This window comes from Arvicanthis niloticus, chromosome 7 (genome assembly GCF_011762505.2).
Source record: "Arvicanthis niloticus isolate mArvNil1 chromosome 7, mArvNil1.pat.X, whole genome shotgun sequence".
Lineage (NCBI taxonomy): Eukaryota > Metazoa > Chordata > Mammalia > Rodentia > Muridae > Arvicanthis > Arvicanthis niloticus.
Genome location: NC_047664.1, coordinates 7,427,802 through 7,716,159, shown reverse-complemented (window position 1 = coordinate 7,716,159; position 288,358 = coordinate 7,427,802). Strand labels below are relative to the sequence as shown.

Genomic DNA, 288,358 nt, shown 5'->3' with positions numbered 1-288,358 from the left:
TTACAAAATTATTTAAACTTCTAGTCAAGTTATGTTTTTTAATTTTTGCTAGTACAGTGAACTATATTTTCCTCAAGGTAAGTTTGTGTCATGCTAGTAGAATAAGCACAGTTAACCAGGACGTGTTTGTTATAATTTGCTGAATTCCACTCAGCAATATTTTATCATTCTTGTATCCATGGTTATGAATGAGCCGACCTAAATGCATTCTGCCGGGCTTGCTACCATGACTGTCTCTCTTGTATAAGAATTAACATGGAATTCTCCAGTTTATAATTGCTGGTAGAAATTGCATGTGACTGAGGGAATCTTGAAATTTTTTTTTTACTTATACTATCAATGAAGCCTGGAGTTGTTTGTTGCTGTTGTAGTTGTTTGTTTTATTTTTCCCGAAGGGATCATATCAATTTTCTTTGTATTTATGTATAATTTCACTAACTATATTTCCCTGGAGTTTTCTTTGTATTGTATGAATTGTTGATATAAAGCTGTTTAGCCACTTATTTTTTTCTGAAGAATGAATTTGAAAGTTTGATTGTGTGTGTATGTGTGGTATATATGGTGTGTGTGGTGTGTGAGTGTGTGTGTTTATGAGATGAGCATCCTTGTTGGATCTCATGGTCCAGACAGATCTGTGTAGTCATTATCACCGAGTCTGCAGTGTCTCCAAGTATATGAGCTTTCTATGGAATTTTCAGGTTCATCTCCCATCTGCCCAGGTCGAAGTCCTGCATTCTACACTTGATGACTATCTTCTACGTTTGAGGTCTGGTTAAAGGCATTTCCCACCACATAATTTGTACATCTGTTCACTTAACTTCTCCTTTGAGCTTACTTTGGGGATTTTCCTCCTTTGTGGGAAGTCCGGTAATGCACCTGTCTGCATAGTGCAGTCTATACACCATAAGCACTAATGAGCTTACTGAGAGAAGTCTTCTCGGAAGCCCAGTTTAATACATTCTAAAGCCAAATTCTGATAGCTGTTTTTACATCAGCCTTGGGAAAGATGCTTGACCTTTGTTTGCTTTTCTAATCTTTAAAATGGGCATCCCAAAACTGGAGATATGCCTCATTAAAGAGCACTGGCTGCTCTTGCAGAGGATCCAGGTTTGGGTCCCCACACCGACATGACAGCTCAAAACTGTAGCACTATTTCTAAGGGATCAAATTCCCTCTTCTGGCCTCCAGAAGGACTGCATGTATACACATGCAGTACCCATGTATACACATACACACACTACACACATATACAACGTACACCACACACATATACACACACATGCAGATACACACATGCAGATACACACTACACACACACATACTCCCCACACACATACCACACATACACACATACCATACACACATGTACCATACACATACACACTCACACACACATATGCAGACACACACCACACACAAATACTCACACACTCAGATACCACAAACATACACACACACATACACACACACACACACACACACACACACACAAACGTACAATTAAAATAAATAAATGTTAGAATGGATATCCCGACACTTTTAGTACATAAAATACTTTTAATACATACGACTTTTAATACATAGGATTAAATTGATGCCACATGGTAAGTGGGCAGAGAGTGGAGGTTATTCCTTTATTATAAAAGAACTATCCTTCTGTCCCAATGATTGCACATAGTCTTGCCCATGTAACATATTTCTAGTTCTTATGCATTAGTTTTATATTTTCTTAGACTTGGACATTTAACCAGGGTTCATTTCTCTGGCAACATTCAGAGAAAAGGCAGGGCTCCTACTCAAACCTGAAAGACTACATGCATGGTTGACTTGATTTCTCAGACACAATATTCAGCACTGAAAAGAACATTAAAAAAAAAAAAAAAAAGCCTTTAGGCAGAAGGGCCTTCTTGTATCCATGCCGATGATCTATTACGTGCTACTTGGCAGGGCCATGACTGCTCTTACCATGTGACCTGCCTGTGAGATTCACAGGAAACATTGCTAACATCTACTTTCTGGATGAAGAAGTTGAGGTGGAGAAAAGTTAGGCATCAGAACTAAGCAGCAGCACATGTTCTGGCTCGCACACAATGACTGAGGCAGCATCTCCAGCTTACTGTGGATTGCTCCTCCCTTTGCTCCTTTCAGGGTCCAGAACTCAGGCTACTCTGTAACCATGATAAATTTGGGGAAATTGGATGGCTGAGGAGGAGAGAGATTTGGAAAGTAGATAAGGTAAACGTAAATGTCTGCAGAGAGGATGGTGGATAAAGTTGTTCCGATACATTAATTGGCTGTAAATGAATTTTTCTGATTTAATTTAGGTTGGGGGGAGCTAACCTTTGATAGTCTAAGTAACGAGATGTTGGTGGTCACAGTGTATAAGTATGTGTCATAGCATAAGTATATGTCATAGCATATGTATGTGTCATAAATGAATCAGGTGGTATTTACAAGGTCATCATTGGCCTTGTAAATCCAAGCAAAATGACTCTGCACACTTTTGCGAATTGTCGATAACAGGCAAGTATCTGTCCTGCTCTCTGCAGAGATAAGGTTTCTTCTGAGCTGCTCAAGTGGAGCTTGCGGCTGCATCATTTGTTTTCTCTGGATTGAATGTGATCTCCTGAGAAGTTTAGTATTTTTCTTACTTCGTTTTCTACTTTCCCCCTTTCTTTTCTTATTTGTTGAGACAAAGGTGAACTCTTGATGTCCCTGTCTCTCGCTCCTGCAAGCCACGGTTGGAGGTATGTGCCACCAGACCCAACTGTGTTAAGGTTTATGAGGTAAGCATTCAGCTTGACTCGTAAACTTGAGACTAAGTGCCTCTACCTCTTTTCCCTGACTGTGCTGTCTGCTGTGCTGTGGTCAAAGGAAACTTCTATTATTTGTTTTGACTTTCTTTCTCTCTGTTTCTAATTTTATATGCTATGATAATATCATAGATGTATTAACTTTTCTCTAGAAAAACAAAGCTATTAAAATCTCAGGGAACTGGCTACCCAAACAGGACTAAAGCTTAGAAACTCGGCTCTGGTAAGGTTCACTGAAACCCCAGCCTCACTTGCCTGTCAGGCCAGAATATTTTTCTTCTTTCTAGCTTAGTATTTAAATACTATATTTTTCCTTTACCAGTGAGCATCTGCTTTCCTGCAAACAGCAGTATGCATGTGTATGTGTGTGTGTCTGTCTGTCTCTGTCTCTGTCTCTGTCTCTGTCTGTCTGTCTGTCTGTCTGTCTGTCTGTCTGTCTGTCTGTCTCTCTCTCTCTCTCTCTCTCTCTCTGTGTGTGTGTGTGTGTGTGTGTGTGTGTGTGTGTGTGTGTGTGTGTAACCTGGGGATTTGAGCTCAGGTCCCCATGCTTACATAGCAAGCACTTTACTGACTTAACTGACTCTTCAATCCAAGTTCTCTCACAACCACTGAGTCTTGTATTTCTTACCCTGCAGTACTGGGATGATAACTGGCCATGACAAGGCCCCAGGTGATATTGGTACAAGCATCTAGGGACTACAACATGAGAGCCTAAGGCTTTCATTTACATTTCTCTCTCCTACTAGGCTCCTTTATGAGTTGACGTCTTAGAAGTCTGTGACCATCTGTGCATTTGTTTCTGGTTTAAGTGAGTGTTAGGTGAATTGGATGAATCCAGACATGAGTTCTGGAGTTCAGTTACTGTTAGGTTAACCTCAACATTCAGTTTGTAGACTCAAAGCCCATTATAAGATCAGATCTGTAGTGACTTATCTTACCTTTTACCGTGACTAATTCATATCCTCAAAGGTCTCAGCCTGAAACCCTAAAATGTTATTTGCTCCCATCAAATGCCTGACTTTCTATTCTGTAGACATCGTCGAAGTAGCTGAAGTAGCTTGTGGCACATTTCTAATTATTTCAGACAGCTTGCTCATATTTAGATTTTTAAAAAATATTAGTTATAAAATAAGTTTGTTTGAGATATTTTTCACCCATGAATAGAAAAAAAAAAAATACATTGATTTAGAGAATAACATTCAGCAGCCTGGCAGCCTCTGTAGTTATTTCAGATTTCTTCTTTTCTAGGGGTAACAAACACATTTTTTAGAAGTAAGCCAGAATCTTCCTTCATTTAAACTTATTACTAACTATGTGGCATCTACATTCAACAAGGCCTCAGGTCAAGGTATACACAGATGAGCAATGCACCCCTCCCCCTCCCGAACCCCAAACCACTGAGAAATGAGGGGAGCTCCACAGGGTGGAGCTGTTGGCAGAACCAGCATGAAGAGGTGCCCAGTGGTGTAGTTCAAGAGAGCTGGGAAGGCTTATTCTAACCCACAGGAGAGAGACAGGCTTACTCTACACTGGGTGAACCTGGAGAACTCATGCTACAAGACAAAGGGATGCTTTAGGACCAAATGATGAGCTGGTCTCATTCAGAAAATGGGCTTTTTATAAGTCTACCCCTGATGTTTGTATTCCTCTTCTACCCTCTCTTCCCCCCACACATGTGCAAACATATACTCATCACTCCTTGTGTAATTTTTTTTCGAGTGCATCCTTTGTTGCCCTGCTGAGTATCCCAGCATTAGCCACTCTGGCTCTCCTGCAGACACAAAGAGTAAAGAAGCCATTACACTCTTGAAAAAGCCCATTGTGGACTCTTTACAGATACATTCAAACCTTTGACCCTGGTAAGCTTTGCCTTTGGCTGCTCTAGATAGGGGAGTCATTTTAAAGCCAGTGTGTGTGTGTGTGTGTGTGTGTGTGTGTGTGTGTGTGTGTGTGTACACGCATACAGGCATGCATGTGTATACACACACACACACACACACGCATATATATATAAAACTGTGTATGTACAACTAGAGCTTCAGGAAGCATTTATATAAGTAGAATTCTGTCTTATTTTTGCCTTCTGTTACAACAGGAAAGATTATGACCCTTGATCTTTAAGTATGCAATGTTGCTTTTGGAAAAAGAAAAGATTTATCAACACCTCCAATTGGATCTCCCTTGTAGCTTGCAAAGATTATATTCTCTTGTAAAACAAGTGGTTTTTTTGAACCTCATTGATTTTTAGATGGGCTTGTGGTTAGGGTGTATGCCTTGATTTCTGTTCAGGAATACCTCTGGACGTCTCTGGAAGGGTCAGAGTATATTGCTTTTGATAGAGTATGGCCAGGACTCTAAACAGTATTTTTTAACTTTACTATGAAACATGTTTTACTATTGAATCTTTTTATGAATCATTTTTACTTTTAAGTGAAGTAAAAAGTATACATTTATACTCTTCATTTCCAGGACATATATTTTATTTTTTACATGTTTTTTCTTCTATCAGACACAATATTGAAAAAAATTTCTTGTCATCTTTATTTCTGAAAATTGTATTGTTTATTTTTGTGAATATCTCCTATTCTTCTATATGATTTCCTTGTAGATGCCTGATTTGGGTTTGGCATTTAAAAGCCCAAATGAATACTGCATTTAAAAGTAAGTGTTTTTAACAAAAATAAAAATCTCTGCATGGAAATACAAAGTCACAATGTGCATTGCTTAAACATGAATTCAACTCAAGGACAGCAAGAGGGATGAGAGATAAGAACAGTTTTGTTTGGAGCAGTTGGATCTGTCCGAGAGCTCTTGTGAGGGCTAAATTAATTAATATGCAGAGAGTGAATAAAGATTGCCACACTCTATAGTTACAAACCAGTATGGTTATTATCCAAAGAATCAAACACTGAAGAGAAAATACCATAGGTCTGCAATGCTTTGAAGTGCAGGAAGCTGGTTAAGGATTTATGTTTATTTCCAGCGTCCCACTCTTCTGGCTCTAAGCCTTCCATAGTTCGAGGAAGAAGTGAGTCTATTGCTCCTGCACAGCTGCCATCCAGAAGCAGAGCAGTTTCTATCTCTCCCAACTGCCCACCCTGTTAATGGAGAAGGTGGCCTCTGTGGCACAAGCAAAACAAATAATGATAATAAAAGAAATCCTTTCTCGAGGCCATCATCATTTTCTAAACCAGGGTTTGTTGTTGGCTGGCCAGTAGCTCTCAGTCAGCGGGTTCCGGGTTTGGGGCTACAGAAGCAGGCCACATGCAACAGTCGGACTCTGCTAATTGGAACGAGGAGTTAATCTCTCTCAGCCTGAGTCCAGCTGAGTCTCTCTGAGCAATGATGTATTTAAAAGATCTCTGGCCATCCAGGGCATGTGGCACTAACCGGATTTAGCTCATTAGCAAATCCACAAGGTCCTGCTGACACTACACCCAGAATAAAATACAGGAGGCTGCCCCATACCCTGTGGGCACCTACAGCCTGGATACATAATGAAAAGGCATTTATTAATAATCTCATTGGTCACACAATACAAAGGAAGGCTACAAGAAGTCAAATGCTGCCATTTGTCGTGACTAGAAAGGCGTAATTAAAATAAGCGCCATGTGATTAACCTTTGAGAAATTAATCTGATATTTCAAAAAAAGAGGCACAAAATAAGGAAGACAAGTTCTTACAGTGAATTTAATAGAACTGAGAGGCTGCTTTATAGACGTGATTTAAATTCTACTTACCTGTGAAATGTAGAAACATGGACTATATTAAAATTTCACTCTGTTGGAATGATAAAATACTCTAACAAAAAGCAACCAAGAAAAGAAAGGGTTTATTTGGCTTATAATTCTAAATCACTGCCCATAATTTTGGTGAAGCTGAGGCAAGAATGTAATGAATTATATCCACAATTAAGAGCAGAGAGAGAATAAATGCACAGATCCTTGCTAGCTCTGATCATTTTCTTCATTTTTAGCAATTCAGGGTCCAGCCTAGGGAATGATGCCTCCCACAGTAGACTGGGTTATCGCACATTAATTAACAACAAAGACAACTCCCAAAGACATGCCCTCAGGCTAATCTGATTTAGACAATCCCTCAACTGAATGCTCTCCCCAGGTGATTCTAGGTGTGTGGAGTTGGCAGTGGAAACTAACCAGCACAGATAGTGTTACACATTTTCTACTTTCTCTCACCCCACAAAGCATTACTGATGTTTTTGTTTCTCTGAGTTCTAATACAACTCAAGAGAATGCCATCGTCTTCCAACCCTGTTTAGCAACACATGCTGACTTCCTGTGATCTATCTAGCCTTGCTATCCAGCCTCCCATTGGTTCAATTCAAGGTAACAATCAGTTCAGTCAACTGTTGTTTGTAGCGTGTAATTATTAAAAAATCCATCCATGTTATGTCTGGCTACGCACTGGCAACAGTGGTCTCCCCACCCCCATGGTTATCCCCATGTGGCAGTCTTCCTAGATTCCCACAGTAGCTCCGAACCACTCATTCTTCCCAAGCCATCCACTTCCTTGGCTCTAATCCCCTAGCCCGGTAAAATGAAAACTCCAGAGGCTTGTAATTTATCAGCCAGATTTATAACAGTAAATCCTCAACCCCCAAAATGCCCACACAAAGAACTCAAAACTCAGTTGGTATAAATACAAGCTGCACACCTAGATGGGGCACATGTGCCCTACATTACGCTATTGCTCTTCTATATCCATAGCTACCTGTGGCTCTTTCAGGCCACGTGGTGGTTCATGGTTCATCTTCTTCCTCCATTTTCTCTCCAACCCACATCTCCGCCTCTCTCTCTCCCCTCTCTAAACTTTCAGCTCTGTCCCCTCCTTCCACTGCCCAATCACAGCCTCTAGTCTTATCTGACTAATCAAGATTTTACCTGACCTCACCTGAGTACAGGTGCCCCTTTTGAGGGGGCAGAAAAAACCAGACATCGATTCACAACGGTTGTTTGTCCTTAAGGACGCACTTAACTGCAGACCTGAATACAATTTTACTATTATCAGCTCAGAAGGAATTCAGCAAAAGTCAGCATTTATCAACATATTTGTAAATAAAAACATATGCTACTTTCAGATCTGCAGTCCTCTGAATATGGTCAGCAAAACAGCTTTGGTAGGATGACCTGTTATTGTCAAAAGATGAAAGGTAGTTTATTATATAAAAAGACACTTGGACAGGGGTTCTTACTTGAAGAGCTGCTTGAAGTCAACTATCTTAGGTACTTTTCCTGATGGTATGATTAAAAGTAACTTAAGGAAGAAAAGGCTATTTGGCTCAGGGCTGAGTAGTCTACCCTGATGGGGAAGTTTAAGAAGCAGGAGCTGGAGGCCTCTGGTCACATTGTATCCACAGTCAGCAACCAGAGAGCAAAGGTTTCCTTCTGCTCAGCTTCCTCCCTCTACTTAAACAACCCAGGATCCCAGGAATAAGCTATCCATACAAGTGGATCTTCTCACATAATTAACATCATCACCATAACCTTCCACGGGTATGCCCCATAGCCCACCTCCCAGGACATTCTGGATCCTGTCAAGCTGATAGTGACCACTGAACAGTACAGCAACATTTTGGGTATGTCTGCGCCTCACTCTTCATCAGACTGTCATAGAGACAGAGTCCACCCAGAAGTCCAGGGATGACTGCAAGTCAACATGAAAAGGAAAACGCGAGTTTGGAGCTGGTGTCATTGGACCTAGTCCTGCCTATGATGATTATTCCCTTAGCTGTCAGCTGGACCGTCGGTTGGCTTATCACACAAATGGAGCTGGTGAAACACCATGTTATCTCTTCTGCCAACATCCTCAAAATAAACACACAGTCATTATTTGGTTGGTTGATGGGTTTGGTTTTTGGAGACAAGGTTTTTCTATATATCTATCCCAAGCTGGCCTGGAATTTATGGTCCTCCCCACATTAGCATTCAAAGCTTTGGGATTACATGTGCACACCACCAAACCTACTGTGGCTGAATTTAAGTATGTCTCTTATTAACTCTACTGTAACTGAAGCTCATTTTTTCCTTCAAAGATAGCAAAAATAAAACAAAAATCCCCACCCCATCTCTCAGTGTAATTACGATAGACATTGAATTTATTAGAGCTTAAATTAGAAACATTTGATGGTACTTGAAATATCTTTCTTATCCATCTCATAGAAGACTGACTCCTAGCTAGTCAGGAGCTAGAATTCAGTACATCTGGGTGCTGTGGGATATGTAGCCAGGTCGCCTAATGCTTAGACAATAAAACACACCCAATATTTTTGTATAACTCAGACTCTCCCAAGGTGAACATCATAACTCAGTGGCTCTGGGTTCAAATCCCATTCCCATCACAAATCTGCAGTGTGACTCGGGGCAAGTTCAATTAACTTCTCTGAGCCCCAGTTTCACCTGCTGTAAATTACTTCCCAGAGGGCTTCCTACTGGCGCCCTGTCCTGTGCATTGAAGAAAAATGTGAACGTTGCATAGTTTTGCTATCCTCTGCAATACATCTTTCTTTTATGTTCCATGTCCCCCCGACCCCCAGCTGTTCTTCTAGGAGGCAGCTAGACTTTTTCATTTACTCAGGAAAGCACCCTTTAACGTCAACAAAGATGCAAAACCTCTATTCTAGAGTTATTTAGTTAGAATTGAGTCTTTATGGTGGATTCATCTTATTGGAAACTTTGCCTTGTTTCATTAACAGGGAGAAATGTCACCCCTTGAGCTAATCAAATACACCCGTGACAGAGCTACATTTTAAAATGTAAGTTATCAGAAATAGCCATATGCTGTATGATATTCAGAAGCTATGTGTCTACTCTCCTGTGCTGGATCCCTCTGCTTCCTGTGTGAAACTTCTGTGTGAAAATTCCTGTTTAGTGGAGTAAGGAATACTTTATTGAAGGAAAAAGCCACTTTCAGATTCTATTAGAAGAAATTCATATATATATATATATCCCCACATATATATAATTTATCACAAACACACACACAACATATATATATACACACACATATATATGTATACACACATATATATACACACACATATATATGTATACACACATATATATACACATACATATATATATACACATACATATATATATACATATATATATATATATATATATATATATATATATATATATATATTTCATGTGTATCTGTGAACTATGTTCCTGCCGTGCCTGTGAGGCCATAAAAAGCATTAGATCTTCTGGGACTGAAGTTAAGAATGGTTGTCAACTACTGCGTGAGTGCTATAAACTGAACCCAAGCCCCCTGCAAGAGTAGCCAGTACTCTTAAGTACTAAGCCACCTCTCCAGTCCCACCTGTGACCCACACAGGATTTCTTAAGAACACATGAATTCTGGCAGAAGCCAAGCTGTTGGGACATGGCCTGGCTCTGGATGAGGGGAACTGACTATGAGAACAAAGAAGACAATAGGCAAATGGAGGTTCATACATGTTGCTGATAATACTGCAAAAATTAAACAATTACATGAGATGGTGATATGAATGGCAACTGGACAGATGGGGACACACAGGCTGGAAATGAGTAGTGGTTGTTTCGAAATCTGGAATTCAAAGGTCAGCAGCTTTTGCCAGGATCAAATGAATGAAGAATGAATGGACACAGATGAGGCAGAGCCCAGCCCGGAGGAAAATTATAAAATCAGGGCTATAGGAGTCGGGCTGAACATAGCAATTAACTGATTAATGTATGCGTTGGTACAAGTAAGGGGTGCAAGTGTGTGTGTATCCACACATGTGCATGCACATCCTATGGTGTATGTCAGCATGTAAGAGGGTGACTTGTGGAAGTCAGTTCTCTCCTTTACCATATGGTTTCTAAAATCCATCTTGGGAACCTCTGTCCACTGAGCCATCTAACTAGCCTCCAACTTCATTTTTTGAGACAATGTTTTTCAGTCACCCAGAGCTCTCCAAATTAGCTAGACTGTCTGATCAATAAATTCCAGGGATCTGCTGGTCTGAATCTCCCTAGCATGGGGATTATAGATATGTACCAGCTTTTTATGTGGGTGTTAGGGTTTGGAACTTGGGGCCCCATGCTTTCCTGGAAATCATTTTACCCACTGAGCCATCTCCCAAGTTGCTGGCCAAGTTTCTGTTATATTTGGGACACTCTGTTTCACATGTCACCCCTGGCCATGCTTATTCACTTTGCATCAGTACCTAAAGGAATAAGATATATCAATACCATGCTACCCTTATATTCTAATTTCAAATTTATTTTAAATAATCTTTATGTGTGTATGTCTGTGTGGTTGTTTGTGCACATGAGTGCAAGTTCCCATGGAGACCAGAAAAGTATAGTCTTCTCGATCAGGAGTTCTAGGCAGTTGTGAGCTGCCTGACATGAATGTTAGGAACAGAACTTTGGCCTCTAGAAGATCAGTGTTTGCTCTTAACAACTGTAATGCCTCTCCAGAGTCCTACTCCTTATTAAACTCCCAGCATGCACCAGTTACTGTGCTCAATTATAACGTGCCTCTTTTTACTTCTTGCAGCAACCCAGTGAGTAAAGAGACCCTTATCTGTCCTAGTTATAGATGAAAAACAGAGAGCCAGGGCATGTCGCTAGCTCCAAGCCACAGTATTGAAAGGGAGACACCAGTCCTAGGAGAAGCTTATCTAAGTCAATGCCTGTGCAGTAACACAGCATTACCCATGGCTTCTGTGGTTTAGACAGAGTCATGCTGCTAGAGATTGTATCTCTGCAAACCTGCCTGTGCTTATACCTTAAACTCTGCCTCTGTGAAAGTGGTAATGGCTGAGCCAATAGAGCTAGACTGAGCTCCCTAACTGGTGGTCTGTCACATCAAAGATCTGAATGACTTCCATAACCCAATCTGCCCAGTGATGGGAGTAGGGGGCAGATTAACTCCTGCATGGCATGAAATTCGAAATGTACAGTTTCCGTTTGTACATAAAGGTACAAGTTTGAATATTTGTCCATAATTGTTACCTTGTATTATTTATTATGTCTTTTGTATATTCTTATTGTTTACTATTTTATATTAAACCATATATTGTTATATATATGCATTATGGTTATATATTATATATGCATTATATATTACCTTAGAACAGGAGCCCAGGCTGTATAACACACTTTCTGGTTAAACTCTTAGTCTACACATTTTTAGTTGCCACTCCTCCTGTCTGGCCTTAATTCTATAATCTGCACCGTGGGGATGGGAGGGCTATCTACTTACTTGGACAGTTGTGACCAAAGAAAGAGCCTGGCACATTGTGAATCCTAAAGGGCAAGTAGCTATGGCCCATCATTCATCATCCACTCAGCGAGTATTTATTGGTTTAGACCTTTATTAAAGCCCAGTCCTGCCCATTCCTACTCTCAAGAAAGTGAATGAAGATGAGCAACCAATTGCTTACTGCAGGCAGTAGAAGAGAACCTATAAAGTGCCATGGAAAACAAAGGAGTGGACAGAGTAGTTGGGGCAAGACAAAGCTTGCAGGAGCTAATGGTGCATTCTTGAATAATTTCTACTTATTGTATTTTTGTGCTACATTAAAAACTGCTAGATAGCTGGACAGTGGTGGTGCACACCTTTAATCCCAGCACTTGGGAGGCAGAGGCAGGCAGATTTCTGAGTTCAAGGCCAGTCTGGTCTACAGTGTGAGTTCCAGGACAGAGAAACTCTGTCTCGAAAACCAAAAACAAACAAACAAACAAAACAAAACAAAACAAAAAACCTGCTAGATATTTTATACAAAAAGCTTTTGAAAAAAATCAGAAAATAATTACAAACTATATGTATGAGGCCAAGAGATGGTTCAGTGGATAAAGATACGTGCAGCCAGTCCTATAAACTGAGTTTGATTCCCAGAACCCATAAGGTAGAAAGAACAGACTCCAGGAAGGTACCCTCAGACCTCCAACATTCATCCGATGGCTAGCATGTGTGTGTGTGTGTGTGTGTGTGTGTGTGTGTGTGTGTACTATTTCTTACACACACTCACAAGGTAAATGTACTTGAAACAATTTTAATATATACATATATACATATGCATCTATATATTGTTTTTCTGATATATCTTTGCTATGTAGCCCAAGTTGGCTACCATACCCACTAAAATGTATATATTTTTAAAAATATCTTTGACTTTTCACAATTAAATTGTGAAAACAACAGTCCTTTTTTGTTTGTTTGTTTATTTGTTTGTTTGTTTCTGGAAGAGGAAGGAGGCTAGGCAGAGTTCTTTGAAAAATAGGAGGGAGGCTGAGATCCTACCATCATACGTGGGTCCTGGAGAGCAGTGTGGTTTGAACTGCATCTGGCATTCCCAGCCAGTTTCCCCAGTCAATATTCACATTGAATAGAAGCCATTGATCAACCAAGTGAAGCTGCTAAAAATGGATTCCAGCCTGAGAAAAATTTACTAGAGAAATAGTCGATGTGCCTGGCTTATCTGAGCAAGGCTAGGTTCTTTGTGCTCCAACTGGGTGAGAGCTGGGGCCAGATAAGCTGGTTCTCTAGATGTGTAGTGCATGAGCTGAGTGCAAGATGGGTAAAGGGTAAGTCCCACCAGCATGGGGTAGGTCAGGACTGGATCTACATTGCTTATGGCTACACAAGTACACACACACACACACACACACACACACACACACACACACAGCCTGGATAATTCCACTCTTTCCAGAAGCCTGACTCTATAATAAAGAGCTGGTGGAGCCTGGTAAATCTCTGCTCGCCTTTCTTGTTTGGTGGCTAATCACAATTTGATTGGGATGAACAATATGAGGAGAGCATGGAGCCCAAGGTCTCACACTAAGAATGACATTCTACCTTGGCTGTTTCCACATTACCATGACTATAGAAGAAGCCACAGGACAATCTGAAGAGCCCCCACCCCCACCCCCACTCACCTGCCTTACCCCACCACACTTTATTTTTGTCTTCTGAAAAGTTAAAACTATTCCCTGTACCATCATGGTACCCAGATGAGTCAGCAGTGGGAAAGGGGGCTCAATAACCCACCACCATGCAACATGCCCACAAAGCTTGGTCCTGTATAACCTATCCCTTGGCTACCTGAGGGTGAGTTAAAGACAATGTGTTCCATGGTCAGAATGGTGAGCCATGTACTGACACCTTCTCACAACTGCAGCAAACCCAAACCAACTCTTGTTCTCCCAAAGTGTATCTCACTGAGGCTGTAGTTAGGATTTGTTAATATTTTCTACTTAATAGGAAATGCTGGGAGACTTGTGAGCTATGCACAGGGGATGCTGGGACACTTGTGAATGATTAAGTGATTGTGTTTGGGGGCTGAAGAGATGCAGTTATGGGCATTTGCTACTCTTGCAGAGGACCCTGATTTGGTTCCCAGTACCTACAGGCTGGCTTACTGTGGCCTTTACCACCAGTTTCAGGGAACCCAGTGAGGTCTTCCTACCTCCACCGGCAAAAGGCAGTTATGCATGCACATGGTATGCATACATATTGTAGACAAACCATTCATTCATTAAATAAAAATAAAGGTTTTTTTTTTTTTTTTAATTTTAAGAAGAAGAAGAGGATAACATGTAAACACCTGTCATGTGATGGTCCTCCCTGCAAAATGTCGACATCTGTTTGCTCAAAGCAGAAATGTAGTGGCACTGAACTGATTCAAATTCTACCTTGTTGGGCTTTTTGTCTCCAGATAGGATTTGATTTGTCTCAATAGGATTTGACTGTGAACTAGGCCATACCTATGGCTCCTCTGCTGTTTGAAAGCTTATACACTTAAGAGACATTTCTCAATCTCTGTTGCATGAGAATGTAACTAAAAAATAGACACATGAGGAGACAATGGCTTGGGATCTTTCAAAGCTTCTGTGTCTCTGTTTTGTTCCAAGATTGACTGCCACTCAACATTATTTTACTGTAAAAATAAAAGAAAATATATTTCCATTTTGGGAATTTTACTCAGGTCGAAGGTAAACACGGACAGAAATTTTCTCGGAGGCTGATCCAGTTTGAAGTCTACTAGGCAAGCATTTGCTGCTCAACTTGCAAGCTGTTTGTAAAGGCAGAGTCAGGTTTGACTATGAAGCATTGTATCACCATGATTGGAATCAATAGTTCCTGCACTGCCATTTGTCATGTATTTACAAGCTTGAAAAATAGTTCATTTTGTCCTCATCTCATAACTCAAAGATTGAATCAGAGCCCTGGAGGGATCTGCTGACAGGACATGTTCTTTACTGATCACCCGTCTTGGTGAGGCTGTGGTCACAGTCACCCCCAAAAGCAGAATGGAAATCAAAAATGAAAGCACTACTCATTTGGCACATCCTTCATATTTTACTTTTGCTTTTTAAATATTTAGGAGTCTTTCAGGAGACTTGGATTACCTTGGTGAAGCCAATTTCCCCCATCACACTTTCAAAAACATTCATTGCATCATCTTTTTCTTAAATGAAGAAAGATCAAAATCTAGAGTTAATGGTCCAAAAACTTCATAAAGTATCCTACATCCAGTCACCTCAAATAGAGTACATAAAGGACCTTGTATTCCCAGGGAAGATTTGTAGAACACATTTAAAGATAATGCCTTCAATTTTAAGATAAAAGATTTATGAATGATGGAAATTGTGTCTGTGAAATCGCTAATCCCAGCTCTCCAATATTTCAGATAGAAAGCTCCATAAAATGAAAGGACTGCCTATAAAGTTGTTTTCTACCTGCTGCCAGAGACGATCTAGTAACAGGGGTTCAGAGTGAATTCTGAAAAGAATCTGAGACATGTGCTTCAGGCTAGAGTAACATGGTTAAGTCCAGTCTACTTTGCTGTTATATTGATAAGGCACTTAGTGGTTAAAGTGGCAGGAGCCAATTCTATGTCTTTAAAGAGGCCCTAGAACAGTAACAGATAAACACATTGATCATCAGATTCAGCTGCTAACATCCCCCCAAATCTTAGGGTGGTAGCCAGTATTTTTCAGGCATTTTCTTTACTGAATCCAACCTGTGGGAGATGAATCCATTTCTTGAGCTCAGCCTCAGCCTATCTGAGTGATCCAAATTGTCTCCAGAAGTTCAGATGAACAGTTCTTCGAAGATGTGGCCTAAAATTTATTGGCTGGAGCAAGGCTGTCGCTGAGATTGTGTGCCAGTCTTCACAATCTCTTGACAGTGTCAGCTCAGCACTTGGTGTGTTTCTTCTTTGCTCTCCTCACAGATAGCTGAAATCCAGTTAGATATTAATGCTGAGGCTGAGGTGCTGATCCAACTTGTTCTTTGAAAGAGGAGAAGGGGAAAGACTTTCTCATGAAGAGGGAGACAGGAACTTGAAAGTGTGGGCATGAAACAGAGTTCTTGGTGTCTGTCCTACTATGAAAAGTGGGTGGTAAATAGAAAGTCAGTAACCACCTCACAGCCTAGACTATTAGGTGAGCAGTACCTCTTGACTTCAAAATATACATCATATCCCTGCAAGTTACTGAGGACTGAGTATCCTTTCTTACAAAGATGAAGCAAATAAACCAAACTCAGAAATTTGAAATGAAAGAGCAAAGGAGAATCTGAAGCAGATGCCTGTTAGTGGTGACCAAACACCAGAATAGAAGTAACTTAAGGGGGGAAGGGTTAAAGAGGATACAGTTCAACAAGGCAGGGAAAGCATGACAGCAGGAAGTTGAGGCAGCTGATCATATCCTATCCAGATTTGGGATGCAAAGAGTGATGCATTCAGCTTGCTTCTGTTCTTTTTATTCAGTCCAGGACCCCAGCCCATAGGGCATTGCTGTAGACATTGATGGTGAATCTTCTTTCCTCAGTTAATCTTTCCTGAAAAAAAAAATCTCCACAGACACTGCAAAATGTGCATTTCCATTCCATGGTGATTGTACATGTAGTCAAGTGGACAATAAGATTGAACACTACGGTGTTAGAGGTGACAGCTTTTACAGGAATATGATGAAAATAATCTTTCTTGGTCATGTGCAAAATAACTGAGGCCATCATCAGACAAAGAATGAGGCAACCAGCTAGGACACACACACACACACACACACACACACACACACACACACACACAGTGGGGTGTACTGGGAGGAGTCCAGCTCTAGACTATCTGGAAGCAGAGCTGTTCAGCATTTGGGGTATTGGGGAAGAGGGAATGTGAACTCTAGTTGGGGCTACATAGTGAGATTCTATACTTAGGATTAGTCATTACTCTATATTCATTAATCATATTTTAAGTTTACCGTGGTATTTTTAAAATATCAGTCTATGTATGTGTTAATCCCTCACAACTGTTTTGAGCTGTTGAATTTCTTGTTGCACCCTTCATTTGTGAAGATGGGGTGACAATTGCTGCATATATGTTCATTGGTTCTTTGTATGCAAACTTTATTGTCATGTTTAAAAATCTCATTTCCCTTAACATTGGTTTCAGGGCACAGGAAAGCACTTTTGTCAAAAGCTGATACAGTGTATGAGCACACATTCATTTATTTTCCCTTCTCTCTGTGTAACTTGCCACATTCTCTCTATATAATCTATTTTTTTTCTGGGACAAAAAGTCATGAAGCACTAACAAGAGCAGAATTCTAAGAAGCACAAACTAAAAGAAGGAAATAAAAGAGGTCACCCAGTGAGAACACGTTTGTCATTGATAGGTATGTTTTGATTTGTGGCTATTACAGGGAGAAACTTGAAAGTGACCCCTAAAGAAAGACTGGAATGTGATTGAAGCAGGTGAGATAATATCTAGTGCACAGCCTTGGCAATGGACAGAAACATGTGTGTGGTAAAGCAAGGGATATAGATAATCCTTCTGTAGCCAAGAGATGAGAGACCAGGAAGGAAAGTCTTGCAGCTTGCTCCCAGCGTGGTAGGCTGGACAGGAAGAAGTACACCAGCTAGGGTTCGTTTCTTAAAACTGTTTAGCAGATGCTATCAAACCCTACTCTACCATATACCATGATGAACCCAGGGCAAGAATGGAAGGAGATATGGTTGATTTCTGCTATAATTCATTTGTCTCATTGTATAAACAACATCTTTTTCTTCTGGGCCGATAAGATCCAGAATAGTATTTGGTTTGCATTGACTTTCTTTCTTCTCTGTCTTCTCTGCAGTGAGAAGCAAATGCTGTGAAGACTGGGGATGCTTACCCAGTGCTATGTCCCAAGGGTCTGGAGCAGTGTTTAGTATGTGGTAGCTTTTCAGTAAATGTACTGAATAATGAATCATAAGGAAACAAACTTGTGCAATTAGAGACGTTATAAAGAAGAGAAAGACAACACTTCCAGTCCCAACCCCACCCCCAAGGACACACAGGACTGTGCTTACTGAGGCTCTTGCTCTGCCAACTACAGAAAATATGAAATGTGCTATCTTGTGTTTCATGTTTTGAAGACATAATTTGAATATTTTTTTTAACATAAACACACATTGCATGTCTATTCTATAGGGTAGTTTTATTTTAGGGCTTTATGGTATTGTCCCACATGACTGGCTTAAACCCACACCTTGTCTAAATAGTCCTTTATTGATAAACATTTGTTTCTATTACTATAAAATAATATTATTATAATAGGTGGTAAATATATAATAATTATAATGTATACTAACTTATTCTATTATATCATTTTTGTTATTATACATTATTATTATGCCCTGTTAGTGCTGGTGAGTCTCTATATACAAATTCATTTTTAAAACCTTTTTGAATATGTATGTGTGTGTCTGCTTACAATGTGCATATGTGTGTGGGTGTGGGCATGCAAGTGCCATGATGCACACATGAAAAACAGCAGACAACTTCATGTCAGTTCTCACTTCCAACCTTGTTTGAGATAAGAGACTCGTCTTGTTTTCTGCTGTTTATTCCCAGAGAGCTGTCCTGCAAACATCTGGGCAAGTCTCTTGTCTCTGCCTCTGTGCCGGGTGGATTTTGCCAACATGTCACAAACTTAGACATATCTAGTAAGAGGGGATCTCAACTGAGGAATGGCCTCCATTGGATTGGCTTACAGGCAACTCTATGGTACTGGGTTTGGCATGGCCTTGGTGGGTAGAATGACACAGTTCCTGCCCCTGGAACAGGGCCAACAGAGCATGGACCTCCATGAGTGCCAATGGCTGATGTGGGTATAAGACTCGTTTGTATAATAATGTACATATTTTTAGGTTCCTCAGTCAAAGAATATCCTCCCTGTTAACGCTAATGATTCCATTATAATCAGAGACAGTCCAGGAAGTGAAGGTGTGGCTAATGTCTCAGCAAAATTTTAAGTATTGGGACCTTCAGGACAGCCCTTAAGGCTGTGGGAAAGAATTCTAAAAACATGAGCTCGAAAATACATAATTTCTCAGCTATGCAAAATGTAAGGATGTAATACGAATTATATGAGGGGCTTCATGAATCTAAAGGAACCAAAGCAACTGTGCTGTGAGCCAGCTTGTCAGAAAGATACTAAGGAAGGGGATAAAGAGCTTTGGGGAATGCTGATGGAAAGAGATCCCACCCAGCTAAGATTTTGTTAATGCTTACAAAGGCAGACTGATTCCTGAGTTCAAGGTTATCTTGGGACAGAAAGAATTTAGGTCCAGGCCCAGGTGTGGTAGAAGGTAATTTCAGGGAGAGATCCCACCCAACTAGTTTATCCTCTGTGCTTAACAAAGGCAGACATCTCTGAATTCTTTGGCAAGTTTAAAAAAAAATGTGTGCTTGCTGTCTCAAAAATTAAGGGACTAGGTCATGGGTCCTATGCTGATTCATAGGCAAACTAAAGGGAACCTGGAGTAAATGATTGGATTAATATGTAAAATAAAAGACTGGGCTTAGGATCTACCAGAGATGAGCTATTCTGAGAAATTTTTTTTTTCTCAGCAGAAAGAAGTGCTTGCAGAACTGTCTCAAGCAGAAAAGAGAGCGAGCTGTCTGGAGATCTTTAGAGAAAGCAGAACAGAGAGAAATCATTCTGAAAGCTGTCTCAAGCAGAACAGAGAGGAATCAAACTGGAAAGCTGTCTTGAGCAGAACATAGGTTGAACCCAGGGTTTGACTTTGAGTTCTTTGTTTAGCCACTCTCAAACACCCCTTTTTCTCAGAACCCTTCTCCAAGCTGTTCCCTGGCACTATGGAACACTTTCTTGATAAGTGATTGATGTGGAAAGGTCCAGTTCATTATGGATGGTGTCACCCCTGGGCAGGTGAAACTGAATTATATAAGAAAGTAGGCCAATTAAGCCAATAAGCAGAGTTTCTCCATGGCTCCAGCTTGAGTTTCGGCCCTGCTTTTGTTCCAGCTCTGACTTCCCTCAATGATGGACTATGATTGAAAAGTATAAGTCAAATACTCCATCACTAGCCCTGTAAGTTGTTTTTTTTTTGTCATCGTGTTAATCACAGCAACAGAAAAACCAAGATAACTTCTATCTCACTGTAGGATAACTAGGGATTTGAACTCAAAGGTTTACTTAAAGTTCATAAAGCACTTTACTCACTAAGCCATTTCCTGGTGCATTTTACAAGCATCTTAACATGCGTGCCTTGGTGTTAATCCCTAAACAATAGTGTGATGTTAAGAATGTGTGTTTTTATATACTGATATATACTGATTATTATATACTGATATATACGATATGTGTGTGTGTGTGTGTGTTTTGCCTGCATGTATGTATATATAGTGCCGTGTGCAGTGCCCATGGAAATCAGAAGAGTGTCGTTTCACTTGGAGAAGGATATCTACCTGAGAATTGAACCCAGGTCCTCCATAAGAACAACAAATGCTCCTAATCACTGAACCATCTCTTCAAACCAGTCTTTCAAATTGTTATTAAAAATCTTTTGAGTCCAATTAATGCTTCCCATATGCACGTAGGTGTGTGGTCTTGCACTGGGGCATGAGCAACTTGCAGTGTGCATGTCCCTAAAGGAGAATGACTATCTTTGCCTCATCAGCCATCAACTACCAATAACTCCTCAGTAGGGACAGGACCTCAGCCCTATCCCCAACCCCATCCATGCTAGAATGCATTGTAGAATTCAGAAAACAAAGACTGTGTTGTTGAACATTTTCTTTTGTATATATTAAAAATTCAGTTTGTATAGTGGTAACCCTGCCCCCTCCCCCCAAAAAATTCAGACATATTTAGGGTAAGCATATATATAACCATTTTTTCAAAATAATTATAGATTTACTTAAAATATTGAAAAGCCTTTCTTAGGAGTGGTATGGAGCCAGAACTGCCATTTTGTCTGCTGTGAACCACTAGCTTGGTATCTTCAGATGAGTAATCAAAGACCTTAAACCTGCTCAATAGGGGTGAGAATACGTATGTATACCCCTACAGAGCTGCAGAGCTCATGACATCATACTAAATAGCAACTCTGTGCCCTGTGTATTAAATGACTATATGAAACACTTCATCCTAACTTCCTTATTGTGTGTCTGTCCAATGGTATGAAAAATTACATTTAAAATATTTAGGGGGCTGTATCAATGGCTCACCAGATAAGAAGTTAAGAAAGCTTTCTGCTCTTGCAGAGGACCCATGCTGAGTTTGAACAGCCCACAACCACTTGTAACTCCAGCTCTGGAGTATCCATTACCATCTCTGGCCTCTGCAGGCAACTGTGCTCTCTCTCTCTCTCTCTCTCTCTCCCTCTCTCTCTCTCTCTCTCTCTCTCTCTCTCTCTCACACACACACACACACACACACACACACTTAAAAATAAATCTTAAATATAAGTAAAGCATCTATCTCATAGTGACAGGCCCTTGTTTCTTTCCTCTCTTCTACTTCAAACTTCTTGTCTCCCTCTTTAACAGAATCTGTCTCAGGCAGGGAACCTAGGACCCCAACCTCTGCCCTCTGTGCTCTTTGGTGAGACACTGAGGAGGAACATGTGAAGGGGTCATTGTGAGAAGCTGAAGATTCACATTCAGAACCCAGGAGGCACCCAGGAGCCCACAGAATCAGCAGGACTCCTTCCTTTAGGTGTGGCAGAAACCTTGATTTTCCCTCCTCTGGACCCATTCTCTTTTACATTTGTATGTACTCCAGCTCTCACAGTGGAAGAAAGAAAGTGAAGACAAGTAGAAAAGGAGGTGACTTTCCCAAGGACCCATAACAGAGTCCCGCTCAGCAGCTCTTTTCGGTCTGCTGCACAGAGGAGCCTGCTTTGCTCCTCCTAGGAACCAGGGCCTCCAGGGAGCAAAAGAGAGCTCAAGGAGACAGTCTCAGATCTAGTTCCTCCTGTGATGGCTGATCTCCATTGTCGACTTGATTTGGAGTCGCTGAGGAGACATACCTCTGCCTGTTTATATGTTTACATTCATTAATTAAACGACTAACAAACATATTTATTAAAAGACTTTCTAGGACTAAATTCTCTAAAAACAAAATGCTCCCATTCAGGTTTCTGTTTACCAACATGCCTTCATATTGATTCGTTCTTCTATGTATTATTATTTTTACTGATATGAATATATTTAAAGTTGCTTTTGTAGTGTAGAAAAATGTTTAAAATTTAGCAGGAGTTGCAATCTGAATGAAGGATCTGGCTTTTGAGAGATGATAAAAGGGGATTGTAAGAGCTGTTCCTGTCCTAGTTGCTGGCTGGATCCCGGCCTGGGGTGGGGTGATGGGAGGGGGGACATCTTACAGCCCCAGGCTGTCCCGCCCTTCCATCAGGATGCTGCCACACTGGTCCTCTGACCTTGCCATAATGAATAACCACTATAAAATCAAATTTATAATCTGGAATAAGAATGCACATCCTGAGTCAATTGATCCTTCTGGCAGCCACAGGCTAACTCTGGCTTTTTTGAGAGTGTCTCATAAATACCACAGTTTCATTAGATGACTGTGCCCTGCTCCCTCTTTTCCCCGTATTTAGGCTTTTTCTATTTGTTTCTGCTGACAAGGCTGGGATCATAGAGGAGGACAAGTTGGGGCCAAGGCTCTTTGCCTAGCCATCCTACAAAGTTTCCGCCAGTAGTTTCGGGAGGAGAAAATGCTGCCCAGGCTTCCAAAATGCTCTGGCCATATTCATATTCCAACTGCCTCCTTGAAAGCGTTTCTCTAACCAGTGGATTGGCTATGAAGGAGTCACCGAGGGTGGCAGAAATTGTCCTCCTGTTGGGAGAACAGTAGTAGAGCAGGTGCTGGGATGTGGGAATGTCAGAGCTTGTAGTGAAGGCAATTATTCTCCCTCATGTATCTCAGTGGGGAAGAGAAATTAGCAAGGAAAAGGCAGGCAGCTGCTCTTCCCTGGTCACTGCAAGCAGCTGTGATGAGAGGCCACAGCACACACCTGGACACACACAGCTGCTGCAGCTCTGATGAGAGGCCACAGCACACACCTGGACACACACAGCTGCTGCAGCTCTGATGAGAGGCCACAGCACACACCTGGACACACACAGCTGCTGCAGCTGTGATGGGAGGCCACAGCACACACCTGGACACACACAGCTGCTGCAGCTGTGATGGGAGGCCACAGCACACACCTGGACACACACAGCTGCTGCAGCTGTGATGGGAGGCCACAGCACACACCTGGACACACACAGCTGCTGCTGGCCTGGGCAGGTGCCCCTGGCCCAGAGTGAGTCAGTTTGGGATTTTGTGCAGGGTGTCGAGGTTAAACAAGGAAAACACTTTGGCATTTTGCCTCCAGAATTCTTTTTTTCAAACCAAAGTGAATACAAAGAAATACCATTCTTTCCCCTCTACTAGACTCATCTCTCTGGACTCCATTTTTATTCAAATCAATAAAAGACAAATCAAAGCTTATTGCACTTTTGATGAGATGAGTCAAAACAGGAGGCCTCACAACAGTTCTGACATACCTCAATAGGGTGCCTTCTGCCCAGGTTTTCTCCATAAGGGGCAAGCAATCAATTTAGGCTTCCCAGGAACACATGATCCCCAGATCAAGTGAGTGCCACTGATTCAGAAGGTTCTAGATGTTTCTGGAGTTTTTCTGTATGAGGTCTTCTGTTCTCCTGTCTTTGCATCTGTTGGCAAAGGTGAAGAGGAAAACATGTTCCTGGTCTAGAGGCCTCAGGATTTGCTAACGGAGGTACCCACTGTCTTTACATGTGAGATGTTTAGTTTTCAGAGCTCTTTTCCTCCAAAGTTAAAGGTGAGAAGGCAGAAAGCCCTGCAAGGTCTTCTTCCTCCCTGGCTGGAGTGTGACTTCCCTCTACACAGTCACTCGTGGCTTCTGATTCCTTCTACCTGGTGGCTTCTGCCTCCTTGAAGACCTCAGAATCTTTGGGATAGGAGGAAATCAGCATAATGAAGATGCATCTTATTATCCAGCTGGACCAAGAGAGGACACAGATCACTTTTGGATATGTTCCATTTGTGAAAATTAGTTTCCCAGTCACATGTAGATGCCAGGCAACCATGGTACACAGTTCCTGTTGTGGTCAGTGTGATGGTTTTGTCTTAACAGAATTTTATAATCATCCTGAGGAGACATACCTCAGTGTATCTATAAAAGCATTTTGGGAAAGGATTAACTGAGGGTGAGGACCTGCCCTCAGAGTGGGTCGTACCTTCTAAGTGAGCAGCCTTCTGTAAAGATGGCTCACCTATCATTGCTTGTCTCAGAGAGGGGACATTTATCACTGCTGCTGCTGCCATCAGCTTCTTCAGTCTTCCAACAGAGGCTTAATACCCTTCACTCTCCCATGTCTCCAACAAGGATTGGAGGCTGCCAAGGCATGAGTTTAGTAGCTACTAAGTTCTCTGCCTCTTCAGAGCTCAGACATCTACTGTCTCACGAGAGTGGGAAAGTTGTCCCTGCCCCTCACCAGTCTCAGCACTCAGGAGAGCAGGCCCTGCACCTCACCTGGACAGCTTAGAAGGCCTGGCCCTGGTAGAAGGGGCTTGGCAGAGATGGTCCAGAGGGCATGTGCATAGGAAAGTTGGCTTCACCACTTGCCTGCTGTGATGTGGCATGGGCATGGGGGAGATACCCACCCCCAGAAACCTGAGGCAGTCAGGAGAGCTGGCCCTAAGGTCATGAGAGTGAGAGACCTGGTTCCATCCCTTGCCAGCTGCAGCACTAGGGAGAGTGGGCCCTGTACCTTACTTGTACAGTATAGGAGAGCTGGACCTGATGGCGATTGCATGGGTGAGCCAGCCCTGAGGGTATAAGAACAAGAGAGCTGAACTTGGTTCTTGCTGGTCATTGGGTGAGCTAGCTGGGGCGGTGCCTAAGAGCTTGCACTGGTGGTATGGGTACAGAAGTTGGCAGGCTGACTAACTCGGCTATCACCCACATCTAGATCCAAGACTTTGAGTTGGCCCACCACAACATATACCTCGTCTCTGAACTACTGGAGTAGTTCACAAAAGCTACACAAAAGGGCTAGTCCTGACACATCCAAAGCTGTGGGATCTCCATGACTCAGGGCAACAAAAGAATATTTAAGAAGAGTCTCAATGAGGAACTAATAGTAATAATATAGCAGAAGCCAGCCTCGAACCAACCCAATGACTCATTGCAATGAGGATTTGTAAGTAAAGATATCTGGACAAAGGGTGTACTGTGTGTGGGACACATGGTGACACACCACAGCTTCCACGACAAGATATTTTGTATGCTTTGTTTTGGTTTGGTTTGATTTGGTTTTGGTTTATAATTTTCTTTTGGGGGGGGGTTGCAGGGGCAAAGGGCAGATATGAGGGGATGGGGAGATTGGGGTGCATGATGTGAAACTCACAAAAATCAATACAAAGTTTAAAAAATGTGGGGAAATTGAGCTGAACATGAGTTCTCTTTTTTGACTAAAGAAACCTCTGTACTGATCTCATTCTGGATTTGCATGTGGCTATGAATACTCTACAAATCTCTGGCCAGCCATGAGTCCCCAGTTCTATCTGGCCTATTTTACCACAGGTCTAAGAAGTTTACCTTTAAGTTTTTGCTTTCCAAATTCTTAACTAGGAACTTCACATTCCAGGGTATTAAAACAACAAGAACAACAACAACAACAAGCTGTTTCAAAGTCCTTGCAGACCCTTCCTTTCCTCATTATTAATTTATGCATGATCAAAAGTATATGAAACATTCATAACACAACATATCCAAGGTTTCATGGCTGACTTAACAACTGAAAGTACCAGATGCTCTCATGTCTCAATCCTGACTCGTGGGTTCCCAAATATTTACTTTAATTGAGCTATCTTTACCATATCTCTTATAGTTTATGTTACTCAAGAAGTTTTTTTCTCAAAAGACTTTCTGAACACCAAGTGATATAGCATTTTTTCAAAGATCTTATTTTTAATTGTACGTATATGTGTGTCTCTGTGACATGAGTGTAAGTTCCATGGAGTCTGGACAAGGATGTCAGATCCTTCGGAACTGGAGTTACAGGCGATGGTGAGCCATTTGATATGGATGCTGGGAACTACGCTCGGGTTCTCTGCAGGAACAGTACACACTCTATTTAGCAATCTATCCAGCCCTGTAATATACATACACTATTTTGATACAGTAATTTATATCTTGGTCCCTGATTCCTGAAACAGCTTTGAAATCCTCTGACATTTTTTTTTTTTTTTTTTTTTTTTTTTTTTTACCTTTTTTCTTGGTAATCTGTAACAAGCCCCTTTGGGTCTGGCCTCACATTATGCTAACAAGATGATACTCTAGAGAACTTAAGAAAGAGGATTGCCAGAGAGAACTAGTGTGGGATCCTAAGGTTACTACAGTCAGCCCCATTGCCTGTGTACTCCTTTGGACATGAGGTGAGACCAATTTATGAGTTTAATCACTCTTGTGCAATGATTAAATTAATTAACCAAACCTCATTTTTAACAAAACAAAAACAAAATCTGAATGATGGAGTCCAGAGAGCTTTCAGGTTGGTGAACACACAGGGGTGCCAAGAGGTGGGTCAGAGAGCCATGCCAGCTCTATACATCTTTCTCATAACATGCTCTGTGTATCTCTTCCATTTGACTACCTGGACTAGAGTTTTGACAATTATCTGGTAGGTAGGACACCTTAAAGAGTCCTGTGAACTAATTTTGTTTAGTTACTGTACCCAAGGAGGGAGCTGAGAGAACCCCTCAAATTTTGAAACAGTCAGTCAGAAATATTGGTAACTCAGACAGACAGTGGTTGGCATCTGAAGTGGGATAGTATTAGACTTCTCTTGGTCTTGGGTGACTGAGTCCTTAACTTACGAGGTTGGTACTAACCCCAAGTAGTGTCATAGCTGAATAAAATGGTAGGATACTACTAATGGTAGTTAGTGTCTGGTAGAGAGTGACTGTATGTGGAGGAGAACTCAGTAAAAGGCAGACCATGCATTAGTGTCTTATCATATCCCTTTCTTCAAACTCTCCAACAGCAATGTGTCAGAGAACCAGTATCATTAAAATCTCTGACAGCTTAACTGGACAGATCATCAGTGAAGAATGAAAAGGAAACTTTACAAATCATACTCACAGACCTATCTCCAGGTCTTTACAGGTCAAGACTACTCAGCACCTTGCTGTGGATGATGGATGGGGTGTAGCAGGTACTGCAGACAACCAAGTCCATCAGTGGGAAGGATTATGATCATAGACACCCCAAGGTGGACGTTCACCTCCCTGCTTTCCTTAGCAGGAGAAGGAGAGTTTCCACTCCTGCTGTGTGGCTCATGTGAAGTTCCCCCATTCTAGCTTGAGACACAAAGGGATGTGGGACATAAAATTGAGTGTGTAAGACAGATTGGAGCCATCAATCTTGGAAACTGTTCTCAGCCTCAAGCAGTTGAGTGAGACTGTTGATGACTACGTACCCCCCCACCCCCGACCCCAGAATTTTACATAGCACCTTTCAGTACTGTGAAAGCTCACCAGCAGAGAGGGGAGGCCCTGGTCAATACCACTTTGACTTCTCTATGTTTTGTGATCAATATGTGTGGTCTCTTCAGCAATAGAGGTAGAGAGCAGTCCAGAATGGTCAAAGCAACACTGTGTCTTCTAGACATGGCAGGACCTCACAGTCCCCAGGAACTCACAGCAGTCAGGTTGTGTGCACAAGACCTTGACCATATCAAACCAGTCAGCATTCTAGCATGTAGGGGGAAGGGATTTATGATCTCCTACCCACAACTGAGGAACTATGGACTGCTGATGGCTTCTAGAGGAGGGAGGATAAGTTTTCTTTTTTTTAAATTTTTTTTTTATTTATTCACTTTATATGCTGATCGCTGTCCCCCATCCCAGTCCTCCTCCTTCCTACAGTCCTTCTTCTCATTTTCCTCCCCTTCTCCTCTGAGAGAGTGGAAGTCCCTCCTCCCTGGTATTCCCCTACCTTGGCACATCAAGTCTCTGCAGGGCTAGACACTATGATCTAGTATGTGAACAAGACTCCAGTGGATGGGTTTATATTCAGAAGCAAATGGGCAACAGTTGGACTTAGTAGGGTACTAACAAAGAAAGAAGACATGATTTTGGAGGGAGATGGGAGTAGATCTTTAAGGAGTTAGGAAGAGGAGTGGGAATAAATATGACCAAACTACATTGTATGAAATTATTTAGGAATTAATAAAAATGTTTTTTAAAACTTGGCAAGTGGAAATTAAGTAGCAGCCTTCTGGTGCTCTGAAGGTAGCTGTGACAATTCACATGGATTGGGTAGCTGCTGTTGATCTGTTGACTTGGCTAGATCCTGCATGCCATGGTGTTCCTCTTTCACCTGTGTGTGATTTGCCCATGCCCATGTCCTTGAGGAAAGAATGACAGACACCCATGGACCCCAGACCCCCCGACTCCAGATCTCTCTTATTTTAGTGCCATTTGAAAACAAAATTGAGCTGAAAGCAAGAGAGAACAAGGGCAGTCTCTGGTTCTACTTTTAGATCAACGTCTCCCATATTGCTTTTCATTTGTATTGACCATTATTATGTTCTGAGTAATGCCATGGTAGAAACCATGCTTCCTCCAAGCCTGGTTGCTAGAAGATCATTTAGACAAGACCCAGTGGAGCAAATCTATCTTGACTTTGTCCCACTGTCACCTTTCTTTGAGTCATATGGCTTAGAAGTGAGACTGTGACCTTACAGGCTCTTTTATTTTCTTTAATGAGAGAAAAGTCTTCATTTGATCCAATTAGGGGAGCTTCGTTCTTGCCTGTGTCATGTTGGAGTCATGCTTAGTTTCTTTTTCTATAATAATGGGACTCTTATTTCACAGATAGAAACAAGGGTCTCCAAATTAACCACTGGTCTCCCAGTAAGGTTTATTGAAATCTCAGAACTCCAGACTTCCATCCAGGAACTTAGTGTTCATGTTCACTGTGCCAGGCACTGTGTTGCCTGTATGGACTCAAGTCATGCCCTTATAGTGGTAGGACGTGCCTAGCACAACTTAATAGCTTGTGTCCCAGGGCCTAACCCTAGAACACTGCTGTGTCCTCCTTAGATTCTTGGGCATGCTTCAAGCCCTTATTATTAGTCCTCGTCCTTAGTTTCCACACCAGGCTATACATGAAAAAAGAGAGACATACCCAAGTTATTTATTTCCCTATTTAGCTAAGGCAGGGTTTTTTTTCTTCCTTTAAAGGAGAGGCATCTTGTTCTCTTTAAATCCACTTAGACAAAAATGAGATGTTATTGACAGAAGGGCCTGTGATATGCACCTCAGGTTTTATATGGGGATTTTCATTTTGTCACATCTAGTTTAAGCCACCAGCCTAATTTAATTACAATTAATGAATCACCATTTACCCTGAGGCAAAGCCAGGGTGTCTTGCTGAAGAGGTGTTCAGTGCATAGCATTCAAATTCATGACCCAGACCTCAAATTAACGGGCTGTCCATTAAGAATGGATGAGTGGCTTTGAAGACTGCATTTATTGGTTGTTGACAGTGGTCTCGAGCAGTCCCTAGTGGTTCTCCTGGAAGAGACAATCAGAAGAGGGAGGTACTGCAGAATGTTTAGGTCTACCTTGGGTCAAATGGGCTTTTCTTAAAGCGCAGCCTAGTCCTTGTGGGCGAGGATAGTAGGAGGTAGAATTTCATTTTTCTCCGAAGTATGAGAGGCAGCTCGATCTCAGCAGCAGCATTTCCTGTGTAGAGGGGAAAAATCAAACTACTGAGAAAATGGATCCTTTTCACAGCAGGGAAAACTTCCATCTTGCTTCTGACCCCTAGGTTTTTACAGAAAGAGAGAAGTTGAGGAGTTTAAGAGAAGTACATTGGATGACAACTTCACATTTTGCTATCACTGGAACTTTGAGAGACTGAACCACTGGGAAGATTGAGTAACTTTTCAGTCAACATAAAAGGAAATATTCTTTAGTCTTAATTCGTTCAGGAAGGATTTGTTAGCACCTACTAGGAGCCTAACCCCCAACTTATTGACAGCGTTATGTACAAATATGGGGACTGGGGAGATGAAGCACTTGATAAAGTACTTGCCTTGTAAGCACAAGGACTGAGTTCAATTCGCAAAGTCTGCCTCAACCTCCATACCCAAGTGTGATGACACACCATTTAATCTAAGCTGAGGGGAGGTAGAGTTAGGTGGATCCTAGGGGGTCACTGGCTAGTCAGTCTAGCCTACTTGGTGAGTTCCAAGCCCGTGAAAAGACTTGTCCCAAAAGAAAGCTCCTGAGGTAATATACCCAAGATTGACCTGTGAGCACCACATACAAGTGTAGCTGCACACATGCACAGCAGCAGCAGCAGCAGCAGCAGCAGCAGCAGCAGCAGCAGCAGCAGCAGCAGCAGCAGGAACATACCCTCAAGTCAAGAGCACAACAGTGTAAGAGTTCTTGGATGTGAAGTTAAAAAAAAGGGCCAATCGGCATCTTCAGCCTTCAGTGTGATAGGAGCTAAATGAACACAGAATCTAGGACTGGGTCGCCAAGGTATACTTTCTGAGAGAGATTTAAATGTGTCACAGGGAAATAATGAAAAAAAAAAAAAAAAACAGCAAGGTCCATGGCATGACCTCACCATACTCTAATTATTGAGTGTGTGTCAAGTTGCTAGTTTGGGGTGTCAACACCTTGCCCTATCTTCCTTATGGGACTCACTTCCCTGAATCAGCCTCACAGTGAAGAATAATGTCCCCATGGAGTATGTGCAGAGAGGCCTGGAGGTCTCTGTATGTGGTTTGTCCACACAAGAGAGAACTTACGATCTGACTGAAGTCACTTTGAATAAAATGGGATCTTTGGGCACCAAAATAACACTGTCTTTTACAGAAAATGCATTTCTTTTTCTTTAAATGACTGTTGTATGGTCAGAAATTCTCAGTGAAATCAAATGCATCTTTGCTAACAAGTTTTGCAATAACTATTTTCTGGTAATCATTTTCTCCAGAGTAGAGTTGCTGTGAACTCTCACTTTTGCATACACTTTGTCAGAATCAGTTCACAGTCATTTAAATACCTTTTCTTAGGCAAGAAAGATAGCTCAGTCAGTAAAGGGTTTGCTGTCTATACATGAGGATATAAGTTTAATCCCCAGAACTCACATTTTGAAAAGCTAGGTATGGCGCCATGTAATTCAAGCAAGGCAGAAACAGGTATTATCTCTGTGGCTTGTCGGACAGCCAACTTAGACTAGTTGTGGATCTCTAGGTCCCAGAAAGAGATCCTATTTCCAAAAAAAAAAAAAAACCAAGGTGTATGAATTCCAAGGAACACCCTCTGAATTTGTTCTTAGGCCTGCATATGCAAATGAATAAATGTATACCCATACCTGCTAAACACACACACACACACACACACACACACACACACACCCATGCATATTATACACAAACAAACAACAAACCAAACCACAATTTTCCTAAAAAATAGCTTCACTCCTATATTGGCTTTGAACCTAAGAAACTTTGGATCCGCCCCTATCTGCTCCTATCTGCCCCTATCTGCTCCTATCTGCCCCTATCTGCTCCTGTCCTTCATATACTAAGTGTTTTCTTAGAGAAACTTCACAACAGGTTGGTGAAGTAAATTCTGTGTAATTTAGACTTTACCAAGAGTCCCAGAGAGGTTAGCTGATTTGCTCAAGGTCACCTAGCAACTTAATAAAGATACAACTTCTACAAATGAGTTTCAGAGCACAGATGAGCAGTTCTTATAAATTATACAAGACTCAACACAAGTCTTTTCCTTTACTAGACAGTGAAAACGAGGACATAGTTCTTGGTAACATCCTGACATTTAAGAAGTGACAATTTCATACGTGTATACAAGACATTCTGGTCACACTCATCCTCTGCCATTTCTTATCTTCCTCTTACTTCCCTCCCTCAAGTCCTCTCCTTCCCACAAAAAGCCCTATCACACTTTTGCTTCTGTTTTACTTTTGGTTCTATTTTGTCTCCTGCTGGGTTTGATCAGGACCACTGGTTGCTTAACAGAACTGGTTAAGAGTCTATTGCTGAAGACACCAGACACCTTGGCTGCAGAATACATAGAAGTCGTGGAATTGAGCTGGAAGATTCCTTCTTGCTCTAGTCTTGCCAGTGAAAGTTCTTACTCAGACTGCCAGGTGTGTGAGAAAAGTCAACACTAGTCTTCCAGAGCTATAGACCTTGCATGTTTCAAAACCACGACGGGATGTGTCTTTGTTAGGGTTTTACTGCTGTGAACAGACACCATGACCAGGGCAACTTTTAAGGACAACATTTAATTGGGGGCTGACTTACAGGTTAGAGCTTCAGTCCACTATCAACAAGCGGCAACATGGCAGCATCCAGCCAGGCATGGTGCAGGAGGAGCTGAGAGTTCTCCATCTTCATCTGAAGGCTGCTAACAGAATTCTGGCTTTCAGGCAGCTAAAAGAAAGGTATTAAAACCCATACCCACAGTGACACACCTACTCCAACAAGGCTATACTTCCTAATAGTGCCACTTCCTGGGCCAAGCATATGCAAACCATCACAGGATGTTTATTGATGTGATAGTGGCACAACTGTTACAGGAGTGACCACTGATTTATGACTGGATATGAAGTGCTCCATAGGAGAGAGTTCCTGCCCAGTACTGTGGATCTGCTCCACAGCATATAGTTGGGGAGGCCATAGGCAATAGGAAAGGGTATGAACATACTATTGTTGCTGTACTAAACAGGCACATTGTCAAATGACCTCGTAAAAATGTATATTTAGGCCCACATATTAGTGCTAACTCTAGTTGTCATCAAGAAGCTGAGAATGAATGACAGCTGAGTGCTCATGATACCCCCCCCTCCAAGGATCAGCGAACATGAGACAGATGTGCAGGAAGACTGCAAGAGCTGGATGACAGGGAGAGAGGCAGTAGAATGTTGTTCTGTGGGCTTGACACAGCATAGCACATGCATGCATTATAATACTGGAGTTTGAACTTTTTCTTCTATTTAACATGCCACAAATTCAAGCTCTGAATGAAGATAGATGTATTTCAAAAGCTACTTGTGTGATAGGTGGTTCTCTTAATTCAGAACCTCACTTGTCCCATTAGCTATGGACCAAGCTAGGGAAAACTCGTCTTCTATGAAAAGGACCACAATCTAGCCACCATTAAGACAAAAAGAGTCCTGAAGGATGTACCCTCTTTCAGCTAGCCCTAGTGAGGCATGGCAGAACCCGGCAGGACCAGAACCCAGCTTTGTATTTTCTGAGGCCAAAAAAGTTAATCAATTCTCTGTACTTAAATTTCATTGTCTTTAGAAGGAAACACAGGATGAGATCTGTGACCTGTATACAATGCCTTGCTGTTATAATTACTGATTTCAGAGCTCTGAGGTATCTAAAAGCATGCTGGTCAGTTAGGTTTATGGAAGCACACTTAGCCAGTGAACATGTCTATATTCATATCCTCCCCACATTTTCCTCCCGTTCAGTGGGGTCAACTCCGCTTTGATTCATGATTTCTAGAGAACAGCAGCACTTGGCTGTGGTATCTAGGTGTCTATTTTTGAGCTATCAATATCATCTAGAAATAGCGACCCATTTACCAGGGCAGTAGGTATATAACAAAGACCTCCCTATGAAAGTCAAAGTATTCTAGCCTCCCAAGAACTTAGGTTTAAAAACCTTCCTTGGATCTGTGTAATACTGATATAATCCACTGGAAACTTTAATCGACACACAGGTGCCTTAGGACAAAAAGGACAGCTTCTCTGCCTTGACAACTATGATGTATATGACTGCTTTTATACACAAGTGTGTTTTCAAAATCTAAGGCTTGTGTTTCTTCTTCTTAAGTGGTCTGGTAGCCTTAGGGTAGCAGGTGTAGCGTACATCCCTCATCCCAGGTTAAATAAATAGTTTCTTCTTATCTATATCCCCACCAGGTACTTTTACAGGAAGATGAGGATTGGGTTGGGCATTAGTAAACTTTCTCTCATTAACTTGGCTTCCTAATTGCTTCATCAATGTGCCTCCTTATTGGAAAGAGACTAAAAAATTGCTGTCTCTTATTAACCCACTATTAATCCACTAGAAAAGTATTAAAATACACATACGACTAATTAGTTTGGCTATAAAAAGCCAACCATAGACTGTGTGTGTGTGCGCTCGTGTTGTATGTGTGTGTGTGTGTGTGTGTGTGTGTGTGTGTGTGTGTGTGTGCGCATGTGTGTGTGTGTTTTCATGGTATAGAGACCAGAGGTCAGCCTTACATATATCTCAGGAGCCATTCACATCGTGTATTTTAAGGCAGGCTCTCATCCCTACCTGAGAATTGCTGATTTTGCTAGACTTGCTAGTCATTGAGCCCCAAGAATCCACTTCTCCCTTCCCTGGCTCTAGGATTACAAGCATGTATTCTTATGCCTGGGATTTTATGTGGGTACTGAGAATTGAACTCAAGTCCTTATGTCTGTGTGGCAAGCAGTTGGCTAATTGACTAAGCCATCTCCTTAGCCGTCAGCAAATACTTTTGAAGCTGTGTTTACAAAAACCAGAGCTTTCTTTAACATGAACCTTTCATCATACTTGCATTAAGCTAACTCCAGTTACCACTTCTCAGAGCCAATCAGATTGGATGGCTTCACAATGAAGCTTGAAGTTTGTCTCCAAGGCTAGGTTGAAAGAGCTCTTTTCCAGTTGACTTGGTTTTAGCAGCCACAATAAGAGTCAATCAATGAGCTATCTATGGACACATGCATGGTTGATCCAATTCAGTTGTTAAGGTACTTGAAATAACATCTGTCTCATTGATTGCTTTGCCATTTATGGAAATCAGCTCTTATGATGACCAAAAACCCTTATTTGATTGGGAAATTATCAATAAAGCCATGTTGTTCTTTATAGATAAGGTCTGAGTGGGTCTCTAGGGACCTTGTCATTTCTTAATTCCAAGGGATAAGTCTTTCTGGTTAGAATAATAATCAGGACACTGCACAGGTGTACAGTGAGGAAAGAAGAAAAGAGGGTGCCATGAATTTAAGACAATGTTTTTCTCTCTGAGATTGAATAAAGGTCTTCTTTGGACCACAAACAAAAGAATTGTCTTATTTTACAATCTTAATTTTGCAGTTCCTATGAAGTAACTGTCATCACTGCATTCTACATAGGAACCCCCTTGTTTCTGCTAATCTTGGTAAATTGACAATAAAATCTGGAATAGTCTATAAATTTGAAAACTACATGGATAGTAACACAATGTAACTGCTTACAGAATGTTTTTGCCCTTACAGAATGACTTTGCTTCAAATGGTAAATCTGGATCTGCTCATTCATTCATTCACACACATGTATATTCAAAAAATGTATGAGTGTTTATGCTTTAGTGATTCTTTATAATCTTATCTGGTTGTGTCTTATCTAAATATATATATATGAACACTACCAATTTAGAGGGAGAGAGTGTTCAACCTCAAAAGTTTCAAGATACACTACAATTTTTGTTTTTTGTCCTGTTGATTTTTGAGACTGGATTTCTCTGTGTGGCTTTGGCTGACCTAGAACTCACTCTATAGAGCAGGATGAACTCAGAGATCCTCCTACCTTACTGCCCAGATCAAAATAGTTAAAAGAAAGAAAGGAAAGAAAGAAAGAAAAAGAAAAAAAGAAAGGAAGGAAGGAAGGATAGAAGGGAGAGAGAGAGAGAGAGAGAGAGAGAGAGAGAGAGAGAGAGAGAGAAAGAAAAGGAAGAAAGAAAAGAAAACAGAAACAAAATTAATATTGCTATGAACAAAAAGTTACAAAGTCTGTTCTAACTCACTTTACTTTTTCTTGAGGGTTGGGGAAATAACTTCTCAAATTCTTGCCTGCTACATTTTCTAGGGCTAGACTAGAGAGAGCATCACTTAGACTCACTGTCAGAGAACGGTAACTGCCTTGGCTACATAGGACCCCTTACACCTCTGTAATTAAAATCACCTGCCAAATTGCCTTTCATTTTCTAATGAGCCCAGTGAATTAAACTTGACCCCAGAAGTCAAATTCAGATACTTAATGTAATTCTAAACATCTTACGTCATTGTAGAGTGATAATAGCTCAGTGATATCCTCAAATAGCATTTCTCTGGCAAAAGGATAACTGTTTTATCTACCACTCACCAAAGTTTCTTTCGCATAGTCAAATTATATTTAAATAGCAACTGACAGATAGTCTTTGGAGTATAGAATGCTTGTATGTTAAGAAAAGTTCTGGAAAAGGGGGCATGGGATAGGGGTTTTCTAGAGAGGGGAAGTGGGGAAAGGGGATGGCATCTGAAATGTAAATAAAATATAAAAAATAAAAAAAAGAAAAAAAGAAAAGTTCTGCATGCTCTTTAAGTATCAGAAGGCTCTGGGATATGTCACTATGTCTTAAAAGAGGTAGTCTGGGCTGCAAGGTGACTTGTCTTCTTGTAGAACAAGTAGCTGCTTCGACAGGCGGGGTTGGCCACAGGGTGGGCACAGCAACAGTACTTTCACTCACCCTTCAGTTCAGTCCTAGTTTTTAAACATAGCTCTCTCTATGATGCCAGAGGAACAATTTACTTCCTCTGTGACTCATTTTCACCATCTGGACAATTAGGAGTTGAGGCTTGCAAGTCTGTCTGATAGCAGGACTTTAATAGATGTCTTAGTTTCTTTTTCTATCACTTTGATAAAACACCCAGATACGAGCGTTTATTTTGGCTCGACATTATTCCAAGTCACAGCCCATTACAGCAGTAAAGCCGAGGGGGAAAATTTTGATGCATCTGCTCACATTGCATCTAAAATTGGAGAGCAAAGAGCTTAAATGTTTGTGCTCAACTCCCAGTGTACACTTAATGAGTCCAGCAGTCCAAGCCTAGGGCTGCCAATGTTTGGGAACTTCCTACCCCAATCAGTACAATACGGCAATCCCTTAGAAGAATGCCTAGAGTCCCATTTCCCAAAGGATTCTACATTCTTCCAAATTGACAGTACTACCTATCACAGTGAATGACATTGCTACCAGCTCTTCCCTGTGCTCACATTTAACAAAGCTCAGAAGACAAAAGCAATTCATCAGCTGCTCTAGGGTGGTGAATTGATGATGGGCATACATGGTTGGTTGGTTGTGAAGAAGATAAGGTACAGTTAGAAATTTTACTTTTTTCCCATTCAAGAAAACTGGGAGGAAGGGAGGGAGGGGGGGCTGTGATCAGGATGTAAAGTGAATAAATAAATTAATTAATGAAAAACAGCAAAAAAAAAAATCTGTCACTGTGTAAATAATTAAGACAAGGTTCTTCCCTGATTTGTTGGGTGGATTTTAGCCTGAGGAGTACAAAAGCAAGGACTCTAGGGTTCTGGTAAATCTCTGTCCTGTCTGACTGGAAGCTTTGGTTGTGTTCCCATCATGGAAATTTGTTACCTAGTACACTTATGATTCCAACACTTTCCTGTATGAGTGTGTTTATTATAGCTAAAATGTATATGTAGTTACAAGGCTTGCAGGCCTAGAGTTGTTCCCGGAAGGCTGTGCAGAACAACATTGTCTGCTGACTGCTTATCATCATGTGCCCGGCTCAGAGTGAAAGGCACGTAGCTACGACATATCATTTAATGTTTATCATGACATCACTAGGAAGCTATTATAATGTATACTAGAAACTCATAGAGGCAGGTCACAAAATCCAGACTTTTGAATGACAGCACACACTCATATCTTCAGGGAGCTGTCTGCTTTCGTAGACCTTGTTGCCTTGGGGATAAGCCTATAGATCTAACTCTCTGCCTTCATCGTTTTAGCTCTCATTTTCTAGATCAACCTGGATTTGTTTACAGATTTATGTTTCTGCTCATTGCTTTCACTCCTACCCCCTTCCTCAAAAACTCTCCAGAATAGCCCAGTAAGACATTAGCATAGAAATAGTACCTTGGTCTAGAGACCCCCCACCCCCACTTCTTTTGTAGATAGATAATACTGAGTCTACCCCAAGTAGAGCAGAGAGCTCCTGCAGCCAGTCTGACTCTGTTCTGAGAGAAGGTAGCTGCTACTCTTACATGATGCAAGCCAGTCAGCTTCTCAGCCACCCTTGCTGCAGGCCACCGAGACTCAGGAGCTGGCTTTCACAGGAGAGGCCCCACTTCTCTGCATTCCTGTTCCCCAACATGAGATTTTCTGGGATACTTCCTTTTGAGGAACGCTTCCCTGGATTTGCCACAGCTCCTGCAGAACAACCTGCCATTAGTGATGCTTCCTTCAGGTTAAACATTTTAGACTAATCAATAATTAAATGGCAGATAAATGGCAGGAAGATCATGTCCTGTATAAAGGAGAGCAGCTGGAGAGGCTGGGAAGGGCACTTTGGGTATCATCTGGCACGTTGAGACATACTGCCTTCAGTCCTGTTCATTTGGGTTGAAGTCACCAGAGGGAAATCGAACCTTTGGGTGTCTAGAACATCAGGGTGTCAATTTACCAACACCTTCACACTCAGGCTTCATTCTGAGGTATCAAAAGCACTATTTTTCTGGTCTCCTATCCAGGAGCAAATTTTTGATTCCCAGGAGACATTCTTCTTCCTCTAACACAGATCTGACCAGCCACCTCTGAGTACAGCCTTACTGGCTCTGAGGAATTTGGTATCTGCTGCCTCAAACATGTTTCGTAAGGAATTCTTTCCTCCTTATTCCTTCTACCTCAGCTGCCCTACTCAGATGTATAATATCTCATTTTGGAGGAAAAAAATAGGTTGCATCCAAAAAAGCTGACTGCTGTGTGTTTCCTGGCTCTCTGAGGTACAACTGACAAATGAGACACCCAGGCCTTCCATGTCCCAAGTGGGGGTCTGCTGGCCAAGGAATCTTTGGCCATCCTACCTGCCTGGCGTCTAGGACCATGATGAATTGTCTCCAAGTCCAGTCTCAGATTGTTTTTTAACATTTAATTTAGTTTCTTCCTGTGCTTGGATGAACATGGCCATGTTATGGATTTCTGTTCTAATGTACACCAGCAGGCTGGAAGAACAGGCCTCAGCAAGCTGTGGAAATTAGAGAGACTGAATCAATAGGCAAGGTCACGACCCCTGGCTCGGATTCAGTACAGTGTCCTGAAATTCTTTCCCCTGAACACCCTCCTGCTGCTTCTAATGTGAGCCTGTGTGTAATCCCAGAGAGGAATTCATGTCAACAAGCTTGTGCCCACCCCTCAAATCTCTGAGAGGACACTCCTCATCACAGACACAAACACACACAAAAAAAATTGTGTAAAAAACAAAGTTGGAATATATAAATATCTAGGTTTTGCTTTATGTGCAGTTTGTTAACTCCATCTGCTGAAAGACCCTTTGGGGGTAGGATAGACAGATGAGGACAAAGAAACAGATGACCTGCCAATCCCGAGGCACACCTCTAAGAAATGATTCCGGTCATCCACAGGCTTCAAACAAAGAGATGGAGTCTCTTGAGCCTGTGCCCTGAAATTTTCATGAGGTACAGAATGGTCAAAACCAACCAGATTTAAACTGTGAGAAATATCTCTGGCTCAGTGGACAGGCTAGGAAGGAAATGTTTAAAATGTGTTCTTGAAAAGTTTGCAGGTTCCTTTAACTCTTTTCAGCATAGACAGCCTGTATTCCCAAACATAAAATGAGATTCCCAACCGACCCATTTTCCACAGAGATTTAGAAGTTGATTCCGATCAGAGATATAATTTTCCCAAGTAAGACTAACTAATGCATCATAACCTCAGGCCTACAAAAGCAAGCCCACTGCTGGTGATTTATTATATTTACTAATCACAGGTTCCAAAGTGAGCTGACATCAAAATGATCAATTTAGAGAGAAAAAAACTCAGAAAGATCTATCTTTTAGGGAGAAGGTCTACAGTGTGTAAAAGAAATTAATAGTAAGAACAGAGGGATAAAGGAGGGCGTTGGGACAGGAGGGGAAAATGAAACCCTGGAATGTGGGCGCTGCTTTCTGTTCATCAGCTGAGGCCACACAGCCTGGAGAAGTCAAATTCATTTTATTTGGAGAGTAATTTAGTGCATGATAAAGCATATATCTATCTAAACCCCTTATTCCAAAACAGGAGTATGAGGACTCTCTCCACCCCAGTGGGGATGCTCAGATCTTCTGTTTCATCTTTGACAAGCCATTTAGCCAGTCTCTTACCTTTTAATTATTTCACAAATTTCCAATGCAATGTCATACATTAAGTTTCCAGGCATTACATTTCCCTGATGATAAGCCTGTTGAAAACATTGCTTTGTGTTCACAAATGTAGGTGTTGTCTGGCAAAGGATGAGAGCTGCAAGAATTCCAGACAATTTGGATGTTTGCTCAATTTGGGAGACATCTGCAAAGAAGAGTAAATCTTGTGTTTTTGTACAACTTTATTTTGGCATGAAAATGCACAAACAGTTCTCCCATGTTCTTTGTGGGTATTGTAAGGACTGCATGTGATTTTATCCTATGGTACTTGTCTTTGTGAAAGGTCCCTAGACAAACAGTGAACTGGTGAGAAATTATTTCCAAAGAATCAAAAAAAAAAAAAAAAAAAAAAAACCCAATACCTTCTTCTCCTTTTATCAGGGTGGGTGCAGGACATGTAGCATAGACGTAAATTCTGTGTCTGGTCCCAGTGACATGTTGCAATGGGTTATTTGGTTGCGTAGAACAAATTAGCAACATAAAATCTAGAACAAGATTCTAACTTCAGGAGTGTTTCCTTTGAGCTGAGTAATATCACAATCTCAGACTTATGGGTGAATCGCCCAAGATCCAGGGGTCTACAGTTAATTAACGCACTGGATTTCTGCTCTTGACACAAGGCCACATCATGTGGTAAGGCTCCACCACATACAGGATTCCATCCATTAATGCAGTCCTGTCTCTCACAAAAACTTCTGCCCCAATTCAAGGCTTGATTTACTCCTAATGGAGGATTCCATCCACTAAATGTCTATAAGAATGTTTGTTTGCTCTGGTGATTTAATGTTACTTATAAATTACCCTTTGAAATTAGTGGCTCAAAACAATAGCATTATACAGATGTACATGGATCCTGGGTATGGGCAAAGTGTGAGTAAACAATTTCACTCTGCTATATAGGGCTTTAACTGGGTCATCTTGAGCTATCTTAACTCCTTCCTGTGGTGGCCTCTCTGTGTGTTCTTCACCTGGTCCTTTGGGCTTCCTTCTAGCATGGTGGCACATGCTCTAGGTGAGCACGCCTTCCAAAGAGATGATCCATGACTGTCACATAGCATGGCCGTACCTTACTCTGTTTGCATGAAACAACCACAGCCAGAATCCAGAGGCAAGAGCACACCTCTCTTTTACTTGGGAGAACTTTGGGTTCAAATTGTAAAAGAACCAAATAGAATATAACATGCTATATAACCTGCCTTGTGGCCTTAGCTCATATCTTTCCTATAGGGCTCTACATCATCTCATCTAAGCATCAGCTCAAAGCATAAGCCATTGTGTCCATCCGGTCCTGATGGGAAAGATGCTTCTTTCATGTGGCCCCAGAGCTCCAGCTCCTAGAGTCTAGCCTTATTCTTACAAAGTCCTTTGTGCTAAATGGACAAGGGTGTATACGAATACCTCAGTTCAGCTTCCTTGGCATCAATAAGGTGGCTCCAAGGTCAAAACCTTGTCTTGAAGACTCAATTTTACTCTAAATGAACCTTTCCACATGGCCTCTCTTACCCATGTTGTAAGCATCTTAAACTGTAATCCAGATGGAAGCCATAGTAATTCTGTAGGTTGACTCGGGACTCATAGTGTTTTCAATGCTAGGCTCCACTGTTTGGGACAGTGTATTGTCTAGAATGAGGTGAAGGAGCCCTAGCTTCTGCCTACAATGTCCATTGTAAGAAGAGCAAGACAGATGAGAAGTATCACTGTGATCCATCAGGAAAAATGTTTTCTGCTGAACTGGGCTTCCTTTGAAAACTGGTGAACCTTTGCTGAGGCCATTCACAATGAGGCTGACAGACCAATCAGTAGCATCATGGAGGGAATTTCTTAGATTTTCATGAGGTAATCGAAAGATCCATTTGACCTGGGAATTTGGAAGACATCAGGGAGCTGGATTGTACTATGCTGTGACATAAGAAAGGGAAGAGATGCCAAAACTGAAGCCCTAGGATGATCTCTATCCGAGCATGGTGATTTTGCCTACTGACATGAGCAAAAGCCCATGACCCTGACCAGAAGGCAGAGGGACATATTGTCCAGATGAGGAAGGAATACAGGCAAATATAAATGTTTGCACCAGTGCCAAACCAAAGAATGGAAAGAAAAGGCCCCAAATGTAGACTGAGGAGTCTTTGCCCCCAGAGAAAGTAAATGTGATGATCTGTGGGTAGAAGCTTAGGAGACTGTGAGTTTGGTAGAGCAATTGCCAATGTTGTTGATTGTGTTAAATTTCCGTCTCTTAAGTTTGCTAAACAAAGCAGATTTGCCTCTTGTCCTATCGAGCACACATTGCTTACATTTGGTGAGATCACCTCTCTATGAAGTCTTTGTGTTCCTTTCCTGTGATAGCCTTTCGTAGCATTCCTTCTCAGCACATTCTTTTGTTTACAGTATTGGGTCCCGACCAGAGGCTGGAGTTATTAGTGGACACTGCCTCAAGGCATGCTGGTCTGGACTTCCTGGCTGTCCTCTTCTCATGGGTTTTCAATATCAGGCATTTTTTTCTGCTGCCCTTTGCTGGGCCAGCTTCCAATACTACCTTGCTCTGGGGCAGCATTGCTGGCGAATGCATAATTCAGGGGTTTGTACTTTCCATCTATTAAGCATGGCACCAGACGCAGGAATGACACAATGCCCAGGCTTTTGCTTAGATCGTGTTTTTCCTGAGTGAAGATGAACATTCAAACCAATTTATAGTTCCTTTGCATAGGAGATAAGTATCATAATAGTCTTTTAATAGACGACTCCACGGAAGCACATTCATTACAAGGTCAATGTCACTGCGAATTATTACAAGAGCTATACTTCAAGGGTCCTCACTCTCCCCAGCCAACATTGACTGCCAGATTATGCATGGTACATAGTAGGTATTGAAAAAGATCCACTGAGCTTTATTATATTATCAAGAGGCAATTAAATAAAATGCAACTTCAAAGCTATTTTTTTGTAAAAAAAAAAAAAATCCAAGGTTGACTTAAGACAGAATCATTTGATTGGTTTGAGAGTTTGTAAATTTCAGCAGGTAGGTGAGGGGTTAACTGAGCCTTTATTTGCTCCTACACTTGTTCTAAAAAACAGAACTAGAAGCACAATGGGTGCATTTTAACTCTTTTTGCATATATCACAGTTGAATGTTGTATAGAGTTATTCATATTATCCATTTATCCATTAAGCTCAGGGGAATCTGCTGGTATACACATCATTATACTCATCTGAACAAACATCAGAATTAACCCAATAGAGGCACGCCATTGGGAATCAGAGCCTCGGTCCATCCTCTGGCTTTGTCTTCCTTCTATCGCACTGTAATGTTAGCTAATAAAATAGCAATAATGGTTACTGTTGCTGCAATTTACTGAACAGACACTGTATCTTCAGCCGTGTGCTAAGTGCTCTGCTCCGTTGTCTCGCGTAATCTTCATACTACCCTTGAAGAAGGCCTATGGTCAGTGTCATTTTTACAGGTGAATAAATTCAGACTCGGAGACTTGAGTTGTCTGCAGCAAAGTTCCAAAGCAAGCCAGTAAAGGAGATGGATTTTGGAAATCCTGAAAAAGTATTTAGCCATGGAGCTGGTACTCCTGGTCCTGAAGAAAACAAATAGAATGGGAAAGATGATAAGGGAGAGAAATGAATAAACCCCACTTTAGCTTTGTCTAAAACAGCATTTACAAATTTTAACATTGTGATTCAGCTATTCAAAAATATTAGGGGCCTGTAAGATGGCTTAGCCAGTCAGGGCATTTGATGCCAAACCTGATAACCCCGAGTTTAACCCTTCAGTCTTACATGTGAAAAGGAGGGAATTGACTATCCATCAAGTGTTCCTCAGACCTCCACAGATGCACTGTAGCATGCAAGCCCCAACTCTGAAAGCAGACACACAAAGTGTAAATTATAATAATAGCAATTATAATTGCAATACTAATAGTAATAACAACAACAATAGTTTGAATTTGGAGGGATGGCTTAGTGGTTAAAAGTGCATACTGCTCTTAGAGAAGACTTGAGTTCAGTTCCCAGTGACCCACATCACATGACTCCCAGTCACCTTTGACTCCAGCCTCAGGGGATTTGCTGTCTTCTTCTTCCCTTCAAGTGAACTTACACACACACACAAACACACACACACACAGGCACACATGCACATGTACACGTACACACTTACACACATATACATAATTAAAAATAAAATAAATCTTTTTGTTTAAGAGCTTATTAACAATTAATGGCTTCTAGAGTCAGTTTTGTCAAGAGTATGGCCCCTGATAGGTTGCCTATGCTGTAGTGGATAGCCCCATACCCAGAAGTATATGGCTGCATAAATTGAACTCCGCAGGTAATTAAAAAAAAAGAATACATGAAACTGAGGTAGCAGGGTTGAAAGTGAGTCTGGGAGAAGTTGAGGAAGAAGTGGGGATTAAATAAAATTAACCCCACATGCATGAATATGCATAAAGTCTCAAAGAATTGATAAAAATAAACAGTTAAAAATTAAAACATTAAAAAGAAGATATTAAGTGGTCTCTCACACTTCAACAATGGTGATGGTATCTCAGAACAGTTTGACACATGAATTAAAAAATTTTTTTTTTCATCACTTTTAACATGATAAATGGACAATCTGCCTGGAATTCCCGAGATGAAATAAGATGGCCTTTGGGGTTTCAGACAGCATAACACATTCTTTATTGAAGAAAAATTATTAACTACCTTGTAATATATAAGTGTAATCTATAATTTCATTATCCATATAATAAATTGTGTTTATTAATAAAAATAGTTTAACTCTAGCTTTTACATTTTTAAAATTCCCATTACGTGATAGAACTCTTGCCCCTCTGAGCTAACTCTCTCCTCTTCCTTTCTTTCATATTGCTTCAGCCTATGATGCCAGAAAGTGAGGGCTGTGTGCAGACATGGATTTGTGTCTTATAGGATGGAACAGACCCTTTTCATGCCCCATTCACTTAATCCTGATCTCTATCTGTATCCTAGTAGCACATATGTGTCTGTCCATTCAAAGATATCCTTGAACTTGGATGGCCCACCTGTGTAAGTCACACTTCCAGAGTCCTGGTTATCATCACTGATGTATCAGACTTCTTTGTGAGAGGCACTGTGCATCTTCTTATCCACTTCCTTATTCATCATCCTGTTTGTGCAGTAATTAGTCATCTCTTTAATGGGTGCTTTCTCTTTTCCCTGCTGCTAGATCCCCAGGGCCATGGAGAAGGCTTTGTATCCTGTGATTACTCCAGTGCCAGAGAGGCAATGCTGTGGAATTTAGAATTCAGGAAGATTTCCTTGGCTGGTTTTCATCTGTGTAGAAGGCTGTGGCCTCAGCAAATGTCAAATGAGTTCAGAAACTTAACTCAGTCTCAGGCCCTGTGATGTCATTACATGTAAGCTATCTTGATCTAAGGGTCAAGTTGAGCTCAACAACACTAGGCTCTTCAGTTCTGTATTATGTGGTATCCTTGTCTTTCTGTTGCAGTTCCCAGAGTCTGACTGATGACCGATTTCCTAAGCAGAAGTTTAAGTGTCATGCTGCTGTTTGGCATAACAAACCCATGAGCAAAATACACAAAGCACCAACCTAGCCCAGACCCTTACATTTCTCTTCTTATACTAAGACATTTGAGCAAGTCTTTCTAACTACTAGGGCAATTGACTAGACATTCTCCTTAACTGTATTTTACTTAAACTAAAAAGTTCTGTGGCCCTTAACCTCTATAATTCTGTGTCATGTGTAATTATACCTGTGTTAGCATTCTGTTACCGTACGTATCGTATCTGATACAATAAGGTTAAGTTTTGCATCAACGTGTTGGAAGTTTCAGCCAGTTATCTGTAAGCTATCTTGATCTAAGAGTTAAATGGTGGTTTGAATGAGAAATACCACCCCTCACCCGGACCCTCTCCCAGTCTTAGGCCTCTGAATTCTTAGTCCCCAGAGAGTGGCTTTGTTTGGGGAGGTTTAGGTGGTACAGTATGGCTGGAAGAAGTACATCATCAAGGGCAGGTTTTGAGATTAAAAGCCTCCTGCTACTTTTAGTTCGTTATTTCTGCTTCATGCTTGTTGTTGAGATGTGAGCTCTCAGCTTCCAGTTCCTGCCTTTCGTGCCTGCTACTTGCTGCCCAGCTTCCCTGCCATTATGGATACTTAACCCTTGGAACCAAAAGTCCAGATGTACTCTTCCTTTTATAGGTTGCTTTTGGTCATGTTTTAAAACACAGCAATAGCAAAATTATGAATGCATCCCATGATCAGGTGGCCATGTTGTTTGGGGCCTGTGGTAAGGCAATACAAGACAGGGAGAGTGTGGTAAAGCTAACAACTTATCTCACAGCTAGGATGGAGACAAGGAAGAGACTAATATTATACCTTCCCTTTTGGGTGCACACAAGAGGTCCCATCTCCTAAGAGTCCCTTTTGGAAATCTTTTAACACAGAGGGCTTTGGGGGGACTTTACATGTTCAGCTCACAAAAATGTCACACAAATAACTTTAAGAGCATGGAACATGATAAACTAGAATATACTATCTGATATCATCACTGTCTTCAAAGAAGTCTACAGTCTATATTTGTCTGTGATCACACCATTGCCAAGGAATCTGCTTAAATGTCTCCATCTGTGAACCAGACTTATCAGTGTAGTAGTTTTCTCCCTGGTTACTGGCTCTCTCTAAGGTCCACAGACTGCAGTTCTTCACTATGACTGCCGATCATCTGAACTTTGAAAACACTTTCTCCAGCAATTGGCACCTGCATGCTTCCCTTTCTAGGTCTCTTCCAGCCTCTGACTGTATCTCCCCACAGAGCATCTTCAATTCTCATGCACAAGCCTTTATCTTACAAAATCTGTCTGTGAGAGCATTTCCCTTGTCTTAGGTTTCAATACAATCCTTATGCTGCCAACTCTGTGTCCACAGCTCTAGCTTGTGTTCCTTCTTCTGTCACTATTTATATTTAGTTTGAAGATCAGTATATACCAAATGTAACTCCTGAGTACTCTCTCAAATACTTTTGTCCCAGATTTTTTAGAAGGAAATTTTATGTGTATGTGGTTTAATATAAAAAGAACCTACTAGAACTTTATAAAGAATAAATTAAGTAGTAAATGGTTGGTGAGATGGAAGAAATAATTTAAGGAACACTTGTTAGAAAGCGTCTCCTCAGTCAGCAGGCTCCAGGTCACATCCAATTCTTTTCTTTGTTTACGTCTTGCCCTTTTGTAGAATCATTTTAGTATCTACCCATCTCACCATGGCTATGTTCTCAACAAGCATTTGTCAAATGAATGAGTAAATACAAGGAGTAGAACCCATTTCAAACTTTTCTAAGGTGATGGATATGACCTCCTGGGGTTGCCAGAACTTTGAATTATTTGCTTTGTTCAAGGCTTTCCTACAACTTTGGAGGATATTTGTTTCTGATTTGTGATTTGAGAATCTAAAATCCATGTGCCCACTTCACCTGACCTGCCATAGAAGTTCCTTCGAAACTGAGAGGCCTGTAACTCTCCTACCATATGCATCTCTACCTCTTAACTTAACAGGGCTCCTTGTGTTCTCCAAGATAGAAGAATAATGCTCTCTTCCTCGTAATCATGCCTACTGTTTTGTTCCTGTAACCCGTGTCTGTGTTGAGTCACTTAGCAAAAGGCAATTTGCAGGTATGAGCAGTGCAGGTCCATCTTCATTGTCAACTTGGCAGGATTTAGAATCATCTTGGAGACATCACACTTGGAGACATGCCTGTGATATTTTTTTTTTCTCAGAAAGGTTTAACTTGGGAGAGAAAACACATCCTGAAGGTGAGTAGTACTATTTCATAGGCTGGGGTCCTAGACTGACCAAAAGGGAAAATGACATTGAGTACCAAATTCACCCTCTGCTTCCTAGTTGTGGACTCAGTGTGCCCAGCTGTCCCATGTTCCATGCCTTCCCTGCTATGGTGGGCTGTACCCCAGACTATGACCCCAAATGAATCTTCCCTTCCTTAGTTGCTCTTGTTAGATGTTTGATCTTAGTAACAGGAAAAATAATGGCACAGGACTAATAATGGCACAAGATATTGAGACAAGATTAAGCAGTGGGCCCAATATAAGCACAGGCATACTTATAAAGGAGAAAGGAGACAAGAAAGGGGAAGGAGAGGAGAGAGGAGAGGAGAGGAGAGGAGAGGAGAGGAGAGGAGAGGAGAGGAGAGGAGAGGAGAGGAGAGGAGAGGAGAGGAGAGGAGAGGAGATGATGGAATCAGAATTTGGAGTGATGCCATTGTTAGAACAGGTCCACTGCCAAAAAAACAAGGGCATCATCTAGAATCTGGAAAAGGTAATGAACTTGAATCTCCCTTGGAACTTCGAGAAAAAATACAACCCTGCCAACACATTGATTTTAGCTGTGTGAGTTCCATTTTTGGACTTGTGACATCTATCACTATAAGGCAATAAATTTAGATTGTTTTGATCCTCCAAGTATTAAAGCATCTATTAAAACCTAATAGTACTCTAAGCCAAACATCTCTTCCATAGCATCATTCCTGATCCTGGCCTGAGACTCATTGCTCTGCTCATCCATCAATCTCAGCTCATCCACAGACTGCCCAGAGCTTAGTAAGGGATTCTGACTTGTTACAATACCCTGCTGTGTTGTCAGACTCTGCACCTAGTGCAACCCCTAACCATACCCAATGTGTCCCATAACTGCTGACTATGTAATACTTTTTTCCAGGGGCACTGATACCCTTGAATGTAACATTGATAGATAGATAGATAGATAGATAGATAGATAGATAGATAGATAGATAGAAGATAGATGCCTTTGTTGTTTTCTATCTGTGTGGCTCCATATTTCTTAACTGACAGTTACACATCACCAATCTCTGAGACATTTCAAGTTTTCTTTCTAACTATGTCTGAAGCCCATTCATGTCTCCCCAGCCACATCATCACTACCTTAAGGAACCTTCATTTGGATTTTGTCCGATCTCCAATTATTCAGCCTCTAACTGATCCTCAAATCCAACGAACCCATTCTGAAATACACAACCTTGAAATTCCTGGAGTTTCTCACTGTTTGTAGTCAGTCCATCCACAGCTTTGATGAGTAGCTGTGCTCATCCAGACAGTGTCCCCCCACTTACCTGACACAGACTATTCCTTCTCCCCAAGAGCATGCTTTCCAAAGTTATACTGAACCACTCTTGTTTTTCCAAATGAATTTTGACATAAATGTCACTCACTCCAAGGTTTTTATGTGCCATTCTCCCACGCAATAACTCTGTCTCTCACCTTCCTCTTTATCTGATGATACTGTGTGCCCTTCAGATGTAATCTAGGCCATTACTTTTCTGAAAAGTCTCACTCTATTTCACATCCTGCCACCTTAGCTCATCATCGAGAAGGGCTTCTCTTTTGTGGAGCAACCTAAAGTTACCTCTATTCTTTCTCTTGTCACCAGCTATTCAATTGTCTTTAGTTACTTTTCAGCAACCAGCTTGTAAACACAGAAAGGGAGGAGCCTGTCTATTTTACTTTCCAAGCCTCAGGCATTTTTGCAGAATCAACTAAATATATAATTCTATTTCTCAGTCCCTTCTCTCCATTTTTTATCACTATTACTAATTTGAGAGATCCTCATGCATTCTAACTGGAGCTAGAGTTTGATTTAAAAACATCTTCATGCACATTTGTTAGGTAGTTCATATTGTTTATTCAGATTGAGAACCTGTGTTTGGCATTCCAGGGCTTATGGACAAGATGCTTCAGTGTATCATCACTTCTGTATTAAACAATTCTCAGCCTTCCTTGGACTTCCAAGCATCCTCTTCTGGCTCAAGTTGAAGTCACACAGGTAGGCGTCCATGTTTCCTGAAACACCTCAGCCTCACCATCAACAAGAGAGACAAGGAATCCACTCACAGTTCACTGTGGTCAGGCCTGAAACCTTAGGCCTCCTGGAGAGTGGAGGAAGCCTCTTTCTTACACCACCCGATTACTATGGAAACCACTAACTCTGCAGTTTTGTGTCCAACCACCACAGGAAAAGAAATAACCAAGCCACTTCAAGGGAGCCCTTCTGATTAAACTAATAATGAGATTGATGTTGGTCCCTTCACAGATTGAATGAACAGTGGAAGAAAGTTTCATACCCTAGAAATGTTTCTTTGACTTTCATGGAATACATGCTATGTGTTTGATAGATGACAACAAAAAGATCATTAGCACTTGTTTTTGTATGTGTGTGCACATAGTGTGTGCATGTGTATGCACGTGCAGCTTTTCAATGGGCACTGGAGACTTGAACTCAGATCCCCTTGCTTGCACTGTTACCCACTAAATCATCTCTTCAGCCTCGAAGCTTAAAAGTAAATGTGTTATTCACTATTAATAGCAAAATCAATTTACAGGACTTTAAAAAAAAACTTACATATGTATTTTCCAAATTCATTACAATAAAAATCTATTTTCCCATTGAAAATAGTGTTCCTGGCCATTTAATATTTGGAAATAGCCATGACACTGTGCTACTAGGAAGTTTTGGTGCGTATATTCAAAGCAAAGATTCTAAGAAATAGTAACGAACTTTGCTCAGTGTTCTTCAACCCATCCTTTCCCTAACTCCTATATCCATGGAAGAGGCTTTCCTCTGCTGAGACTATCAGACTATAATGAGAACTAACTTGAGAAAACTTCTGATAGGGGCAAGGACAGAGGCAGCAAGGTGAGAGGAGGCAGGGGTGCCACCGCGCTGTGATTACTGCAGGTACCGAAGCTGCATGGCAGTCTAGATGTTTTTCCTTTGTAGAGGTGGCCACCTAGGCAAATCCTATGCATAAGATAACAAAGAGGACAGGACAGCAGTCCTTAAAGACCCACCTGTCCTCTCTAATCACACTTGTTTATAACCCTTTTCCCTAAAGACACACCACACTTTCCGGTCTCTCAGAAACTTGCTCTTATTTTATTTTTAAAGGTTATTTTATTGTTGTTAATTACATCTATACATGTATGTGTCTGTCTCTGTAGGGGTAGGTACATGTGAGTGAAGGTGCCTGTGGAGACCAAAAGAGGGTATCAGGTCCCCTGGAACTGGTGTTACAAATGGTTGTGAACTGCCATGTTGGTAGTGGGGACTAGATTCAGGTCCTCTCCAAGAGTAGCAAGCACTCTTATCTCCTGAGGTATTTCTCCAGAGAGGCTGACTCCTAAGAATCACAGTTTGGGTAGGGAGGCTCACCCATCCAACACCAACAATGAGCAGTGCTGCTTATCCAATGATGGATGCTGTCTGTGTGATGTGATGTGATGATTACACAGCCAATCCTCATTTTCTTTAGTGCTCCAGTACATGCTAATCAACCCAATGTGCTTGTCAGAATAATCGTAAAGTGACTCAGTCTTCCCCCTGCTTCACAGTAGTTATGCCAGTGCACAAGACAGGCTCTGTGTGGATGTGCATATGACATGTGGAGGCTTTTCTGGGCATAGCTGTAAGGTCAACAAATTGGAAAAGCCACAACTCACCCTTGGGAAAGATTAAATACACTGACATCCTCCAAATTGATTTACCTAGATCAGACCACATGTTAATGAGGCAGCCAAGTTACTCCAATTCATGGCTACTATTCTAAATGCAGGGGTTTGAACATGGAAGAGGCGGGGCTATTCACATGAGTGTCACTGACCTGGACCTGGCTTTTCTTCCACACTGACTGGTCCAGTGTCCTCAGAGTGCCCTCTAATTGCTACCATCCAAACAACATCTGAAGAGCACAGCTGCCAAGAAACTGAGACAGGGGGCTTTTATTCTGTTCCCCAAACCTCTGAATGGATGAGTATAAATGCTCTTAGCTGGCAAGCACAAGTACTTAGATTTTTTTCTGAGTTCAGATATTTCTAAGCACTCTAAGAATTCCTATTATTTGAAGGGTGTCCTTGAAGAAAATGTCTCTCACTTTTCAAGCTTGAGTCCTCAGAGAATACGAAACATTATTTGCACCATGGTTGCACGGTTCTACTGAAGCCCCACTTCATCCAAACTGTGACATGGGAAGCTAAGGCTCTCATTAGGTTTACCTATATCCAGACACAAAGTTCATCCCCTTATCAAAGGATGTTATGGGTATGTGTCTAGGATAAGTCACACATAAAACATTTTGCAGAAGTCAGATAATGCACCTTTTCTGCAGGTAAGAGCAAAATAAGAAGCAGAAAGTAAAGATTTTGAGGAGTCTTGGGGGTTAGTTCAGTCAGCAAAGCTGTGTAAGCATGAGGCCCTGAGTTTATATCCCAGCGCCTGCATAAGAAGCTGGCCAGGGGGCTTGAGAGAAGTGGACCAGAGGTTGGTTTTCAGCACCTGTGTGGGATAGTCTGCAACTGCCTGTAGATGCAGCTCCAGGGGATGCTTTGCCTCTGGCCTCTGAGGGCACCTGCAATCACATGCCTACACATATACAGAAGCACGGATGCATACACACAATTAATAATAAAATAAATCTTAAAAGTAAGTCAGGCAAGACAAGAAAGTCCACACACATACCAAAGATGATATGTGGGATTCAGCTTCAACTGCCCAAGGAGTTTATATAAAATGGCTGGAGATGATAAGAGACTGAGCCACCAGCTGATGTGTCCACCGACTTATGGGCCACACTAAAATCTGAATCTCAAATAATTCTTTCACATAACAAAATGTCTTTGTTTGTTTTCTTTCAACAAATAAAATAACAAATGCAAAAATATAAATCATTCTTTCATGGTTAGGCCATCCTAAAACCTGGGGTAGGTTGGATTTGTCCCTCCCCTCAGCTCATAGTTTTCTGGTCCCCACTTTTAACTCATAACTTTAATAATATGATCTGTTCATTTCCATTTCATTTTGGAGTTCCTTATTGACATGGGGTCTTCCCAGATGAAGGGAGGAGATCAATGGGACCATGAGACATGCATGGAACAATGAAATAGACCCACTGCAGGAAATTCCAAACTGTACTTTTATAGATAGGAGAAAAAAGACAAGAACCAGTTGTATTTCTCTTGGAGAAATTTGAGAAGGTCTGCTATGCTTTTCTCATATTTTTAAGGTTTTTTTTTTTTTTTTTTTTTCAGGAGAATATTTTCAAATACCTAATTTGGTGATTTCTTTTCCAACAGATCAGTATTCATCCATCCTTTTGGTTAGAAAGCTGAAATAAAAATCACCATTTCTATATGTTGTATTAATTTAACTTAATCTACATGAAAAAAATTGAATCAGCATCAATTTCTTTTAGTTCAGGGATTTGCCACTTAGAACCAGGACATAGGGGTTGGAGAGATGGCTCAAGGTAAATTCTAGTACTACTCTTCCAGAGAACTCACCTCAGGTGGCTCAAAACTGCCTGTGACTCTAGCTCTGGGGGATCAATGTCCTATTCTAGCCTCTGTGAACACCTAGACACGTGTTGTGTACACACGCGCACGCACACACACACACACAAAGAAAACATTTAAAAGCTACAAAATCAAGAGCAGGCATCCTTTGGCCTTCTCTTGTGTGCCTTAGCCACTCTATGAACAGGTTCTGCTGTTCAATCCTAGATAAATTCAAACCTCAGCTCTTTGGCTACAGAAGTCTGAGTTGGACCTCTTGTGTGGATTCAGGGAGAAGCAAAGTTCTTGGATTCTAAATATTTGCTGGTAAATGTTGCTCCATCAGCTATTGGGAAATTGGTTCCAACAGGTTGGGCACAGCCTGCTAACCAAACAGTGTAGCCATGAGAACCCAGGTCAGGAAGCAGCCTGTGTTTTTACTTTCCTTTAGCCTTGTGCAAAATTAGTCTGTCCCCAGCCATTCTCCCCTCCCCATTGTCACCCTGTTGTGGTATACGACATGTTTGCCTGCACAGTGACATCTGTAAGGTTGTGGGTGTATTTTGTGACAGGCTCACTGTGCACCGAGGGCCTGCACAGGTATTTGCATGATCACCATCTAGGTCGCTCTGCTCTTTATAGTCTTTTTGTTTGGCAGGTAGCTAAAAGCAACATCCCTGTAGCTTCCCTTTAATGGGATTGTAAGCCCTCAGAGTGAAGGAAGCTGTGGGGTTCAGAGCTTTCTTAAGGATTCAACTCCTCAAAGGAAAAAAAAATCTTAGATTTCAAATCCCTTTCTCCTACCCCCAGCCCACACCCCCAAATCTGGCAGGCCAGATGTTTGCGAAAACTGCAGTTTCCACAATCAGAGGTACAACATTTACCATAGCTTTTATCAAAGATTTCAATTCCCCTCATCTTAAGGAAAATGACCCTTTTATTTTGTTGTGGACATAAAATTATGGCCCTGGGAAAATTGGAAGCATTTCTGTTGAGGGAAATCAATTCTCTCACTGCTGTATATGATCAACATGTCATGGCCATCACCCAGATAATAACGGCAAAGTACAAGTAAAACGACTGGTAATACCAGCTACAAAGGTGAAGAAGACAGAAATGAGAGAGAGAGAGAGAGAGAGAGAGAGAGAGAGAGAGAGAGAGAGAGAGAGAGAGAGACCTCCCCCAAGTCATGCTTGCAAAAAAGAAAGAAGATTAAAACTCCTCCGTGGGTTATTTTGGTCCTTTCATTTTCTTTCTCCCCCCCCCCCCCCAACCCCTTGCTTCCCTTTGCTGGAGTATAAGTTTTTTATTTTGTGTACGAATCTACCAAAGCATTAATGAAAACTGTAGACACGTGTCCTTCCTGGAAAAGAGTAAGCACTTTATGTGTAAACCACGCTGGCTCCTTTTCAATCATCCTGTTAATGGGTGGCTAATTGTCAAAAGATGTGACCAGCCTGAGATGACCCAAGAGTGTGTTTAGGTGGGAGGCAGAAGGGAAAGTGGAGAAGCTGAGTCTTAATTTGGATCCTGCAAACAAAAGGCGGCCTCCCATCTGACCTCACTGCTGCAGTGTTAATGGCTCTCTCCCTATTTCCCCCCCTGCCACTTAGCATCCTTTGTGCCCCACCCTGGGAAGCTTCCCGGCAGAAGTGTACATTAGCAGAACTCTACAGTTACAAAATGCAGCTTACTTCAGACAAGGGGGTGGGAGGGGGACCTTCAGAATGATTAAGTGTTCTTTGGACAAACACATCCATAGCTGTAAAAGTGCCATTTTTATTTCAGGCAGGCCTTTCAGTGATGTTCCTACCATGGTCATCCAGTACAAAGGAGTGTTGTACCCAGGTTGTTGGGGACCCTATGCATGATCTTTCCTTTCCCAAGAGAGCTTCTCACATGAGAATGTGGGAAACTGAAGCTGTGTGTTCACTCTTGCCAAGGCTGCCTCCCAGGAAGCAGCAGACAGAATTCTGGCAGAAGTTCAAGTATTTTAAATGATTAACTGTTTGTAAACAGTATAGAATGAGTCTTGTTGTTTGGGAAGGAGAGTGCATACAAAACTGAGGAGAAACTAACCAAGGATATCCAGGCTGAGGAATTCTCATAGGTATGGTCACGCATGTGATATATACTGCAGAGTTATTGTTGTCCATCTTGTTGTTGATGATGATGGTGCTGACGATAGTGACGAAAAACCTGCAGGAATTGCAAGCTCATTGAAATATACCAGATGAAACTGACTGTTATGTTTTGCTTCATATACCTTGCAATCTCACTTTCATTCTAACCTTGGAACCTATGCAAAGATGAAGGCAGAGAGTTGACTACAAAGTGGTCCTCTAATCTCCACATGTACTCAGTCTCTCTCTCTCTCTCTCTCTCTCTCTCTCTCTCTCTCTCTCTCTCTCTCTCTCTCTCTTCTCTCTCTCTCACACACACACACACACACACACACACTTTCAATGGCAGAGCATGGTGGTATACACCTTTCATCTCAGCACTTAGGAGGCAGAGGCAGGTGGATCTCCATGAGTTTCAAGGCCAGCCTGGTCTACATAGAAAGTTCCAGATCATCCAGAGCTATTTCACAAAACAATAAGTAAACAAACAGATAAACAAATTAAAAGAAAAAAAACATATAAGTAGATTGAAGCCCTTTGTGAATGAAAGAGAAATGTTTAGTAGCACACCTCCCTGTGTGGGGGGTAGTCTATTTTAGCTATGAAAGGCCCACCTTACCCTGATCTTGACAGCAGTGGTCTGTCCTGTGCCTCTGGACTTCAAAACACCTTATGCCATTATTTCTGGAGAGTCCGAAAGTAATCTGTAGACAATGGCTGTTGCTAATGATATCTGTGTCAGTCATGTTCTCACTTTTATGACTGAATACCTGACAGGGAGAGACTTAAAGGAGAAAAGGTTTATTTCATCTCATGTTTGTCCACTGTGGCAGAGAACGTATGGCATAGAGTGGCTAGAGACAGGATGGTGAGGTGGACTGCTCAGTCTCTATAAACTAGGAAAGAAAAGAAAGCCAGGTTAGAACTGGGACCAAGACCATCCCCCCACTAACCTACTTTCTCCATCCAGGTCACAACTTCTGAAGCTTCCACAGTGTCCAAGTGTATAACCAGTTGGTGATCAAATAATCAAATACAGATGCCTGTGTGGACATTTTATACTCAAACAGCAAGATCATATAAGATTATAAGACCTGGTTCCAGAGGAGGTTAGGGTAGGATACTTTCTTACCACTAACTTGATAACATTTTCTTCAAAATGTGTTTTTTTTTCACATGCTTTGTATAAGTGTGTGGTTGTCTTGAATTTATCTAAAGATAACTTCAAATCGTTTTTATTTATTTATTTTTAAGAATTTTAATTGCATTTTATTCATTTACGTGTGTGTGTGTGTGTGTGTGTGTGTGTGTGTGTGTGTGTGTGCCAGTATGTTTTTGCTCACAATCACAATCACTTGTACAGATGTACACATGGGAAGCTCAGAGTTCAGCCTGAATAATTGGCTCTTTTCCTCCACAATGCAGGTTTCAAGGATCTAACTCAGGTCATCAATTGGGTAGCAAGACCCTTTACTACTGAGCCACCTCACCAGCCCCCTTTTTAAACAGTAAGAATAGTCCAAAGAATTCTTCTCCTGGACCATTTCCCATCCACTCTTCCCACAACAAGGGGTTGAACCAGGTCGGGATATAAACCCAAGTCAGGAGAACACTGCTGCCTCTTGGGGGGATACTTTGCTAGCTGTGGCCACTAAGCCCCGTGGCTGTGAAGCTCACACTGACCAGACAGCAGCAGAGACCATGTGTTGGAAATGATCAAACTCAGAGGCTTATTGGAGTGGAATGGGTGGGAGAGGCGTTCAAAGAGCACTTCCTGTCGGTTAGTAAAAGCACATCAATAAAAAAAGATCAATGGCTGCTTGTTTTCTAGGAATCTGCTTCAGATTCAGCAAAAGTCTCCTTAGTTATGCTGCATTCCTGGTAGAATAGACTAGAAAGAATATGGCTTATGCTAGCATAAAAGAACTCGAATATAAGTGTTCCTCTAGGATGCTGTGGCTTTCCCCATGGACCAAAATACAGGGGAAAAAAGTGAGAGATGACTCAAGGCATGTTTAAATAACAAATAAGAAAGGCATGGCATGGAGAAGTATGAGACTAAATAAATTGATTAGTTAGAAAGTTTAATTAAAATGCAGATTTTAAAGGATCTTTTAGTAAGCTCTGTAAAATAAAAAAATTCTGTAGCTTTTTTTTTTTTTTTTTTTTTTTTGAGGCAAAGGGGACTGTGGGTAATGTGCACTGGTTTACACAACTTGAGTTGTCCATAATAGAATGAAGGTTGTGTTCTTCTGTAGCTTTGTGGACTCTTGACAGTCATGTGGAAATTTGCTCCAAAGACATCTCAGGGACTGGGGGTAGCTGTTTAAGGCACAGGCTGTTCCCTGTAGGGAGGCTCATTGAGTTAGAAGGTGAACAAGTTGGTAGGTTCAGGAAGTTCCTGAAACTGTGTGGACAATGCTCAGGTTAACTGGGCTGCCAGAAAGAGACACCTTCCAGCCTGTCCACTTGAATAAAAGCTGTGCAGTGAGTTCCAAGGAGCCAGCTTTCCATAACTGTTATCCATGGTGAGGTGGACATTTGTGACACAGATGTCTTTGGGTCATTTTGTTCATATAAGTAACCCCTTACCCAATAAAAATCATTGGTTCACCAAGTTGGACTTTGGAGGTATCCAGACTTTGGTCTGTTGGTTTCCCTCTCTGGGGTATGTAGTCATTTGATTTTGTCTCCCTAGGAAAAGTGTCACATAACACCGACATCTTTGATAGCATGTAATTTTCAGATTAACTTTGCTCAAAATATATGACCAAGTATTCCTGTAATAAAGTGTCAGCTACTCTCAATGGTGCCTCCTTGTGTGATAGCTGGACATCGGATGACAACAGAGACCTCTTCAGTATGAGGTCAGTCTCTGTTGTGATCATTCATGTGTTTGTGGTTACAATGATGTACATTGTCAATTCTAATTTTAATAACTGACAAGCGTTTTGATTTGAATGAGAAATGCCCCCTTGTAGTCTTATATATTTGAACACTTGGTTCCCAATTGGTGGCACTGTTTGGAAAGGTTATGAAAAGTTTAGATAACAGAGCCTTGTTGGAGGAAGTGAGTCACTGGAGTGGTCTTTGAAGTATTACAATCTGGCCCCAAATCTTGTTCTCTCTCTCTCAGCTTCCTGTGTGGGTGGAGATGAAAAGTTGTTAGTTATCTATCTTTCTAACAGCCAATCTAGCCGCATCTTCTTGCTGCCATGCCATCTACAGCATGATCTGCATCCTTTCTGAAACAATAAGCCCAAAATATCCCCTATCTCACTAAACTTGTATGTCAACTAAGCAGTGCATTTTATTGCCTTTTGTGTTTTGTTCTACAAAGCCCTATAATGTATATAATCTGCCATTATCCTATCAGCCCTCCAAGAGACTAATGTTATTACTTCTTCTACTCTACAGAATATAGTAGTTTAAAATTGCTCAAAAATATTAACATTAGGAGTATCATAACCAGAGCATGTTGTGGGGTATTGTAGATATTCGTGGAATGTCCTCCTGAACTCTAGGGTACAGCCTTTTTCACACTGTGACTGAAAAGGTCTAACTCGTTCTTTCAAGACTGCATTCTAAATTATTTTCCAGCCATAATTGTTTCAATTATCAATGATTTTCCTCATGCTCGTATATTATTGGCCATTCATCTTACAAATGTTTATTGGTGTTATAGTCTTTCATTTTCCTTTTAGGGTATTATTTGCTGAATAGATTGGCCATTCTTTGAGGTGAAGTCCCTATGATAAATAAATTCTACATTCTTAGAGGGTCTGAACTTACCATGCCTTAAGTTTATTTCTATTTTATTTATTTATTTATTTGTGCATATGTATGTGTGGCACGCGCATATGGCACAATCCATTGTGGAGGTTCAATAGCAACTTGTAAAAGCTGGCTCTCTCCTTCCACCACACGGGTCCCTCATGTCGCATTCAAGTGTGGCAGCAAACACCTCTACCCAATGAAGCCATCTTGCTGGCCCAGCATAAAACTTCCAAGTTTAGAGACATTCTTGTTTTAAGTCAGCTTTCCTAGATGAGGAAACTTCACTGGAAGGGGTAACAGCTGCACTTATTGGAAACAGAAAAGTCTACATTTAAAGTGCTATGCTGTTATTTACTTGGTGACAAAGAATAAATTGTGTAACTCTTTGCATTTCAGTGACCTACCTTCACTGCAAAGTTTCCAGAAATTGAAAATCAGAGCACATCATGAAGGATACCAGCCAGTCTTTGCTTGGTAAATATCCACTATAATAATTTTGGCAAACTTGAGACTAAAGGGCCCCTGTGTCTGCCCTGGTAGAAGAAAGCATCTGGCCTGGCAGATGACACTTGGAGCTCCTTCTGCTGTTTGAAATGGCCATTTTGTCAGCTGCTGTTCATCTAACACCGATGAGGTGACTCATTGTTTATCTTCGGCTACTACCTGGTCCTTGTGAAATCTCTCCTGACTTCAGACTACATCTCCTCAGACTGTGAAGCCCAGTGGCTGCTGAAGCAGTCATGTTTTAACTCCTTTAGCACACAGTGTCACAAAACTATTAACTAGGGAGAGAGAGAAGGGACTTGGGGTGGTCATATCTGGGAACTATCAGGAATCCTGTATTACCTGGTCTGTTAAATGCTTCAATATTATTGATTTGCCTCTCACACATCTGGCTCCTAGGGCAGAAACATTATGTAATCCCTGCCTGCTGCAGGGAGTGGAAAGCACAGGACTGTAGCAAGAACAGGTTTCCAGTTACTTAAAAACACTACAGGATATACTAAGAGATAACCTCAAATAAAATCAAGGCATTGTTTTGCTCCTAAAGCTTTTGAAGTCATGAGAATGAAAAAAAAAAAAAAAAAAAAACTTCTTTCTTTTTTAAAAACTGGAAGCAACAGCTTCAGGAAATAGATACATGTGTATGTGTGGATAATCCTTATGACATGTATACATGAAATTTGAAAATGGAAATTTTGTTATGCTGATATCTCTAAGCATCATAACTGGCTATAGATCTCTGAAATTCCACTGATGGGACAGACTTGCTGCAAGCAGTACAGAGATTGAAAAGAACACCACACAGATTTTCCAGTCTCCCATGTGGTTCTGTTAGTTGCTGCTTCTTGTGATAGCTGACATCTTGAATGTTGGTAGCATGCAATATTTTTTTATCTTTATATAAACCAATTATAGGTATAGAGTGTAGATTTTAAAGTATCCTATAAAATTTTAACTTATTATTTGATATTTTCTGATTTATTTTCAGACAGAGTTTTATGTAGCCCAGGTTGGTTCCTAACTACCTATATAGCTGAAGATAGCTTTGAACTCTGGATCCTCACCTCCCAAATGCTGACATTATAGATATGCACCACCATATCTGGTTTATGATCATGTTGCTGGGAACAGAACTCAGGGCTGACTGTACGTGAGGCAAATACTCTACTAATTGAGTCACATCCATTGGGCCAATTATTTGATGCTTTATTCAATAAACTAAATTTGTTTGATGCAAACAAAGGCTTGGAATGAAGCTTTCTCAGGCTTGTACAAGAATGACTGATTCTTTCTGATTCTATGGAGCCTTTGTACCTGGCTGTGCTGAGCTTGGATTGCATACCTCAGAATGTGACCTAACTCACTGGGAAATGTGTCTCTTCATAAAGAACCAGGTACTCGCCTCTCAGCAACATGGCTTAAGTAAATGCCCAACTCAGACAGTCAACATTACTGTCGCAAAAATTCTTTGCCTGTGTCACATCACCATACATTTGTCATTAGGGAACTGCACACTCAGGCATGTCATAAATATTTGGTCTATGTAGACCCAGCTTGACCTTCTTGTGAGACAGAAAGAAAAAAAATCTTATCTTTGTCCTTGGAAAATGTACAATTAAATGAAGGGAAAGTTTGAATGTGGCCTCTGAGAGACTTTGTTTCCCTGAAAACAAAATCATTTTGTTCTAGTCAATCAATAACCCTACATGGTAAATGTGAATCCAGGCTCAGAACGAGGTTATCGGCCATAACATTTCTTAGCACTTTCATAATGTTATCAGGAATTAGAAGGTAACACTTATCAAATATTTACAAGCTGTGTGGGACACAGCACAGGGTAAATACACAAATCTGATAATAACCAAGCTGCATTTTAACACAGATGCAAAAAAATCTCAGAAATGTTTGCTTTTGCAATGATGTATTCTTCACTCTGTAAAAATTTAACTACAGTGATGCTCTAGTGACAGGTGGAATGGGTCACAGGATAGCAAAGGTATCTCAGGTGAAAGGTCAGGACCAGCAAAGGACATACCCCTGACTGCACAGGTTGCCCATGCCAGGTAAGAAGGATCCTAATGTCAGCATATGTTGGAAAAGTGAAGCAAATGCCATTTATTTCTATGGATTGTATAGGAAAGGCATATAGCAACACAATACACACACACACACACTAAATAGCCCAACTTCTGTGAGCAACTCCATTCTCCTTTGTGTAGCCACTGGTGACATTTATTCAATTCCGTGGGAACAGAAACTTATTTATTTTACTCCCTTCACAGTCTGGACAGTTTGCTTCTGTAGAGAGCTTACTCACAGTCAGGAGCCTTCATGATCTCTTCTCTCAGAGTAGATCTATTAGACAGGGAAAAAGAAAAGAAAAAGAAAAGAAGAGAAGAGAAGAGAAGAGAAGAGAAGAGAAGAGAAAAGAAGAGAAAAGAAAAGGGTGAAGAAGACTAAGGTAGAGGGGATTAACCAGAAAATAAGAACCCCTTATTCTCTCTCTTTTGGGGCAAGTCTGGAGAACAGAACTTGGCAGAATTTGAGTGGGTGTAACTGGATAGTGAGACAGGGCTATCGTAGTCTGACAGGTTAAGGACAATGAAATACAACTTTCCAAAATAAAACAACTACTTAAAAATAAATTATTTTGGTAGGGTATACATATATACACACATATATAAATGTGTATATATATGATGTATATGTATATGAAATATAGAGTGTGTGTATTTCCAAGGTGTTTATACTGTTGGTTTCTTAGTCCTTAAATCTGAGAATTATTTGAGTCAATAGTAGAGATGTACCACAGCTAAAAATTCAAGTTTGCAAGGATCATTAGAAATAAGGACAGACGGTCTTAAAGAACTCTATCAGTTTCTTTCCAAAATTATAATTTGTGAAATTCTTTTCAAGTGTGAGTAAAGAAATTTAAAGCTAAAAGAAAACCAGAATCTATCTATCTATCTATCTATCTATCTATCTATCTATCTATCTATCTATCTATCATCTATCTTTCTATTACATATCTAATATAAATTTAGCATTTTGATATGTCTTTAATACTGCAAGTTATGAGTGGTAATTATTTTTATTTATATATGTATGAGAAAATAATGAAATATAGAACACCATAAGCTTTAAAACCAGGCTGTAAAATAAAAACCATTTGCCATTCATCACACTGCAGAGTTAATGGCAATTTGCCCTGTATAAATACGAGTAAGAACACAGAGAGTCTTATAACTAATTGACTTCCTGCCCTGGGCACTCAAACATCTTTCTGCAACTCTGGATCTGTCCCTCCAGGATACCACTGCCAAAATGATCAACACAAGGAGCCCAAACAACAATTTATTCTGCCCAAAGGACATTGTGCCCCAAGTCTCCCGGCCAGATGAATTGGCACAATTACATCCTTCTCTCTTGCTTTGCCCCCTCAAGATATCCAAGGTATCGGGGCTTTACATGTGTGATGATTCAGGGCAGAAAATCTTCTAAGAAAGAAGACAGGACTGGGAGCATCTGCTCAGAGTCTCATGGACAAACTGATGGAGCACAACACAGCCATCCTCCCCCCTCTACCTCAAGACTTCACAATCCCTCAGGCACATACATAGATCAAATGGAGGGTTAAATCCTTTCCTGGCCCCTCAAACAAATATAATGACATTAACCAACAATGACTTCAAGTTAGCCAATTTCAAGATTTTTTTTTCATCCATAACTTCCCAACCCCTTAAGTACCAGTTCCTTACAGACCTGCATACAATTGTCAGCCTAATACTCTGGGCTTCTGTGGCTCAGCCCACAGCAGCTGGGCTCACAGGGAAACAGAACCTTCTGTTGGGGATGTACACTTGCTCACTTGTCTTTATTTATTTGTTCGTTTTGTTTTTTAATGATCATTTCTATTTGTGGGTCTTTCTTTTTGATGGATTTATTTCATAGAAATTGCTTTTTAAAAATTTTTTTACTTAATTTTGTTTACAAGTTGGATTCACTCAGTTTGGGATTGGGGGTAGAGATTTCTTCTAGGGAAGGTGATCTTACCTGAGGTTATGCAACAACAAGTATGTATCTCCTGAAAACACATCTCTCAATGCAAGTGGGATCAAGGGAAGGACACAACAAAGAGTGAGATCTTCAAACAGGCTCAATATTCTCTCATCTCCATCTGCCCATGGCACTCACATATCGGACAAATGACTGGGGCCTGTTGAGTATTCCCCAGTGCTTTTAGCTAACAATATCTAGAATATTCTGCAGCTTCCTGCCAAGGAATTACTCACTACCAGCCTTCAACTGCCATTAAAAAGATAATGCTGTTACTTGGTCAGAGAGGAGGTAGGTAGAAAAACACATGTCAAATAACATTTATGAGAGGGTGTTTACTTGGACTGAGTTTCTTCACTGGGTTCCAACAGATGAACATAAAAATAGGATCACATATACTAAGGCTCTTTGTGACAAAAAAAAAAAAAAAAAAATGCTTACTTGTGAGCTCTGACTAAGAAACCAGTACATTAGCCATAGCTCCAAACAACCCTGCTCCCCCTAAAGATGGTAGCCTCAAAGCAGCCAATCAAAGAAGATCCAGTCCCCTGAGGCCTTCAGCCTCTTCCACTTTTACAAGGAAACTTACAGGAAGCAACCTGACATTAACAGATCTGCTTTGTGCACTCTGGCCATTCCTTTTAGTGTTCCAGGCCTTTAAAATGACTGCTCTGCCAACACCCAGTGGAAATCAAATCTGTTCTATGCTCCTGGGGCTTCCCAGTTTCTCAGTAGCAAGGAAGCGCTAATTAGATCTTCAAATCTCCCATTGCTGAAATATTGTTCTTTGACACTCAAAACAAATCTGTACCCAGTCACTGTCCATTTTAGCTTTGGGACACTCACCAACAGGGACATAGTTTCTCACTGAACATTTTATATTCATTAATATCATCATCACCACCACCACCACCATCATCATCAAAATAGGATCTTACTATGCAGCCTAGGCTAGTATCCAATTAATGACCCCAAGGCCTTAGCTTCTGAAGTGCTGAAATTTCAACCACCTATGGCTCCACTGAACCTGCTTTGACAAATGAGGAAACTAAGGCTGGAGCATATCACCCTATACTATTTACATTAAGTGTTTGCAATAGCTGAGGGGGACAATTTCAAGCTGAGTGTGCATAGCAAGAGGACATATCCAGGAGGTGGGGGAAGCTGACAGATCCCAGACATGCAATTTTTAAACTATTCTTGACTCCTATTGGAGAGCTCTGTATTTAAACCATGTCTGAAATCCAGTTTCAGAACCCCCAAGGTCTTAGCTTTGACTAACGCAGTCTCAAGAAGGATTTGGAAAAGAAGGGTATGGGGTAAAGCACTTTTCTAAATTGGTTTAAGAAATTAAGAAATTTTTCAAAGGTTCTTAAAGTTTTGTTTAATAAATGAAAGTTTTTCAGAGTGGAAAAAAAAAGTGACAGAAAATTTTCTAAGCCAGAACTAATGAGCTATTTTCAGGGAACGAAATGTGGGCTGTACATGGGAAAATGTGGTGGCCCAGCTCCCATTGTCATACCTGTAGAATCTGCTATACCTGGCTAACCTCCTGACATCCTGTGGGCAGGAACAAAATGTGCTTGTGATTGCTCTGACAGGGTTCAGGAGAGTCCAACACTTAATTGAGTAATTTCCTTAAATTTGGGGAGTTTAAACTTAGGATAAAAGTTGATCTCAGTGATGACCTGGTAACATGTATCTATTTCCTGTTTATCATCAATGATGACCTGGTAAGACCTGTTTATTTCACAGTGAGGAAACAAATGACCAGAGTAGGTCATAAATGCATTAAATGCATTAAACCATAAGTTTGTCTATGTCTCTTCATCCTATCTTTGGGACACTGTAGATACTCAGGCCTCTTTGTGAAATTACTAAAAAGCAAGTGTACTTCAAACTCAGATATTCCGTTTTTATGGAAGTTGTTTCCTCAGAGTATCATGACCCCCTTTCATCAGTAAGAATAGAGAACAGCTTGCCTCTGAGGGTCATAGTAGGGAAGCTATTAAAAAAATCTGAATATTCTTTCAATTTTTCTGCTCTTTATCAAAGGTTTACTTTTCTTATTTTTAGTTGTGTGTGCATGTGTATGTGTGTGTGCATACGCATATGTGATCATAAGCAAGTAAGTGTACATGCTGGAAGAGACCAGAGGTGCTAGGTCTGCTGGCTGTGGTGGTACACTCATATAAAAGCTTGGCAGAGCAGTGAGCCTCCTGTATCCAGCACTGCTGAGACAGAGATATGATCATTAAGAAACTCTCAGAGAACCCCCAGGGTGGGATTCAAGACGCTGAGACCCAGAGCTGCACAAGAAACAGCCATTGCACAAGTTCTAGCTGGTGGCCTGCCCACAGGACTCACATTTGCCCATTCATGGTCTCTTTCCTGCATGCTAGACCTCAAATCTACCCCATTATAATTTTGACCAAATATGTCCTTGTTTCTCGGGGTTCATGTAACAGAAGGGATAACCCAAAGATTGATTGGATTGGTGATGGCTATTAAGAAAGAATTTGATTTCCTGTGGCACCATTAAAATGACAGTGGACACCTTGCATAACTTTTCCCTCTACCCCTTACTCCTCTTGGTCCCCTAAAGCCACAGTAGTTTCATGCTTGTTTTCAGTGGAACTTCAGAGTATCCATGGCTCCTCTTCCTGTCTGCCTGGATAGTTCTCTAAAACTAATGTATCACTTTTATCCTACAAAAGCTTTAATTTCTTAGTTATTGTTTTATTAAAGAGCTAGAGCTTTATTTTTGTGAGAGAGCAGGAGAAAGATTGTCAAATATTGAGGGGGGAAAAGAATAATAGGATGTTATCTTCTGTAGGAAAAAAAGTGTGTCACACATGTCAGGAACTGACAGGAAAAATACACAGACATTCATAGCCAAAGACATGATGGACACTTAGGGGACTAATCCCAATGCATACTTTGTTTTCTGTGTGATGGGATGTCAGTTCCAAAGAATAAACAGCCTTTCCTGAATCCAGAGTTATAAGCACTTATTTGTCGAGATAAAGTACAGAGAAGAAATATTGTGCACTGTAGTCCATATGTCATCTCCTGGGCCTCTTGAGTAAGCAAACAGGGATTTAAATATTTTGACTCAATGGATCATGAGTTGGAAAAACTGAAAGAGTTAACAGATCATGACTGTGATCTGAAGTTATCTAAACATGACACCCAGAATTTTATTTGTATCTGAAATGCTGACATCAATTATAAATAGAAGTACCAGAAGAGGGGAAGCCCACCAAAAGGCAATGAGCCTCAGGGGCCTTAGGAAAGCACAGCTCAGGGACAAGGGCTAAGTCAGAGTCTTCTCTTTGAAAATGGTATTTGCTATTAAATTTCAAATTGGTGGTCATGGTGGCTTTAAGCCCCAGTTCCAATAGAAATTCTAAAGAAGGGTGCCTGTCATAGTTAGCTTTTTAAAATTTTAATTTTTATTCTTCTCTCATACATTACATCCCAAACAGTTTCCACCCCCTCCACTCTTCCCAGTCCCTCAGGCCACCTCCCCTGTCCCCAAGATCAACTCCTCTTTGTTTTGTTTCAGAAAAAAAGAAAAGAAGAGAAAAAAGAAAAGATTACATCTCCCAGGAATAGTCACATAACATGGCCTAAAAAGATATAATAAAAGACTGGGCATAAACCCTCATATCACAGTTGGATGAGGCAACCCCGTAGGAGGCAAAGAGTCCCAAGAGTGGGCCTAAGAGTCAGACACACTGCCCCCACACTTTCATATTTTGGGAATCCCACTAGAACACATAGCTACACAAGCTGAAGAGGACCTAGCTCAGACCCATACAGGGGCAATGTTTGTCACTTCAGTTTCTGTGAGGCCATATGAGCCTGCTTAGTTGTCTCATGTTCTCCTGGTGTCCTCGGTGCCTCTGACTCCTACAGTCTTTTCTCCTCTCATCTGTGGCGTTCCTCTTGCTCCACTTAGTATTTGTCTGTGGGTCTCTTCATCTGCTACCGCCAATTGCTGGATGAAGCCTCTCTGATGCAATTGGGCTAGGTACAAATCTATGAGTACAGCAGAATATAATTAGGAATCATTTCATTGACTTTTTTGCCAGTCATGTCTGTTTCTATCTTGGGTCTCTGGTCTGTCCTGTCTCTAGTTCCTAGCCATGTAGGTAGTGTCAAGCCTGGGCTACCTCTTATGCTTAGTTAGCTTTAATTTCAACTGAACACAGCCTTCAATCAAGCATCTGAAGAGTCTTAACTGAGAGATCGTCCAGATCAGACTGGACTGTGAAAATGTCTATGGAGGATTATCTTGATAATTGAGATAGGAGAGCCCAGTCCACCATAGGTGGCACAGTTCCCTAGGCAGGTGGTCTTGGGCTGTAAAAGGAAGTTAGCTAAACATGAGAATTGAAGCAAGCCAACAAACAGTTTTCTTCCATGGTATATACTTCAAATTCATGCCCTGACTTCCATCAGGGATAGACTATGACCTGGAAGTTTAAGCCAAATAAACATTTTTCTCCCCTATGTTGCTTTTGGCCACAATGTTTTATCACAGCAACTGGAATGAAAGTAGAACATTTGGCTAGAACTAAATGTGCATGTGGACATAAATGCTGATCTGTGCACTGTTTTGTCAGTTCCACATTAAAAGTAGGAGAGTATCTTGGCCAAACTCTTAGGTACTTCTGGACTCCGATCCAATTGATTTTGATACTAGTTTTCGTTCTTTATCAGTTAGCATTGGGTGCCAAGCTTTGCATATGAGAACTAAACTACAGAGAGAATGCAGGTACCTCAAGCAAAGCAGGGGTCAGTGTGATTGGTATGAAGAGCAGGAGGACCCTGTTTCTCCAGGATAGAATGACAAGAAACACAATCACAAACACACAAAGAATGTGGGCCAGTGCAGGCTTAACAGCAAAAGAAAAAAAATTTTTTTTTGTCTATGGAGGAGACCAATAAGAACTGTCTACCATAACATTACAATACCCTCTTGAGTTTGTGCAGTGGAGAATATTTTCTTACCCAGTGGTTCCAATTTACATCTAAACGAAATAATTCTAGTCTAATAGGAACTAATTTGAACTTGACATCAGAATGTTGTGCCAGATCTGCCTATGCATATTGCTATTTGCTCACCTAGACATGAAATCATTATTAGGAATTTTCTGAAATCTCATTTCTGTCTCAGTCTTTATGTAGGGATAAGCAAATGTCTTACCCTTCAGAAACTCAAACTGATCATTCACAGAGTAGGGACAACAATCGCCATGCTGACATGATGGGCACTAAGAATCATACAGGAGTAGAAGGAGGTCAGCTACAAAGGAAACTTCTGGAAAAGGAATCAAAGTGATTTAAGCTACACATCTATACATACACATTAACATACACATATATATATATATACACATCATATATACATATGCATATACATGATCTAAGCACTATGGTCATTATCTTAGCAGAAACCATCTTTTGATCTTTGAAAATACTATTGGAACCACAAACCATCTTCAGTGGTCTAACAGGCTCCTTTCAACACTCTTCAAGTCTACCTGAAAACTGTCCAATGATAAGACATCAGGCTGATTCTCTTGTCTTTTGTCCCTACTCACTCAAAAAAAAATTACCAGACTCAGAATGTATCACCTGACTATGTTTGGAGGCTCACAGAGCACTGCAGCATTCCACCCCTCAGGGCAGGCATGAGCTTCCCTCTTCTAAAAAGGTCTATTGGGTAGATTTATGTCTAAGTGGATCCCGAGCCTGCTCCACTGAGGCACTGCTCAGCAGCCTTCCCCAGCTATCATGCAGCTCCTCCCCTCCCCCAAGGGTTGGTGTAAACTCAATGTTTAGAGTAATCAAATGTTAGCATATGCGTTTTTAAAACCCACAGATGGCTGATTTTTTTTTTTTTCCCAGAGGTGGTGGAAAGTAAGTGGTTAGTCTGGCTGAACTTTTGGGTGCTTGCTCGAAGGTTAAGCAAATGTCACGAGACCTTTTCTTCTGTTTTGGCTTAGCTAATATACTTTCGATTTGCATTGATAGAACCATACTTGGAATGGAGAAAGGAATATTGCCAGTGTATTCTGGGAACAGCATGCCTCAAACACAGTGTCCTGTTCAGGACACAGATAAATAAAATACCGTATGTGTTCAGAGAATCATGCCTCTGCCACCAGCACCTAGGGATCTGGGCCCGGTGCTGGGAGGTGAGAGAATGCACCAGGAATGTCTCTGCTGTCTTCATTCTAGGAAAGGCTGTCAGAGGGATGACAGATTAGCCTCTCTCTCTGTGCTGCCTGCCCTCCAGAGTCAGCCTAGGTCTGTGGATGGGGGTCCAAGGAAGAAAAGGCTTTCTAAATTATAGGCTAGCTTCTCACTGCAGCCAGTTGCCTCAGGGGGCAAGGAGCTCTGGGGCTCTAGAAATGTGCATGAAGGGGTTAACTGCTCAGTCACTGCAGGCATGAGAATGTCCAGGAGCAACTTCCAAAGTTGAGGTCTCTTCAATTTTAGGTATTCTTGGGTCCAAGGATTCAAAGCAAAACATGCGCTCAGAGGCTTCTCTTTGAAATATTCTAAACTAGCCTGTGTGGACTCTTCCTCCAGTGGACCCAATCTCCAGAATAGAGATTCTCTGTTTGGGTGTATTCTCTTGGGTTTTTTTAGACTCTGCCACCTCACTTCAATTTAGGTATAAATAATGCATCCTACAAAGTAAATGTAGATAACTTTGAATTTCCTATAGGAAATAAATTATAGTTTATAAACTCCTAAATCTAAGATCAGTTGTTGACTTTGTCCATGTGTAGAAAACATAGCATAATTCCTGTGGGAGACACTGACACTCAGGGAGATTAAATGTGTAGCATGGGGCATATGTGAAACCTCTACCTTTTTAATTTTACTGTAAGCCTAACACTCTTCTAAAAATAAAGTCTATTAAAAACAAACAGAAAAGGAAACAAACAGTTTGTACAAAATAACCTTGACATTGCCGGGTTTCTAAGACTTGGAAAGAAAAATCGCAGGCTCATCTTTCTTAATTGGAGTGTGCGTAATGGGGGAGATATTTTCAAAGTGTAGACAGCTGGGTTTACAAAAACAAATTCTGCCAAGCCCAAGGTCTGATGGTAGTGGGTATTGTTACTGCTCTAGCTCTGAGGAAACAAACAAAAGAAGCAGTTTCTAATATCACTGAAGGGCCCAGTAGGAAAGGGGAAACTCCCTGCATGGTAGTATCTCTGAGTACCTCCTATGATTAGAACCCACTGGGAGCCAAATGGCCAGGGCAGCTGTTGGCTCTGTTTAAGCACTCTGATATCACAGAACACAGGGTAGAAGGACTGAGAGGGTATCTGGAGAGGAAGTAGGGCCTGTCCAGCCTTCTCCTGTGTCGAAGCACACATTTAAACTGTGGACACCCGACTCGCCAGCAAGGAAGATGCCACAACAGGATTCTTCTGCACATGTTTATTGGAGAATCTTGATAGCTGAAGCGAAAGACCCCGAGCCCGGAAAATGGTGCTGGTTATATAGGCCTAGGAACGGTGTGGCTACATGGGATTGGTTCTGCTCACAGTCTCCCAATTGCATGCCCGGGATAGGCCAGTGACTTGGTGAGCTAGCCCTTTTTGCACATGCGCACATTGATTGTTTACTCCGCCTCAGGTTGCGGTCAGCACCATCTTGTAATGGCGTTATGCGGCTTCCCACATTAAACTATCATTTACTCTCTTCTCTATACTTGTAGCCTGGACCATATCTTGTGTCAGAATCTATGCAATGTTTTATATTATCGAGGAAAAATATTTATCAGTGTTCTGGTTGAACTAAATATTTGGGTCTAGTTTAAGAAAAATATTTTATAAAGAAGTAATTAAATGTTATGCAAGTAAACAGAAACAGTTTTTATGACAGAAGACTTTTGATGTTGACAGCATCCAACAAATAGCTCTATTGAGCTTCAAGGACTGGTCCTTACCATTTCTCTCTCTCATGGTCATGCTGTGCTCTCCCTGAGAAATCCATCAGTGCTCTTCTCTTTATAAACATTCATGTTCAGTAAAACATTGGCTCACCTTTTGACATCCCCAAAACTCCCATTTTTTTAAAGTAGGGCAAATGTAATGGAGCCAGTTCCAGTATTCATACTGCTTATGCGTCCTGGTTCTCTATGGAGGACACATACACGTACCTTGTTTGTAGGATGCGATCTTCTGTGGTGCTGGGGAGAACTGATGCAGACAGGAGGTGGGGGTGGGCCAGACAGCCATCCCAGATTCTGTGCAATCATGTCCTCCTCACCAAGAGGGAATTATTAGAAAAATAGAGCCTGGTATTTAAACATAAATTCTCACGTAATTTGGTGCTCTTCAGTGGAGGTTTCTCAGAGCTCAATTTCAGTTTCATCTCCAAGTGGAGTTTCAGCCTTACTTGTCAGTTACAGATTTGCTCTTGAAAAATGAAAGTAGAAAGTGAAGTCTGGACCCTTCCACCCTAGCCTGACTCATGCTACTGTAGTCTCTGCATCTCCCGGAGGTTGCTAGAAGCACAGTGAGGGGGAAACGCTGTGCTGTCTAAACTTCCTCAGGGAAAAAAAATCATAGTAGTAAAAGCTGGAACTCTGCCTTTCTTGTGAAATCATTGTTCAACCTCCCACAAGATTCAGTGTACACTTAGGAACCCCCTCCAAAGGATAGGGTCTCTCTTTTGGTCTGGGTTTCTTTCCTTATGTGTATAGGGTAAAATTCCTTGTTGCTTAGCTGGAAGAAGAATCTAGATAGGATAACTGTGGAAAAGCACTCTGACTTAAAGTAACTTAAAGAGGAAAGGGTTTATTTGGATTACACTTCTGGATCAACATCCATGGTTGAGAGAAATGAGGATAGAAACTCAAGAGGAACTTCAAGCTGAAACCATGAAAGAGGAGTGTTTTGTCAGCTCATGCTTAGGTTTCATATACAGCCCATGACCTGCCCAGGGAATGGTGCTGCCAACAGTGGGCTGGACTCTGCCACATCAGGAATAATCAAGGCCATTCTCATAGGCCAATCTGATCTGAGAAATCCTTCATTTGAGACGCCTCTCTCAGGCAATGCTAGGAAGTGGTAACTTGACTCTTTGGCTAAGAGCAGTTAAAGGTGACCAGGACAATATTCAAATATAAAGATGGATGATGCTAAGGATGCTCAAAACTAACTGAGGGATACAGTTTCCTGAAATAAATATCTCTCATTTGCAATGAATCTTCACTTTAGGTTCCAGGTTGAGGGTCACTGGCAGAGTTAACACTAACACATAAGAAATGTTCAGGACATAAACACTGGGTCATTATTAAAGTCAAACTTTAAAGGCCAAGTAGTCTAATACCTTGAATTCAATTCTGTAAAAATTTGGTAGAAAAAAATGAAACTATTGATTACATTAGTGAACATTTGCAGATTATATTTACTGGGAATTAGACTAGACAAGTTATCTTGTGGTCTTAGTTTGAACAAGCAGAGTTTTGGACAGCATATCTCAGTGACTCAATCCTGGTTATATTTCAAAGAGAGAAAGAGACTGGGTTTAGAGCATTCATAAAGGACTCTCCTATGATTTACTGTTTGATTAATATTGCCCAGTGAAAGAATCCTTTCCAGATTCAACATATTGCTTTTCCCAGAAAATACATGAAGTGGATGTCTTTTGTAAGTAAAGCTCAAACTTGAACAAATTTATCAAAAGGACATTTCCAGTTCGAATAATGCAAAGCTCTCCATTGGTCAGATAGTTGGGGGTTGAACAAGGGAGAATCCCAAATATATTGCCTGTTACAGACATTTCTGTACAAGTATATCTTGGGTGACAGCTTCTGGTTCGTTTGCAATAGAGTCTTTTTGGAAGGCAACATAAAGCTGTCATTATATCATGTATGTCCGCATACTTTACAATGTTTGGTGATAAAATATGGAGAGAGCTTGTCAGAGTGGAAGAGTGACATGTGGTTACATATAAATTCTTTCTTATGTTTCACGTGGGAACAGAGGACAGAGTGTGGTGTGTAACCATCATAATTCCTCTTAAATTCTTGTCAGCATTTGACCAAGAAGATCAGAAACTGCTCTAATGACTCCATTTCTTACCCAGAGTTATCTCTTAAAGTAGAAAAAATATAAAACAAAAGCAATAATATAGTAAGCTATTGGAGAACAGGACATAGATTTTTTGTTGTTGTTGTTTAGAGGAGTTTTAAAATGCATGGTCTCTTTTCAGAATTCAGAAGAACACAGTGCAGGGACCCAGCCATTTTAGACAAGATTCCAAGGTCATGTTACTCATGGAGGTGAATTTGGACAAATCTCAAAAGTGCTTCCTATGTGGAGACACCTACTGCATTACAGTTCTGCAGACATCCCAGTGATTGTCCATGACATTGTCACCATTCTGAGTGGCAGACAAGCTACCCTTCAGTCCAGTCTCTGCTCCATCTACCCACTCACTCATCACCATAGTGTGTCACAGATCATTTTTGTTTCTTTGCTGTCCCCACGCCCATGTGTCTTTCTTTAACTCACTCAATACCTATTTTTTGAGCATCTGTCATATGCCAGATACTAATGAACAATCAACATAATCCAAGTTTCCATGGGATTTATGCTCCAGTGGGGAGAGTACATAAAAATAGCAACCTACTTCTACCAACAAATAAATACAAAAAAAAAATACTCACAAAATGTGATGGAGGCTAAGAGTGAATGAGATCAAACATAAGTATTGACATGATACTGAGTGGTGAAACAATGTTATAATATACCAGGTGGGCTGCCAAAGCTCTGTTTAGTCCATTGCCCTTAGAGAGCTTCCAATAAAGCCTGTTTTCTTCCAAAACATTAAAAAAAAAAACTCCAACAGCTAGAGGATGAAGAAGATCATTGTGAAGTGCTGTCCTATGGACTTGATAAGACAACTGTGTTCATGAATTCAGAGCAGCTGTGGTTGCCTGCACAAGACCTGCAAAAGATGAGGGCCGTCAACCTTCCACTGTGGATGTGGAGGGGAACATGATGCTGAGGGATTCTCCATGACTAATTAGATATTAATGTTTAACAGTTGTTCGGTAAAGAAGGGCCATTTTCTTTGGGGGAGTGGCTACTGGTGGGTTTGTTATGCTCCAGTGGATGGCTCCACACTCATGTATACATGGGCAGCACTAATTGGACTCAGTAGGTTTATTTTAAAAAAAAAGATGTGAAATTCAGTCCTGTTGGGATAGTTATGAAGAGAGTTAGGAGGGAGGTAAGAGAGGATATGATAAAAATATATTACATATTAATTAATTAATTAATATATATTATATATATGCATGCGTGCATTATATACATATATGTATATATGTCTTTTGATCATATATATATGAAATGTTCAAAGAATCAATACATAATACTTAAAAACTAAAATAAGCAAAGTGCCAAAGAATCAAAACACCCCATGAAAACATCACATGAAGACCATAACATAAAGAAGCAAAGAGAGTAATATATACAAGCTCTAAAGAAAGAAGACTTCCCAAGGCAGAAAAGATTGAAGGGAGGCCTTTGTAGTGGCTATATGTTTATGTGGAGACACAAGGTTCAGATAAAGAAGAAGCTGGGTCACGTCTCAAAACGTTGTGTCTTATATCATGGAGTCCTTCTCCAAGGGCATGATTTGTTGGGTTTAAGTAAATTCAATAGTATTATGTCATCTGTGCTATTAATAAATTGACAGAGAGGGGGAGGGGAGAGATGGTATACTGATGTACAAATTCAGGAGCTCTTCAGAGGTAGAATTAATAACAGAATGCAGGCTCCTCCTTCTTCCTATGTCCTGTTGTTTGATGGTTCACCCAAAGAGTTTTCTCTCTGGAAAGGTTACTTTGAAATGATAGGTAGTATCTAGGGTCCTCTGAGCATTCTATGCTAGGTGTCTACAGTCTAGCACAGCACAATTCTGACTTCATATTTACTTTCTGTAAGACTGTGACAATTTACAGTATGGAGGCTGTGTCATGCCTGCTTTTTGTACCTTCAAAGCAGCCCAGAGCTCCAGACTCTCGTGTGCCAGTGAAGTGTGCCCTCTGGCTTCTTGGAGGGCTCTTCAAAGCCCGACAACCACCAAGAGGGAGAAAATTTAAGGGCTCACAACTGATATTGAAAGGACCTTGGAAGAGCTAGCATATGCCAAGGATACTTGTATCTGTTAGAATTGACTAAGAAGTCTTAGACGGGAAGCCAAATTGATCTGTCCAATGCCATTTCAGGAGAAGTTCTTGACCAAGGGTGGACTCTTTCAAAAACACTTCAAGTTCCATTTTCAGACCTGCTGGGACAATTGCAGGTCAGAAATGATTGCCACACACAGTTTGTCAGACACTGTCATTTTTGACAAGGAGTTTACATTTATCAGTGTGTGTCTCGGAACTGTTGGATAGCAGTCATAACCAAGCTGTCACTACTGCCTTCCATGTCATTCAAGAAAATTCATTTTAATTCAACTCCATAATGATTAAGTGCCCAAAATGCACCAGGCATTAGACCTAGCTGGAAGGGTAGAAATGGAGGTGAGAGTATTTCTAAACTCTCCCCATCCTGTAATAAAGACTGCTAAATGCATATTTGTAGCTGGGAACATGTATATTGTAGCATTATGCATATCTCCAACATTGTATGTATGTGCCTGGTAGGAGAGACATGTAGAATGTTTTATTTATTATTCCAGGGAGAGAAAAGGGCACATATAAATTGGCCAAATGGGAGCTTGAGTCTGCCCTCTGTGTCACCAGTCTCTCTGTTAAATTCCCTGGTGAAGAGATGCTCAAAGTGTAGGGACAGGCTCCAAACCTTCACTATCTGGACTAATGTCAGTTGCTTTGTTAGGACATATGCAGTCTCTGCAAAACCACTTAAGTCATTATCTCAATTTATCCAACTGTAAGGTGGGACAATGATAGTATATTTCTTCTAGTATTGGCTTGAGAATTAAAGGAGCATGTATTAACAGGAAAAGGTCATTCTAGGCAGAAGAGACAGTATCAGCCAACTCAAAGGATCTGTGCAGACTCAAGAAAGAGCAAGCCCCTGGGGTGGCAGAATGTGGGGTGCATTTGAAAAGGGCATTGGAAACATGGTTTGTGACTCAATCGTTGAAGGACATTGAAGACCTGGTAAAACAAAAGAAAACAAAAACATGCTCTATGCTTTTGACAGTAAGAAGTAACAAGAATTCTTCCAGAGAGAATGGAAAGGTTACCCACAATGGTGGGAGGCAAAGAGAGACAGAAAATCCGAGCAGGCAGTCATACAGGAAACCTGGGAGAAGTGATTCACAATATGAATCAGGAAGACTGCACCAGGCAATGCTAACCCACTGAGCTCAAGCTTCACTGTCCCTTTGGTCCTGACACTTTCTCTTCCTTTGTTCAATATTCCAAGAATTCCTCAGGTCTTTAGGTGTGACCAGTGTGCCAGAAAATGCTGGCTCTACACTGAAACTCACTTTGGGGATGTTTCAATTTTCTCTCCTGACAGCCTTTGACATCTTTAATTCTCTACCCCTGCAGCTTAGTAGGAATCATAATCACAAACACAGGAGCTTATAAATGTTCTAATGATGGACAGTTTTGGAGATCAATAAGTGAGCAGGTAATTTGTGGAAACCATGGATGGGCTAGGGACAGGGTCTTCTCATCAGGTAGCTGTGTCAAGGAATTCTCTTCCCTAGGCTAGGCGAAAAGCAGCCTGGGTAAGAGCAAAGCAATCAAATCTGTATTGGGGGGGACTATTAAAATGCTGTTCTTATATAATACAGATTGGAGGAGGGGAAAACAATGTATTTCTTTATAGAGATACAAAGAATGAATCTGTACAATGTGCTAGCTGTGATCCATATGTGTGGCCACACAAACATGCATGCACGATTCCATCTTTGCAGTTTTCTTCTTACACAATGTCATTAGCTCCATTTTAAGGATGAGAAAATTGAGTCTCCAAGAACGCTAACATCACATCAATAGTAAGGGGAGAGAGGAATGTCAATAAAAGCAATTGGTAATTAATGAATACTTGAATGAAGGTGTGAAGGACACAGAATAAGCAATTGTAAGACACCAGAAGATATTGCACATTTGGTTACAAACAACATCAGGGAGGTGGGAAAGGGGGCCCCTTGTTAACTGGAGCAGTCATCCAAAGAAATTACCATCAAATGAGACTATATAGTAAAGAAGAGTGAAATTTACTCAAGATGACAATAAAATACACTGCTTTGGCAACGTCTGCACAGTTTTCTGTGATCAAGACCAAGATCTTCTGTCAGTATCTTCTCTTGTCTGTGGCATTTGAAATAGATGCCATTTCAATTGTAGAGTTTACTAGGTCAACTCAACAAATGTTTTGAGTTTCCTGGAGTCTGTGACCTTGAGAATAAAAACTGGCGTCTGTATCTTGGCAGGGCTACAGAGCTTGTCTGGAGTGGGCTACATGGTGGAGTTTTAAAGGCAAAGCACACATACCAATCATCCTAAGCAGAGCTGGGATATAGACAGGTAGGAAATACACAAGTGATGAGTACAGATTCCAAAGTCTTCCTAAACAGCCGTCATGTAGACAGTGCAGACCCAGTTGTAACTAGAAAACAGATGTGTAGGACAGCCTTTCCAATAACTCTCAATAGATAAGTGCGATGGTTAACCTTGACTGCCAATGTGGCAGGATCTAGCATTATCCCAGAGATGAATCTCTAAGAATGTCCATGAGAGAGTTTCTAAATTATGTTAATTGAGATGGGAAGACCTACCCTAACTGGGTAGCACCTTTCTCTGGGTGAGGATCCTGGATTATAAACAAAAGAGAAAGCAAGCTGAACAGTAGCATTCACCTCTCACTACTTTCTACTGTGGATGCAATGTGACCAACTGCCTTACACACTTATTGTAATGCCTTCCCTTTCATGAAAGACTGCATCCTCAAACCACAAGCCAACATAAACCTTTCAATGATTAAGTTGTTCTTCTTAGGCATTTTTGTTACACTAGCAAGAAAAGTAACTAATAGGCCATGCTCATATCTGATAGGGTATGCACCCTGTAAGGAAGACATAATAATATAAAATATGAATTATAGAATAAAAAGAAGAGATATGAAGTCCTTAAGGGCAAGAGGCAGTAGATGACAAGAAAAACTGTTTTCAAAACACAACAGGGTAGTTGCACATACGAACTCACAGTGAGTGTGATGACATGCACAAGACCTACTTAAGCTCAAGCCAGACAAAATCTCATCATGGAGATTAGAGCTGGGCAAGGAGTCCACACCTAGCTGAGGATGTAAAGTTTAACTGTGAGCATGAAGAAAGGGAAAGTCAGTTTTCTTTAAGGGCCTGACACCTGATAAGGCAACCAACCCAAACAGAATTTTATGCCAATACAGTGGCACACTTCTTTAATCCCAGCACTAGGAAAGCAGAGGCATTTGGATCTCTGTGAGACCATTCTAGTCTAGAAAGAGAGTTCAAGGACAGCCAAGGCTACATGGAGAAACCCTGTCTCAACAAATCAAAAGAGATAAAAACCAAGTGATAACATAAAAGTTGGGTGGGTGTGGAATAAGAGTGGATCCGGGAGAAGGAGGTCAGGGTTGTGTAGGATCAAAATGCAAGGAAATCTCAAGAATTTAATAAAAAATTTTTTAAATGAAAATGAGGGGGGAAATAGCAAGAAATACTGAGACAAGATCAGAGTGCTGGGAGACAAAGGTAGAAGCTTTGAATTCCTACGGGGGGGGGGATTTTACTGACTTTGGTGGTAAAAGCATTTCTGGAGTATGATACTGACTACAAGTATGCTTCCTCTGCAAGTGAGCTCCATGCATAGATCTTCTGGGCTTAACCACTCCATCTTTCTCTTGCAATGTTTGGTCTCTGAGTCATAGAAACCTTCTTTCCTGCTTCCAGTTCTTTCTTTGCCAAGGCTACCATCCAGGAGTTTTCAGAATAATTTGTGCCAAGACAGAAACTCCACCTCCCCTCTGTTTTAGAATTCTGGCCTGTCCTGAGCTGCCTTTGACCTTGGGAGAACACAACTGAGTACTTTTACAATTAGGACCAGCCTTATGTCGAAGAGGTCATTGCAGCCAGTCTCCTCTGCCTGCTGTACTTCTGTGTGAGCCTACAGCTCATGTTTCACAGCAGGTGACCTGGTGCTGACACCCAGCAAATCCTGACTGCCATCAATCTGTCTTTGGAATCTTCTAGCCAACCATCATAGGATATCACATTGGGGCTGACATGTTTGGGGCCAAGTCCCAGGCAGGAGATGTGTGTCACCTCGGGATGACAGTATGATCAAAATGCATGATGGAAAAGGCCTAACCATCCCTCCATCACTCAGGAGCAAGGAGGCAAAAGCTGTCAGGGTACCAGTGTCAGGTGTGGGAGAGGCAATTCCTGACAGGTGATTAATGGCAAGAGCCAGTAATCAGGCAGGTTCTGCCGAGAGAAACGGGCAGGTACTGATGTGTTTTCTATGGCAGTGCATACCTTCCCCCACTCTTGACCTCTGGTTTGACAATTATTATGGAAAGCCTTCAGAGATGGCCATCTTTCCTCCTGATTCTAAGTGTTTGTTATGCATTAATCTAGAGACTGCTTAGGAATCTAACTCTGGAATATTCTCCAAAGCCCATGTCTTCAAGGTTGCTTTTGCAGCATGGTTTTGGAAAAGGCAGCAGAAGCTTTAAAGGATAAAGGCATGTGGGAAGTTTTAGGTCATTTGGTACATGACCTCAAAAGGAGATTGTGGGATACCAGCCTTATTCCATTTCTTTTTGGTTCCTGGTGGGGTAAAAAGTTTCCTCTGCTGTTCATACACACACTATAAACTTACAGGGGTCTAAAAGCAATAGGACCCTGCTTATAAAACCATCAACCCCATAGGCCAAAGTGAACCTTTTTAGTTTTTAAGTTAGCGTATATAGTTTGTCATAGTAATAGAAAGCTGTTAAATACATATAATGTATAATATATAAATGTATTATATGCAACCTACACACGTGAGTTGAAAGATATTTCTAGTGAAGCCTCACTACATCCCATTTGGGAAATGAATGAAATACTCTGTAGGTAGCTAGCCCCAGATTTCTGTGATGTTCGGGGAAGGGGAAGGTCTCTCTCCTTACTTGCTGGTAGGGGGCCTCTCAGCAGCCTCCCTTCTAACTTTAGCCTCCACTGGTGTGAGCTGTGAGCTAGGAGGACAGATAGAGGATCCCACGGAGAAAGTAAATCATCCATCCCTGCTGCCATTCCCTGTTCTTGTTCTAGCTCTGCATCAACCCTCATGAGCCCTGTCCCGCTCTGTCCTCCCTCTAGATGAACCATTACCTTACTTGCCCAGAACTGTGTACCTTAAACTATACAGAAACAATATATTTCTTTTGTTTTCTTTTCTTTCCAGATTCCAGTTTTTCAATTTATTGACTGGTTTAAGTGTTTGGTGTAAGCAGAGATATAGAGTCTCTGGTCAGTTAGCATCTGTGAAAATTAATCTTGGTTGTCGATCTGACTGGAACTGGAATCAACTAAAGTGCAAGACACCAGGCCCTCCTGTGAGGGACTTTCTTGGTCATGTTATCTGAAGTGGAAAGACGCACTCCAAATGTGGGTAGCACCTTCCAGTGGCAACTCAGGTAGAAGGATAAGGAAAAAGGAAACGTGTCTTTTCCTGCTTGCTTACACTCTTGCTGTCACTGACATCTATTTTGCTGCTTCAGCAATCAGTCTCTGATGTTTGAACTAGATCCTTGAGGATTTCAATGCAGAGTCAAGACCAGAAGATCCACAGGAATTCTTCCAGGCCTTCTGCTCCATGCTGGTACTACCGAGACACTCTGCCTTGCAGACTGAGCAAATATTCTCAGTATTCAAATATGAGATTGCCAGGCTTGAAATAACCAGTCAAGCTAATAAATCATATCTAAATGAAAGCAAGCCATATCTGTCACTATCTCTATTGTTCTATCTGTCTGTCTGTCTGTCTGTCTGTATATCACATATATAATTTTATTCTATCAGTCTGTTCCTCTAAAGAACCTTGACTAATATAATATCTCTCTATATAGGAGTTTGAAGATACAGATCAAATGTTACCTTTTTTGTGACCCTTTCAATTTCCTAGTCATTTCCTTCCTCTCTAGATACAAAGAACCTTCTTTAAACCGCCAACTTCACTGTAATTTGTAGTTTAATGTGTATCTCTCGACAACACTGTATCTTGCCCTGCTGTCTCATATTGTATGCTCCCTAAGCACTGGGAACATTATCAGGTCATAGCAGAGACTCAACACTGCTACATTTGAGTATTCTTAGGGAAGATGAGTAACAAAAGGAATTCTAGTTCAGTGTAGGAAGCCTGAGTGCCAGCTGTTGCAGAGGCCCTGTGAATGAGTGCAAAAACCCTCCAGTTTGGAATATTCCAGAAGGTTGTTTTGTCTTGAGTGGGATGCACTTCCCTCATCTGTATGTGCTATTAACTCAGGACCTCAGGTCATATCCCTATGGTCTTGAAACTCACATTCCTTTCCACAGACAGGTTTTCCTCCTCTGTGGCTATCTTTGCTGCAGTGGCATAAAACACAGTCCACAGGTCCTCTCTCCTCTGCCACTCACCGCTTTCCAGCTGGCACTCCACTGCCCTCCCTCTGGCTCCTGAATGTTTCCCCAGGGCTTCCTGCCCTCCCAAGACCAGTCATCTCAATATCATTCTACAACCTTCTGCCCCAGGAGACTGCTACAGTGTTATGTCTTTCTTTTTCTCACTCTCTATATCATGAAAGAGTTACCTACTTGAATAGGAAGTCTATTCCCTAGGAGACAGACTAGAAATTCTTTCTACAGTACTTCACTGTTTCTCATTTTCCCTTCAGTTAGGCAGCAGGGTGCTGAGGCCAGGGTTTACACACACAGCTCTGAAAACATTTCTCTGGCCTTGGGAGCCTCTGCTTTGACTGCCTTTATTCTTCTGTTGCTCTCCCTTCAGTGGCAGAGAAAGTAGTGCTAGTAACTTGTGCTTGCCAACAGCAATACCCTGACTTCCATGATGCCTTCATAAAAAGGGGCAGTTTCTGATCACCAAGACCACCAAATATGTTTCTGAATCCTATTCTCTGTTGACATCTTCCAGATTTCAGATCTACTTAGAGATTCTTTTAAAAGATGCAGTTTGATTTGCTCTCTCAGCCAACCTGACAGCATTTAAATCAGTTTATATGATTCAGGACACAACAAAGTCATAATAGAATCCCTCTTTTAAAAAGAATTTATTTCCAGCTGTGCATATATGAATGTGTATTATGTGGGCATATGTGTACTCTTGTGAGTGCAGGTTATTAGATGCCCCCCCCCCCCCCGGAGCTGGAGTTGTCGGTGGTTCTGAACTGCTCAACATGGATTCTGGGAACTAAATTCGAGTCTTCTTGAAGAGGAGCAATCACTCTTAACCACCGAACCATCTCTCCAGTTTCAATTAGTTTTAAAACTAATATAATTGAAAGAATATAATAGTCCAGATATTTCAAATATTTTCAATGTATAAGTTTATTGTGTGCATAAAATAGCATGAGTTTAATATGAAAATGTTTCCAAATAGGTGGTAAATGGAGGAGTTACTTTTTAAAAATCAGCTAATTCCAAAGCTCATGTTTCCATAGTTCTACCACGTCCCCTCATCTGGTCTTGTACCACACACCTGAATCTGTCTGCATAAACTCCTTGCTTAACAGATAAAATTGTATCTATCTTTTGTCATTTTAGCATTTCACTGTTGAGGCAGAACATGGTTCTTTGTCCATAGCAGACACTAAAAATAAAATGCTGGCTGAACAAAGGTTCTTCTAATCTGATCTGAAAATGAAACATTCCTGGTGGACACTTAAAATGCTTGGTGATTTTGATTAACTAGATGTCTGTGCTCTAATCTAGAAAGGCTGGGTTCTCACCCTGAATTGACTTTCTATATCTCTTTGATCTAGAAATGGCACAATAGGTTGCTTGTGGCAGCATCTGTGTTCTTTACCATCTATTGACCCTCATACCAGCTTTCTGAGTCTTGTCTTTTTCTCTGTCATTTCCTTCCTCAGCTGGTCCTCCTGAACAGTCTTGCCCAGACTGATGCTGGACTATCTTCACAGGATGCAGAAGCAGCTTTATTACCATGCTGCTCAACACACTAAGTCTTTAGTGAGAGAAACTGCAGGAAGTTATTTTTTCCTTTCAGTAGACAGGGTTAATTGGAAGCATCAAATATCCAACACACCCAAAGATTATTAAATCAAATCCTTGACTCCTAATCTATACTGTTACCATGATGAAAGTGAACCTCTCTCTTAAGTAATAACACAACTCCACTCTCAACCCCTGCCCATCCAACACGAGCAGCAGCCACAGGGTGCTTTCTGTAGACATGCTCAGTGCAAGGGAAAGAAAAATGTGTGCTTTTTTTTTCCATGTAATTTCGAGTACACTTTTGGAGGTGTGTTGTGACATCACAGTAGGTCTTAGCATCTTCATGTTTAAAGATGACTGACTCTTAGTTAAAGATAAAATTAGGAATACTTGGGACTGGGGAACAGATCAGTTGGTGAAGTGACTGCCACACAAGCATGAGAACCCATGTTCAGTTCCCAGCACCTCTGCCAAAATCTAGATATGACAGTTCACACCTGTGATCCATCACTGGGCAAATGCAGATGAGAGGATCTTCGAGGCTTGCTGACCAGCTAGGACAGCTGAGTAAGTGAAACTCCAGGTTTAGAAAGAGAGCCAGTAAGAGGGAAGCAACTGGGGAAAATACTCAGTATCAACCTCTGGCCTACACACACACTCACTCACATGTGCACACAACACAAACATGTGAGAGTTCATACACATGCACATACTCACTCACATTGCACACAACACAAACATATGTGAGGTGAGAATAAACACACACACTCACATGTGCACACAGTACAAACATATGTGAGAGTAAACACACATGTACTCACATGTACACACAGCAAAAACATATGTGAGAGCAACATGCAGATACCCACATGTACACACAACACTAACATATGTGAAAGCACACACACACTCACCTGCCTCAAATCTACAGTGAGAGAATACAGGGCTAGGTATCAGCAGTGATTCTTGCTCATATTGTCATTTTAAAATTAATTCTGAAGTACCCTTCTCCAAATTATGAAAAAAAAATATGACTTGGACAAAGGTCCTCCAGCTTCACAAAATCTGTCACACAATTAAGTAGACATGAGTCAAGTGGAGAGTTTACCTTTGGGGTTTGAAACTTAGACCCCTTAGAGTAGAACATGATCAGTTAGCTACATAGGTCCCAGGGGAGTGTACTAGGAACTGCGTGGGCTTGTTCTGCAGAGCAGGGTCGCCACTCTGTTCTCCAAGGCTTCGATATTTCATAGATGAAGTGACTCCAGGATCCTGTATGGATATCTGCAAAGGGAACGTGCTATATACATGTCAGGTGTTATTATAGAGCTCTTGTAAAAAAAATGTTCCCACTTATTGGTATGGATTCTCTGTTGAGTAGTTCAGAAATGATAATACTCCTGGTAATAGCAGTCAGAATAGAAGGATAAATGCCCCCATCTTCTATACTCTGCCCAATATTTTACTGTTTTCCCCTTCCCTATAAGATGGCCCAGAACAGGAGAAGAAAATATTTTTTTTTTGTTCCTCAGTTTTGTGATTGAGGCCAGCAGCCAGGAAGGAGTTTACATGAGTATGCCATAAAAAAGAAATCCGAATTTTCTTTTTAATGTCTAGAACATGATGTATTTGTTTTGTGGATTCATTCTAACATATGCTCTGATGGTGCTCCCACTGTGGTTGGAGATGTGCAGTTTGTTGGAAGGAAACTCAGTAAACAGAAGGTTTTCAGTCTAATGAATGCTGTAGTCTCCTTTTAGGGCAATTGTCTGGTTCCTGAATGATTCTCCTTAGTTGTTCCACCCCTGTGAGTACCCTGGCTTCCTATAATTTATCCAGACTTATGTAATAGGACACTAGAGAGATGCCCATCATTTGGTCCTTGAGTCACTGAACTTCAGGATCACACATTGCTCACACAAGTACATAGGGCTACCTCAAGAGGCTAGGCATCTGTCTTCTTCATCTTCAATTTTGGCTACAACTTGCACTTGGCTCTAGTGTTAGAGAAACATCACAGGGATAAAGAAATGTCCTTGTTCTCTTTTCTATGCAATTTGAAGATCTCATGTAGTCCTACTAGCCTCAAGTTCTCTATGCAGCAGAAAATAACCTTGAGCTCCTGACCTTCCTGTCCCCACATCCCAGGTGCTAGAAAGAAAATATCACCGGAATTTGCCACCATATTACTTTCATGTATGTGGTGGTAGCCATGGAACCCAGGCTCTGTGACTGTGTGAAGCTGCTGAGAGCCACCTCAGTGAACTGTAAGGAATTCAAATCCTTTCTCATCATCTCATTGGGGTTTAGTTAGACCATGAAGATCGTTTAAAAGTGTGTGTCCTGGTTTGAATGAGAAATGTCCTCCATTGGTTCCACAGAACATTTGGTCCGCAGTTGGTGGCAATGTGGGGGAGCTTTCAGGAATGGAGCTTTGCTGGAGAAAGTGTCATTGAAGGTGGGGACTTGGGCGTTGAAAGCCTCCCATTACTCCTAGTTCACTTTCTCTGCTTCATGCTTCAGGCTAAGGATGTGAACTCGCAGCTTCCGGCCCTGGCTGCCATGCCTGCTGCTTCCTTCCATGCCATCCTACCATGATCAACTCTATGACTTCCCTGTATTGATGGAGAATCCCTTTGAACTATGAACCAGAATAAACCCCACTGTCCCTTTACTTACTTTGGACAGAATATTTTATCAGAGCAACATAAAAAAAAAAAAATTAAAGCACATTAACACTTTATACTCTTATACTTTCAGAATGAATCGCGTCTCTGTTAGTTTTCATTCATATCAGCTACCTCATGCGAGCTTGCTAAGCAATACCCTCCCTTCCTCTGTACATTGTCTTGTTTGTACTAAAGTCCACACAGATACCCAAGCCCTGACATATAGATATTACCCAGCCAAAAGAGTAGGAACTTTGACTCACTTGAGGCTAACATTTTACTACCTGGGGAAAAAAAATGAGCTAGGCAATCAACAATATAAATTATATTCATTTATAAAGAAAATTAGTCTGACTTTTGGCACATCCAAAATATATGATGAGATTTTATTATGTCTTCTCGTTTAAAAGCCTAAGACTAAGAACATTACTTTCTTAAATCTATTATAGACCCACAATCCATTACTTAAATACAACTGGATATATTCAATTATGTCTATAATTTCTATATCAACTTCTTACTGTGCCTTTATTCTAGAAATAAAATCTCCACTAATTTATTATTAGACAACGCTAGGAAGTAAGGAGTACTTTATGGAGGGTTTCTTAAGCCCTGCTAAAAAGGTATTGAATGCATCCAAAAGAGAGATACACTATATTTGCATCCCAGAGAGTGAGTTTTAGTAGCAGCATACAGGATGAGATGGCAGCAGCAGAACCATCATAAGGTTCCTGTGACAACACAGATGGGCTGAACTGAGGCAGTTGCCTTGGGGACACAGCAAAGACATAGTTATGAACTACTTAAAGAATCCAATAGAAGATAATTGGAGAGAGAGTTCATGCTGGGAGGGGAAAATAAGAGAAAGATATTCTTTAATAAAAAATGATCTCACTGTGAGGCCAAGGGGTCCAAGAGATGATGGGTCTTGCAGATGAATATGTGAGTCTGGAGTGCGTGAAGCTATGTCTGAGGGACATGTGCTCTGATGGATCGGGCTAGAAGAATTAGAGAAAGGGAGAGACATGAGCAAAAGAGAGGAAAAACAGAAATTACTTTCTTGTTTTTCCGGAAATCTATTTGTAAGAATTTTCTCCCCGGAGGGTGGGGCTAAGCAATGTCAACTCTCCTATGGTCCAATGACAGTACATGATGTCCCCAAAAGTAGATCCAGTGAGTTTATTGGGTGAGGAGAAATGGATGATGTAAATAACCCCTAACCAGGCACACTGTAAGGTCTTTGCCCTGCATAGATAATGACTTTCCTACAGCCATATAGGTGAAATCCCCCTTCTGCTTGTCTTCCCCAGCCTATATACTCAAGCTCCTCTCTAAGGCTATGTCCAATTATGGCAGATTGTTTAGAAAGGGCAGCTAAATACCCAGACGATAGTCCTCTGACCCTTTATGTCCTCCTTCTTTGAGGAGACATCAACAGTACACAAGTCCTTCTGTAATGATCTTTGACAAGCAGGCATAGCTGAGCTCATAGAGATAGCAACAGTTTAGCTGAGAGGTTAGTGAGATAGCAAAAGATTCGTTTTTGGTTGAACCTATATGAGAGCGTATAACCCCAAAGTGAGCAAAACCCAGTGAAGCACATTATAAATGTTTGCCTGGAGATTTCTGTTGGGAGTTTTTTTTACCTTACAGTTGTGTTTTTCGACCAGGTGCCATTTGGCTCCCTAAGGGACATTTGACACTGTCTTGGGATATCTTTGATTGCTCTAACTGGAGGAGAACCTGGGGCTTCTGGTAGGAGAGGCCAGAGGTGCTGCTAAATGTCCTTCAACATACAGAGAAACAACTACCTGACTGAAGATGTTAATGGTGCCGAGGGTGAGCGATTCCTGCCTTTGACAATTGAGCTGGCAATTTTGTTGAAAGTGCTGAAATCACCCTTAAATTGCTTTTCTCATCAAGGAACACCACAGAAGGACCACAGAAGGACCTTGATGTAATACAGGGGAGGACCTTGGTATGCTGGCTGGGAAGTTCATTCTAGTTAGTTTTTTTCACTCAAAAGGCCACTTATCTGGTCAAAAGCCCTTGTGTACACAGTAACACACTGAGAGCTTCAAGAACATGCTGCACAATGACCCAGTGAACCCAATGTGAAGGATAGCCATGTGTGGAAAGCCATGTTCATTTGTACAGGAATAGATTGGAGCACAAAGGCCACAGGGAGCAACTAAAACTGGAGGCTAGGACTTGACAAAACCTGGCTGTTGCAATGATAAACATGAACAGAGAAATACTGACCACTGTCAACCCAACACTAATCTAGAGTCACGTGGGAAAAGATTCTCAGCGAGAGTTTGTCTAGATCAGGTTGGCCTATTGTATGTCAGATGGGATTATCTTAATTATTCTAATTACAATGTGGGGACCTACCCACTGTGGGTGGTACCATTCTCTATGCAGGAGATTCAGAATTGTATGAAGCTGAAGGAAGCAAGCTGTGCCAAACATGTATTCATTCATTGTTTCTCTGCTTTTGACTGTAGATATGACTAGTTGTGTTGCGTTCCTATTTTGACTTCCCCATCTGATGTACTCAAACTTGGAATTGTGAGCTAAAATAACCTCTTCTCTCATACATTGTTTGCCTTGACCCCCCACCCCCCAGGATATTTTATCACACAGCAATAGGAAACTAAACAGATAGATTTAGTGGAGTAGTTGGCACGTGGTAGACATCCACTGTATCTGCCATCTGCATGTGCCTTGGTAATCTACGTAGTAGGCAATGTAGAACAAAAAAGACCTAGACATGCTCTTCCTAAAGTGATTCTTCCTAGAGTCTTTCTTGTAACTAACACAAAGATATAGACCATTTGATCCTGGAAGCATGCAGGTACCTATTCTTGCATTTTAGCAAATTAATAACTTATTGGTCATTATTTGTTAAAAGTGGTAACATTCTGGCTGCTGAGTCTCCCAGTCATGCTGAATAGTAGAGACACAGATTCTGCTTTTTCAACTGCACTTCTCTCACCCCTGATAGAACCTGATGGAAAACACTGAAAATCCAGGTCATTATAGTGACCTAGAATAATTCCAAAAGCCTGCATGCAGAATCTGTGGACTTATCAACCACACTGTCAAGTTGAATCCCGTTTCTCCCTGCTGCTGGCTGTGCGTCCTTTGTTAAATCCTTTATCTTTTATGAGTTTCTGTATTCTTGTTTATAAACTGAGAAGAGGCTTTGCCTCATAAAGGACTATGATGACTGAGCAAACCACATGTAAAGTTGTAGGCAAATCATATCCAGGAAGTATTGATGGAATGGTAGCTTTTAAATTATTACCCATTTAGCAAACAAAATGCATATGCATGCACTATTTAAATAAAACCAAAAGATGCTCTGCAAGGTGGAAGAGAGATACTAGCTTTATGATACATTGTTATCCTGCTAGTGCTGGTTAGTTTTTGTCAACTTGACACAAACTTTCTGTGAAGAAGGAACCTAAACTTGAGGAATTGTCTCCACCAGATTGTGCTGTGAGTAAGACCATTGGGGCATTTTCTTGATTAATGATTGATGTTGGAGAGTCTACATCACTGTAGGGGTTCCTTTCCTGGATCCAGGTGGTATAAGAAAGCAACCTGAACAAGCCTGAAGAGCAAGCTCATAAACTGCATTTGTCTAATGCTTTACTTTAATTACTGCCTCCAAGCTCTTGCCTTGAGCTCCTGTCCTGGCTTCCTCCCACTTCCAGTTCTTTTTGATAATTATGTTTATCACAGCAGACAGAATGCTGTACTCTAGGAATTTTTTTTTGTAACTTTTGGGGAAGTACAGAGGTAAGTGGCCTCTTGAGTTCTGTGGGTAGCAGTGTGGGTATACAGTATTTGACAATATTTGACAGTCACCCTTAGGTGCCTGCTGCTCAAAATTTTTCCAAATCCCAGTCACTGGTAACTCATATCACTCATGAGGCAGCAAAAAGAAGTCATTGGGAAGCAAAAGAAGTTATTAAGCTCCTGTCAGATGTACAGGAAATCTCTGATTGGTGTGGGGAGCACAGCCTAGACGGGACAGGCAGCCAGGGCAGTACACCTCCATCAGTGGCATTGCTGAGAGTTCAGGGACTGCAGTCACTGGGTAATTCTTCATCTATGATCTTGACCTAGCAAAGAAATATACAAACAGAACAATAAAGCCAGCTAAAGATTTCAAATCACTCTTTGCATAAGTACTTTGAAACCCCAACATTTTTAGATGAAATTCTGTACAGTGTGATTTGTATCCACTTTTCGATCCTCCAGTCTTCATTTTTAATGATCTCTTAACCAATTGCTGTTATGTTTTGTCTCCATTTCTTTAAATAGAAGGAATATACAGAAATGGCTTGATTAGGATAATGAGAATTTACCATTCCTTCCCTCATTCACTATTCTTTTCACGAAATTTCTTCAGTCTCCTCCTTAAGGTTCTGGAACATGTTCATCATTGCTGTTTAAAGTTCTTGTTTTGTTGTTCAACTGATTTGTGTGCCTCGGGGAATATTATAATTGGGGTTCTTGGAGAAAGCATTTTGTCTCAATTGTTTATGTTTGTGTTTTTGTGATGAGATCTGAAGTTATAATTCTGTGATGCTTTTGTGAGGCTATCTCATCTTAACCTCACAAGATCAGGTAATCTTGTTAGGTCAGGAGTTTGCGTCTTTATTTGTTGCTACCTCAACTTGTCAGATTATATGTATCAGCTGACTGAGCCATGGTGTTTAGTATTGGGGACTCTGGGTTTTTGAAGTTCAGACTCTACTGGTCCCAGCTTGGTGCAATAATGTGCTTAATATTCTGACTCAACTCCAAGCAGTCTTGAATCTGTTCAAGGAGGGATGGATGGTAGGTGACCTGACAAGGGAAGGCCACTGACTCTGGCATCTCTTAAGTAGGGTAAGTTTTGTTAGTAATAGTCACTTTGTAATTAGTACTTTATGGTCCAGAACTGGGCCACACAATACCCTGATTGGGTTTGTTCTCTAGGTTTTCATTTGCTTAGTGTCCTGTCACTTAATCTGCCAACTCTTCTTACTGTTATGACCTAAAATGCAGCAAGACACAACTTACAGCAGGAAGGGTTTCTTCTGGCTTAGAGATTGAGGGGGGATCATTCTACCCTGGGATGCAACATACAGAAGCTGGTGGGAGGGCACAGCAGACAGGGCTGGAGGCATATAGTCCTGTTATACCTGTAAAGGGCAAGCAGAGACTGGACAGGACACTGGCTGGGCTACAAAGCCTCAAGGCTCTCCTCAAAGATGTACTTCCTCCAGCAAGGTTTCACGCCTTAGAGGTTTCACAACCTTTCTAAACAGCTCTCGCAGCTGAGGACCCAAGCATATGAGCCTATGGGAGACATGTTAAGCTCAGTCCACAACACCATACCTTGACAGGAATTCATCACCAGCCCCATCCACAGATGTCCTGAAATCAACCCAGCTTTACCAGAAGGTAGCCTTCTAGATCTTTCTTCATCCAAAAGACATTCTGATTAGATTTTTACCCTTCTTTCTACAGTCTGGACTCGTTCCTCCCTAGGTTTCTTCATAGCAGTAGACATGAAAGCCAGCTTTGTCTTCTGGGGGAATTTCCCCCCCCTAGGTTACACTTGATGTTCCTTCCTGATTTACTCAAGTTTGTAGGTGTACCATATCTTCCAACTTACGATGAAGGTTCTTAGAAGATATAGATTAACTATGTATATAATTTCAGTGTGAAGCTGGTTCTCATCAAATAATTTAGAACTGAGAATGCTGGCTTATGCCTTTAACCCAGTGCTTGGTAGGCAGAAGAGTAAGGCCCCCACGAAGGGAGGACCTCACCGAAGCCTCGAGAATTCGCAGCCACCCATTAACTCACAAGACACTGAACTTGATGCAATCAGCAAGAGGTATATTTCAATCAACATGTTGAGGTCAAGACCCATGACCCATGCAGGGGTAGTGGGGTCTGACCCTGGGGCTTTGAAGACAGAGAGAATTTAAAGCTAAAAACCACAACTCAGGGGGATACCACAACCCAGGGGGAGTAAAGGAGGGCTATTGGAGAGTACCTGTGGAAAGTTCCAGCCCATTATTCAGTTTGTGACTGGGTCCAAGGAACAGTCATGGGGAACATTTTGTATAGACTATTCTCTAAGAGCCTATTTGTAACCAACCATCTATCTTGTGGTCAGCCAAGTTCCTGAAACACAGAGCTCACAACCAAGCTGACCTGCATTATTGGCTCTGCTCTGCCTGTTAGGAGTTTTTGAAAAATTTTAACCCTTTCAGAAGTAGGTGGATCTCTGTGAATTCGAGGCCAGCTTGGTCTACAGAGTGAGTTCTAGGACAGTCAGGGCTGCATTGTGAAAGCCTGTTTTGAAACAAAACACACAAAAAAGGATTTAGGTCAGGGTCCCCTTTGCTTCTAGAATCGAGAATGAAAAATAATAATTCTACCTCTGAGCTACATTCCATTCTATGTAGCTGAGAATCCTGATGCCATTTAATTTTCTGTCACTCTAAGAGCTGCTTTGTCTCTGATATTCTGAATCTTCACTAGATTCCCTTGATATAGGTACTTTTAAATTTTATTGGGCATCATGGTCTATTTCAATGTGATGTTTTTTGTTGTTGCTGAAGTTGTTATCACTTTTATTAACTTCCCTCCGGCCTCCCTCCTTGGGTCTCTTATTAGTGTCAGCATTGGGGTTTCTCCAACAGAAATGGTCTTTAACCATTCATATTGTCTCTTCTATTTTTCTGCACTTAAATAGAGGAGGGAAAAAGAGAATAGAAGAAGCCAGGCTGTGATGAAATCTCATCACTCTTCACTAAGGATCCCCAAGAACAGGTTCCATTCCAGGCTTGTTCTGTTGGTGTGTGATGACTTTGAAGGAAACTGGGACGCAGCTGATTGGCTCCATTGTGACAGTTTAACTTAACAGGAAGTGATTTCCAACACATGTTCCCCTGTGTGGGAAGACAAAAGTCAAAATATCCTATCACCGTGCCTTACCTAATATCTTTCAGGAGTGCTCTGGCTTTCTGTGTTTTCAATGCTATTTTAGAGGTGCATATGTGTTTTACTTTGGTCTTTTATGACACTCATAGAAAGCCACTGAAACATGTATTTTAGCATCAGGATGTTAGCATTGACAGGAGTTAAGAGGGAAGTTGCTTGCTCTGAACAACCTTAGATGAACCCATGCCACTCAGATGTAAGTGTTCTTGGACAATTATCTTTTACGATACAGAACATTAACTATTTCCTTCTTTGTTTTGTTTTTGTTATACATCATGCTGTGGAAATCCTTGGCCTTTAAATCATTTGTTGAAACTTGGCCACACTGCCTTTGATCTTTGATCCAGTTAACATCAAACATGTTTAAAATGACAATTTTATTAAAATTATTTATTGTACCTTGTGTATGCCAAATTCTCCAATTTGAATAACAAGCCCACCCAAGAACCAGAGTGCCATTCTGGTTGTCTATAGTGATGATAATAGCCAGGCGTTTTGGTATGCATACTAATTTTAATTAGTCATATTATTGTATCCATTAATATAATATTTGCAAATGATGCATATAGTTATGAGTTTTAGCCCACATGTCCACATGAAGACAATAAGGCTCAGGATAGTGTATGAGACTGTGTAATCACCACTTTCTACTAAGAAAGTGAAGGGAGGCTGGGACTATGGCTCAGTGGCTAAAGTATTTGTTATACAAGCATGAAAATCTAAGTTTAAGTCCCGAGAACCCATAAAAGGCTGGACATGGTAGCACATGTCTGTAATGAAACTGGTTCTCTCCTATGGAAGCAAACAAATGGAGAATCTTTACAAACGTGTGGGCCAGCCAGATTTGCATATGCAGTGGTAAACAAGAGACCCTGTCGCAAAGGAGGACTGACACCTCTGACCTCACACATGTAACACAATATGCTCACAGTTTTACACACACACACACACACACACACACACACACACACACCTTTAAGCCATGAGAAGAAAAGGAAGGCCAATTAGCCAAGATGCTCAACATTTATCCCATATTCAATGCTTGCGATAAGCATGCTATTTTTCAGAATATTTCTATCAAGCTACATAGTTTGAAAGAAGAGATCAAGGACGTGAGCCAGTAGTTCTTAACCTGTGGGTCATGACTCCCTTAGGGTCAAGAGACGCTTTCATTTGAGTCACCCAAGACCTTCAAAAAACATGGATATTTGCATTATGATTCATAACAGTAGAAAATTATAATTATGAAGTAGCAATGAATATAACTTCATGGTTGTGGGTGATACCACAAGATGAGGAACTGTATTAAAGTTTCGCAGTACCGGGAAGGTTGAGATTCACTGGTTGACAGAGCAAAAGAAGGGAGAAAGGAAACCAAGGGGCGATGCACAGTCCCTTGGCTTCTTTCTTGCCTTGGGAGTCGGTTCCCATGTGCCTGGAACTGTAAGCATTTTCTTGATATTGTGGACATACTGAGTCTATGTGAGGAGAATGTCCTGAAGCTGCCTTTACATAAACTGTTTTCTATAAGATGTATGAGTTGTACCAAAGTATGAGGAACCGAAGAACAGCTTACTTTTCTCCAGTTTTTTAGTACAAGGAAATGAAAACCTTATTTACACAATGGTGTGCACACCAGTCCCAAATCCTTATGGACATTTGTATAAACAACTTCCTCAGGGATGTGACCCATAATTACCCAGGAAGAGCACACCCTCTCCTTGCCCATGTGGCTACGGCTGTGAGGTCTCTGGCCTCCCTTTCAGGTGTCTTGGGCTTCTGGGCGTGGAGGTGGCCTTCATTTGACAGACGTGTGCCGTCACTTCTCATTAAGATCAGGAGAAATGAAGTTGCCTATCCACATTTACTCAAGACAGTCCTCCAGTTCTCCCCCGGCCCTGCCCCCAGATGTGCACATAGATGGCCTTGCTCTATTTCCCCAGAAGCGTAGGTAGTCAGGGATGAAAGCAGTTTCCTTCCTTTCACTTCAGAGAAAGTCTCCAGCCAGGAGAAGGGAAAGAAGTCAGACTCTAGTGAACATAGAAGCAGAAACAAATTCTATGGGTCTGAACAGGAACAGAATATGACTTCCGTATTGAGGGAAGTGACAGATGCCTCTAAGTTATGGGAACGGGTTTAAGCATAACCTTAAAATAGTACTTTAGAGATAGGGGAGGACGGAGAGGAATTTGTCTTTGTGCTTTAAACCTTTCTCTTCTACAAGGATTTCTTTTATTCCGTTAGAATACGTTTTGGACCAGAGCCAGGGAATGAGACTGATATTTTCTAACCTTGGGTGTTGCTGCCCTCTACATGGCAGGAAGACTACGAACAAACCAACTCTTCTCAGAGGGTACCTGTGACCTCGCTGTTTGGAGAACGTACCCTGCAGACCTTAACACTTATCTCTCCACTATCCCAAACAAAGGAGTATTTATTTCTACCCCATTATTTTGAATTCTCAAATAAGAAGTTGAAGTAAATTCTTTGCTTAGACTGGGGAGAAGGGAACCCTCTGATTATTTTGAATTAGGGGTTGATCTCAGGGAATTGCCTTTATCATAAAAACAGCCCCATGGGGCAACTTCATCCCCAGGGTTCCTCCTTTGGGTAGAAAACAAATGATTTTGACCTGAGTTCTCTGTATCCATGACCCCCATTGCCCAACTTCAGAACAATGGAATGGAAGCTGAAACATCACAGGATACAACTGGAGAAAGCAAAAATAGCATGGTTCTAATGATAGATGAAAAAGGCTCGTTTTGATCGGCAATGCAGTTGACCCTACACTACAGCATTAACAGGGAATCTTCTAAAAAACTACAGGAAGTTTGTGGTGTGTCAAGAGCGTAACATAGATTCATTCTCTCTCCTCTCTCTCTCTCTCTCTCTCTCTCTCTCTCTCTCTCTCTCTCTCTCTCTCTCTCTCTCAGAAGGATTCATGAAAACACCTTCTCCTAGAATGTGCACTGTCAGGATCTAAAAGGCACTTGATGACTTTGCAGATAATAGCAATTAAAATGATTGCTAAGTGAGTAAATGCTGGTTTTAGGAGGCATGTGCCAACTAATTATTGCTTTTACATAATGTCATGAATATTGGCATGTTGCTGGCATTTGCACTTTGCAGGTTTAGGCTGGGTGTGTACTAAATAGAAACCGTTTGTCATTGTTGTTAAAGATCTGGTATCCTTCAATAAAAGTTCCGACCACCTTTCTTTCTAAGGATCAGGCTACTGAAGACAAAAAGGATCTTTCTCATGGATGGCAGAAAATGGGTTGCAGCAATAAGGTGAGGGTATTTAGAGAACGTGTCCAAAGGGAGAACCCAAGACGCCAGGAATCTTCTTCTCTGTCTCTGTGTCTCTGTGTCTCTGTGTCTCTGTCTCTCTCTCTCTCTCTCTCTCTCTCTCTCTCTCTCTCTCTCTCTCTCTCTCTCTCACACACACACACACACACACACACAAAACAATGTAAACATGTTCAGGTGGTCTATGAGTAGCAGTTTCACATGGTATTCACATGCCTGCTTCTTCTCTCTCTTTCTTTCTTTCTTTCTTTCTTTCTTTCTTTCTTTCTTTCTTTCTTTCCTTCTCCCTTTCTTTCTTGTATCATAATTATCATGGTAGAAATGATGCAACCATCACAGCCCACTTATATCCAGATCAACTGGGGTGTGGTGGTGAGCAACAGTGTATTTATTAAAAACTAAACGAGCAGGTCTGTGGATCAGGAATGGTTAAAAAAAAATCTAATCCAGACAAATATTTTTAGTGCAATATTTATCAGATCCAAAGAACTGAAAAAAAAAATCTGATATCTTAAGTTTCAAGATGAGGTCTGGGGAAGTTAGAAGTAGCGTAAAGAGGGTAAGAGAGCTATGGCAGGGCAAGCTCAACCTGGTCGCTGCTCTAGTCAGGAGCTGACATAACACCAGCCAGTCTCCAAGGGATCTAAGCCAGAAGGAGGTCTCCAGCAGCAGGCTCCCTTTGGAGACTGGTCACTTTCACTTATGCTTTTACTCCACATGCTGTCTGCAGGATTTGTGTTGACGAAAGTGACTCAGTCAAGAGCCACTGCATGTGGGAGAGATGGCATTTAACTATGTGTGGAAGACAACATGCAAGACATTTTAATGAGTTTAAATTTGATTACTGCTAATTTAGAAAATCTTGAACGAATGCTAAGCACTGTACAGATGCTTACATAGGAGAGACTATGTGGTTAACAGCAACTTTGAGCATATTGAAGACACATTTTGTGAAGGACAAACGAGTCTGACAATGCCTTAAAATAACTGATCAAATAAACTGTATGAAATTAAAATTTAAAATTACAAGACACCATTCTGTGGAATGAAGACTGAGATCAATTGAAATCAAACTATACTGACACCCCAGTTTAAATACACAACATATACATTAATTTTCTGAAAACTAGATTATCACGATAAAGGAAAAACACTATAGTTTCTAAAAATGTTGATTTGAATAACTCCAAATGGATTTTAAAATTGCAGGAAATTGGACACACAAAGGAGATAAACATGACCCCAGATGCCAGGCCCTGAGGACAACCTACCTACTACAATCTTTTCTTGTCATTTCCTGATACTAACAAGTTCCAGGAAGTCTTGAATTAGTTTGTAAAGCATCATGGGGCCAGGGGAGACTTGAGGCTGCCTGACTGTGTGTTTATAATATCACATGTTTGATTTTTATTGGGTGTTTTCCAGGGCTTGCATTGCCATCTACAAGACATAATATGAAGCTCCCTTTGGATGAACACTGCCAGGAAGCTTGTCAACAGGCCAAGGAAATGAGGCTCGAAGAAGCCCACACTGCCAGGACACACTGGGCGAGCCTCTTTCTCAGCACCAAGCACTTTCTAGACTCCATCCTCTGTACCACTGGCAGAGCACCACTCTGGGAACAACTCCACATGGTGCAGGGAGGGTACTGGCACACATGTCTGAAGATATGGCATTTCCCTGAATGAGAGTTCTATATGTAGGTGTACACAGGCATAAATATTACCAGATGATTGCCAAGAAGAAAGGCAAGGGTATTTTTAATTCAACAGCTCATTACAATAACAGGAGGACTCTAAGTACAAACAACTGCATGTACTCCCTCCAGTGTTCACCAAGGGACAGACCTGAGACAGACATCCAGTTTTAACTTGAGCACTGTGGTACCAAGTGGACAGGCATAACTAGTCATGTGGCAACTTGCTATTTAAAGTTTTCCTAGAATAGAAATCACTGAAAATGAGATCATAAGACAGCGCTCATAGAGGGAGCATTTTCTAACAGACACAGAGATGGATCTTAAGCAGGACCAGATGAGAGGCATATTCAGTTCCACCACCACTCTTTTTTTTTTTTTTTTAGCATTTAAAAGCGTTTTGTTGTTGTTGTTGTTGAAGTAGTGTTGGCTTTTAGAAATTGATAAACACAGTTCTGATGAAGTCATTTAGTATGAATTTGTAGTAAGTCAAACTTATGGTGCTCCAGAATCGTAAAACTCTAGTGAGTTAAGTCAAGGTTCCACTGTGTCTGATTTCCCAGCACTACTGACACCATGAAATATTTGCCAAGGATTTATTAATGCTTTCGTTAGATCTGAAAAAAATGCTCAGCGATGATTTAAATACACTGTTATTCTTTTCTGCAAATGGAATAATAGGACATATCAATGAAAATAATACAACTCACCTTTAACAAACATACCAGACTTTTAATATGGACTTGGGGTTTAACTATTAAAATTTCCCCTGTTAGAAGACATACACTTGTTTCATATTTCACCACCCGCAATGCTTGTGATGGCCCTGAAATCCAGAATCTACCCCCCCCCCCCCGCCTGACTTGTTGGTAACTTGCTTCAGATGACTCAGAGCAAGATCCAAACAGGTAAAATGTTCAGGAGCTAATGGTTTCCATGAGTGTTACTGTTGACAACATAGTGCAGTTTAAGTACAAGTCAAAATTGGCTTCATGCAGAGACATCCTGGCTTAGGAAACATGAAAGATATATTTCCATCTACTTTGAAGGCATTACAGGTTTTTGATATTCATATTAGGTATATTCATCCAGCTCAATAATTAATTGTAAGTCCCAAAGGTTGCAGGGCAAGTCAGCTCAAAGACATCTCTCCTTTTGAATCTCTCCTTCCCCTCGACATCTGCATCTCAACAAGGATCTAAGGCTGATGCTCAGAAAAGTAGAATTAAAATTGTATAAAATTATATGAACTGCACACGTACACACATGTGTATATACATGTATGCATATATACACATATGTATATATCATATATCTTTAATTCTATCTTTCTATGAATTAGGGCATATTTCTATTCATTTAAATATACTTCAATAATCTTTTGTGATTTTTTTATAAGTTAAGCATTCAATAAAAATCACAGCACAAAATTCAGATTCCTTTAACAGGTGAGCACTTTCCATTTCTGTTGATACTGCTTTGCATATTTTAGTTGTGGAATTCCTGCTAGCCCAGCTTCTTTCTGGGAAAAGAACTGCAGATGTTTATAAAACAAAGAATGAGCCCTGCTGTGTTGTAAGTAGGATCCCCCTCCCCCAGGTCTATGAGGCTAATAAGATTTAATTAAAGACATTCGCCATTGTGTCATTAGAGCTCCGTGCTGATTGGACCTCACAAGGCTGGATACTGTGTGTCAAAGAGTGACTAAAAGACATTTCATGTTTAAGGATGAGATGTGCAGGGCCTGGTCTGAATTGAAGCACCCACTAAAACAAGTATGTCCTAACTCAACATGGCAAAGTTGGTAATGTTTTGGGTTAAATACCTTGAAGCAACCGCGAATGGAGAGTCTTGTGAATTCCTTTGGCTCTTGCAACTGAGGAGCTGAGAAGATGAACATCTGAAATGGTGTTAAATCTATGCCTCTGGGCTGACGTTCTTTGTTGCAAATATTGACAGAAAAATAAGGAGGAGGAAGGAGACTGGCTTAGACAATCATTGCCTTGAATTAGGATTTGGATATCCTCAATCAGTGGTAACATTTTTAATAGACTTTGGCTGACATATTAGCGAATCTGCTACAGACCAATGACAATGTTGCTTTTTATTTGATGGTAACGAGATAGCATGCTTGTGCTCCACTGTTAGTTCAGATTGAATTTCTTTTTCGGGACTCCATCTATCTAGCACATCCTGCAGGAGCACACCTTCGATATCCAAGGACGATGCCTTGGCTGACCTAGAAAGAAAGCAGGTATCTGGGTTACTTGGTGTGATATAGAAACAAGAAGAAAATAAAGAAGGAGGAGAGGGAGGGAAGGGGCAAAAGGAGGAAGGAGAATATTGCCTGTGATTTCTGCGCTTCTTTCACCCTGAGGTAAAATGCATTATATGATAACCAATATCCCTGTCTTATTAAGCAGGTATATACATTTTAACCTTGTATATTATTACCAATAGCTTTTAATTGTCCCAACAACAAAATCTTCCAAAATGATGAATTTGGCTTGAAATAGGCAAATTCTCCCATATTTTAGGCAGCGTAATTGTTCTTAGAGCAATCTACAAACACGGTTTCAGTGTCAGGCTTTATAAATATTTGCTGAAGTATGAGTTAATTTGCAGAATCAAAATATGCATGTCTCAAGCATTTTGGTAGTTATCTGCATAGGTTAACAAAATGAATGTATAATAAATATAAATTAATTTGACTATTCAAAAGGTGGAGCCTTGTGTTTTCATTAACTATTTTTTTTTTGTATTATCAATATAACCTGAAAGTAGTAGCTCTCATTCCTTCTGGCAAAATTTTAAGAAAAGTAGGCTCTTCATTTTAATGAATATTGCACTATATATTGGTGTGTGTGTGTGTGTTCCTGTGAGTCAGCCCTACAGTTATGTTGCTTTAAAATTTATTATGCTGTTTATATTTTCTCTTTGGGTAAATTAATTAAAACATTGGTATTGCTAAACAAAACCAGCAAGAAGTTATTACTTTATTACTGACATTGTCCTTCCTTTTCCTAGAACAGGTTTCAGCCCCAGCCGTAAGCCTGGGTTAGATGGCCATGATTGATGCTCAGCTCACACTGTCCACATTTTCTGCCTCATGCATCATCATCAGGCCCCTCCAATACTAGTGTCCCGCCCGAAGCTGTCCTACTTTCTGATTCCTGGTGTTTGCTGGTGATTCATGAGACAGAATAGTAAAAGAAAAAAAGAATCCCACCTTGGCTTTTTACAATGTATCATTTCTGTAAGAATTCTAGTTTTGCTCATCAGATTCATGCAAATGTAATATTGATTGACAGTGATGTATATAGATCCACAGCCCAACGTGCTACATAGAAAGCACTAAAATGTTCTATTAATGGCAGAACACACACTGATTATAAACTACTTTGAAACTGATGTGAAAACTTAATGAAGACATTTTATTTTTTTTTTTTGTACTTCCAAACTCTTTCTTGTCTACCGTTTTCCACTGACACTACCTGTATGTAAATGTGTGTGTGCCCATTTATGTGTGTGGGGGCCAGAGGTTAATGCTGGCTATCTTTCTTTATCATTCTAAGACAGGGCCTCTCACTGAACCTGGAGCTCTCTGATTCAGTTAAGACTGGCAGGGCAGCATGGTCTAGGGATTCCCCATCTCTCCCTCACCAGAAATATACTGGGCATTTTTGTTGTTTGTTTTGTTTGTTTGTTTGTTGTTTTCACATAGATGCTAAAGATCAAACTCAAGTTCTTGTGCTTGCATGGAAAGCACTTACTGACTGAGCCATCCAGCCAGTCCCTGAAGTTATTTTTAAGTGTGTTGCTCCTAGAACATTAGAAGATTAAACTGTTAATTTTCTAAGCCAAGGTATCTTACTAACACTAGCATAAAAATTGCAAATATTTTGCCCTATAATTTTTTTCATCATGAGTATGAAATGAAGAGAAAGGGGCCCTTTCTAAAACAGTCTATAGCACTGAGGTTTATCTAGACAGTAACTAGATGAACTCGAAATCCTTTCTGTGAAAGCTTTCAAATTCAGAAGCAGCCAGGCCTTAAAGAGCGGGGGGAAAGAAAGTCTAATGGTCCTAGAATTTCAGAAAGGGAGCTGCAAGCTTGGGATGCTGTCTCAGAGCTTCTATTACCAGACATCAATGTTATCCCTATAGGTTTCATGAACAATAAATTCCAGAGAAGGAGTAGGTGGACTTCATAGGGTCGGAGATACAAGCTCAGATGTGGAATTCACCTGTGAGCCAAAACTCACCACTGATGAATTATTTCAAAGAAAAGACATGTCCGAGGGTTATTTTCCCCATCAGACCAGACCTCTAGGTTCACCAGCAAGGTCGAAATAGCAAGAATGCTCTGGTAGACAGGTGCTTTGCCAACCTTAATGGACTCCAGGCACTCACCTGGGTATAAGGCTTGAACCAATAAAGATCAGAATGGAAAGATGGGCAAGGTACAGCCCTCAAGAGAACAGGTGAGCACGCTCTGCAAGGCCTCTGAGCTGTGACCCATATGCAGAGTGGCCCATTTATAAACAGTTCTCTCTGGCCAGCTCAGGGTTGGAGAGTAATGTCAGAGCTAAAATAAACCTACTGTCTCTGAACTCCACTTGGGAAGTCAACTGTGTCATTTTATGCAAAATTTAAAAAATTTCACTTACTAATGGCATTTTAAACTAGTAACTTTTAGATAGTAACTTTAGGTCTATTCAAAAATATATTTCAGGTTCTCCATGCTACCTTGTGCTTCTGACTTTCTGCCTATGAATGAGGGCTGGAATCAGTGTTATATAGCTGTAAAAGCTAGAATAAGGTTTTAGTTTGAAAAGATTTAAAAATAAAGACAGGACTTGGATTGAACAATAGAGGAAATGATACTCTTGGTATAGGGAAATCATTTCTGTTTTTCTTTTCTAAATACTCTTTAAACATTTAGTCTATTCATTTAAAATGAGGTAATAAATATATTAGTCAGTTAGCATTACATTAAACTACGTAAGGTCAATATCCATTACAGTTAGAAGGCTGAGCACGCTCGGCTTTGTAACCGGGTGATTTTGCACATCCGTGAAGATGTTAAAGGGAATTTCAGATGGAGGGATGACATTCCAGGGGAATAAAAACAGGAAGAATGATGGCTCCAGACTTAAGCTCACTCCTTCTCACACAACTTCATTGTAAGCTTAGCTACTGACGAACTTCCCTTATTTAGGATCTCAAGTATTACCACTTCAAAGCTCCTAATTTTGGTTTCTTATGTAATAAAGATGGTCAATTTCTCTTAGGTAAATGCCACCCTCATACAGTACATAGAGGTGTGCATATCACCAGGAAGTTGTTCATCATTGTAGGGCCCCTATACTTGGTATGACTTTAGACTCTGAAGTTTATCTGAAGAATAGATTGTCATAATTTCACAGCTCCAAACAGTCCCTCTGTACCACCAAATTCCTATAAGAAACACAAAGCTTACTCTCTTTCCTTGTTCGTTTCTAAGGTGTTTTGTCTATCAGATGCTTCTACTCTGAGAAAATCTAATGTCTCATCAAAATCTTTCTCGGCAAACAAGCACCTCTGTCAGAAGTGTCTTAATTTCTTATCCCAGAATGTTATCCACACGAAGAGTAATAAATAATTCATGTCACTACCTCTTTGTTGTGTGTCCCTGAACTGCACAGAGCTGGGAGGCTGACAGCTGGGTCAGGACCAGGCACCCAAGATCTGACATGACACGCAACTAACAAGTTCCTTTCAGTTTATCCCAAAAGAAGACAACGGTCCAAAGTGCAGAAAGAAATCCCGAACCAAAATGAAAGAGCTTCTTTCTTTTCCCCTAAGTGTTTGCTATGAGCTGCTTTCCGACCCACAAGCCCTGGTCATTTTACAGGACTGCCCAGCCCCCTTTCTTCCTCACACTCGCTTGGCCATTTACGCCTGGCTACGGATCAATATGAGCAATTCTTGGAGAAATACGATGTCTCCATGACAACCAAGCCACAAATTCTCAGTGGAAGGCAGTGAGACCAGTAGCCAACCCTCCAGAGGTTTCTAGGCCTATAAGGGTAAGATGTCTTAAAATGCAAGGATGGACAGAGGAAAAAGCCAGAGCAATTCATTCTTTATTACCAGTTTAATGATGCCCGATGTATGGACCAGTACTCATTTTTTTCAGACTCTTCCCCAGCTCCTGTATTTTCTAATTACTCATGCTTTTTTTTAACATGTTCTTTTGTTCATAACTGTCAGATGGTAAAAGCCATATCTGAATTTTACTCTCAATCCACTTGTATTAAGGCATGGCGGAACTGCTTTGACATTTGAAATGGCATCATGTTGATGCATCATGTTAAAAACAACGAGTGCTTAAGTAAACACTGAACTCTCTAAAGATTTAACTTTCCGACAAAATGCGTGATGTAAAACAGCTCATCGAGAACTTTAAAATCCTAGCCAGAATTAGACAGTTTCAGCACTGACTAGAAGTAATCTAAGAATAATTTTTAGTATAGACAGTTAACATTGCCATCACCCCTCCTTTTTAAGGTGAAACGAACTGACATTTTCTTTGGAGTGTTATGTCAGGGAACGGGGCTAATTTGTTCTTTAACAATTTCTGTCATAAAAAGACGCTGTATCTCTGTGCCCTAAGATGCAGAAGAGAAAGGCATTGTTGGGATCAGGCATGCAGCTGCAGCTCAAATTTTGAGGGATCTTCGTGCAGTGGAGGGGGCGAAAGACACTTGCCATCACCACTGGGTCTATTGGGGTTCCAAGATGACTTAGGGGACCTGACATAGATTGCAGGCTACACCTTTCACTGAAAATTAAATCTCAGTATCTCTCCTCCGGGAAGGATCAGGGGACTGTTTGCAGCTGCCCCCCTGTCAGGGAAGGCGACACAATTTGGAAATCTCTTAACTAAGCTGACAGCCTACAGAGAGGGTGAATCAGAAATATGATGCAAAGATCAGCGCACAAAGATGTCAGAGGGTGGAGGGACACCGTAGCTACGCAAAACAGGAAAGAAATGTCCAGCCGGGAGAAATAGCTGACTCTTTCAATCATACTAATAGGGTACATACTAGCATCTCATAGCTTTTGTAACCCAACAATGTCATTCAGTTTTTAGTAACAATTCCTTTTTTTTCCCCTTTGTAATTAACTAATCATTAAAATTGAGCATGCTTCAAACCAAAACAGAATCAAAAATCTCTGTTAAATTGTTCTGGTTATCTTTTCTTGGTACATTTTCCTATCTTTCCTTTCCACAAAGAGACACAAGCAACTTGGACACAGAGTAAATCTTCCTTCCTGATTAAAGGTTCCGATTGTCCTCGCATTGTTTGATCATATCCAGCCCTGTTTTGCTAAAGCCCTTTCTCCCAGTCAGAGTTCTGTTTGGACAGGGAAAGGTAAAGAGATTCTAGTGGCCGAGATTTGTTCCTCTCTGCTCCTCATCTCTGCATTTCTGCCTTTCTCTTGTTAGATCTCATTATTTGGAATATTTGAAATGTCAACATTTCTCTACTTTCCAGCTTCTGTGTGGATTAAGTAGTTTGGCTTAGAATTGATAATGAACTAATGGTGTCAGCTTCCCTTCTCCGTCATAACGTCTTTGTACTTTGTCCAACTGAATTCTTGATGAAAGAGGAAAAGATAACAGCCCCACACTGTGACCTCCTGGGGGGGGGGTGTTAATTTGAGAGAGCAGCTGCTAAGAGCCAGCAGCTTTCCAGTGTCCTCCCCCACACCCTACCAAGGACCCCAAAGCTGTGTCAAATTTATCATTTTATACTTGACTATGTTTAAATGGTTTCCACCTGCACTCTCCGACTCTTCCAAGACACATCTGTCAAGAATGTCCTCTGTATCTTGGAAGTTTGCCGAGTTCAAGTCGTTGCCATGCTTGACCGGACTGACTGAAGCTGTTAAAAAGAGAGAAAGGAGAGAGAAAGAGAAAGACAGCCATGAAAAAGTAACAGTGAACATCATTAGACCATTTCAGACCCACAGATAGTGCGGGTCACACTATGGAAACACAAATAATAAATTGAAATAAAGTGTATCCTCTAAGTATTTATTGGCAGACACGTAATTAGTTGAAAAATCCATAGATGTGACTTTATCTCAGAAGAAAAATAAGCTTCTGGCTTTGGCTTAAAAGCTACATAGCTACAAAGTGACAAAGTGATGCTTTCGAAGTAGAAACCGTATTTTTAATGCATAAATCTAAAACAATATAGTCAATTAAGAGCACATGGGCACAAAGCAAAGAGCATCAGCCAACTCAATTAGAAAGCCTGGCTCTGCCCCACGGTGAAGCTTCTTCTGTAGGTCCAATCACAGAAAGAAATTCTTTGTTTGCACTTCGCTCTTTCTTCATCTTATTCAAAACCATAGCACCAAACACATGTATGCAAAAAGTCTTAAACAAAGGAAATCTTCAAGTATAAATGAATGCATTTCACATGAGGATAAGAGGGCCCAGTGTTTGTAACAGTAGGTTACCCAAAAACTTTTGACAAGATCATGTCCTAAGTAGATACAGGGTCTAGACACAGAAGCTGGCCCTTCTGTGATTCTCCACAGGTTGAAACACTTGCTGTAAATGACATACTCGAAAAACACACTCTCATGTTACCTTTTCTCTAGTCAATATCTGCCAGGAAAGGCAGGTCTACTTAGCATGAAGGTATTCAGTTTACAGAACAAACTGGGTACCAATCACACAGAGCAGGCCATACCCACTGATCTGAAGCCAAATGCACACATTGTTGAGGATATGCATTCCCGAAAAGTGTAAACTTGTACACACCTCTGTCTATATATGCTTACATATACACATATGTATATATCATTTAGTATATCTAGTATAGGTATGTAAACATACAATTACCATTGTTTCTCTCTATACATGCATATATTTATATACACATAAACTACTGAGTATACATATTCATATACACATGTATATACTTCATATGTGTATATGCACATATACACACTACTTATTATATATATACATTCACATCTATAATTACACATATACACTATTAAGCTTTCTATATAGTAATATTTATACATATACAGACATCAAATATATAATTCATATGCATATAAACATACTTCCATATTCACATAGATACTTTTAAATGTACATATAACATATACAAACATTCACTTATATACACACAGACACTAACTATATGTAATTTTATATAAACATGTGTATTTGCATATATATACATATCACACTATTGAGTATGTACATAAACTCAAATGCATATATATATATATATATATATGCAGTAGAATCTTATACTTCTTATGTTTCTATAGTACATGCTACTCTAGAGTCTTCAGGTCTTGATAATATGCCATATTTATAAGTAATCAATGCAATAAACAAAAATACCTACATAGCTTATATAGAAAATGTTCTTAGGCTCAGGGTCACTGTTTCTAAACCCCCTTCAGGACACGAAGAAGCCACACAGAGCCAGGAGCCCACATTGCTTCACACACTGCATAAGTGACATCAAGGCGTACTGCTAGAGCCCTGCAGGAATCAGCAACATCAGCACTCTGGGCTCCTGCTCTGTGTGCTCAGACCTGAGGCCCAGCAGTGACTCTTTAAAAGAGGCTGGTAGCAATTCTAGTCACATATTCCCTGCAGACAGGGTCAGCAGCCCTCTGGGAGGACGGAGAGTACCTGTACTGTGAATGAACGGTGGGCAGTCTTTGGAGTTGCCACTTCTTGAAACCTTGCTTTTAGAAGCAAACACAAGGGAAGGTTGAAATTCTTATTTTAAATAAATACACCTATATTTTTATTGTGTGCATTTGGATTTTCTGAATCCCCACCCTCCATGTGAATGTATATATACAATAAGTAGTGTGTATATGTGCATAGACACATATGAAGTATATACATGTATATATGTATGTATATGTATACTCAGTAGTTTATGTGTATATAAATATATGCATGTATAGAAAGTATAAGCCAAAGTCTGTTTCCTTCATTTTCTATCATGTCTGCAACAGAGCCTGGGCCACAGGGATTATTCTCCAAAGATTTCAGAAATGAATGAGTGAACCAGGGACTGAAGCGGAGGGGCCAGACTAGCTGTTCTCATAAATCAAGAGGATGTGTGTTTTCAAGGATGTATGTTCAGTTAGATCCATGAGAAGACGACTGTTTCATACCATGTGGCCAAGTCCATGATCTGCAATAAAATGTGTCCTGATTGTCACCTACGAGGCTTCCTTAAATAGAATTTTCCTCACTTTAAATCGCACAAGTTGACTATTTTTGAACTCACAGATTTTTGTGAAGTGTTAAAGTGGGATAGGTAATCGGAGCAAAGCTACAGGAAACTATTACACTGGTCAACATTTATAGTCTTTTTACATGGCTTTTATCTTCAGGTTATTTTTTAACTTTCTGAAAAAAAAGTTAAGAAAAGAAAGTTAGAAAAAGTTATTTTTTAACTTTCTGAAGTAGTGATGGTGGTGTTGACAATAAGGGGTGGGTCACACAGAAAAATTTTTGCTGAACACCCATGTGGTTGTGTCTCTATTTATTTGGGCAAGCACGTTGTCCTTGTCATCTAACATAGCATTCTTTCATGAGTGAACACCTTTCATTATCAAACATCCACTTAGTTATTCCTCCAACGCATCTTTACCAAGAATCCATTATTAAAAATGCTATGCTGGTGAGTCCCTACCCCTTAGTTCTGAACTACTGGCTACAGGCAGAGTCTGGGAGAGGGGAAGCAATTGTTTTCAGTTGCGTACCCACCAGCAGACTCCAATGGATCATTCCAATCTGTGGCCACATAGAAGGCCCTGGTCAAACTCAGGGACACACACACACACACACACAGAGAGAGAGAGAGAGAGAGAGAGAGAGAGAGAGAGAGAGAGAGGTATAGGTTGTAAAAACAAGATTAGAGGGTAGGGGTAAGAGATCAGTGTACTACTGTGTGAAATTGTCGAAGAACACATTTAATGAATAAAACACGCTACTGTTAATTAGAGACCTCCAAGGGAAGAGGGCGTGGCATTCGAAGTGCCTACAACTGTTATGAATGGCAATAGACTAGATCCAGCGTGAGAAGATCTACCAAATGATTCCAAAAAGCTAGAAAGTCAGATCAGATCTTTCAGGAACTGAGTCCAGCAGGTATCATGTAGTTACCCTTTGCCTTGACTTCTGATTTCTAAGAAGTTTGAGTCTTCTGAGGGCCAGAAGAAGGTTATTCGGGTATCTTCTTTATGGCAGATGAGTCTTTAAATCTAAAATGGTACATGATTCACCATACTTTCCTGGGTGGTTCACAGAATATCCAATTAAACTTAATTGTGAAAGAAGGGACAATGTGTGCCAATTGGGAACAGTGGGCTTCTGAGAAGTTCATTACTGCCAGTCTACCTTTTGTTTGTTTGTTTGATAGGCTAATCCTTGTGACTGTCCTTTTGGGTGCTTCCTGTGGTCTTTTCCTCATTAAACTCTGACATGATGAGTGGCTGGGGTTCCTCTAATGAACCATTTCAAAACCAGTGCAATCAAAACACATTGATTTGGTGCTTATTATGGACATAGCTCTTTGCTGGACCACAAGGGGCAAAGAAGTGAACATACTTTCAATGGACCCTCATGCAACTTGTGATCTAGTTGATGTACAACCAGCAAAATTAGTCAGGAGCTCTAGAGCCCATGGTCTAAGGGTGACATGCCTTTTAGGATAGGGTAGAGAAGTTCTGTGATGCAAAGGATTAAGGAGGTGAGGTTTGACCTAGCCGTCCTTGAACGGGATTGTGGGATAATCAAAGGAAGTCATTCACACCAAAGAAAAAGGCCTAGACACAGGTATGGCCAAAGAGTTACTAAATATGTTATGCAACAGTTATGTTTGATATGCTGTACACTTGGGATATTTGAAATGAATTCTCCATATTTGTCTCTTGGAGCTGTCTGTGAATTGCTGTTGTTGGCTAATTCTTCTCACCTATGGAAGTAGTTATAGACAGGTTTTTTTCCTTGACCTAGATAGTCAATAATTTGATCTTTACTGATGGAGGGCCCATTTATCACAGTAGCCATCCTTTCACTATACATATCGATCTTTCCTTATCAATACCACAGTCCATTTGTAGCTCATCACTAAAGTTCTTGGGTGTTTTCGGTAGTTTTTGAAGGTGCTTTTCAGAGCTTGGCACAGAGGTGCTTCTGACATCAATAATACCGTGCAAATGGCTAGCCTCATCTTCAGCTTACCATCAGCTGTTTATTTCCTCAGGAATGGATTGTGAAGCCGTCTACGTCTGGAGGCTTGGGGCCCCAAAAGACACACTCTTCTCCTCGACAGATCTCTAGTAAAAGACAGAAGTCTATTCCATTCACTAACAGAGGGGCAGCTGTTCCATTTACTCACCACATGCTTTGAAATATCGACAACCAAAAGGCTGATGCTCTGAATATCTTTTCAATATCTCCAGCTAGTAGATACAGAGAGGAGTCTGTGTGCTCCACATGAAGGTGCGAGACTATGGTACCTCTGATGAGTTTATTTCTAGATCTTAAGAAATGAAAGGTTCAGACAAAGACAATAGAAAATCAGTCTCTCTCTCTCTTTCTCTCTTTTTCTCTTTCTTTCTTTCTCTTTCTCTCTCTCTCCCTCTCTCTGATTCTTCCTCCATTCCCTGTGTGTGTGTCTGTGTGTCTGTGTGTCTGTGTGTGTACAGGTTCATATTTACATACATGAACACACATGTGGAGACTGGACGTTGATGTCATGTGTCTTTCTTAATAGCTCTCTGCCATATTGTTTTTTGAAACATGCCCATCTTTTATGTGGGTGCTGCAGACTGAACTTGGGTCCTCATCCTTGCACAGCAAGTACTTTTACAATCAACCATTTTTTCCAGCCCCCCCCAAACCATATCCCAAATATATCCCAAATATTTTAGGAAGACTCTATGGGAAGATTTATTGTTTAAATTATGTGGTGACATGGCCACACAAACCCATGTGGCATCCTCCATAGGCCTCTGGTCTCTATTCTGACTTTTGTTATTTTCTATAAACTTCCTTCCCTTCCTCTTTTGAACCATTTGTAGAACAATGGCATTTAATGTCAAAGGCAGCTAAGCCTAGAATACTAGTTGCCTTTGTTATCACTGTGACAAAATACAGAAAAACACATAAAAGAGGAGACTTACTTTAGCTCATGATCTCAGGGAATCTCAGTACCAAGGAAGAAGAGACACAGGAATGCATAGGTGGCCAAAATATGTGGCTGGTACTCTTCGAATCATGGTGGTGGATAGGAAATCAAGAAAGCTAAACCGAAACTGGAGGGAGGAAAAGTCCTCAAAGGCCCCTCTCCAGGGACTTGCCTCTGACACACTGGATTCATGTAACAAAGATTTCATAGCTTCTGACAAGCTGGGGACCAGAATAAGGGTTCAAACACTTGAGCCAGGGAAGAACCTCTCTCACTCATTCCACTCCTAGCTAGAAAACAGTTCTAGGGGGTATGCTGGCATGCTGTATGAGAGAAGATACAGCACCAATAAAAACCTCCAATCACTCCACAAACTGCATGATCTTTTCAGCTAAGCTACCACTGACCAAGCAGAGTTCTTGTTGACAATCCATAGCATTCTGTCATTGGTGAAAAACATAATAAGTCTTTTCAGAGAGATATTCTTTCCCTATACCTAATGGAGCAATCACACACTGCTCATAAAGTCTCCCAAGATGAGGATTGTGTGCAACATCCCTCATGTCAATCTACTTCACTTTGGGTTTACCAGTGAAGCTGTTTTCCTCCTTACTTGCAAATTAATGGTTCTAAAATAATTACATATAAAATATTTTCAACAATCCAAAACCCCGTGGATTATCTAACTTTAAATTTAAAACTGTAAAGCCAATTATTTCTAATTATCTTTTCTTGTTATGTGCTTCAGTAAAAAAAAAAAAAAAAAACTATGTTGTTTACCGAGTGAATAAAATATACATCAAAAAATTACTTCAATATAATGAATTAGAAATCATTTAGAAAGATATCCCAGGGCTTGGGAGATGGTCTATTGGTTCAGAGCACGCACTACTCTTGTATGAACTTATATTTGGTTCCCAGAATCCATGTCACGTGGTTCACAACTGTCTGTAACTCCAACTCCTGGATATCTATCTCTTTCTTCTGCCCCCCTTGGGCACTACACTTCCATGCATACCCCACTCCCCAGTACAAAATAAAATCTTAAAAAAAAACCAACAACACAGAGATCCATTCATATGTGCAGGTTCTTTGGAGTTTCCGCAAGAATGATATAGTTTTAACTGGCAAGAAGATGATATTTTCAAAATGCTTTGACTAATGACTATCCTCAGTATCCATACCCAGGTGTGTATAATATTTATTGAATTCAGTATATAAAACTGTGTTTATATATTATTTTAGATAATCCAAGCATGGGGAAACAGAGATAAAGGTTTCTTGGGGCTCACTAGCAGTGTTCCTAAGGATGACACCTAAGGTTGTCCTGTAGATGTCACATGAACATGTAGAGTATATGTGTGTGTGTATAATAGAAATAATCACTTAAGGAAAAAAAGGACCCAGAAACATCTTATCTTAGAAGACTACCTCAGACTACAGAGGTACATGAGTGGTGGACAGCTTTCAAGTTCATACAGAGATTAGCTTTTGTATTTTCATGTAATTTAAGCTTGTCCAAAGTCATTTTTCTCATAAGGACCAAATCCTCTGGTAAATACAGAAGTGCATTACCTATGCTTGCTGTTCAGAACCACAAGAAAATATGAATTGGAAATCAAGAATAGATTCCAAAGGAGAAAATAAACAGGCCTTCATATATTGGCAACTTGAAGAAATAGAGACCCTGGGAGGAAGTTAAAGAAATCTTTATAGTTTGTTTATGAAAAATGAAGGAGAAGATCAGAAAAACAAAGCAGACCTTTCAATAAAATTAAAATCAAATGAAAACTAAACAAACAAAACAAAACAAAGAAAAACCAAGCTAGCATTTGAGACCAGAGATATACATGAACTTGATAAGGACTACAGAGGACCTCACAAAACCTGCAGCTCTCCATAAGAGAAAATAACAGTAAGAGCCCCCTGTTGGTCACTGGGAGAAGAGACAACTGCAGAAGTTACATGAGTTCTCAAATCCGTAAGTCCTGCAGCTCTCCCCAAGGCTGAAGCTAATGCAGGACCATCAGTATGAGAATGCTCACAGGGTAGTCAATCCTCTGCTTACATTGCTCTGTATCTCAGGAAATACTTGTCCCAGATTGTTAATCATATCAGACGATACTTCCCCTAGATGGGAAATAGAAAATAATCAAATGTCACCTAGCCTATACCTTGTTTTCCTTTTTTAGTGGAAAAAAATGAAGGAGGGAAGGAAGGAAAGAAGGAAGGAAGGGAGGGAGGGAGGAAGGGAGGGAGGGAGGAAGGAAGGAAGGAAGGAAGGGAAAAAGAAGTCTAAGTTAGAATATTTTGAGTCATTAGTCTTAATTGCTCGGAAAGTGGTAGTTTTGTTTGATATCAAAGTGGGAAATCTTACTAAAATGGGAGCCATGCTTGGAGACTAATAACCTGCTTTGCAACTACATTATAATCCAATCTGGAATGAGCATCACTCTTCCATGCCCTGCCTCCCACACATGCATTCATACTAGATGTGAGAAATATAGGTGGTGGCTGACATCCAATTTTACAGTTATACATATGAAGCCATGTGTTTTAAAATGTTCAAGAATTTATTAGAAGATAAATAGTAAGATGGCTTCTCATATCCTAAAACAGACAGTGCATCCTACTCAGGCTATTTGAATGATGCTCTCAAGGTTTTGTTACCCCCAAACCACAGAACTGGCCTTTATAAATGGGAGAGAGTGTGCCTCATACACTTATTACTCTTAAGATGGCATCTCTCTATGTTGCATATATGGCACTTGAACTCATACTTCTCCTGCTCTGCCATCCCAAATGTTAAATGTACATATGTGTACCACCAAACAGCTTTGAGAGTCTCAATTTAATACCAGATAATCTATAATAAAAATAAAATAAACATAACCCAAGGAAAAGAATTAAAGCAAGCATGTAAATGAATGAAGAGAAACGGCTCCCCATAATCTAGGAAGGCGTATAAGGGAGAAGTCAAACTCAACACAAAAGAGGTATTATCATAGTTGGAGAACAAAGAAATAGTAAGCAAATGCCAGGCGCTGTACAGATAGAGGCTTCCAGATAAAACAATTCTCTAGCTCATGGTAAAACACCCCTTGCTATGTTTTAAAATCGTGTTAGTAGAGTGCACGGATGTAAAGGGTACTCAAGTCATGCAATGTTAGACTGAATCAATGAATTCGAGAAACCACTGTGAGACAATCAGAAGACAAGCTGCCCACACATTGTGACACACTTACATTGTGGGAAGCATTCAAGTGAGCTATCATTTGGTAGGACTTTGAGACTTTGTTTCATAGAAACAAAAATGCAGGCAAATCAGACTGGGGTTCTCAAGAAAGGATGAGCAACACACTAGGTCCAGCATGGGAGACACAAGAGAGAGGGGACTGTGAGAAGAGCCTAGTGAGCCCATAAGGAGTCTTTGCTCTTGAAGCACTGAAACAGGTTCTTGTTGGGTATTAGGATAAAAAGGAATGTTAGATGACAATGAATGATCTGGAAGGAATGGAGAAGGAGAAGAAAAAATTCATCACTATGAGAATATCTGAAGATATCAAGACTGCGAGCAAACATGAAAGGAAACATGAGATTCTAAATAGTCTCAGCAGTCATTTCTTGCCTCCAGTGTCTCTTACTCCCATGACCATACTCCCCCTCTGCATTCTCTTTAGGGATAGCTATTGTGACAACCCACCTAGATATTTCTCTTCCGTTGTTCTTTCAGCTCCCATGTAGAGCATGATCTGCTACAATGTTCCCTGTTCAGTCCACACAGGAGATTCCAGAGCCGTGCATCTTATGAGCCATCTGAGTGCAGTGTCAGGTAACAATGGCTGATTTCTGAGGGAGTCCACCCTGTTCTCAAACATTTCCTTTCAGACTGTGATACCACATAGTTCAACATTGTGACATCACACATTGTCCCTTGGCTATGACATCCATTTTCTGCATCATTGCCTTTGTGAAGATCCTTGGGGACAGATGTCACTCCAATTCTTTGTTTACTAACATCAGTTCTCACTGAAACTCTACCTCTTAGCGAGTGTCCAGGTGTTCAGAGGTCTCTATAAATTGGCTAAGTTTTAGAAGCTATGCTTTGTGCTTCCCACAATTATAGTTAACTCAGTCATTCTGGATTTCTGACGAGGTTGAAAACTTATGGCTATTTACCTTGAGAGAGAAGATTTGAGTGGATGGTCGGCAGCTGACATTCATCCTAAAGCCGGGTTCAGAACTAAATGTTTTAGTCAGGATAGATGACAGAGGTGCTGGTTAGTCAACAAAAGGATGGACTGGGTAGTAGAACTATCTTGTACCTTACTGGTACAAATTGGCATAATTGTGCTCTAATGGTATTTTGAGAGAAAAGTTTCATTTTAACAGGAAGGGTGATGTGTAGGAGGAGCTAAGGTGGGAGGAGTACTGAGAGGAAGAAAAGGAGTAAGAAGAGGAGAAGAAGAAGGAGAGGAGAAGCTAGGTGATGAAAGAGAGAAAGAGGGGGGAGACAGGGAGGCAGATGTTCATGTATCTCCACCAGTCAAAGATAGTTGTTATATCTAGGTTGGGTAGTGGGTTACACCTCTGATTGAACAATACCAAACTTATAAAGCCTATGATTAACTTTTTTTTAAAAAAAATGTATAAATGCAAAAAGGAAAAGGGGGCATGGGATAGGAGTTTTCTAAGGGGGGGATGGGGAAAGGGGATGGCATCTGAAGTGTAAATAAAATATCTAATAAATGAAAAAAAAGGAAAAAAAGAAACTCTACCTCTTTTATGGAATCTTCATTAACTCACCAATGAGTACACCTCTCCCCTGCTCTGTATGGATTAGCAGTTTATCTGACTTAAACTACACATCTACAACTATTCTCTGTTCACACTCAGGCATGCTAGCAGGGTACCCAGGTAGTTTAGACACATCTTGCCTTGTGAGGCTGCTTTCCTCTATAATGGAATCTCCAGTGCTGGAATCAGAAGGCCGGGTTAGAGAAATCAGAGGCATGACCCAAATGTCAGTTTCTGACATCCCGAGCTTGTCTCAGTCAGTTGGAAATTCAGAGAGAGAGTATGCTGGTACCAAACATAATGAGCTTAGTTCTCCAGGGACAGTGTAATTGTAGGCAGCAGTGGCTGGGAAAATCTACTTTCTCAGAATTGGATCTTTATATAAGAGCCTGGGAGTAAGAAAAACTTCTAAGCCAAAAGATCATTTATTTTAAAAAAAATGCTCCCCAATAACCTTCAAAGCATGCAAAATAAGAGTTGTGTGGAACAATGTCCCCTAAGCATAGCAGCCATCAACATCTTCATTAGAGCAACTACGACTAATCAAAAGACCTACAAGCTCAGTCCTCTTAACATTCCACGAGAAAGAAGGTGGGTATTGTCACTGGATCCTCACCTGACATCCCACCCACTCCATCTTACTCCTCTCTCCCAGCTCTATCTAATGCTGTCCTAATGCATGTGTTTTTAGGAGGTGCCAGAGCAGCGAGAATAGTGAAGGTTAACTGAGGCAGTCAGTCCACCCATGTGACAATGAAAAAGTCATTATCCATGTTGGCATGATATCTTTTCAGTGACATGGCTCTTTGGGGTCACCCCCACACCTCTAAATAGCTCCCCACTCATGTGCTGTGTAAGTCCTGTATACTCATTGATTTGTTAATTTGTACATTGGTGGAGTCACCACTTTGATCTGTGCCCTATCTGGGGTGAGTATTCATTTATTTATGCCTCTCAAGAAAAAGTTGACACTATCATTGAAAAAAAAACCTACTCCATATAATCCAAGGGAACACTCATAGATAGCCATTCTCATTTCCTGGCCCTCATAAATCAAAAAGTTAAACTGACCCCTGGGATTTCACTCTTCTGAACATAATGTGCAGTCATAAAACAAATTTTGGTCCTATGGAACATCCCATTTTTGTTTCATTATTTCAAAGAAAGGGTCACTTGAATGTTGAAGTGTTGTATTTGATCATTCCTATGATTCACGCTGACTAAGACCCATAGATGCATTCCTGTACACTGACTGCATTATTTATATATATATATATATATATATATATATATATATATATATATATATATATATATATATAAAACTGTCGCTGTAGTGGTAGTACCTATATGTAATATTTCCCAAAGCAATGTAGGTGTTAAAGAGTCTAAACAAGGTAACCAGAGATAGAAAATAAATATATTTAATATGTAAGCTATTCTCATTTTGCCTAAGTTCCTGTTCCAAGACAGATTTATTTATTTTTCTTCAAAGCTAAAATCTTCTCCATAACTAAGAAATGCTCTTAGAAATTTCTCCCAAACATAAGACCTAAGCTTCTGTTCATCCACTTTTAACAATTTTATGTTAAGTTCAGTCATCTCACTGATATTTCATTTTATAGAAGTAAGATGATAAAATTTTTATTAATGTAATAAAAGGAAAAAAATGAATGAAGATAGCTTGGCATAATTTAACAAGATAAAATGAATCCTTGTGATCTTAATGTAAGAGGAGGCTACAATCTTCAAAGAAATATGCAATTATGGAAACATGGGTTTTGCATAAAAGTGCCATTGATGCTCACGATTTAGTTATATCAAACAGTAATTAGGATGTCTCTAGGGACTTGAATGAGGATTGGTCTCTAAATTTTTTTTCAGAGGATAGTTATTTTGAAGATTTATTATGTGTATGTGTACATGATTTAGTCTGCATGTATGTGAATCATCTATATAAAATTTTTCCTCAGAGGCAAGAAGACAGCATCGGATCTTCTGGAATTGTAATTACAGGTGGTTGTGTGTCACCATGTGAATGCTTGGAATGAAACCCAGGTCCTCTGCACAAAGGATGAATGTTCTTAACCACTGTACCATCTCTCCAGCCACAGTTAGGTTATTTTTAAAGGCTTCCTCACCCTACCATTATTTGGGCTAGGGTAAGAGGTTTTCTAATCTTCAATAACCAAAATTTTATTTCCCTTGCTGGGCATCTGCAAGGGATCATGGTCACCTGCTTCTGCATAGAATCTTCATGAATTAAAGATCACACACTTATTCCTCAGAGAGAGGAGATTCAGATTAATGTTTTCACCAAACTCTGGGGTTTGTTGTTATTATTGGGTTGTTTTAGAGTGGGGGGGTGCTAAATATTTTAGCTAGGAGGCTCAGTCCAAGTCCAACATGCTGGGAACCTAGAGACACAGCTCTCTGGAAGAAGGCAGCTATTTCCCATAGTAAGGAAGTTATCTAGCTTGGAGTTACACAGCCCAGTTAGATGAGGGATGAAACAAAAATTCTGTAGAAGTCTATTTCATTGACCAATCTGAAGCGTAGATCAAATTGGCTTTCTCCCAGGACTAAACATGCCCCCAAATCCCCTTATCCTGTGAAACCATATCTGAGATGCTGACCCACACATGGCACCAGGCTCTGGCCTCCTCTCAGCCAGGCAGTTATCCATGGAAGTGCCTCACGGCTGACACACAGATTGACTGGTTCACACTAATTTACTTCACAGAGATTCTATTTATCTCTTAGAAGATCCCCTGGCAGCAGCTTATAATGGCATATCCTAGGACGCCTGCCTGTGTGTGTTTTTAAAGTGGCAGTCCTTGATGAAGCTGAGCTGGAAGACAGTTCACAGATAGGAGAGCAGGCATCTTCAGAACACATCTCAAGGTACAGATGGGATCAGAAAGCTTGCTTGACTCCAAGGAGCAGCTGTGCATGAGCTGTGTCTGCTTTCCGACTGGAGCAAATCCGAGACACACACCCATTTGGGCAAGGAGCAGAGAGGGAAAGTAGAGGACAGACTGTGATTTTGCTTTACTCGTGTGTGTGTGTGTGTGTGTGTGTGTGTGTGTGTGAACATGTGTGAAGTTGCACATACCATCTGTGTGGATGTCAGAGGTTGGCACTTCAGCTACGCTGGCTGGCCGGTGAGTTTCAGGGTCCCTCTTGTGTCGACTTTTCCAGGGCTGGGATTACTAGCACATGCCACAGCATTGGCTTTTTCATGCTGGGTGCTGGGGTCTACCTCAAGTCCTCACACTTGCATGGCAAGCACTTTGCAATAGAGCCACTTACTCAGGCCCTCACTTACTCTTTTTATAAATACCATGGAGTTGTTAATTTTGACAAATTTAGAAATTGAGCATTCTAAATAAGTATTCTAAATATTCCAGAAGATAGGGGGAAGTCACCCAAAATGCTAAGTTCTAGGTACATTGCAATGACCATCGCAATCATGAGCTCAGAGCAGTTGAGGTTGCCTACATTGGCAATGCATAAGACTGGACCTGTCATCTGTCAATCATGAAATGGGAAAGAACTTACAGAGCCCTACCCTGCTCTGCCAAACTACTAGTTATTTCTGAGGGAGGGTCAGTCAGGGGAGTAAGTCCACCAGGTTCCAGTAGGCTCAAAACCCATGGTCACACAAATGACCCATGTCATAATAAAAAAGGGAGACATGAATGTGGAAAAGACACCTGTTGGGAAGTTGGGAGAGTGGTATTAACGGTGACACTAAGGAGGGAGATAGGAAGGGGCAGGGGCCAGAGTTACCAGAGTGTACTAGATGCATAGACAAAATAACCTAAGAATTTAATAAGAGTTACAATCAATAATAAAGAAAGAAAAGGAAAACCCCAAATAATTTCATTTGCTGTCAACAGTGAGGTCCAAAGAGCTAGCTGAGAGACCACATTATAAATGACAAGCTGATTACTTACAGCTGAAAAAATGAAGCCTTTACATGTGCCCTTCCATACCTACCATAGTGCTTGGGGAATGCTATCAAAAGAATAACCAGATTGATGAATAAATAAAAAGATGAATCAAAATTTTTTCTATTTTTGAGAAGTATAGTGGAATATTGATCAATCTTCAAAGGCATAGTAAATTGAAATATTTTGATTCATAATTATTTATTATTTGAAGGTGTGTGTGTGTACACATGCACATGTGTGCACATGAAAGCTCCAAGGGGCTTCAAGTATGTTCCTTTATCACTCTGCATATTCCTTTGAGGCAGGGCCTCTCCTTGAGTCTAAGGCTCAGGTTTATCTAGGTTAAGCTAGAAGCTAACAAACCTCCATGATCCTACTGACCCCACGGCCCTCAGAGCTGGAGTTACAGGCATGCACAGAGTAGCAGATTTACCTGGGTTGTGGATTGTTGTTCTCATGATTGCACAGCAAGGCCTCTTAACCACTGAGCTACCTTTCCAGCCACTGAATTTAGATCATTTAGCAACACTGAAGCTAACAACATTAGACAATAATCTTAAACAACAGCAAATCTACAGAAGCAACAGCTGAGCCCCATCAAAAGGGAGGATTAAATTTCGCTTGTGCTTTGTGGTGACTGGTGCTGGCCTGAAGCTTTGAGAAACTATGAGTGTCCTCGAAGATGCTCAAAGGCAAAGATGTTCAAGCTGTCTCCAGACCAATTAAGCAGATGTAAACACAAGGTAGGCCTTCTCTGAGAACCACCACTGTACTGTTCCTTAATGAAAAGTGGCATAATTGCATGCTACACAGCTCCTTGATCTCACATTAAATCTAATAGATAGCTGACTTGCTCTGAGCATGACAGTCCTGGCTTTCTGTGCTGCTGTGCTTAATTCTAGCTCATTATCCTTTATCATGTGACTTGTAATCCTTAAAGCCCACGATTGTGTCTGGCTGTTTGGTGAGGATTGCACTTGGTAATACAGGGATTCAGCTTCTAAGGTGATGATTTAATTGAATGATACAGTATAATTCGGTGCTTCAAGAGATAAGTGGACTGCTTTCCTTTGTGAATGACCTGGTTTGGTTTAGTATGTTTTCTGCAGCAAACATTAAGGTAATTATTTAGTTTTCGGCTGCCAAAAAGAACAGCTTTCTTCAATGAAAAACAAATATTCCTTAATCGTCATGGGCACAAGCCATTATGTTTTTACGACAGCCAAACCTAGGAGCATCTGGCTTACGTGTAAACTGGCGACCCTGTAAAGTCAGCCAGCCCTTCTTTTCTGAGCTTCCTCCTTTACGACACAATGATAAAGAAAATGCCCATGGGAAGAGAATTGTACTTAGTGATTAGTATAGATAAAATAAGAAAAATGCTTAGAACAATGGCTCAGATGTAAGTCAAGCATTGCTATAATTTTATTTAGAAAGATGTGCTATTACCAATGTGATGTCCAGAATTCATATCAAGACATTTTACCTAAGTTTGTTTGCATTAAAGTGATACATAAAATATAGAGTAGTGCGATGGGTCTGTTTTAAGTGGTTCTATTATATGAATCTTCATTTAACATTTCAAAACTGTAGGAGGTACTTAGAGGGCCCTCTTTCTTTAATGGTGTGCACAGGCTTGTAGTGACTAAATAAAACTCTGCCTGATGCCACGTGTAATTTTCCTTTTTCTTATAAATAGTGCTAGATATGGCAGGAAGAAGAGAGTTTCTGACAATGTTGGCCAGATAATATGGAATCTCATTGGAAAACTGCTCTTGACAGCTCTTTTTTATGAATAAATTAAAAGTAAAGTGAATTAAATAGATACGAGGACATGATAAGAAATTCTAAAATAACCTTCATGGAAACCCGACTTGGGGTTAGTAGTTTACATGTGCAATAGTTTCAGATTACAGCTGTCTTTATCTTGCCTTCTTAAATGAGCAAATAAATCTTTTATACTGAAACTGAGAACAAGTCTTGTGCTATTATTTATGTATGGTCCTTGAGCTGTGGGTTTTTATTTTTTCATCAAAAGATTAATTTGTCTTCATTTTATGGGTGCATTTATCTATCTGTCTGTATATGTACTACATGCATTCAGTGGTCACAGAGGCCAGGAAAGGATGTTAGATCTCTTGGACTTGAAGTTACATATATATATGAGTTGTCATATGGATGCTGGAAATCAGATGCAGGTCTGCTGCAAGAACAGCCAGTGTTCTTCGCCACTGACTCATGTCTCCAGCCTTGAGTGGCACCTCTACTAACTTTAGGTTTAGAGAAATGCTAATGTGGAAAGTGAAAGTTTAACCCAGCTGGACTCCATCAAATGCAAGCCCACAGCAGGAGAGTGATTACTTCATGAAATGCGCAACTGAAGACAGGAGCCATGGCTGCCATATTGCTGACACTCTCTGTCTTCATTTCCAGGTAAGAAAGCACCAGAAAGCAGTCCAGTCAAATAACAACAATCTCTTCCTTAAACATCAGGTCAAATCTTGGAAGCAGGATATGTTAATATCCATCTTAATGGATAATATACTCACGTTACTGTTTCAGCTATTCCTTGCTGAAAAGAAACAAGTAAAGCGGGATAAAGTGGAGACAACCTCTATATCAAACATCAGCCGTAGCTAACAGCATATTTAGTTTAGATACGTCCTTCACTGATATCCCCATACTCACTCAAAAATATCAAACTTTCTCAGCTCCCATGAAATAAACTGGATCAGAAGCTCAAGAGTTGGCAAGATCCTTGCAGCTGTATTTTCATATTGAGAAGTAAGTGTCATGTTATGTGTCTTCCATGATACATTGCCAAATCCCACTATATAAAGATGTCTGCAGAAAGGTAACACTGTCACGAGAGAAAATAACCTTCCCTGGGCAATAAGACAGAGAAATAAAAATTTGGGGGAAGATAAATCACAAAGTTTAAATAAATATGGAAAACAACTAAATTATGATAAATAATCTTCACATATTAGCATATATTCAAACAAAGACTATTATCAGTAAATGCCAAAGAGTTTAACTCATCTATTAGAAGAAGAGATGGAAAGATCAGCTGACAAAACTCTAACATCATGGTGGATAAAACAAAATCACCAACTACAAACTGTTAAGGAAGATTAAACATAAAAGGATAGGCAGGCTTTAAATAAATGGAAAAGAAGCAGCTGTCACCCTAATACTGCACAGGGTGGGTTACAAACCCAAGAACATCAAATAAAGACACAGGGAGGAATATTTTCTCACACTAAGGGTACTATTCACATTGAAGGCAGTTTTTGACTAATCTCTGTGTATATAATTTTATGGTCATTTTAATAAAGCTCACAGACACTCCCCCCCCCCCCTTCAAGGAAATCAAAGAGAGCAAATACGGGTAAAATAAAGCTTTATGTTCTCTCAATCTAAGACAGAAATGAAGACAATATTGATAGACATATAGGAAATCTACAAATGTAAATACATCTGCTACTTTGACTTGTTATAATAGATAGCACACGTTGCTTTTGTATACACACAATCATTTACACTATTATTACAGAAAATAAATTCCCCACTAATGTCCCTAGGAATAGAATTGGTATAAACAACGTGTGTGTGTGAGTGTGTGTGTGAGTGTGTGTGTGTGTGTGTGTGTGTGTGTGTGTGTGTGTGTGTGAAGATTTCCTGTGAGCTGCCTTCTCTGTTGTATAAGGCTATGCTGAATGGGAGCCTACCTCCTCCAGTGAGCAATGAGAAGTATAAACTGGGTGGCAGGGTGTTCCTCTCCTGGTCACTCCTGATGGTCTTTTGGAGCTATGTTCAAATGATCACACCATACCTTTCCTTTCCTTTCCTTTTTAGTACAACAGACTATGGTAGCATTAAACATTCTCAAGACCTTTCAAAACACACCTTGCTAAGAAACACTTCAGAGGGATGCCTTTCCACATTAGAGAAAGAGCCAGAGCTGTCTTCTCTTTGGAGACTAATTGGTGAGGGATGCATGTGTCGACAGGATGCATTATGGAAAGATGCATCCAGCACACAGTGGATGAAACTCCTCTTGCTCATCTAGACCATGCACAGAATCCGGTCAATGTCAGTCATTTTGAAAGGAAGTTAGTCACCAAAGAGGGAAGGTGAAGAATTAATTTCTGCTAAGCTCCGTTTCCTGATTTATACAGGTGTTGGAAATTGGGGTGAGGTTAGAAAGCAGGAACTGAGGGTGCTCTCTGGAGTAGGCAGAGAGGACTTTCTTACCATATCACAAAATGATTTTGGTGCAGGGGACAGGATAGAGTTTGACAGGAAAGCAGTATATATTTTTGAGGAGTTTTAACTGGATTATAATCTATTTTTTTTTTTTTAAAAAAAAAAGTCACTCTGGGCACTGAAAAATGGACTAGCCATTGTTTAGAATGGGTTATAAATCATAACCAGCTACAAAAGAGGACAATTTTAAAATCCAGAGTCAAGAGAGAAAGAGATCGAGATGTTTGCTTCATCTTAATACCAACCCAGAATGGCTGAGGATGACAGGCAAGAAGCTTTAGAAATAATTTGGAGGAATACAAAGGAGAAGAGAAAACAGCCTTGCCCTGATTATCAGAAACACAAGCACTTTAGTAAGCACCATTAGAAGCACATGCATGTGGTAATGTCCCTTCCCTCTTTCTTAAACAGAGTTAATTCTTTTGATGTATTCCTGTTCTCACATGGTGGAACTCTCAAACATTAAATACCACCCAAGGTGCCACAGAGAAGAAGCGATGATAAAAGGCATGGCTGCTGTCCTCACAGATATGACAGTCTAATACACAAGACAAAGACACCTTGATCAAGTAACTATGAGGATGGATGTTAAGGTGAGTGAGTACCAGATGCTCTTGGAAACTGTGCTGTGGGGGATGGACAGAAGATGTGAGGCCATTTAGTTTCTAGGGAGAGCTGGAGTCTGGAGTATGTATAACACTGTGTAAGACCTGTGTTTCAGCTCTCAGTTCTGTGGCCTTTATCCTCAAAGCCATGCTGACAGATACGTGCTGTTTCCATTCAGTAGTTAAGAAAATCTAAACTCAAGGTAATCACAGCAACACTTGCTCACATACATAAATCCAGAGACTGCCCAACAAGAGCCAACTTTAAAAAAAAAAAAAAAAGAAAAGTAGATTTGAAATTTTTTCAAAGGCAAGAGAGGTCATTTTTAGAAGCATATGAATGTTCAGTTAAAACAACATGAAGGTGCAGTTGCACACCGAGGCTGTGATTTACAGTGGGGTGATTTCCTATTTAAAGTTTTGTATTATTCTTAAATTGTGCCAATTTTTATAATACATGCTCAAAGTAAAATATTGGGCCCCATGCTCTAGTGTTCTAAGAACTACCTTGCCTACTTGGGCTAACCTGCTCAACTCCATCCATGCTGAGACCTTCCAGGGTGAACCAATGCCATCCTCCCTGGTAGTGAGAAGTGGCACAAATCAGAAATTCAATGAGACCAAATAAGGTAAGCTTCATTCATTCCAGCTATTGCTCTTTGTATAGGGCTTCAAGGCGAGCCACGATGACAAGTGTTGAAGAAACAGATTTGAAGGGACATAATCCAGGTTCTTCAATTGCTTTTCTGTCTAATGGATCTTGACCAGGGGCTGGGAAACCATTCCTTAAAGGTCAAGATGGTCAATATTTCAGACAATGGGTCAGGAAGAACATGGACATGTCCTAAGTATTTAGCACTTAAGGACACAGAAGCCATAGCATGCAATACAAGGGAAAAAAAAGAGTGTGACTGTGTTCTAATAAAACTTTATTTACCAAACAGGCCACACCCTAGATTCAGCTCACAGGCCCAGAGTCTTGACCACTTTTGGCTGGCATACCAAACTACCAGCTTAGCTGGAGTCTACCATGGTATTGAAAGCTTATTGCCTCAGAATAACTATAAATGGGTCCCAACCAAAACTATACACTTACCTAAACACTATGAGATTCTTTGCAATAATATTTTTAATCAACTGTGTAGTTCCCAAGTGTAAACTTTGGAAGTGACAATGTCAGGCTGCAAAGTCTAAAGGTTAGATACATGAACCTTCTCTTCTGAACCCTTTCATCTACCACCCTGGTTCAAGAGATAATACTATAATAATACTTTGTCTGGGGAAATGTGTGTGTGTGTGTGTGTGTGTGTGTGTGTGTGTGTGTATCTTCTTGAATACACATGGGACTCCATAGTAAAAGGTGCTATGGACCAAGGAGAGGAGACACTGAGAACAGAACCATTAATTGAAGGATCATTTGTTAAGTGCTGACTATATGACAGACCTAGAGTGGAAAATAACATACACATGTCTTCCACAACTATACAGGTTAGCTTCTGAGCAGAAAGCACACAATATATACAAAAACATAAACTTGCTAATTCTACATGAGCATCAAGTGATCAGAAATCCAGCCCTGGTATGTCACGAGCTTGGAAGTTAGTGAGGCAAGTATGAAAGGAAGAACTCCATGGGTAGAAATCTGGTGAAAGAATTTGTGAGAGGAGGGACAACAGGTTAGATGGCAGCCAACTGCCTAAGTGTATTGTGTGTGTGTGTGTGTGTGTGTGTGTGTGTGTGTGTGTGTGTGTGTCGGGGGGAATTCTCACCTTGATGAGACCTGGGGATAGCAAGAAAACCAGCAGAGTTGCAAGATAGAAAATAATGTGGTGACTGAGAAACCTGATCCTGGAGAGTTTGAGGGATGAACTCATAGCTCATCACAAAGCTTGATGAGGTCTGTGCACTGTCTTTATTCATGTAGGGCACAGGATGCTCGTTCTTATTGTTGTGAGAGATATGGTTAGAGCACTGGTTCTCAACCCTTTAACACAGTTCCTCATGCTGTGGTGACCCCAACCATAAAATCATTTTGTTGCTATTTCATAATTGTAATTTTGTTGCTGTTATGGGCTGTAATATAAATATCAACGTTTTCTGATGGTCCTAGGTGTAAAGGTGTAAAGGTTGTTTGATACTAAAAGGAGTCAAAACCCATGGGTTGAGAACCTCTGGCTTAGAGGGAAATCTTTATCAAATCCATTCTCCTTTCTCCTGATAACTTCTTTTCTGAGGAAAGCACTATTTTTAAATAATGACTTTATCAATTCTTTGAGAACATCATATACTGTATCTGAATATATTAACTCCTTCTTTCCTCAGCTCATCCCATAGCCACAGCTTATATGCCCCCATTACGTCCCATCCAACCTTGAGGTTTCTGGGTATTGCTTGTTTCTTTTATTTTTAAGTAACAGCTGTATATAGAACAGAGAGTTAGATAAATAAAGTCCTGTATGCCCTTACCTTGGATTTATTTTATGTTTACAAATAACCTAGAGATACATATTTACATAAATTTACTTCGATATATAAGCAGAGTTCTAGCACTTTGTAGAAAAAAAAATTCCCATTCAGAAATAAGAATCATTGCACAAAACAATGAGATTCAAGCAGAAAATCTTTTAAACAACAGTAACAAGGAACCAGGGAGCCAGAAGCAAAACCTTCCTCAAAGAAGGTTCCTCTAAGACAATAACAGGCATCAGTGAAGGGTGACAAGTAAGAGACATAGAATAAGACTAAGAATACACATGTGTGTATATGTGCACATGTATACACACACAAAGTCAGACAAGCTCATGGCATGGCAGGCAGCCTCCCATCCTGTCCGAACAGCTGGCCTTCATTGACTGAAACTGTCCTGTCAGGTCAGAGTGGAGACAGGAGGAAGTGAAGCAACCATTTGTCCATCTGCTATGAAACATCCTCAGAGATAGGACCGAAGTGTGGCTGTTCAGAATTTTCCAGGGTCACCTGACATTTTTAGACTATCTCCAAATGAACCATCCTGCACCTATCTCTGTGTGCACTTCCTGTGTGGAAATCCTCAGAAATTCGGAGTGATTTTCCTTGGTGACAGAGCTAAACATTCCAGGATACTGTTGAAAATTCAGCTGTTGTAGCATGTTGACACCTCGTGGGCTCATACATGCCATGTGTCCTGCCTACTTGTTTACCAGCTTGTCAGAGGTGTTCATTGTAAGCATTGTCACAAAGCACATGGCCACATCTCATATGTCCGATTCCAGGGTGGAATCCATGTGACCTTTGGACTTTATGTTTCACAAAGGCTAAAATCGCCCATTAGGTTGATATCATCTATTTTCACAGTGACCTGATATGCTGTAGTATAGACTTTCAATATTGTAAATGTTAGTGTCTAGTTTTATAATAGAAGGCCAGATGGTTGTATATTTTCAAATATACTCTCTGTTAGTGTGTTTTAACTGCTCTTCTCTCAGGTCCTAAGATGACATCTAGACAATATTTAAGGGCTTAGAAAATCCTTTTGTTCTCAGTGATGAAAAAAAAAAATCTTTGTGTGGTTAAAGAACGGAGGATTTCTCCCAGAGATTGAGTTGGCAGACATGTTACATCTTTGTCTGTCTAGTGTTTATATTCATGAAGAAAATAATAACCAGTAAAAGTCCAACCCCATTTCATTTCTCTTGCTTTTGTTTTGGGGCAGATGCTTTTCTATCACAATGGATAGTTCTTCCTAAAAGGACCAGGCTCTGTGTGCTATAGCAATGCCAGAGTAAAGGAGAGACTCCCATGACAGTAGAAGTGTCTGAATAATAGCTGCAAACATGTCATCTGTGACTACCCCAAATCACTATCATTTAAAACTCAAGAAATCATATGGAAAACAATAATGAACAAAAAATTAAAATGAGTAGCTTTCTTTACAGGGTTTCCCTTAAACATAGCATTGATTCCAAGAGTCACCTTTCTAGCCAGAGAATGAGAATATCATGGTACCCAGTAGAAGAGAAGTCATTTTTTTCTTTAATCTGGAAAGATAGTGGCTTCATCATTAAAAAAAATCCAACCAACTAGAAGACAAAGCCCTTTGACCTGACAGATCAAAGGTTAGGCAGCAATTTTGAATAATAAATGAGACCTGTTGACCTCTTGACCTGAATCTGGCAGGGTGAGAGTGTTCCGTCCTTCAGCAGATGCTGAAGGCAGACACTTGCACAGCCAGCCAGCTAATGACCTGCCTGAGCCCTGAGCTTCAGTGGGGTGGAGCATGAGCAAGAATGTTCTTCAACCTGGTAGGTCATAGAAGAGATATTTATAGGAATATTTCCATTGCTGCCTTGAAGGCATAGCTCAGTCCTCGTGCCACCACTAAATCTGTGCAATGTTCAGTTAGATGCATAAGCATTGTCTAACTGTGGTTTCCTTCTAATTCTTCAGTTATGATCTGTGCATTTCAGACACAATATCAGCAAGGTGATTCTATTTGTTTTATTTTATTTTTCTGATGAGAGGAGGGCTGCCTTATTATAAAGTGATCCTTTCATTACAGCAAGCAGCCCATGTATTTCAACAAGGGCTTCAGAAGTGCATGGTATACAGCCATTCTTAGGAAAGGTTTATGAAATGACATCAGATGTAATAACTAGGTTTACCATTCAGGTTTATTAGACTAATATAGGGTTCTAATGTGTAACATAAAATTTCCATGAAAACGAAAAAGGAGGTGAAGCTTTAAGCTAAACAATCCATCTTTTCTATTTAAATGTTCATGTTGCTTCTGGAAAGTAATCATCTATTACAAAGTCGACTTGGGAAATGTTTATATCCTCTTAGTAAATATCCCATATGTCTGTTTTGACATACTTGATTAACAGCAAGTGCAGTGCATTTAATCTGTGTTTACCTGCCTTAAATTTAAAAAAAAAAAAATGTCAGAACTTGTCCAAATTGGAATTTAGCTAATTAGATTTATTCTGCTGAGTCTCCCTCGAGCTTTCAACTAGATATTATGTTCTTCTTTATCATTCATATGAAAATCTTATCAGCTGCTAGGTTTTGCCAAGGGTCAGTTAGTGAAATAGTGCCATCTCCTCTTGGATAACAGACGAGAAAGGGATAATTTGAATGAATTTTTATTTGCTACAAATTAGAAAAAAAATTGCCAATAAAGGAACATTTCATACACATCCGTCTGTCCCAGACAGAAGGAAAGCAGCACCAGAAGCGAGTTGCCGCTCAATTGGTTTTAAGTTTATTCAACTTGATTTATTGTATAAACATATATGAAACACTATTGGTGTATATGAGGCTGCTAATCGTGCTACAGCCACCCGTTACAGAAAACGGTGTTGTCTGTGCTGAGGTTTTCTATAGACACAAGCTTTTTAAAGCACAAAGTACTTGGCTGGCGCGCATCCTGAGGTCATGTTCTAAATAATACTATGGAGTATTGCTGTCTTACTCAAGCTGAGCTATAATGCAGAAAAAAAGAAATTCATTTACCAGCTTGTAGAACAGATAATGATACTCCATGGGTACATGGTGGTGTGGGGGTGGGGCACTTTGCTCCTCTGAAACACTTCGCATGCCATTTTATTTTAATCTCACAATGAAGTGTGTGGGACACATGCAGTTTTAAGCTAGAAACTGTCATCTGGTCTTAAACAAAGAATAAGCAACTAAACAGAGAAAAGTGGTGGACTAGCAATCTGTGAGGGTGACAAGTAGAGGGAGGTCTCAGAGCCATAGAGCTGCATTGTAAGGGGGGGGGGCAGGTATTATAAATCACACGGCCAACTTCTGAGGTATCCTCCCTCTTTTACTCTCAAAGTCAGTTAGGATGTGAAGCAGGAGAGAGAAGAGCTGGAGACTACAGAGCCAGGAAGTCTGTTTTTCCTCCACAGAGGAGAGAGAAGATAGAGCTGCAGAGGCAAGAGGAAGGAGAAGCATAGGACAGAGGTACAGAGGACAGAAGGGAAGCAGAGAGAGAGAGAGAGACAGCGACAGAAACAGACATAGAGAGACAGAAACACATACACAGAGAAACAGAGACATATACAAAGAGACTGTGTGTGCGTGTGCGTGTGCGTGTGCGTGTGCGTGTGTGTGTGTGTGTGTGTGTGTGCGCGCACATGCTTGGGAAAGTGGGAGAGGAAGATGGAGGTAAGAGCCATGAGAGTGGGTCTGAGCTCCAAGGAGCAGGAAGCTGCCTGAACAAGACCTGCCTTGCCCCTATCCTCTCAGCCTGTGCTTAAAAGAATGATTATGTTGATGGGGCTGAGGCTTTGTTGGTAAATCCACAATAGCAGGGAGACCTGAGCTTCAATCCCCCAGAGCCCAAATAATTAAGCCAAGCATGATGGGGTGTGTTTGATAATCCCACACTGGGGATAGAGAGATGGATTTCTGGGACTAATGGTTGAGCTACAGTTTCAGGTAGAGACCCTGACTCATATAATAAGGTGAACAGTGATAAAGAAAGATACCTGAAGTTGACCTGTGTCCTCTCCGTGCATTCAGGCTCACTCACAGACATGCATACCTGCATGTACACAGGCACATGAGCACACACATAGACAATTATTCTGAACATCCTCGGGCTTCTCTCTATGCTGCCCCACCCCTGGTCTTCCAGCAGGATAGAACAACTGTATCCTTGAATAAAACTGAGCTTCCCCTGAGGCTCTTCTTTCTTCTCCACGTTCAGCTGAGACTGTCCACCAAAGGAGCTACTGCCTTTTCAGGGATAAGGGGGGCAAATAGACCAATCTATGTGTTCTAAACTGAAACAAGAGAATAATTACAATTGTTCTCATCTGTCAGAACTGCAAAACAAATTCAGTCAAAATGGCTGTATGTAGCTTCAGTTAGAAAATTTTGAAGAGCGGTAGAAATTACTCCACACTAGATCTAGAGCAGGGTGAGTGACCTCTGGCTTTGGAGTTAATTTCATCTAAGCAATCAAGCAGATTAAAGATAATATCACATTTTGTCTCCGTAACTCTCCAAAGACAATGTACAGTTGAATTTCTTCCATCATATATAAATCAAAATGTTATAGCAAGAGGTGCAGCCATTACAGAACAGATGTCTTTCTCTTCCGTTCTAATTTACATGTGTCTCACCTTTTGGTTCCTTGACTGTTTCTCACTTTTATTCTTTCTTCAGGCATTAAGAAATACATTTCTTAGCTGTAAATTCTCTGTACTCTCAGAACCCCACTGGCTAACAAATTATCCAGCTTTTGATATTCCTTACATTTATCCTTTACATCACCCAAATGGAACTGATGAAAACAACATTTCCAAACTACATGTTGAGGACATTCATTTGATTACTGTCCAGTGTCCTGCCTATTAAAAACCATTTCTCAGCCTTCTACTGGAACATTCCTCAGCAGAACAAAAGGGAGCTTTTACACGTGTCCCCTAACATGACTCAGGTTGCCTTCAGTAGGGACTGCCACCTTTAGTTTACAAAGTTAGTAAAGACAGACGGAATGAGGTAATTTATTTCAACTATTGAGCAAACTGAGCTGAGGCCTGCATTCGTGTTTCTATATTATATTATTCTATGATAGCCTGCCATGTATTACACTGTATCAAAGTCAAGTGTGCGTGTGTGTATGTGCACATGAGCATACGAGTGTGTGCATGTATGTGTAATCTCCTGGGGAAAGTGTTTTTCCAGAAGTTTCACAGTGAGGCTGGGTGTGGCTTGGTGATGTTTAAAACCTTCACAGCGTCTGCTGAGCACACAGGTCCACACTGTTTCAGAACAAAGAGCTTGTATTTCTTTCCTTTCTGAATTTCCTCATGCTGCCACGAAGTCAGTTTCTTACCCCCCATCCCCCACTCTTTATTTTACTAGTGTTTCTAAAAGACTGCCTAAACTGAGGTCTGGAAATCAGCAGGGCGACACTTAGAGGTGTCCCTCAGTATGGATGGATGGAACTGGCTCTTCAACTGTCACCCACATCACCCAGGCATCCATGTGAGAAAGGCCGACTATGAACCACACTGGCAATTATCTGGTGAACCCAGCTTAGTAAACTGCCCAGGCTGATAAAAGTTCAAAGAATAAATATAATTGCATTGGGAAAGAACAAAGAGTTCTTTCTAGTGATTTAAATGTGTTCTCTTAAATGATCAAATTTCTGGCAGCAGGCTCATCCAGCCCACAGACCATTAGAGGCTTTATATAACCAGCTTCAGAATGCAGCATAAAGACAGGCTGTAGCAAAATGTAAATTCTTAGCATAATGCATACTGAGTATATATACATGAGAGCACATCACATACAACACACACACCCAAATATCACACACAACATACATATACATTCACCATACCAATGACACACATACATGTGTCGTACTCAACACATATGTTTACATGCATTACAAACACAATACACATATACATGTATTATACACATAATTAATAGATACAAAATATATAGATACATGCAATATACATGTATTACACATATGGAATCATATATATCACACAGTATACACACATACATGCACTGTATATGCAACATATACATATTCATGTATCTCACAATACACACACACATATATATATACATATTACACTTACACATGCAATATCCTGAATGAAGAATTTAGCTATTATTAAATAATATTTAAAAGAGTAATATTGTAATATTGAAATATTGAAACTGGGTTTTATTGAAACCAATTATAACATTGGTTTCAGTATTGAATTATTGAATGAGCATTTTACTTTGAGTTGATTGAAAGAAAAATAAGTTTTATTGAGAGTAGAAATTTGGCTTAAACAATCAAACAGTGGCTATTGCCAAGTTGGACTTGGCTAGAAAACCAAACTTCACTTGCAGGGTAATTTATGTTATTGGTTCTTACTATAATGGGTTTTTTCAGAGAGCACAGATGCCGAGAGGCACTATAGTTGGAGAACACTTAACTTACCACTCTGTCTAAGATCCTCCCTCTATTGTAAACAGGGACAGACATGCTATATGCATTGTTTAGTAACTTTTCCTGAACTTTCAAACCACCTTAAAAAAAAAAAAAGTCCACTGCTTCTTTTGGCATGTTAATAGGAACAACAACAACAAAACCTAAACAACCAAACAACCAAACAAACAAGCAAAAACCACACTGAGGTGGACCTGGTAGCACACACACCCAGACAGTCGCAGAACTCTAGGGGCTGAGATGGAATTGCAAACTCAAGTCCAGCCTGAATATGCACAGTAAGTACCAGGACAGTTTGTAGAGATAGCGAGACCCTGTAGAGAAACAGAGTTGGGGCTGGGGGATAAAGAGGGGGAAAGAGAAAAGAGGAGAGGAGAGAGAAAAGAGGAGAGGAGAGGAGGGGAGTGGAGGGGAGGGGAGGAAAAAAAGGAAAGGAAAGGAAAGAAAAGGAAAGGAAAGGAAAGGAAAGGAAAGGAAAGGAAAGGAAAGGAAAGGAAAGGAAAGGAAAGGAAAGGAAAGGAGAGAATCAAACTGACAACTACAGTCCGGGCTTTGCCTGGACAGCTTGGAATGGTGTGCTCAGGCACTTTTCATACTGTGTATGAACCCTAGAATCAAAAAGAGGTGGCTCTGTGGAACACTTGTATGATCTTATAAAAGGTGAGATCGTGAGAGATTAATCTCATGGGCCTGACAGGAATGTAGTAGCATCAGCCATCCTAAGCCCCAGATCCCTCACCCTTTAGTGAAGGAGATTCTACTAGTTAATTTCCAAGGCTCTCATGAACGATAGGATAATGTGAAGTACCTAATGTCTGTATCAAAAGATCAGTATATTAATGTATATCATCCACATCATGTTTTAGATAAAGAAAATGAAGTTCAAAGAAGCTAACCAAATTGACATCAAGAATGAAGCTGTACTCCAAGTTTTGGTCTCCATCAAAGAAAGGTTCACCACCACCCCACCCCACCCCCGCCACACACACACACACACACACACACACACACACACACACACACACAAATACACATTTCTATAGGCATACTAGATGGCTCCTTCCATAGCAAATTTTCAAATGGCAAATCCCTACCCCATGCATTAAGGGTCCCTAGTGGTAGGGATCACTATTGCATGGCAATGGCCTCTTGCTGAGCCCTGACAGTAGGAATTCTCTTAATGCATGATCACTGTTGGAGCTGGGAACTCCTCTTGCAGGGAAGACAAGTAGATGTCCTAGATGTCCTTAGTAAGCAATGTTTCCTGGCCTGAGTTAAAGGAGCATGAACAGGTAGATGTTCACCCGCCTTCAAGACATCCACCTTTCTATGTGTGGATCATGAAAACAATCAGAGCTTAGATAGTATAAGAAGGTGGACAGGAAGCAGTCTGTTGCCTTTGTGACAACTAGTTTGACAACAATAGTGACCATCTTGGTGAATGAACATGAGGATGCTATCAGCATCCACTCTGCTGTATCAAGTTTCTGGTGAATAATGGATGCACAGGAAGGACTTCTTACTCTTTTGATGTTGAAGTATCAGTCACAGCAGGACCATGGACAAGTGAGACAGACAGATCTGAGCCCACTTTCTTCCCCAAAACATCAAATGATGCAGCTCCACCTCCATCAACACTTACCCTATAATCTACAGCTTTTTGGTTTATTCAATCTTGAGGATAATTATCTTTTAATAGTAGATCATTAATTGCCCACATTTTAAACATTTTACCCGACACTCTAACTGGTATTTCCTGTTCCTATTACTTAGTAGATTTTTGCATGCTCCAATAGATTCTATCTCATCCAACAACAAAGTTAGAAATATGAGAAGAAAAATGATGTAGCTAGTATATAAAAATACAGCATCAATAATCAAGAATAGGGCTTCAATAGGAAAGGTTAGAGAAGGCCCCAGGGGTTATAGTCAAAGTCATTTTATAGCATGAAATTGTGAAAAAACATAAATTTTTAAAAAGTCTAAAGCAAGTTCTGAAAAATTGGCACATAGGCAAACAGTGTGTATCAAATTTCATTGGCCAACTACAACTCTATTCAATAGTACTTCACAGATACTACATCTTTGATCTTGGAGGAAATGGCTTTAGGGTGCAAAGAAGGAGGAGAAAAGATTATCTGATTATTTCTCAACATGATGATTTAGCAATTCAGCATCTATTAAAGTATATTCTCAAAGCAATGGCAGATTGATTTCTGAATTATGTATTCAATAAAGTTAACATCTACTAAGTTGCTGTTGGAAGGCGATACTGGAAAATATTCCAGAACCTTCTGTAGATCATTCTGGACAATGAAAACAATGAATGAAGCTGCAGCTGAAGTTTAACTACAGCCATCAAAGGCAAGTACCTCTTATTTCACTCTTAACAGTGAAAGAAATAGTTTCAAAATAAAATATTTTGATTGACTTTTATTCCAAGGAACATACCACTCTTTAAAAACCTTCATGTTTACCAGTGGTCTTGTGTTAGTTCAGGCCTGTGAATGCTTATCACCTCTATGAAGAGGTCAGAGGACAGCCCTGGATGGTAGTCATCACCTTTCATCTTTATCCACTGAGACATCTCAGCACCTACTTCTTACGCTTTGACATTTACAAACTTAAAATGTATGAAGCCCTCATTCTCTGAGTTTTGGCCTCTCAGGTGTGCAAAAGAGCAGAGTATTGAGTTAATGTCTCAATACACAACTCAGGGTCAGGTAAAGTGCTTAGGTCACAGAACTGTAACCAAACAGCAATGGCAGCCTTCAGTGGGTATGGACTTAGAGTTTGGTATTGTACTCTTGCTTGTATCAGTTATATCCACCACTCCCACCTTTTCCCAGGACAGAACCAGCTGGCTCCATCCCCATGCCAATGACCTTGAATGATGACAAAGTATAAAGAATTTTTTTAAAGTATAAGTTTTCCTTCTGGAACATGAACTTCTGTGGTTGGAGAGATGGCTTAGAGGATAAAATATATTTACTTCCTTTGCAGAGCATCTGGGTTTGCAAGCACCTTCTTGCTGGTTCACAAATAAGCATGGCTCTAGTTCTGGGAGATCCAATGCCCTATCCTGACCTCTGTGGGTACTACACTAACAAAGTACGTACACATACACATTTGTATACGCTAAAAGATTAAAAATCAAGTCTTACAATAATCAAGTCTTAAAAATAATTTTTAAAGATCACTTTGATACTAGCCTCCCTGATAGACTCATTTTCACCTGCAGTATCTGGAAGCAAAATTCATGTATAGAGATCTGCAATGTGAGTTTGCTTTCCTTGCTCTGGCACTGACCTTCAACCTGATCTCAAAGAACCTCCTTCTTTCAAAATGAGAACTTATTCATTGGCTATAATAGCTCTATAATGGATGCTGGGAGTAGAAACCAGCAATTGTGCTCAAATGAGGCTTTGTAATCCCAACTACTACAGTTACACAAGAGGATGAAATCATTAGGAAACTTCCTTTCTGACAGCCACAGTACGACGTCATGAAACTGGTGTCTGAAACTGTAGGCTGATGTGTGGTGTTTAAAAAGAAAGAAGGAAGATCATAAAGAAAGAAGGAAGATCATTGGGAGTGTGCAGCGGCTCTGGTTCTAGGCGGCATCCTGCCAAACATGGTCTCTGAACTTGACAGCCCTTGCATTGAGCAAATCTGCCACATCAGAAATCTGTTGCCAGGCTATTGCGTGCCACACTGTAATCAAGAGATGTGAGAAATAAAGACAGTAAGTCTCTTGGATAATCATTACAAATAAAAAGCCTTAGATATATGCAATTATTACAAGTTGAAATGCAAGCCAGTGTTAAAGAGTCAGCTTAGATATACACAACACATTTATCACAGCTCCACAGACAAGATATTGAGCTGTCCGTGAACAAAACAGCCAAACAGGAAAGCTTTCAGCACTGAATGGTGGTGGTTGAGGGCCTTGATAGATAGAACTGGATGATTCGAAGCTGTCCGATGGTTTTCTGCAAAATACAGTGAAGGAACTCAAGGTCTTCCATGGTGCTCTCTGACCACAAATGAACAGCTACTTTATTATGGCCCAGACTGAGGTTGCCCCTTGCTCCATATCTGGCCACTTCCTGATGCACACCACTGACTTGGCTAGCCAACCATTGACTTTAAATAAGGGTCTGCCATCTTCATACTTAAAAAAAAAAAGGAAAACCAGGTTCACTATATCAGAGAACTTGAGCTGGTTGAAAGAATCAAGCTTCGAGAATGAGTGGGCTAGATTAACTGTGGTAGATAGAAGCTATTTAGTGGCTCCCTTAATCACAAGCTTCTGCGGGTGTCTTATATGGAGCTCAAACATTATGCATAAAAGCAGGAAGAGGGACAGGAGGAGAATAATATCAATGACTGTCATTAGAAACAAAACCAAAACTTCAAGTAGGGAGTGACTTTCATCCTCTGCCTCAAGAGCTTCCTGGTAGATAAATGGACTTGAGTTTTCTTTTCTCCACAAAGCTAAATTAGACTTGGTGTCTGACAACAGGCTATGTGATATTCTAGAAGTCAAAAAAAAAAAAAAAAAAAACCATTATGACATTATTTAGAAGATAAAGGAATGATAATGAACAACTTCAAGTCCCCTGCGCTCTCTACTCCCCAAGTTATTTAGGCCTCTAAGAAAAATACCTAATTATTCTACGAAACACTTTTGCTTGAGGTCATAAATTACACTGAAGGCAAGGGGATTTTGTTGGATTCACCTTGGTGATTTATGCCCTTGGTGCAAAATAGACAATTCATGATATATACTTGGTTTTTCCTCGTCATTTTTTAGGGTGAAATTTCCTATCTCAGAGAGCAATAGTCAAAAAGATGGTCCTAATTGTACATAGTGAACTTTGGTCTGATGTGATTCATAAAATGTTTCCACAATTCAGTCAATCATAAGGGAGTCGGAGCTTTGGAAAATAATCTTTCTCAAGTTATCAACTAGACACATTTCTTAAAGTGGAAGTCAGGCAGAAATCCTGACATTATTCGACAGTCTTTTCATTACTAGCCCAAGTAAAGTTTAAAAGAAATATATTTGCATGGTTCACTTATAATTTCTGTGACACCCACTTTGAGTTGTTCAGTGAAGTCAGATCTCCCTTTATATGATCAGTGACCCTCATCTCAGTATGAGGTGAGCCCTCATGGTCAACCACGAATCCAGTCATGGCATCGTTAGCCTGAACACCACTCTTCAGATTTTTTTTAAATGATGTGAAATGCTGCTCCTGTGGACAGTCAGTGGGACAACACAGAGCGGGGCTTGCCTATCAAACTGATTACTTGATGTAATAGTAAGCAAGCTTAAGTGAACTGTGTGTCTTCAATCTTCCCAATCACTTAGGGATGGGCATCAGAGCCCACCATCCATCATTCCTGGCCTGTACCACACGATGTATCAGCAATCCTGGGCTGACCTAAATGAGAGCAAGAGCCACTGTGCTGCTCACTATAAGCAATTGCTATCCTCTGAATTACAGGGTTGTGATTCGATTGCTAATACGGCCAACTTGATGTATATGTGAAGTGTCCAGGGAAGATATTTTTTTTTTAGGATCTTCTAAAGATTAATTTATACCCTGGAAATGTAAACCAATCACAGAGTCAAAAAATATGTCAAGGTATTTTTCTTGTAAGCAAGAAGGCCTGGCCGTTACCACAGTCATTAATTTATTTCTGGCACCTTTATCTGCAGCAGAGTTTAATAAACAAGGTGTCTATTTGTTATCATGTTGGCTTGGCTAGAATGATCCAATATGATAATTAGTTTCTGTGAAGCCAAATTACATACTGTGATGAAGAGAAGAATCTCAAAATGTTAGCTGTAACTCAGAACCTAAATTTTTTCAGCTAAAACAATTTAAACTGACAATATAATGTTCCTAGTTGTATGATCTGTGATGTCTCAAAACTCAAGATGCTAAAAAAAATACTAGGTGGTTATTTTTTACATTATTTCCTCTGCTAAGATGAAAATATTTGGACTTAAAATTCAAACTCATTATAGTTTTGCTTATTTGCAAGTATGTGGGAGAACATATTGTCATAATATGCACATGGAGGTCAGAGAACACCTTGTAGGAATCAGTTCTCTCCTTCTGCCATATGGGACCTTAGGGCATCTGGATTGGTGGCAAGTATCTTTATACCATAAGCCATCTCTCCAGCCCCAAATTCAACTTTAAAGAAACTCTCTCCAAGTCAATGACAAACCATTAAAAGAATATTATATAGTATCCATGAGGTTGTTTTCTTGGGGTTCTATACTTAACCAAAAAAATATGTTGTTTGGCTGTTCTTAATATTGTTATGTAATTTATAATTATAATACTTTTGGGCTTATCCAAAGTCTTTCCTAGGAAGAGACATTCATTTTTCACTATCTACAAAAGCATTACCATTTCCTATACATAGTGCTAATAGAACAGACAAGACACAAGTTCTATCAATGACTCAGGTTCAGTGTGGAAACACAAATCACACAAGTATAATGGTGGCTTCAGTGGGAAGGCAAACTACCCACAGTGAACTTCAGGTGCTGGGGTATTCATTCAGCCTTGTATTCATTACCTCTTTTTGAACAGGGGCTCCGGGGGACCTACTGCAGTGAGAAACTGGTGCAAAGAGTGAGGAATTGCTGCTATGAGGTATTGAAATATATATATATATTGTTAGAAGACTGCTGGCCCAGTATGCACAAAGCCCTAACTCTCGGACTAGCACCAGACAAACAAGGTGTGGAGACATACACGCCTCTAATCCCCATACTTCGGAGGAAGAGACAGAAGGATCAGAAGAAGATTAAAATGTCAAAGTCATCCTTGGCTGTATAGTGAGTTTGAGGCCAGCAAGGACTATAGTAGACTCTGCTACAAACTAACTAGACTCAGAGATCATCTCAAAAGAGATAGAAAAAAGACAGTAAGAGCCAAAGGTATTGGATATCTATGGCAAGACAGTGCTTTTCGGATGCAGCAGGGCACATGCACACATGAACAATGAGAGTGATGGTTACTGTATACACAAGACCTTCATAAATTCAAAAATAGACAAAAATCCCAGGATGACTTGGGGAAGGCAGTCAGGAAATCCCACCCTTAGCTGAAGAGGTGATGGCTGTTGGGAATGAGAAAGTCAGCTTTCCTCAAGTTGTGGCTGCTGGGAGGCTACCTATGCTCCAGAAGATTGCCCTATGGCCTTGCACACACTGGCAGCACCAAGTGATAGGAAAGAAATTGGAGGGGAGAAATGGGGTGGGCCCCATAAAAACACATTCTATGCAAGTATGAAGTTCTCAATCCATAAAAAGGAAGAAAACTATTGGATTCAAAGTGAAAGTCAAGGCTTTTTAGGACATATTTTAGAGCTTCATTATACTTGTGATTATATATATATATATATATATATATATATATATATATATATGATGTCAAGTATAAACTTTTATGGGAAAAGTCTTCAATTTAAAAAAAAAAAAAATGGCTTAGCCCTAGAAATCCAAAGAAGGATTTAAGAAATAACTTTAGAAACATAAAAGCACCACAAGTACCTCCTGGGCAAAAGGATGGGAAATATGAGGTGAATGTGCTCAGCAGGGGCCTGTGTGAGAAAGAAGTAAACTCAGGGGGCAGCAAGCTTAAGGAATCTTGAGAGGCAAAGACAGGAGGCAGGTCTTAAGAAGCTGAGAGCTTCCTCCTGGGAGGATAGTGCTCCTCCTGTAGTAATCCATCTTTTAAACATGGAGACATAAAATAAGTGCAAGAGATTTCTACAATTTAAAATTCTTGCTTCTGTCCTCTAACCTCACCTAGTTCCTCTTTCAGGGAACTCATTTTGTCTGTCTTGCCAGAGATGATTAAATGGCATCTATTACTGTGAAGATAAGAATAAGTTGTGTGCTGCATGATTCTGCACACATGCTTTGACTCTGTATATTGGATGCTGAGCCATCATTATACTAGGGTTGGGTCTCTGGCCACCTCTTGATGTATTATCCTGTCTCTTACTAGTCACTTCACAAAGAATAACCTTGTATCCGGGTCATTTCAAACATGTACACATATGTTAAATCCCAAGGGAATTTCTAATATTTAGCATATTTTTGTAAAATCTGTCCCTACTGAGGCATATTAATCTTCAATCTGATTAGCAAGATAAAGAATAATGACTTCTATTTTAGTTGCTTTCTAGTCATGTGGAGAGATGCCATGACCAAAGCAACTTATAAAAGGAAACATTCAATTGGGAACTTGCTTAACAGTTTCAGAAGGTGAGTCCATGACTATCGTGGTGCAAAGCCTGGCACCAGGCAAGCAGGCATGGTGCTTGAGTAGTAGCTGAGAGCTTACATGTTAGGACAGCAACCATAAGGCAGGGGGAGAGGCAACTGTGAATGGCCTGGGTTTGTGAAACCTTAAAGTCCCCCCTGTCCTCAGTGACACACCTTTTCCAACAAGGCCACACCTCCTAATCCTTCCCAAACAGTTCCACCAAGTATAGTCCAAGCATTGAAATATATAAGCCCATGGTAGCCATTCTCATTTAAGCCACCACAACTTTCTTAATCTCTAGGAAGGAGCAGGCCTTTGTTCTGAGAATGCTAGATGGCATTCTTCAGAAAGGATTATGACTACACTTTGGAAATACCACTTCAGTGTGGATTATGGATGTATTGGGCCAGGAAAAACAGGAATTAAGGCAGGCAATTAGAACAGGTGCTCAGAAGAGGTAAGCTGGTACAACCAGGACTTTTATGGAACATTCCATGCCAGACACAGAGCTATTTACTTCTTAAACAGCACTATTATGTAGCAATCATTATCCCTTACTTCAGAATAAGCAAAAATGAACAAAATCAAGGTTCAGATGCTCATGACTTGACCAAGTTCATAAGGCAGTATAGATTGTATTAACTTTCTGTGACTATATAATACATATTTGACAGTAAAAGAAAATTCATCTGTTACTGTGATAAAATACTCTGGCCAAAGGAGGTTTGAGAAGGAAAGAAACCTGAGCTTAGACTTCAGGTCACAAAGCACCATTGAAGGAAGTCATGGCAGAAACTCAAGAAAAAAACCAGAAGCAGAAACCATTGAAAGGCACTTTTCCCACCCTACCCCAGTTTATTTGTAGCTAGGTTTTTTTTCACATCCCAAGATCACTAGCCCAAGGATTAATACTGCACACAGTGGGCTGCTGGCTCCTCTGCATCAATGGATTAATACTGCACACAGTGGGCCGCGGGGCCCCTCTGCATCAATAGATTAATACTGCACACAGTGGGCCATGGGGCCCCTCTGCGTCAATGGATTAATATATACTGCACAAAGTGGGCTGCTGGCCCCTCTGCATCAATGGATTAATACTGCACACAGTGGGCCGCGGGGCCCCTGTGCGTCAATTAACAATCAAAACAGATTCAGAAAGACATGGCAACTGATCTAGGCAATTCTTAAAACTGAGTGTGCTCATCTCAAATGTACCAGATTGACAGTCAAGGCTAATGAGGGCACTCGGATTCACAGATGAGGAAACAGTAACTCAGAAAATGATGCTTTGGACCATTATAATATCCTGTTTGCGATGAAGAACAGTTGTCACACTTGAGAATGATCAGAAGTAGAACTGTGGGAATTGGTTAAAAGATTGAAAAGACTGTCAGCGTGGGCTGAAGCTGGGAGCCCGAGAAGATTTACCTCCAGAAAGTAAACTCTGGAGGAGCTGGTGAATTGGCCTTTTGGCTATCGGTGGTGATAGTGCAGAGGCAGGAGAATCGTGTAGTAGAGAGATGGTGTTGTGCTGTGCTTCTCTTCAGCAGAACAATGCCACTGTAGCTAGGTCTGTGGTGATGGCAATGGGGCTACTGATAAACCCAAGGGAGGTTTGAGAGACCTTTTCCTGTGATTCCAGCTATTAATCGTTCCTTCAGCCGCAAGTGGGCCTGGGCAATGCTACAGTGTGTAAGAAGTAGACAGTTAATTACAAGTGAGACTTCATGATGCAGCTTCTGTAGGAATAGAATTTTGCTGTGCTAGAGCTGTCTGCGAGTTCAACCATGTTCCTGTCAGTAACCCTTTGCCGGGTAGCCTTTAAGCAAGCTCAATAAACTCGTGTTTATCCTCAAGTTGTATTCTGGTAAAATTGTACCAAATGGTACTGTCAGGGATGACTGGAGGTTTGATTTCGTCTCCCAACGAAAGTAAATGCAACAGATGGATATGGGATAGCATCACTGTCTAGCCATTGTACCTAAATAGTCTACAGCCAGCATGGCTCACCTACAGAACAAAAAGAGGCACATTCAGAGGACACTGGGGGCATGAAAGAGGTTACTACCAAGCCAACTGATAGAGAAGGGAGGAAAAAAACAGAAGAAAATGTCATCCCACAAGCTAGTTTTTAAAATAGCCCCACAAATGTCTCTGAAAAACTGTACAAATAAGTCATCAAAGCCTTTTCTTCCTTGCACCTCTCATTTGTGAGAAACCAACATTTCATAAAACATTCCCCACACACAGGTTACCAGACACCTCACTGATACTGCCCTGCTTAGGAGACGATCTGTGGGAAAACTGCTTTCCCTACACCGGCTGAGAGTCCTGATACATTTCTTAAAAGCCCTAATAACCATGCAGAAAAGTGTCAAATTGAGGATTTAAAGGCAACAGCTCTGGTCCCCAGAGAGAGGCTGGGAGTGATTCCCGTGTACCTGACATAACTCAGAAACAGGAGAGCCATACTGAGCAGTCGGCAGGCAGAATCCTCTCGTGCCACCTCGATAAATCTACAAGAGGGTGCACGGAGGTTTATGTGAGCTGTGTGTCCAACACGTGTTAGAAAATCAGTCTCGTTATATTTTTCCTGTAAATCCTTCCAGGAGTCGGCTGGGTTTAAGGGGGACCTTCACATTTGGAATCAAGAAATGAGTATAGATTTTCTGAGACAGCCCAGACTGCAATGTGCTGTTCATACAATATATTTGGGGCAAGAATATGTAGGTGCTGTCAATCAGTTGATGGATTCCTACCAAGAAGTTCCAGCTGGCCCACTCTCCTTGGATCCCTCAGAAAGAATAATGAAAAAAACTTGCTTTTTACAGGCCAACAGTCTCCATAGAATCCCGTACAATCATAAGCCTGTGTGACCTGAACATACAAGGCTGAGACTCTCATGTAGTTCATCCAATCCGTCTTACAAATGACCAATAATGTCACACGTATTAGCAAATCTAATCCCACTTCCAAGTACACCCAACTGAAAATTATCATCCTACCAACACAGAATATAAATACATTTGTTTTTTGTTTTTTGTTTTTTGTTTTTTTTTTTTTTTTGAAGTGAGGTCTCATGTAGCCCAGGCTGGCCTCAAATTTGTTGTGTAGCTGAGGATAGCCTTCAATTTCTGATTCTTTTGCTTTCACTTCCAAAGTGTTGAGATTACAGGTGTGAACCGTCATGTCTGGGCTAAAACCCAGGGCTTTATGCAGCCTAGGCAAGCTATCAACTGAGCTATATCTCAAGTCCTGAATGTAAACATGCTGAAATTGTCAGTACAGAAGAATTTATATAAAAAGTTATATTATCAATACATTCTAGAAAGTAATAGTCTAGTATATGCCATTAATACTTAACTCAGAATAATTGCTGAATTTTAAGAAGTAGGTGCAATTATTAAACCAAATTTTATATTTGGAGATTTTTTTTAATCTGTTACTTCTAAGGTTTTTTGGAAATGTTTTAAATCCAGTGCTTCTGAGTTTTGTCAGGTTTTTGTTTTAAGATCCTTTGCTCATAATTCTGAACACAACCCAAGTTATTATAGATGAAAAGTATAAAATAAGTGTGGTTTTAGGCATTCTAAATCAAGATTTCATTACAGGAAATTATATTCTGCATTTATTATTTTTAAGAAAAATTAGTGAACTTGTCATTCTTGGCTAATGAAGATCTGGCTTTTGTAAAGTGATTAAAAATTGTGTTGGGGATAGAAATATGGCTACTGTACGTGAATGCTCTAGCACAGGCTCCAAGTTTGGTTCTCAGCACCCACATCAGACAGCAAACAACTCCCTGAGACTCCAGCTGCAAGAGGTCAGACACTGTCTTCCAGCCTGGAGTGCACTTGCACTCCTACTGCACACATAATTAAAAGTAAAAAATACATAATCTAAATAAGAAAATCACTATGTATTCTAGTTTTGTATCTGAATATAATAATTTAGAAGGCTTTTAAAGTGACAATTAAAAATCCAAACAAAGTTTCAGTGAGTAGCTTTCCACAAAAATGAGAGTCGGATAAAGTGGGGCTTCGCATGCGTGCATAAGGTCAGGCTGGACAGTGACTGCTTCCTTTGGTGGCTGATAACTGTCTTTTTACTTAGACTCACAGACATTCAACAGAAATTTATTTCTAGGCTGTGTAACATTAACATGCATCATCTTCAGAATGGATGACACAGAGGGTGAAATTCTCCTATTTGCCGTTTCTCTATTCTTCAGAGTTAGGCAGTGCCCAGTCTCAGAAGACCTGGAGCTGTGTAACCTATATCTCAGAAGAGAGAAAACACAAGGGCTTAGCATCATTTTGCATTTTCTTTGTTTCTCATAATGTCATTTTATTTATTCAACTATTCAGTCATTTCTTTGTTTTTTCATGTGCCTGGTGTGTATTCTTGTGTATGTATCATTTTGCACATGTGGGCGTGCATATCTGTGTACATGGAGACATAAGAGTGTCTCTAGGTGACTTCTTCAACTGTTCTACATTTATTTACTGATGGAAGGCATCTCCGTGGAGTTCCCAAACTCTACCTAGTCTACCTAGCCAGTTTCCCAAGGGGAATCCCCTGTCTCCACCTCTCTAGTGCTGGGACTATAGGCAGCTGTCAGCTTTGCCTGGCTTTTACATGATGTCTTGGGATGTGAACTCAGGTCCTCCTAATTTCAGGACAGGTGCTTTATCCACTGAGACCTCTCTCCAATTTACTTTTACATTTTCTGATTCAATTATTCTTAATGCATTTGATTTTATTTGCTTTTCCTTAAAGGAACATTGTAATATTCACTTTTTTCATGAAATAATACTTTCCATTATATAATTCCTAATGTGACGCAATATTCCAGATTTATATAACAAATTCCATAAACCTCAGACCATTTCACTGTGATTATACATAAGAAAGTATGTTTGGGAGACAGGAGGGGACATAGCATCTTGACAATAATTTTCAATCAGATCAGACAACTAGCATATTGAAAGAGGGGATATGACAGCAGAAATTGTCCTAGAATATATTTACATAGTTTTCTAAAAATTAAACATAATATAGTACACATACTTTATGCTATGATACACATGTTCTGATGTATATACATTTTAAAAATCAAAGTAGAGAATTTGGGAGTGGATCTGTTTTCTCCTGAGAACTAACATATGAGGTGTTCCAAACCCAGCAGGAGAGTCACTACTAACTGTGTCTGAAAATTGCCAAGTGAGTGTGCATTTCATGTGTAAATGTAGACTAATCTTTGATGCTCATGAGAAATGATTTCTAACTAGTTCCTGCAATGTACCAAGGAGACGCTTTAAATCTAGGTGCTGACATTTTGTGTATTACACTATAATCAATACTATTCGTTACATGCTCTGTCACAGAAATAAAATCATTATTCTTCTGAAAATAAAATTTCAATCACTAATATAAACATCTGTACCTGGAAGTTTAGAGTCTCAGATATAGCCCATAAGATAATTTTATATCTATGCTAAGAAAAATCTTCTAAGTTTTAGAATGTTTGTATCTAAAAGGAAAATCTTATTCTTTATAAATTACATCATTATACACAATGTATGTATCACATTATTATTATGTATATGTGTGTTTCTGTATGTGTATGTGCACATGAGTGCAGTATCTGCTGTAGCCAGAAGAGGGCATTAGATTCCCCTGAATATGGAATATTGCAATTGGTTGTGAACCACCAGATATGAGTGGGTGCTGGGAGTTGAATTCAGGTCCTCTGCAAGAGCAGTAATCACTCTTAACCCCTGAGCCATCACTTCAGCTCCCTGTGTATTTGTTGGTTTGTTTTTTTAATGTAGGCTAATCATGTATTATGGGAGATGGGTTGAACTTGCTTTGTTTTGATATAACATGAATAAACTGGTTCCTAGTTCACATGCCACAGGTCACATCTGTGACAGAATTCAATGATGAGAATTTCAAGCTCTCAGCATTGAGGCATGTGTCTGAAACTAGAGAATGGGAAAATGATTTGAACTTGAGTATAGATGTCCATAATTGAATACATGTTGACCTATGTGTATTAACAGATGTCCAGATGCACACAGTACAGAGAGTTGATCACTGACACTAATGTTGTGTGATCACTTCACTCACCCCACCACCTCAAAGGGTTGCAGACATTCATGTAACATTGGTGGAAGGTGTTTTAGGAGCTGCTGAGAGAACAGCTTTTATCCTTCCAGTAGGTTAGATCTTTAAAATGCTTAAATTTTCTTTCCCCAAATTTCCTAGAACCTGAAGTGTGGCGTATAAAACTATTTAGAGATTTGCCCCAACCCTAACTAAAAGCTGGCTCCACCCATGCCCCTCAGAGACTGAACTTGAATTATGCACCTGAAGTAGCATTTCACAGTTTTGTGCTTTCGTCTATCAGATATCAAATCCTCATCTAGATCGTTTTAAAAGTGCTGGACTGCAAAGTAGGAAGACAGGCCAGCTGGTGGACACATCCCTTCATCTTTCATGATAACCATCCTTAAGTGGCGTCTCAGCTGTTGCATGTCTCCCAGATCCCTTGGGATGCCAGCAAGGAGATCAGCTGAGGAGCTGTTGACAGTGAAACAAACTGTTAACAGATGGGCTTTGTTTGTTGTTTTCTGGAAAGTACTATGTAAATTAAGCAGACTCTATCTACTTGAGGGTAGGGCAAGCCTTTGTATTAGCATCCCCACCCCATCCTCCCTTTCCCTATGCCCCAGACTTAAGAGTTGATAGAAGAGGTTCTGAACCTTCCTAATGCTGAGACTCTTTAATACAGTTCCCAATGTGTGGTGACCCACAACCATAACATTATATTCATCACTACTTTATAACTGTAATTGTTCTGCTGTTGTGAATCATAATGTAAATATCTGATATGCAGGACATCTGATATGTATACCAGTGAAAGGGTCATCCAACCCTCAAAGGGGTCACAACCCACATGTTTACAACTACTGGTCCATAGGCATCACAACTGCGCATCTGACCTTGCAAAAAAAAAAATTTATATTCCTTCCAAAACACTGAGCCTCTACTTAGCAGTTCTGGGCTGCCTGTGGGTATGCTGTCCTTTCTTATGCAAGGAATGTGATCGGCATGACTCATAAATTTATGACTTTCATTTTAATCAGCAAGGAAGAATTCCTGCTCCACAAAATCTTATTAAAGGAAGCTGATTGCAAATTGAATGTGGTCCAGCACCTCTCCAAAGCTCATTTAAGATATTTGATATTTGAGAGAAAAAGCCTAAATGGGCATGTTAACTTTCCATTTACCTACCCGATTCCAAATTCTATCTCCGTACTCTTGGCCCATCAAAAAATAATGTCTGGGACTGCATTATCTCAGTCAATCAAAGAGCCAGCTTCAGAGCTCTGACTCGCTGCCATGTCCTTTGGCCCTACAGAAGGCTGAGATTAAAAGTGCCCTGCTCACGAGCACATTTTGTATCAGTTGGAGGGGCATTTGTCTGTGTAACTTAACACTGTTTTACATGGGAACTCCTGATAGATTTACAGAAATGATCCTTTATTTACAGAATCTCCATATAGGTCGGCTTACAGAAAAACAACTTAGTTGTTTCCATAGTTACCAGGCCACACTTAAAACTACATTCTGTCAAATAAGAACAATGTATATATAAGAAAAAAAAGGGGCCAATATTCAAAAGTGCCTCTGGCCAACTTAGGTCTAAATATAGATTAAGCAGAAAGTACTAGACTCTCACTTAAAACTGTGCTGGATAGCTACCCTTGTGTGGCTTTACCTCTTCATTTTACATTGTTTATTTAAGAATTTATCAGGCACATGCCTTTGTCACATCTGCAGGCAAACGTGGCTGTTAATAACTAAAAGTTTACGGCAGAAAAGTATTATCAGCCATACTTGCCTACACAAGGTCCTATGCTAAGAAACAGACAAACATAAGGAACTGAGGGAAACAGAACCAGATGGCATGGAAGACTGAACCCTCCTGGTCACCCAGTCACAAGGAAAGGGAAGAAGGAGCTTTGTTAGGGGTGTAAAGGCCCCCCTTCTCAATCAGTGCAACGGCCGTTGGGAGCTGATGCCTGGCTTTGTTGGGTCACACAATTAACTGTCTAGCTTTCTCTACTCAGAGTCTCCAGTGCTCTATTTTAAAGTGAGGGTTTACATTTCTTACTATATATATGAAAATGCCACACTGAAATCCATTTCTTTGTATAATAACTTAAAAACTATTTCATATAGGTACCTCATGTAATCCCTGAATTGTTTCAATATTTTCTATGTGTATTGTTTTTCTGTTACTACATTTGTTAATGAAAAAATTCTATTCATATTAAAGATTTTCATATCATCTGTGCTATCATCCTGACGAGGCTCCATCTCATCATCTTCTTGCCTCAGCCTCCCAAATGATGAGGTTACAGATATACGGTACCACATTCAATCCAAATACCTCATGCATTGCTTCTGACACACAAGTTCTCAACCTGTGGGTCACAGCCTCTTGAGGTCAAATGATCCTTTTTCAGTGGTCACCTAAGACCATCAGAAAACAGATACTTACACTATGATTCTTAACAGTAGCAAAATTATAGTTATGAAGAAGCAATAAAAATAATTTTGTGTGATCTGATTAAGGGTTTCCTAATAAAGGAGTTAGAGAGAAGACTGAAGGAGCTGAAAGGGTTTGTTGCCCCATGAGGAGAGCAACAATACCAACCAACCAGAGCTCCCCAGGGTCTAAACCACCAGCCTGGGAGCACATAGGGAGGGACCCATGACTCCATCTGTACATGAAGGGGAGGATGGCCTTGTCAGGCATAGGTGGGAGAGGAGATTCTTGGTCCCATGATGGATGAACACTGAGTGGGGGGAATTCGAGGGTGGGGAGGTGGGAGTGAGGGGATAGGTAGGGGGTACATCCTCATAGAAGCAGGAGGAAGGGGGATGGGATAGGAGGTTCCTGGGTAGAGGGGGGAATGGGATAAGGGAATAAAATCTGAAATGTAAATATAATATCCAATAAAAAGAGAAAGAAAGAAAAGAAAAACTAATTTTGTTGTTGTGGGTCAATATTAAAAGGTTGCAGCATTAGCAAGGTTGAGAACCACTGTTCTAACAGGGCATGAGAAGTTTTGCTTAAGAAATAGACTGTTCATCATTTAAAATGCATATTGCAGTTCTAGAATCTCCTGGCATTTGTCTGCTCATTTGTTGAGTATCTTCTAGGAGCTAAACCTGATGAAAACACTGTATATAATAATTGTATGAAGTTAGATATGGGATCTTCTCCAGAGAGACAAAGCACCAGGTAAATGCAACATGGGGTAGCCAGAGGTAAGATACAGGGCAGGTCACTTGATCTATACTGGGGAAAACAAGAAACTTCCCAGAAGATGCCTAGGACACAAGGACACTAGAAAGAAGGGAGGTGATTAAGCATTGGGTGTAGAGCCAGTGGTGCTGTATCTGTCTCTGCTGTACACGCGGGAACCTTGTGCAGTGCTTGGCTCATGGAACGCACCCAGAACTTTTAAAGAAACACATTAAGAAATACATTAACCAGTGGCTGGCAGCATGCAGACAGAAACAATGTCTCTCTAGGATGAGTTGTAGACTTGAAGGTGAGGGGTAGAGGGTGAGATGAGACTAGAGGGGTACCAAAAGATGCTTGTTAAGGATCCATGTATTCCGGTTTAACAAAATGTGTTTCATCCAAAGATAAAGGTGAAGTTGCCTATGACACAAAACTCAAAATTTAGAATAAACTGAATAGTTTCCATCTCTTCATTCCCATGTCACCTAAATCCCCAGGTGCAGGGTTCATTGTTTTTCTTTTCTTCTTTTTCTTTTCCTTTTCTTTTTTCTGTTCTCCCATCCCCTCCATTTCCTTTCCTTGTCCTTCCTTCCTTCCTTCCTTCCTTCCTTCCTTCCTTCCTTCCTTCCTTCCTTCCTTCTTTCCTCCCTCCCTCCCTTCCTCCCTCCCTCCCTTCCTTCCCTTCTTCCTTTCTTTTTTTTTTTTTTGATATAGGCTTTATTATGTGGCCCTGGCTGTCTTGAAATTCACTTTATAGACCAGGCTGACCTCTCCCTCCAAAATGTTAGTATTAAAGGTGTGCACCACTATGCCAACTCGATAGGATTCATCGTAACAACTAACATTTATTGGTTGCATCTAGACCAAGAGAACTTTGAATAAGTCACAAACACCAAATTTCACACACCTGAACTTTCCTGCAAGCACACCTGGCTAGCTGTACCTATGGGGTCCTTGAGAGACACTTGGGGCTGCTGAACAAGGTGATGGATGCTGCTTCCAGCCCACTGCTGCTTTGTAGGCAAGTTGTGTTTCCTGATCTCTGGCCCTTTGAGTAGACAAGCAGGTGGTCTTGGTGTTTACTTGTTAAAAGACACTGCACCCCAGAAGAGCTGACATAAGAGAGATAATGAGGACAGATTTGATGAGAGGTGGTCTCTTTAGTGAAGGAAGACCAGTGACTCAACTGTAGGCAGGCCAGGATGTAATGCTAGCCTTCCTGGAGTAAGATGGAAGCCAGAGGAGGAAGAACACAGGAACACACCTCCCTTATGAGCTTTATCTAAACCTGAGGGACTTTCAGCCCTCGTGTCGGCTCAAGGCTCAAGGCCAGCCTGTGTTGCTTGGTATCACCTAGGGTAGCTGCTCAGGCTACAGAGCCCTCTACCACATTCGACCATGAACTGAAAGTGACAGCTGACAACTGAGACTTTATGGAGATAATTAACTGTTAAGTGCTCCCGTGTTTATAAAATGTCTGAACAATTACCCTAAGACCCAATATAGCTAAAGCCCAAAAGCTAAAACAAACAAACAAACAAACAAACAAACAGATACACATCTAAGGTAATGTAGCAGCAAGATGGCTCAGTGGTAAAAGCACTTGCTGCCGAATCTGGCAAACTGAGTTTGGTCACACGGTAGAAGGAGGTAACAGACTCTCATAGCTGTCCTCACACAAGTGCCCTGACGAACAGTGCATATACTACCAATGAATAAATATAATAATACAACACCTAAGTTATGATTTTTGAAGCTTTTTTTCCCAGGTGACTTAAGTTCTTTGATGTCTTGCACTGACTTATTATGCTTGTGTGGCAGGAAGGAGGTAGAAGGAAATCTACATTTTTATAGAAAGTTTAGAAGTAGGAAGTCTTAGTGAAAAAAATTGTATGTGATTCTAGGAAATCTCATCATGATCTCACTGCAATAGCCATTTGCAAAAGAGCCATGCACGGTCTGCATGCCAGAGAGCGTTATTGGAAAAAGGCCCCAGCGACTTCCTGGAACTGCCCTCCCTGTGAGCCGACAGCTTGCTTGGCACAAGCTGGGCACTAACACAGTGTACAGATCCACAGCATGCCAAGGAGCACTGAAGCATTCAAGGGCTCATCCAAAGGGACATGGTTATTCACATCACACTGTGAGGGTTTTTTTTTTTTTTTTTTTTTTTTTTTTTTTTTTTTTTTTTTTTTTTTTTTTTTTGGTGTGTGCACATATACATGTGTGTACTTGAACATGGAAACCAAAGGATAAACGTGTGTCATTCCTTACATGTGGTCCACCTTGCTTCTGGTTTTGTTTCTTGGCCTGGGGTCACTTATTAAATTAGTGTGGCTGGCCAGGGAGCTGCAGGGACCTGCTTATTGTTGCCTACAGTAACAAGCCCATGCCACACGCCTGGCTTATTTTCATATGGCTTCCAGGAATCAGGTTCTCAAGCTTGCCTGGCCAGCACCTTACCAATCAAGGCAGCTCCCACTCCCTTCTGTTTTCATGTACAACTAAAATGGGGACATAAGACACGGGGGTACTTGACAAACATTTCTTACAATGCCATTTCTGTCCCAGGAGCTCAGACTTGTGCAGGAGAAAAGTGTAGACCCTTGCATTTATTCTCAGCAGCTTTTATAGAGATTTTGTGTGTGTGTGTGTCTGAATTAAATTATTTTTTTTAATTTTACTATGTCTATTGTTAAGTAATTTCATTTTTAAAAATGTAAAATTTATACTAATTATTAATATACTTAAATAATAAACATTGATTTGTACTATCAAAGAATTGTTCTCCTATAGATGCTAGATTAAGGTTTTTACTTTTTTAAGATGCACCACTGATAGCAGAGGGGTAGGGGTGTGTGTGTTTGTGTGTGTGTGTGTGTGTGTGTGTGTGTGTGTGTGTGACAAATATTAGTCCAAAGCAACTTTGCTCATGCAAAATTCTCCAATGAAATGCTTTTGATGAAATGTGCCTCGGCTTACCAAAATAAGTCAGAACTTTTTCCAACAATGTATCCAGAACTATGCATCAAAATGAATTTGAGAGTCAAAAGGTAGAGAGCTTGCACAGCATCACAAAGCCTTGGGTTTGACCCCTAGCAGCATAAACCAGACATGTTGGATGGAGCCTATAATCCCAGAGTTTGGGCTTAGGAGGTAGAGACAAAGGACTAGAAGTTCAAGGTGGTCATGGGACCTCTGAACTACCTGAAACCATGGTTCAATGGAAAGGATAAATTCAATGTTGAGGGCAAAGCTGACATGACTGTCATCCCTGCCTCATTTCACACCACACGCTCCACTGACATGTGCCCCATCCTAAAGCTAATGTCACAAAATACAAACTATTAAAAATATCCAACTATAAGCTCACCAAATAAGACGTAGTCTTCTGCATTTGTTGTTTCAGTTTTACAGGTGGTTCAGAGATGGAAGGCAGTTTCAAAATTGCAACTTAGATTATTAGAAATAACTCCAGGGTATTAGTCACTGGTAGAAATATTTAGAAATGCTTGTGGTTTTCATAGGTAAAATGAAAGCTCTATCTATAAATAGGTACCTATTTATTTACTATTTTGCAAAATCTCAAGTTACAGCTATATAGAAAACACAAAAATAATCTCAAATAATGAACCTCTGATGACAGTGGAAACAACCTAGTTTCCCTCACAGTGAAGGAATGGTAGTTTTGCTTAATATATGGCCATCATTTATTTTTTTTAAGTATGTGCTTCCATTGAGTTATATGTACCATGTGCATACAGCAGCCAGAGAGTATTGGATCCCTTGGGACAAGTTACAGGTGGTTGTGAGCCTTCTCATGTGGGTGTTGGAAAGTGAACCCAGGTCCTCTAGTAGGGCAGCAAACAGTCCTTTCCATCGAGCCATCTCCTTACCTGTCCTCTGATATTTAAACAGCCATGTCTGTGAGGACAGCAAACAGCTCTTAGCTCCAGGAATTAGCTGTAAAGTGAGAACTCATGATCTATTGTGGCACTTTGCAATATAAAAACCCTATGAAGTTTTACTGAACATCTTTTTTTTTTTTAATTTCTGGATTTGAGCAAAGGTATTAACGTATATTAATGGTACACCTTAAAAATAATAGATGAGAAATGTTGTAATTTATAATTATGGTTTGTGAACTTGGAAAAGGGAGGCCTGGGAAGGAGGAAGTGAGGCTGTAACTGAATGCAGGGAAGGGAAGCCTGCCAACTGTAATAAAGAGGACAGCTCCTGATGCCTCTCCCTCCCAGGCCATTGTACGAGTGCATCTAAGTGCTTTTCACAATCAGTCAGCCCTGTGTTCTATTCTTACATCTTTTCAACATCTTTTATATTTGTGATTTATGCCTGCAGAATAACCAGAAAAGCCACAAACCGTAGCATTCTAGGAGGGGTCAGAACTCAGGTCAGTAAACTTACTAAGTCCAGTTCTGCACTGGTTGCTGTGGGGTGTGGATTCCAGTAAACACCCCAGCTCTCCCAGCCCAAGCTTCTTCCAGAGCCACGTGGCTTTCTTAAGCTAAACCATGGTGGAATCTAATCCTTTATCATGTTTTGGAGAAAGCTGAGGGTGGCGCCTGCACAATTTGATTTGGTGTAAAAATACACACCAAATCTGATTTCTGTTACATTAAGGCATTCTCTGACAAAATACACAGAACAAGGAATGAAGCAAATTGTGCACCAAGAACATCTTACTAGCTTGCTTCCCGAATACCTGACCACAAATTAAAAATATAAAGTAAAATAAAAGGATCAAACCTCACTTTAATTGAATATTTAAAAGATGATTTAACGGTGAAGTTAAGATACATTTTAAATGCTAAATATAAAAATGATTTGTGTTGGCTTACTGGAAATATTTGTAATATAAGCCGACACATATAATAAACTAATATTTAAAACAAATTTACTGTGGGGGCCAATATAATGATTATCTTCAATTTATGAAAACATTGCATTTATCAAGCTATAATTTTGACTAATATATAAACTAAGCTTTTATAAACATGAACACATATTAGAAATGGGTTGCCACTGTCAGCAAAAGAAGTATAACTCACTGTTCTAAATGCTTGTTTTCACTTCAAAGATCCATTGGAAATGGAGAACTAGGAATATTTTCCTTGGGAGAGACTCGAGTTAATTCAGAAAGAAGTTCATTTTTCACACAGTGAGTAGACTTAGTCGTTTGTAGAAGCAAAGCAAAACAAAGCAAAACAAAACAAAAACCTCCATCCTTTCCATCTTGCCCTGTGATGTAGATATACTTAAAACAAAACAAATAAACAAAAAGCACAACTCCGAGCTTGTCAAACAGGAGCATGACATGTTTCCTTCCATGTCCTAAGAAGTCAGGTCAACACAGGAAAGCTAGCAAGAAGGCAAACATGCCCTAAATTGTCTACTGAATAAAAAAGGCAGAGAGTCACTTCACTTGGTAATTAAAATGAAATGCATACATACACACACACACACACACACACACACACACACACACACACACACTTTAACATTCCCCTAAAGGTTTTAAAAAAGTGAAATGTTTGGCAAAACCAGGAGAAGCTTGGTAACCATTTGACCATAAATCACCTGGAAATAATGGTAAATAGGTACTTTGCAGTTCTGGATTTGTTATTTCTTTGGAATATTTTGAATTGACTTCACTTCTTGGAAACCTTGAAACTGAGATCCCTGAGGAAAGTCTAACTCACCCCAATCCAGTGCAGCTGCCAACATTAAACATTTTCCTCAGAAAAGGAAAGCCATGGGTTGGTTGCACTCTATTCCAGTAGAATGAACACCTCAGATGTAAGGCATGCCACTGAGGCAGGTGATTGAGCAAGTCTGTACTGCATTACAGGTATTTTTCCATGAATGTCTGAAAGAGTTGTATGCTGCAAGGGTATCAGGTTAAAAAATAAACAAATGAGACCATCCAACCTCAGCAGATTGAAGAATGCACAGATCAATGGCATAAGGAAAGCTGGTGGCAAAATATCTCTGCAACTGATTGCATGGCATCAAGCTAGAGATCAGAGAACTTAACCATGGAGACTATTTATAGATATCAACATAAAAATATGAAACTGCATACTTCAATATAATTTTCAAATGGCAAACACTTAATAATTTGAATCTTACGGACTTCAGCTTTAATTCAGGATTTTTTTTTAAAAATGGTGAATAATATCTACATAAATGTAGAGAGAATATCTTGTTTATTGTATGGATGGATTATCTGTCAATTAGAAAGTCTATGGCCTATGGGTTAGGTAGGAAATAGGAGGTGGGATATCTGGGAGGCAGAAAAGATTCTGGGATAGAGCCAGGCATGGGAATATCTGCTTGGGAAGATCCACCCAAGAAGATATGAGGTGACGGATACATGATGGTACCTGAACACAGGTAACCAGCCATGTGGCAGAATGTAGATTAAAACAAATGGGGTAAGTTATGATTATAGTCAGAGAAGAGTCTAACTATATGGCCAAGACATTTGTAAATATATTGTGAGTCTGAGTGTTATTCTGGAAGCATGGAGCTGAGAGGAAGAATCAGGCCCAACTTCTACACCTAAGTCCAGGTTTAAAAGCTAGGAACAGGACACTGATGGGGTCTCTAAAGTATAAACATCTCAAATGAAGCTAGGAGAGATGAGATATCAGATCACTGGACAGAAGATAAGAAAAACTTTAGAAAAGTGACTTGAAATAGTCTCCAAATAGGAGAGACTTGTGTCAAGAACCATAGCAATACACAGACAGTGTTTTCAATGAGATCTGAGCTCTGATAGCCACAAAGAGCTTTGGTAATTGTTTGGTCTAAAAGTAAGGAGGTAAAATTTCCTTCTTTTATGTGATATGAAGAATATATATATATACACACACATATATTGTATGGAATATGAAGCACTAATATTGCCTCTAACTGTCCTATTTAGCTTTAGCTTTCAACTTGACACAGTCAAGAGTCATCTGAGAGTAATATCTCCATGGAGAAGCCCAGATCAGATTGCCCTGTGGACATGAGTGTGAGGGATTGTCTTGACTATTAAATGATGCTAGAGGGTCCCAGCCCACTGTGGGCAGCACAATACCTAGGCAGGTAGTCCTGAGATATATAAAAAAGATAGCTAAGCATGAGCTCGTGAGAAAGTTGTTAAGTGGTGTTCTTCCATGGAGCCTGCCTGCTTCTATCTTCCTGCCTTGAGTTCCTTCTTCCCTGGTACCTCTCAGTGATGGAAAATGACCTGGAAGTATAAGCCAAATAAACCCTTTCTTCTCCAAGTTGTTTTGGCCAAAATGTTTTATCACAGCAATAGAATTAAACTGGAACACAAGCAGGGTTTACAAAGATAGAAAAAATGATAAACTAATATAGACATGAAATTTATAAACAAGTATAACTTTACAAGGAAGGTGTCCAACATACAGATGGATAATTTGACAAATACTAGAATTGAGTTTCTCTGTTTCCTGTTTCTTAGTTTTGGAAATGTCTGAGTTCTCCCTAGATGATGCTTTGCCAACCAGGTCCTGGTTCTCCACTCTGCTGTAGCCACACTTTAAAGCCCCATCCTGACCAGGCCTTGGTGGCCTGCCTCTGTCACTGTGCTTGCAACATTCCCAATGATTTCCCCACTGGTATCTGCTGGGTCTTTCCAGAAGCGGAGTTAGAGGAACAAAGGTAGACTGGAGAGTAGCATTTCTCAGAGAAGAAGAGCACACATGGACCTTAGCAACAGAAACTCTCTTCACCATACAGAACTAACAAGATATCCACTGGCCTCAGGGAAACTCTATGGCAAAGATAGACATTAATGGAGGCTTGCAGTCTGCACAGGCTGGTATTGATGCCCTGTTTATCCACTGTCCCAAGGAGTGTGACTTTGATCTTGTTTAAGGACTGATCCTGAAGTTGACAACTGGAGTTGTAAACAACAGGGTATCAACTACCTCATTGTGGGATGGCTTCCTTCTGGATAAAGGGTTTAATGAGTGTACAGTTTCATGTTGAGTACAACATGGTTTTACAAATAACACAATTATCTCTACTTAAGCCCTTAAAACTCATGTTCTGACAATCACTGGTTTTCTATGCCCCCACAGAGATGAGAACTTTAATGTCTCATACCATACTATCCTTGTGTGTTCTTGGATATCTGCTTTTCAGAAGCTACATTCTGTTCTTCCATAAAGGTTACTTCACAGCTTGGGATGGAGAGGGTCTAACATACAGTCAAAGAGGTGATAGTTTCAAAAGATATATGAATGGGTCTATCAGTTGGATTATCAGCCTGGTTATTCCCTATTCTGGCATTAATATATCAAGTGATATACCTTGAATACATCAAGGAGAATTATGCAGTTATGTAGGTAATTTAAATATATTTTAAATATTGGTGACTATTAGATGCTGTATGAAAAAATGGGCTATCCTAAGCACCATTTTGGAGTCATGACTCTCACCCCATCGTGAGTATATAATATGACCCTATGTGTAGATGATCTCTTTGTGTTCATTATTTCCCTCCAATTTTTACTTTCACGTCACAGATTGGGAAATGTGACATCAAGGCTTTAAACTTAAGATACCATTTGTGTACTCTGTATTATATAATAATGCTCAATTCTGTTGAAGGATTTTATTTTATAATCCTTTGGAGACTGAACTTAATAGTGTGGGAACTTTCTGTCTTTTCTTTTCTTTCCTTTCCTTTTCTTTTCTTTTTTCCTTTCTTTTTGCGTGGCTGTACTGGAACTCACCATGGAGACCAAGCTATCCTCAAACTCAAAGAGATGCACCTGCCTCTGCCTCCTGAGTGATGGGATTAAAGGCGTGTGCCACTACTACAGGTTGACTTACTATCTTCCAATTAGGCAACATGGTTCCCATAGTGACCTTGTGTGTAAGGTCTGAGGATATTGGGATAAGAGCAAGTGGATGGGAAGAGAGACCCCTTCTTTATGGGTGGAGACAACTACATCAGGTTGGGAAGTCAATGGTTGGGTGTGGAGGAGGGAGCTGACAGAAGGGGGTTCCCTGAATTAGTTGGGTATTACTGGGGAAGGACAGATACAGAGTGACTACTACTCACACTACTAAAAAGATTTTTTCTAAGGGAGAGCACTGCACAGAAACAAAGGGTTATGATTAGCAGAGCATAATTGAATATATATATATATATATATATATATATATATATATATATATATATATATATCAAATCTCTTCAAGCCAGCAAGCTTCATATTGCACCTTATTCTCAGCAGGCTTTTATGTATTATCTATTTTTGCTTTCAGTTTGCTTTCAGATACCATCAAGATTATTTTTTTCTTCTGTGTAGGTAAATTTATCTTGAACTAAGTAGGCCAATTTGAATAAATGACCCTGAACTTACATGTTAGAATATAACAGTCACCCTGCAATGGCCACTTCCATTCTCTCCTGAGTTTCAGACAAGTAACTTGTCATTTTACATTTCTTTGTTCTCCAAGCAGACTTCACAGCTCCATGCCTGCTACTGCCACTCATCAGCCACCAGTTCACATGTGCAACAACAACGTATGGATTGCTTTTCCTGTACGGGAGGTTGTCTGCTGCTAGCATAAAGCCGGATAAGTGAGCAACTTGAGAGGCAGGTGCTTCATAGCATTTTAGAAGGGGCTTCATTCAGCACTGTGCAAGTAGCCCAGTTAAAAATCTGTGTCTAACACTGAACATTTTACAAATGTGTATAAGGCCTTCTGAACCTCTCCAGATCATTCCAAGGTTAAAATGAGTGAGTACATCATCACACATTTAAAATGTAGAACTGAAGATTGAGTTTGAAGTCTAAATTTTTTTCATGGGACACTTTCTTATAGGAGCAGGGTTTCCATGGCATAGGGACCATGGAAGAGTCACTTCCCTTGTAGATGACCACTCCCTAGAAATCACTCTGTACTCCACGTTGTGCTGCCTACAGAGTGTACATAAAACCTAATGCCTGATTTTGGCTCAAGGAACTTTATCTTTAATTACACCAAGATTATTTTCTGAGGTCAGAATCTCTACTAGTATTATCTAAGGGAATTGCATTCATTGACTTAAATGTCATAGGAAAAGCCAACCTAACAAAAGGGTGGGGTGGAGCTGTGGAGAAGGTTTGGTGGTTAAGATCATTTGCCAGTCTTGGAGAGAACCTAAGTTTCCAGTACCAACATCAGAGGGTATATAACCATCTGTGATTTCAGCTCCAAGAGACCCACACCCTCTTCCAGCCTTTATAGGCACCTCACACACATGACATACACATTATAAAACAAATACATATTTTATAAAATATATAAATATAAATTTGCTTATATATATATACATATATAGTTATAAATTTAGATAAAAATAAATCCAGAGAAACAGCCAGTTCAAGGTTACCCTTACCTACATAAGGAGACCAGCATAAGGTGACCCAGCTCTCTCAGGCTATGAAGGTTCTATTTCACAAGGGTAACTAGTGACAAGAGAACAGAATAAGTCAGAAGTTCCTGGAAAACAGTAACACAGGATTGGAATGAAGACTGAGGAACCCACATTGTGGCATTAATTCCTTGATGAGGAATGAGAGGAGAGTCAGGCCAGGCTGGAGCCCATGTTCTATCAAACTACAGATCTTTGAAAAATGCATATAAGACAGATAGTGGCAGATAAACATGTGAGGAACTGCTTAGAGAGTGATCAGCTAGACTCCTGTGTGTGTCTGTTTGTGTGTTCCTGTATTTCTCTGTGAGTGTCTCTATGCGTGTCCCTATGTGTGTATGTGCATTTCCACATGTATCCCTGTGTGTGTATGTCTCAGTGAGTCCATGTGTGTCTGTGTGTATGTCTGTGTATGTATGTGTTTATATCTATGCGTGTCTCTTTGTGTATGTCTATGTGTGTTCCTTTGTGTGTATATATATGTATGTTTCTATGTGTACCCATTTGTGTGGGTCTATGTTTGTCCCTTTATGGGTGTCTATGTCTCTATGTGTCCTTGTGTGTTCATTTGCATCTGTGTGTGTCCATGTGTGTGTATCTATGTGTGTACTTTTGTGTGTGTCCATGTGTGTCCCTTTATGTGCATATGTGTGTGTTCCTGTGTGTCTCTGTATGTGTCCATGTCTATATGTATGTATCTTTCTCTATGTGTGTAGTGTGTATGTGTGTGTGTCTCTGTATGTTCAGGTATATGTTGTGTGTATATGTGTGTGTCTCTTTGTGTTCATGGGTGCGTGTACCTGAATGTGCAGATCTGTTTTGTGTACTGGGCATGTCCCTAGGATGGTGCCTTTAGGAAAACAAACTTCAATGTGCAGTGAAGCCAGGATGCTGAAACACAGAGGTCAGAGGTCAGCTGATTATTTCATCTTACTCTTTCTTTCTAACTAGGAGTTGCCTGGATCTTCAGAAAAAAATTCCCACTGCTCATCTGTTTATTCATCTACTCAATAAATACTCCCAACTGACTGTTGGGTGAAAGAATGCTTTAGGTGTTGAGAGAAAAGAACAGATTGGCCTCGTCCCTGCTTCTGAATGACTTGTGTCAGGAGGCCAGCCTCAGCTCCACAAAACAATAGCACAAAACACATTGATTTCAGCAAGAGAGTCTAGATCACTTTTTCTTTGTCAATACATTTAAATGGGAGTGTGGACAATAATCAATGCCATGGTGCTTGCAGACCGTTATCAAGGAAATATGTAACTCTGTTTCTTGACAGAGCCAGATTGGGATTCTGACAACTCAGACTTAAAAAGATGACAAAATTTCGAGACTTTCTTTTTTATTTTGGAAGATAATTTTGTAATTATATTTATGTACAGAAAACTCAAGTGTACATTTTTATCCCAGTTTAGTGGCGAGTTCTTTAGCCTTTGCCTTCTCCAGCTTGGCAATGCGAGCCACAGACTTAGGACTCAGGACGTTGCCTCCCCAGTGGCGGCGGATCTCGTCATATCTGTCATTATAATTGGTCCTAATCGCTTCCACCAGCTTAGCCAGAGCACCCTTGTTTCTGAGTTAACCTGTGTGAAGGCAACAGTGGTGCATGTCTTCCTGTGGACCAGGCGCCCCAGCCTGGCCTTTCCCTTGATGATGCAGTAAGGCACCCCCATCTTTCGACACAGGGCAGGCAGGAAAACCACCAGCTCAATGGGGTCTACATCATGGGCAATCACCACCAGCTGAGCCTTCTTGTTCTCCACCCAGGTGGTGACCGTATTGACTCCTGCTCGGAGGACAGGTGGTCTCTTAGTTGGGATGTCCCTTTTGCCAGCAGCCTTCTTCTCACCATGGGCCAGTAGCCTTTGCTTCTTCTCTTGCTTTGTCTCTGGCCTGTACTTGTGGGCAAGCTTAAGCAGCTGAGTAGCTGTTTGCCTGTCCAGGGCCTGGGTGAACTGGTTAATGGCAGGAGGTACTTTGAGCCGCTTATAGAGGATGGCTCTTTGCCGCTGCAGCCTGATGTATCGGGGCCACTTAACGAAGCGTGTTAGATCTCTTTTGGGCTGGATGTCCTGCCCAATGCCGAAGTTCTTGGGCCTTTTCTCGAACAATGGATTGACCACCTTTTTGGCCTCCTGTTTCTTGACGACGGCGGGGGCGGGGCCACCTTCTTCCCCTTGGCCTTCTTTCCTTTGGGCATCTTGCTCGGCTGGAGGAGAGAGCTAGACTTTCATTTACAAGGTACAAAACCACCAGTCTCAACCTCTGTGGGAAATGGAACAACTTTTAGACCAAAAAAGAAGAGACTCTCTGTCTTTCAAGGAGCAGTAGAATCATTAAGACAATTCACAGAAGCCAGAAACAACAGAGGATTCTGCAGAGCTCATAGGTACAAAGGCTAAAGGATGACATGTCTCAGTTTTATACGGAACTAAAATGAAGACAGGGATTACATTAAGCCCAAACTACCTCTAGTGTCTTAGAGAATGGTATAGTGTATAATGTACACTAGATGAAAAATAGCTGTTTACTCATCTTATGCATGAATAGCTTGACATTTAAATGAGATGGTTTATTGACTGTTTTAGCGCATACACATAAAGGTTTCTACTAACCTATTGCTGAGCCCTCTCAACTAACACATTCATGCTGAAAGTTCTCTATGTTTAACATTTACCAGTTAGATTTTCAGGAAAATTCCTTAGATTTTTAACCCCGAAAATCTACATAAGCATAAATTTATATTCCAAAGTAAGACCTTTAGAATCAAGTGTATTGCTCATTCAATGGCTAATGATAGTACACTCAAAGCTTTGTGGAGATTAGTTGTTAATACATGTTGATGGATTTGGTCTAGAGGCTCCTCCTCCTCCTCCTCCTCCTCCTCCTCCTCCTCCTCCTCCTCCTCCTCCTCCTCCTCCTCCTCCTCTTCTTCTTCTTCTTCTTCTTCTTCTTCTTCTTCTTCTTCTTCTTCTTCTACTTCTTCTTCTTTTCCTTTGTTGTCATCATTGTCTTCATCTTACTCCTCGTCTTCTTCTGTTTTATGATTATAAGTTTATGATGTTAAAAAATAATGAAGCAGAGAATAGGTGCAAAGTGTAAGGTTGGACTAAGAGTAATGCTTACCATCAATGACTCAGAGAAGCTCTCTCTTCTATAGGTACCACATCTTCCAAGAATCAGTGCCATTTACTGGGAACCAACATATTACTCTAATGAACTAATTAGCAGTAATCATACCTTGGTGCTCACTAATTGGGTTGCATTCATTGTTTCCTATGCAGCAAATTTGTTACTGTTGTATAGAGGACCTATGATCTTTGTGTTTATCTTGCATCCTGAAACTGTACTGGGTTCATTCACAGTAGTCTTGGTAGAGTCTTTTTGCAAACAGAGTTAACTTCACTTTCTCTCATGTTTGCAAGTCTTACTTGTTTCTTCTGCTTGATATCTCTTGGTAAAATATGGTCTTCCTAGACCATAAAGAAGGAAAGTGGTAAGGGTGACCATCTTTTCTTCCTCATCTGGTATGATGCTGGTTATGACTATGGGGTGAGCGGGGAGTTCTGGATGCTTCTCATCACACATCACAGAAGGTTTGTTTCTTAATTTGGTTGGTTGGTTTGGCTTGGTTTTCTCCACAGCATAATGGCATGAAAATGTATCTGTCTGAATAGATTTTCATTAAATGGTTTAGAGTATACAAAGAATTCCCAACACACTAAACTGAACTAGTATGGTGGACATTATTATTGCCACTGTTCTTCTGGAAGGCTGGGGATAAGGAGGGCAGGTTATGGACATGATGAGACTTGAAAAGAATACATATATAAAGACAGAGAATTCTTCCTGAAGTTCCTGAAAAGAAAATCAGATATATCGGGATGGCATTTGTGATCCTAGTGAACAGCTGGATCTAGTGAGAGGAACTGTCTCAGAAGGCAAGACAATGTAATTCCACAGGTATCAGGAATGACACCTGAGATCATCCTCTGGCCTTTAAACATCTGTGCATGCACACACACACACACACACACACACACACACACACAGAGAGAGAGAGAGAGAGAGAGAGAGAGAGAGAGAGAGAGAGAGAGAGAGACAGAGAGAGAGAGAGAGAGAGAGAGAGAGAGAGAGAGAGAGAGAGAACTTCCAAAATACATTTGATAATAGAAACCTTTCCTGTTTTTTCCTGTTTTTAAAACAATGAGTCCTGGGCTGGAGAAGTAGCTTAACAGTTAAAAGAAGTACTGGCTATTCCTGCAGAGGACCCAAGTTTGGTATCCAGCACCCACACAGCAGCTCATAGACTTTCCTAACTCCAGTTCCAATGTGTCCACTGGCCTCTTCCTTTTCAGGCACTGAATGTACACAATGCACAGACATACACACAGACAAAATCTTCATACACATAAAATAAGAATAAATAAATGTTAGCAAAAGTATCCTACTCTGAAATGTATTTGATATACAATGGCTTACTTAAGCAATTTTTTAAAAATCAGAATGTACTTAGTGTGAAAATGCAAACTCAGATAAAAACCCTCATTTGAAGCACAGATGTGCAAATATTAAGACCTCAGATGAAATACACACCATGAAACATAAGAAGATGCTGCAAAACAAGTTAGTTGCAACATGATAGCATTCAAACACACCTTACTTAATTTCCACGTCCCTGGATGCCTGGTCCTTCCCATATCTACCTTGTACAGATCATTCAAGAAACCCAGTGATTTCCTTTCTAATGAGAAATGAGATAACCATGATGGAGCCCTGCATTTTCTTTTGGGTTACAGAAACACACTGTTGAGCCCAGATATTTATGAGGGCAGTAGAGATTAGAACGTAGATTCTCAAGGTGTTCTATAGTATATCTATGACGACAACAGAATCCAGGTTTTCTTTAGCAGCTAGGTAATGACACAAACTGGTAATAGAATAGGTGAGAAATGGAGTGAGTGGCACTCATAAGGAAATGCTACACTGTAAAACTCGAACTCTCCAACGCGTTCTGAGTACTATGAGAGCTCCGCTGAGAGGAAGCAGGTAAGCTGCTCAACTTACTTTTCAGAGGTGAAGACTTCCCCACATACTGTAGCTCTAATTCTTCAGCCTGCTCAGTCTTGGTGGAGATGCGCATCTTCTCACAGATGCTGTGCTCCGTCACTGGATCTGGTTGACTACTCCCTGGTGTGTTTCTCAGACTCTTCATGTGCTGCTGAACTTCGGCCAAGAGGACAGCTTGTATTGCTTCAGTTACCTGAGGCAGTTTTTATTTCCATGAATTATATAATCGTATTCCAATTGATTAGGAATCTTATAAAAAAAATTTTTTTTCCAAAGCCCAGAATCTAGATTTGAGTTCTTCCATAAGTAATATCCCAGTCTGGTAAAAATAACATCAAACATCTCTCCTTGTGAGTAACAGTAATGAATGCAGAGACTTATAGCTACCCAAGCTGCAGATGTGGACACAACCCTAGGTAAGTTACTTATACCACCCTGTTTAAAACTCTGGGAACATTCCAAAAGAGCAAGTGGGGCATTTATAGGAGCCAACAGATAGTGAATGGTTACAAAGTATTAGTCCCCAGAACCAAAACAACTGTCAACCATAGTTCCCTGCACAGGGCCCACTCTACACCTACCCTGTTAGCAGTCAGTCAGGGCCTTAGCTTTCACCTCACCAGTATTTACTATTGGTAGATTCTGGGAAAGGGGCATCACTGCTCTTAGTTGTGTGCCAACAGCTCAGCCCAACCGACTCCAACAGGCTCCACCCCCTTATAAACAGGCAGGAACATGAGAGGGAGCTCTGTGGGGAAGAGGTAGGGTGGGCAGGATGGTAGGGATGGTGGAGGTGAGAGCTGTCAGTATTCATGACACACCTGTGAAACTGTAAACTAATAACAATAAACTAAAATGTAATCAAGGAAAAGTCTATGTGCAAACACCAGCCTTGCATTCTTTTGAAGGTGTAGGATTCTAAAAAATGCACCTAAGAGGGATTTTTATTATTCTGTTTAATGCTAATGCTTATTTTTCTCAGATGGCACAGAAAACTTGTGCAACATTCAGAGCTACCAGCAAACATGAGGGACTCAGTGAAGTTAAAAGATGCGAATAGAACATTGTACAAAGCTGTTCTCTAAAGCAGCCAATTTCATGTAAGGAAATCCCTCAGAAAAGGCCAATTAAAGTCCAAAACACAAGTAATAACTACTTCTGCTTCATAGAGAATTCTCATCAGACAAGGGTTACCTCTTCTAGAATGAACTCACCTCCCCTGGCCGCTCTTCCCTGCTCTCACTGTCCTGTATCCTTATGTAACATCAGTATGATTTATCAGACTCCTGTCTCTACACTAGGTTTGGTGAAGGGAATGTTCTAGAAAGTCATCTTGCAGGATAAGAATACCTGCCTACTTGAATTTTCAGAGAAGACAGAGATTCAGTGAGCCTCAGTAGCAGGAATCTCCTCTGATAACATGAGGCATGCTGATGATGTCATACCTGTACAGACTGATCTCTCCAGCAGGAGATTAGCTTCAAAAGTGAGAGGTCAGCCTCAGGTGTGTGACACTCATTTCTACCTAGAAATATAAAGAACACATTTTATTAATGCAACCCACAGTCAGTCCCTGATGCTGTCTTCACATGAATACCACCTACAGATACTTGTTTCACAAACACCAATGCTCAGGTTCAGCCTTTCAGGGAGTGTGATTTAGCAGTTCTAAGGATGGAAATACATAGCCAGTAACACTCTGTGAAAATAACTCAGATGACTTTTAGGTACAGTCAGAATACTCAGACAAACACAGACACTTGTCAAAACACACTTATTTTTATACTTAACTTGTTTCTGCTTCTATGCCAAACTACAACAAACATGCCAGATTTTTCTTTGAGTCCTCATACAAAGAGCTCAGGCTTGCAGAGAGTCAGCACCTATCACAGGTAAAATCAGACTCTGCTGGTTTGTCCTTACCCAGCCATTCATCCCCTACCAACAGCCAAAATACTGATGCTTCATGCTGTCTGTGAGACACTGTGTGTTCTAAGACTATCCTCTTCAATGCACGTTCTGCCTTTGCCTAAAGTCAAGTAGGAAGCTCTGACTGTGAGAAAGGCCTTGTTTTATTTAAATTGATCTATATGAGGACCAAAAGTTCACCACATAAAAAAGCAATTAATTAAAAAATAAAAGTGCCTTTTCATTAATTGAAAAATGTATGCATAATCATCGAAATGAAAAAAAAAAATACCAATCACTTAAGGTACCATGCAGGTCTCAGGTCCTAGTAGGAAATAGGAAAGCATGATGGGCTTCCCCATGGGAAATTGCAAGTATAGCTGACTATTAAAATCCAAGTATTAATTCATGACTGACATTCAGGAAACAACTGCTGAGATTAGTGTTTATCAATTATATTTCCTAGGAATTGTCCTATATAGAAACAAGTTTCATACATATTATGTTGTACATGTAATTTCCATTAAATTATATTAGTGGTCAAAGAATGGTGATAGAAGGAATATACTGGCTATAAAGCAAATTAAGAACATAAAAGAAGTTGGTAATAAATGCTTGGCTACGACTATGTTTCTTTTCTAAAGGAGTGTACAATATGAATTTGAAATAACCAGTCATGCTACACAAGACCTGTGTCCCAGAACAGTCTGGTTCTCAACAGACTTCCCACATCTCCTCAAGTGCCGCAGAAGAGATTTCCTTTTGATCTCTCTCTCCTCTTCGTCTCTAATCTTGCTGACCTTGTGACTCACCTTCAAAGCTAAGTCTTGGTCTCAACTGTAACTACTTACTGGCATTGTGGGGCATTGCACAGTATGCTTTAATGTGATGTTAAAATTTTAATATGATAGAGAGACCAGAGCCAACTTTTCTTGGCAGTGTCAGGGAGTCGTAGAATTAATTGCAACTTCGGGGGTAAAGATGAAAAGAAAACATCCCAGCCTTGTCAGCATTACTCAGTCACCATTTCTGCTAACAGGAGTGGGCACTAGTTCCTGTCAAGCCTTGAAAAAGAAAACTCTGATGTTATTTCACTTTCCAGGGTTTGGCTTTAAAAATCAATTGTCAAGAAGCAAGTCTTTTCTGGTACCTCTCTACTCATCCCATCTCTCTATTATGAAAAAAGCATCTTTTATTTGTCTCTAATTTCAACTCTGTGTAGATGTCTCAATTTCAACATGTGTACATATATGTAACCATGTAGGTTCGAGTTGAACATTGAGTGTCTTCTTCAATTGTTCTCCACTTTAGTCTTTGAGACAGAGCCCCTCACTGAATATGGAACTTGCTGACTGACTAGGCTGGCTAGCCAGTAAGCTTCAGGGGTCCTCTTGTCTCCCTTCTGCTAGTTATTACAAGCATGTGCTGCCATCTCTGGATGTTAGGTGGGTGCTGCAAATTTGAACTCAGGTCCCCATAATTGAACAGAAAGCATTTTACCTACCCAATCATCTCCCTGGCTCTCTACTTTAATCTTAATGGTTATGAATGGAACCTAAACACCAATATTATTAGTAACACCGGTTCTCAAGGCTGTTGAGCTGCATACCGACAGGAGAAGCAGGAGCATCCTTGGGTCTGGTTAGCTATTCCATCTTTATAGAAACATATATGTTAAAACTTAAATTTGAATCCTTTTCCTAGTCCTACAAAAATTTAAACTGAGGAAGTAACCCTATTAAGAACTTCTATATATGAAGAAAGCAGGCAACTGGTCAGGGGATGCCCATGCAAACAAAGAGTGCTCTGATAACGAGAAAAGGAAAGGGAGAGAGAAGAGTCATTGTAAGCCAATGCTGTTTTTTTTTTTTTTTTTTTTTTTTTGTTATCAGCTCTTTGACTGTCATTGATCCATATAACTTTTAGGAACCCTGTCATGCACCCCAAGCCCAAGGATAATGGAACCTTCTTATACTTTTAATGCAAAGGGATTTTTATACATCAAGTGAAACTTCATATACATACCATTAACAAAATTCTTAGAACATACCAGAAACCAGGACTCCATAATTTGACATTATTAATAAACTCTCCTAGAAAGAACCTTAAATGTTCTTTTTAATAGCCCAGTAGCGCTACTGTGCACTGCAGCTCGGCCATTGCTTAGCTTTAGAGGTGCCATGTGCATCAGGCCATGAACCTAACTCTCATTTATATAGGGGTTTCATAAAAGTAAAAGACATTCCCAGGGGTATATACAGAGTGAGCCACAACACTGGCCCTTAATCTCCACTCTCCCATTTCATTCATAGCTCAACCACTGTTGTAGTCAGTATGTGTCCTTTAAGGCTGCTGTCTTGTGAACTTCATTATACACTAATCAAAACAATAGCACAGTTCTTTCTAGGCACCAGATATAATAGTGAATGACACTGTCATAGAAATGAAAATGATCATTATTAGTAAGGAAATAAAAAACCATATGGAGAATGGTACAACAGGGGAAGAGGCGGGATGTTATGGAGAGTGGGTGGGGCATTGGAAGAAGACTTGGAGGCTGAAGATTAATGAAAGAACAGGAAGCGGGGCCCTGTGGACAGCAGGAAAATAACAATCAGGCAAAGGCAGAGCCAGTCTAAGGTCATAAGACCGACTTATCATGTTGCTTAAGGATAAAGAGGCAATAGTAGGTATAACTTCCTTCTGAACTAAGACTTGATGTGGGGTGTGCAGCTTAGGCAGGGCCTTGGGTTAAGGGAGTGATATAGCTTGTATTCTAAGGGAAAAAATGGTCACTGGAAGTGTGTGTGTGTGTGTGTGTGAGAGAGAGAGAGAGAGAGAGAGAGAGAGAGAGAGAGAGAGAGAGAGAGAGAGAGAGACAGAGAGACAGAGAGACAGAGAGACAGAGAGACAGAGAGACAGAGAGACAGAGAGACAGAGAGATTGAGGAAGAGAAGACTCCATGTGAAAATAGCGTATAGAAGGCCAAGGTAGGAAGAATTGTACTTGGGGACACTCTGTAGCCATTCTTGTGACAAGCACATCAGGTGAAGGCTCACACATGGGGTATGGCCCTGAGTAGTAAGAATCATCAGACTCTGAATGACTGAAAGAAGAAAAAGTGAGACAATGGCCTCAAAATTCTGGCCCTGAGCAACAGGACTGAGGGAGAGGTCCCTGGGATACTAAGACTTGGAAAGGCAAATTTGAGATGCATCAGCTCTTTGGCATCCAAACATAATCTAAAGGCTGAGATGATGACACAGAAGAATTTGAGATTGTTGTGCAGATAAAAATAACCTTCTAAAATCGCTGGAGAACTCTCTGGTAGTAGCTTTTGGGAAGAGGTGGGGGTCATAAAACTAATGAATCTTCTAATAAGTCACATGGGACTTTACTATCCAGCCATTTTATCCACTAAGTCTCAGCTATTGGGGCAGCTATGGATGCATAGACCTATGGATGCAATCTATGCAGTTTACAATGTTACTTATTGCCACCCAGTTATAGAATAAAACCATTGTTTTATTTTATAGGAAAAAAATACATCAGATCATATTTGTGTCAATAACTCACTTACCATTTTTTAGATGACCATAGAAGCTTGATATATTCAAGATGTCACTTCCAAGGAATCTCGCCTTATTGTGTACAGACTCCATTTTGAAGGGTCTATTGTGGAAAAAAAAAGTTTTAAGGTAAAACTTTTAAAGTGTGGAAAACTCTTTGAGAAAATAAACCAGAGATGCATGCTCAAGACGACCTTAGCAAATAAGGGTTAGAACATGAATTATTTTCAGCATTATCTTCTACACTTAATTTGTCAACTTTGATCTGTCTACATTCTCAACTGAACTTCAAATATGAACTGTGACCCTGTTTTACAGGAGAGGTATTGCTACTGTAGAGCAAGGTATCTGGCTGCTGATTTATGAATCCCACTGTTGATGTACACCAGGGAACTCTCCCCAGGTACCATCAGGTTCTGTGCTGCCCATTGTTCCTCACACTGTCAGGGATGCTGTCACAGGCTGTTTCTCCAGAATTCCATACAGTCACACAGGTAAGGATTTTTCAGCCTGCACAACTACAATAAAGTGTTGTCAAAATAGACAAATTTGCTGGGAGGATTTGATATGACATATCCAGTAATACACTATTTTGATTTCTCAATAAAACACACTACCCTGGCATTTGTAGATCAAATTCAGCAGAGCAGATTTAGAACAATTCTCATCCTGGCACCTTTATTCCAGAGTTGGTTTGAATGGGTAGTTAATGTTTTGTTTTGTGATAAGTTCTTACTATGTAGCCCTGGAACTTCCTATATAGACCAAAGATCACCCTGCCTTTGCTTTTGTTCATGATGGAATATTATGATTAAAGGCATGTGCCGCCGCCTCCCAGTATTTTAATAGACATTTTTGAAGCATTGTCAGTGTTGTGGTGTCTTTTTAAGACCCTTTAATTATGAGCATACTGTAAGCCACTATATCCTCCCACAGGACCCCAGACAGCTTTTCCACCCCAGATTCTGTATTAAGAACAAACGGGTGTCCTGTATCTACTTGATGGAATCATAGAGGGGTGGGGGTGGGTGGGGTGTTGATGGTCCAAGATTTTGAGAATCTGAAGAATTTTTAGCATGGATCATTCCCAAGTTTACTTGGTAAATGAGGAGAATAAAGTCTAGGCAGGCTAAGTGGCGAGCCGGAAAGCACACAGCAGTGCCACCTCTCCTAGGTTTTCAGGCTCAAGACTGGTAATATATTTTAAGCATACATTGTTGTCATGTAAATGTTTAGTAGAAGAAAGAAAAGGGGTTGTTTTAGATCTACCTTCATTTTGCTGTTAAGTACGTAGGGCTGGGTGGGGTTTGGACGTTTAAGATGAACAGAAGAAAGTAGAGTCAAATTGTGCATATGAGGCAGAAACTCCCCAAATCTCTATGTTCTCCATATTAACACCAGGATCTGGCTAGTAAGAGCCATAGCAGCACTGTGGGGTGAAGAACACAGAAGTCTATGGGATCTGTCTGTTCCCACAGAGTAGAAGCACTGAAGAGCAGGAGTTCTCCATCTGCAACAGACATTTGCTGACCTGAGCTCTTATCAGATAGATACAGAGACCTCCCACCATGCAGCAAGCAGGTTGAATACTGTCCTTGACCAGCAGCGTGGCCTTGCCTCATGCTGGTGATTCTCTCCCTCTCACCCCTACCACTCACACCACACATGTTGGCCCCTTCCTTTACTCCAGTGTTCCTTATTTGTTTTATGTGTAGGGTTTTTAATATTTGAGTGGATCCCTGCCTCAATCGAAAACCCATTTTCTCTATCTTCTGTAGACCATAACCAGTGGACATACTTTAATAAGTGTTTGGTGAACGAATTCAATTTAATGACACTGGGATGAAAAATATGCAATCATGTATGTAAAGAGACAGTATAGCAACTGCCATGTATTTAACTATAGCTACCATCCATTACCTGTGTCTTCTCTAATGGACAATTGCACCACCCCTATCTGAATATCCAAAGCACAAGTTGTGATATGTGTTACTATATGACATTTCCAAGCCATCATCAGCACCTATTTTTCTTTGTTCATACCCAGTTCACACCATGTCAAATGAACCACAAAATATGTACATGTGTATAGATATATGTAAGTATATGTATGTATATATGTATGTATGCATGTATGTATGTATATGTCAATACATTTATGCCTTCACTAAACATCTAGCCCTATTGCTTTTCTAGCACATATGAATACAATGAATATTTGTTGAGTGAACTAATATTATTTCTAATTTTGTCTTTGTGTTTATGTGTATATTCACGCGTGTGCTATATGTATGCATTAAGAGGCAAGAAGTCATTGTTGAGTGTCTTCCTTGACCTTATATTTTGAGACAGGGCCTCTCACTGACCTCAGAGCCCATTGACTGTGCTAGAACAGCTGGCCATCCAGTTCCTCCCACTGCATCCCACACTCAGCTTTCATGTGGGTACTGGAGACTCAATCTCCAGTCTTCATTTTTCGCATGACATGAAGACATCTCCCTAACCTAAATGAATTGATATTAAAACATATAGACATACAGTTAACCTCCTACCCAGAGAATTACTAGTAAAATATTTTTAAATGGGTTCTGACTTTAAAAAGTTACTGCATCTCTAACACTGTTTCCCAACAGAAGGGAGAAAGATGGAGAGAGTTGAACACAGAATGAACATGACAGCCTGCATTAAGGATCATAGTCTCTCTAGCACTTTTACCTGTCGATTTCACAGGCCAAATCCAACGGCATGTTAACTAACTCATTAACTAAAAAGAGTCTGCTCAGTAAATACACTATAGCATCTGATTGTTGCAAAGCATCGCAGTGATTTTCCAGGCCTCTGGGAATCCCAGTCTGGTGCAGAAGAGTACTTGTGTATTTATTTGACAAGTCCAAAACTTTTCTGGAGCACAGATTTACTCCTGAGTACTCTTTCATTTCAGTACTGCATGCATCCCACCCAGGCAGCATCAGGGAGAAGAGGTCTTCGTTCGAGGCAAGTCCCAAAGACACAGGGCCCTGCAGCTTTAAGATGCTGAGATGCCTGGTGCACAGGCTGTCCAACTCTTTATCCACTCCCCACGGCAAAATGCAAGACAGAAACAATTTTGCCATGTCTATTGTGAGGCTGGCATTGACCTTCCTGGATGGCTTAGGACGTGTCTTTTTGGAGCTCTTCATTTTCTTCTGTCTTTTAATGCCATTGTTCTCCTCTGAGAATTTACTGGTGCTGTCCCCAAGGACCAAGCTGTCCCCACTGGGCTTGGCTTGTGCCTCTGTCTGGAGGGAGCTACATGATGCTTTGTTTCTTCTTATTGTCAGTGTCTTTTTCTCTACCGTGCTCTTAGCTCTCCTCAAGATATCACTTCCATAGAATGAGCCGGAAGGGTCAACATCACTCAAAGGAGTGGGCAGCAGTAGTTCAACAAGATTTTCCAGATCAAACAGGAGAACATGGAAGCCAATCTGACTCCATTTTGTTTTTACAGGCAAGACAGTAAAAGGTCTTGGGACTGACGAGGCATCAGCAACCTGAGGGAAAGGAAATGAGCATATTAGAGTTCTTAATGTGCACTAGTGTTCTATGATGTACTTTTGGCAAAAAAAAATATTTAGTTATAGTTAAAAATAAGAAAACCTGTTTTATTTTTAATTATGAAAGTTTCTTTCTGAATTGAACATTGAAACTCTTTCTAAATGAAGATTCTGACATTCACTATAAACTTTCCTCAAAACTTTTTTCTCTGAGAAAATTAGAACTAGACTTCTGGAGAAAAGCAGCACTAGATTAGGGTCCTTTAAGAAAGAAAACATTTTATGCATGTGTGTGTGTGCATGCATGTGTGTGTGTGTGTGTGTGTGTGTGTGTGTGTACGTGCTTGTACATGTGCATGTGAATGTGCCTACAGAAATATGAAGAGGGTGTCAGATCCCTTGGAACTCAGATGTGAGCCACCGGTGATATGTGTACTGGGAAAAAATTCTGTTCTTTGCAAGAGCAGTACATACTGTTAACTGCAGAGACATCTCTCCAGCTCTATCTATCTATCTATCTATCTATCTATCTATCTATCTATCTATCTATTCATCTATCACCTATCTCTATCTATCTATTCATCTATCTATTGATCGATCTATCATCTTTCTCTATCTATCCATCTATCATCTATATATCTATGTATGTATGTATGTATGTATGTATGTATGTATGTATCTATCTATCTATCTATCTATCTATCTATCTATCTATCTATTTATCATCTATGTCCTGAAATTAGTATAAACAATACAAAGAAAAGAATCATGGAAGGAAACTCAACAAGCTGCCCCAATTTGGATTCCTGAGCAGAGCCCTTCTTGGGTGTCAGGGCTGCTCCCTGGAGCTGAAGGTCTCGGGTTTGGGGTTCCTTTCCTTCCACACCAGTCTTACTTCACATGTGTTCTCAGCTGATCTACCCAGAGGCACTAACAAATATATATGTCATAATTATAAAATTCATCAAAAACAGTGTGAATCAATGAAAACGTAAAGGAATACATATCCCATTCACGTCAGGAATATGCAAGATCAGTGGTCTCGAGTTCGGAAAAAAATGCTGACAATTATACTTTTTGCATTTCCTCTTTTGAAAATATTCCCTTATCAGAGAAAATTAAAAAGTTACTAACAATTTTTTTTAATTTATAGTTTTTATAATTTTTAAACTTCAATCCCCTCTTATTTTTTGCTATTGGGTTCACCTGCAATATAGAGTGGTCTCCATATCATCCTGACGTCCAATTGCACCAGTGACTTCTAGGAATATTCCGTCCAGTCACTGGTCTAATTGTCTGGGACATCAATGTATTTATCACCACTGGACACAAAATTGTATAACATTAAAAAAAAAAACAATGACAACATCAAAGTATGTCACTTTCCTTTTGTCTCCCTTTTGGCCTTTGAAGCTTTCCTATAAATCAGAGAACTCATGTCAAGTTTACAACATGTTTTTCACCTATTTAGACTACGACTAACATCTGTTAATAGTAATAGTTGTTCAAACTGACAATTATCTGATGGTCTTCACAGCAGCACTGTGGGTCCTTTTGCCTTTATTTTTGTTGTGTCTCTCTGTGTCTCTCTCTCTGTCTCTCTCTCTCTCTCTCTCATTTTCTTGCTGGAAGTTTCTCAATGTTGATATTCTTCTTAAAGAATCAACTTTTAACTTTGGCCTCTCAATGGAATAATGTTTTTCTTGAAAGACAGTTTTGCCAAGCACACTGTTCCAGCCTGTCTCAGCATTTTGAAGGCATTATTCTGCAGACTCTGGCTCCCTTTCTTGTAGTAAAGAAGACAGCTACTGTCACTCTGTCTGTGTGTGTGCATGTGTGCATGTGTGTGTGTAAGATTCATTTGTCATTAATATTCTGATGTGTACATATTTTTTAAATTTCAGTTGACTCATTCTCAATTGTGTTTTAAGACTGTATTTTTGCTTTTCTCCCTCCTGAAACATGCTTATTTTATATGTTGCCCTGCTTTTGGATTTTGTCCCTGACTCCCTGGTTCTTTGCATGAATTTAACTGCAGGGGACTGTTTGTATGGGATGCTGTCAGGAGGTCCCTGGAGGCACAGGGTGAGGACACATTCCTCAAGAGAAAACTAGATTGTAACTGGTCACATGCCTGGTTATCACCCACAGGACACTGTAAAACATTTAAGTTTTTCATCCCCTGCATGCATTATGAACTCTGACTCCCATGCCAAAGTGTCCAATTCTCTATCAGAACTATTTCCCTCCGTTCATCTAGTGTGGAGACCAGCAAAGGCAGAGAACTGCATTTTCTCATTGATTTGTGGAACACATCATCAGCTTTGGTCCACGTTTTTTCTTGCATGTGCAGTTTCTCAGAGTGATGGACTTAGGCTATTATCAATGTCTCATCCTGGCCTGGATTGGTCCCTTCTCTCTAACTGCCTGTGGAGTGGTTAAAATTGACCTAAGAATCCAGGAACACAACCACACCTTCAGCTTTCTTCATAATCTCCTGAAATTATATTCCCATTTTGATCTGTCATCTTAGGACTTCCTTACGTTTCTTGTTAATTAAGGTAAATATTCTATTTAGAAATTTAAACATTATTTATTAGTTTTAGAAAATTTCGTAGGACTAATGTTTAGGATACTAGTTTTCAAATAAACAGAAATTGGTTTTGTGAGAGGAACATTTTTAAAATCAGTTTCCATAGAGAAAAATGAGTGCTTTCATATGCCACAGAACCAATATACATAGTGCCTGCTTTGTGGAATGCAACTGGCATTATATGTTAAAGTCTTAAAAAAATGTTATACGCCATTTAACATTGAAATTATTTAAAACTAATTTATCCCACAAGACAATCTCAAAGATAAAGAAGGATATAAAAACAATGCACAGCACAAAAGTGTTTTATATTCATAAGCTGCACAATCAATGCTCTATGGCACAGTTCGTCTACATGCATCAGTGTGTACTCCTAGAACTGTCGTGCGGCTGTTAAAGCAAAGATTTACCAAACATGACACCACATCAAGAGATCTGCAGGCATTGCCAATGGCTTTTAAAAACCCAATCGCAATTATAAAGTTATGGATTCATTAACATCTCCTTTTATGTGTCTTAAAAAGTCTACAAAATTCTATGCTTTATGATACTAAACAATCAGTGTTCAGTATCAGTGTTGCCAAAGAAAATAGTGCTAATTGATAAGGCTTTAACATGATTTGAGCTTATGAGTCCCCCCCCCCCAAAGATCACGTGACAGGGCTTGATTCTGAGTTTATTACACCATTTGGAGGGCCCTGAAGCATGTGAAGAAAGATTACTGGGCATGTTCACTGAAATGGGACATTGTCACTCTGACCCTCACTTCTCTTTGTTTCCTGTCTGCTAATGCTGACCAAGTTTGCTCTACCCCAAGCCCTCCTTCTCCACAATCATATTTTACCAAAGGCCTGAAATCAACAAGACCAACGTTTGAACATGGACTGGAACATCAGAAACCAATAAACAAAAAGAACCTTCTGTCTTTATAAACTGTGTGTATCAGTCATTTTGTCATATAAAAAAAAAACAGGCTAACACAACACACAACTCCTAGCAGAACACCTTTAATAGAAGTTTATGAACAAAACTTAACAACCAGATAAGCGAAGGCTAGGAGTTTAAGCAGATAAAGAACTACACAAATTAGTTAGTAAATGATTCCTACCTTGGGGCATAAAAATGAACAGATGAAATTAAAGCACACAGGAGATACTTTTTTACACCTGAAGTCATTCATCTCCACACATACACACACCATGACACACAAATAAAGACCTCCTCACCCTCCTCCTACTCACACAAGCACAAAAAGAAAATCTAACTTAAAAACACAATAAACAATAAATAAAGCCAGAAGACTATTACTACCGTGACTGCTAAGTATGCTGTTATTGTTGGAGACTTCAGATGCAGCCATTAAGCCCTGTTCTTACAGTTCTCTTAAGCCCATGTCTAACTTCCATCTGACCAGGGAAATTCACTTAAGAAACTGTCTCCTAGGTGAGAGACGAATGTCTCTAAACACCAGCCCATTTAAGCCCCTAATTACAGTTCAGTCAAAAGTTGTTCTACCAATATATCCCCAGGCCTGTGGGCTCCTGTCCACTCCATGTCTCACTCAGAAAGCTCTCACTCCTGCTCCTGCTTCTCTCAAGTATAATATTTGTCTTTGAAGTCTTTCTGATCACAAACTTGAAATTGTAGAAGGCAAAAGATTTTGATTAATCTATTTCCACAGACTACAAATAAATACTTGCTTTGCATACCGTATATAAATACAGAAGCACATAAAACAAACCAATGTATTCTTGGTTTGTTAAAAAATTCTTTGAAGTAGAATCACACAATGATGAGACAAGGATATCTTTAAAGTGAAGGGGAAATTGTTAGATGTTCCAGCAAGAGACACATGGCAAATGCAGGTGTGTAACAGTAATTATTCAGTCATCATATCATAGTCACTATCACAAAAACAGGAAGTGTGCATGGCTGGGTTTCAGTGAGAAATATTTAATAACTATTTCAGTTCCATTTCAGGTGCTGGGATTAAAAACCCTGAGCAATTTAGAGGAGAAAGGGTACGTTTCTGTTTACAATTCCAGATCACACTCCATCACTATGATAAGTCAAGGAAGATACTTCAAAGATACAGTCACATCACATCCACAAGTAAAAGAGAGGAAAGAAAGGAGTACATGCTCACTCGCTGTGCCCAGCTCCATTTTTCCACTCTTACATAGCTTGGGATCCCCTGTCTAGGGAATGTGCCGCCCATAGTGCTGTGGGTCTTCCCATGTTCATTAACTTAAAACAATATATGTCCACAGACAAACTTTGTAAAATTTTTTATTGGATATTATATTTACATTTCAGGTTTTATCCCTTTACCCCATTCTCCCCTCCCCCCCACCCAGGAACCCCCTATCCCATCTCCCCTCCTGCTGTTTCTATGAGGATGTGCCCCACCTACCCCCCCACTCCTACCTCCCCACCCTTGAATTCCCCCACACTCGGTGTCCAGCCTTCATGGGACCAAGGATCTCTTCTCCCACCTATGCTTGACAAGGCCATCCTCCCCTATATATACAGCTGGAGTCATAAGTCCCTCCCTATGTGTTCTCAGGCTGGTGGTTTAGACCCTGGGGAGCTCTGGTTGTGGTATTGTTGCTCTCCTCATGGGGCCACAAACCCTTTCAGCTCCTTCAGTATTCTCTCTAACTCCTCCATTGGGAACCCCTTGATCAGATCAATGGTTAGCTGTGAGCATCTGCCTCTGAATATTTCAGGCTCTGGCAGACCTCTAAGGAGACAGCTATATCAGGCTCTTGTCAGCATGCACTTCCTGACATCCACAACAGCGTCTACCTTTGGTGACAGCACATGGGATGAATACCCAGGTGGAATAGTAGGTGATGGTGATGATGTGGAGAAAGAGAAACACTCCTCCATTGTTGGTGGAATTGCAAGCTGGTACAACCGCTGTGGAAATCAGTCTGGCAGTTCCTCAGAAAATTGGACATAGCATTACCTGAGGACCCAGCTATACCACTCCTGGGCATATACCCAGAAGATGCTCCAACATATAACTAGGACATATGCTCCACTATGTTTGTTGCAGCCTTATTTATAATAGTCAGAAGCTGGAAAGAACCCAGATGTCCTTCAACGGAGGAATGGATACAGAAAATGTGGTACATTTACACAATGGAGTATTATTCAGCTATTAAAAACAATGAATTCAAGAAATTCTTAGGTAAATGGATGAAACTAGAAAATATCATTCTGAGTGAGGTAACCCAATCACAAAAGAACACACATGGTATTTACATGATAAGCGGATATTAGCCCAAAAGCTTGAAATAGCCAAGATTCAACTCACAGACCACATGAAGCTCATTAAGAAGGAAGATCATGTGTGGGTGCTTCAGTCCTTCTTAGAAGGAGTAACAAAATACAATACTCAAGGGAGCAAATATGGAGACAAAGTGTGGGACAGAAACTGAAGGAGGGGCCGTCTGGAGACACATACAAACTTAATGTAGACAGATTCTCATGAAACTCTCTACCCAGATGATTCTAGAAGAGTGGTTCTCAACCTTCCTAATGCTGCAACCCTTAATAGAGTTCCTCATGTTATGGTGACGACCAACCATAAAATTATTTCATTGCTAGCTCATAACTGCAATTTTGTCATTGTTACGAATTATAAATATCTTATATTCAGGATATCTAACATTGAAAATGTCAAGCTGACTAGCAAATTGTCACACCATCCATCTTTTTGTTGTGACTTAAATGGCAATCTTTATACAGTTTGCCATTGTACTATTTCTTTTATCAACTGCAGTAAATAAACATGATGGAAGTCTATTGGATATCTTACCAAGATGTTTCCAGTTGGTCATTAGACTTTTAAATTATACCTCGGTTCTGTGATGTATTTAAAACAGTTTTAAACATAAAAACAATTATTTTAATGTACCTCTTTAATGTTTTACCAGTTGTAAAACCTTTAGAACACAATAACTAAAGCTGCTACTACACTGTATACTTTTATAGAAATTTGTGTGGAAAACTTGAGTTCCTAAGTATATTTTGTGAAAGGTAGATATATTTATATTTTAAATAAAATGACAATGAATTACACAAAAGCCATTCGTGAAGTTTCTCCTCTCAATCTAACATGCCATCCTTTCCAAAGAACAAGCTGTGATTTCTTTATTGGGCTCTTTTTATTTATTCTACATGCCCAGTCACCTGTGCTTGAGGGAGCGCAAACGTCATAGCTTTGTTAACCACAGCATGTATTGGATGGAGAGGGAGAGAGGTAGACATTCTTATCTGCTATTCCAATGTCTGCTTTCTTTTTGGATCAATTCCTATATTTATCTTTTCTAGACTTTTATAATGCAATTCTTAAGTTCCTAAATCCAACCAATGAGACTTTGAAATTTCTCAATATCAAGTACACTGAGAGACAGTTCAATGGTTAAGAGCACTGGCTGCCCTTCCAAAGGACCTGGCGTTTAGTTCTCAGCACCTACATTATAGCTTACAATGTCAGTAATTCTGGGTCTGGTGAATCTGATGCCATTTTTCCTCTGCAGTTACTGCATACAGACAGCACATACAAAAAAAAAAAAAAAAAAAAAAAAGCTACCTTTGCACATACATACATGCAGGCAAACACTTAAACATATAAAATAAATATAAATCTTTAAAATAAATAAATAAGGGCATGTATGTACTTGTAAGTATAAATATCTTTAAAATACCATGTTTTCCCTTTGGGATTATATATTTTCATTAAATCAATAGCCTTTCTATTTTTAGTGGTATTTATATATAGTTTTGTATGGCCCCCTTACATGCTTATCTATTACATTTTCATTTTCTATATTTATGGCTATTTATAATTGAATAATATGTTTTAAATTGGTAATATTTTCATTAAAGTTTTATTTTTCTCCAACTGCTTTGCAAAACATTTTTCACTAGATCTTCTGATCTATTAATATTTAGCAGGATACCTACCATTATAATATTTGAATAAAGGTAGCTTGTTTCTTTCTTTTCATTTGGTTCTCTTTATTAAATATTGATATTTGCTTTAAAAAAACTAATGTAAAAACTCTAAGTGACAGTAGAATAGTGAACAGATATAATTTTTATTTGGGCTGATAATCACTGATTTAAAATCATTTGATTCACACATTGTGGCATACAGTGGATAACTTGGGAAGGAGACTTTTTCTACTTCTGTTATGGAAGTAACATTCACCTTTAATTACTAATTGGATGTTAATTTGCAATCATATCAGGCAAATGAAGTAATATTAATTTTTTGAAAAGGACTTAGCATTAAAATACAGTACAAATTAGTAATGACTACATAATATTCCAGACTCCCAAGTACTTTCTCTCATTAAAGATTTTTCCAAAGAGTAGAATTTATAAGTGTGGTTATAACTCTACCCAGAGAATGTGTGTGTGTTTTGTTTTATTTGGTTTCATATACACACACACACACAATATATATATATATATTGTGTGTGTGTGTGTGTATGTGTGTGTGTGTGTACGTGAGTGTGCGCCCATGCATTATCTCAATATACAGCAATGGCTGGTCTTCAGTTAGCCTCTCTCTTGCTTTCACTTCCCAAGTGCTGAAATTATAGATGTGCACCATCACACTACACTACCAATAATTATTATAAATGTTTACGAGTGCTTTGTCAGCATGTAATTATGTGCACTATGTACATGAAGTTCCCTCAAGAGCCAAGACAGGGCACCACATATCCTGGAACTGAAGTTACAGACAAGTGTGCACCATCATCGTGCCAGTGCTTGGAATCAAACCCCGGTCCCTCTGTAAGAGCAACCAATGCTTTTAACTGCTGGGTGATATCCCTATTCTAGCACAATATTGTTATTCTACACTAAAGGGTCATTTTAATCTGAATCAACTTACTGATCAGAACTAACATCTGTAACACAGTCTGAATTTCATATGAAAAAAAAAACAAATATCCTGACACCTTACAAATTTATATCTTGTACTCTTGAAAGCATGACATCCACAGCCTAATTGCATAGCTGAGCTGTGGTCTAAAGAGCTACCCAGGTTTTGTTGTTGCTTTTCTTCTTCTCCATAAATGTCAGAGCCCTCTGTATTCTGTCAAGCACTTACTCCTAAAATTCAGCCTTGGTCCATTAGTGATGTATGAAAACCAATACTGCTATACTGTATTTTGGAAAGTCTTCAATGACATAGAAACCATACCTGAAAAGTCAACTTAATGTACATGTTACTGACATGATATCCAGGAAAAGGAAAGCCTATTCCACTCCCCACCCCACCACCAAATACATCAAAGCATTAACTGATTTCATACACATAAGCACATAAAAATTTCATGGCAAGTACAGTTCAGATGATGTTTTACCTGTCTCACCTTGTCTCTGAAGACTCTTTACCACTGGGATCTACCTGGTTCTCGGAACTCAGCTATCTCCCTTAAAATATACATTTCCAGTAGCTGCTGAAGGGCCTCACATTGACTTCCCTCTCTCTACCCTCTTTCTAACGCTAATCATTTTTCTGACTTGATGAAAGCTCCTGATGATCAGGTGCCCTGTTGTAGGCTTCAGTACCATTTTATCAGACGCTACGCTGTAAAACACAAGTTAGGAGGTATCCCAAATAAATATAGTAAGAAATAACATTTATCCAATGTCAAACAATTCCATGCAATATTCACTCTGGAATCATGTGTTCTAAAAACACAGATTTGATATAGATATTTTCTATAGAATGCCTTCGTCTACAAAGATTAATGACATAGGGCATAATGAATGCCTTGCCTTCATCTCAATAGCAAATCAATTAATAAATTGGTTAATGAATTCATGTACTAATAGCACTAAATGTTTACCAAGCAGACTTTTATTAAGCAAGTCATGTAATCTCTCATAAGGTGTAGGCACACTGTGTGAGATTTTCATCATCTATTCTCACAAAGATGATGCAATTAGCGTACAAATATCAGGGTCCAGTTGTTTCTAAAGCCTATAGTACCATGCTCTCTCAACTTGATGGGACCTAGCTGGGACACATTTCCTATCAGACTTTTCTGAGGTGGCCATGCAATGTAGAGAACTTGGCCCATCTACAAATTCCTGCTGGTAGAAGGTTATATTCAGTCTGAGTCTTGCTTGCTTTTGGCCTATGTAGGCCGACCCTCAGAATGCTATTATTTGTGATGGCTCGTTCTATGTCAGTTTGACAGAAAGTAGAGATATCTGTATAGAGGGTGCCTCAGTAGATAAAATGCTTTTATAAGATCAGGCTTTAGGCAAGCCTATAGGCCATTTTCTTAATTAGTGATTGATTGGGAGGGAAGGGGATGCAGAATATTTGTAAAACCCGAGGTTGTATACTAGAAAAGCCTGTCTCTAGTTGTGGTGTGGCCCAGCCCTAGCACACACCTTCAATCCAAGAGCTTTCCATTCATTGAAAAAAAGATTGAATAATGTCAATCGTAGGTCAAGAGTCAGAACAAGCAACGTAGGAAAAAACATACAGAGTAAGAGGAAGTCAGGAGGACAGATAGAGAGGCACACAGGACGTAGAAAGGAGGGACATTCAGTTAGAAGATTTTTTAAGACAATGTGGAGAACTGTTTTTTTTTTCCTTCCAGGATGTTGGTTGAGGAGGAAGGTCTGCTGGGTGCTCTGTCTGCCTATCTGAGCTAGCAGGCCTTCACCCCACCATCTGGCGCCTGAGTCTTCATTTGGTAAAATCAAACGTTTGGAATTTTGTTTTAAAAACAAACAAACAACCAAAACAGGGCAGGGTCCAGCCCATGGTGGGTGGTGCCATTTCTAGGCAGGTGGTCCTGGGTTTTATAAAAAGTAGGCTGAACAAGCATGAGGAGCAAGGCAGTAAGCAACACTCCTCCAATGCTTATGCTTCAGCTCCCGTCCTGCTTCAGTTCCTGCCCTGATTTTCTTCGGTGATAGACTGTGATGTGGTTGTGAAAGTCAAATAAACCCTTTCCTGCCCAACTTGTTTTTAACACAGTGTTTCATCATAGCAACTATCATAACTGGGGCATTAGCATTATTCTCTGCTTATGTTAAAAGCCAAGTGTGTTTGTGTGTATGCATGTGTATGTGTGTATGTGTACATGCATGTGTGTAGTTGTGTGTATCTAGAAAAAGAAAACATAATATACTTTTCAACGATGCACCAATTCAAAATTAACTGCAAAAATTAACACTTCCATGGAGAATTACATAACACAGGATTTAATTTACCTATGCAGACTAAATGTATGAACAGCAATTTTAACCATTGAAAATGTACTTAGTTATAAACACTTCATATGCAGCCAGCACTCTAGTTGTATAATCAAAGTCAAATTTTTAAGTTTTGGGTTTAATCCCAACTGCTAATTTAATAGTGAGTTGATATAATTATCTTAGGGGAAAAAAAATTCTGTTGTAATTTGATGAAAACAGGGTATTTCAAGCCATGAAATAAAGCGATCCTTACAGCAGCCCATAGATTTGAGGAAGTTCCAAGTATGTGTGTTTATATATTTTAACTTGCTGTTAATAGTGATACTATTTTACTACACACGAACACAAGCCGAAAGCATAAATTATGTCTCACACTTAATATTGTGAATTTAAAATAAGGTTTATTTTACCATGTTTGTGCTAGCAATTTGGAAGGTCTCTTTACTGTCCATTCTTGGTTTTATATTGTTCAACTTAGGACAGTTTTATAGGGGCTGGAGACACGACGTGATGGTTAAGAGCACTTGCTGCTCTTGCAGCAGACCTGAGATGAATCCCCCATATCCACAGTTGTGGTGGCTCACCAACTGTCCGTAACTCCAATTCTCTGTAGGCGCACAATTGGTACAGGTACACAGACCGACTCACATGTAGGCAAAATATTCATACACATAAAATAAATAAACCTTAAAAGGATACTTTTATGAAAGGATTTAGCTCGCCAAAATAGCTCGTTTATATTTCTTCAGGAGAACTTTGGTTTTAAAGTCACTTTTAAAGGGACTTTTAAAGATCAATTACTAAATTTAAAAGGTCAGCAAAGGGTTTTACTCTTTCTGAACCAAATATATTTACAACAAATAAGTTGAGTCGCCATAGCAGGTGAGGGTGTGCTGTATGCTCCTGCCGACGAGCTCATCTTACAAAGATGAAAAATCCAGGGACCATCAGTGAGCCAAAAGCAGTGCACACCATCTATGTGTCACTCAAACGATAAGGTGCAAATGAAAGCGTCGGCCATTCTTTGACACAGACAGAGCCCTAGGTTACTGTTGTTGTTGGCAGTAACATCCCCTGGATCCATCTGGTCAGGTGGAGGGTAGCCTGACTGGCTGGGGGAGCAGTAGACAAAGGAGAAAGGCTTCACTCTGCTTCTGATGTACAGAAAGCGTGGGGAACTGAGCTCACAGCAAAGGCAATATTATCAAACTAATGGCACGGGCAATCACCGTCCACCATGCATCCCAGGTACCAGCAGGGCATCCATTTTCAGCTAAGTGCTGCCGTACATTTTTCCGTGCTATCACCACTGCGGGGGTAACCCAACTCAGCACTCGAGACCCACTGCCTGGTAATAAATTACTATATTGGACACTTTTTGTTTTCTTTCGCCAATGACTTCCCTGTACAACCTCACTATCATTACCAATTAAAAGACAGCCTGCTTCAGCCAACTGTATCTCACTATGTATCAGCTCCAATGCTCCGATTGCCTTGGCATGTTCCTCGGGGTCAAGAGGCCCCTTTGACCTTTCTCTACTAAGTCTTCCTGACCACTCACTATTGCAGCAATCTCAGCTGAACAGATGGACACTTTCTGCGGCACTATAAAGCTTAGAATATAAAGATAAATGAAATTGTGTCTCAGACTTCAAACTGGTTTATGAGCCTGTTCCACAAAACCCCCAGTTTAAAAGTCTATAATTTCACCCCAGCTAATAGAAAAGATGGCTTCTTTCTTTTTAAATTGTCTTTATAATTTAAGTCTGAGAAATGGTAGAAATCTGTAAGATGCTGAGTTGACTATATTTCTAATTAATATAACAGCTAATTTTGAAATGTAAGGAACTGTTTTCTATACCTATTGTTTTCATTAATGGTGGATAAAGGATGTCACTCCACAGTAAAGGGTACATGAGGAATGAAAGATAAATGTTCTAATTTGCCTCTTGCATAATTTTTCTTGTCCTGTGTCACTGACTTTCTCAAAGGTAACTAGTATTTTTGCTTCTCTGAACATACAACGAAAACTAATAAATATTCTCTTTATTATCACTTTTTGACATGTTCATGTGAGTTTACCATCGTGGTTATTTGAATATTTTTAAATTGATAGTTTAACCTTGGACTGTAATTTAATATATTTTTCTTCACTCAGAGGCTATCTCCTTTAAATGAAGTGAGTATGTTATTTATTGTTCAGATCAGACTACTTTTTAGAGTGAAATAGTGAGCCATTCATAATCACATTGGAACCACAGCCGTGAGCCATGACTGTCTCAGCCAACCTGGATTCATTCCCACATGAACTCAGATGTGTTAGGCCATTAATTTACTTATGAAAAATAATGAATGTTTCTGTGTCACTCATAAAATGTGACTGATGGCTGGGAAGATGTCTCTGTGTGTAAAGCACTTTCAACACAAATACAAAGACCTGAGCTTGGAACCCCAGTACCCATATAAAAACCAGGCATGGTTGTAGCCCAAGAGCTGGGGCAGTGCAGAGAAAGGCAGAACCCAAGTGCTTGGGCCAATCAGTCCAACCAAAGCCTAAGGAAACCCAGTCAGTCTAGCCAAAGCTTTAGGTTCAGTGACCCTGTCTCAGAATAAAAAAGTGGAGGACAATTCATGCAGACACTCATAGCTAGTCTCTTATCTCCATTTGTGTGTACATACACATAAATAAGTTAATAATTAATTCTTACTATGTATAAATAATATTAATAACTGAAAAACTATTTTCTTCTAAATGTTTGGGTTAATATGTCTGGGAGAAGGCTCAAAGTTAGGAGAACTGTCTGCTTTCACTCTTGCAGAGGACCTGGACTCAGTTCCCAGTACCTACAAGGCTGTTTACCACTGTCTAATTCCAGAAGATCTGACACTCTGTTCTATCCTCTGAGAGAGCAGGCACACACAGGCAGGACACCGTGCATGTAAAAATAAAAATAAGACACTTGCAGGTTGAAATTTTGTTTCTATCTTAAGCATTTCCAGTTTGTGTAGTAAATGAAAATTGAACCAATGGCCCAACAAAAATAATATAACTGAAGAATTTAAATTTTTTTATTTCCACATTTTGTCTTTCTAAAATTTATGCCACCAGTGTCCTATTGTATCTCTAATATCTCAGTAGTCAACAAAACTTACTAATATAAGTAAATATCATCACAGTAAATAAGAAATAATAATATGTACATGTAATTGATTTATTTTGATTGAACATAGAAATTCATGCATACTGGAAAAATGCTCAACTACTAAGCTCCATCCTATCCTCCATTTGTGGTTGATTTAAAGGCAAAATATACTCAACATTTTTTCAATAACCTTTGAAGACCAAGGTAAGGGAGAGTTTTAGAAGAGAAGAAAGATGAGAAGCAAAGAGGCCGGGGGTGGGGGAATGTCTGGACTTCCCCAGAGTATTTCAGGGGATTAACAGGTTAGAAAAAAAAAATGGTGGACAAATCCACTCTCCCTACCTCCAGAGGAAAAACTAAAACACAAACAACAGCCCTTGCATCTGGGATGAGAGTGACTAGCCTTCAGGTTTTAATATCTTAGAAAAAACTCAAAAAGGCAAACAGCCAACACCCTTTTCTGAAGCAATGCCTCTCTGGACGGAAAGACATCCTCTTTAGGGAAAGGCTCTAGATTCTTATCAATCAACCCAACACTGAGGGGTCCCAGTGGAAACGAGAGACCAGTATACACATGAGCACACAAAGAGAGGATACTTTGTGCTTCCTTTAAAAATTACCAGAAAATTCAAAGCCACTCTTCCTACAACTGTTTGAATAGATGTTTTATAACTCAACTTTGGTTTGTTCTGTAGTTCATAATAAAATAAATGGTATGGCACTAAAAGTTTTTTAAAAAGCACTTTTATTAAGGAGCTCAATCTTAAGTGGCAAAATAGATGCGTGTCTCAGGCACTCTTAAACAGCAACTGTTTCCCTTGATTTCTTTTACCTCTTGGTCAGTATATAATTGTCAATTAAGATGACAAGCATTACTGGGAACTCAGCCTCTAGGGATGAGCACTAATTAAAAAGTATATGCTATGTGCATGCTGATGGGGCTCACTCCAAAGGCTTTTGCTTCCAAACATGACACTTTAGTCAGTGGCGTCACAGTAACACTTTATAAATGCCAGCCCAATAAGCTGATAATTGGTTAAAAGATCAGGAAGGGTCTAGGTCTAGACAGAAAATAAATAAATAAATAAATAAATAAAGCCAACCAGAACTGGTTTACCACTGAATAGAACAAGGGACAATATTTTTGCTAAGTGTCTCTTCTCTTTATATAAATATATGTATATTCATATAAAGACCTGGCACTGTAAAGATGGCCCAGCTGTTAAAATCAGGAACTACTATACTCTCACTAGCTAGTTCAACTCAGCTGTTCAGACCTAAACTCCTGTCCAAGCTGACTGTTTAAAACTGGCTTCTCTAGGCTTCTGACTAAAATGCTTGGCCCCATACTAATTTGGGCAATATGTTCCAATCTTCTGGTTCCTGATTTTCTGGCTTCAACTGCCTATGCTGACCTGCACTCAATTACATGAACTCATGAAGGAATTCAACTCCCCTCCAAAGCACTGCACTCCCTGCACTCATTCCCAAATGACTGACTCACTTCCACTGCACAGAGCTCAACAAACTGAACAGAACCGACTGAACTCCACTCACTCTGTGATCCTCTTAAAGTAGCTTGTTTCCTGTGCTGTTTTTGTGAAAGTTGGGCATATCTTATCCTTAAAATCTTTCTCTGATTTGTCACTTTGTCCATCAATTAGATGGCATGGCTTGGGATTAAAAGCTATATACTAAGGACATGTCTATATTCTAGCCAGAGAGATGAAAAGTGTGTGGCATGTCTGCATTCCACCTGAATCATAGAAGGTCTTTGGATGTGATCAGAGCAGCCATGCTGCTGGATTAAAATTTCTCTACAATAAGAGTGTGGAGAAATGAATCCTAATGTACTGCAATTCAAAAGCAAATGAAAACAATACTCAGGTTCCTGTGATTATTAAAACTGGTGGTGGACCACTGAGATGGCCCAGCAGATAGACACTTATTATCAAGCAACTGATGACCTGAAGTGGATACCTGGGATCAACATACTGGAACGAGACAACCAGCTCCCACAAATTGTCTTCTGATCTCCAGACACGTGTTGTGGCACACACACACACACACACACACACACACACAATGTTTAAAAACCCTAGGATTACCACATAACCTAGGAATTCCACATATAGATACTGATCAAAAAATCAATACCAAGATTTCAAAGAGACATGAAGTGCTGTGTTATTCATAATAACAGAGATGAGAAACTGAGATTTCCATTGACAGATGAAAGGACGAAGAAAAACATTTTAAATAGCTGGGACAAAATAATATTCATCCCTAGAAGGAAATTCTGCAACAGATGACTAAACAAACAAAATAAAAATTCACCCCGAAACAAAGACCCTGTGGACATGATGCGGGGTAACAAAAGCCAAACAAAAAGAACACAGCATGGTTGTACTTAAAAGAGACCTAAAATAATCACCTCCACAGAATCCAGGTGTAAAATCCTGATAGCCTAAAGCTGGGAAGGGGTAAGCTATTAATCAGTGGAAACTAAAGTTTTATCCAAGCAAACTGAATAAGCTCTAGAATCCACTGCAAAGCATTTTGTCTAATAGCATTGCTCAGTACTACATAGTAATGAGTGCAAGTACTCTAACGCTACTTGTTTTCCTGAAGAAAGACCAGGCAGCTACTTATCATTGCTCCTTACTAGATATACTGGCTCAGTGGTTAAGAGGAGTAGCTGCTCTTCATGTGTTGTACATCATGTGTTGTACACATTTTGTAGTGGGTTTAGTAAGGCAGAAATTCAGTCTTCAGATATGCATTGAATACCTACTGTGTGCCCTACACCATAGACACTAGGAATTTCAACAAGAGCCTGGATTGACCAGGGAATCGAGTGTTTACTATGAATTTGGTTAAGCTATGAAGTGATGGACACAGAGGGTAGAACCATCTCTGGCTGTATTCACGTCGCATCAACACCCTCCTTAGCTCCGGGTTTATATCCTTATCTTTTAGACTTGTTCCCCACAGCAAAATGTAGCTATCAATATTTCTGGCTGTTATGACCTGTGCTCTGGAGAGTGGAGGCCCTTCCATGGCCCAGGTTGGCTCCTGTATCATCTCAGATCTAGCTTTACCATCTGTGTCAATCACTACATAGCTTTAGCCAAATTCATACTAAACACTCAACATCCTGGTCCTCTGGAAGAGCAGCTACTGCTCTTAACCACCTAGTCATCTCTCCAGCCCCTGGCCTTTTCTTTTAAGTTATGGTCTATCTCTTTTCTCTGTATGTAATCTTTGTGAATCCAGGCTCTTGTTGAAATTCCTAGTGTCTATGGTGTAGGGCACACAGTAGCTATTCAATGCGTATCTGAAGACTGAATTTCTGCCTTACTAAACCCACTACAAAATGTGTACAACACATATACCAGGAAGTTCAAGGCCTACTTGGGAGATTAGTATAAATACTTACAAGTAAGTAGGCAATGAATTGGTACTTCAAAAGTGAGCTGGCATGTGCTTATTAACCAGGTAGAATTAGAGAAGGCAAAGAGGCCATCTGGAGCAAATAGCTTTTCCTAGGAAGAGGCGTGTAAGGACTAGAATCAGCAATGCCAATGGAAGAGCGCCGGCCTCCTGAAAATTACTGAGCAAGCTCATCCCCCAGATCTCAACGAAGTATTAAGAAACAATGAAGAAGAGAAAATCCTTTAAGGCTTGAATTCTCCCAAGACTCTGAACCTATCCCACCCAAAGAGAAATCTGCAAGTATTTAAAGTGGTATATATCGAGTATAGTCACCTCTAGTTTTCTCTCTCTCTCTCTCTCTCTCTCTCTCTCTCTCTCTCTCTCTCTCTCTCTCTCTCTCTCTCTCCTGTGCTGTGCTCTAATGAGAGGAGCATTAAGCAGTTTCCACATCAACTACCAAAGCAAGAAGCTGCTGCTGCTGCTTGAGGGTTGAAGGCTTACCCCAAGTTCTTGCATTTGGGAAATGAAGCATAAATAAATCCTTTTCATATTTATCATACATCTATTTCTTAACGTTATTGCAAACCTGTTGATTAGATGGCTGATAGCTTTGGGGTTTTTATATTAAGGGGTGGGCTTGAAAAGTAATTATCCCAGGGAAGAAGAGGACTCATGGTGTACAATATAATCCTCAGGCTATGTCTGAGTGATTATTTTAGATAACTCTGACTAGGAGAAATGAGCCTGAGATTGACAGACAGGTAAAGGGAGGCAATACCATAAAGTCTGATGGTGAACAAAGCCACTTTAACCACGTCACCTTTTATCTATATGAGTCTTATGAGAGGACTGCTATGTGCATCTTACCTAAAGTAAGCCACTGGCTCCCTGAGTGTCAAATATCATAGATTTTAATACCATTATTGAATAAGCTTTTAAAGTTTATTACATTAAAAGATTGTGGCACTTGCTGTCATTATACTTCTGGGTGTTTCTATGAAAGCGTTACCCATTTATTATACAATCTTTTTAGAGACAAACATATTAAACGTCAAAATCCTTTCTACCTTATTCATTAGAGAAGGCTAGGTGGGTTTTAATTGTTGCATTTTTTACAAAGCAGAGACAGTGGTGTACACCTCTAATTCCCTGACTTGGGAGGCAGAAGCAAGAGGATTACAGTTAAGTTCAAAGCCAGCCTGGTCTATGTGATGAGTTTTAGGGTAGCCATTGTTACTAAGTGAGACTCTGTCTTAAAAACAAACAAACAAACAAACAAACAAACTGTGGTTGCAAATGGAATTATGATCGTCTAAAGTAATACAATGTTTTAAAACACTAAAACCTAGTCGCAGAATTAGCCGTAGAATATGAGGCAAACACATGAAATGTTCGGCTGCAGGGCCAGTGTCCTTCCTGTGGCAAGGTCTGTGTGGATTAAAGCACTCACTCTCAGCTCTTCATTGCATGCTTTGTCTCTGGTTCTAACTGCTATCTTGACTAAGACAGAAAGTTAGATTATGTAAGTCAGGGCAAAAGTAACAACGGTGAACAGAATAATCAGAAACACATGGAAAACTAGACATTTTCTGTTACCCTCATACAAAACCCAACTTCCGGTATCCCAGAAATTAAGGTAAGTTGTGTTCTAAGGGTTATTTAAGATAATCCTTAGTTTATGTGAAAATTAAAAGCACAAGAGGGCAGGGTAAAATATGCTATGGGGCCCTAAAACCGATTCTTATTTTTTAATCACCCATAAACTTCACTCTGTGAACTGAAAAAGGTCTTTGGTGGTTAAAATGTTTAGCTGCTGATCCCATGGTACAGTGAACTCTGTGGGCATTCTTGACCCACAGGAGCATTTGGATTGGGGCACTTGTATCAACCAAGGATTACATCCTCACTCCAGCCTCTTGATCGATGATCTCATAGGAAGCCAGGACCTGTGTTCTCTCTGTATTCCAGACACAGCCACAAGGTCAATGCCAGGATCCGGGAGTTATAAAACTAAGTTTGGTAGAGGGGATAGACAAAGGAAAACAAAGTACTTGCTACCAAACACAAACTGAAGAGAGCCAAGTTTTGTATGATGACAAGAGATCTCGAAGGAGGCAAGGAAGAAAGTACCGAGGCTAAGCATGGCTTTGTATTTCATATGCTTTGGGAATAGCTTTTGGAAGAGCATATCTTAGACAATGGGGGTGGGGGAGGCCTACTACTGTCACCAAAATCACACAGTGTTCAGACATGTTTGTGTATAAAATTATGTACATAGGCAGAGAAAGTCCCTGCTGTTCATGCAGCACCTTAGGGATATTTATCATCCATGAGGAATAGTGATAGCTGGCAGAAAAGAGTCTGCAGGCTCCTTCCGTTTAGGATGAAGGTGATTGTTTTCAGAGAAGCTAACTAGGTTCAAGCTGTCACTTCACAGAACTGAAGGCGCTTCCAGGATGCCCCTGTGAAAACGCAATCCTGTGAAGACAGGAATACTAGCTGACCGTGTTTTTTAATGAAACACATTCAGACTTAGCATCAATAAACAAGCAAAGGGGTTTAATTCATTTTGCTTTAATAGCCCAGAGGAAATAGTCCATGAGAATAAATGTCCCAAGATCGCCTTCTTGTAACATCTTTGCATTTTCCGCTCCTAGAGATGGCGTCAGCACATGTCATTGATGCCAGCGCTGGCCTGGTATGTTTCCTTAAATGGGCCCAGAGGGTGTGCTCAGTTAACAAGTGACACCAAACAAGTGACGCCAGCTTTCAAAAAAAGAAATTTCAGTCTCCTTCCGTGTTCTAAATTCATTACGTTAAGCCAACAATTGAATTTCTATAATTTTCCTTTTTATTCTTGAAGCTAGCACCTAGTATACTAGAAATAAATATAAAGTACAAAGAGGGTATTCCTAACAAAAGATAATTATTTTATTTTAAGCAGTTCCACCATCAGAAACAAGTTGCTCAAATAGGACAGCTCTGACCCTCTTGGGGAGGATTTCACTATAGCAAGGTATCAGCTTTCTCAGTGAGGCTCAATAGCAAGGAATGACCAAAACTTAAAAATCCATGTTTTTGTCGTCATTTGTTTGTTTTAAGAAAATAAATTTAGGCCGGGCAGTGGTGGAGCACGCCTTTAATCCCAGCACTTGGGAGGCAGAGGCAAGCGGATTTCTGAGTTCGAGGCCAGCCTGGTCTATAGAGTGAGTTCCAGGACAGCCAGAACTACACAGAGAAACCCTATCTCGAAAAACCAAAAAAGAAAAGAAGAAGAAGAAGAAGAAGAAGAAGAAGAAGAAGAAGAAGAAGAAGAAGAAGAAGAAGAAGAAGAAGAAGAAGAAGAAAATAAATTTAGAACTGAATAGAACAGGAAGGAAAGAAACTAGGAAAGGAGTGAAGAAAATATTCTTAGGCTGTCATAGATAGGTCAGACAGCATGGCCATGATCATAGCATTCAGGTGCTCGTAAGACCTATCGAAGTATTTGTGTCAATAAAGGCACATTTTAAAAACATATGTAGTACGTCATGTTGATGATGATCTTTCTTAATTAAGCTAAACATGAAATGGAATGCCTGATACACTTAATTCTTGTTGATGTTTCTGTGCTGGATTGATTCTCCTGCCACCTACCCCATACCCTAAAATCCCCAACCCCAAAATGCACAAATAAGTTAACTGACAAGTATAGAAAAAAATTTAGTTCCAGAATGGTTTAAAGATCCCAGAGCTTCTCATCCCCAATAGGGCTGATGGGATACTGTGCAGGGAAGGATCCTGAAGTAGATTCTGGCTGTGCAGAGCACTAGGAGGTAGTATAAACATGTATTCATTGAAAACTCTTCCATGAGAATTAACAAAAGAGATAACATTCGCAGAAATCAAGGCTGAGCAAAGGCCTCTGGGAGAAATCAGGGCTGCCTATCAGCAATTATAAAGACAATAACATTGACCTTGAGTCAGCCTTAAAGGTCTTTGTTCACAATTGGACCATCAGCTTTATGAAATTTCAGTTGCTATTGCAGCCAAAGCTTCAGTAAAGGCAGAGTTGACCAGTAATAAGACAACAGCTGTTTCTGCCGACCGCGATGAAAAGGCATTTGAGAAAGGACACATCACACTGGCATTTTCTATGTTAAAAATGACAGCTCTTCCAGATTCCACTCAACACACCTTAGATGAAGACTTACGACATCTCAGGGAAATACCAATAAAAAAAAAAAAACCCAAAATCACATACAGTCAAAGCAAGAAATAATTTAAACAAATTGTATCTGCAATCCTGGGAGATCAATAGTCAGTAAAGGTTTTTATAACTTGAAATGTTTTATGGTTCAAGATTTTACCCTAAGACTTTTTTTTCTTCATCTCGAGGATGCAATTTTACTTTCTCTGCTATATGTTAAACATAATGTCTAGTAATAAGAGAGAGCTGCTCGATCAAAGAGGAAATAATAGAGAAAGCCAATCAAAGAGGGAGAGAGGAAGAGGGGTCCTCATGTGGAGTTATTGGAATTAAGAGATTCAATAGCTATTACTGCCAGTCAGGTATCATAGCAACCTTGTATGCTTTAAAAAAATAGTGCTGGAAATATATATATATATATATATATATATATATATATATATATATATGTATGTATATATGTATATGTATATATAATATATAAAATATAAGAGGGAGAACGGAGGAAATGTAGAAAATACATTGAAAAAGAAAACATCAAGAGGTCATTGGTCTGGCTCTGTAACATCACCAACACTTCTGTCTGTTTTTAACAGTGATTCTTTTCTACAGAGTACAGAGACTCCAGATTCAACTGCTCTGTAATTGTGACTCAACAGGACCCAGGGTCCTGTGGAAATCATATCCTAAAACTCGACTTTGGTACCGTCCATGGCAAGTCTTAACTGGAAACTCAAAATGGATTGCATTTAAAACAATATTTAAGCTTCCATGTCTCCACCCTCGATGGCCGTTGATAGGTCCACAGAAGAGAAAAGAACAGGTTCCTAGGAGCAAGAAGCTGATATTGATTTTCTTTTTTCAGCAGCGAGTCTCCGTTCTGTGTGACTGCTGTCAAAGGCAATCTCTAACAGCTGGAGTCAAATTGTACTATTTAGAGAAAGAGCCCTTGTCAAGTGGACCGTAAGTCCCCCAACAATACACTATTCAAATGGCACTTTGCCACACAAATTGCTGACTGGATGAATAACCTGTGGCAGTGGCTGAGGCCAGTATCAAAGTTCCATTTTGATGAGAGGTTTTACGTTCACACATTAAACAAGCTTTCTTTGAAGAACTATGAGGCGATATATCTTGGGCCTTGGAATGCTGCAAATAATTAAAATCTGTTTAAATACATCAAGGGAACGTGACAACATTAATATGGATCGGGCGTTAACTGCATTTGTCACAGGGGTAGAAGCTGTGCCCTTCAGTGGCTGGCACCCCCCTCCCCGGCACGTGGAGCACAAAGCTGGGCTCTCGCCAGCCGTGCACCATGAAATAGGCGCTTTTTCCTTTTGTAACCCTGATTTACATGGCTGACGAATGTTTAGATTTGAGCCAGGCTTTGAAGTCCTCTGAGGAAAATCAGGGTGGCTCCTGTGCGGGAGGCCGGCAGCTGGAGTCACTTCACCATGCTTATTCTTTCTGTGGGGACTGGACCTCCTGAGGTAGGTTCTGAAACAAAGCTGTGATAGCCTCTAATAGTTTTTTTTTTTTTTCTTGTGACTAAGGCAACTTTCTGAATGAAAAAATAAAAGTAAAATCTACACTCACGCCACTAAATGAGAGATATGGTGTTTTTACATAAAGCAGTTGATTTTATTTAAAGCATTATCAATTATGGAAGCTTTTATTCACCTTGCAGAACCTTCTGAGAAACGGTTAACTGTCAAAAATATCTATTGTTTTATATATGATTCAAAAAACAAATTATTGTGCCATACCATTACTCTGACAGGTTTTCCTGTGCTTCCTGAGATGGGGAGGTATTACCAGCCAGACAGTGTGTTGTCAGTAGAGATTAAGTGAAATATTTAAAACAAAAAATAAGAACACTAAACTTAAAGAATTGAATGTTTTCAATGTTTAATAACAACTCTATGTTCTTGCAAATTTATACAATGTTTTCTATGATGCTTCTACTTTGATCGACAATCAAAGTGGACACCACCCAAATTCCCTACCAAAGAGGTGAAAAGGAACATTCTGCATGGGAAATTTATATATTTTAATTTCAGTTTTGATTGTGTATATGTGTGTATATGTTGTATAGCTGCAGTGCCTTAGAATACTATAAGAGTGTCCTGGATGTCCTGAATATCCAGTTACAGGCAGTTGTGAGCTGTCTGACATGGGTGCTAGAAACTAAACTCAGGTCTTCTGCAAGAGCAGAATCTCTCCAGCCCTTTATTTTTATATAATGCCATTACTTTCAAATAAATACTTCTTGCTCTCTTCTAATGCAATGCAATTTTGATAACTGAATATTTAAATAAAAGTGGAGTTGTATTTAATACTACTAATACTAATAATACTAGTAATACTGCCTCAGTGAGCTTTTATTTATTTTACATGTAGATCTACAGGCGAGACTTTCAAGTACCATTATTTTGTGCTACTTGGTTATTTTATGTTTTGGCTATTTCACGTGTCATGAAATGTAAAGCAACAAAAAACAAAAAGTAGCTTTTGGTGTTGGACATTTGGCTCAGTGGGTAATAACACACAATGATCTTTCAGAAGTCCCCAGCACCCACATCAAGTGGCTTACAACTACCTGTAACTCTGGCTCCAGGATCTTACGCCTTCTTCTGGCCTTCATGAGTACCTGCACTCATGTGCACATACCCATAAATACAAACTTCAGGAATTAAGAAAAAAGTATTATCTTAATAAGAATTTTAATAAAAATTATTATTTTAATAAGGTATTAAGTAGCAGAATTCAGTTTTTGACTGAAAACCTATTCAGTTTTTGACTGAAAACCTAGCAGGTTGCCATTTCTGTTTTTACAACAGTAGACAGGAGAAGACTTGAATAAAGTTTCTCAGTGAGTTATGTAAGATATCACACGAAGGTCAGATAAAGGTTAACTACCATAAAAACATCAACTGGGATGTAAATGTAAATGTAGTTTGTATTCACAATGGACCTTATATGTTTAGGATAATCCATACCAGTGCATTAGTTAAAATTCTCTATTGGAGGTTGGGAAAGCTGACTTGGTCAAGTATTTACCCTGTAAGGTTTAAAAACATTTTATTATTTTGAGAAGCATCTTACTGTGTATGTAGCCTTGGCTGGCCCAGAATTCACTCTGTAGATCAAGATGGCCACAAGCTGAAGAGATCTGCCTGCCTCTACATTCTGAGTGCTGGGTTTAACATGGTGCACTGTCATCTCTGGCCCAAGAACCTGAATTTTATTCGTAGCTTTCATGTAAAAGCTGGGTGAGGCAATGTACTCCGGTAATCCCAGCACTACGAAGGCAGGGTCAAGAGGATCCCGGGGCTCAATGGACAGTCAGTCTAGCCAAGTTGTCCAAGCCCAAGTTCAATAAAGCCCTTAGATAAAAAATAATAATAATAAGGTGGACAATGATTGAGGAAGACACCTAACTTCAACCTTTGACCTTCAAAGGCAAGAACATACTGCATGCACATACACAGTCACATACTAACACATGTACCATACTCAAAGCAGAGAGATCTATGAGCACATGAGAACAGATTGGCACATGGCATTAAAGTTCACATCTTCTCTGTAGAAACACAGGGAGCGACTAAATGTCAGAGTCCATTTTATAGGCCCAAACAAGAGTCAACACATGCTCTAGAAAACTCATGGGACTATATAAAGCCAGGCACTGCTTAGATCTCTCTTCAGGAAGGAAGACTCACCCTACTATGAGTCATTTGGCTCAGTGGCAGCTTAGAACTTGGGTCATTTGTGGGATATGTCTCAAAATTGGCACAAAGGCCTTAATCTCCTTGGGAGAATGGCTAGATAAGACTGGAAGATAAGTGCTTGCAAACCACAGACTTTCTGTAATGGGATATGATCGCCCTTAACTTTTTATTACATATGCACATGCACACTCATACACGTGCACACACACATACACACACCACTGAACTTACACATATTCACATACAAATACTCAATTATACTGGAAATCATAATTTACAGAGTGTTGTGGTTGTTGTTCAGTTGTTTGTTTATTTAACAAAAGATGGTGTCCCTAGCACATACAAGTACTGTTTTCTATACAGGATAAGAATATAATGTATTGACATAAACTATTCCAATTTACATTCCATAGTATATACATATGTGTGAACATACATATACACAAATATATAGAATGAAAATAAATGGCATTATTAAAATTTCATACCTGGAAGAAAGAGGAGTTACAGATTCTTGTCAGGTCCTCCTGATACCTCCTAACCTTCCAGTGAAAAGAGAACTACTAGACCATAGGTCAGCAAGCTACAGCCAGTATATCATGTCTGGGCCACCACCTGCTACTGTAAGGTCAAGTCTTCCTGGATATCCCACCACTCAACAGCAGAGCTGAGTAGAAACCTAGGCAAAGATCTGAGCTATGATCCTAAAACATTACTCCCTGATTTTTACTGAGAGACTCACATAACCTTCTTCACGGTCACCATTGTCCTAACATAAAACACAGACCACATTTAAATTGCCCAGCAGACATCTTAAAACAACATAAATAAAAAATGGGTAAAATTGGTCAAATATTTTTTATTTAATGTCATATATCCAAAAAGCATGTGTTTAACAATTTGTTCTGATCTTATTCTAAACACCAACTTGAACTGCCAAGTGTTTATTTCAATATCACCACATTAGACAGGACAACTCTAAGCAAACAAAGAAGCAAGAAAGAAAGCAGGGAGAGACAGGTCCTTTTGGTTCAGTAGAGTTCGCAGACACTGCAAATGTTATAAGTTCTGTCCATTAAAATAATCCTGTTCAACCTTTTTATCCATTTTATAGATATAAGCACAATAAAAAAAAAAACCTGAACCCATACACTCATAAAACAAAAACCAACCAACAAACCAATCAACCAATGAACAAATGGGACTTTCTTCTTAAAATACCATGTAGCCACAAGATCACTGTTACATAGCAATGATTTTAGTCCCTATCTCACAGCTAAATGTCTCTCACTGCTTTTTAAATAGACACTATCCTGTTTTATCCTCTTGCCTAATCTAAGAACAGCACTTTCCAACACCAACATGGCTATTGTATCCTGTAAATTCTTTAAGACTCTGACTCTTCTTCCCACCCCAAATATCTCTTTGTCTAACAGCAGATTCAGCACCTCCAGCAGTTCAAAGTGGATATATTTTGAAATGATTTTTATAATATGTTCTGTTCTCTTCATAAGCTGCTCTCCCCACTTATATGTACTCCCCAAATGAATGAAGAAAAACTGAATATAACATTCTAGAAATGTCCAAATATTATCCAACATTGAGTTCTAAGTGTTCCGTTCTGTTTGAATTGTCTATGTCATTGCAATCCAGTAGTCTACCTGTGCTACACTAACACTAGCTCATGCACACAAACATGAGCATGGATACAATGCAATCTTGGATGTTCTAAAGCTCCTGGGCTTGTTGGCTCCTATTTTTCCCACTTACAGAATGAATATTATTCACACACTTACTGAAGATTTTTTTCTTTTGTGAAATCCATTGAGCATCTACTATGTAGTAAATCACTTATGAGTTGGGAGATGACTCAGTGGACAGAGTTTTTACAAATATGAAAAACTCAGCTTGAGCTCCCAGAATTCATGGAAAAACCGGGCACAGTAGCAGACATTCATGGTCACAATGCTCCTTTGTTAAGAAGAGAAACAAAGAGGAGAGTAGGAGATTCCTGGAAGCTTGCAGGACATGCCCTGAGTGGCATACATGACAGTAAACAACAGAGACCTGGTCTCAAGCAATGTGGATGGCAAGGACCGGCACCTGAAGTTGTTCTCTGAACTTCACATGTACACAGGACATGTGTGCCCATACTCTCACATACACATCACATGCACAGAGAAATATATTAATAATGTACAAGTTTACCTTTGATATGTCATACTTTAAGATAAAATGAGCTCGGCACCCTGACTCTAAGACAATCCTAAAACAACACAGGGCTGACAGACAATGAAGTCATCTTGCACATAACTGAATGTGCAAAAGAGAAGCACAAATACAAGAACCCGCAGCCACACCAAATCTAGTAACAGGAGTGTGTAGAAGAAAGGAAGCAATTGTCCTGTCTCCTTTACTTCTCCACTACAAAGAACAAAGGCTGGAGATTGTAGACTGCTCAGGGAAAGGGCAACAACTAGAAAATAGAGTGGACATCAGCTTATAAGTAGGATGACAAGAAGGAGTATTTTATTGCTTCCTGGAGTCAAGAAAGAAACAAAATTATTTACAGAAAATGAAATGTGTATACACTGTTACCACTACCTAAAGGGTAACTGAGCTTCAGAAAGAAACAATAGTCAGCTTATCTTCCTTCTGGGAAGCCAAGCAGAAAAGCTGGCACCCAGTAAAAGTGATTCTTTCCCCTCCAGACCTTATACCTCTGCCTCTGAAACACACAGGTTAAAGGATATTTAGGTCTTATCTATCATTCTAGAAGAATCCCTATTCTACTACAACGTATGCTTATAATAAAAAATGGTCCATGTCATTATGATACTTTCAGATCTAGATATCCAGCACCCTACTCAGATTCACCCCACATGACCCTCCCCAGAACATTCCTTCTGTTGTATGATGCATACTCTACAACAAGGAGGCTGCAGTGGGATGGGAGTGAACAGCTAGCTAGGCTTAATAATTGAGTTATTGATCAAACCATGTATATGATTCCATTGAAATGGTATCATAGCTACATAAGCATCCTTACAAAAACCCTGATTTTCTGTGAGGAATGCTAAGAGATAAAGCCAGAGAAATTGCTCAGTAGTTAAGAACACTGACTGTTCTTCCAGGGGTCAAGGTTCAGTTCCCAGCACCTACATGGTGTCTTACAGTTATCTGTAACTCCAGTCTCAGGGAATCTGATCTCTTCTTCTGGCCTCTAAAGACACTGCATATGCATATACACCATGTCCACACACATAGGTCAAAAATAAATAATAAATAAATAAATAAATACAAAGAGCACATTTGGCAACCTCAAAACAATGAAAAAGTAGAAAAGACACACTGTTGCTATCTATGCACTTAATATCAAAAGAAGGAAAATATAAACTGAAGTAGGTTGTCTGAATGAAATAGAAAAAAGAGAAATATACTCTTTAGGAGATTTTCATTCTGTTTCAACCGTGACTTGGTGAAGTACTGACCTGATGGGGTGAGAGGTGACAGTGTGACTCAATCACTACCCCGCGGCATCCCAAGGGCCATGAGGCCCTGTATTAAGATCCGTGTTGTACAGTCATCCAGCTTTGCACTTTGAGACTGTATAATCAAGCAGTGTGATTCCAGTCATACTTCTCACTGGTTAGCAAGTCAACACTGTTCCAGTGACAGACTTATTAGGTGTCCAATCAGTGTCTGAGATCTCAAAAGGTAATGAGTACCGGACTCAGATACACCTAGTCAGGTCCCTAAACCTGCAAGATCTGTATGGAAGCTCATGTGTGTGGCTTGGCTTCCACCACCTTGGTGAATGACAAGACATCTTCTGTTTTTAATATAAATGTACACACAAGATAAAACATGGAATCTTTGCTAAGTATTAAGAAGATTGAAATAACAGGAAATGGTGAAAAAATATAACTCCTAATTCAGAAATCTTTTTGTTTTGTTTTGTTTTTTTTGTTGTTGTTGTTGTTGTTTTGTTTTTTTGTTTTTTTCGAGACAGGCTTTCTCTGTGTAGCCCTGGCTGTCCTGGAACTCACTCTGTAGACCAGGCTGGCCTCGAACACAGAGATCAACCTGCATCTGCCTCCCAAGAGCTGGGATTAAAGGCGTGCCCAACCACTGCCCAGCCCAAATTTAGAAATCTTAATTCGCATGTATCCATTAAAAGAAATTTGGTCTTATTTTATTTTATTTAGGTTATTTTCAATTATGTGTAAGTATGTATGTCTACACAGGGGTATGTGCATGTAAAAGCAAGTGCCAAAGAAAGACAGTGACATCAGATCCCTGGAACTATAGTTACACATAGCTGTGAGGACCCTGTGGATGCTGGGATCTAAACATGGGTCCTCTGGAAGAGCAGAAGGTGCTCTTAACCACCGAGCCATCTCTCAAGCCCCCTACTTATATTTTCTAAAAATCTTTAGGTTCAAATGTGTTACTGGAAATATATATATAAATTATTAATAAGAAAACAATTTATGTCACCAATAAGAACAATAAAACCTGGAATATCAAGTGGCCCTTAAAACAGAAAATAGACTGGATAATATTATGAAAAAATATTTACATGAAAAATCCTAAGTATGTCCATGCATATCAATGGAACAGTTAAATATACTAAGAAGATAGCATGAAGGATAAAAATGGAAATAATAATATCTTGAAGAAATGATATGAAATCACATGCCAAGAAAAGAAAGTCAGTAATATTGGTGTAAATGAGCAGCAAGCCTGGGTAAAAGAAACTAAACATATTCAACTGAAGGATTAAAAATTGATAAGAATGACAGCAGATAATCACCACCATTGAAAAAGTCCTAAAATTTGAGTTGATGGGAAAGTAAATTAATTTTTGATAAACTGAAAACTCTACTATCTCAAATGTCATCACAAGGATGACATTCACTTTAGAGTTAAGTTCCCCTATCCTGTTCCGCCCAACATCACTGGGCAGATGACATCACCTGCCTCCCGACTTTTGTGCAGAGGGGTTAGGGCCACATTGCTTCTTACCCCAGTTGCTATGTTCTTGTGGAACACAGGATAGATGCGGACTCACCTTACATGAGGACTCCATCTGCAAACCAGGGCAGGGTACTGGCCCAGGCTGGTGGGAGTTGGATGACTTCTGCTCTACGCTTTTGTGCTTGTGTGTCTCTGAGGCCACTGACAGCGTAGGCTCAGATCTGACAAGCTGCGCATCATCACCACAGTTGAGAATAATCCTTGCTCTTTCTCCTGTCTCATGCCTTTCCAAAGTGCCTGGAAGATGAAATTCAAGACACCAAACAAATATAAGCAAAAAATACCCATTGGAATGGTATCCTCACTTGACATGTTTGCAAAAGCACCTTGATTCTTGAAGCTGTCATTTCTGCCTTCTTACAACAGAAAGAACCAGCCTGGGAGCTTTGTCTAGATAGTTTAAATTTGTCATCAACTATTTAACAGTGGACTTTAAAGTGCACCCAATCTAAGAGCCTTTTTATCCACTGGAATCAACAGTCCATCTAAGAGTCTCCATACTAAAATCCCTCTTATTATCTAGTATGAAAGTGATCAATACAGAACAACTATGGAATATTTCTGTGTTGTCTCCTAGTGTCCCATCTTACAAACAACAGAGATTTTGAAGTGCTCACCTGGGGTTCCCAGGTTTGCAATGTTTTTACAAGTAACATGTAACTTACGTGATTAGGGGTATTAAGACACAGAGGCTTAGACTGCCTCTGCCCTCACTCAAAAATTCCCAGCTTCTGATGTTGCTTTTATTGCTGGAGTTTGTTACCATTGGAGCCTTTCTTTTATATTTTTATGTTATTGGAACTGGAATTAATTTCCTCTGCCCTCTGACATCTGTCCAGCTCCAGAAGTGGTGCTGACAAGTCCAATTTAAAGTTAAAAGGAATGAGTTTAGAGAGCTGGACAGATGGTTCATCAGTTAAGAGCACTGGCTGCTCTTGCAGAGAGCTGTGGTTATGTTTCTAGGATCTACATGGTGGCTCATAACAAACACCTGCAACTGCAGCTCCAAGGCATCCGATAATCTTTTCTGACTTTTGAGGCATACAGATAGACAGACAGACATGTAAGCAATAAAAATAAATCTTTTGTTTTTAAAAAGGAGAGCAAATATAAAATTGACCAGTGTTGGTCTGGGGTGATGCCCTTAGTCTTACTATACAAGTGTGAGGACTGGAGGTCAGATCCATAGTATTCATATAAATGCCTGGTAGGCAAAACAGCTCACCTGTAACCTTTAAATCCTGCATGCAAGAGTCAGACACATGGATTTCCTGCCTAGATTAGCTCAGATGGTGAGCTCTGGATTCAGTGAGAGACTCTGCCTCAATAAATAAAGCATCGAGCAAGCAAGAAAGATACAAGACACCATCACTTGGCTTTCAAATGTACATACAAGTGTGCCCACACACACAAAAAAATTTGCATACATATACAAACAATACACAGACTCATTATAATACATGTATACACACACACACACACACACACACACACACACACACACACACACACCCCAGAGGACCGGAAAGCTTAGTAGGAAAGTACTGCCTGATTATAAGGACCTGAGTTTGGAACCCAGCACCCATTAATAAGTCAGTTATGGACTTGCAAGTCCCTGTAACCATAGCATAGAGACAGGAGAATAAGCTCTTGGCTGCCATCTTAGTCAAAACCTGTGAGCTTCATGTTCAGAGAAGGATCTGCCTCAAAGAAATAAAGTGTAGGGTAATGAAGGAAGACACCTGACACTTTTTGAACCCATACACAGGTACACATATACCACACACACGTATGCACATTACACTCACATACATACACACTTATATACAAAAAGAAGGACCAAAATCAATGGATAAATATTCAACTGGCTTTACAAAATGCAACATCACATATTCATTGAGCAAATTAATCTTGACGTTTCCTTCATATCCTTTATAAGTTCATTTACAACTGAACAAAAATAATAAGAAATTCAATTAATTAGTGCCATAATACAGATTTAATGTCATATCTTTCCTTTCCCATGAATGGAAAAAAGTTGTAGTGTATGTTAAAGATAATTAATTCTCATTAAAGATGTTCAAATGATATAGAAATGTGAAAGACTTTTGGTACCAAGAATTTTGGGCAAGACATCCTCAGCCTGTGGTATATCCGCGAGGAAAAAGAAAAATCACAGGGGAAGAAAACTTGGAATAATTGGCATCGTGGCCCAAAGGAGAAGCAAGACCTATTCTAAGGAATAAAGAATTGCATTTTCTCTCCAAAAGTCAGTGCACAGAAAGCAAAGGATCAGTTAAGATATTCAGAGACCCTGGTTCCTCACGCCAGACCCCCTGTACGCATTCAAACACTATTTGCATTGTCATATGTTGCTTTCCTTGTTGACTCATAACACGAGATGATAGCATCCCTAGTCAACATGCTTTTAAGCCAGAGTTTCCTTTATGATCACAGGTGGCTCCTGGGTCCAGATGATAACACCTTCTCCCTTGCCTCTGACTATAACAACAAGACCACATCACTGTGAGACAGAGAACCCTCTAGCTCCAGGCTGCTGTGTGCTCAAGTTCTCAAATACTGGCTCCATCCTCAAAGGCTACAAAATGGTGTGTTAATTACTTTTTTGTTGATGTGATAAAACATCACAACTAAGGCAAGTTAAGGAATAAAGAATTTGTTCTGGCTTATATTTTCGGAGTCCATGATAGTGCAGAGATGAGGTGATTCGAGCAGCAAGCCAGAGCTCATGTTTTGAAACAGAAGCCTTGAGCAAAAACAGAATCCTTGGAATGGGAAGATGCTTTGAAAACTCAAACCTTGCACCCAATTAAGTTCTTCCTACAGCAAGGCCACACCCCTTAAGCCTACCTAAATAACATCACCAACTAAGGACCAAGTGTTCAAATACATGAGCCTAAGGAGGATATTTTCAAAATGCCATATATAGTTACTGGAGATTTTTGAGCCTCATTTTCTTCAGTCATATCATGGGATAATAATTCTCACCTCACAAGGTCACCAAGCAATCTAAATGCTGTAGGCATCTGACTCATGCTTTTGACCCTGAGACAAGAAAAGCCATGATCATCTACAAAGCTCAAACCTAAAAACCACACAACTGACTTAGAAAAAAATCACAAGAATATCATAGCTCTCCCGGGCCAGAAAGAGCCAGTGGGCCCTGGGTCAGACATCTTGGGCTTATAATTTCTTGCACAGAGTAAATATGATCCGTGATAATGACTACGTCATATGACAAAAGTGTGTATTCAGCTGATTGGGAGCTGTATGACAACTTTGTCTCTATATTTTGGAATGTTTGTGACATTTACCAACAAATAAGTTGCTTGGGGTCCCTTTGTCTTCTATCCCAGAGATGACCTTGTCAGACAGCCTTGCAATCCAGATTGTATATAATCTAACTCATAGCACAATGGTATGTTTGACTTTTTTAAAAAAAAAAAAATAAAGAATTTTGCATGTAGCTTAGCTGAGACTTGAACTCACTATGTAGCCAAGGATGGTCTTGACTCCTGGTCCTGTGCTTCTACCTCCCAAGTGCTGTGATTATAGGCATGCAGTGTACTACTATGCCCAGTTTATGTGGGGCTAGAGAAGGATCAAGCCAGGGGCTCTACATACAGTAAGCAAACATTCTACCAATGTAGCAACATATCCTTGGTCCTTGGTCTTGCTTTTTAAATCTCAGTACTTCAGAGTAATGTGTCCAGTCTTTAGGTTGGATATTGCTCTTTACTGGATTGTATGCCAGCATCAATCTGGATAAAGGGATTTTCTGCTTGGGATTGAATCCAGATCCCTGATCTACAGGTTTTATTCTCAGCATAGTTCCATCCGCCAACACACACACACACACACACACACACACACACACACACACACACCACACACACACACACACACACACACACACACACACACACACACACACACACACACACATGCCTTTTCTCTTAGATCAGATTTCTATTTACTTTTCCTTGAAGAAATACATCTTTACCTTGCAGGCCTTAGTTCATCTTTCAGGCATAGCTTACAATTCTCATTGCTCAGACAGGCCTTCCAAAAGCAGCTTCCTCTCCCACCTGGCCTCACTTTCAACTTCAGCATCCCCTGAGAACTTTTTCTAATTGGTACATTACAATCCCTTGCTTCCCTTTTGGATTGTGGGCCTTATCTGGTGAGTATGAACTACATTCTCTGAGCGTGGCGCCAAGCAGGGTTCAATAAACACTGAATGGATAGGTTTATTCTTTCCCTGCAGGCAGAGCAAGAAGGTAGCTAGAGAGCATCAGAGAATATTAAGTTTCTCTGCACAGGTATTAGCAGTCACTAAGGTCATTATAAACCTATGCCCAGGCCTTAGGAGAGGCAGGGACTTTGAAAGGTGACTTCCAGAACCCAAGCTAGATGTCTGACAAAGTTCATTCCTAACACCCAAAGACTCTGGAATTGGAGATCAGAAGTATTCTCTGAATGCCTGAAATCTGTGTTAATGTGACCACTGTGGGCTAACCAGCCCCACTCCTCCATGAGTCAAAGAGCAGGATATACTGGTCAAAGGAGAGAAAGTATGAGAATGCTTAGGGAGAGGGTAAGAGAGAAGCAGAGAAGGTTGGTGGAGACTAGAAGGGCTTTTGACTTTCTAGTTGTTTTTCATCCCATCATAAGGACAAATGCCTCTGGTATGAGGCCTAAGAGGTACATCCTTCCATCTTTATGGCAAATCCCTCCTTCTGAGAACACCACCTCTATTTCCCTCTAGCTCTTTACCTAATGGGCTCAAATAAAGGTGACTCAGAGATGTATCTGATGGACCTGGCCATTTGCTTATATAGCCTGGGGATATCCAGGTAGAGTCCAGAGCAGAGAGACAGAAACTTAAGCAATCATAAGATGGGCTGGGGTTAAATTCCAGTGACAGACTTGCGCCTAAGGGAACTTGGGGTCCTTTGAAGCCAGGGCAGACCTTTGAGTCTTTCTGCATATATAGAAGAGATAGAGTTTTCTACCCAGACTTCGGGGAAGTAGCATGTGGTTAAAAGACAAGCACAGTTAGGGCTGGTGATATGTCTAAGCAACCTGCCATGCTGCTTTCAGTTGTTTCATTTTTGAATAGGGAAAATGATCTCTTTATGATGTGTGTTACAGACCTGACTCTAAAGTGTCAGGCTTTCTTCAAGCAAGAAAGGACACAGGATAGAACTTCTGCTGGAGTACAAGAGCAAGGCAGAGAATGAAGGGAACATAGAACACACTGCAGTAGTGTATTATCTCCATGCAAAGCCAGAAGGGGAAGAAGCCACCCTGCTGGACACCAGGAATCTCTTCCAAAGAGCCAGAATTTCTCACCATTTGGTTTCCCTGGTAATTCTTTCAAATTTAAAACATGTTTGGTCTTCTATTAAATATACTCTAAAATACCACTGATACGTGCTTCCTAGCATCAAAAACTACTATCAACAAATTGAAATATTCAACTATATTAAAAATTCCAGCCAGAAAGCCTTCCTCCTATCAGTTAATAATGAGAACCAGTAAAGATTAGCACTAACTGCACCCACTCAAAAGACACATTATTAAACAAAAATCACAAACAGGTTTACTCTATAGATGATTGAGGTGAAATTTCAATTAAAAACACATCATTCATGTAGACTATATTTGATCACATTGTATAAAACATTTTATTTACTTAAATTGTAAATTTGAGACAATAGTGACTTCCTCAAAAGAACACCAAAGAAATACAATTACTACAGGAACACAAATTTTCAGAGCAGCCAAAAGCTTGTATACTGTGAGCCAACACATTTCATAAAAAAAAGAAATATACATTCAATTAGGCATTATACTTATAGCATTGTGAAATCATAAAACATTAGCTGAATTTACTAAAGAGAAACCTGTTATACTTGGTAGCAAGCAAGTGTTTGCATGAGCACAGCTTGATGCTAAGAACATGAACGATTACATGAGAGTCTTAGGATTTGTCTCCATCAGGAGGAATTTCTCAGCTGAGTCTGATGTGCTATGGGGCAGTGCTTAAGAATGGTGCTATTTCAAAGAGACTATACCTAAAATAAAATAGGTTTAATGAGTAGCTTCATTACCAAACTTGGTAGCCACACTCATACAATCAGATTTTAGTCAAACAGATGGCTCCCAGAGGCAATCAGATTCTCTGTGTGGCGGAAGCTTGTCCTGTGATAGATTCTCACTTATCTTCAGTTGCACATGACGCTCAGTGGCTTGCTCACAGAAGTGTATGGAGATTGACCCAGCGGCCCTCCCTAATAAAAGCATTTCACAGTGACTGCATTTTACTCTACAAAATACGAAACCGATGTGAGTTTGACCAAGGGTAGGCCCTGGAGGCAGGGGATTTAGAGTTAGCTAACTAGAAAGAAATGGAAGCTTGGGCAAGGGGAATGGATCTGAAAATAGTAAACCAGGCATAAAGGCACTTTTCTCACTCCTAAGTATCACAAAATGGAATAAATCCATCTGTTAAATAGATCTCCAATGACTTCACTCAGTTTTGCACTATGCAAAGGCCCTAGTATGTTAGCAAACTGAGGCTTGGCTCACCACCAACCTTCTATACCTTAAGGGCATAGAATACATTTTTTTAAAAGTCTGACCTCTGTGACCTAAACCCCAGCTCCACCACAGCCTCCAGCACCTTCACAGAAATCCTGGCATTTACCAAAGGGACACATTCAACCCCTACATCGAATTCTGACCATTGATCTCCAGAAACACGGTAGGGAGGGTTCAGAGAGGATGAAGAGAATAAAGGGATGAGATACATACAGGTTTCAAATTGCTGACATGTATCTGAATTCAAATAAAGTACTAACTGTAAACAAATCCCAAATCACATTTTTCTTGTTATTTTCTTACTAAATGCCTCTTCTTAAACATGTGCTAGCAACATTATCTATGACTAAATTTTAATTTTCAACTTCATTCTGAAATTAAATGAACTCATTGATGAGGGGGTGCCCAGGAAAGGAATGCTTTACTACGTGCATAAATTGACAATCAGGTATCTCATGAACAGCATTTAAATCATCACATTTCTAACTAACAGGAAATGTAACTCACTCTGCATGGCTTGCACACTGATACCAGGTATATTTATGTTTAATCTTAAAATAACTGTCTTAGATTTTATCCTTCATGCATCTTATTGAAGGTTAGCTGACTTATTGGCTGCAATGGCCCTGAAGACATTCCAGTCTATCATGTATTTGCTTCTGGCATCAGCTGAGGTAATTAGGTCATTATCTTGCTGAGTTGATCTAGAGTTTTTCCTGGAAAGATGAAGCATATTGGAAAAGGCAGAATTGAAGTGTGCTCTCCTGGATAAGGTACTGAGTGAAGGGAGAAGTCTATACAGGGTCTTGGCTTTTCTATTTTGTCCTGTTTGAATTCAGAAATGGGGTGGGTATAACAAAGTAAAGAAGAGTTTTGACTATAAACAGTACTTTGCTTTGGGCAAATACTGAGTGAATGCAAGGTTGTGGACTACGAGTTTATTTGGAAAGATAGAATACCCCCACACAAATCTACCTATGAAAGTCAACACCATGTCCATACCCAGGTATGCAAAAAGTGATCTTTCCACTTTTCACCCTTCAGTTCTATGATTCACGCACTCCTGGAGTCTCTATAGACTCCCGGGCTCGACCACCAAGGAAATAGGCAGAATTCTATAAATCTCCATGTCCCTGTTCTTATCCAGTCTTCTCCCCAGTGACTGTGATGTCATAGCAGTGAAATAATGGTTAAGGTTTATTCTAATTCTTTGACCTCAAAAGTAGACCCTTCAATTAATCCAGTTCTTATTAGTTGGCCTTTAATTTTTTCCTGTTTGTATGTGTTTATGTGTGCAAGCATGTCTGTGTTTCCAGATAGAAACCAGAGGTTTCTTCCTCAATTACTTCTCAAACCTTATTTTTGGAGACAGGGTCTCTCACTGAAGCTTGAGCTAGCTGATTTGGCTACAGTGGATGTTCATTTAAGCCAGGTATCCCTCTGCCCTCATTTCCCCATTGCTGGCATACAGGTGTATACCAGCATGCCTGGCTTTTAAAGTGAATACTGGAAATCCAAGCTCGTTTTCCTGTCTGCACATCTCCCCAGCCCCCATTTGAACTGCTAGATGAGCCCTTAGAGAGTTGCTACTGCAAGTCAGGGGTTCACACTTTTATTTATTCAGAAAGGTCATATCCTTCAACTGTGTCTCCATGTTGCAGAACTGTGAGATGTTAAACTAAAAATTTTAAGCTATGAAGTTTGAGGTTATCTGTTATGCCATGGTGGGAAAGCAATACAGGCTGGACTCCTGTTGGTACATCTACCTAGACTCAAATCTGTGATTGTTCTCCAATATTTTTCTTAGGTTAAAATAAACACATAAAAGCATTAAGATATAAACAAAAGTTCACATAAAAGTTTTAAAACTTCAAAAGATAATTCCATCTCCTCCCTTACACTCTGAACACAACAAACCATAGAGATACTCAATGAATAACTACAGATTGGAAATCATGTACCACACCCATACATTCATTCTACAACACTCTCTTCCTAGAGGAATCATATGTATGTGGTAAAATATTGTTTTCATCCTCTTATTCTTCAGTTTTCATTATAATTACATCTATCATTATCTACCATTTATTTTGAGAGAGGGTCTCATGTAGCCCAGGCTGGCCTCAAACTCATTAAGTAACTGAGGGTAACCTTGCATTTTTGAGCTTACTGCCTCCATTTCCTGAATGCTGGGATTACAAACATGCATACTCACACCCTGCTTATGTGTGCTGAAGATGGAACCTGGGAATTTCTGCATGATGTGCAATCTCTCTAACAACTTGCCATTTCCTCAGCCCCAGTGTTATTTAACTCTTAAATCAATCCAGAAAAGAAACTGAGAGATAGAAAAAGTGAGTCACAGGGTATTTATATGATCCTATGGCAGAGCTGGCATGCCAAGGGGACTCGAATATTTGGTGCTTAGTTAAACTATGTGATGAATGGATGCTGATACAGAAAGGGGGCCCGAAGAAAGACATAGACTGGTGAGGTCATCAGTTGGCAAATCTGTCAATAGTTCACACAAAGGATGATTAAGACCCTAATCTATCTGGCCCTAAGTCATTTTGCTTTTAAACATTTTCATTATCACTGACAGTATTTAATTCCATGTTTCACTGCTAGTATACTTTTTTTCCAAATGATTCAAGCTTATCACTAAACATTGTTGATAAAAATGGGTCGGGGGGGTGGGGAATGGTAAATGCTTCTGACCTATATAGCTGGCTGTATGGCCAGGCATCTCTGATGGGCTCCAAACTAGATAAAACCACTGACTTATTTCTTGTTATTTGACCAGAGTATTACATACCACTCATCTTACTGTACCAGGGTGCTGTTAGCTGCCTAGGGGATCCCCAAGTTCTTTCCATGGCACAGACAGATAATTGAACACTGAGGACAACAGAAGACCAAGTTTTTAAGAAAAGGAAAGCAACACCTTTAACTCTTCAGAGCAGAGAAGCCCAAGGCTGGGAGTCCCTACATGAAAGCTGGCTTGGGTATTTAATACAGCCACTAGGTTCTCCTCCTCCCTCTACAGGATCTGTTTATATAACCACCCTGTGCTTTCTTACCAATTCTCCCATTGACTTCTTATGCTGACATTTCAGGAATCCACTTGTCTACCTGTATTCCTCTAACTCCCTTTTATTTCCATCACCTGGATTTCTGCAGTTATAACCTCTGCTCTTGAACTCAGTTTGTCACATATGCCCAACAAGTAACTTACAAGCCATCTTCCCACCAGAGATTTTTTTAGCATCTTACATCTGTTAGTGCACCTGGGACTTCACACTGCTAGTTGCTAACGTCTTCTAAGCATGGACGGACATATCGGAATTGGATCTGCACAAAGAATGGGGGCAAGGGATGGGCCAATCTATACCCAGATCTTACTGACAATACAGAGATTAATAACCAATATTTTCGACATGGAATGTCAAACTCAGCAACAATCCCTCAGACCAGTCTTCTGCTCACCAAGGCAAGGACTTGACCTCTGGACTAATATTCACTTGGTTCATTCCAGAGACATGGAAGACCTTCCCCATCTAATCTTAGCCCAGGCGAATGGTGGATGTTAGATATTATTGATGCACCCAGACTAATGAAGTTAAGTCCAGTGCCTTTTATCTTGTGGCCAAATCAGAGAAGCTGCTTTTCTCCCTGCAAGCACCAGAGATTACAGTCCACTGAATCCTGCTTTCCAAATCATTTCGGTGGCAGCTGGCTGCTAGGAAGAGGAGGCAACTGAAAGGAGGAAACCTGGGGAGGGCAGATGGCTCCTCTGAGTAGCTTTTCACTCCACACTACAGCTGAGAGCCCTGCTAAGGTTCCAGGTGTCAGTGTGACACATTTGCAGAAGATAAGAGGGAACAGAGTTTCCTTCACTGAGAGGGAACTGGATAGCAGCCACCTGAGTTCTGCAGTGTGAGCCCCCATGCATTAGATGTGGATCTCTGACAACACACCCAGCCAGCACTCGATCCCCGAGTGCAGCATGACCACAGGAACTGTTGAGAGTGATTACAGTGTGAACTTTCTTTACAAAGCAAAATCCAGGAAGGTAGCAACTGCCAAATGGATGCAATAAGGGCAGGAGGGGCAAGGAAGACTTAACTGATGAAAGTAATTTCGTAAGTAGGCAGCGTTTGTTTTTATAATTAGAATGGCATTGTATTGATTTTCACATTTGTTTCTGAGCACACAAAATGTTCTAAGGATGTCTTGCAAACACCACAGTAATGTGCCCAATGTATTAAGATGCCAGGAGAGCCAAAAGGCAGAGTTAAGTAATCGCTCAATTAAAATGTGTATGTGTAAATACACACACACACACACACAGAACCACACACACACATAAATACACGCACACATTCACACACAGAGAGAAAAGGGGTAGAACAAAATTTAAACTTGGGTAATTTGACTCTCCACAGTAATGTTCTTACTGCCTTTGGGTACTGCCTCCTCCTTAAAAGATTAAACTTAGTTGGGAAAATATTCAGTTGCTATAACTCGAAGTTCATGCTCACAGCTGCATACCTATGCACACATGATCGCATACACAAACTCCAAATACCACTGTTTTTTGGATCACTAGGACCAAGGAAGTTTAAGTGAAGATTCAAAACCAGGCTGCACAGGAAAAAGAGACATTGGATAATAACACCAGTAATTATTATGATGAAGAAAAACAGCCACAGACAAGGTGACATGGGAGAACCTTGCCCTACACTTAAAGGCATCCTATTTTCCTTTTCTAAAAGCAATCATCTCAAGGGGGTTCCATCTGCAATCTGCCACAACAGAATCAAGCAGCTCTGGGAAAATGACACATCGGAGCCACTGCCACTGGCAGGATGCAGCACACTCAGCCCACCTTTACCACGTGTGCGGTGACCGTGAAACAATAGCTCTGCTGAACAGGCATTCCGAAAGCTGTGACTTTACCACTCTAGCTAGACAATAGTGACCTCTGAAAGAAACCAAGCAAATTATCCTCAGAGTGATACAGTTGGTCATGGGGGTCATTTCAACACCGTTATTTCATGTGTATACCAATATCAGTCATTGAGCACCACAAGAGTCTAAAACTGCTACATGGGAAACTCACAGGGTAAAGCTTGACTTTACACAGATCCTATACTCTTGGGGTAATATGACCATTGACCTGGAAAGCTGTGGGCCCTGTGTATTCCTCATACTTTTTGCTCTACACAGTTACAAAACAAAATGTTGGATACATTTAGAAAATATGGCCTATTAGTTTTTGGTTGGCAAAATTCATCTCTCATACATTTTTCCTTTTTCTTCTCATATATTTGTGTGGGATGTGTGCTTCCCTGTGTGGATGTCTGTGTGTGCAGCTAACATTGATGTCCAGGACATTCCTGTCTCATTCTTCCACTTTATTCTTTGAGACAGAATCTGTCAATCAAATCCAGAACTCACCAATAAGGAGAGTCTTTCTAACCAGCTTGCTAGAGGTGGGGGCTGGGGGAGTTTGCAGGGTGAGGTCCCCTGTCTCTTGGCTCAAATTATAGGACAGTTGACATGCTCACTGAATAGTTATTTGGTGTCTGAGGATTCAAACTCTTGTTTGTGGGTCTTTGACCACTGTTAAGTGCTTAACCATTGAGCTATCTCTCAGCCCCAAATCTTTTTTAATTTTCTACTACTACTAATAATAATAATTATCATTATAATTATTATTATTATTATTAGTAATAATAATTATTATTATAGTAATTATTATTATAGTAATTATTATTATAGTAATAATAATAATAATTATTATTATTATTATTATTATTATTATTATTATTATTGCTTCTTTTCATTGAAACCATGAAAATAAATCCCCTAATTAGACAACAGCATTGGTCATCAAGAGTTTGTCAGGTAGTTCTAATAAGTCCATTATGGAAAAAAATTATGGGACAAGAAGCTTAATATCCATAGTAGAAATGATTTCAGTACTGTTTTTCCCAGCTATCTTTCCTGAGCTCAGAAGCCTGCTTCAGCCTTGATACACATTAGTCTCCCGTCAGCTGTGCCTTCTGCTGTCAGGTGTGCCTGTCACCAGCCACCTCCTGCTTATGCTTTGCTGTTTCTAATCTGTCATGTGACAAATCAGATGGTCAGAGCTGTTAGGACTACGTGTAAATTAAAAGCCACATTCTGCGAGATAGCCAGAGCCCTTCCTTCCAAAGAGCACTGAGCAGTCTTTGGCAGCTGCCCTCTCTCTTCTCCAGGCTTTTCTTATCTAGCTCCTGCTTGATGGTTGTAGGACACTGGCTTCCATATGCAAGAACTATACCTTGTGATATACAGTGAGGAACACACCAGAGTTCAGGATAAGACATGTGTCCCCATACAGAGGTGACACCTTGGCAGCTGCCTTAGCCCCAGAGGCTGTCTCAATTCTATTTCTTCACTAGTGAAATGAGTACAGCATTCTTAAGCCACCACCTTCAACAAGGTTGATTGAATTAAGAATGAGTTGCTATGAAGACAATATTTTTTATGTGTATGACTGATATATTTTTGTTCACTCATATGCATAAATATGTACATGTATTGGTGTGTGTGGCATGGTTATCTGAAGTTGATTTGGGGTGTTTTCAACAATTGTTATCCACAGTTTTGGGAGGCATGCATGCCAAGGCATATACCTGGATGACAGAGAATGACTTGTACTTTGATCTTTCTTCTACCATATGCATTATGTGGTTGAAATCAAGGCATCAGCTTGGCTGCTAGCTTATTTGTTTGTCTGTCTGTCTGTTTCCCACTGAGCCATATTAATGCCTATTTATCTTATTATTGAGGCAGAGTCTCACTGAACTTGGAATACACTCATTTGACTTGTCTGGCTGGACAACAAGCTCCTGGGATTCTCCTGCCTCTACCTGTCCAGACATATGCTGCCCCCTGATATTTCTTACGTGGGCTCTGGAAACAGACATTGGGCTTATGAAGCAAGCACCTAACTATCTGTTAAGAACAATCATTATGCTTACAGGTATAGTATCCACAGCTGCCTGTTTCTGTGAATAAAGTTTTATGAAAACACGGCTTTGTCTGTGCTTTAAATATTCTACAGTTTCTCTGGAGTTATAAGGGCAGGTTCAGAAGTCACAGGAGAAATCATAAGGCCCCAAAGCTAAATATTTACAATTCAGCCCTGTGCTAAAAACTACTGAACCATCCCATCAAGAAATATTTTATCTTTCAGCAAGTGAGATTTTACTTTCCCTACAAAAAAAAAAATAATTAAGTGACCCAATATGGACTATGTTCTAACAGCATCACGAGCTGAGCAGAAAACATTGAGGAATAAAAATAACCATTACATTAACGGCACATAAGAAATTCAATGTATAGGTTTCTGCCCTGCAAATCTGTTACTGTAAACATGAAAGCCCTAAGAAACACACCAAACTTAATATCTAAAAGGAATAATTAGCTCAGAGCAGAAAATTATTTCTGGTGTGCATGCAGGGGGAAGAATCAGTAATGCATTACTCCTATTGTGTCAGCCGTGCGGCAGTGAGGCCCACAGTCCTCAGTGCCAAACACGCTGTGGGAGCACAAATATTAATCAAAATGACATCTCCAATTTTTCCCCTTCCTAATCAGGCCTAAACATCACGGGACATCCAGTAGATCAATAAGTAAAACTGGGAGCTCACAGCACTCGACGCTTTAGCTCTGCCCTCAGCCAGGACAAGAGTCTTCAGTGCTAACCAACAATCCCTTATGTTGGTCATCCAAGATGAGGTGAGCATGCCCACCTTTAACCCAAGAGCATCACCCAGACATGCATCCAACCATGCCACCTGTCACAGAAAGACAGCATACAATTTCAGCAGGAAAGTGGCATGGGAGTGTGTAGCTCTAGAAGGTCTTTTCTTTCCAGACCCTTTTCCTTGATTTCCTACCCCACTGATACTTGCTATTTCCCCCTACTCTGGGCTCTGGAGGTGTGCAGGTGCTGGGAAATGTCTGACTCACTTCTGTCAATTGATTCCTTCTTTGTGTTTAGAGGAGGCAGAATACTGGAACAAAGAACACATCCAGCCATGTGCTTCAAACCCTGTTGAGTGAATTGCACAGCCACCGGCAAGGGGACAAAAGCCCAGAAAAACTCCCAGAGTAGAAAAGGCATTGTCCTCCCTCTGAGGAGGTACCACCAGCTTCAGGACCCTGTGGGATAGTGAAGCAGAAAGCTCCAGGCCACTTACAGCCAGGCAGCAGCAAGGGAATAAGGGTTGAAGCCACTGAGGGGCCTGAACATTACTTACTATTCATCCACCCATTCACTAGCTCATTTAGCTGTGTTCTAGGGATAACAGTGAGCAGGATTATTCTATTTCTTAGGTTCCTCTTAAACGGTTTTGGTCTTAGCCAGGATTTTCTGCTCTCTAACATTATGAAAATGCATGTGAAAAGATATTTCTAACCCCAGAGTTTTGCACTTTTATATAAGAATAAAATTTAAAGATAAAATATGATAAAGGAGATGGTACCATCTTAACCCCAGCCTGATCGCCAGCTTTGGAAGAAAAAAATAGTCCTTTAAATGTTAAGCAAATGGGGCTAAAAGAGATGGCTCAGATGTTGGGGACACTGTCTGCTCTTCTAGAGGACCTGGGTTTTATTCTCAGTACTTCATGGCAGCTCAAAGGCATGAATAGCACTTATTCCAGGGTATCCGACATCCACAGACATGTGGTACACTGATATATAAGCAGGTAAAATACCCTTACTCATAAAAATAAGTATACATAGACCTGAAAAAACAAAGGCAACCCTCAAGCAAAAAAATAATAAATAAATAAATAAAAGGAGGGGAATTGATGAAATTAAAGGCAACACTACAGAAAACTGATACCAGACACAAGGCTAAAAGGAATGAAGTCGACTTAGTTAAAAAATTACATGAAAGACTAAAGAGCTTCTTTCCTACAGAATGTTATGTCTCAAATTGCTGTGTTTTGTAACATTAAAACAAGCAAACAGACAAAAAAACAGGCTAGGGATGCAGCTCAGGCAGTGGAATATTTAGTCTCTAGTATTGTGTAAACTAGGTGTGGTGATCCGTATCTATAACTCTAGCATTTGGAAGGTGGAGGGAAGAGAATCAGGCCAAGGTCACCTTGGCTATGTCTCAAGACCCTATCTAAATAGACAACTTCCCCAAAAAGAAATGAAGTAAACATAGTCTGTAGGAAGTCAGAAGTCTGATAACCATTAGGATAGAATTTGAGAAAAGTGAGGAACATGTGACCAATATGAAGACTCAGATAAATATATAAGTAATACTATGTAGATTGAGTTGATGTTGTTGGTTTTTTTTATGATACCAACATAGTTAATACAGGTAAATAACCTCATTTAGAACAAGCACTCCATAGGTTAATTTGGCAGGAAATTATTTGATACATTTGATATTGATTATATGTGCTTATTTGATATAACAACGCTTCTACAGAAACAGTACTCATAGCCAATTCTAGGAGACTCATGAGTTCAAATATGTTCCATCAGTGACAGCCATTACACTGACCACTGTCCATTGGACAGCCCAGCTCATCTGCTCCTACCTCCTGTATCCCGTTCCATGCTCACTGAGACTGATGCTGAGAACCAGCCCTTTCATCTCTGATGTCTAGTGGGATGAAATAACGAAGGCGATTGTAAGAGGATGAGAATGGCTTCAGTGCTCTTCCTCCTTCCACCCTGCATATCTGGCTAGAGCATCCTCTGGACTTCCTGGTTTTCAGCTGAGTTTTGGTTCTTTCTGCTTCACTTATCAGGGCAGGAAGAGGGAGGGAGAGAGACATCCCTGATGTACCCACACCCATGTGCTAGGGAACTCATCACTCACTCCCTCATCCCCAGCCTGCTCCCTCACCCCTTCCCACACACTTGCAAGTATTCCATTTGTGGATTTCTCATCACTTGACAAATATGAGTTCAATTCATCTTTCTGCTAGAACCATGATTAGAATATGATACAGGTATCTGATTATTGACATGGAACCGTGTATAGCAGTAAGGAGCTAGATAGGATTTATAGCATGTATGTTCTGATAGTGAGGTGGAATTGTTTGTTTCCGCATATATAGTAGGACCATGAACCTTTGTGAATGATGACATAGTTCTCTATTTGTTCTCAATTCTATTATCTATAAAATTTAGATTTGGTCACCAAATATCCACACTTAAATGTAAAAACTGCATATGAGAGTAAGCACTTGTGTTTTACAGGTAAGGGTTTTAAAGAGGCAGTTAAAATATGCTATAGTATGTGAAGATGATAATGATGGCTTAGTTAATATTATTAATGAGTTACTTCTGTTTTCTAATATGAGAGATAGTATGTGATCTAATCCTGTATGGTTATATCTATTCCACAGACAAGAGAACTTTCTTGAAGACAAGCCATGTGACTTGCCCATAGCCAAAATGTTCTTCCCTAACAAGTCCTGGAGGCAGTCAATGTTTCAGAGTCTCTTCTACCCACCATATTTAACTATCTCTCAGATCTATAGATTATACACAGACTTCTTAAATTTTCTGAATTTGAGCTGAAAAGATGGCTCAGTAGTTAAGAGCATTGACTGCTCTTGCAGAGGGCCTGATTTCAATTTCCAGCACCCATGTGGAAGCTTACAACTATAACTCCAATCCCTGGGGATACAATGCCCTCCTCTGGCCTCCTCCAGTATTAAACACACATCATGCACAAGCATATACATAGAGAGAAAACTGCAATTACTTTGGCAAAGTATAAGTCCAAACTATATTAGGAACCCCCAGTCTGTAAACAACACCCAACACAAACCACCACTGTTTGATCAATAAAAGCAGTGCAGCAGATTCTGTGGAACGTGCTTCTGAGAGACGCCCTCTAACTCACAGTCAGTAATTACACCTCTCTTATTCGGTATGTTCCCAGTCCTTTCTGAATGTATTGTTCTGTCTTCAGGTCTCTAATCAAACTTGAAAGGAAAAAGAAAACCCCTTCAGTGTTCCAAAACCCCAAGCTCTATGGTGCAGAATCAAAAAGTTCAGTTGAACTGCTTAGTCTTCAGTTTCCCTGACTCAAGTTTTGTTGGAGTTTTTATAATTAATTATATTCCATTATTACTGATCATCAATTAGCTCAAAATGTTGCTGAGTTGGTGACTATGCTGAAGAAGGCAGAATTTAATGATAATTTGAGACCAGTAGGACACTAAATTTCTCTCTTGTTAATAATTAAAGTAGATAACTTATGTTTTTATTTATAGCTTCCAGAAATATCCGGCTCATTCCTGAGTGCCGCCCTGTCAGCTAATCATCAGCTGGTCAGGATCTGACTTAGGCCACTGTGTTTTATTTCCTACAGTTCCACTAAAGCTATAAATGTAGCCCAAACCAAAAGGTAAAACAACTGAGGTCATCGCTGAGTGAGTTGTGGAACTTTCCTTCTGTCATATCACAGACAAAGGAAAAACTGGGCTAACCTTTCTGCTTACCTGTTTCAATTTCCCAGATGTAGACAGAGTCATCTGTACAACCAACAATGAGAAAGTTCTCCACTGGGTGCCATCTGATCGTCCTCACAGGGAAAAGGTGCTTCCGGGCACGCAGCAGGCACCGTCTCCCTTCCAGGTGAAGGAGAGCCAAGGAACGGTCATCACACACACAGCAAAGAATCTGACCATCGCTTCGCTGGAGAAACAAAACAGGCTTACTTAAGTGAGAAGTCACATGCTACCATAATGAGGGAGTTAACGCTCCCTGCACTGTTCTTCCCAGGCTATTCACAAGAGTGCATTTCTGCATTGCACAGAACTTCTTCACAGGGCACTCAGGGATCAGCTGGAGATACAGAGCAGAGTTTAAACTCACCAACCTACCAGGAAGGTCAGGAGGTAGAAGTGAAGGGGAAAGGGAACAGCCAGATCCTCTTGTAAGATAGAGAAAAGTTCCACTACTCAGCAAATTCAGCAGGCAGTGCTGATGTCAGAAACGGCACAGAACACAATAAAGCCCAGAACTCATTTGTCACCACAAAAAGAAGCTATTTGTGGACACAAACTTAGGCCCAAGGGTACTGAGAGCTGAGATTTTCTACTTAAAGCCTCAGTGTGATTTGGTGCACTTCCCAGAACGCCAGATTTTAATCCAAACAGGAAACTTAGTGTAGACATAACCTAAAACAGGGCAGTGTTAGATGGTCCCTGCTGATGGTGCTCCCTCAAATACACAAGGACATAAGGAGGTTTACAGGACAGCACTTCTAAAGACAGTTGCCAAAGTCATCAGTGGTCAGCTTCACCACCAACCTGGGCAACTAATAGATAAAATGAAGAAATAAAATATGTTTAATAAGTGACCTGGAGGTGTAGTAACAAATGACACTTTTCCAGCATGCACACAGCCCCAAACTCAATCTTTAGTTCTACATGGGGGGCTGCTGAGCCATCCAGAATGACAGCTCAAGGGTAACTGATCGCTAATCACTCTGTGGGGAATTGGACAGCAGATTTTCTTTCCCAATTCTAAGGAGACTAAAGAAATTCTAAGGAGAAAAAAAAATGGCAGATGTGGTACAGATGGAGCGTAGACTTCAGAAGGGGTCAGATGTCATGGCTCTCCAGACAGCCTGTCTTGTAGAGCACAGGTATATTCCACGGCTTCTAGAATATGCAGCTCCAGGTAATGGAGAAAAACACACACATGCACAAATCCACATACCCAGACATGCAAACATATGCACACACAGGCACACACATGTGTACACATATACAACATACATACACACAGGCATACACATACATATCACACCACATATACAAACTTGGCATGCACACACACACGTGTACCCACATACCACACATACACAGTCACAAGAAAACAAATCAGATGGCCATGAGTGAGCATACATTATATGATCCACACCAGGTCAATTCAACACTGCATCCTAAACTCTTGAAGATGAAATAATTCATAGAAAAAGAGACAGAGTGTGGGCAGGGGTGCAGAATAACCTGTAGGAATAGGAGAAAGCCTCAGAATAAAATATATTTCACAATATTCCAGCCTTCATGGGACCAAAGATCTCCTCTCCCACCTATGCCCAACAAGGCCATCCTCCCCTACATATACAGCTGGAGTCATGTGTCCCTCCATATTCCACAGTATTCCAAATGTTCACATGGAAGATTCTAGAGCAGCATTTCACTGTTTAGTTTAACCCTTTGTGACCAAGAAACACGTTGCATGTTTTAGCACCAAAATACAGCATCAATTTCTCCAAGTTTACCTATATGGACTTAATTTCATAAGTCCATCTAACTCACTAAAAACCTTGCCACATACTCCCCTCCCCCACCTAAAATCTAGTTCACATTTTAACATTTAACTCTTTGTGAACTGGATTTAAGTTGATACCTCATGAGAAGATAGGAACTATCACAATGTCACTTCCCCTAACAAGGTAGATGGTGTTCATAAAGTCAACATTTATCAACTGCTCACTCAGTACTTACTAAGGAAATGAAGGCTAAATCTGTATTCATATATTCCTACATTCTTTGACTTGGTTTTGCATAATCTTTGATTTTACTTTAAAGTTCCATACTGAAAATTAAGACAACTAGGGAGGGAAATATGATGACTTGCTTGGAAACTAAGAGGATTTTATAAAGTGTCCCAATGTTTACTTTAAAAACATCATTTGGGTAACACATTATAGTAAAAATTAAAACCCGTATTGAGAAGTTAAGGGCAAACTTGGCAAAAGTGGCTGGCTAACTGTGGGCTGACGGTGTGAGTATTTGCTCTGTTTTTTTGTTTGGTTACTTGTGGGAATATAGGTTGAGTTGCCGTTTGCTTTTTATATCGTGTGCTGTTCTTTACTCTTCCTGTCACTTACTTTCAAGTTCTCTGGTGACATCAAAAGTCTCGTAACTGGACCAGCTTCCAAAGAGAATGTGTGCAGAATTTCCTCAGTAAAAATATCCCACAGGATCACATAGGAGCCGCGGTCTCCAGACACCATCCAACTTTGGTCTAATTTTGAAGCAAGATTGTGAGGGTAAAGTAATGAAGTCACGCTCTGGTGATGGCCTCTGAGAAGGGTGTGGCACGGGGAATCTGGAAAGTGGTCAGACACCAAATAGCAGAAAATTATTTTTCAGGTCATACATTTTTGACATACTGATGCAGCTGGCTGAGGAGATTATCGCGCAGCCTTGGTAGGCCATCTCAAAAACAGAACTCCACACCAGAAGCTAGAACAAGTTTTGAGAGAGGCAGAAAGCTCAGTTGTTCAAGTCTCCTGTTTGCTGATGGCTGTTGACATTCTAAAACATGGGGGGACTAGTCACATAAACGGCCCTCTTCACGTAAACGGCCAAGTTAAATTTAACAGAAAAGAAAAGCAAATGTCACAGGACATTTTGCTATGAAAGATGTTTAAAATGATCAAGTTTTACCTCCTTTTCATTGTTTACAGGTAAAGAAAGTATCCCAGGCTCGAATAGGTCACTCAACTCCTTGTACCAAAAGCTGGCCACAGTGTTTAATCTTAGCTGCTCAAGGAATCTTCCCCTTTACCCGGGAATCAATCACTTTCTACACATGCAGCCACAACATGGACACATTGATCCTTTTGCTCCTTCTGACCCACACTTTCTACCCACCTCTGTAAGATGCAGGTAATAACAACTGCCCTTGCTTGGGGCAGACTGTTGAGTGAAATGAATATGTTCTCAGCACATGCCTAGCACCTGGGTAGTACGTGGACATGTGGGAATGAGGCTACCTGGGCACATGGCCTTTCAAACGATATCTGAAGTAGAATGGAGCCTAATGGTAACCCGCTTCTCATGTCTCTGGCTTCTGCTGCTCCCTCCATGGCTACCCACATTCTCCCAATTAGAGAAGACCATTTGCCAGTCTCTATTCAAACTGAAAAGGAATCTCAAAGTTATTTTGTTTTGTTTTCTATTCTGGTCTCAGCCAAGCAGTAATGAACGTCAGTTCAGAAGCTGTCTGTCAAGTGTAAATTTCTGTTTGTTTTCTTGATATTAGGATAAGTTGGCCCAGATTGAAATGTCTACAGTCACCATTTTCTCTGACTTTTAATGGCAGCTGTTTACCTACTTATTATCTCTTCCAGCATCCTTGCCATTTGCTGCTCAGCTGTCAATCACAGAATCAGTGAGTAACTAAAGTGTGCTGAAAAATCAGAACAGGGACTGGAAGAGGATGTTCTAATTAAAAGAAAAATTATATTTAAAAAGAAAAACAAAACAAGAAAATTTAGGATGTGTAAAGCCCTAGGTTTGATTCCCAGCACTGCAGGGGAAGAAAAGGGAAGCTTATTTGTGGGATTTCATAGTAAAATGTTTATCTAGCATGCCTGATGTCCTAAGTAGACCCCCCTCCCACAAATAAAAAGGAAAAAGAAAAAAAACAAACAAAACCCCAAAGCACACAATTCTTACTATATATTCTAAAATCTCCATACCCTCCTATCTTCCCTCCCCTTATAAGACAACTCATTGTATAATGATACTTATTTAAATAAGTAGGTATTGTCACAGTGCAGAGATGAATAAGAACACAGACTTCATAAACAAGGAAATACAAATAAATATAGGAAGATGCCATTTTATTCCTCATTAGTGAAGATTTAAATATTGAAAAATGTAAAAGGTGGTCAATATTTAGGAGAACACTTGATATTTCACAGGTTATTATTTGATATTCATGTATATACTGAGATAAGTCCTTTATAAAGCAATTAGATAGCTTAATTTCCAAAATCAAAATCACAAACTAATATTGATGTAGTCATTCAAGGATAATCAATTCCAAATCTTGCATAGTAGCCAGAGGCTGGAAAACCTAAGCACTGATTAACAGAAAGGTTTTCAGTTTAAATTTTGATTATTATTTGTTATTTAAAATGAGCTCATGAATAATGAGAACCAAAACTATTTTATTAATATTTATTTAATAGTAACTCAGCATGGCATAGATTTTACTAATGTAATTAAAACATTGTATACAGTGTGTTGGTATGTGTGTGTGCTCACACACTCATATATACACATACATAGACACACATACAGTTTCAGGAAGTACAGTGAAACGATTATGCACAGTGGCCTTTGGTAAAAGCCAAAGTTGAAATTAAAGTGGGGAGTAAAACTTCTGGTGGAGCAATACAACTCTCTGCTTGAGTCTTTACAAAACCCATGTCCGTGCTTAATTTGGTATTAAATTATGCACAAATTTATCTACAAATGCCAGCAAAGGTCTGAAGCTTCTGAATCGTGTTTGTACAGCATGTAGAAGATCAGATAAATTAGGTGAATCGGGAGAAGACAAACTCAGTCACCTTTCAATAAAGAGCCCCTTTCTAGAAGTCTAGCTTTGGCAGCATTCAGAGCCTTCGTGATGAAAATGGTCCCATCCTCACAGCCACAGATGAGTTTATCAAGATTTGGAATGTACTCTGATGAGGTGATGGTGCCTGCCATTCCCACCTCATCTCTGGACCCAGAGAAATGGTCTGTGATGCTCTGTGACACTGTTTGATGCTTATCAAAGTTATCCTGAAGAGTCCAGGTGGTAGTTATTGGTATTTCTGAAAGGAACACATGTACAGGAAAAAGTTGGTTTATTTATTCACAATAGATATGAAAACTATGTCAAGATATCATTTCTTTAGAAGTATGAGCCCAGTGAAAAAGTTCAGTCACATTCAGAAGCTAGCTAGCTAGCTAGATGGATAGATGGATGGATGGATAGATAGATAGATGATAGATAGATAGATAGATAGATAGATAGATAGATAGACAGACAGAGATAGAGAGATATCTTAGGATGTTCAACTGAAGTTCATTCAAATTATGTTGGTTGTATTTGTGCATCCACAAACCTTAATTATATCTGTTTCAATATTGGTGTCTGTACAAGTTGCTTTTTAGAAAATAAGATTAGAAATAGAAACTGATGGGGTTACACATAGCTCAGCATCGAATATCATGTACTGCTCTCCTAGAGGACCCAAGTTCAGTCCCCAGGACCCACATTAAGTAGCTCACAGTTTCCTGTAACCTAAGCTCCAAAGAGGCTCAGACACCAATGGCATCTGTGGGAACCTGCACTAATATGCACATATTCACAGCAAACATATACTCATAATTAAAAATAAATTAAAAGAAATGGAAAGTGGCAAGCTGGGCATAGGGTGCACACCTGTAATCTCAGTATTTTGGAGACAGAAACAGGCAGATCTCTATGAGTTTGAATTCAAAGCCAGCTTGTCTACCTAATGAGAAACTGTACTCAAAAGAGATGAGGAAGGACAAAACTGTCTTACCTCTAGGGGAACCATCAAACTTAGATATGGGGACATCTGGGATATGCCACAATGTAATTCTTCCTGAGACTTCTCCAGAGAAAAGTACCTTGTAAAAAGGCTCCTTCCGTTCATTCATGTAGCCCATGACAAAATGCAGGTTCTGAAAAATAAACCATGAGCCTAGCACGGGTAATAATTAATGTCCTGACCACTGGGAAGAGAGAAGTGAGACTTCAAAACTGAACCAAACCTTTTTAAACAACTTGGCACCATTTCAAACTTTTCAAGGAAATTAAATGAAATAGTTTGTGATTTGAAGGTAAAAGAAAACAAAAACCTCTATTAAAAATGAGAAATGAGATCACTGGCTAAGCTTCAAAGAGTTGACACAAGTATCTAACCTTGTGTGGTGTGTGAGTGTGTGTGTGTGTGTGTTGCACACACTCCTTCTTGAAAGCCTTACCATTAAGGGCTGGATACATGTTTAGTTTAAAAAATATATCATCAATAAAAGAAACTCCAAAGCTATGAGTTTGTGCTCTCATGGTCTTTAACTCACATGTGAAGAAAGCTAGAGAAAGGACTTGGATTAACCATGGTAATGAGGACAGCAATGGGCCTTGAGTGTAAGAATCTGAATCAAAAACCTATGTGTTCATGATGATACTGCTTACCAAACATGCCTGCTCTTTTTTGGTTGCTTCAGTTTGATTATAGTGAAAATAACACCAGTTAACATGCATACATATATATGGTTTTTTTTCTCTCATACATACAGTCCTTGGTATCCTTTTCCAGAACTATTAATAAGCTATTGGCTCTAAGAACTCATAATCAGACCTATTATAAGATTAAACCACCCAAGTTTTAAAACCTTGGAGTTGATCTCTCTAAATGTCGGTTTCAAAATGGCCTCCTGGTGGCAGCTGAAGTCATGAGGCATTGTATAGATTGTATATGCTTGTAAATGATAAAGTTGAAATACATGTTAGTGACCTCCACCATCATTATTTTTAGTTTGTACACACATGCCCACCTTGGACCTGCAGCCTTCTTTCATGTCAGCTGAGACTTGCAGAATGTAAGGGGGTTCTTTCAGGAGACACACAAACCCTTCAGCAGATAGGTTCACAGTAGGAACCAATGAGAACTCTCAATGATACAGAAATAACCGATGGAATTCCATGGAGAGACTCCAAACACGGACCCTGGCCAGTGCCATGTTGCTGCAGTACACACTCTTCTAGGTTTACTGTGATCAAAATCTTAAAATTAGATTATCCTATTTATACTTCACTAGATTCTAGGTATTCCTTTCACTTAAAATACGATGTGAGGCGCAGAAAAAAAAATGGATATCTAAAGAACAATCATTGGAAAGTGAAACATCTGTTTTTGTGTTCATACTTGGAAAGACAAAACTAGATAGCTTTCCATTTTAAAAAAAATGTTTTATTTTATGTGTGTAGGTGCTGATCTGCGTATATATCTGTGTACCATGTGTGTACCCTGCCTGTGAAAGCCAGGAGAGGACATTGGGTGCTCTAGAACTGGGATTCCAGGTGGCTGTGAGCCACCATGTATGTACAGGGAATCAACCCCAAGTCCTCTGGAAGAGCAGCCAGTGCTCTTAACTGCTGAGCCGTCTCTCCAGTCCCAGCTTTCCAACTTTAAAACAGTGGTTTTACATAGCTTTGCTATTTGCTTGTTAGGGTAAAAATTTCTGAGTGACATTTCCACAGATTTCTGTGGAAAACTGTGTTGGTAAAACTTCACTGTGAGGCCAAAGGGGAGCAACCAGCAGGCTCTTCAGAATAACAAAAATGCCTTTCTGAATGAGCCATAGCACTGCTTTGTGACAAGGCTTTGCAACTGTTCCCTAAGGACTTTAGAAATGTCCCCATGCATGCTGTAATTTTAAAGGTGTTGTTTTATTTTGTGTGTGTGTGTGTGTGTGTGTGTGTGTGTGTGTGTGTGTGTGTGTGATTTTTTTTTCTGCCCCAGCAGCACCCAGGGTTCTCAGTTTTGGCTGAGAGATTTTTAACCAAGGTTTTGCAGCAAAACATTAAAGGGGCATCATGGCTATGGGGCTTCCAAGAGCTCTGCTGCCTAATTAATCAAATCACTGTTCTGCCCACAGCCACATGCTCTCATGCCTGATATGTCACTAACGAAAAGCTCTTCCTCTTAGTGAAGTACCTTTTGGGGTAATTAACTGATGAGTGACTCCACAGGTTAAAAATCACTTTGAATAACACCCCTGGAATAAAACAGTTACTTAGAGCTCAGATGTGGTTAACTGTCAAAGGTATAGTTAAGCCAAGTAGGAAGCTTACAATTATATTCAACAACCATCTGCTGTAAACCTTAATTATGGTTGTCTGAAGAAAATTTTTTCTCTCATAAGAATAGCTAAGTACATGTAAAAACGGTCTGGGTGTATAGTTGAGCTTTGGGGGATTTTTTGTTTTTGAAGTATAAAAACCATTTCAACAAAATTTCAGAATTGGAGCAGGTATTTCAGAATGTTAAGAACTTGCTGTGGGATAGATCAAGGAAAAACATGGGACGTATGTGTGTATGAGAGAAGCCATAAAATAAAATTCCAGTAATGGTGCATCTAGGTAAAGGGCAGGTACATGTTAATCATACTATTCCTATAAACTTTTCAACAATTGAAACATTCCCAGCTACAGTAGGCAGTCAATATTTATGGTGGTGAAATCAGAATTTTAATATCTTCTTTATTTACTTCTACATCTGTAATCTTCCTATAATGAACAAGCATTGTTGTATCAATCAACAATTCTTATGGGCGACGTTTTCTCTTTGGGAGCCATTAACACTCAAAGTTGATTTTCTCATTAACAACTTAATCTAATGCTTTGATTTCATTTTTGCAAGTCTGAGTTTATTCCAAAGCAAAAAAGCCAGTTGGAGGCCACTCTTCTTGCCTTACCTTATTTTCCTCCACAGAAGTGGAGCAGAGTAAGTGAGGGTAGACGGTCCCCTTCAGGACGCCTCCATCGGCAGGGCATGTGCATTTGGCGAGCCCACTACATGGGGAAAATTATAAACAAAATTTAGGGTCTTTCATTTGCTTCCTTGTCCCCTTCCACTTTCAAAAGCCGGATGGCACCGTTCGAGTTTCTAAACTCCAGTTAAAAATTGTTGGGTTAATAATTCCGAGTGACTTTTTGAAAGCCCTGCACCAGCTGTACAAGTTCTACATGGTTAATCTCATGCCTTCATCCCCTGCTGTGCTGTACAAAGGCAGAGGCCTTGCAAGCCCAGAGTAAATCTTCCAGTGCCAAAGTTGTTTTGTTCTGGGTTTTGATCAGGGGCTGCATGCAGAGGGTTTTCCATAATAAACCTCCCCAAGTTCATTTTCTACCTGAATGTTCTGAACGCCGCTCCCATCTGAGCCCACCTGTTCAGCAGCTGATAGATATAACTGTGGCCGTCTTCTGTCCAAACAAGGATCCTGTGGGCAGCAAGCACCTCTCCCCCAGCAAAGAATTGTCCATCTCTGCTAACTTCAGTCCACAGAAGGGAAAAGTCACAATAGTCATAAATCTGCAAGACAGTGCAGTTGTACATTAATAAAGGCTGGAAATAGAGTCTGCCTGTAAATTAGCAGTGAGTTATGCTTATAAAGACTATAGAGATGATGAAATTAATGCTACAGCCTATTGCATATTAAAAACATACATACTGTACTCATGGGTGAAGATAAAATGCAGTTTTCTAATATTTCACAAGACTTCTTCTTTCACATTTAGCCTAAGGCAGGTTGCAGTGGATAAAGATATCTGGCTGGCTTATTCTACTGTTAAGCATGGAAAGTCAAATCCTAAATTTAAAATAGTTTTATTCTTCCCACATGAATAGTCTCAGTATATAGCACTTAAATTTTCCTTATATATAAAATATTTGTATAATAGAAAGCCTTTGCTAACTTGAGTGCTTTAAGTTTTTGACAACAATATATTATTATGGCACAAGTCAGATAGACTTCTGATAGCAGTTATGTAAAACATTAAAGAAAATCAAGCTGCCATTGGATGATAACTTTGCTTTACTTTCGGAGAAATCACAGAATAGATCCACAAGAAAAGAAGAAAAGTCCCCTAAAACATAGTAGTGACACAACAGAAAACAATCCAGAAATATGGTCCATCTATATTTGTAGTAAGTACTATGATCCTATAAGTAAATTCAGACATTGTTTTTAAAAACAATTGGAAGATTCGATTCTTTTTTAAAAATTTGTTTTTATTTTGTGTGCATGAGTGTTTTTTTGCATGAATGCATCATGTGCACAAATTCCTGAAAAGGCCAGATGAGAACATAAGATCCCTTGGAAAGGGAGTTGCAGACATTTGTAAGCCACTATGTGGGTGCCAGGAAGAGAACCTGGTCTTCTACAAGAGGAGCTAGTGCTCTTAAGCACTGAGACATTTTCTCCAGCCCTTAGAAATGGTTTTTATTGTCATTTATTTGTGGCTGATAAAACTAGAATTTATTGGTACACATACACTATCTTAGGGAGCACAGTAACTGAGTGCACATCAGTAAGACAGGCATAAAAGACTAATTGCTCCATGTCTTCACATTATTACATGAAGGATATTTTTCCCAATATTTAAACCATATTTTCACTGTTTGACTCAACAGAAAAATATTACAATTGTACATCACCAGCACTTTCAATACCTTCCAACACTTAGAAAATACCACCAACAGAAGTCTTTCTGTGTAGGTGCAAAATCGTATTGCCTGACAGTTGAAGGAGTCAAGAAACTTGGATTCTTTTTCATAGACATCTTGCTTTTCCTTTAAAAGGAAAAAAAAAACATTTTAATACAAAGTCCAGGAAATGTCCACATAAACAAAAGGCACAATTCTCATATCCAAGACAGAGCTCCTTCCTATCATTATGCAGGGGAAAGTATCCAAGGTTCCTTTCCAGTGTTTTGACCTAAACATTATTATACAAAGACGCTATGAGCAGAAATTCCCCTAAGATTCAAGGACTTATTATTGAAAATCAACTCAACACGATTCTACGAAGAACAATAGTAAGTGGTAAGAACATGAAGTTACTGTTCTGCAGCCAGAACAAACAGGGGAGGCCACAAAAATGTTAAAATTCAAAATAACAATAACACACCAAATCTGTAGTGTCTTAATGACGAAAACCACAAGGAAATAATACAAGAGGTGCTTTGGAAAAAAAAAAAAAAGACAGGTATAAAAGACAACAGTGGGCAGCAAAACCTTCTGTAGACTTCTGATATTGCTGGGTAGTATGGGGCTTTCTAAACAGTGAAAAGCAACTCAATGAAGAAATTGCCACAGACTGTGTAGGGAAACCTAACGCACACTGTGTTTCACCTTTTGTCGGTTACTTTGACCCTAGACTGATGGTAGGAAGCAGGTGGCTATGCCAGCATCCCCAGAAAAGTGGTCCTCCTATGTATCTGTCTGTTACATCTCCCATACCCTAGAAGAGTCCTAGTGGGAGGAGACAGAACAATGTCTACTCATATTTTTTAAATTGAAAACATAATCTTTTCCTCTCCCTATTCCTCCCCTGCATGTGTGTGTGTGATAAATAAATAAATAAATAAATAAATAAATAAATCTATACTATGTATGGAGTCATGGTTGGAAGGACACAATTCAAATGTCTCGGTGCCCACCCCTGGAAAGATATCATTTAAACCTTTAACTGTGAACATGCATCACTCTCTCATGGTTTGAAATTTTCAATGAATAGTGATTGAAATAATGAAAAAATGAGTGGTTTCCAGGCCAACCTGAATGCTGTTGATGGATGAGGAGAGGTCCCATACTTTGAGCTCACCGGTTACAGATACAACTAAGAGAGAGTCTTCTGCAAAAAGAAAAAAGGTCACATATGAGCTGTCAGCCAGGGGACCAGGATATTGTCAGTATTACCTCATAGTCACTCAAAGATTGCAGAGGACTGGGTCAGAAAGATATATTTAGCTTTGATTTTCGTTAAGGGAATGATTTCATTCCAGGTTCTAACACCCTATGTGTGTGCAGAATACAGCTAAAGGAAAAGTCATGGCACCTGCCAGGCAATGGTTGTGTTGAACCTGTTACAGATGGGAATGTAGAAACAATTCCCATTGTATGTGGGCATTACCAACTACAGAAACTAAGTTTCAGTGGTATATCTAGAAAAAGGGTCCCACTGCTACAGAGAGAGAGGTGGGGGGAGGGAGAGAGGGAGGGAGACAAGCAGAAAAAAAGAAAAGAAGGGGAAGGAAAGAGAATGGGAAGAGGAAAAGGAACAGGGAAGGAAGAAGGAAAGTCAGAGACAGAACACACAAACAGCCCAACTGTCTGCCCTCTCAGCAAGCAGAACTGAGAACTGGGTCATAAAAACAGATTCTCTTTTGCGTGTCTTCACCTCCTGTTGGCTTCCTTACTTGACCCACTCGTGGAGGAGATCTGGGTTTCCCCTGCCATGGTTTAAAGAGCTGCCCCTCCCCCCGAACAAGGTGAGCACCAACAGTGACTCAGCTCTAGCTTGACAGTTTCCATAGCATCTCACCAGCCTCTGCACAGTCTTAGACGCTGAGACGCCCACTATTACCGTACCTTGAATTCTCACGGAGTGAACGATGCACATGCATTTCATCCAATCGGGGGACTGTAAAGAGGAAAAGGTGTGCAGGACAGCCAAAGTTCCAGCATCAAGGACGAGAACATCTTGATATTCCCCACAGCACAGCAGCCAGCCCTCACCAGTCATCCGGAAGGCGCAATGGTAGTACTATGGGATGGCATTCCAAGAACAGCACTTCAGAGATGGGTAGCGTTCACACCATCCTAGCTGTGTAAAAACCTCTCGATTGAATTCCAGTCGGCCTCTTCTCTCCTCAATGAACCCTCTGAACTAGGTAACACCTCAAATTCCCTTCATTAACCCCAGACTCTTGTCATGTTGACTTTTCAGCTTAGCTTCAACCCCCAACCCGTGTCCCAGGTAAAAGGAGAATTCTTTTTAAAAGAAACACTATGAATTATGGCACAGTGATAGGTACATTATTTCTGCAATGTTATTCAGAGCTAAACAATAACAACCTGGGTTTTCTACTCCAGTAGTACTGCTAAAAATTGGTAAGACATAAAAGTATTTCAAAAATATTGGGGAAATATTCTTGTACCAAATACACTTTGGAAGTATTTTCTATTAAAGACCAGGTTATACATTCTACCTTGCCCCTGAGTTCTGCATCTGGGTTCTGGTCCCAGGAGAAGAGGAGAGAGTAGGTGAGTATTGCCATCTGAGGTAGCAGAAGCATGAACAGTGGGGAAAATATAAAGTCATATGGGTGTTGAAATTCCCCCTACATTTGTAATCTGTCCATCAAACTCCAGAACCTACTTTAAAAATGGTTAAGATAGAGTTCCTGAGTTCCACCTCAGGAATCCAAGAAACAGAAAGCACCTGAATTGAAAAAATATAAAAATTATAACTAGGTTTCTTTTCTTATTTACAAAATTTTTTTAAAAAAATGAATACATCCACCAGAAGAACTAGTTAAGATTTTTTAATGTGGCATGAGCTTTACTGCTTTCTTAAGATTTTTACAATTTTAATTATGGGTATGTGTGCATCAGTGGGAGATTGGGTATGTGCACCATCTGCAGAGGCTAGTGGAGGGCAGGGTATCTTCTGAATATCCTGCAGTTAGATTTCTATGCTGGGAACCAAACCTGGGTCCTCCAGAAGATTAGTGAATGCTCTTAACCCCTGAGCCATCTCTCCAGACCCAGAAAAAGTTTCATGTTTTATAAAAAGCACATCGTTAAAGCCAAATCTTCCCATGTACCTGTGGATGTTTTGTGTCACTTAGGAAATGTGAAACAATATAAAAATTATTTTTTAAAGGTAAGAATCAGAAACGAAGTAACTAAGGACAAATGCTGTTGAACAATATCTTTAAACTGAGAGGAAGACCAAGATAACAGACAATTACCGGTGATATTTTTCCACCATGGAGAAAAAAAGAAAATGCAAGAAAAGAATATCTTCCAGAGATATTAAGTGCTCAGATAGATAGAAAACACTATACATCGGTTAGAGTTTTGGCATCTCAAGTGTTCTGAAGGGAACGCACTTACGCAGATGGCAGTGTGCCTGTAAGGAAGGGTGGTCTTCTCCACACACTGGCCACTGCTCACATTCCACATGTACATCTCCCTGGAACAGAGAACTCCATATTATTCTCTCCCATTTCCACACAATTGGCTGGAATAATTTTTGTGCCTCCAAGTTTTTCTTTGGTGATGCACGTAGGTGCAACCTGATCGTGTAGCTTTTTGTTACAGATTACTGGGCAGGAAAATGCTGTGGTCGTTAGCAGGGTTGACACTCCGTTGCTGTATCATTTTGTTTGGGTAACGACCCACTGCCTACAGCCTGCAAGCTTTGCTTTAGGACCACCCTGGCTAAGAACAAATTGTGGGGGTTCAGCCATTGTGGCCTTCAAGAGGACAGGACCATGGTCCCTCCAGGTCTCTCCATAGAAGTAGAATCATTTAAAAAACAATTTATTTCACTAACCTTAAACTACATATTCTGAGGAGGACACACATCATATCTGTGCAAGATCTCTCCTCTCTTTCTGTCTCTCTGTCTCTGTCTCTCTCTGTCTCTCTCTGTCTCTCTCTGATCTCTCTCTCTCTCTCTCTCTCTCTCTCTCTCTCTCTCTCTCTCTCTCCCTCCCTCCCTCCCTCCCTCTCTCTCTCTCTCTTGCTCACTCGCTCTCTCTCCTCTCTCATGAAAAGAAATAGCACCACCAAGAGGCCACATTTGGTCCACCACAGCACAGTTTCTTTGATGTATTTTTCCCCTCATGATTTGAAACCCTGAAATAAACAAGTCTTAACAGTTGATATTTGTAAAAGCCCTCATTATTTTTTTTAGGACTTCTTGTTTTAATTCATGTTATGAAGGTATAGGCGGTCTGTACAATGATACTGTGAAATGTGCCAGGTAGTATAAACCTTGAGGAATTCTGTTCAGTGAACCAAGGCAGCCAAGTCAGTGTTACAGCATAACAGCATAACTTCAATACAGAAGCGTGCGTGTGCGTGTGTGTGTGTGTGTGTGTGTGTGTGTGTGTGTGTGTGTTAGAGGAAAACAACAAGCTTTGTGAGTGTTGTGAGAAATGCTGCAGAGCCATCTCTCCAGACCCAGAGAAAGTTTCATGTTTTATAAAAAGCACACCGTTAAAGCCAAACCTTCCATGTACTTGTGGATGTTTTGTGTCACCCAGGAAATGTGAAACAATATAAAAATCATTTTAAAGATAATAATTAGAAACGAAATAACCAGGAACAAATGCTGAACAATATCTTTAGAATGAGAGGAAGGCCAAGATAACAGATAATTACTGGTAGTATTTGAGATAAAAATAAAAAAAATACAGATTAATATAGATTAATGCTATTAAGTATTGCATACATTTGATGATTTTCGGGGTTTTGTTTTGCTAACAGAACACTAGGAGTCAATATTCTACACCAGTCATTCTGAAACCGGAGTGCTTTTGGTTCCCCAATGTCAACCACTTTCCAGGAACGACCTTGTTGCCACTAGGAACACACTACTGACATCTAGTGGGCAGAGTGCAGAAGTGCCACATCCACCCTGCAGTACACAGATCTCCACAACAAAGGATGCTCATTCCAAAAGGCCATAAATGCAAGGTACACAGGTGTGCCCTAGAATCAGAAGAAAATATTCATAGACCTTCACTTTGTTTAACTAACTGCATCCCAAAGAGTTTTCAAGGTAACCTGAAAAGTCATGTAATTTTACAAAACAGGAGGAAAAATTTGTGTGTCCACAAACACACTGTGCATTTGTGTGCATGCAGAAAAAATAAGAAAAAAGGAAATAGAACTTAAATATATATATATACATAAATATGTATATATAAGTATATATATGTATATATACATATATATACACATATATGTGTATATTTGTACATATATACATAAATATGTGTGTGTGTCTATATATATATATATATATATATATATATATATATATATATATATATATATATCCCAAAAATAAAACCACTAAATAACATATCTAAAAGGGAAATGAAGGATATAGAAATCAAAGGTAAGGAAACTGAATTCTAAGTAGCCAATGGCATAAAATAACAGAGTAATGTCGTTTAGCACTGTAATTTATGGTCCTTCCTCTGATCAACAAACACCTGAAAGTATTTAAAATACCCCGGCAATCCTCACCCCATGGCTGTTATTAGATTCTACCATGTATGTTTTTTTTAAAAGCTCTTGGTAAGCTGATATGTTTTGAAGTAAGTTTATTTTTAAGCTGGTATCTGTAATAATCAGTTTAAAAAGATTTATTTTATTTTTATTTGTGTGTATGCGTGGGGGGAGTAATGTATATGCACATGTGAGTTTAATGCCCATAGAGCCCCGAGAAGGATACAGGGTCCTCTGGAGTCAGAGTTACAGGCAGTTGTGAGCTTTCATGTGGGTGCTGGGATCTGAACTTGAGTCCTCTGGAAGAGCAGTAAGCATTCTTCACTGCAGACCCGTCTCACCAGCCCCACATCTGAACTCTCTTTTCTTGATTCCTATTCTCTTTGAGAGTTATCTGCTCCTAATTCTTTATTGCTGTCTCTGAGCTTGGTAAGCTACGATTTCTCATCGGAGCTCCAGATTCCCATACCCACCTGCCTACAGATGTTTTCATTCATGTGGCATCTGGGAGTTCACACGCCTTGGGGAACACCCTCTCCCCTTGTTGGTTCTCTGTCAATGAATGGTCTATCCACACGTAAGATTCTCAACTTAGTCTCTGTCTCAAACTTTCCCAGCTGTCTACAGTGGGCACATGAGGCTTTAAATATGATCTCTAGGATGTAGGAATAGAAGGATAGTCTAAGACTGTACTGAAAATGCAATTTACTGGGCCCAAGGTCACCCCTATGAACTCATATCTGCAGAATTATGGCCCAGAACTCCGCACTGAGCCTTGGCAGGTGACTCTGAGATGACTCCGTCTTAAGGACCCTCATCCTGGCAGAATCTCCATTCTGAGTTCAGACACTTACCTACTGCTCTTCCACTGGTGACCAGAACTTCTCATAACATATGGAAGTCCCCTCTACCAATACCAAGGCTTTCTGCTTTACAATTTTAATTAACCATGTTGCATTAACTCTGTAAGTGTATTAATATAAATTTTAATATTACCATACCAACCTCATTTGGTTGGCATATGCCTGATAATCTTTCCCACCCGTTTTCTTTTAAAATATCGTTTACGAAACCTATTATTTTTACAACCATCTTTCCCAAGTCTCATTTTCTTTTATGTTTTCTTTGATCTTTTATTTTTCTGACTGTCTGGCAGTAGCTGCAATGTAAAGCATGGGCCTATCATGTAGCGGAGATTAGCGTTTACCAAAAGTTACTCCGCCTGTCTTACTGTGTGCTTTCCTTTTGCATGTGTGGAGGACAGTGGTCCACACTGGCTGTTTTCTTCAATCATGATCCACTTTATCGTGAGTGTGTGTGTGTGTGTGTGTGTGTGTGTGTGTGTGTGTACACATATGTGGTTGAACATGGAGAGTGGGAGTACAACTGTGTGTAGGTTTTCTGTGGGTGCTACTTTTCAATTGCTATGGGAAAAAAAGCAATTAATATCAGTTCCTGGGTTAAGGTTCCTTAAAGTTCCTGGTTAAGGATGACCTTCAACATGTGATCCTCCTGCCTTAGCCTACTGAGTGCTAGAGTTACAGGTGTTCAATGCCACACCAGGCATGAAGTGCTTGGAGGCCAGAGGTCAACATTGGGTGTTTGTCTAGATTGCTCTCTCCTGGTCTCTCATGACATCTGGGGCTCGTCAATTTGGCTAGAATGGCCAGACAGCAGCCTCCAGATCTCCTGCTGTATTCAGCACTCCTGTGCTGTGGGGTTATAGCTTTTATCATGGTTGCTGGGATTCTGACACAGGAATTCACATTTGTGTGCAAGCACTTTACCCACAGGTACATCTCCCCTCCACTCCTTTTTAGCTTTACAAAGGAAGGTAATGGAGACAGAGGTAAACGTAGACACCTGTCACTCACCCGTTCTCTGCAGCACTCACAACATAGGGCTGTTTGGAGAAGTCTCTTGCTCTTGCCAAACACGTCACCGAAGCCGAATGACCAAAAAGAAGTTCTTTAGCTGAAATCTAAAAATATTGAAAGTGGGGTTTTTTAACAACTCTAAGCTTCCAGGGATAATAATAATAAATGATAACACATATCCTTTGTTGTAGATAGTCATATGCACTTTAAGACATCAATGGGAACTACTTAAGTGCCAGTGGTATCTCCCAATTTTGACAGCCAAGTGTCTAAACATATCATCAAATGTCCTTTCCGAGGCAAGCTAGCCTCCTGTTAAGAACTACTGTTCTAACACCAAGAAGATGGCTTGCTACTAAAGAAACACCACGGGGCTAACTATTGTCTACTTAGGATCTTCACAGGGTGGCCTAATTAGCCAAGCCCTGTCTCTCTTATACTGTGACTTTCTGGGTCACCAGTACAGGTGTCTTCCTTCAAGTCTGAACTCTAACAAGCTGTTAATATGCACTCAGAGTTCTTGGTGTCCAAATACTAAATGGATATCAGAAACATGCAGAAAAAGTAGGGTAGTAGGAACTTAAATTTATTTGTGTGTGTGTATTAAAATAAAAATTGGCAAATGAATTCATTTACAAACTACATTGATTTCCTGAGATATTAGACCATTTGCATTTTGGTTTTATAGCAGTTTCATCTATGCCTTTTAACCAATTTAAGTATATGGTAAATAAATGCTTATACTAGATATCCCAAGCTTCATAATAATTCAAAAGAAATATTAAATATGATTTCTGCCCACAGAGAACTTATAGAGATATCACATATTTTTTCTCTTGTTTTCCATTATTAATCTCAAGTACATTGACAGACACACTAGACATAAAATGAAACATTGGCGAACAGTATATATGTTGAGATAGATGTGAACTATGATGCTTACACTGCATCTAAGATGGGAGATGTCCTTCAACAGAGGAATGGATACAGAAAAGGTGATACATTTACACAATGGAGTATTACTCGGCAATTAAAAACAGTGAATTCACGAAATTCTTAGGCAAATGGATGGAATTAGAAAATAGCATCCTGAGTGAGGTAACCCAGTCACAAAAGAACACACAGGGTATGCACTCACTGGTAAGTGGATATTAGCTCAAAAGCTAATACCCAAGATATAACTCACAGACCACATGAAGCTCAAGAAGAAGAAAGACCAAAGTGTGGGTGCTTTAGTCCTTGTTAGAAGGAGCAACAAAATACTCACAGGAGCAAATATGGAGACAATGTGTGGAGCAGAGACTGGAGGAGGGACCATCCAGAGACTTGCCCAATCCCAGGTGCAATCACCAAATGCAAACACTGCTGTGGATGTCAGGAAGTGCATGCTGACAGGAGCCTGATATAGCTGTCTCCTGAGAGGCTGTGCCAGAGCCTGACATATACAGAGGCGGATGCTCACAGTTAACCATTTAACTGATCACAGGGTCCCCAATGGAGGAGTTAGAGAGAAGACTGAAGGAGCTGAAAGGGTCTGTGGCCCCATGGGGAGAGCAACAATACCAACCAACCAGAGCTCCCTGGGTCTAAAACAACAGCCTGGGAGCACCTAGGGAGGGACACATGATTCCATCTGTATATGTAGGGGAGGATGGCCTTGTCGGGCATAGGTGGGAGAGGAGATCCTTGGTCCTATCAAGGCTGGATGCCCCAGTGTGGGGGGACTCAAGGATTGGGAGGTGGGAGTGGGTGGATGGGTGGGGACAACCCTCCTAGAAGTAGGAGGGGATGGAATAAGGGATTTCTGGGGTAGGGGGATGGGGTAGGGGGATTCCACATCTGAAATGTGGAATTCAAATTTCTTAAGCTTATAGTGAGCTATGGATTGCTCAGCAGGCACTTCAGCCAGAAAATAATACAATAAAAAGATGTTCAAAGATTAGCAAGAGACTCAGGCCATTTAGGAGACTGAGTTTAAATGGAGAACACACATTTTTGCATTTCTATGACCACCACCGTTTTTGAAGCGCATCTCCTGCAGTGCTCCCCACCCCCTCCCCACCGCCCCCCCAAAAGTGTTGGTCAACATTAAGCTGAGCTGCTCTGCTCTGCGCCTGTGCGTCTTGGCACTCCTACAGTAGAAGTGGTTCAGTGACAGGTGGCGTTAGTTAATTACACTATAAAATAGAATTACAATTAATTGTTAATTTCGGTTTAAAAGTGACAGACTTTAAAGGCTAAAAATAGTTTTGATCTTTAAAAGGCTTCTTAATGAGGGCAGTACACTTTAAGTACATCATTAGTTTAATTGTTCAAATTGGGTCTAGAGACTGCTAGAGTTAAGCAAATATCTATTCCGATATGTTAAATGTTTATGACTTGGGACAGAAACAATTAATCGCTAATCGATGGGTCCAATACTAGGTGAGGCCAGGTTCTGAAGTCAGAGGACAACAACAGTAAATTGAATGTAGAGGTTTTGATGTGGTCTGTAAAAAAGCATTGCAAAGCAGAGACTCCAAAGAATAGCAAGAAGCCTAACCCATCAGAAATGTCCAGATAATTAAGATATTACTCATTTAGTTAATAGTGGCTTTCAGGAGTGCCTTTTGTTTATATTAATGGGCCATTATTCTTTAGAACTATACTTAAACATCTATAGCTCACTTACTCGCACATATAATTCAGAATAGAAAACAGAAAAACTCGGTACAGCTTAAAGGGTGATAACACTTAGCTAGCAGCTAAGATTGTTAACACTATTCATAATTTTCACATAACATCTTGATCTATTCCATAATGAACACTTTTCCCACCACCCTGCAAGGCTTTACCATGACTGTAGGTCTGAGAAACAGAGTGGACTCTTTCAATACCTGTGACTTTACACACCTTCAGTTCAGGCGAGAGACTCCAGAGGCAGAGCTGACCCTCCTGACTTCCAGTCACTATGGTTTGCTGGTCATCTGTGATCATGATAGCCGTGATGCTGTGGGGAGGGGCTGTTCTTCCCCAGAGGGCCACAGCCTGCAGGGCACCTCTCATGTTGGACAAATCCCAGATACAGAGAAACTGAGACAAAAAAAAAAAATTACATGGTTATCTTCCTTAAAATTGGGGGAACCGGCATCTGTGATTCCAGCAATGGAAAGCTGAGGAAGGAGTTACGGCACAAGTTCAAGGTTGGCTTCAACTATATAGTGAGTTAACAGATCAACTGCATTTGAGTACCTGTGATGGAAGACACTGTGGCCATCTCTTGCAAAGCCACATACATATTTGCTCCATGACCCAGCCATTCCATTCTATGCCTTATTCAACAGGAAAAAAAAATATGTTTATAGACAATTGCTATGTGTACAACCTTACAATAGCTAAAAGCTGTAAACAAGCCAGATGCCAACGAATAGATAACCAGATGAATCAGCAGAGACATCCACACAACGAGATACTATCCCTCAGCCAAATAAACGACTCATTGACCCACACTACATAAATCCCAAAACAATTACCTGAAAATTTCAAATACCTTAAAGAACAATGCTGTATGATCCTCTGGGTTAAGGACTAGAAAATTCATATTAATACATAGAAACGAAAAGCAGAGAGCAGGGCAGTGAAGCCCTGCAGACAGGAAGAAGCAACAGGAGAGAGTGAGGATCCATGGGGAAACATGGAGAGGTTTTTTTTTTTCTAATTTAAGATTTATTTTATTTGTAATTAAATGTATGCATGCATATCTGTGCACATGAGTGCTGTGTCTGAGGCCAGAGCAGGGTACTGAATTCCTTGGAGCAAAAGTTACAAGTGGTCGTGAACTGTCTGAAGGCAGAGTTGGGAACTGAACTCTACTCCTCTCTCTGAAAGAGCACTGTGGTATACTAAACTGATGAATAATCTCTGCAGGACCCAAATGTTGTTGACAGCTTTGAGGGTGGTGAACATGTCCGTTGTCTGAACTCTGGTGATGGGTTTATAAGTGTGTACATATAACAAAACTTATACTTCAATGTATATATTTACTACATATTTATTAAAATATTTCGCATGACCATTATCATTCATTAAAGTTGGATTTTGTTTTCTTTAGGGGAGCATTCTGGAAGATATTGTAACAAACCATGTCTGAACAGAATTCTTAAGGAATCATAACTACTATTCAACTACTAAATACACCACTTACTAGAAATGGGTAATAAAATACAGGAAACAATATTTGTCCGAAACTTAATATTTTTAAGTTACATTTTCTCTAATACCCTCAACACATAGAACATAAACAATGTATTTCATCTATAAATATTTATAATATAATGTATCTTAAATGGTCCTTGACCAACCAAGAAAACACAATAACAATTAGATATTCTCAAGGCTCAATAACAAAGAAGACTTGTATAACCAGGCCTGACAAATTTAGGATTCCCTACTAGATGGAATATTATATTAAATGCATATACTTAAAAGGGAAAATAAAGGAAAAATGAGTTAAATATCAAAAGTAAAATTTTATGTATAAGAACAGCTAGATAGGCACAAATAATTCAAAAGAAATCAATATAGAGAAAATTATAAATAATGATAATAATAATGATGGTGATAATAATTTATGAATCAAACACAGTTACTTGAAAAATGTTATACAAAATAATTTTGGGAAAAGAAGAAATTAAGTCAGATAGCAGATACAACTAAAGTTAATTGTTTAGGTTAATAATAAACCTAGGGTTTATTATTAAAATTATTAAATTTTATTATTAATTATTAAATTTTATGTAAGGTATATTACCTTACATAAAAAATCATAGAAAGTTCAGTAAAATAATTTTCAAAGAAGATATTAAATTCTGAACTGGATGAGTTTAATATGGGTACATGAATCACCTGCAATCATTGATAGGAGAATTCACTGTCTGAGCTACACATCATATATATATATATAATTTCTCCAGAGTACCAGAAAAATCGGTGAAGTGAGGCTGCAATGTTACAAGACTAATGAATACATGTTGATGTGTGAAAACATATAGGATCAGCATACATAATTTATATTTTAAAATGTGTTTTATTTTTAATCGTGTGTGTGTGTGTGTGTGCGTGTGTGTGTGTGTGTGTGTGTGTGTCCTGTGTGGGTATGTGCATATGAGTGCAGTGTCTGTAGAGTCCAGAAGAGGGCATCAATCTCCTGCAGCTGAGTTATAGGAGTCTGTGAGCTGTGTGACATGGGTGCTGAGAACCAAACTCTGATTCTCTAGAAGAATATCACCTATTCAACTGCTGAGCATCTCCAGCCCCTATACATTGTCTTCAATAAAATGGTAGCCCATTTTACAGCTCACAGGTTAAAAGAACTGCTCTTGAAACAGAAGTAATGGAAAACTGGGGATCCACTGGAACATCCAATTTTTTTCAGTCAAATTTTTTAAAAGAGACTCTATAAAGTTGAAGTGTTTCTGTCCATATGTAAGAGGCCCCATATATATCTATACATATATATATTTGAGGCATCTTATATATCTCAGGAAATCACTGATCAAGGAAAACCTTTAAGGACTGCGGTCCAGGGTCATCAGGGTCATGCGTATGTGAGACAATGGCTTTATCCACTCAGTTCTAATAAACCAAACTTTGTTGTTTGGGTTCCAAACTTCTTGTGTGCATCCCACAGCAATCTAATTATAGACAGTCTATATAAACTATAAAGAATTTCCCTATTCTGTTTCAAATAATGAAGTCAAGAGAAGTTTAAAACCTTTGGAATACAGGTTTACAAACCTGTAGAGATAATGATCATATTTCTAATTTGAATGCCTAGTAATATTTGGAGATATTTTAACTGTTATAGGCTCTTATTTATCCTTTAATGAATTCTAAATCTGAGCTACTTAAGTATAGTTGAAACACATACTTCTGTTATAGAACAACAAATAAACAAAAAGAACAAAACAACCTCAGACAGGAGATTACAGACTTTTAAAAGGGTAAATAAAATTGCCTTCTTTTTAATCTTTATTCACAGTAACAAGTATATCTTAAAGTTTATCAACATAACTTACATAAATAATGTAATCACTATCATATGACATGATCAGTATAGATACTGAACAAGGATGTAAACAATCAAATACACACAAAACCTCATAGTCGTAAGTGACTGTCAAATAACTTCCCCTCAAATACTTGACAGTTACTGACTCAGACACCACAGCTTATCTTCCTCAGGGAGGTCTCCAGAATGGTCATAGCTGGTGGACAGAATATCCTGGAAATGAATAACCCCAAAGTTACTGAGTTGCACACACACACACACATCATTGACACCACTGTTTTCCCAAAGAGGCTTTAACATGTAGAAAGTGTACTGAACACTTGAGAGCATGTGTTAGCATCAATCACATATAGAAAGGTCTGACACTGTATCAATCTTTCTTTTGGAGTTATCGCCAATCTTCAGTAGTCTTGTGTGGATAGACACATGACTGTGTCATTTCTCAATGGCAAAAGCTTTAAGGGGAAACTGTTTTAGTCCAGGCACTAAAGATAAGACTCAGTGGATAAGAACGCTTGTTGCTTTTTAGAGGATCCATACCTCACAATTCTAAGCACCTACACCGTGGCTCACCACATCCTTAATCCAGTTCCAAGGGATGTAATGCCCTATTCTGACCTGAGCAGGCACCAGGTATGCACACACAACACACAAATACATGTAAGAAAACAATCATGCATATAAAATAAATAAATCTAAGAATATTTTAGATTTAATAGTTAAAGGGCCTATTATAATGCTGAATTCGATACTATTTAATTAGGTTGAAAAACAAATACAATATATATGAAGTAAAAACAGCATTCTATTTTACTTCTAAAATTACAGTTAAGCATGCATTGTAAGTCAGCTAGCTACATGTCAAACAAGATCAAAATGTCATTTTTGACATAATGTTTAGATGTTTTCTGTGCTTAATAAAGCCAGACCTGCTCACTTTTCTATTTTCAGCATTTTTGTTTCGTGAATAAGAGAAGATCGTGAGACTGGTCCTTGAAAATGGTTTTGAACCATTCACGTCCTGAGTTGCAACTATTTTTACTTTCTATGAAAAGTCCTGTAAGGAGAATACTGATAGTCATCCAGGAGAATGGACCTCATTCCCTGCCACTAACAGATTACAGAACCTCGGGGAAATCTAGAAGGCCAAGCCACAGAAAGAGAATAAATAAATAAATAAATAAATAAATAAATAAATAAGAAACCAGCTCCATCCCATCAGGTTGAAAGGAGCATGAGGCCGGGAGTCCCTGGGTCCTCCCGTTCCCCCTTTCCCCATATTGCTCCTGTTTGGAAATCTGGCCAACATCTTCCTGTATTTTCTCCTGTTATCTGCTGGGAATGAGAAGCCACCCATTCAGGGAGCGAGGTTTCACTTTCTTTGTCAACCACGTCTACCACTGCTTCAGCCCGGTGCACCGAAATCATCATGACTCTGGTTTTTTTGGTTTTTTGTATGTTTGTTTGTTTTTGCATTTCTTTTTTAACACCCTTAAGCAGTAGGGTCAGTTCAGTGTCCAGTGTTAGCCTATCAGATGACTCCTGAAGATGGAGGCACGCCCATCTTTACAGCCAGAGCACAGAACTGCTCTGCGGATTCCAGTGACAGATCGCTACTCTGATAAAATTGAAGAGCGGCTTCCCAGCAGTGTGCCCGCCACACAGCCCTCAGGAAAGGTGAGCCAAGGTTGGGGAAGAAATCAAAACTCTCTAGCCTGTGTATTCAAAGGATGTAAGGCACTAAATAGAGTAAAACATGACCAGTGCAGCAACAATTTAAAAACATAGAGGGCTCAAGCCATTAGCGTTTGGGAAGATGTACCTGCCCCTAAGAATCCAGCTTTCTGGTCACGCAGTTAAGCTGGCAGCTGAGTACAGCTGCAGGAACTCTCAGCACGTGCTCAGATTGCCTTTAAGTAAGCCGGGTTGAAAGGTTTAAACATCAGTGCTCAGCTTATTCTAACAATGGGTGCCTCCCAGGCACTTTGCAAATCTGGTCTCTGCCATCAAGCAGGAAACACCTAGGAAACTGTGAGTCACTGCCCTGTCCTCACCCTAACACCTTGCCTGGCATTCGCTAAATATTTCTCATTCTTTAGTTGAGAGCCTACTCTTTAATGGCTGAGCCATCTCTCCAGCCCAGCTACATATTTCTTAAGTATTGATGATATTCAAACTAGACAGTGGGGAAGAGACTTTTAAGATGTAGTGGTTGAGAACTAGAAAGATGACTTAGTGGATAAGTGCACTTGCCCGTTCCAAAGGACCCATTTTTGGTTCCTTGAATGCAAGTTGGTCAGCTCACAAACACCTGTACTATCAGTTCCAGGGGATCTGACTCTCTGCTCCAGCCTCTGTGTACCAGCACATGTATGTGAACACACACACACATATGCACTGTACTCACACACTAATGCACACAAATGTACACACATGTGCACACACAAAAATAAGATATTAAATTATGGAGGTAAACTCTCATCATGTTAATGAAGAAGTACAGCAAGAGTGACATCACTTCTCTAGGAAAGAGCTTTCTTGGTCTGGGAGAGCACACTCAGAGGAAAGTGATCGATCACTCCAGGCCCTCCGCCTGTATCTCACCAAAAAGAACAGACATACTGGGTGCGTATCTAGGACGTCATTATCTCTATCATTTTCAATGAAAACGTTTCCTTGAGAAAGAAAAAGAAGCAAGAAGATATAACAGAATGAGTCATATTCATCTCGGCCTCTTCCTCTTCTATCTCAGGGCTGAGGAACTAACCTTGGAGCCTCGTTTTTCTCATCCATAAAATTGGAAAATTTTACCTTTGAGAATTGACACTAGGTTAACCATTTCTGTACAGTTTACTCATTGTCTGCCTCACTTATAAGTGGTTCTCAGCATGTCTACAGAATGAATGACAAAGGCAACTGTGATATTCTCTGTGGCTGGAGATACATCATAGCTGACTCACAACAGTTTTGCCAGTAGAAAAGTCCTGTGTTTACTTTTGACTCTACCATTTATTTCTAAGAGGCATTGTGGATATATCCAGGACATTTGGCCATGACAGCATCCAATTCATTATGATTAATTTGAAATTCTATGATGGTATGCTAATCAACTACTGAGGAGAAAAATTATACCTGCTGTAATGAAATAAAATTATACAAAATAAAATCACAAGCTAACCAGTTAAAAGTGAATTTCAGATAAATGACCTTTTTTCATGAAAGTATTGTTTTCTAGTATTGTGAAAGTATTGTTATTCCTTTTGCTGTGATAAAACATACCAACCAAAAGCAACTTATGGAAGAAAATAATCAATTTGCCTTACAATTCCAGGTTACAGTTCATCACTGAAGGGAAGTCAAGACCATAGTCAAAAACAAAAGGAAACCAATGTACACATACTGTGTGCTGCCTACTTGCTCTTGTCTAACTCTCTCCTATCTCATATAGCTCAGGTTGCCTACCTAGAGAATGATGCTGCCCACAGTGGATCAGGCCCTTCTTTATCAATTAATGATCCAGACAATCCCCTTCATACATGCCCATAGGCCAGCCTGATCTAGAAAGTTTCTCAGCCGAAGCTTCTCAGACAATTCTAGGTTGTGGCAAGTTGACTTTTAAAATCGACCACTAATTTGATTTATTCAAAACCCTGAAAATTCTAACACTAAAAAATCATTACTACTCTTTAGGTAGAACATGCTTATAAAGTATTTATTGTCTCCTTAAAGATGAAATATAACTCTGTTGCCTAAGTCTCTGGGGGCTTCTGGTAATCCTGAGCTAAAGACAGCAGTGTTGGAGGTAACAAGCACCTCTCCCATTTTTACAGATGAGAAAATCAAACTTCTGGAAAGCTAGCCACTTAGTCAAGGTAACCCAGGTAAAGAGCAGCTAAGCCAGAACCAAAACCAAGTCTCTTAGCAAACCGTACAGAATGCACAGAACCCAGACTTTCTTATCAGAAAGTCTTACTGATCAACCCAGGAAAATTCCTTTGTGAAAGGCAGACAGACAGACAGATAGGCTAAGCCAAGCAACAGGACCCTTTATTTAGTACGACCTTCATACGGCATCCACTGCTCTTAAAGTTGGACTATCTCCCGACTCTTTCTCTATAAACACCATGCCAGGCAGTCGCAAAGTATGACATGATTACAGCTGTCCTCTGTTGGCTGTTGTCATCTTCCCTCATGATTTGTTCTTACCTTTCTGGTCTACCTGAGACCAACACAGTGATTAGCATGATGGACACCTGGTTCTGCTATTGGTGTCTACAGGACCCTGGGGTTGACTAACTTAATCATAAATAGTTTTGTTTGGGGACACACCCAGACTCACAGACAGACCAGTCTAGATCCTTTGGCTGAGGACAGACCAGAAAAAGAAATTACCAAAGAAAGTCCTGTGGCACAAGGTATGAATTTTCATAATAGCCTCCTGAGCAAGGGAAAACGCCTGTGAGAAAAGACTGCATCCGTGATGATGTGAGCTGGAGTCTCAGGTCTGACCAGTGTGGCTTCAGGGAGTGCCTCTGCTAAGTGAAGGGGAACAACACTGCGTCCCTCTAAACCCACAGCCACGGGAAGGGACTGGCATGAATCACTTCAAGAGTTGCTTTTTAAGTTATCAAAAGAAATAGCTTGGTCAGCCTTAAGCCAGAGAGAGTTTTGTTCATAGGTTTTGAGTTTAACAGAATTGCAGTGTTAAAATTCATTGAATTGTATTCTTGAAATGAGTCTGGTTCACAAAAATAATGAAAGTGGATATGAAGCTAATAATTTTTTTCTAGTTTCAATCATCACCACCTTGTGATGGATAACTGAATAAAATAGTAATTGTTACCGCAAGTGTGAAATTCCAGGAATCCAGTAAGGCCATTTTTTTTGTACAGAGTTTGGAACTGGACAAGTGTTTGAATGGCTTCCTTTATCTATCAGTGAGATGTTTTTATTTGTGAGTTAATTATATTATGGCAATTTTATCTTAAAAACATCATTTTGGTTATTGTGCACAAATTGCCTTTATAAACCTCAAAAGAACAGAGATGTGTAACAGGAAGAAGTAGGCTGGTACTGTCACACAAAGTGTGACCAAAAAAAAAAAAATGGCAAAGTCCAGTTTCGTTCTGAAAAATGAGGCAAAGCAAACTAAAGAAAGCAACAGAAAGACGGAGCATCTACAGCCCTGTCGTCTGTGTGGGCCCTGCCATGTCACAACAACCTTAACCACAGGGGGTGTGAAGTAACCTGGACCCGTGGGAACCTGAGATTTCCTTTGCACTTGGCATGGCCCCCACAGAAGTGTGTCTTCCAAAACCTGCCTCCTTACAGAGGTTTCCAAGCAAAAGATTTCTTGAATATTAGATAAAACAATAATAAATAAATTTACTGAGTTGATGTCCAAGGCAAATAAGAATAACACACACACACACACACACAAACATACACACACACACACACTCCTGTGTTCTACCCTCAGAAGCAGCAAGACCCTGTTCTCTACTCTTAGAAGCATAGCTACTTCCAAATTAACCCTTATCCAGCATTAAAGCCAAGCTCCTTGCCAATACAAGTAAATGATTAGCTGCCACTTAGAAAACTTTAAGACATAATAAAAGCAATTTACAGCAAGCCTGTAGCCAACATCAACTTAAATGGAGAGAAACTCAAAAGCCATTCCTCTAAGATCAGGAACAAGACAGGGTTGCCCACTCTCTCCACACTTATTCAGTGTAATACTTGCAGTCTTAACTAGATCGATAACACAACAGAAGAGATCAAGGGAACACAAATAGGAAGTATACACAAAAAAAAAAAGAAGTCAGAGTATCCTCATTTGCGGATGATATGATGGTGTAATCAGTGGCCCTAAAACTTTTACATCTGATAGATGTTTTCAGCAAAGTAGCTGAAATTAATACACAAAAAAGGTAGTCTCCCTGTATACAATGGCAAACAGATTAAGAACAACCTTTCCCAATAGTCTTAAAATATAAAATATCCTGGGGTAACTGAAACCAAGCCAATGAAAGACATGTACAATCAAACTTGAAGACATTAAAGAAAGAAACTGAAGAAGATGTCAGAAGATGGAAAGCGATCCCCCGTGGTTAGGTTTTGTGAGATTCCCATGTGTGTAACCATGTATGTAACCATGTGTGCCTCTGCATCTCTGTATGTTTCTTGTGCTTTTTCTTTGGCTCTTTTTCTTGTTTTGCTGATTTGTACTCTTCTAATCTTATTTTATTATTATTCCTTAGATCTCTGTTTGTTTGTTTTTAAGGAGAGATAGAAAGGGTGCGAATTTGAATGGGAGAATCTGAGAGTAGAGACAGACTTGAAGCTAGAATCAAAATAGCCTGAAAAAAAAATCTGTTTTTAATAAAACACATCAAAAACAAAAAACCTGTGTGACCCCTACAAATTGGAAAATCTTTTAAAAAAATAGTAATGTTTTAGGAAGACATTACTTTATTACCTTAGTAGGTAACAACAATGCTAAAATTACTCAGAGATCAAGATAGGAATTAAGCAGATAACGCACATTAATGTCTGCAACACAATACTCATGACTCAGACCATATAATAAAGCAACTCTCCCAAGGGGTAGCCCCCAATTGCTGGAGAGCTGAAGATTCCAGTGTAGTTCCCAGGTCTAGCTACTCGTCCTCATACCGTGCCCACCCACTCCACCTGCTTCTTGTTCAGCTGTAGCCACAGCTCTGACAAAACTAAACATCCAAGTGTGTTTCCTGCAGTTATTGTTAGAGAGATGGGCGTTAGCATGGGAAAAGAAACTCGAGAAGCTCAAGGGAGCCTTTTGTGAGTGACAAACTATTTCACATCTATTCAGCCTGTGAACAGCTCAGAGAACTACAGTCCCCACATTTAAAACCTCGGGGTTAGGCCTTAAAGGGCATTTTGTTTTCTTCAGGGGTTGTTGTTGTTGTTGTGCTGTTTTGTTTTAGATTGTGCTACATTTAACTATCCAAATATTTATATTGAAGGGCATTTTTAAACTTAAAACCATCTAGCCTGCTTTAGTCCATTCTTAAAGGATCTATTTCATTATTTTTTAATTATGTTTGTGTCAGGGGGAGACACACATGAGTGCAGTGCCCACAGAAGCCAGAAGAGGGCGTCAAATCTCCTGAAGTTAAAGTTACAGAGGACCTGCAAGCCAACCGATTGGATGTGGGTGCTGGAACCAAACCTAGGTCCTCAGGAAGAGCAGCAAACTCTCTCAACCCTTAAGTCTTGTCTCCAGCCCTAAGTTCATTCTTAATTAAATCAAACAAATACTTACTGGGGGCTAAACAGATGCAATTGTTGGGTTGGACTGCAGAGAATGAGGAAGAAGGAAAAACAAACTCCCTGCTCTCAATGTCTTTACTACTGAGTCACCTTGTGGTTAACTTTAAATACTCACTTGTGTGGTTGGCAAAGCAGTTGTTTTTGTGCCTGTGAATTCTACAAACCTACTTCAGCATTGAGTCAGATGTTTTTTTCTCATATCCAAGAACAATACAGAAAACAACTGGCCTAGTATATTTGCTTAGGTTAACACATGGAAAATATTAAACTGATCTGTGTAAGAATAAATCTCTGCTTCCTATTTGGCAATGGGATCGCCTCCTCTGACGTGTTCCTGCCCATCATCAAAGTGGGGATTTCAATGCTGCTCCTCTCGACTCCACAACTCTGTGTGAAATGAACAGTCATTTATATTAAAAAATAAATAAATAAATACAGTGCATTACATAAGCATATCATTGGGAATCATAAATGTCCCCAGAATTGTGGCATTGCATATGCTGGTTTTATTTTTGAAAATGCCCAATAAACTGGCATCACATGTTCATTGTGTGCTACTGGACATGTGACTGCAATGCACTGAAACAGTGACATCCTATTCTTCAGTAATTCATTTCAGCCTAGTTTCTTGGCAACGTTTCTCATAACTCAGGCTGGCCTTCAACTATCTATACAGCTGAGGATGGCCCTGGTCTTCTGATCCTCCTGCCTTCACCTCCTAGGAGCTGGGATTTGTAAGCAATCTTTAGCCACTGTGCTGAGCTCCCTCTGCCTCTTTCAAACCCCACTGCAAGGGCTGAAGCGATGGCTCAGAGGTTGGAACAGGTACTGTTTTGGTGGAGGATCTAAGTTCAATTCCTAGCACCTGTGTTAGACAGCTCATATAATCTAGCTAATTATAATTACAGACTAGAATTTAGTTCCTAGGGATCCAATGCCCTCTTCTGGACTCTCTGGGAACCGTCACTTTCATGACTATACCCATAAACACATACTTTAAAGTAAAAGTAAAAGTGTTGAAATTCTACCAACCCAAGGGATATCCCATGTACTCTAATACCATTTGTTTAAATGTTAATGTCGTTTAACAAAGCAAAGTCCTTCACCACATGAGCCTCTTCTTGCCACTTTAATACTCCCCACTTTTGCCTTACTCTATTTTTCTAAGTGTGACATGCTAGTCTCCTATAATAACTTCCTTGTTTTTATACCAAGTTTCACTTTCTGCTACCTCAATGTCTGCCTTATTAATCCTTACATTTTCTCTCCAACTGGCCTCTCTTCTCTCTGCACCCTGCCTTACCTAAATTTGTTTGCATTTGCTTCAAAATACTTACTGAATACTCTCAGCAGGTCAGAGAGTTTGCTGCACTGTAGAGATTTCCATGAGAGAGACTAAGACCCTCACAAACCACCAACAGCATGCCTGTGTCTGAGGAGTAGGTGCCTGACATCCTTTTGGGATGTCGGGCACCATGTTTAAGCAAATGCAGGAGCCTGTGGGGAAACAAATAGGGCATGGGGACAGGGGTGGGGCTGGGATGGGTGAGGGACATCCACAGGAGAATAACAGGGAGGTCCAAAGCCCAAATCATACATATGTGCTGAGAATCATTTCCACCTTGTCTGGCTGTAATAGTCTGTGCTTCCACCACTGGGTCTAGCTCAGGCTGATAAAGCACAGGCTATCTGCCTTCTAGAAATCACAGCAGCAGCTAAGGAGCAGTGTGGTATCAGCAGGAACAGAGCTCCTGCAGGTGGGGCTCACACTGACCGGGGGGGGGGGGGGGGGGGGGGGGGGGGGGGGGGGGGGGGGGCGGGCATTTTCCAGAAGTTGGCCCGAGCTAATCTCTCAGTCCTGGCTCTTCCTGACAAATATATTTTCCAGAGGTTCAGTTGTCTCTTAGCTTTGACTCTTGCACCACGTTTTTTTTTCTCCCAGTTGCACACAAGCCAGTAATGAATGTGAGTCCCCTGCCATTGCGTCTGCCTCTTTTTCCTCCTGAGAAGGCAAAGAGCAGTGGGCTACCAATAGGGGAGCAGGTCTGTTTAAAGATGCCTACACCTGTGATTTTGGTACTTTTTGTCAGCGAGGTGGCCAGGACTAGGCTGTATGGAAGCCTTTAAGCCAGTGGTTCTCATCTTTCCTAATGCTGCAATCCTTTAATACAGTCCCTCATGTTGTGGTGAGCCCCCAATCATAAAATTATTTTAGTTACTACTTCATATTTTTGTTTATATCTGTGTTTTCCAATGGTCTTAAAAGACCTCTTCTAAGGGGTTGTGACCCACAGGTTGAGAACCTTTGCTTTAAGACCATCTCTTGTATTACATGCTTACACCAACTGAAGCCCAGGATGCTTGCAGGAGGGTGAGCAGTAGAAGGATACAGGACTCAAGGATTATAACACAAAGGAACCTTGTCCTACTTAAATACTTGATGTGTGCAAATTTGAGTGGGGGTCCATTTGTATTCACTTGCCTGTGGAAACCAGAGGACATTGTCAGCTGTCATTCCTCAGGTGCCACAGACCTTTTTCTTTGAGACCAGATCTCTTGCTAACACAGAGCTCACTGACAGGCTAATTTGGCTGAGGGTCTAACTCCAGCCTTCTTTCTGCCTGTCTCTGACTCCCTACAGCTCCTCCTCATCTCTCTCTCTCTCTCTCTCTCTCTCTCTCTCTCTCTCTCTTTCTCTCTCTCTCTCGTGTGTGTGTGTGTGTGTGTGTGTGTGTGTGTGTACATATAAAGTCTGTGAGAATTGTGAGAATTGGCTCTCACCTTCCACCAAGTGGGACTGAACTCAGGGTCTTTGTCTTGGCAGCAAGCACCTTTACCCATCCCTTCTTACCTCTTTTGGATTTCTGTCATAAATCAGACAGCCAAAAAGGCCATCCAATCCTTTTTGGATTCCTTATGCTATCACTTTATGACATGGACTCTCCTTGGCTTTGACTCTTCTCATGTCTCCTTCTTTGAGAATATATCCAAACTTCACATGGCTTTTCCTCCCTTCTCAGTCATAGGAAACCTTACAGATCCCACTTACACATGCTTACTAAATGCTAGCTACTGCTCCAACACTGGTCTGGGCATCTACCACCTTCCCTATTTCATCTGCAAACCTGCCATTTAGTAATTATCTGCAGGGAAAGAGGTTTGACAAAGCTGAATTCCGTGGTGAGAAATAATTATATGTTATGTCTGTCTGACCTCGAAGCCCATCCCACTTCTCCAGGAGATTGAGAGTGGGCATTAGAACAGCATCATCTCTTATTTAAAGTCCACATGAGCAAACCTGTACCCCTAAGAAATGTTAGCAACACAAAACAAATACAGCTTGAGCTCAGCCACAGGGTGACCGAGGTTCAAGCTACTCTTTAGTCTGAGGGTGAATCTGACAGGAGATTCTTGTGCTTAACCTACAGATGCAATTATTTTATACATACAGAGTCAAAGGTATAGTTTTTCAAAGTACCAGGACTAAACAACAAAAAAAAAAACAAAAAAACAAAACAAACAAACAAACAAAAACAAAACAGGAGAAAACCTGTTGAAGTGACTAGGCATCTAAGATCTCGAAACTCTGAGATGATGTCCACACAGGGCATGCCTTCCAGTTAGGAGTCCCCAGAATGACTTCATCCAGACCTAGGAGTGTTGCTTTCTAAGCTTCCCCAGCCTCTTTCTGTTCCAAAGCAGCCCCTGGCTAGGAAGAGTGATCCCTTTGCTCTGCTCTGCTAGGTTCCTACTGACCACAGAAGTCATTCTAGCATCAGCCACAAATTCTGTCCCAGGGGCATAAATAAATGCTCAACTCCTACAGTTCATGGGCCAATGAGGGCCTAAGAGGCCTCGAATCGATCCAACCCATTTTAACTAGCAAGAAACTACCTAGTAATATCTTGTTTGTATTTCTTGGAGGAGGGACACCAGAAACCCTTATTTCATTCTCCACAATAATCGGAGGGCATGCAGCTAGGGCAGCGCCATCTCCCAGCTGCTGATTACATCAAAGGCTTGAAGCACAAATTCAATTTTATGATGTTAATCTCAGCCTGCCACTCAGAAATTTTCTCTGAGGGACGTGATTTTTTTCTCTGGATTTCATTTTAAGAATGATTTTTTTTTCATCCTCAATCAATAAAGATATGTTTTCATCAAAAGACTCTATCTTGGCAGAATTCAATTGGCTACCTCAATCCCTTTTGGTGACACGGTATTAATTAAAATAGTTTATGTTGCACCTCAGCTGGCAAAAGAGGCTGTGAAAAACAGCAGCTACTCAGAACACATGTTCTATACAGGGTAACACGGAGGCCAGAAAATAATTTGCTCCTTCTCCAGGTGACAGGCATTAGCAATTCAGGGGTCATTCTGACTTGCTTTTTTCACTGGGAAGAATAAAAATTAAAATAAAATTTTAAAAAGGCTGAAGCTCTCCCTGTCAAGAGTTTTTATCAATAGAAAACAGAGGTATAGGTAAATGGAATTCTCCAAATCCTGCCCTTCTGGGACCACAGGACAAGCAATCAATTACCTCTGCATCCAGGGCAAGGCAAGGCTGCTTAGAATCACTCTTTGTTTCTCTTAAGCCAAATAAATAAATGGAAAGATGAGAAGAACACAGCAATTAAGAAAGTCCCTTGTTAACTCTGAAATAATGATTATAATTTTATATACCATGTTTCTTAAAAGCAGGCATAGAGAATTATTCAAGGTTTCCCTCCGCTGAAAGAAGAGAAAACTACAAAGTGTATCACAAAAAGTAAAGATATTTGGATTCTATAGTCATGTATAAAGTGGGAGTTGATTTGCCTCAATGCACTCTTATGGAGCACCTGATTCTGTGGTCTACCACAGTGAGAGGAAGCATCCCACTGCCCTGAGATTCCTACAGATCATGGAACCTGTGTACCCTGGAGGATAAGGACTACCGCCTGGTTTCCAAAAATACATGGGATGTTGGACATAGGGTGAATTTGCCCTGCCTATATGGGGAATAAGGAGGATTATCAGGGGAGGGGGCCAAGTCAAATACTGAAATAATGGGCTGGGGATTTATATCCAGAGTTGAGAGAAAATATGGAACAATCTAATAAAATAGTTGATAACTAGACTAGCCCTACCTTCCTAGTCCTAGACTCATTCACCTGTTGTAATTCTTGATAGCCTAAGGACCTTCATCTGCAAGTGCTCAGAGAAAACTGTCATTTGGTATTAAAATAGAAAAAAAAAAGGATCAAGATAAACCCTAGCCAGACTAGATAATTAGTGAGGTCTGGTATCAGTGAAAAACCCTGCCTCAAAATGTAAGAGGAGAAGAAAAGTAAAAGACACCTGATGTGCACACGCATGTATGCACACCTGTATGATGCCTGCATATATATAACATAGAGTCTCAGAAACACTAGAAAAGCAGAGGGGGGAAAAGAGGAGGAGAGGGAGGAAGAGGAGAAGCTGGAGACATGGCTCAGTTAATAAAGTGTTTATTTATCGTGCAAACACAGAGATCTGAGTTTGGTTTCCAGAACCCACTTTGAAAAAGCTGGGAATGGTAGCATGCTTATATTCCCAGTGCTGGAGAGGTAGAGACAGGCGGACTCCTGAGCCTCTCTGGCCAGCCAGCCTAGTCTTATTAGCAAGCTCCAGAAGGAGTGAGAGAAAAGTGAAAGGCGATCAGGGAAGAGAGCTGATGCTGACGTCTCACCTGCACACAGGCACCTGTATCCACTCGCGCACACTCACACACACACACACACACACACACACACACACACACACACACACTTGCAAGTGCACCACATGCACAAAATGATGCTTTCCATGAGATCAGCATCACCTTCGAGTTCTGTTCGAATGAAGACTCCTGGGGTTTCCCACTGGATGGAACTTCTTAGGATGAGTTCCAGAATCAGAATGTAGGGACATTTATGCTTCAGCTAAGGAGCTTGACTGAACCTCAACTTGATTCTTTCTGGACCTTATGTATATCATCAGCATAATAAACAAATGTTCATGTTAACTGACTAAATCAAATAAAACAAACAAAGGAAATGGATTCCACCCCCACCCCCTCAAAAAAATTCTCTCCTAATTTCTTATGCCAGAGAAGAGTCATGGTTTGATGTGAATGGAGACCTGGCCTGATTTAGGCTTTCAGTAAGCAACATGGCTAGTCTGGACCCTGTAGAACAATTTTTCTCTACAATGAACAGAATCTAAAGTAATTAAATTCCTTTTCTGTCTAGTGGTGATACCTACATGGTATGTAGACTTTTCCACACTTTGCAGGGCATTGTAAAAAGAACTCTTTGAATCCATGTAGTCATAAGAGGCAGAAAGGGGTGATTCTAGGTGTTCATTTATCCAGCCAACTTGCACAATGTTTGGGGGAGAGGGAACCAACTCATGCATACTCGTTAGAATTGAAAGGGAAAGACTTCTGTATTTAAAAATGATTTTGAAAGCTAACAATACCAAAAAGAAATCAAGCTGGTAAGAGTCTATTAGAGTTTGTTTTCAATACGTTCAGTTAGCACTTTGTGCTCCAAAATAATAAATCTATCACCAATACCTCTTACGTAAGATATTTTTTTTTCTAACATTCACTCAAACAGCTCAGAAGGAAGCAATGAGTGGCGTTTGGACTAGAGATAGCATCAGGCTTACGAAGGAATGCAGATTGTTTTTCTGATAAGAGAACACATGCAGAGCTGGTGGATTTTCCTCCCATTTCAGACTAAAGGCACACACACCCTGGTTAAAGCACAGCCTACAGAGTTTGGAGAACAAGGACAGTAGCAATAGTAGGACATATAACATTAGACTTTATTCCAAATTATACCAGTTCTTGATCAGCTTTTAAAATATGTTTTTCCATCTATGTATGTATCCCATGTATATATGAATGTCCCTGAAGGCCTGAAGAGAGTGTGGGATCCCCTTTGATCAAATGCTCTCAATCATATAAAAAGAAAGAACATTGAAAAAAATTATTCCCATTTGTTGAATGACTATTTATTGCAGGCCCTGTACTGTTCATGTTATGCATTCCTTCAATACTCTGCACAACATCCTAGAGTATTAAACACTCTAGACGAGAGGAAATGAGACATGTAGAGCAAAAATAATTTGTCTAAGGTCTCATCAGTCCTAAACCTCATGCCGTTAGTCAGCTGCCAAGACCTCCAGCAAGCCAGAACACTTTCTGGAACAAGAGGAAAGTCCACAGTCCAAATTCTGCCGGGCTATGTTCCCCAGCACTAGGCATTAGTATCAGCATGTTAAGGAGACTTCAAATATTCTTCCTAATAAGTCCACATTGTGAAAATTAAGAGAAAATGCACACAACACACACACACACACACACACACTCACACACACACACACACACACATTAAGGTCTTTTGGGACTCAGTGGACTCAAGATTGAGCTGTAACTAGAATTCAGAACACAGTTCAGTTGTTTCCACCAGGTTCCCACTGAAACCTCTGGCCTCTGATTCTGCCCGGTAGAGAGCAGGGTCCAGATATCTTTAAAGTGGGAAAAAAAAAAACAAAAAAAAAAAAAAAAAAAAAAAAAACCTACATTTAAAAAGTGATTCAGAGAAGTCCCACCTACAATGAGCTGGCAGAGCCGTTACCGGACTGTCACTGTGAGTGATTGTAAGCAACATATCATCATTATTATTATCATTATTATTATCACTATTATTATTATTTAACAGAAATAAGCAAATTGTCATCCTGTTGGGATATTGGAAAGCAGCAGCCTAAAAACCCTGGAATGTCCCATAACAATACATTCAGGTACCTCAAAATATCTCAGAATTTAAGCATGCTCTTTCTCAGTGAGACTGAGAGACTAAATACACGAGACCCCTAGATTTCTCATATCCCTCCTTGGTTAGAGACAGTGGAAGTTCCCTTACATGTGGTGAAGCCTGGCAGCTGACATTATCTTGGGAAGGAAGTTCCAATTTACAAATATCTATCCCCTCAAAGAAGTATCAATATTGGACCCAACACAGAAGATCAACTTCTGTGGTTTTTAAGATCATTGTCCTCTTAGAGTGTCAAAGGGAGGACCACTTCCCTTCCCCTTTAGTGTATTCTTGAATACACTTTTGAGAGCTGTTAGTACTGAAGGAACTAAAGGAAATGAAGGAACAGGTGATTGTGAGAGAGAAGAAGGGGGAGGAGGAGGAGGAGGAGGAGGAGGAGGAGGAGGAGTAGGAGGAGGAGAAGGAGAAGGAGAAGGAGAAGGAGAAGGAGACGGAGAAGGAGAAGGAGACGGAGAAGGAGAAGGAGAAGGAGAAGAAGAAGAAGAAGAAGAAGAAGAAGAAGAAGAAGAAGAAGAAGAAGAAGAAGAAGGAAGAAGAAGAAGGAAGAAGAAGAAGAAGAAGAAGAAGAAGAAGAAGAAGAAGAAGAAGAAGAAGAAGAAGAAGAAGAAGAAGAAAGAAGAAAGAGCTCCAAGTATTCACAGCACTTGTTAGTAAAAGAGCTTACTTTCCTCTTCCAGGGTTCTTGAGATTCCTAGAAAGTAGGAGGAGAGGCTCACAGGCCCCCACCCCCTTGCAGAAGAGCTACCAATGGCTGATGACTTCAGGGCCAGGAAGAGTCAGTTTTAAGGGTGTGGCCCTGCTTGATGGACCATGGTTCAGTGGCTTTAACTCATGTTATATGGGCAGCACAAATCGGACTGTATGGATTATTTAAAAACAAAACAAAAACCAACTTGATGTTGGGAAGGAGTACCGTGGTATAAGTTGATTTGGGTGGAATTAAGGGACAGAGTGGAAGTGAATATGAATGATCTAAATACATTGTATGCATATATAAAATTTACAAAGAATTAATAAAAATATTGTATAGGAAAAATACAACTTAAAGGTGGGGGGGGGGGGGGCGGGAGTTGGGAAGATAGAGAAAGGGAAAACCCTCTATGCGCACAGGGGCAGAGGCAGACAGAAAAGGGAGATGAAAGATTCTGAGCATGTATATCAGCTGAAAAATATTCCCTCAAATTGGCCTAGTGTCCAATAGCTGACCTTGAACTCCTGGAACAGACGACCTCCAGAAGGAGGAAGAAAGCATTTAAGGTAGAGCCAGGCTCAGTGCAGACCATTGTTAACTGTACACAAACAAAAAGCTGGAAGGAAAGATCCTGCTGGGCTGGAATCACTGCCCTGGAGGGAGTCTTGCTAGTAAGTCACCTTATCCAATTTTCTTAAAACAGATATCCCCCTGCCCTTTATGCTTCAGCCTCTCCCCGGTCCAAACTTACAAGAGTCTCGTCTTGATTGAACAGATCTTCTAGGTTGTCTTGGCTACAGGTGGGAGCAGGGGCTTTCCTCAGCCCTGTGTTGGCAGCAGCCTTCAGCTGTCACAGCCAGCAAGAGCTCACCTTCACCGGGTCCTTTCTATGGCTGTGGAGCTAGTTGTAAAGTCCAAGAAACTCTCTCCACGGGGAAAAGCAAGTCTCCCAAAGCATCCGGGCACAGTTTCCCAGCGGAACCCAAAGTGGGGACACTACATGCAGCTGTCTGCAGTCCACCTCCACGGATGTTCAGATTCCCAGAGAGGGAGGAGCTGGGCTCCTTCCCGGAGCTGAACCAACCCACAGGTGACGGGGCTGGGCTCAGAGGCCTCAGGTCGGATCCGCCTCCACCGGCCTCTGCCTGCCCCGCCCAGAAAGGCGCTGACCCGGCTGGGTCTGGTCCCGCCTGCTTCCCACCACCCTCCTGCAGTGGGCTTGCCTGCAGCTGACCAAGGCCAATCCTTCCAGGGACTCTGCAGCCAGAGCAAAGGGCCCAGATGCCAGAGCACTAAGAACTCTGATAAGGGACGAGAGTCCCTGTGAACCTAGAGAGCTGGGTTGCACTGTCGAGACTGGGAGGAGGGCTAAGAAAAAGCTCAGGCAGTAAAATGCTCACCTCACAAGTATCAGGTCCTGAAGCCAGTTAAAATGTCTGTCTGGCTTGGAGGCCTATGAACTTAAAATACCAGTTCTGGGGAGGGGCAGACAGGTCAATCCCTGAGGCCAGCAGCCTGACTAAATCCCCGTGCTCCAGGCTATGAGGGACCTTGTCTCAAAATACAAAGTGTTCCCGAGGAACACCATCTGAGGTTGTTGTCTGGTTTACACACACACACACACACACACACACACACACACACACACACGGTGGGGGGGAGGGAGGAAGGGAGGGAGAGAGAGAGGGAGAGAGAGAATTCAGCCTCCTAACCACCATCCCTCTGATCTTTGGCTATGAAGATGGCCAAATTTTTTAATTGACAGGGTGGATTGGAAAAATGGGAGGGGTCCTCTGTCATTCTTGGGTCACCCAGTTCTTTTATCCTTCAAACCATGAAATCTCTGGATTAGGAGACCCCTGCAAATAGGTGGACAGAGATTTTAGCCCACCCCACCCCCAATAATGTCTGGCCTCTCTAGTGCTCAGGACAGGGTATCCTGCCCAGGATAACTGGTTCCTAGGTGGTAGATCTCTTAGGAAAGACCTTCCTGTTTGCATCTCTGCTCTTGCCTTCTCTATGCTTTAGTGGTTGCCTACTCTGGTCTAGCTGGAGCCTCACTTCCCCCTCGCAGAGGATGCTATCCCACTAGGCAGCCACAGAATCCCTTCTTCTGTACTCTAAGAGTTACCACAGCTCATCGCCACCTCCTTTACTTGGCCTCCTCTGCCGGACTGTGGCTCTATACGGGACATGGAGCCCACGATAGATACCTAAAACCTTGCTGAAGGAAGCCATACCCATAGCCAGTCACTGGCAAGGGACCCAGCCTCCTCTCTCCGAAGCCCCAGTCACCGTCCATCATGAGTTCTGACCCCTAAGTATGCATCAAAGTTAGGAAGTCAACATGTGCCTAGTCCCTGAGACTCCCTTCAACATCCTGGGAAGAGGCTCTAGTTTTCACAGGGGCCCGAGTGTGAAAACACCTCAGGACTTAACTGCTTAGTAAGAGATCACCCATAGTAACCTGGGGTTTTATACACCAGCCTGCTGTTCTGGGTCTTACCCTATTAGGTCCAGTGCCTAGTCAATGATGCTTTCAAAACCAACAATGAATGGGGTCTGGGGAAAAGCTTTGGGGTTGAAAAAGTATTATAAAAACGTAACATCATGGGAACTTGGCCCCAGGATAATTTTTTAAAATGTTGACAAATAGGGTCTCTCCCCATCACTGGCATAGCCTCCCAACACTGGGGGACTATGCTGCCAAGAATAACTCCTTTGCCCTTGGTCTATTGGAAAAACCCTTATAGATTCAGCCCCTCTGCTAACCATGGGACTAGAGTTTGTGTTTTTCCAGAAAGATCAGATAAGCCTATTTGTGTTCCTGGCAGATCCATCAAACCCAGCACTGTAAAGGACCAGAGGGAGTCAATGGAGCCACCGAGGACAGCCTTGTGGAACCTCTCACTGAGTGAGTCACATGAGGAAGAGGAGAGGTAACTACCAGTCAGAAAGCAACACCCTTCTGATAGCCTACAGGACAGGAAAAGGTCCACAGTGACAAAGCCAGTGGCAAGGTCATCCCCAGCCAACTTCCATAGTGGCTGGGGAACCTCAAGGCTCTAGTAAACTAGGCATAAAGAATGTCTCCAGAAGGATGTGAAATGGGGCCATACACCTTTTCCTACGGATATGTGCCTCATGACGGCTGATTCTCAAGAGCATGCCCAGCCACTCTTGTGGGCTGCTGTTGGGAATCTGCCCATTTTTCTCCCTGATAGTTGGGATTCCCAGTCACATCTGGCAGGCAGTGGCCAATATGTTTTGCCTTCACTGGCCTCCAGTGCCCTACCCCAACAGACAGTTATCAACGGGTCTATGTCAGGGATAAATGGGACTTTCCCTGCCCCTCAAAATGTCAAGGCTCAACAGTTGCACACCAAGTTGCTCCTCTGGGAAGTCCTTAGCCTTGAAATAAAAACAGAAGGGTTACCTGTCGGGATGCGGAAGTCAACCTTGTGAAGGGAAAAGTGGGATGGAGAATGAGGTGGCACACCCAGGCTCCTGCGACTCCTCAAAGAGTCCTGATCTGCCATATATAGCATTAGATGTAAGATGGCTCCCAGGACACTGGTGAGACAGCAAAAAGGAAATGAGGCTAGTGTAGTGGCTGCTTCCGCCCAGACCTCCAACTTCACTGAAGTCCTAACAAACAATGATTTTCCTGAGTTACGATGTGGCAAGATGCAATTGGACAAGGATTTAGAAGCTTGGGATTGGCTCAAATACCGTATATAAGCTTATTCGATGCTCAGATCTGCACCCTGACGCTGGTCTTCTGAGTCTGACGGCCAGGGGTCCATCACGTGACTCCATTGCGTCTCACCCCCATCCTCAGTCCTGTTCACATGACATGGTTTATTGCTCTTTTCCCCTTCATTTGAAACAAGAGCTTCTTCAGTAGCACACTCTGGTCTCAAACTCAGGTCCCTCCGGTATGGACCTTCAAGCTGAGTTAACAAGCTTGTACTGCCACCGAATCCAGCCTGTTTGGTCGTGTTTGTACTAGTATGGCTGGTGACAGTGTTGGATTTATCTGAACCCTGTGACGATGGAAGACAGCAGCAGGAAAGTGTAAAGAAACCTGTAAAACTGTATTCTGGAGAGTTTATAGGGAGCACCTTCAGGAAAGGCTTGAGGAAGTGTGGCTAATGCTGTTCTTGTTTATTCATGAACAGACTGGACATGAGTTCTCCAAACCATCATTTGTCCCATCAGAAATGGCTAACTGGATATTTGTACTGACTGACCAATTTGGGGATATGACCTACTTCTTTCCTGTTATCGTATTTCTATTAGACTTCTGTGTCCCTTCTTGGCTCTTGGGTTCAGCCCAAACCATCACACACCCTGCTTCCAGTCTCTCTGGAAATAGACTTTTCTTTTGCCTCTAGTTCCTCCCATTTTCCACATGCTACTCACTAGAATCACTTACGCCTCCCTAAAAGAGACCTCTCCTCGCTTATATTTGAAGATTAGGGTCAAAATTTTCTCAGTAGTTAGCAACCAACAGAACAAACTGCCTTACTTAATACACACATAATTTATCTATGACTGCTTCTACAGATAGTAGGCTCAAAGCAGTTCCCAGGCCTGATTGGTGGGCAGAGAGCCCCTACCACGACAGGGCTCTTTTGAAAACCCCCCTCCTATAAATGACATCCTTTGCTCACGCCCTGGGCTGGATGTAAGTCTCTGCTCACGACACTGTTAGTACTGTGTGGCTCTCGTCATAGCATGCCCTCCTTTTTCTCTCCTGATTTCAGGCTCTACTTTTAAGACACTATACCTAAGATACATCTCTGTAAATTCCGAACCATGAACCATGTGATAAACAATATTATTTCTCTTTCATATGAACATTTCAAGATTTCCCTAAATTTTCTGGGAAACATCCACTTGGGTATATTTTTAGTATTAAGTACATTGTGTTACATTTTTTTTTAATATTTATTTGTGTGCATGCATGTGCATGAATGTGCACGTAGAGGTCAGAGAATGACTGTCAGGAATCTGTTCTCTCTATACACTATATGGGTCCTGGAGACTGAAGTCAGGTTATCAGGATTGGCAGCAAGCAACTTTACCTGCTGAGCCATCTCACCGACCCTGGTTATCAATTGATTTTCTAAGAGTCAATGCATTAAAAGAAATATAGACTAGGAAGGGGAGAAAGACTATTCCAAAATATGCCAACCAGAAGGGTTACTTTGCATCCAGGTTGTCTTAAAATGTTTCATAATATGATAGGATAAATGACTATAAAACTCTACCCGAAGGGAGTTTTCTCAGCCCCCTTCTTCCTCAATTATATTTTTTATTATTATTTGAAAATGTATTATTGTATAGGTACAGTTGTTTTGACTGCATGTATGTCTACTCACCACATGTGTGTGAAGATCAGAAGGCATCAGATCCCCTGGGACTGGGGTTACAGACATATGTGAGCTGCTATGTGGGTGCTGGAAACTTAACCAAAAACCTTCAAAAGAGCAATCAGTGCAATGAACTGCTGGGCCATCTCTCTAGCCCCAATAATTTATTATTTTTAAATTGAAATTGAATGTTAGAGGCCTTTTATGCTGCCCGTTTACCTTTTCAATATGTTCAAGTTTGTGTCTCTTTTTATTTTGAGAGAGTGTTTCACATAATACTCTTCCCTGTCCCTCTTAAGATGTCAGGACCCCATGTGTGTGCCTGCAGGCACAGATCTACAACATAGTTATGTTCTTTAAAAAAGTATCCTGAGTTACAAAGATACCCCCTCCCTTTCCTCTTATTTTATAAATGGGGTTAGCAAGATCAGAATGCTCTATGCTCTATTTAAGCTCTGAGAGTTGGCTTTTTGTGGTTTTTTTTGTTTGGGTTCTTGTTTTTGTCTTTTGTCTGTGGTTTCATGTATCTGGGTATATGGTAATTTTATTTCTCGTGTATTATAATTTTAAAGTGACTGGAAACATTGCCTGAGAAAATAATTTTGGTCAATTTTTGAAAAATATTACAACATGATGGCTCAGTATGTTTCCAAAGACTCCTTGACAGTCCTTCAGAGGAGGCTGAACCCTTCCCTCCCTTTTGAGTATGGAATATGTTGTTTTCCTTTTCTTTAAGATTATTTTTATTTATGAGTGTGTGTGTGTGTGTGTGTGTGTGTGTGTGTGTGTGTGTGTGTGTGTTTGTTTAGCTCTCTGTGAGCTGCTATGTGGGTGCTGGAAACTTAACCAAGATCCTCCAAAGAGCATCCAGTGCAGTAAACTGGACCACACAGATTGGACTCCTTCCAGAGTTTAAATAACAGACAGTTATGAATCACTGTGTGGGTGCCGAGACTCAAACCTGGTTCCCCTGGAAACAGACAGTGCTCTTAACCACTGCGTCATCTCTGCCACCCTCCAATAGTCGTTCAATTCATTACCAGAAACAACTCACTCTAGTGTGTCTGCAGTCTGGAGTGCTGCCCAGTAATAAATAGGAACCAGTTACTGATACACACGGAAACTAGCCTGGACCTCATATGCCCTTTGTAAATGAAACCAACCAGACCTAAGAGGCTACATACCATCTGATTCCAGTTTTATGTTATTCTGAGAAAATACATCTACAGTGACACAGAACAAATAAGTGGTTGGCGCACATATGGACTAACTGGGGTAATAGGACTCTTCTGTGCTTTTAATGTGTTTCTAGCTACATGGCTATTTATCTGTCACTATTCTCCATAGAACTACATTTCAAAAGAGACAAACTTTACTGTGTGTGCATTTTGAGGAGTATCTAGAAACTGAAGAAACTTTCATGTAATTGTGTAGAACTAAACAGAGAAAATAGAATATGTTTATTCACATGAAATATCAATGTATCAGGATCTTAGACTCTTGGCACAATCTATTGAGGGAACATATCATACTTTAATAACTTGTAGCTCCTATTGGGAAATTCAGATATCAGCCACACAGGTTTCTGATTCTTGTTCCATTTTGCCACATGGTCTTAGTAAAGACAGATTAATGTCACCAATTCCTTGTTCAGTACTCATAGCAACACTTAGTATTTGCTGTTGTTGTTCTGTGCTGTGCTAAAGATAGCACAAGACTTAATGCATGCTTGGTAGGCACTCTTCTGTTTGTGCTATATCCCCGGCACAATTTTACTTTTTAATCTGGGGCACTCTTGACAAGTTACCCAGCCAGCCTTGAATTCATGATCCTCCTACCTCAGTCTTCTGAGTAGCTAGAATATTTGATGTTTTGATAAACACAGATTTTTAAACAACATTTTGGGGGTTATGAAGCAATTTAACTCTTGGGGGGTTGCATATGTGATTACATGTTCATATTTTTTAATTGACAGTGAGTCTGAAGAACCTTGAACTGCCATCTAAAGAAGTTATAACCTTGTGTAAGTCAGATTTTTAAAATAATGGTAGGTTTTTGACTATAGTAGAGCCATTGAACAGCAGCCCTATAATGTAATATTTTAAGTAAAAAGTAATATTTAGATGCACTATGTTTCTAGTACTTGATTTCAAGATCAAATGTATTTCTTCTTCATGTTGTAGAAGTTCGTACATTGAAAGAAAAATTAAAAAAAATAAATGTCAATACATTTTTAAATGAGAGAATTCTGGGTTTTAATAAAGGTGAACATTGGATAATTTGACTGTTCTTGGAATACTAATCAATATAATTACTCCCCCTGCTTTAAATTCTTATCATGGAACAGAATAATTATTGGGTATAACACAAAATGATTGACATTCTAGATATAGTTATGACTGCAGTGGCCATGACTTCTTTGCTGACTGTATGAACAATTGTTCCTTCAATAGTAGCAACTAGATGTTTTCAGAAGAAAAACTACCCCATAGATTCTAGCACACTTTGACATGAAGGGAAGTTAATTTCCAGAAGTTAATTATATTAATATCTCAGAAAGTGTCAAGGAGCAGAGCGTTCTTTGGTTGAGACCTAGTTCTTGATCCTGAGAAAAATCAATTCCAGTGCTCTTGTGGAACTTGGATTTATGACTGCAACAAGCCTAACATTTGGACGGTTTCAGCAACAGACTCTCAGACATATTTTCTCAGCTGGTCTAATGGGAGGGACAGGAACACAGATAAGACTGGATGACAACTGAAAGCCTTTTGATTTTGATTCAGCATGGCTTGTTAGCAATTGTACAAGACATAGTCATTCTGAGAATAGCACTGGTTGTCATTCGTGGTGGTTACTTGTCCCTGGAATCGCCTGGGAAACCAATCTGTGCTGTCTTCATTAGGCTGGTTTGTGGCACGCCCATGACAGATTGGCTTAATTGCCTTGACTGATGTAGAGACTGAAAGGGAGTGGCAGTATTCCTGGTTTGGGGCCTTGGTCTGTGTGGAGTAGAGAAAGCTAGGGGAGCAGGGACCATGGGTATATTACTTCTCTGCTTTTGACTGTAAGCGGGATAAGATCATCTGTTTTAACTTCCTGCCTTGACTTACCTGCTGTGATAGACTTGTCCCAGGAATTGTAAACACAACTAAACTCTTTCTCCCCTAAGTTGTTTTTGGTCAGGTATTTTATCACAACAGCAGTGTTGAGACTACATGATCCCAGAGACTTGGTTTTCTGAGTTGTCTCTCATTGGTTCTCGCTGTGAATTCAGTTTGTGCCACCACAGATCTGTAACCAAGGGCTTTCCCACCCATGCCATGGATAATGACTCAGAGGTTTGTTAATTGTTAATAAATGCTTAGGCCTTAAACTAGGTTGGTTTCCTGACTAACTCTCAACCCGTCCCATTTATTCTAACCTGAGTTCAGCCACATGGCTGGTTTCCTCTTCTCAGATTCATTTATCTGAGTTTAAATGTCTAATCTTCCTTACGTGACTAACTCCCAAAGTTTCTATCTCTCTCTACCAGAACTCTCACTTTCTTTTTTCTGCCTTTTGCTAATAGACCATCAGCTTTTTATTGCAAGGTGATGCTTCCACACCATATACAAGAGATTCTCTCTACTATCAACTCCTCAGAGTACAAATACCTTATTGCCTCTGATTAGTGTCCACCCAGCTCCTTGCCCAATTTCTCTTCTGACTCTTTAGTCTGCTCAACTCCTATTCCACTTCTCTGAGTGTGGTTAAATCCACATTTACAATCTCTGTGAGTTCCTTCTACTTCTAGCTCAGGACTCATGCTCCCATTGATGCCCTATTACTAACCTGTGTTTTAGTTGTTCATTATTGTAAATGCCACCTAGTAGTAAACTCAGGGCCTCTTCTTCCCACATGACTTCCTCATGTGTCTCTTCTGGAGCCTAATAGTCAGGTTTCTTATATAGCAGGGCTGGACTTTCTAGAGTGTACAGGTGAAACATCTCCTGCCCAGGCCCCCCAGATATTGGCACTCACAGCGTATCGGTCACAAAGAAGTTACAGATTCTAGAGAGGAGAAGAAACATCTGCTTCAAGCTTCTATTGAGCCTAGGCAGCCACCTGATGGTGTCCTGGACAGAGTCCAAGCAAAACCACAACACAGGAGACCTACCTTATTGCCCCCAGTCAACCCCTGAACCCAAGACATAAAAGAGTTGGCATTTAAAAGAATAAACAACCAAAATGCAATTTGGTAGCTACCTGTTCCTGCCATGGAACACCTGAGTCACAGGCCATCCATGGGGAGCACGGAGTCAGAGTTAAAACTGGAAGTATCTCAAGAGATTGAAAACATAAATTTAGTCACACTCAGTTGTACTTCCAACAAATTGCACAGTGTCTATTGTTGCAAATCATCTGATAATAAACAAAGTAAGTCATTATAAGTTAAACACCAAGTGTTAACTATTAAATATTGGCATCACTGACATTGGTATTGTCAATTTGAACACTAAACTATATATGTTATATATTAATTATCAACATTAAATTAAACTGTAATATTTAATATTAAAATCAACATCCCAATTTTAAAGTGAAAAAAGAAAATAAAGAGCCATTTAACTCAGGACAATACATCCAAAAGCCCACTTGATACCAGGAAGAGTAAAAGAAATGCTAAATTAGAACAGACCCTAGCTGAGGTTTATTTCAAGTATCCAATTAAAATATAACAGAATGATATCACTTTCATGCACTCCCAGGAAGCATCTTTTTATTTTTATTTTCTCCTTTTATTGAAGACAGAATCCTTTTTCATACAGCAGTTCTGTTGGTGATCAGGATTATTTTAGCTTTCCTGCCTGGGTTTTTTGTGTTGAAATTGGTAACTGTCATTTCATTGTCTATGAAGAGCTGTGTTAGAATTTTGATGGGGATTGCATTGAATATATAGATTGCTTTTGGCAGGATGGCCATTTTCACTATGTTAACTGATCCATGAGCCTAGGTCTTTCCATCTGATGCCCTTTTCAATTTCTTTCTTCAAGCACTTGAAGTTTTTATCATACAAGTCTTGCACTTGCTTGGTTAGAGTTACCCCAGGATATTTTGTATTACTGGAGGCTACTATGAAAGGTCTTATTTCCCTGATTTATTTCTCAGTCCATTTGTACATAGGAGGGCTACTGGTTTTTTGTTTTTTTTTTTTTTTTTTTTAATGAGTTAATCTTACATCCAGCCACTTTGCTGAAAATGTTTATCAGCTATGGAGGCCCTTAGTGGAATTTTTAGGGTCACTTATGTATACTGTCATATCATTTGCAAATAACAGTATTTTGTCTTCTTCCTTTTAAATTTGTATTTCTCTGATCTCATTCAGTGGTCTTATTTATACAACTACAATTGAAGTTACTCTACTGAATAGATATGAAGAGAGTGAACCACCTTTTCTTGCTCCTGACTTTAGATTCTTCGCTTTGCTTTGAACCTGTCTCCATTTAAGTTGATGTTGACTATAGGATTGTTATAAATTGCCTGTGTTATGTTTAGGTATATTTCTTGTATCCTTGAGCTTTCAATGACTTTTATCATGAAGGGGTGTTGATTTTGTCACAGGCTTTTTCTGCATTCAATGATTGATCATGTGCTATTTTTCTTTCAGTTTGTTTATATGGTGGATTACATTTCTTACTCTTCATATACTGAACCATCCCTGTACCACTGAGATAAAGCCTATTTGATCATGGTGGATTATCTTTTTGGCATATTCTTGGATTCAGCTTGCAAGTATTTTTGAGCATTTTTAAATCAATGTTTTCAAAGAAAAATGATCATTAATTTCTTTGTTGAGTCTTTATGTGGTTTGGGTAGCTATGGTCTCATAAAATGATTGGGCAATGCTCCTTCTGTTTCTATTTTGTGAAATAATTTGAGAAGTATTGGCACTAGCCTTTATTTGAAAGTTTGATAGAATTCTGTGTCAAAACCATCTGGTCCTGAACTTTTGTAGTTGGGAGATTTTTAACAACTGCTTCTATTTCACTAGAGGCTATAGATCTATTTAAATTGTTTATCTGACCTTTATTTAACTTTGGTAAGTGGTACCTATCAGGAAAATTATACATTTGTTTTAGATTTTGGAATTTGGTGGAGTACATGTTTTTAAAGTGTGTCTTTTTGACTCTCTGGATTTCCCCACTGTCTGCTGTTATATCTTTCTTTTTGTAATTTTGTAAACTTGAATATTTTTTTCTCTGCCTTTTAGTTAGTTTGGGTAAGAATTTGTTTGTCTTGATGATTTTCTTAAAGAATCAGCTCTTTGTTTCATTGATTCTTTGTATTGTTCTCTTTGTTTCTATTTTATTGATTTCAGCCCTCAGTTTATTTCTTGATATCTCCTTCTCCTGGGTGTGCCTACTTCTTTTTGTTCTACAGCTTTCAGGTATCACTAGTATGTGATGTCTCCATTTTTTAAAAAAATGTAGGCACTTGCCTCTTAGAGCCCCTTTCATTGTGTCCCATATGTTTGGGTATGTTGTGTACTCGTTTTCATTGAATTTATTTCTTTCTGTCTGTCTTGATACATTTTTTAATTCAGTAGAAAGTTGTTCAGTTTCCATGCATTTGTAAGCTTCCTGTTGTTTCTGTTGTTAATATCTACCTCTAATCTGTGGTAGTCTGATAGCATACAAAAAGTTTTAATTTTCTTGTAACTGTTAAGACTTGCTTTGTGTACAAGTATGTAGCCAATTTTGGAGAAAGTTGTATGAGGTGCAGAAAAGAATGTATATTCTTTTGTGTTTGGGTAAAATTGTCTGTAAATATCTTAAGATCCATTTAGCTTATAACATCTGTTAGGTCTAGTATTTCTCTGTTTATTTTTGTCTGGATGGCCTGTCCATTGGTGAAAGTCTCTCACTATCAACGTGTGAGGGTCACTATTGCTATTTACCTGTCTTGGGTGCCCTTGTGTTTGAGGGCACAGATGAGAAGTGAAATGTCATTTTGGTGCATTTTTTTCTTTGATGAGAATCTATGATCCTTCCTATTTCTATTGATTAATTTTGGTTTGATGTCTATTTTGTAAGACATTAAAATGGCTACACCAGCTTGTTTCTTATGTTCATTTGCTTGGAATATCTTTTTGCTTGGTGATAGACTTGGGAGCAATGGGATTTGGGGAGCTTTAGGAGTGGTGTGGGATCTGCCTTCACCCTTTTTGTTGCCCTGGGAGGAGCTACATTTTAGCATAGGGTGCTTGGTGGGGTTGCGGGCTGGGATAAAGAAAGCAAGTCAGGGGAGGAGGTTAGGGATGGGATCCACAGGAAATGTAGGCAGGAAAAAAGGAAGGCTGTAGCTGGTGCTCTGTTGCAGAGCTGGAATTACCTCTAGGGAAACAAAGAAAGCACATCCATTCTTTTATCTCTTCATTTAAGGGAACATCAACAGGTTGCTTTTAGATTATGTAAATACGTACTAAATGTCTCAAAACAACATGTGTGCTTTGAGCAATTTTATGTTAAAAACATCTGGAGCAACTTTCAGCTACAAATATATCAATGTAGCATTCTCTCTCTCTCTCTCTCTCTCTCTCTCTCTCTCTCTCTCTCTCTCTCTCTCTGTGTGTGTGTGTGTGTGTGTGTGTGTGTGTGTGCCTGTGTTCTCTGAGTCCTAAAGACAGTGTGTGTTAAATTGCCTGGAATTGGAGTTATGAGAGGTTGACAACAACCTGACCTGGTGTTGGGAAATGTACTTGGATATTCTGCAAGAACAATGAGGGCTCTTAGCCACTGAGCCATAGCTCCAGCCCTAAGAACTGGGTTTCTAATGCAAACCTAACCATTCCTACTCAGTTAAAGCATCTGCAGGATGCATCTGCAGAATTGGCTTTGTGTGGAAATGAAGGAGCCAGATAACATGATACTGCACACAGGTGCTGGCTTCCTTGTCTCGGCTCACCAGCACAGGTACACTGTACACAGTGAGGCCCCGTCTGAATTCTTATGACAACTCTAAGGACTGATCCTATCATCATAATTTTTTTTAGATTTATTTATTTATTTTATGTATATGAGTACACCATTGCTCTCTTCAGACACACCAGAAGAGGACATCAGACCCCATTGCAGATGGTAGTGAGCCACCATGTGGATGCTGGGAATTGAACTCAGGACCTCTGGAAGAACATTCAGTGCTATGAACCACTGAGCCATCTCTCCAGCCTCTTATCTAATCTTATTTTAATAATGAGAAAATGGGAGAGTTTGCCAAAAATAAGTAATTCAGCACAAATAAACAGCCATGAAGCAATGATGCTCTTGGCTATTTGAATTCAAAGCTTTAGTCATCTCCCTCAATGCCCTGGCTGGATCAGAATTCTCCTATTCCACTTAAAAGTCCTTCAGTTTGGGGCAAGGCTCTTAAATTGTCTGGGATGCTTGTGTCTCCTTTTATTAAATTCCCAGAATAGGGTGCATGGTTCTTGGAAAGGTTTCAAGAATTAGCCAATGCAGGGTAGAATGTTTGGAAGAGAACCTGACATGTATGAACACCTACTTTAAAAATAAAAAATAAAAAAAAAGGTGTTTAAAGTGAGGAGATTGGGCCTAAGCCATGGAGTTATACATCTAAAATAAGTATGACATACCACACCTTTAACTGACATCTTTAAGGGAGAAAAAATAAGACAGAAAACATGGTGCTAACACAGGATAGCACTTGAAAATAAATGTATGTTTGTGTGTATTATATACAAGGCCTTAGTTTTCTAAAGCCATTGTAAATATTACTTTACATTTTTCATCAAGATAAAAGCCAAGCACAGAAGCAATGAGTTGCTTCACCCTGAAGAGTTTTACTGACTTCCTCTAATTAGTAATGCTAGCTCTGTCCACGCAGTAGGAGGAGGAGAACAGATGTCAAGAAGGTGGGGGAAGGGGCGCCGTGATATACACTCTTCTTATTGGATCCTAGCTGCATCTCCCCAGCTTGAAAGTTATTCTTGGTATATTGATCTGCAAGAGTCTCCATCTGGTGAGACACATCAGTGTGGTCCACCAGGAAGCCAAGGCAATAGTAACAGCAAACCAAATCTCCATGGTCATCAGAGAGTGGCAGAACTCCTTCCATACAGTTCTGGATGTTGATAAATTTGTCAGGCGGCTGGTGCAAGTGAGGTGGTGACGCAGAGATGCTTTAGCTGCTCTTTAATACTGGTTTCTTCTTAAACTCTTTATTTCCCTAAGAGCATCCTTCCTCCTACCTCTGTCCTTCCTGAGTCCCATTTCATCAGAGGCAGCCTTTTGTCCTAATTTAGTTAATTAGCCTGTGTAGAGAAGCCAGTAGTTTCTAGTCAGTTACTCCTTGGGCTGTGCACACCTAATAAGATAACCAAGACAAGTTTAGGCTTTCAGTATTTGCTCATCAAATAGTTAATGGACACCTATTACATTTTCAGGTACTGACAAAATTGCAATGTGCACTAGTTAAGAACTCTCCAGTATCCTACCCTCTAAGACATCTGCTTCCTTCCACACCAAGAATATGTATATCAGAGTCTCTCTTTGGTCAACCTCGTCATATGAACTCCCAATCTTGCCCCCCCCCATCTTTAATTTTTTTTATTATTTATTCTTCATTACCTGGCACAAGACAGGACAGCTGTATTGAAGATTGCACACTGAAATGTCAATATCTAACTTGAAATTAAGAATCCAGTCTGTGGGTATTGTGCAGGAGTAAGATGGCACATACTAGAACTTGAGTTCAATCCCCACCCTTCCTCTCAAAAGAGAAGAGTGATGAAACCTCACCTGCAGTAACAGGACTTGCATCATGTGACGGATCCTCATTTAGAAGGGGAGTCTGACTGTCTTGTCCTCCTAGGTTCTCCTTGTGGGAGCAAATAACATGGTAATTTTGAAATATTTATCATATTTCATTTTAAAATATTTATTATATGCATTAAGAAGCCCCCCTTTCTTCTGTAAGTTGACAGAACAAACCAGCCAGAAGTTCCTCACCAGGAACAGTAAATATATATAAATATAAATTATGTGTGTGTATTTAATTACTTTCACCCTCCATTACCTGCCCTTAGCCCTTTTCCTGTCCTTCTAAACCCTTACTCTGTCCCACTCATCCCCCAACTCCATTCATGACTTTTCTTTTACCAATTGACTTTAGTTAAGACTGCATGAGTAGAGTGAGCCCAGAACTGTTTACTGGCACAGGGGCACTCACTGGTGGCTATAGCACTGAAGAAAATGTGACCCCTCCTGAATCTGAGCTTCAGGGTTTGCTTCTGTGCTGGGGCCACTCCTCTTTACAGGCTGGAAAATCTCATACTCTTCAGATGTCATTTCTCACATTTCAAATTCTTCCAAGGGAGTGGCTTTCAGTGATAACTGTAAAATCAGATATGAGTCAGACTCAGTGGATCATTGTTTGAATGGAGGAGGGAGTGAGGCTGTTGTTTTTCCCCTTACCAAAAAAAAAAAAAAAAAAAAAAAAAAAAAAAAAAAAACAACAAAAGTGGGGGATGGGTGTGGGGGAGACAAAGATTTGATCACATATATTACTTAATCTAGTTAGCTTTTGAATTCAAGCCTAGATCCAAAAGTCTGAATCACTGTGTTTTCATACACACATACAAACACACACACACACACACACACACACACACACACACACACACAGAGGAACGTACAGGCAGTTCTTAGTCAAAGTATAACACTAAAACTGCACTGTGTGTTAGGTGTGGTGTTAGATTCAAGACATTACAAAAGATACAATGTTAAGAAAGGAGTCTTGAACTCTCCCCACAAAGCCCTTGTCAGTGCATGACAGAAAACAGAAGTCCAACAGAAATGGTGGTGGGCATGATGGAATACAGATAGAGGTCCCTGAACTGTATCATGGCCATCAGAAGCCCCGGGGTGGGACATTTCAGGTGAGAATTGAAGGGATAAGTGATCCAGGGGCCATAAGAAGGAAATGGTGTTACACAAATGAAACATTCACTTTTCTCAGGCAAAGAAGAAAATTGGCAAAGTTTGGGTTAAAAGACAATGTGTTGCATTTATGAAGAAGTGGTATAGTTTGACAGAAACATGCAATGAACTTTGCAAAATGGGAACTCAGGAGACAAGAGAAGCAAGGGGAAGCCTGGGTAAAAAGACTTCATAGGACAGAACAGGAATTTATGTTTTATCTTGAGAGAAATAACTAAGTATCAAACAGTCTTAAGAAAAGACAGGTGATTGGGATATTGGAATAAATTACTGGTTTTTTTGGAGATGCGGGCTTTAACACCTTACATTCGTTGGCTGCAAACCATGTGCTTGACTATGCTGTTAAACAGTATCACATGTATCTCAAATAATCTGGAAATTACACACTTACTCTGAACTGGATTTAACTGGGATTCTCTTTCCTTCCACAGCTGATAACAAGCCCTTATTCCCACCAAACTTGGTAATTAGCACCTACCAACTCTGAAAAGCCTTATCATTCCCATAAAATGGAAAACAGGTAGAATGATCTGCTATTTAGATTTTTTTAAAATTATGTTGTTACTGTTGCTATTGCTGTTGTTTGAAGCAAAGTCCCACATGAGACATACTAAATAAAACTTTCTGTTTTAAAGGATGCAGGTGATGCTTTGCAGAGTAACAGTGGACAAGCAGGGTTCAAAGGCTGGGCAGAAGTGACGAGGAGCAGGTAAGGACAAATCCTTGCTGTGTATATGCTTAGAATAGGCCGTGTGGTCATTATGGGACAGCGATAGATTACAATGGGAATACAGACATTACCAAATGTTAAAAGTTATCTAGCATTGAGAATTTCATCCATCCAGGGTAAATATTGAATAGTTATATGGAGCTGAAATGGGATGAAGATGTAAATCAGGAGGGGCGTGCCATTGGAAAGGTAGCTTTAAAACGGAAAGTTGGGACAATGAATAATGTTACACATAGAAATGGCCCCCAGAATTATCATGTACCAAAGGACTTTCCAGAGACAAAGACTATTTTGGCACTGTGACGTCACAGTGCATGAAAAGCTATTATAACAAGTACATCGTTGTATTAGCTTCCTTTCTCATTGCAAAGACCAAATACCTGACCAAAAGCAATTTCAAGGCATAAAGGTTTATTCTGCCTTACATGTCCATTGGATCATTCCAAGACAGGGAAGTCAGGGCAGGAGGTGGGGAAGGAATTACAGCAGGAGTGTGAGGCAGCTGGTCACATGATAACCACAGTTAGGAAACAGTGAACAGGAAGTGGGAGCTATGTTAAAAGCCATCAAGGCCCACCCCTAGTGACCACTTCCTTCAGCAAGGCTCTACCTCCTAAAGGTAGACTCACCGGCTGGGTGCCAACTGTTCAAACACACAAACATGTGGGGGACATTTTATCTTAAAACAATGACAACTGTTGACTGAGACATGAACTGTGCTTCAAAGAAGCACCTTCAGTAATGATCCTTGTTGTTATGGTGAGCATTCTAAGGATGGTTAAAAGCACACAGCAAACAGGATGGAATCAAGTATCAGTCGATGTCTATTGTGAATATTTCAACTGTTTTGCATTCATAGTCGAGCTTAAGGAGGTAAATCTTGAGAGTGTAGGTATCCCTGGAAAAATCACTTATTCTAAATCTTAACCAGGAAATATATGCAATGTGCAGGAATATCTTGCCATATTGAAAGGTGAGCAGGCCATTAGATGAGAGTCCCTACACATGTCATACAGGGAAGTGAACTGCATGAAGAGATAAGAATGAAAACGTGGTGCAGATTGACTTCATCAACCTGGATTAGACTTCAGGGAATCTAATAAGAGGCAGTTTATTCCCAATGTATTTAATCCCAGCATAATTTGAAAAGAAAAAAGTTTCCTGGTGCAATATTTGCACAAGGAATCATAATTGCATTGAGACTCAAACTCAGGGTACATGTCATTTCTTCCAAAAAGATGTTCTAGAGATGTTGTACCTGTACTAGCTTAAGAGCCTAAAGGTCTGCAGATAGCATAGAGGTTATTTGGGTTGTTAGCCACCTCTGGTCCTGGTTGTATGAGCTTGGGGGAGACTCTCACTATAAGGGTCATTTAGATTACTAGCTATTTCCAGTCCTGCTTGTAGGAGCTTGATATAGCCTGGCCCAACAGATAATACAGATCACCCAGCCATTAATAACTTCCAACTCCATTTCTCAGCTTTCTGGGTGGAAGAACGGGTTCTTACCTTTCCCACCGGAAAGGCAACACTTTGTGTTTAACATCCCTGGTTTCTCTGGAGATCTGTGGGCAAGGACCTTCATGCTATGCTCCCAACAGTTAGAGACAACTGGTAAATGTCTTTTTAACAAGGACAGAATCACCATTTGAAGGAAGGTGCACTGGCAAAGATGGGATAGTGTTAGCCAGGAAAAAGAAAAGCAATGATACTGGACTGAGACGCTGTGGTTATGCTAAAGCACGTTAATTCCTAATGGGACTTACCCACACAATCTCTCACTGGTCACCTTTGGGAGGTGCTGCAGAGCCATCATTGATTCTGAAACTAGTAAATTAGGTGATAACAATCTTGTACAAATAGCATTGCAAGTTACCAGGTTGTGTAACATCTCAGAAGAGATATTACATTTTTTCCCAGTAAATATATACAGCAGCTACTGCAAAACTAGAATCCTACCACCTAACTTCTGAGGAATTGATGCACTGGGGGCAGTCATCCATAACTATTAAAACCAGTAAGAGTGTTGCTGATAGAGATTTAGAACAGTAGGTCAGGCTGATCACAGCAAACCAGCCTCCTTTTAAAACATATACAGAATGAAGACCTTAGAACTACAAATTATGTGTCTATTAACAGAAACACACTGCAACCCTACAAAATAGCAATTCCACAAGTCTTAGATGAATCTGATGAATTATCTAGTTTTACAGATGATATAAGACCCAGAAAAAGACAGAAAACTTCAAGTAGGAATCAACTAGTACATTTCAGAAAGAGAATCCATATCATTATCCTAACTTCCACCTTTGCTCCACTGAAGAATTGAAAATAACAAGAGATTTATAGATTCAAATATGAGTAGGACTTTCAGGTACAGCTCCAAAGTGCATGCTACGTTAGTCAGAAGAATGCTAGAGAGCCTCTGTAAACACCACAAAAGCAGACTTCAAGGCAAGGAGAATCAGTGTAAATAGTAGAATATTTATATGTATGTATATGTATCCTTAATACATATGCAACCAACAATAGAGTATCAAAATATATAAGGCAAAACATGACAAAGGTGCCAAAGATAAATGTATAACTCTATCACTATTCTTGGAGATTTGAAGAAACCCTCTTTCAGGAATTTATAGATGATCCATTTGGGGAAATAAAAAAAATGTGTGTGTGTGTGTGTGTGTGTGTGTGTGTGTGTATAAATGAACTAACCAATACTACCAATCAACTGTGCCTAATTGACTTTCAGAGAATGTTTCATTAAATTATAGCAGAATAAATAATCTGAAGCTCTTATTGGGCATTCACAAAGATTGACCATATATGCAATAAGCTATACATTAAAAACTTTAAACTATATAAAAAGAAAAATTATAATCTCAGAGTCACATAAAGTTAAACTAGACAAAAGCCCACTGAAGAAAAAAATCCCACTGAAATAGCCATAGATCAATCCCCATTTGCTAAGTAACACATGAATGATTTAAAAAGTTTCAAATGAAAATATTTCAAAGTAAATGAAAATAAAAATCATAGAGTTTATATAATACAGAAAAACATGGCTTAGAGATAAATATGGTATTTTGTACATGTATGAGTTAAATTTAAGCTTCCATTTGGAAGTACATAATAAGAGATATTTAAGCATGATAAAGAAAATATTACGTATTAGAGCAGAAATCAAAGAAACTAAATATGGGAACAAAGCTGACAATACCAAAAGCTAATTCTTTGAATAGGGTAAAGAAAAGAATGATAAAACTTTTGTCAGATTAACCAATAAGAGGGAGTGAAGACAAATTGATATAATAAATGTAAGAGGGAATTATTATTACTGGTACCATGGGTATTAAACATATAACAAATGATTTATAAACAGTTACGTGTCCATAGTTGTGACACATTAGATAAACTCAGTTGTTTACTTGAAAGTTGTTAAGTTGTAAAAACTCAAAAGAAAGAGAAACGAACACCCAGAATACGGTGTTGTTTATTAAATAAATAAGCAAAGAATTAATAACCTTCTAAATAACACAACAGCTCAGTTGGTTTCATAAGTGAATTCAACAAAATATTTAAGAAAAAATGATGGCAGGGACACTGTCCAGCCTCAGAAAGATGAAACACCAGGAACACTTCCTAGCTAGTTCTCACAGTCTCTTATTATATCAACACTGAAGCAAGAGAAAGACATAGAGAACCAACAGCTAATTTCATAATTGTAGCTGAAAAAAAATCCCCAACAAATAGCAATGGAACACAAGAATACGTAAAAAAGGTTCACTCTGACCACATGGACGTTACTTCAGGGGTGTGAATCTGGGACTACCACCGAATGTCAATACGTGCACCAACTACTTCAGCAGTTTAGGATTATTTTCCTAATGAAGTGATTCTGTTAAAAATGCTGAAGCATCTGGCTAAGTTCAGTTTTCGTTCATAACATAAACTATCCGTAGGCAGTTTAGACTGGTTTCTCAGCATGAAATAGAATATTTTATAAGCCTATGGCTGATCTCATATTTATTGGGGAGAAATTAAGTGTTTTCCACCTAAAAGAAGAATGAAAGCTCTTATATGATCTCCCAGACATTCTTATTTGATATTATACCAAAGGTCACAGAGAATGAAATAACATAAGAAAATTCAATGAAAGATATACACACTGGATAAAAATAAATACAATTATTTTAGTATTCATGTGAAATGATGCTCTGTCTTTCAAACTCTTAATGAATTGATAAGAAAACAAAACTAAAAACTGATAAATCAAGGTCATGGGATATAAGGGTAATATAAGAAAGTCTATTGCTTTTCTAATATAAACACAAAAATTTTAAATTAATAGCATAATGCCATTTCTTTCTATTAATGTCAAAAATATTTAAGCACTTAGATTTTTAACTAAAAAAGAAATAGAAAACAAAAGCTTTCATAGAATAAATAGATGTAAATAAATAGATATTCCATATTTAAGAACAGGGAGAGCCAATATTGTCTCTTCTTTGAAATGTGATGAACAGACTCAGTACCTTTCCAAGTAAAACTTGTTTTCGACTACCAATGAACCAGTCTCAATGATCCGGAAGAGTTAGCTCAGTACCGAGTCACAGTATACAGTGATTACACTGGTGTGGAATGCTAGTGAGCAGGTAAACAGGTAGATGAAACAGAAGGAGAACCCAGAAACAGAGCCCACTAATATTGTCAACTCATCTTTGACAGAGTATCAAAGGTGGTGCCAACAAGCAAGCAAGGACAGAGTCCTCAAGTAAGTCTAGTATAGACAGACATGGGGGAGTAAAAAGTCCAGACACAAGCCTGGAAGAGTAGCACAAATGAATCATGGAACTAAAGATAAAACACAAAATTAAAAAGTAGCTACAAGGCAAGAAAATCCATTCGACTCATTAATGGTTTCCAATATGACATTGTCCATGAAAATTAGAACTGAAACTTCTGAGTCTCAAGAGATGGTGCAGCAGTTAAGAGAACCTGTGCATCTATCACAAGACCAGATCACAACATGGCACTGTGTGAATGGCTTAAAAACTAACTCTTTGCTCGTTTAAACTGGGTTAAAAAAATAAATAAAAGAATAGGTACTTTAACCATAATCACCCCAACTGACCGCAACCAAGATACCCCCCCTGTAGGTGAGAGATTGCTGCACACAGTGACCAATAAAGACAATATTATTCATTGGTAAGAGGAAGTAACAATCAGGTCATGAGAAAAAAAAATGGCAGACAGAACATGAATACTTACTCCTAAGTATAAGAAGCTTAGTTGTAGGCAGGACACTTGCCTGGTAACCACTCTGCAGCCTCGAGAGAAGGAGGCAGAAGAAGATCTAAGTCAGATAGGAGAAGGTGATAATAATGATGGGCAGGCACCTGGAAGCTAGGAGAGGCAGGATGGACTGTGTCTCCAGATGCAACCAAGTTGCTCCACCCCCAAGCCCCCAGCCAACCTGATTTCACATTTCTTGCTTGTAATGAAAGAATGCATTTGTGTTGAATCTACTGTTGAGTTTGTGCTAAGTATGAGTGATGTCTCAGAAGTCCTTGAGGGTCCCACTTGATCCATATGTAAGTGGATTATCCAATATGTTCTTTCTTTTGTGAGGCAG

The 288,358-nt window shown here is 40.1% G+C and overlaps 1 protein-coding gene across 1 annotated transcript; it reads right to left on the bottom strand.

Moving 5' to 3' along the window:
* Positions 1-99,728: 99,728 nt before the first annotated feature.
* Wdr72 (WD repeat domain 72) lies at positions 99,729-266,698 on the bottom strand. The gene is made up of 20 exons (XM_076937869.1): positions 266,370-266,698; positions 246,610-246,789; positions 243,715-243,821; positions 239,711-239,789; positions 238,181-238,355; positions 237,367-237,443; positions 236,261-236,380; positions 234,975-235,120; positions 234,504-234,600; positions 231,563-231,704; positions 230,576-230,824; positions 228,101-228,321; positions 225,696-225,891; positions 207,566-207,768; positions 176,330-177,144; positions 173,626-173,717; positions 169,583-169,662; positions 168,135-168,330; positions 106,976-107,080; positions 99,729-101,385 (listed from the first exon to the last, which is right to left on the bottom strand). The coding sequence occupies exons 2-20, from the start codon at positions 246,760-246,762 to the stop codon at positions 101,330-101,332; spliced, it is 3,309 nt and encodes a 1,102-aa protein (XP_076793984.1). The 5' UTR covers positions 246,763-246,789; positions 266,370-266,698; the 3' UTR covers positions 99,729-101,329.
* Between the last annotated feature and the right edge of the window lie 21,660 nt (positions 266,699-288,358).

Bases quoted from the DNA above. Each gene is read 5' to 3' on its own strand.
- Wdr72 (XM_076937869.1), bottom strand. From the start codon at position 246,762: ATGAGAGGTGCCCTGCAGGCTGTGGCCCTCTGGGGAAGAACAGCCCCT. The intron at 230,825-231,562 runs GTAAGACAGTTT...TGTTCCTTTCAG, and splicing joins GTTTGATGGTTCCCCTAGAG to AAATACCAATAACTACCACC. The intron at 169,663-173,625 runs GTAAGTGAGTTA...TTATATTTCTAG, and splicing joins CTATGGTCATCTAAAAAATG to GTAGAAATGAGTGTCACACA.